General features: G+C 47.7%; 3 protein-coding genes and 1 long non-coding RNA gene across 5 annotated transcripts; 3 read left to right on the top strand and 1 right to left on the bottom strand.

The window, feature by feature from the left end:
* Positions 1-12,566: 12,566 nt before the first annotated feature.
* On the top strand, positions 12,567-63,293 carry LOC142258830 (uncharacterized). The gene is made up of 4 exons (XM_075331414.1): positions 12,567-12,583; positions 12,637-12,724; positions 12,921-13,011; positions 61,114-63,293. Exons 1-4 carry the CDS (start codon positions 12,567-12,569, stop codon positions 62,241-62,243), a joined length of 1,326 nt encoding a protein of 441 aa, XP_075187529.1. The 3' UTR covers positions 62,244-63,293.
* A 24,969-nt stretch (positions 63,294-88,262) lies between these two features.
* LOC142258829 (uncharacterized) lies at positions 88,263-205,397 on the bottom strand. The gene is made up of 11 exons (XM_075331413.1): positions 205,302-205,397; positions 205,014-205,104; positions 175,412-176,676; positions 175,251-175,348; positions 148,351-148,418; positions 104,932-105,001; positions 95,835-95,929; positions 95,526-95,705; positions 95,321-95,444; positions 95,124-95,237; positions 88,263-91,962 (listed from the first exon to the last, which is right to left on the bottom strand). The coding sequence occupies exons 2-11, from the start codon at positions 205,053-205,055 to the stop codon at positions 90,164-90,166; spliced, it is 3,855 nt and encodes a 1,284-aa protein (XP_075187528.1). The 5' UTR covers positions 205,056-205,104; positions 205,302-205,397; the 3' UTR covers positions 88,263-90,163.
* On the top strand, positions 118,873-129,048 carry LOC142258848 (uncharacterized). The gene is made up of 3 exons (XR_012727887.1): positions 118,873-118,945; positions 127,838-128,022; positions 128,633-129,048. It is a non-coding gene; the product is annotated as an uncharacterized LOC142258848 (long non-coding RNA).
* Positions 129,534-132,221, top strand: LOC142258841 (uncharacterized). 2 transcript variants are annotated; one of them, XM_075331425.1, is made up of 5 exons: positions 129,534-129,625; positions 130,359-130,469; positions 130,974-131,063; positions 131,206-131,848; positions 131,939-132,221. In XM_075331425.1, the coding sequence occupies exons 2-5, from the start codon at positions 130,413-130,415 to the stop codon at positions 131,953-131,955; spliced, it is 807 nt and encodes a 268-aa protein (XP_075187540.1). In that variant the 5' UTR covers positions 129,534-129,625; positions 130,359-130,412; the 3' UTR covers positions 131,956-132,221. The 2 variants fall into 2 exon arrangements, with proteins under 2 accessions (XP_075187540.1, XP_075187539.1); XM_075331424.1 differs by having other exon boundaries at positions 130,974-131,114.
* Positions 205,398-240,579: the final 35,182 nt, after the last annotated feature.

The following is a 240,579-nucleotide window of genomic DNA, read 5'->3' as shown; positions in this document are numbered from 1 at the left end:
CACACGGCTCCGCTCCGTACACCTCGTACACACACGGCTCTGCTCCGTACGCCTCGTACACACACGGCTCCGCTCCGCACACCTCGTACACACACGGCTCCGCTCCGTACACCTCGTACACACACGGCTCCGCTCCGTACACCTCGTACACACACGTCTCCGCTCCGTACACCTCGTACACACACGGCTCCGCTCCGTACACCTCGTACACACACGTCTCCGCTCCGTACACCTCGTACACACACGGCTCTGCTCCGTACACCTCGTACACACACGGCTCCGCTCCGTACACCTCGTACACACACGGCTCCGCTCCGTACACCTCGTACACACACGGCTCCGCTCCGTACACATCGTACACACACGGCTCTGCTCCGTACACATCGTACACACACGGCTCTGCTCCGTACGCCTCGTACACACACGGCTCCGCTCCGCACACCTCGTACACACACGGCTCCGCTCCGTACACCTCGTACACACACGGCTCCGCTCCGTACACCTCGTACACACACGGCTCCGCTCCGTACACCTCGTACACACACGGCCCTGCTCCGTACACCTCGTACACACACGGCTCTGCTCCGTACACCTCGTACACACTCGGCTCTGCTACATCCACACTGTAAACCCCTCCTGACCCCACACATAAACGTCCCCTCATCCAGCACCATGACAACCAGCACAGCAGAGTCCTGCATACACTGAGGAGCTGATCATGTGACCCCTGACTCCTCCCCTCCATGTGACATCATCACAGGTCCTGGAAGCACAGAGCAGCCACATGTATACTGTGCGGCTCTGCAGGTGGAGGTAGGTGCAGGGTATTATATATCTAGTGTGCGGCTCTGCAGGAGGAGGTAGGTGCAGGGTATTATATATCTAGTGTGCGGCTCTGCAGGTGGAGGTAGGTGCAGGGTATTATATATCTAGTGTGCGGCTCTGCAGGTGGAGGTAGGTGCAGGGTATTATATATCTAGTGTGCGGCTCTGCAGGTGGAGGTAGGTGCAGGTTATTATATATCTAGTGTGCGGCTCTGCAGGTGGAGGTAGGTGCAGGGTATTATATATCTAGTGTGCGGCTCTGCAGGTGGAGGTAGGTGCAGGGTATTATATATCTAGTGTGCGGCTCTGCAGGTGGAGGTAGGTGCAGGGTATTATATATCTAGTGTGCGGCTCTGCAGGTGGAGGTAGGTGCAGGGTATTATATATCTAGTGTGCGGCTCTGCAGGTGGAGGTAGGTGCAGGGTATTATATATCTAGTGTGCGGCTCTGCAGGTGGAGGTAGGTGCAGGGTATTATATATCTAGTGTGCGGCTCTGCAGGTGGAGGTAGGTGCAGGGTATTATATATCTAGTGTGCGGCTCTGCAGGTGGAGGTAGGTGCAGGTTATTATATATCTAGTGTGCGGCTCTGCAGGTGGAGGTAGGTGCAGGTTATTATATATCTAGTGTGCGGCTCTGCAGGTGGAGGTAGGTGCAGGGTATTATATATCTAGTGTGCGGCTCTGCAGGTGGAGGTAGGTGCAGGGTATTATATATCTAGTGTGCGGCTCTGCAGGAGGAGGTAGGTGCAGGGTATTATATATCTAGTGTGCGGCTCTGCAGGTGGAGGTAGGTGCAGGGTATTATATATCTAGTGTGCGGCTCTGCAGGAGGAGGTAGGTGCAGGGTATTATATATCTAGTGTGCGGCTCTGCAGGTGGAGGTAGGTGCAGGGTATTATATATCTAGTGTGCGGCTCTGCAGGTGGAGGTAGGTGCAGGGTATTATATATCTAGTGTGCGGCTCTGCAGGAGGAGGTAGGTGCAGGGTATTATATATCTAGTGTGCGGCTCTGCAGGTGGAGGTAGGTGCAGGGTATTATATATCTAGTGTGCGGCTCTGCAGGTGGAGGTAGGTGCAGGGTATTATATATCTAGTGTGCGGCTCTGCAGGTGGAGGTAGGTGCAGGGTATTATATATCTAGTGTGCGGCTCTGCAGGTGGAGGTAGGTGCAGGGTATTATATATCTAGTGTGCGGCTCTGCAGGTGGAGGTAGGTGCAGGGTATTATATATCTAGTGTGCGGCTCTGCAGGTGGAGGTAGGTGCAGGGTATTATATATCTAGTGTGCGGCTCTGCAGGTGGAGGTAGGTGCAGGGTATTATATATCTAGTGTGCGGCTCTGCAGGTGGAGGTAGGTGCAGGGTATTATATATCTAGTGTGCGGCTCTGCAGGTGGAGGTAGGTGCAGGGTATTATATATCTAGTGTGCGGCTCTGCAGGTGGAGGTAGGTGCAGGGTATTATATATCTAGTGTGCGGCTCTGCAGGTGGAGGTAGGTGCAGGGTATTATATATCTAGTGTGCGGCTCTGCAGGTGGAGGTAGGTGCAGGGTATTATATATCTAGTGTGCGGCTCTGCAGGTGGAGGTAGGTGCAGGGTATTATATATCTAGTGTGCGGCTCTGCAGGAGGAGGTAGGTGCAGGGTATTATATATCTAGTGTGCGGCTCTGCAGGTGGAGGTAGGTGCAGGGTATTATATATCTAGTGTGCGGCTCTGCAGGTGGAGGTAGGTGCAGGGTATTATATATCTAGTGTGCGGCTCTGCAGGTGGAGGTAGGTGCAGGGTATTATATATCTAGTGTGCGGCTCTGCAGGTGGAGGTAGGTGCAGGGTATTATATATCTAGTGTGCGGCTCTGCAGGAGGAGGTAGGTGCAGGGTATTATATATCTAGTGTGCGGCTCTGCAGGAGGAGGTAGGTGCAGGGTATTATATATCTAGTGTGCGGCTCTGCAGGTGGAGGTAGGTGCAGGGTATTATATATCTAGTGTGCGGCTCTGCAGGTGGAGGTAGGTGCAGGGTATTATATATCTAGTGTGCGGCTCTGCAGGTGGAGGTAGGTGCAGGGTATTATATATCTAGTGTGCGGCTCTGCAGGTGGAGGTAGGTGCAGGGTATTATATATCTAGTGTGCGGCTCTGCAGGTGGAGGTAGGTGCAGGGTATTATATATCTAGTGTGCGGCTCTGCAGGTGGAGGTAGGTGCAGGGTATTATATATCTAGTGTGCGGCTCTGCAGGTGGAGGTAGGTGCAGGGTATTATATATCTAGTGTGCGGCTCTGCAGGTGGAGGTAGGTGCAGGGTATTATATATCTAGTGTGCGGCTCTGCAGGTGGAGGTAGGTGCAGGGTATTATATATCTAGTGTGCGGCTCTGCAGGAGGAGGTAGGTGCAGGGTATTATATATCTAGTGTGCGGCTCTGCAGGTGGAGGTAGGTGCAGGGTATTATATATCTAGTGTGCGGCTCTGCAGGTGGAGGTAGGTGCAGGGTATTATATATCTAGTGTGCGGCTCTGCAGGTGGAGGTAGGTGCAGGGTATTATATATCTAGTGTGCGGCTCTGCAGGTGGAGGTAGGTGCAGGGTATTATATATCTAGTGTGCGGCTCTGCAGGTGGAGGTATGTGCAGGGTATTATATATCTAGTGCGCGGCTCTGCAGGTGGAGGTAGGTGCAGGGTATTATATATCTAGTGTGCGGCTCTGCAGGTGGAGGTAGGTGCAGGGTATTATATATCTAGTGTGCGGCTCTGCAGGTGGAGGTAGGTGCAGGGTATTATATATCTAGTGTGCGGCTCTGCAGGTGGAGGTAGGTGCAGGGTATTATATATCTAGTGTGCGGCTCTGCAGGTGGAGGTAGGTGCAGGGTATTATATATCTAGTGTGCGGCTCTGCAGGTGGAGGTAGGTGCGGGGTATTATATATCTGTGTGCGGCTCTGCAGGTGGAGGTAGGTGCGGGGTATTATATATCTAGTGTGCGGCTCTGCAGGAGGAGGTAGGTGCGGGGTATTATATATCTAGTGTGCGGCTCTGCAGGTGGAGGGAGGTGCAGGGTATTATATATCTAGTGTGCGGCTCTGCAGGTGGAGGGAGGTGCAGGGTATTATATATCTAGTGTGCGGCTCTGCAGGTGGAGGTAGGTGCAGGTTATTATATATCTGGTGTGCGGCTCTGCAGGTGGAGGTAGGTGCAGGGTATTATATATCTAGTGTGCGGCTCTGCAGGTGGAGGTAGGTGCAGGGTATTATATATCTAGTGTGCGGCTCTGCAGGTGGAGGTAGGTGCAGGGTATTATATATCTAGTGTGCGGCTCTGCAGGTGGAGGTAGGTGCAGGGTATTATACATACCTCCCAACCGTCCCGGATACAGCGGGACATTCACGCTTTACGTTGTTTGTCCCGTTGCCACGGGTGGGACGGCCGGCTCCCGGGCTCCGCCCACCCACTCTCTCTCCGCCTCCCTGCTTTTCCCTCCTACCTCCCAGTAAGACGTGGCATAACACAGTCAGAGAGGAGCGCTGCTGCTGGTACAGTAACATCTCCTCCCCGGCGCTGATTTCCCAACCCTCCCCCCCCCCCCCCCCCCTCACCCCCGGCCGGAGCCTGTCTGTGCCGTGTGCGGTCGGCCGGCCGCCTGTCTGTGAGGGCGGCCCGCCGCCTCATTGTGCGGGCTGCCGGCCGCTTCTCTGTGCGGGCGGCCGGCCGCTTCTCTGTGCAGGCGGCCGGCCGCTTCTCTGTGCGTGCGGCCGGCCGCCTCTCTGTTCCGGCGGCCGGCCGCCTGTTCCCCCAGGCAGAGCATCTCACCCTCTCTCTCCCCCTCCCCATTCCCACAGGCAGAGCATCGCACCCTCTCTCTCCCCCGGCCCCTCCCCATTCCCCCAGGCAGAGCATCGCACCCTCTCTCTCCCCCTCCCCATTCCCCCAGGCAGAGCATCGCACCCTCTCTCTCCCCCTCCCCATTCCCCCAGGCAGAGCATCTCACCCTCTCTCTCCCCCTCCCCATTCCCCCAGGCAGAGCATCGCACCCTCTCTCTCCCCCGGCCCCTCCCCATTCCCCCAGGCAGAGCATCGCACCCTCTCTCTCCCCCTCCCCATTCCCCCAGGCAGAGCATCGCACCCTCTCTCTCCCCCGGCCCCTCCCCATTCCCCCAGGCAGAGCATCGCACCCTCTCTCTCCCCCTCCCCATTCCCCCAGGCAGAGCATCGCACCCTCTCTCTCCCCCGGCCCCTCCCCATTCCCCCAGGCAGAGCATCGCACCCTCTCTCTCCCCCTCCCCATTCCCCCAGGCAGAGCATCGCACCCTCTCTCTCCCCCTCCCCATTCCCCCAGGCAGAGCATCGCACCCTCTCTCTCTCCCCCCTTCCCCCAGGCAGAGCATCGCACCCTCTCTCTCCCCCTCCCCATTCCCCCATGCAGAGCATCGCACCCTCTCTCTCCCCCTCCCCATTCCCCCAGGCAGAGCATCACACCCTCTCTCTCTCCCCCCTTCCCCCAGGCAGAGCATCGCACCCTCTCTCTCTCCCCCCTTCCCCCAGGCAGAGCATCGCACCCTCTCTCTCCCCCTCCCCATTCCCCCAGGCAGAGCATCGCACCCTCTCTCTCCCCCCTCCCCATTCCCCCAGGCAGAGCATCGCACCCTCTCTCTCCCCCTCCCCATCCCCCCAGGCAGAGCATCGCACCCTCTCTCTCCCCCGGCCCCTCCCCATTCCCCCAGGCAGAGCATCGCACCCTCTCTCTCCCCCTCCCCATTCCCCCATGCAGAGCATCGCACCCTCTCTCTCCCCCTCCCCATTCCCCCATGCAGAGCATCGCACCCTCTCTCTCCCCCTCCCCATTCCCCCATGCAGAGCATCGCACCCTCTCTCTCCCCCGGCCCCTCCCCATTCCCCCAGGCAGAGCATCGCACCCTCTCTCTCTCCCCCCTTCCCCCAGGCAGAGCATCGCACCCTCTCTCTCCCCCTCCCCATTCCCCCAGGCAGAGCATCGCACCCTCTCTCTCCCCCTCCCCATTCCCCCAGGCAGAGCATCGCACCCTCTCTCTCCCCCTCCCCATCCCCCCAGGCAGAGCATCGCACCCTCTCTCTCCCCCTCCCCATTCCCCCAGGCAGAGCATCGCACCCTCTCTCTCCCCCTCCCCATTCCCCCATGCAGAGCATCGCACCCTCTCTCTCCTCCGGCCCCTCCCCATTCCCCCAGGCAGAGCATCGCACCCTCTCTCTCCCCCTCCCCATTCCCCCATGCAGAGCATCGCACCCTCTCTCTCCCCCTCCCCATTCCCCCATGCAGAGCATCGCACCCTCTCTCTCCCCCTCCCCATTCCCCCATGCAGAGCATCGCACCCTCTCTCTCCCCCTCCCCATTCCCCCAGGCAGAGCATCGCACCCTCTCTCCCCTACCAATAGGCAGAGCATTTCAAGTAGTGCTGCACACTATTGCACCCAGAGACGTTGACCTACAATCCCTTTTTATTTCCCTTGAAGCTCACACATACCTCCCAACCGTCCCGGATACAGCGGGACTTTCACGCTTTATGTTGTTTGTCCCGTTGCCACGGGCGGGACGGCCGGCTCCCGGGCTCCGCCCACCCACTCTCTCTGCCTCCCTGCTTTTCCCTCCTACCATCCCAGTAGACGTGGCATAACAGAGAGGAGCGCTGCCTGTGCTGCTGCTGGTACAGTAAAATCTCCCCAGCGCTGATTTCCCTCCCTCCCCCCCCCCTCACCCCCGGCCGGAGCCTGTCTGTGCGGTCGGCCGGCGGCCTGTCTGTGCGGTCGGCCGGCGGCCTGTCTGTGCGGGCGGCCGGCGGCCTGTCTGTGCGGGCGGCCGGCGGCCTGTCTGTGCGGGCGGCCGGCGGCCTGTCTGTGCGGGCGGCCGGCGGCCTGTCTGTGCGGGCGGCCGGCGGCCTGTCTGTGCGGGCGGCCGGCGGCCTGTCTGTGCGGGCGGCCGGCCGCCTGTCTGTGAGGGCGGCCCGCCGCCTCATTGTGCGGGCGGGCGGCCGCATCTCTGTGCGTGCGGCCGGCCGCCTCTCTGTTCCGGCGGACGGCCGCCTGTCTGTGCGTGCAGCCGGCCGCTTCTCTGTGCGGTCGGCCGGCGGCCTGTCTGTGCGGTCGGCCGGCGGCCTGTCTGTGCGGTCGGCCGGCGGCCTGTCTGTGCGGGCGGCCGGCCGCCTGTCTGTGAGGGCGGCCCGCCGCCTCATTGTGCGGGCGGGCGGCCGCATCTCTGTGCGTGCGGCCGGCCGCCTCTCTGTTCCGGCGGACGGCCGCCTGTCTGTGCGTGCAGCCGGCCGCTTCTCTGTGCGGTCGGCCGGCGGCCTGTCTGTGCGGTCGGCCGGCGGCCTGTCTGTGCGGGCGGCCGGCGGCCTGTCTGTGAGGGCGGCCCGCCGCCTCATTGTGCGGGCGGGCGGGCCGCATCTCTGTGCGTGCGGCCGGCCGCCTCTCTGTTCCGGCGGACGGCCGCCTGTCTGTGCGTGCAGCCGGCCGCTTCTCTGTGCGGTCGGCCAGCGGCCTGTCTGTGCGGTCGGCCGGCGGCCTGTCTGTGCGGTCGGCCGGCGGCCTGTCTGTGCGGTCGGCCGGCGGCCTGTCTGTGCGGTCGGCCGGCGGCCTGTCTGTGCGGTCGGCCGGCGGCCTGTCTGTGCGGGCGGCCGGCCGCCTGTCTGTGAGGGCGCCCCCCCTGCCGCCTGTCTGTGCGGGCGCCCCCCTGCCGCCTGTCTGTGCGGGCGCCCCCCGCCGCCTGTCTGTGCGGGCGGCCCGCCGCCTCATTGTGCGGGCAGCCGGCCGCCTCTCTGTGCGGGCGGCTGGCCGCCTCTCTGTGCGGGCGGCCTGCCGCCTGTCTGTGAAGGCGGCCGGCCGCCTGTCTGTGAAGGCGGCCGGCCGCCTGTCTGTGAAGGCGACCGGCCGCCTCACTGTGCGGGCGACCGGCCGCCTCACTGTGGCTGCCTGCGTGTCCGTGCTGGAGGCCCGCCGGCTGCCTGCGTGTCCGTGCTGGAGGCCCGCCGGCTGCCTGCTTGTCCGTGCTGGAGGCCCGCCGGCTGCCTGCGTGTCCGTGCTGGAGGCCCGCCGGCTGCCTGCGTGTCCGTGCTGGAGGCCCGCCGGCTGCCTGCGTGTCCGTGCTGGAGGCCCGCCGGCTGCCTGCGTGTCCGTGCTGGAGGCCCGCCGGCTGCCTGCGTGTCCGTGCTGGAGGCCCGCCGGCTGCCTGCGTGTCCGTGCTGGAGGCCCGCCGGCTGCCTGCGTGTCCGTGCTGGAGGCCCGCCGGCTGCCTGCGTGTCCGTGCTGGAGGCCCGCCGGCTGCCTGCGTGTCCGTGCTGGAGGCCCGCCGGCTGCCTGCGTGTCCGTGCTGGAGGCCCGCCGGCTGCCTGCGTGTCCGTGCTGGAGGCCCGCCGGCTGCCTGCGTGTTTGTGCTGAATGGGTGTGGATGGGGAGTGGATATGGGCGTGACTGTGAAATGGGTGTGGTTAGGGGGCGTGGCCTAAAAATTTGCCGCGGCTCTGCAGGTGGAGGTAGGTGCAGGTTATTATATATCTAGTGTGCGGCTCTGCAGGTGGAGGTAGGTGCAGGGTATTATATATCTAGTGTGCGGCTCTGCAGGTGGAGGTAGGTGCAGGGTATTATATATCTAGTGTGCGGCTCTGCAGGTGGAGGTAGGTGCAGGGTATTATATATCTAGTGTGCGGCTCTGCAGGTGGAGGTAGGTGCAGGGTATTATATATCTAGTGTGCGGCTCTGCAGGTGGAGGTAGGTGCAGGTTATTATATATCTAGTGTGCGGCTCTGCAGGTGGAGGTAGGTGCAGGGTATTATATATCTAGTGTGCGGCTCTGCAGGTGGAGGTAGGTGCAGGGTATTATATATCTAGTGTGCGGCTCTGCAGGTGGAGGTAGGTGCAGGGTATTATATATCTAGTGTGCGGCTCTGCAGGTGGAGGTAGGTGCAGGGTATTATATATCTAGTGTGCGGCTCTGCAGGTGGAGGTAGGTGCAGGGTATTATATATCTAGTGTGCGGCTCTGCAGGAGGAGGTAGGTGCAGGGTATTATATATCTAGTGTGCGGCTCTGCAGGAGGAGGTAGGTGCAGGGTATTATATATCTAGTGTGCGGCTCTGCAGGTGGAGGTAGGTGCAGGGTATTATATATCTAGTGTGCGGCTCTGCAGGAGGAGGTAGGTGCAGGGTATTATATATCTAGTGTGCGGCTCTGCAGGTGGAGGTAGGTGCAGGGTATTATATATCTAGTGTGCGGCTCTGCAGGTGGAGGTAGGTGCAGGGTATTATATATCTAGTGTGCGGCTCTGCAGGTGGAGGTAGGTGCAGGGTATTATATATCTAGTGTGCGGCTCTGCAGGTGGAGGTAGGTGCAGGGTATTATATATCTAGTGTGCGGCTCTGCAGGTGGAGGTAGGGGCAGGGTATTATATATCTAGTGTGCGGCTCTGCAGGTGGAGGTAGGTGCAGGGTATTATATATCTAGTGTGCGGCTCTGCAGGTGGAGGTAGGTGCAGGGTATTATATATCTAGTGTGCGGCTCTGCAGGTGGAGGTAGGTGCAGGGTATTATATATCTAGTGTGCGGCTCTGCAGGTGGAGGTAGGTGCAGGGTATTATATATCTAGTGTGCGGCTCTGCAGGTGGAGGTAGGTGCAGGGTATTATATATCTAGTGTGCGGCTCTGCAGGTGGAGGTGTGTGCAGGGTATTATATATCTAGTGTGCGGCTCTGCAGGTGGAGGTGTGTGCAGGGTATTATATATCTAGTGTGCGGCTCTGCAGGTGGAGGTAGGTGCAGGGTATTATATATCTAGTGTGCGGCTCTGCAGGAGGAGGTAGGTGCAGGGTATTATATATCTAGTGTGCGGCTCTGCAGGTGGAGGTAGGTGCAGGGTATTATATATCTAGTGTGCGGCTCTGCAGGTGGAGGTAGGTGCAGGGTATTATATATCTAGTGTGCGGCTCTGCAGGTGGAGGTAGGTGCAGGGTATTATATATCTAGTGTGCGGCTCTGCAGGTGGAGGTAGGTGCAGGGTATTATATATCTAGTGTGCGGCTCTGCAGGTGGAGGTAGGTGCAGGGTATTATATATCTAGTGTGCGGCTCTGCAGGTGGAGGTAGGTGCAGGGTATTATATATCTAGTGTGCGGCTCTGCAGGTGGAGGTAGGTGCAGGGTATTATATATCTAGTGTGCGGCTCTGCAGGAGGAGGTAGGTGCAGGGTATTATATATCTAGTGTGCGGCTCTGCAGGTGGAGGTAGGTGCAGGGTATTATATATCTAGTGTGCGGCTCTGCAGGTGGAGGTAGGTGCAGGTTATTATATATCTAGTGTGCGGCTCTGCAGGTGGAGGTAGGTGCAGGGTATTATATATCTAGTGTGCGGCTCTGCAGGTGGAGGTAGGTGCAGGGTATTATATATCTAGTGTGCGGCTCTGCAGGAGGAGGTAGGTGCAGGTTATTATATATCTAGTGTGCGGCTCTGCAGGTGGAGGTAGGTGCAGGGTATTATATATCTAGTGTGCGGCTCTGCAGGTGGAGGTAGGTGCAGGGTATTATATATCTAGTGTGCGGCTCTGCAGGTGGAGGTAGGTGCAGGTTATTATATATCTAGTGTGCGGCTCTGCAGGTGGAGGTAGGTGCAGGGTATTATATATCTAGTGTGCGGCTCTGCAGGAGGAGGTAGGTGCAGGGTATTATATATCTAGTGTGCGGCTCTGCAGGTGGAGGTAGGTGCAGGGTATTATATATCTAGTGTGCGGCTCTGCAGGTGGAGGTAGGTGCAGGTTATTATATATCTAGTGTGCGGCTCTGCAGGAGGAGGTAGGTGCAGGGTATTATATATCTAGTGTGCGGCTCTGCAGGTGGAGGTAGGTGCAGGTTATTATATATCTAGTGTGCGGCTCTGCAGGTGGAGGTAGGTGCAGGGTATTATATATCTAGTGTGCGGCTCTGCAGGTGGAGGTAGGTGCAGGGTATTATATATCTAGTGTGCGGCTCTGCAGGTGGAGGTAGGTGCAGGGTATTATATATCTAGTGTGCGGCTCTGCAGGAGGAGGTAGGTGCAGGGTATTATATATCTAGTGTGCGGCTCTGCAGGAGGAGGTAGGTGCAGGGTATTATATATCTAGTGTGCGGCTCTGCAGGTGGAGGTAGGTGCAGGGTATTATATATCTAGTGTGCGGCTCTGCAGGAGGAGGTAGGTGCAGGGTATTATATATCTAGTGTGCGGCTCTGCAGGTGGAGGTAGGTGCAGGGTATTATATATCTAGTGTGCGGCTCTGCAGGTGGAGGTAGGTGCAGGGTATTATATATCTAGTGTGCGGCTCTGCAGGTGGAGGTAGGTGCAGGGTATTATATATCTAGTGTGCGGCTCTGCAGGTGGAGGTAGGTGCAGGGTATTATATATCTAGTGTGCGGCTCTGCAGGTGGAGGTAGGTGCAGGGTATTATATATCTAGTGTGCGGCTCTGCAGGTGGAGGTGTGTGCAGGGTATTATATATCTAGTGTGCGGCTCTGCAGGTGGAGGTAGGTGCAGGGTATTATATATCTAGTGTGCGGCTCTGCAGGTGGAGGTAGGTGCAGGGTATTATATATCTAGTGTGCGGCTCTGCAGGTGGAGGTAGGTGCAGGGTATTATATATCTAGTGTGCGGCTCTGCAGGTGGAGGTAGGTGCAGGGTATTATATATCTAGTGTGCGGCTCTGCAGGTGGAGGTAGGTGCAGGGTATTATATATCTAGTGTGCGGCTCTGCAGGTGGAGGTAGGTGCAGGGTATTATATATCTAGTGTGCGGCTCTGCAGGTGGAGGTAGGTGCAGGGTATTATATATCTAGTGTGCGGCTCTGCAGGTGGAGGTAGGTGCAGGGTATTATATATCTAGTGTGCGGCTCTGCAGGTGGAGGTAGGTGCAGGGTATTATATATCTAGTGTGCGGCTCTGCAGGTGGAGGTAGGTGCAGGGTATTATATATCTAGTGTGCGGCTCTGCAGGTGGAGGTAGGTGCAGGGTATTATATATCTAGTGTGCGGCTCTGCAGGTGGAGGTGAGTGGAGATTCCCCATTACTGGGCTCAGGCTCCATACACATTAGATGCTGGGGGAGAACAATCGCTCTATAGAAGAGAATCCTCCTGATTGCCCCGTGAAGGATGGATATGGACAGGGACAAGATGGCGGAGAGGATATTACACCTCACCCTAGAGATCCTCTTCCGGCTTACTGGAGAGGTGAGAGATTCTGATGACGTCACATTACATCATTCTGATCTATGGGAATAACAGATGGACAGAACTGGAGAGGTGAGGACTCTGGAAATGTCTGGAGTGAGATTTATTACTGTGTCTCTCCATAACCAGGATTACACAGTAGTGAAGAAGACCTCTAGTGAGCGCTGTCAGGCCCCTGTGTCTGAGGGATGGGGAAGACCCCTGAGCCCTATCACGGGGCCTCCACCTCACCCCCCGATACATGAGGACATCAATGACCAGAAGATCCTAGAACTCGCCTACAAGATGACTGAGCTGCTGACTGGAGAGGTGACACTGCTGGGAATGCTGGGACATTATACAGTAACACTATGAAGGGATCGGGGGTGACGGTATCATTGTATGTGTCAGGTTCCTATAAGGTGTCAGGACGTCACCGTCTATTTCTCCATGGAGGAGTGGGAGTATTTAGAAGGACACAAAGATCTGTACAAGGACGTCATGATGGAGGTTCCCCGGCCCCTCACATCACCAGGTAATAGACAGGACTAAATACACATGGCCTATAATTATCTGTATGTAAGGAATGAATTCAGTCCCTGTATGTGTCTCCTCTAGTTCTATCCAGTAAGAGGACAACACCAGAGAGATGTCCCCGTCCTCTTCTCCCACAGGACTGTAAACAAGAAGACCCCGATGTTCCTCAGGATCATCAGGTAGATGGAGAGAAGGTGCCATGAAATCTCCTATGATGTGTAGACGGCTGTGAAGGTCTTGTGCTCAGTCTTGTTTTATCCTCCAGTATTATATGTGTTATACTTGTGTAATGAGAGCGGTGGAGATGGCAGGATTAGAGCTGATCATAGATGGGACTTCTCCATCTGTCTGTGACTTTTACAATATTTGTTTCAGGGGGAAGATCTGCCCCATATTAATACTACAGAGACATATGTGAGGGGTGATGAGCGGAGTAAAGAGGAGATTCCTACAGATAACCGCCCAGGTGAGTAGTGACCACTAAATGCAGAGAAGTCACAGATTCTTCTCAGTCACCGGCTGTGGCTGCTTTATCAGGGTTGTAGTCCGGCCATATCACAATCATCATCATAGTTTTAAGGTTGAAGGGAGACTCTAAAGCCTGCTTTACATGTTATGATTTATGTTTATGTTATGACACGCCCCCATCATATGTGAGGCACGTTCAATTTGTTGAATGTGCCGCACAAACGATTAACCCCCGTCACACGTACTTACCTTCCATACGACCTCGATGTGGGCGGCGAATGTCCACTTCCTGGAGTGGGAGGGACGTTCGACGTCACGCGGCAGCCGGCCAATAGCAGCGGAGGGGCGGAGATGCCGGGACGTAAACATCCCGCCCACCTCCTTCCTTCCGCATTGTCGGCGGGAGCCTCGGACGGAGGTAAGCTGTCGTTCAATGCTCCCGGAGTGTCACACACTGCGATTTGTGCTGCCCCGGGAACAATGCACAACCGCACGTTCAATTTATGAGGAATGAATGACGTGCATGCGATGAACGGATTTTCGTTCAATCGCAATTGCACGGAGGTTTTACACGCTACAATCACACTTACGATGCCGGATGTGCATCACTTACAACGTGACCCCACCGACACATCGTAAGATTTATTGTAGCGTGTAAAGCGGGCTTTAGTCCATCTAGTTCATCCCGTAGCCTAACATGTTGATCCAGAGGAAAGCGAAAAAACCCAATGTGGCAAACAAGTTCCAATGGGGAAAAATATTCCTTCCTGACTCCACATCCGGCAATCAGACTAGTTCCCTGGATCAACACCCTGTCATAAAATCTAATATACATAACTGGTAATATTAAATTTTTCAAGAAGGCATCCAGGCTCTGCTTAAATGTTAGTAGTGACTCACTCATTACAACATCATGCGGCAGAGAGTTCCATAGTCTCACTGCTCGTACAGTAAAGAATCCTCGTCTGTGATTATGATTAAACCTTCTTTCCTAAAGACGTAGCGGATGCCCCCGTGTTCCAGTCGCAGGCCTAGTGTAAAGAGATCTTTGGAAAGGTCTCTGTACTGTCCCCTCATATATTTATACATTGTGATTAGATCCCCCCTAAGCCTTCGTTTTTCCAGACTAAATAACCCCAAGTTTAATAACCTGTCTTCGTATTGCAGCCCCCCCATTCCTCTAATAATCTTGGTGGCTCTTCTCTGCACCCTCTCCAGTTCAGCTATGTCCTTCTTATATATCGGTGACCAGAATTGTACACAGTATTCTAAGTGCGGTCGCACTAGTGACTTGTACAGAGGTAGAACTATATTTTTTTCATGAACACTTATACCTCTTTTAATACATCCCATTATTTTATTAGCCCTGGCAGCAGCTGCCTGACACTGTCCACTAAAGTGAAGTTTACCATCCCCCCATACACCCAAGTCTTTTTCTGTGTCTGTTTTACCCAGTGTTCTACAATTAAGTACATAATCATAAATGTTATTTCCTCTACCCAAGTGCATGACCTTACATTTATCTACATTAAACTTCAATTGCCACTTCTCAGCCCAATCCTCCAATTTACATAAATCTCCCTGTAATATAAAATTATCCTCCTCTGTATTGATTACCCTGCAGAGTTTAGTATCATCTGCAAATATTGAAATTCTACTCCGCATGCCCCCAACAAGGTCATTAATAAATATGTTGAAAAGAAGCGGGCCCAATACTGACCCCTGTGGTACCCCCCTATGAACTGAGACCCAGTCCGAGTACGTACCATTAATAACCACCCTTTGTTTCCTATCACTGAGCCAGTTTTTAACCCAGTTACACATGTTTTCCCCTATCCCCATTATTCTTATTTTATGTACCAACCTTTTGTGTGGCACCGTATCAAAAGCTTTTGAAAAGTCCATATACACAACATCCACTGCATTTCCCTGGTCCAGACTTGAACTTACCTCTTCATAGAAGCTGATCAAATTAGTTTGACAGGATCGATCCCTCATAAACCCATGTTGATACTCTGTCATAAGGTTATTTTTCTTGAGATACTCCAGTATACCATCTCTCAAGAAACCCTCAAACATTTTACCAACCGTAGAGGTTAAACTTACCGGCCTATAATTTCCAGGCTCAGTTTTTGTCCCCTTTTTGAATATTGGCACCACATTTGCTATGTCCTGCGGTACCGACCCTGTTATTAAGGAATCCGTGAAGATTAAAAATAATGGTCTATCTATCACAGAACTCAATTCCTGTAGTACTCTGGGGTGTAGCCATCCGGGCCCGGAGATTTGTCAACCTTAGTGATTTCGAGGCAGCGGCGTACTTCCTGCTGGGTTAAGCAGGTAATAATCAAGGGTGAATTTATGGTATCACTGGTCATGTCATCTGCCATGGCATTTTCTTGTATAAAAACCGTAGAAAAAAAGTCATTCAGCAGGTTGGCTTTACCCTCATCCCCTTACACCATTTCACCAAGACTATTTTTAAGGGGGCCAACACTATCGCTTTTCAGTTTTTTACTGTTTATGTAGTTAAAGAATATTTTAGCATTATTTTTACTTTCTCTCGCAATGAGTCTCTCTGTCTCAAACTTAGCTAACTTAATTTGCTTTTTACATATTTTATTTAATTTTCTATAATTATATAATGCCTCGTCACTACCTACCCTCTTTAATTCTTTTAAGGCTTTCTGTTTTTCTTTTATTGCTTCCCTTACAGCTCTATTTAGCCATAGGGGTTTCCTCCTATTTCTAGCATGTTTGTTCCCATAGGGTATATTTTCTGCACAAGCCCTATTCAGGATGCTCATAAAAGTCTCCCATTTGCTTTGTGTACTTTTATTACTTAGTACATCATCCCAGTTTATTGCACTAAGATCATCTCTCAACCGTTTAAAATTTGCTTTCCTGATGTTTAGCGTCCTTGTAGCCCCTCTACTAGACATCTTACTAAAGAATACATGAAAACTTATTATTTTGTGATCACTATTCCCTAAGTAACCCCCAACTTGTATATTTGATATGCGGTCTGGCCTATTGGTTAGTACAAGGTCTAGTAGTGCTCCCCCTCTTGTGGGGCCCTGTACCATTTGTGAAAGGTAATTATCTTTCATTGTTATCAAAAATCTATTCCCTTTGCTGGAACTGCAAGTTTCTGTTCCCCAATTTATATCAAGATAGTTAAAGTCCCCCATAATAATTACCTCTCCAAGACTCGCTGCTTTATCAATTTGCTTTATGAGAAGATTCTCTACCTCTTCCATAATATTCGGCGTCTTATAACACACCCCTATCAGTATTTTATTATTCATTCTCCCCCCCCCTTATCTCCACCCATAGGGACTCTACATTCTCAGTACCCTCACATATGTTGTCACGCAGGATGGGTTTTAAGGATGATTTTACATATAGACGCACACCTCCCCCTCGCTTATTTGTACGGTCATTCCTGAATAGGCTATAACCCTGTAAATTAACAGCCCAGTCATAGCTCTCATCCAGCCATGTCTCTGATATCCCCACTATATCATAATTTTCTTCCAACAATATTAATTCTAATTCCTCCACCTTATTTGTGAGGCTTCGGGCATTAGTGTACATGCACGTTACGTATGACTCTGTACCTGTATTCCTGCTTACTGTATTAACTGTCCTAACCCTTCCCCCCGTACCACCCCCAATTTCATTACTTGTGCCCTGGTCCCTATCTGCACTACATTCCCCTTCTATAAAGTGAATACCCTCGCCCCCCATTCCTAGTTTAAACACTCCACCAACCGTCTAGCCATCTTCTGCCCCAGCACAGCGGCACCCTCCCCATTTAACCCCTTCACCCCCGGCCACTAAAACACCCTAATGACCGGACCATTTTTTGCAATTCTGACCAGTGTCATTTTGACAGGTTATAACTCTGGAACGCTTCAACGGATCCTGGCGATTCTGAGATTGTTTTTTCGTGACATATTGTACTTCATGTCAGTGGTAAATTTAGGCCGATATTTTTTGCGTTTATTTGTGAAAATTTTGAAAATTTCGCAATTTTCAAACTTTGAAAATTTATGCCCATAAATCTGAGAGATATATCACACAAAATAGTTACTAAATAACATTTCCCACTTGTCTACTTTACATCAGCGCAATTTTCAAAACAATTTTTTTTTTCGTTAGGAAGTTAGAACGGGTCAAACAAAGGTCATGAGCAATTTCTCATTTTTCCAACAAAATTTACAAAATAATTTTTTTTAGGGACCACATCACATTTGAAGTGACTTTGAGAGACCTAGGTGACAGAAAATACCGAAAAGTGACCCCATTCTAAAAACTGCACCCCTCACACTGCTCAAAACCACATCCAATAAGTTTATTAACCCTTTAGGTGCTTCACAGGAACCAAAGCAATGTGGAAGGAAAAAATGAAAATTTTACTTTTTAACACAAAAATGTTACTTTAGCCATAAAATTTTCATTTTTACAAGGGAGAAAAGAGAAAGTGCACAATACAATTTATTGTGCATGTTCTCCTGAGTACACTGATACCCCATATGTGGTAAAAATCAATTGTTTGGGCGCACGGCAGAGCTCGGAAGGGAAGGAGCGCCATTTGAATTTTTGAACGCAAAATTAGCTGCACTCATTAGCGGACGCCATGTCGGGTTTGAAGACCCCCTGAGGTGCCTAAACAATGGAGCTCCCCCACAAGTGACCCCATTTTGGAAACTAGAGCCCTCAAATAATTTTTCTAGATGTTTGGTGAGCAGTTTGAACACCTGGGGGCTTCACAGAAGTTTATAACGTTGAGCTGTGAAAAGAAAAAAATTTTTTTTTACCACAAAACGGTTGCTTCAACTAGGTAGCTTTTTTTTCACAAGGCTGTCAGGAAAAAATGCACCATAAAACGTATTGAGAATTTTTTCCTGAGTACGTAGATACCTCACATGTGGTGGAAAGTAATTGTTTGGGCAAATGGCGGGGCTCAGAAGAGAAGGAGCGCCATTTGACTTTTCAAACGCACAGACGCAGTGCACTGATCGGCCGCTGCAGGACGCACGGACGGATGCGATACAAAAAGCGTCGGGGATACGTAAAAAAAAGTCACGCCAAAAATTGACCATGGATGCAGATACGTTATGTGCATCCCTGATCAGCGCTTGGCGGGACGCACGGACGGATGGGATACAAAAAGCGTTGCGGATACGGAAAAAAGTCACGCCAAAAATTGAGCAGGGATGCAGATACGTTATCTGCATCCCTGATCAGCGCTCAGCGGGACGCACGGACGGATGAGGTGTAAAAATGGACAGGGGATACAGAAAAAAAAAAAAAGTTATACTCACAGTACCCAGAGGATCACTGACCAGAAGTGCTGCAGGAGGAACAGCTTTACAGGAGCAGCAGGCAGATCAGCAGAATGCCCAGGAAGGACCCAGCGATGGAGGCAGATGTGATCGGGCCGGTGAAGACAGGTAAGAGGATGTCGGGGGAGAGCAGAGGGGGGGGAGTGCAGAGGGGGAGAGGGGGGGAGTGCAGAGGGGGAGAGGGGGGGAGAGCAGAGGGGGAGAGGGGGGGGAGAGCAGAGGGGGGAGAGGGGGGGAGAGCAGAGGGGGAGAGGGGGGGGAGAGCAGAGGGGGAGAGGGGGGGGAGAGCAGAGGGGGAGAGGGTGGGGAGAGCAGAGGGGGAGAGGGTGGGGAGAGCAGAGGGGGAGAGGGTGGGGAGAGCAGAGGGGGAGAGGGGGGGAGAGCAGAGGGGGAGAGGGGGGGGAGAGCAGAGGGGGAGAGGGGGTGGAGAGCAGAGGGGGAGAGGGGGTGGAGAGCAGAGGGGGAGAGGGGGAGGGGGGAGCAGAGGGGGAGGGGGGGAGCAGAGGGGGAGGGGGGAGCAGAGGGGGGAGACCGGAGAGGGAGCTGCAGAAGCAGAATAGAGATAATGGGGGAGGCAGTCAGATCGTGGGGGGAGCAGATCAGGATGTCGGGGGGGCAGATCGCAGGGGGGCACGGGCAGGGGCTAACACGGGAGCGCGCACGGGCTGCAAGGTGAGCACAGTACTCACGTGCAGCAGGAGCGGTGACCTCAGCGGCGGCAGCAGCGGCGGTGGCGTGGTACCACAAGTACCAGCCACTGCACGCTGCAGACATGTTGGGGGAGGGCTCGCAGGCCAGCACAGGCCTGGGGAGGCGGCCACCGGCAGATCAGACCGCCCCACTGCACACTGATTGGAGCGATTGCGCTTCATAGCACGATCGCTCCAATCAGTGCTGCAGGGGCTGGGGGCGACATGTTTGAGGTCCACCTATGATATGCTGCAGCTGCGGCATCTCATAGCTGGATCTCACAGTATCGCACTAATTCGGGCATTATTTTTGACGAAATTAGTGCGAACGATGTGGTTGGCGGTTCAGATTTGAACAGCCAATCACATCGATCGTCGATAGGGGGTGGCGATGCCGCCCCCCCTGGGGTCAAGCAAAGGTCCCCTGCTGTAAGAAACAGCAGGGGACATCATTTGAAAGCCGTTGCTATGGCCACGGCAATCAAATGAACTTTAGGCAGTAAAATTGCGTCCCTGGTCGTTAAGTCACGTTAAAATAGGATGTAATTTTACTGCCCGCGGTCGTGAAGGGGTTAAGATGCAGCCCATCCCTAGCATAGAATCTGTAGCCAACTGAAAAGTCAGCCCAATTCTCCAGGAACCCAAAACCCTCTTTCCTACACCAATTCCTGAGCCACCTGTTAACTTCCCTGATCTCCCTTTGCCTCTCTGGTGTGGCTCGTGGCACAGGTAGTATTTCCGAAAATACCACATTGGAGGTCCTTGCTTTAAGCTTCCAACCTAATTCCCTGAAATCCTCTTTAAGGACCTTCCACCTACCTCTAACTTTGTCATTTGTGCCAATGTGTACAATGACCGCTGGGTCCACCCCAGTCCCTCCCAGTAATCTGTCAACCCGATCAGCGATGTGCCGAACTCGAGCGCCAGGAAGACAACACACTGTTTGGCGATCCCTATCTGTCCCCCTAATAATTGAGTCCCCCACTACCAGTACCTGTCTTGCCTGCCCTACACTCCTATTCCCCCCCCCTTACTGGAGCAGACATTCCTCTGGCGTTCAAATGGTCACCATTCTGCTGCTAGACCACCACATGCTTTTCCACCCAAAACTGTCCCCATTATGTTGGGCATTGGACACCCTTCTGTTGGAGTGAGATCTGTATCAGCCAGATCTTACAGGTAGGATCCATCCTAGCCCCTGAAATTAGAAGATGTTGACCCTTAGCTGCCCAGATCTCTAATCTGTAAAGCCAAATGACAGCATACGTAGAATGTGCAAACAACTTAGAAAATCATGGGAAGAAGATCTAATCTGTATGGTGGACCCCTAAGAGAAAGCGGAGGGTAATGATGCTGGTGACGTCCTAGAATCTCGGCATCTTATTGATGAATCTTCCTTTTCTCCCTTCTGTGCCGCTGAATGTGCTGATTGGGTTGTTACAAAGGTCCAATCTTCCTTCCCTTTTATGACCAGACTCCATTCCATGAGCAGTGAAATTCCCACTTTCCGGGCAGTCACAATACATGTGACATAGATCTGCAGCCTCTGAGTTACAAATGGGACATTTAGAATATTTAAAAGGAAGGTGTCGACCAAAAAAAAAGAAATTCAATAACTGAAAAAATGTAAAGTTTTTAATGTTTTGTTTAACCCCTTCACCCCCGGCCACTAAAACACCCTAATGACCGGGCCATTTTTTGCAATTCTGACCAGTTTCACTTTGAGAGGTTATAACTCTGGAACGCTTCAACGGATCCTGGTGATTCTGACATTGTTTTTTCGTGACATATTGTACTTCATGTCAGTGGTAAATTTAGGCCGATATTTTTTGCAATTATTTGTGAACATTTCGGACATTTTGCGAACATTTTGAACATTTCGCAATTTTCAAACTTTGAAAATGCCCATAAATCTGAGAGATATGTCACACAAAAAATTTCCCACTTGTATACTTTACATCAGAACAATTTTCGAAACAAATTGTTTTTTCGTTAGGAAGTTAGAAGCATCAGCAATTTCTCATTTTTCCAACAACATTTACAAAATGTTTTTAGGGACCACATCACATTTGAAGTGACTTTGAGAGGCCTAGGTGACAGAAAATACCCAAAAGTGACCCCATTCTAAAAACTGCACCCCTCACTCTGCTCAAAACCACATCCAAGAAGTTTATTAACCCTTTAGGTGCTTCACAAAGCAATGTGGAAGGAAAAAATGAAAATTTTACTTTTTAAACACAAAAATGTTACTTTAGCCATAACATTTTCATTTTCACAGAACAGAGAACAGAGAAAGTGCACCCTACAATTTATAGTGCATTTTCTCCTGAGTACGCTGATACCCCATATGTGGTAAAAATCAATTGTTTGGGCGCACGGCAGAGGTCGAAAGGGAAGGGGCACCATTTGAATTTTTGAACGCAAAATTAGCTGCACTCATTAGCAGACGCCATGTCGGGTTTGAAACCCCCCCCCCCCTGAGGTGCCTAAACAATGGAGCACCCCCACAAGTGACCCCATTTTGGAAACTAGAGCCCTCAAATAATTTTTCTAAATGTTTGGTGAGCACTTTGAACACCTGGGGGCTTCACAGAAGTTTATAACGTTGAGCCGTGAAAAGAAAATAATAAAATTTTTACCACAAAACTGTTGCATCAACTAGGTAGCTTTTTTTTCACAAGGGTATCAGGAAAAAATGCACCATGAAATTTATAGTGCATTTTTCCTGAGCATGCCAGTATATCATATGTGGTGGAAAGTAATTGTTTGGTCACATGGCGGGGCTCAGAAGAGAAGGAGCGCCATTTGACAGCAAAATTGGTTGGAATCATTAGCTGATGTAATGTTGCATTTGGAGACCCCTTGAGGTGCCTAAACAATGGAGCTCCCCCACAAGTGACCCCATTTTGGAAACTCGACCCCTCAAGGAGTTTATCTAGATGTTTAGCGAGCCCCAAGGGGCTCCACAGAAGTTGATAATGTTGAGCCATGAATACAATTTTTTTTTTTTTTTTCACCACAAAACTGTTACTTGAACCAGGTAGCTTTTTTTTCACAAGGGTATCAGGAAAAAATGCACCATAAAACGTTTTGTGCAATTTCTCCTGAGTACGCAGATACCTCACATGTGGTAGAAAGTAATTGTTTGGGCGCATGGCGGGGCTCAGAAGAGAAGGAACGCCATTTGACTTTTCAAACGCACAGACGCGGTGCACTGATCGGCCACTGCAGGACGCACGGTCGGATGAGATACAAAAAGCGTCGGGGATACGAGAAAAAAAAAATTCACGCCAAAAGTTGACCACAGATGCAGATCCTTTATCTGCATCCCTGATCAGCGCTCGGTGGGACGCACGGACAGATGTGTGGCGCCCTGGACTAGCCAGGTAGCCACATGAATAACACTCACACCCCCACCCCCGGGCAGAAACACCAGAGTCAGACACAAAATCCTTGTTGCCTCCCTCCAGGGGCTGATGTCCACACCAGGTGGGGTGGAGCCAGGCAGTTGGCCCCACCCACTGAGGAGTTCACAGTCCTGGAGGCGGGAAAAGAGAGCAGTTTAGTAGTGGCAGTGAAAGTGAGAGGAGCTACTGCTGGTGTCTGGGAGGAAGCCCAGGCACTGACAGCAAGGTTGGCAGACGGTGGTGGCCGTCTGCAGGAGTGGTGGATCGACGCGGAACCGTAGGACCGGGGTCGGGCGGTGGACCGCCGGTACCGAACCGGGGAGCGAAGTGAAGCCAGCAGACACAGGCAAGGCCTGCGGACCCCGACCAGGCTTGGAGCCACCGACAAAGGTCAAATCCGTTAGTGACCGGAACCCCAGGGGTTTCCTAACAACCAAAGACCCGTTAGAAGGCAACCGTCTGCACCAGAGGATATACAGCTACCGCCAGAAGCTAGAAATCCAAGGGCCAGCGCCTGCGGGCAAAACGGGCTCCTCTGGCACCTATACGCCAGGGAGCGGGCTACCGTTGGGAAGCCATCGGAGGCAAACACTACACAGGTGCAGGGAAAGACAGCCGCCATCACCTGTCCGGGGAGAGACACTGCAGCCAGCTGCGGGACCCGTCCATCCAGCCGTTTGGTTTACCGGAGACTTTGTGTATCGATTGCTGAGTGAGTACACCAGTGCCATCCGGCACCAAGCCGCGCTGTCCCAGCAACCCTGCCTCCCCGTCTACCCACCGGGCCCACCAACCCCTACCCACGGAGGGGGAGAACAACATCCCGGCTGCTCCCTAACACCGCTCCCGGGATCCCCGTCACCAGCAGCGGTGGTGCCCACCTTCACCACAACCCGTGGGTGGCGTCACGGACTCAATCCCCAAACAAAACTATCCCCTTTTCACTCACGGGCGAGGAGCGCCGCTCGAGTCCCCGAATCCGGCCCACCGCTCGAGCCACCGAGCAGCAGCAGCGCCGGACCTGAGCGTTTAGTGCGAGCGCAGCGTCCCGCCGCCCGCGACAGATGCGATACAAAAAGCGTCGGGGATACGGGAAAAAAACTGTCCCGCTGAAAACTGACCACGGATGCAGATACGTTATCTGCATCCCTGATCAGTGGTCGGCGGGACGCACAGATGAATGAGGTGTAAAAATGGACAGGGGATACAGGAAAAAAAAAAAAGGTTATACTCACAGTACCCAGAGGATTAGCAGGAGGATCACTGACCAGAAGAACTGCAGGAGGAACAGAAGGCAAGCGAGATGGACAGCTTTACAGGAGAAGCAGGCAGGACGTTGGACAGATCAGCAGAAGACCCAGGAAGGACCCAGCGATGGAGGCAGATGTGATCGGGCCAGTGAAGATCTCGGACGACCTGGTGAAGGCAGGTAAGAGGACGCCGGGGGTAGAGCAGAGGGGGAGGGGGTGGGGGAGACCGGAGAAGCAGAGGCAGAAGGAAGGAAGCAGAATAGAGATCATGGGGGAGGCAGGCAGATCGCGGGGGGAGGAGATCGGGGCGTAGGGGGGCAGATCACAGGGGGGGCATGGGCAGGGGCCATCGCGGGAGCGCGCAGGGGCTGCAAGGTGAGCACAATACTTACAATTGGAGCAGGAGCGGTGACATCAGCGGCGGCAGCAGCAGCGGTGGCGTGGTACTACAAGTACCAGCCGGTGCACGCTGCAGACATGTTGGGGGAGGGCTCCCCAGACCAGCACAGGCCTGAGGAGGGCGGCCACCTGCAGATCAGACCGCCCCACTGCACACTGATTGGAGCGATTGCGCGTCATAGCATGATCGCTCCAATCAGTGCTGCAGGGGCTGGTGGGCGACATGTTTGAGGTTCAGCTATGATCTGCTGCAGCTGCTGCGGCACCTCATAGCCGGATCTCACAGTATCGCACTAAGTCGGGCATTATTTTTGCCGAAATCAGTGCGAACAATGTGGTTGGCGGTTCAGATTTGAACAGCCAATCATATCGATCGTCGATGGGGGGTGACGATGCCACCCCCCCTGGGGTCAAGCAAAGATCCCCTACTGTAAGAAACAGCAGGGGACATCATTTGAAAGCCGTTGCTATGGCCACGGCAATCAAATGAACTTTAGGCAGTAAAGTTACGTCCCTGGTCGTTAAGTCACGTTAAAATAGGACGTAACTTTACTGGCTGCGGTCGTGAAAGGGTTAAATATTATTTGTTTTTAATTGAGCAAAATATAAAAAAATGTAAATAGTTTGATATTTTCCCACTCTTAAGGCCCATTTACACACAGCGACATCGCTAGCGATGTTGCTGCCGATCACACCCGACCCCGTCGTTTGTGCGTCACGGGCCCGTGGCGCACAATATCGTTAGTGCCCATCACACATAGTTACCTGCCTAGCGACGTCGCTGTGGCCGGCGAACAGCCTCTTTTCTAAGGGGGCGGTTCGGGCGGTGGCACAGCGACGTCACACGGCAGGCGACAATAGAAGTGGAGGGGCGGAGAGCAGCTGAAGGAAAGACATGCCCACCTCGTTGCCGGAGGACACAGGTACGGTGTTGTTCGTCGTTCCTGGGGTGTCACATGTAACGCCCTGCGGCCTCGGCTGCGACCGCCGAGCCGCTCGGGTCCGGGCTCGCGTGTGTCAGTGGCTCGAGCGTCTCCGTACCGGGGGTTCACGCCGCTCTGCAAGGACGTAGTGGCGGTGCACGTACGGATTATTGGGGGTGGTTGGTTGTTTGTTAGAGTTCGTGATGCCACCCATGGGTCGTGGTGATTGTTGGATGGACACCACCGCTGCCATTGACTAGGCCTCCCAGTGCCGGTGTTATGCAGCTCGGTGTTAACCCCTCCGTGGGCAGGGGGCGATGGTCCCGGGGGCCCGTGCGGGGAAGGAATGAGGGAGCCGGGGTGCAGTGTTGCGGTGCAGCGCAGTGCGGTGCCTGATGGCACAGGTGTACTCACTCTGACACAAGGTAACGGAGTCTCTGGTAAACCAAACGGCTGGATGGACGGTAGCCCACAGCCGGCTGCGGTGTTCTCCCCAGACGGGTTGGTGATGGCTGTCGTTTCCCTGCACCTGTGTAAATGTAGATCTTGACTCCTGTGCCTGAACACTGGTAGCCTGCTCCCCGGCGTATACGTGTCGGAGGAGCCCGTTTGCCCGCAGGCGCTGGCCCTTTTGATCTGTTGCCTTTGGCGGTGGTACTCATCCGGAACGGTTGGGCTGTTGCCTTCAGACGGGACTTGGGTGGGAATGAACCCCTGAGGTCCAGACCGCAATCAGTAAATTCGACTAAAAGGGCGGCTACTAGCCTAGTCGGGGTCTGAGTACCCTGCCTGGTGCTTGGCTTCAATCGGCTCCCCGGTTCGGTACCAGCGGGCCACCGCCCGGCCCCGGTCCTACGGTTCCACCGACTGTGCACCAACTCCTGCAGACGGCCACCACCGTCTGCCGACCTTGCTGGAGGTGCCTGGGCTCCGACCCAGACACCTAACAGTTCCACTGGCGGGCCTGGACTCAGGTCCGCCTGTGCACGACTTTACTCCACTCCTCTCCTCACTCTGTACTGAACTCAACTGACTAACTGTTGTGTTTTCTCGCCTCCAGGCCTGTGAACTCGGTGGGCGGAGTCAATTGCCTGGCTCCGCCCCACCTGGTGTGGACATCAAGCCTGGAGGGTGGCAACAAGGATTTCTAGTTTGACTGTTGTCACCTATTCAGGAAGGGGGTGTGTGTGATGTTGTGTCTGTGACTACCTGGCTAGTCCAGGACGTCACATCACACGTAGTGATGTGGGCTGCCTCAGGAACGACGAACAACCTGCGTCTACAACAACCACCGATATGAAAATGAACGACGTTTGAACAATTAACGATTAGGTATTTTTAAATCGTTAACACTCGCTCGTAGGTGTTACATGTAACGACGTCGCTAACGAGGCCGGATGTGCGTCACGAATTCCCCCAACATCGGACGCGGCAGGCAGCGGGGATAGGTAAGCTCTATGAATACTCCACCTCCTCCTACTTCTCCTCCATCATCATTCTCCTCCTCCTCCATCATCATTATCCTCTTTCTCCATCATCATTATCCTCTTTCTCCATCATCATTATCCTCTTTCTCCATCATCATTATCCTCCTCCTCCATCATCATTATCCTCTTCCATCATTATCCTCCTCCATCATCATTATCCTCCTCCTCCTCCTCATTATCCTCCTCCTCCATCATGATTATGAGGAGGAGGATTATGAGGAGGAGGAGGAGAATTATGAGGAGGAGGAGAATTATGAGGAGGAGGAGAATTATGAGGAGGAGGAGGATTCATAGAGCTTACCTATCCCCGCTGCCTGCCGCGTCCTCGCCACCTATGCTGCTGCTACTTGCGGTTGTATAATGAATTTTTCATCGATATGTATGTTGGAAGGTGGCTTGTGCAACCATTCCAAAAAAAAAAAAAAAGTAAAAGTAAGATCTTTAGGCTATGTGCGCACTAGAAAAGTGATTTTTTTTTTTTTAGAACAAAAAACCCCCCGACGCCATCCCTCGTTGACCAATTTATTAACAAAATTATTAAAATGCTAAAGGTCCGCCGTAATCCATTTAGATGTCCCCCGACGTTCTCCAAAGTTGACCCTGAAAAGACATAAAAATAGAAATTAGAACACAATAGACGCCATCTTTTCAAATTTAATTCCCTGTGACATCCATAATCCAGGTCCACCGAGATCCAAATCTGGGGTTGATCCCATACTCCCTGGCATGTTCAATGCGGAACTAAAAGTCCCCCATTGATTGTGAGAGCAGCCCCTCACTTCCACCTGTGACGTCATTGCCCCAGCAGAGAGGCGCGCGCACACATACTATACACACACTATACACACACTATATACACACTATATACACACACAGTATACCTACCCACACACACACTACACACACACTATATACACACTATATACACACTATATACACACACACACTATATATACACACACTCATAATATACACACACTAAACGCACTATATACACACTATATACACACACATAATATACACACACTAAACACACACTATATACACACACACTATATACACACTATATACACACACACACACACTATATACACACACACACACTATACACGTGCGCACACACACACTATACACACACACACACACTATACACACACACACACACTATACACACACACTATACACACACTATATAAACACTATATACACACACACTATACCTACCCACACACACTACACACACACACACTATATACACACTATATACACACACACTATATATACACACACTCATAATATACACACACTAAACGCACTATATACGCACTATATACACACACACTATATACACACACACACATAATATACACACACTAAACACACACACTATATACACACTATATACACACACTATATATACACACACACACACACACACACACACACTATACACGTGCACACACACACTATACACACACTATATACACACTATATACACACACACTATATACACACTATATACACACTATATACACACACACTATATATACACACACTCATAATATACACACACTAAACGCACTATATACGCACTATATACACACACACTATATATACACACACACACATAATATACACACACTAAACACACACTATATACACACACACACTATATACACACTATATACACACACTATATACACACACACACACTATACACGTGCGCACACACACACTATACACACACACACTATATACACACACACTATACACACACACTATACACACACACACACACTATATACACACACACACTATACACACACACACACTATACACACACACTATACACACACACACTATATACACACACACACTATATATATACACACACACACTATATACACACACTATACACACACACTATACACACACACACTATACACACACACTATACACACACACTATATACACACACTGTATACACACACACACTATATACACACACTGTATACACACACACACTGTATACACACACACACTGTATACACACACACTATACACACACACACTATACACACACACACTATACACACACACACTATACACACACACACACACTATATACACACACACTATATATACACACACACACACACTATATACACACACACTATATACACACACACTATATACACACACACACTATACACACACACACATTATACACACACACACATTATACACACACACACTATACACACATACACATTATACACACGCGCGCGCGCACACACATTATACACACATTATACACACACATTATACACACACATTATAAACACACGCGCACACACATTATACACACGCGCGCGCACACACACACGCACATTATACGCACGCACATTATACACACATACACACACACACTATATACACACACACTATACACACACACACTATATACACACACACTATACACACACACACACACACACTATACACACACACACACACACTATACACACATACACACACACTATACACACATACACACACACTATACACACACACACACTATACACACACACTATACACACACACTATATACACACACTATATACACACACACTGTATATACACACACACACTATACACACACTATACACACACACTATATACACACACACACTATATATACACACACTATATACACACACACACTATACACACACACTGTATACACACACACACTATACACACACTATATACACACACACACTATATACACACACACTATATACACACACACACACACACACACACACTATATACACACACACACACACACACACACACTATATACACACACACTGTATACACACACACTATACACACACACTATACACACACACTATATACACACACACACTCACACACTATATACACACACTATACACACACACACTATACACACACACTCACACTATACACATACACTCACACACTATATACACACACACTCACACACTATATACACACACACTATACACACACACACTATATATACACACACACACCATACACACACACTATACACACACACACTATACACACACACACACTATACACATACACACACAGTATATACACACACACTGTATACACACACACTATACACACACACACACACTATACACACACACTATACACACACACACACACTATACACACACACTATATACACACACACACACTATACACACACACACTATATACACACACACACACTATACACACATACACATTATACACACATACACATTATACACACGCGCGCGCACACACATTATACACACACATTATACACACGCGCACACACACATTATACACGCGCACACACACATACACACGCACATTATACGCACGCACATTATACACACTCATTATACACACATATACACTACACACATATACACACGCACATTATACGCACGCACTATACACACACACTCACACTATACACACACACACTCACACTACACACACACACTATACACACACACTATACACACAAACTATATACACACACACACACACTATACACACACACACACTATATACACACACACTATATATACACACACACTATATATACACACACACTATACACACACTATACACACACACACACACACACACACACTTTATACACACACACTTTATACACACACTATATACACACACACACTATATACACACACACACACTATATACACACTATACACACACACAATACACACACACACTATACACACACTATACACACATACACATACACACATACACATTATACACACGCACGTGCGCACACACACACATTATACACACACATTATACACGCGCGCACACACACATATGCACACGCACATTATACGCACACACATTATACACACACACACTATACACACATATACACTACACACATATACACACGCACATTATACGCACGCACATTACACACACACACACACACACGCGCGCACACATGCACAAACCATACACACACTATATACACACACGCGCGCACACATACACACACACGCGCACACATACACACGCGCGCGCGCACACATACACACACACGCGCGCGCACACACACTATATATACACACACACTATACACACACACGCACATTATACGCACGCACATTATACACACACACACTATACACACATATACACACACTATACACGCGCGCACACACACGCGCACACACACTATACACACACATTATACACACACGCGCGCGCGCACACACACATATACACACGCACATTATACGCACGCACATTATACACACACACTATAAACACATATACACACACACTATACACGCGCGCACACATACACACACTATATACACACACACGCGCGCACACATACACACGCGCGTGCGCACACACACTATACACACACTATATACACACACACTATATATATATATATATACACACACACACTATACACACATACACACACACTATATACACACACATACACACACACACTATACACACACACACAACTATATACACACACACACTATACACACACACACACTACACACACTATACACACACTATACACACACACTATACACACACACTATATACACACACACACTATACACACACACTACACACACACACACTATACACACACACTATACACACACACTATATACACACACACTATATACACACACACACACACTATACACACACTATACACACACACACTATACACACACTATATACACACACACACTATATACACACACACACTATATACACACACACTATATACATACACACACACACTATACACACACTATACACATACACACACTATATATACACACACACACACACTATATACATACACACACACACACACACACACACACACTATATACACACACACACACACACTATACACACACACTACACACACTATACACATACACACTATACACACACTATACTCACACACTATACACATACACACTATACACATACACACACTATACACACACACTACACATACACACTATACACACACACACACTATACACATACACATTATACACACGCGCGCGCACACATTATACACACACATTATACACACGCGCGCACACACACATTATACACACGCACACACACATACACACGCACATTATACGGACGCACATTATACACGCACACACATACACACACACTACGCGTGCGCACACACACGCGCACACATACACACACTATACACACACGCACGCGCACACACATACACACACACTATACACACACGCGCGCGCACACACACATTGTACACACACGCGTGCGTACACACACATTATATACACACACGCGCGCACACATTATACACACGCGCGCGCGCACACATTATACACGCGCGCGCGCGCACACATTATACACGCGCGCGCACACATTATACACGCGCGCGCGCACACATTATACACGCGCGCGCGCGCGCACACATTATACACGCGCGCGCGCGCACACATTATACACGCGCGCGCGCGCGCACACATTATACACGCGCGCGCGCACACATTATACACGCGCGCGCGCACACATTATACACGCGCGCGTGCGCACACACACATACACACACTATATACACACACACACTATACACACGCGCGCACACACATTGTACACACACGCGTGCGTACACACACATTATATACACGCACACATTATACACGCGCGCGCACACATTATACACGCGCGCGCACACATTATACACGCGCGCGCACACATTATACACGCGCGCGCACACATTATACACGCGCGCACACACATTATACACGCGCACACATTATACACGCGCACACATTATACACGCGCACACATTATACACGCTTACACATTATACACGCGCGCGCACACACATTATACACGCGCGCGCGCACACATTATACACGCGCGCGCACATTATACACGCGCGCGCACATTATACACGCGCGCGCGCACACATTATACACGCGCGCGCGCGCACACATTATACACGCGCGCGCGTGCACACATTATACACGCGCGCGCGCGCACACATTATACACGCGCGCGCGCACACAGTATACACGCGCGCGCGCACACGCATACACGCGCGCGCACACGCATACACGCGTGTGCGCACACACATACACGCGCACACATTATACACACGCGCGCACACATTATACACACGCGCGCGTATACACACATACATATACACGCGCGCACACATTATACACACGCGCTCACACACACATTATACACACACTATACGCGCACACACACACACACACACTATACACGCGCGCGCACACACACTATACACACACTATACACACACTATATACACACACACTATATACACACACACACTATACACACACTATACACACACACACTGTATACACACACACACACTATATACACACACACTACACACACACACACACTATACACACACACACACACACACTATATACACACACACACTATACACACACACACACACACACTATACACACATACACATTATACACATTATACACGCGCGCACACACACATAATACACACACTTTATACACGCGCTCACACACATTATACACACACATTATACACACGCGCGCGCACACACACACACATTATACACACGCGCGCGCGCACACACACATATACACACGCACATTATACGCACGCACATTATACACACACACTATACACACATATACACACACACTATACATGCGCGCACACACACACTATACACACGCGCGCGCACACATACACACACTATACACACACGCACATTATACACACACACTATACACACACACTATACACACACACTATACACGCGCGCACACATACACACGCGCATGCGCACACACACTATACACACACTATATACACACACACACACTATACACACACACACTATATATACACACACTATATACACACACACACACACACTATACACACACACACTATACACACACACACACACACTATACACACACACACTATACACACACACTATACACACACACACACTATACACACACACTATATACACACACACACACTATATACACACACACACACACTATACACACACTATACACACACACACACTATACACACACACACACACACACTATTTACATACATACACACACACACACTATACACACACACTATACACATACACACTATACACACACATTCTACACACACACATTCTACACACACACACACACACACTATACACATACACACTACACACACACACTATACACACACACACTATACACACACACTATATACACACACACACACTATACACACACACTCTATACACACACTATACACACACACACACTATACACACACACACTATATACACACACACTATATACATACACACACACACACACACTATATACATACACACACACACACACTATATACACACACTATACACACACACACTATACATACACACATTATACACACGCGCGCGCACAAAATTATACACACATTATACACACGCGCGCACACACATTATACACACGCGCGCACACACACATACACACGCACATTATACGCACGCACATTATACACGCACACGCACACGCACACACATACACACACACTATACGCGCGCGCACACACACACACACACATACATACACACACTCGCGCGCACACGTACACATTATACACGCGCGCGCGCACACACACACACACACGCGCGCGCACACATTATACACGCGCACACATTATACACGCGCGCACACAGACTGCCGAGACCCACCCACCGGTTCCCCCTCCCCACCGCGCAATGAAGGAGACCACACATGGAATATCTTTCTTTTGTTCTTTATTGAAGGTATCCACGTAACACCATTCAATTTTGATATAAAAAGGGGGTTGCTTGATATTTTGGCCACAGCTTTTACCACAGGCACAAATCCGCCTTAAACCTGAGGGGGGAGGCCCGATGCCTACGGCCGTCCGTGGCAGGTTGGCTCTCAACAAATCCCTCTTCCACCGGCTGTGACTTCCGAACTTGTAACAAAACCTTCTTAAGGGAGGGAGGGCGGGCGATGCTCACCCTGAGGGCAGATGTGGTAAGAGAAAGGAGGGACTCCGGCAGCTGTTTATATGCCCTGTAGGAGGTCCCAGCAGGGAAGGGGTGCAGCGGGGGGCATTGCACAGTGGGGAGGAGGGAGAGGTGACCATGGGGGGGATGTAGCGAGGGGCTCAGCAGTCAGGGGCAGCGGCAGCGGCCGCAGTGCCCTGCAGACTGCCGAGACCCACCCACCGGTTCCCCCTCCCCACCGCGCAATGAAGGAGACCACACATGGAATATCTTTCTTTTGTTCTTTATTGAAGGTATCCACGTAACACCATTCAATTTTGATATAAAAAGGGGGTTGCTTGATATTTTGGCCACAGCTTTTACCACAGGCACAAATCCGCCTTAAACCTGAGGGAGGAGGCCCGATGCCTACGGCCGTCCGTGGCAGGTTGGCTCTCACCAAATCCCTCTTCCACCGGCCACGGAGTGGCGAAGGCCCATGCCTGAGCTGCGACTCCCACACAGGGCCCTCATGGCCCGCTCAACCCCGTCCTGGATGTCCGACAGGAAAATATCCAGACCTATGTCATTGAGGCTAAAACCATCCTCCAGCACCAATCTGCTGATCTCTGATTCCAGCAACTCATGTCCCAGCACTATCCCTCTTCCTGACGCTATAAATTTGGCGATCTGCATATTGACATGCCGCCTTGACCTTTCCACAGCCGCTATGTTCCTTGCCCCTATCCAGCTTAATCTTGGTAATATACTGGACCATACCACTATTACGTTGCTGAAGAAGCCGCTAAACCTATCCAGGTCTGCTTGCATGACCGCTAGCAGTTCCTGGATCCTCATATTTACCAGGTCGTTCCCACCCGCGTGGATGACTAGCACTACTGGGCCCGTGGCTATCCTTGCTATGTTCACTACCTCGGGCAGGACCTGTGTCCAGGCCATGCCCCGATCTCCTCTCCAATGGAACTTGAGGTGATGAAATCCCAGCTCGCTTCCACCTGGTCTCGACTCGGCCCGCCGTGCTGCCCAGAATATGTGTGAGTGACCTAGGATCCAAATGCTAGGTCTCGCCGGATCTAGGAAGAAAAGCTGTTAGCAACTGTACTCAGCATATTTATCATAGTGTCAGCGTCCATCATTATATTAGTGTTGTCATAGCTTTTGGTGGCGGAACTACGGGACTGAACGGTTAGCAATGATTAGTTATCAGAGGGATGTGGAAAGGGGGGTTAAATTAGATCTGGCCTAATATAGCGGAAGAAACAGTCTGATTTCCAACGCCCTATCCGCTTTATCTCCTCGTTCGAGAAGCCGGCCCTTGCTGCCTCGGTTGCTGCGCCTATGCGGAAGGAGTGTGTGCTATAATCCCCTGGCTGTAAGCCCAGGTTGGAAAGTGACGTTTTTAGCAAGGCTGAAAACTGCGTTGCCGTGAGCGGGGATCCATCCGCGTGCTCTAAAAAGAATTTGTTGGGAACCCGAGACTCTAAGTAACACTGCAAGATAAGGATGGGACAGAGGGGGCCGGGAAACGGGAAAATGGGGAACCAAACTCCTCTACCGAGCTGATCTGTTTTAGAGCGCCTTATGCGAACTCGTACTCCACCATTGCAAATTATAACGTCATCGTGGAGCAGACCCCCGGGACGGGCTGATGATCTGCTGACTAATTCACTGATTCGCAAAGCCCCAAAGAATGCAAGCGAGAAGGCAGCCGAGAACAAGCGGACCTCGCTGTCATTGGCACATACGTCGCCTAGCTGGTTTATTATGCCTGAGAGGATGGCAAATGAAATGGGCCTTCTGCTTTCAGTGCACTGACGCTTCCGCTTCCAGCCTTTAACGGCCTGCGTAAACAGGAAGGCCTTTGTGACATCAGGCCATCCACGAACCCTGAAGTGAAAGGCTATGCCTGCGAGCCGCTGCTGCGCTACTGTACCCGACACGCCATTACTATGCAAATGCGCTATATACCGAGCAACGGAGTTGCTGAGAAAATAAGCAGACACCTGGCTAGGCAGCGGTTGTGCTATATTTAACCATTCGTTCCAAGCCTTACCGTACGAACGCCACGTAGATGGAGCTAGAGATGCCTGGACCAAAGGCATCAGCTGTCCTCGGGGACCGTCCAAAGGAACTGTGGACAGTTCTGGCCAATGCTGTCCGCTTCCGGATGTAGTACACGAAACTTCTGAAATTCAAAACGTGATAAGGCATCAGCAATAGTGTTATCGATCCCTGGCACGTGACGGGCCCTGAACCAGATGTTATGCTCGAGGCACTTGAGGACTAAATAGTGCAGTAAGCTGATCACTGGCGGGGAGGAAGATGCCAGGTGGTTAATGGCGTGGACGACACTTATGTTGTCGGTCCAGAAGCAGATTCGTTTATTCGCCAGCTGATCTGCCCAAAGATCCGTAGCTACAATTATAGGGAACAGCTCGAGTAAAGTGAGGTTTTTTGTCCAACCTGACAAGTGCCATTTTTGGGGCCAGCGACTAGCGCACCACTTGGGACCAAGGAAAACTCCGAATCCGGTGGACCCGGCAGCATCCGAAAATAGAGATATGTCAGAGCTGGAAACCTCCTGTTCCTGGAAACACGTGCGTCCATTGTAAGTAGCTAGAAAAGACCTCCATACACGTAGGTCCTCCCGTAGGGCGCTGGTGATGCGAATCCTGTGGTGGGGAGCAGCTATGCCCCTAGTGGCCAGGCAAAGCCTACGGGAAAAGATCCTTCCCATGGGCATGACTCTACAGGCGAAGGCGAGCAAGCCTAATAGAGATTGCATTTGCACCAGGGTTACCTTACGAACCGCACAGAACCCGTCAATGAGCGATGTTGTTTTTTGGACCTTTTCCAGTGGTAACCGAAACATCATCTTAATTGAGTCTATTTCGATTCCCAAAAAGGAAAGGCAGGTCACAGGGCCAACTGTTTTTTCGTCCGATAGCGGAACCCCGAACTTGTCCGCTAATGCATGGAATGAATTTAACGCAATAGCGCATGTTTCCGAGTTGGCGGGGCCAACGAACAGGAAATCATCTAGATAATGGGTGACTGATTTGTTCTTTACCACGTCCTTCAGCACCTTCCTAGAATGGGTGGTTAAGAGCTCGAAGTGAGAGCAGGATATGGAGCAACCCATGGGAAGGGACATGTCATAAAAGAATTTTTTGTTGAAATGGCACCCTAGCAGGTGGTGACAATCAGGGTGCACTGGTAGCAGGCGAAAGGCGGACGCTATGTCTGATTTAGCCATTAATGCTCCTTGCCCTGCTTTGCGTACAAGTCCGACTGCTTTGTCAAAAGACACGTAGGACACTGCTGAGTCCTCTGTGGGGATGCCGTCATTTACTGACCTCCCCGCCGGGAAGGATAAGTGATGTATGAGGCGAAATTCACCCTTTTCTTTCTTAGGCACTACACCTAGGGGTGAAACGCGAAGGTTTGGGAATGGTAAGTTAGTGAATGGGCCTGCTACGCGGCCTAGTGCCACTTCCTTGAGTAATTTGTTTTCCAGGACCTGTGGGAGGTCCCGGGCAGATTTCAGGTTGGGGGCGAAGGTTGGTTCTGAGGAGTAATTAAAGGGGATAAAGAAACCGTGGGTGAAGCCGTCTCTGATGGTGTCAGCCGCTGCCTTATTGGGGTAACGTTCGAGCCATGGCTCCATCTCGTGCACGTTCACTGGGGTCCTTGGGACCTGGTGGTGCATTTTTTGCATGGTGCCTAGTTGTTTGCTTATCGCATTTGGTGGAGGTGTGATTGCCCCCGCAGGATGAGCACTCGTGCTTGTATTTGCAGAGACCTTGATACCTGCAATGGCCTTCGTTGAAGAGCCAGCAGCAACCTGGTCTGCGAACAGTTGCGGCTCCCGGTGTGCCGTGGTTTGGTGAAAATTGGCCTGGAAAGGACTGAAAGGACTTCTGCGCCATCATGAGTCTGAGCCACGAATCGGTTGCCTTAACGCCCCAACCCAGTTGTGGTTGGAGAGCCAGGCGTCTCCTAAATTCTTCATCATACTTCCACCATGCTGCACCCCCATGGGTTTTATAGGAGTTGTAAATGGTGTCGCAGTAAGTGAAGAGTTCTGAGCATCGTTCGGGGTGCTTCTGACCCATCACGCACCCCAGAACACAGAAAGCCTGCAACCAATTATTTATGGTCTTGGCTACGGTTGATTTTTTTTGCGAATTGGCGGTCGTTGCCTCGCCTTTCCTTGTCGACGGTGTTTTGATCCGCAGATATTAGGGACCAGATATCCACATAATCATTAGCCCAAATTTTTTGAACTGTTTCCGGGTTTAGATGGGTTCCTAGCGGTGAAACACCACAATAGAACATGTCCCTGTGTAGTTCAGGGCGCTGATGTGCTATGTCTTGGCATTTTACGAACGTGGGGTTAACCAGAACTAGACCCGACGGTGATCGAACCACTTCCCTCATTACTCCTGAATGGGTCCCCCCTGCCCAAGCGCTGGTAAAGCTGTACTCACCGGCCGATGTGGTTGGTTGGTCCTCTGGCGCCGCCATCTGGGGTAGTTCTTCGGGTAGTGGTTCGCTGCCGTGGTGGTGATTAGCAAACCTTTCGCCTGGAGGGCCGCTTAGTGAGCGGCTGCGGCGAGAGTCGGATGACGCAGTGCTGGATGGCGTGTGGTGTCTCTTGCGGGATGACCTCTTGCTGCGGTTGGATGATCGGGAATGGTGATTGTGCCGTGAGCACCGTGAGTGACGCCCGTGGCTATCTCGGCTTCTGCTGCGGGAAGTGGTCGGTGATCTTCTGTGGTTATGACCCCTAAGGGGTCTACGATGGAGAGCTGATGATCCTGGCTCGGCTGACCCCACGCGTGATGAGTGCCTTGCTTCTATCTGCGGTTGGCTTACTGGCAGGATGGGCGATGGATGGATTGCAGGGGTTGGCAGGGGGTGCAGGGGGGGTAAATCCAAAGGAGGAGTACCTTGGATTTCCTGCGGTTGTAGCTGTAGGTTGGAGCATGGGGGTGTCAGTGGTAGAGATGGATCCTCTTCACCATGGAACTCCGTGTTCTTGCTAGGGTCAGATTGGGGAAGGTGCCCATGATGGTCCCTGCATTCCTGGTGCGAGTCGGATTGTTCTGATCCCTCAGCTGAAGAGCCTCTGCTTTCTGATGCTCCCATAATATGGCCTGGCTGCTGATGTGAGATAATAGGGCAGTGGAGATTGCTCGCTGGAGGGTGGGTGCTTGACTGCTGCAGACCACCACGTTCGCTTTGTAATGAATGTGAACGCTGGGCAGGAAATGCAGTTATAAAGCATGTTTGTTTATGACTGCATTTCCCTTTAAATTTGCCGCTTTTACTTTTAATGACATCACTTCCGGTCCGGGGCCCGAAAACCGGAAGTACAGTATAGTCACATGGTTGCCGAGTCACAGGAAGTGACTCGGCTGCCATGGATACCGGATGTGACGCAGCCCCAGCATGGAGTGGTAAGCAACCTGAGAGCTGCGTCATCCTGGGCGGTGCAGAGTGCCTGGGGGGAGGCGCGATGTATTGAAGTGGCGAAGTTGATGCCAGGATGGGGGCAGCATTCCTGAGGGGAGGGGGAGCATCGCTGCGTGGCGTGGACGAACGCGATGCCGGGTGTGGGGCAGCATGGCTGGGTGTCGGGGGTGCAGCGCTGCGCGATATATGTGAAAGCGATGCCCGGTGGGGCAGGGGATAGGTGGCCGGGGGTGAGAGCGGACCGGACCTTCTGGACCGGGCTGCCCTGCGCCTGGGGTCTGTTGTGGGGCTTAGACGCTGCGGTGGACGGGAGGGTCTGGAAGACCTGCGCCCACCGCTGCTGGGAACCGGCAGGAGGGAGCTGGTGCCCACAAGGGAGGCAAGCCATTCGGCTCCCTCCCGTCCGATCCTTTCTCTTACCGCTGCTTCCAGGGGGTCCATCGGCGATGCTCACCCTGAGGGCAGATGTGGTAAGAGAAAGGAGGGACTCCGGCAGCTGTTTATATGCCCTGTAGGAGGTCCCAGCAGGGAAGGGGGGCAGCGGGGGGCATTGCACAGTGGGGAGGAGGGAGAGGTGACCATGGGGGGGATGTAGCGAGGGGCTCAGCAGTCAGGGGCAGCGGCAGCGGCCGCAGTGCCCTGCATTATACACATGCGCACACATTATACACACGCGTGCACACACACACACACACACACACACACACACACATATACACGCGCACGCGCACACATTATACACACGCGCGCGCACACACATTATACACACACACACACACTATACGCACGCGCACACACATACGCACGCACATTATGCACATTATACGCACACATTACACACACACACACACACCTGTGAGTGCTTTCCTGCAGTGACCTGGAATTCAGAAGGTGAGCCCAGGTCAACGCAGGGGAGCACACACAGCAGTGTGTGTATAATGTGTGTGTGACTGCTGGGGCAATGACATCACAGGTGCTAGTAATTTCATTCACCTGACTCCGTGAAGACAGTGCCGCCCGATATCACTACCGTGACCAGGTCTCGCAGCACTGCCATCACGGGGTCATGTGAGTCCATGGTGAGCTTACCTCACTTGACTCCCGATGTCGCTGGCAGGCTGCTGTCCTGGCCCGGTGTTCTGAGGCGGCACGTCATCGTAGCTACAGCTGATCGCGTCCTCCGATCAGCTGTTCTGCAGTCCTGTTGTAATCGCGCTTGCTCCCGCGGTCACAACGGGATCTGAAGGAGCGAGGGCGCATGCGCCGCCCTCTTAGACACCAAGCTGTGTGATGCGGGCTTCAGAAACATGGCGCCGGAGATAAGCGCTATATGCAGAGGCCCACTCCGGCGCCATGTTTCTGAAGATTAGAAATTTACATACCAGCCAGAGGGAGGGAGGGAGGAAGGAACAGGCGGCGCGGGGGGGTGGGGAACACGTGCATAACCCGCCCGGACATCAGGAGAGAGGGAGGAACAGGCTGGTGGGCGGGCGGGGAACTCCTGCATAACCCGCCCGGACATTAACAGAGAGGTGCACACGTCAATCAAAAAGTGCACGAAATTTCAAACTTTATAAAGTTGGATTTCACTGACTAAACACCCGAGCTGCACCCTAATGGTATGTATACAATTTGCCTGATAGTGCCAGTACTGCACTGGCTGCAGCTTATACACGAAAATCCTGATGTTTGGTTCCCTTTAATATTGTTCAATGGCATCTCGGCAAGCTCCGGTCACATGACAGCATGTGACCGGAGGTTGCCGTGATGCCATTGTACTGTATTACACTGTACTGGAGTGTGCCGGATCTGGCAATCCAGCGCAATGCCGGATGTGTGAAACGGGCCTTAAACACTAGGGGGAGCAGCTCCTGTAATCCTACTGTAGAACTACTGCAGTAAAAGTGGGTGGAATCTGCTCTCCTGTGTGTGATGTCACCCCTCCCCCCCCCCATCTGGGTGTTTCCAAAAAGATAAGGGAAGATGAAGTTTAGGATCTCAGTGCGGAGCTATTTTGTTGGTGACCACAAAGTGATCCTAATGTTTAACGTGTCACCAAGTACAGCTGCATAGTGCTCCCTACATAGCGCTCTGCACGCCCCGTACCAGCAATGCTCTGCCGCACGCCCGCCGGCCGCGCTGCTCTGCCGGCCGCACTGCTCTGCCGCACGCCCACCGGCCGCAATGCTCTGCTGCACGCCCGCAATGCTCTGCCGCATGCCAGCATGTTCGCAATGCTCTGTTGCACGCACGCCCGACCGCAATGCTCTGCTGTACACATGCCCGACCGCGATATTCTTCCGCACGTAGTGCTCTGCTTCATGCACGCCCACAATGCTCTGCTGCACGCATGCCTGTCCGCATATCTTGTGCTCCTCAGTATACCGTACTCCTCAGTATACCACGCTCTTCAATATACCGCGCTCTGCTGTATTATGTGCTTTGCTGTATTCCGTGCTCTGCTATATCCGTGCTCCTCAGTATATTGTGCTCTGCTGAGCTGAGGAGCAGAGGCCCGAGGTGAGCATACGAGAGCAAGGTAGCGGCGGGGACGGGGGGAGTGGCGGGGGGGAAGAACGGTGGTAGTGACGGCGAGAGCTGGGGGGAAGGTAGCGGCGGGGAGAGGAGGGCATGGGAAGGGTAGCGGTACTCACACATCCCGGCGGGTGACAGGGGGAAAGTGCAGCATACGCTGTGAGCTCCACAAAGATGGCGGTGATCTCCTCCCTCTGCTGTGATCTGGACAGCCCAGGGGGCGCGTCAGATCACAGCAGAAGTGGTCTCTGTGTCTAGAGAATAGAGTCGCAGTCCAACAACTGACTGTTAAGCCCATGGAACTGCCGTATTTGAGGTGAGTAACTGTCGTTACACACAGCAGATCCAAGATGGCAGCCCCTTGTGTTTGAGTAAATCTAGAATTACATAAAAACTAAATAAACAGTGAGTTTAATTTTGTATTAAAAATAATTGATTTCATAATCACTATTATTTATACAAAAATAAAAAAACACGAGACCCTACCTTTAATATTTCCGATCTCGGGCATAAAAGCCAGAGACGGTGTAACCTGTGAATTACCGTAAATTGAAACCTTCTCTCGTTTTCTTAGAACATTAGCAAAATTTTATAATTATTTCTTATTGTTTAGGGTTCCGTATGTTTTTATTTTGTTATTCACTAATTATAAAATTTTTTACAATCATATATTTCAATAAACAAACAGAGGCAGAATGACGTCATACAGATGGGGTTAGGGGGTAGGAAGAAGAGCTCTGTGAATTAAACTCATTTCAATAAGGGCATCTTTCTTCGGCGCTCTATTGGGAGACCCAGACGATTACGATTGGGTGTATAGCACTGCCTCCGGAGGCCACACAAAGCAATTACACTAAAAAGTGTAAGGCCCCTCCCCTTCTGGCTATACACCCCCAGTGGGATCACTGGCTCACCAGTTTTCTGCTTTGTGCGAAGGAGGTCAGACATCCACGCATAGCTCCACGGTTTGTAGTCAGCAGTAGCTGCTGGCTATATCGGATGGAAGAAAAGAGGGCCCATATAGGGCCCCCAGCATGCTCCCTTCTCACCCGCGGTGGTGCTTGTAAGGTTGAGGTACCTATTGCTGGTGCAGAGGCTGGAGCCCACATGCTGTTTTCCTTCCACATCCCCTGGAGGGCTCTGTGGAAGTGGGATCTTGCCGGCCCCCAAGCCCTGAGGCCGGGCTCCATCCACAGACCCAGAGAACCTGCTGGATTTGGAGCATGAGTACAGTCAGGGACAAGGCCCTGCATCATTCAGGTACTCGGTGTCCCCGGCAGGCACGGACACTCTCAAGGCTTGCTGAGCGTTATAGTGCGCCGGGGACAGTAGCGCTGTGCGCTGGGGTTAGGTCACTGCAGCTTTGCTGAGTGACGTTACATGTTGGGAACTACTGCGCCGACCGCTCCTGGAGCGGCGGCGCAGCTGCGACTTGTGGTGCGCCGGGGACTTTGCGCCGACCGCGCTTTTACGGCGGCGGCGCTTCTAACTTTAGCCCCCGGCTTCTGCGGCCTAGCGCCGCTTCGTTCCCGCCCCCACCCTGTCAATCAGGGTAGGGGAGAGACGCTGCTCAATTGGCAGCGCCGAGGGCTGGAGCTTTATTTACATGCTCCAGCCCTCTCACTAGGCACAGTGGGAAGCAGGCTTCCCGCTCTTCGTCTGTATACGCCCAGGGCCCGCCCCCCCTCTCCACAAGGACGCCGGCAGCCATTACACATGCAGTCTGGCTGGGGAAAGGCAGCAGGCTCTGGGAGACCCAGACTAAAGGGATTTCGGCGACCACACACCCGCTCCTAAGCGGGCGGTAAGCAGCACATTAGTGCTGGCCCCACTAGTGCCTCAGTGTTATATTAGTGTACTTTTTTCTTGGTACCATATATATATATATATAGTTGCACTGTAAGGTCGCTTCTTGGCTGGACACCCTATACTGCTCTGAGGAGGCAGCAACATGTCATCCGCAAAACGCAAGGGTGCCAAGGCACAGGCTGTGTACACTGTTTGTACTGCATGTGGGGCTGATCTACCGGCAGGCTCCAATGACTCACATTGTGTGCAATGTTCAGTCCCAGTGGCACTTCGTCAGCCAGAGCCTATGGTGGTAGTGGCCCAGGCAGAGTCGCCTGTGAACCCTGCCCCGGTGACGGGGACAGACTTTGCAGTTTTTGCCGATAAAATGTCTGTGACTATGACAAAAATCCTGGAGACCTTGCAGTCCAGGCCAGTTACTCAGACCATGGACACTGCTGTGCCTATGTTCCCCGGTCCCCCTCAGTTGGAACTAATCCGTACTTCAAGGGGGTCTCAAGCATCACAGGCTGAAGTCTCTGACTCAGATGACAGTCCCAGGCAGCCTAAGCGAGCTCGCTGGGAAAGACCCTCGACGTCATCACACTGCTCAGGGTCTCAGCGAGAAGAGTCTCTCTGTGATGAGACTGAGGACGGTGATCAGGATTCTAATCCTGAGGCCCCTCTCAATCTGGATGCCCCTGATGGTGACGCCATGGTTAATGACCTTATATCGGCAATTAATAGACTGTTGGATATTTCTCCCCCAGCTCCTTCAGCAGAGGAGGCAGCTGCACAGCAGGAGAAGTTCCATTTCCTGTATCCCAAGCGTAAATTAAGTGCTTTTTTGGACCACTCTGACTTCAGAGAATCAATCCAGAAACACGACGCTCATCCAGACAAGCGTTTCTCTAAACGTTCTAAGGATACCCGTTATCCTTTTCCCTCTGAGGTGGCCAAACGCTGGACCCAGTGTCCAAAGGTGGATCCCCCAATTTCCAAGCTTGCGGCTAGATCCATAGTCGCAGTAGAGGATGGCGCTTCACTTAAAGATGCCAACGACAGACAGATGGACCTTTTGGTTGAAATCTGTCTATGAAGCTATCGGCGCGTCGTTTGCTCCAGCATTCGCGGCCGTGTGGGCACTCCAAGCTATTTCAGCTGGTTTAGCACAGGTGGATGCTATCATACATCCAGCAGTACCGCAGGTGGCGTCCCTAACTTCGCAAATGTCTGCGTTTGCGACCTATGCTATCAATGCTGTCCTAGAATCTACGAGCCGTACCGCTATGGCGTCCGCCAATTCTGTGGTTTTGCGCAGAGCCTTGTGGTTAAAGGACTGGAAAGCAGATGCTGGTTCCAAAAAATGCTTAACCAGCTTGCCATTATCTAGAGACAGACTGTTTGGTGAGCCATTGGCTGAAATCATAAAACAGTCCAAGGGTAAGGACTCTTCCTTACCACAGCCCAGAGCAAGTAAACCTCAACAGAAAAAGTGGCAGTCGAGGTTTCGGTCCTTTCGAGGCTCGGGCAAGGCCCAATTCTCCTCGTCCAAAAGGACTCAGAAAGAACAAGGGAGCTCAGATTCCTGGCGGGCTCACTCACGCCCCAGGAAAGCAAATGGAGGAACCGCTTCCAAAGCGGCTACCTCATGACTTTCGGCCTCCTCCCTCCGCATCCTCGGTCGGTGGCAGGCTCTCCCGCTTTTGCGACATTTGGCTGTCACAGGTCAAAGACCGGTGGGTAACAGACATTTTGTCTCGCGGGTACAGAATCGAGTTCAGTTCTCGGCCTCCACTTCGGTTCTTCAGAACCTCCCCACACCCCAACCGAGCAGATGCCCTGCTGCAGGCGGTGGACTCTCTAAGAGCAGAAGGAGTCGTGATCCCTGTCCCCCCTCAGGAACGGGGGCGAGGATTTTACTCCAATCTCTTTGTGGTTCCAAAAAAGGACGGCTCCTTCCGTCCTGTTCTGGACCTAAAACTGCTCAACAAGCATGTGAACGCCAGGCGGTTCCGGATGGAATCCCTCCGCTCAGTCATTGCCTCAATGTCTCAAGGAGATTTCCTAGCATCAATAGACATCAAAGATGCTTATCTCCACGTGCCGATTGCTACAGAGCACCAACGTTTTCTACGTTTCGTGATAGGAGACGACCATCTTCAGTTCGTAGCTCTGCCATTTGGTCTGGCGACAGCCCCTCGGGTGTTCACCAAGATCATGGCGGCAGTGGTAGCAGTCTTGCACTCTCACGGACACTCTGTGATCCCTTACTTGGACGATCTACTGGTCAAGGCACCCTCTCAAGAGGCATGCCAACGCAGCCTGAATGTTGCACTGGAGACTCTCCAGGCGTTCGGGTGGATCATCAACTTCCCAAAGTCAAATCTGTCACCGACCCAATCACTAACGTATCTTGGCATGGAGTTTCATACTCTCTCAGCGATAGTGAAGCTTCCGCTGGACAAGCAGCGGTCTCTACAGACTGGGGTGCAGGCTCTCCTTCAAAGTCAGTCGCACTCCTTAAGACGCCTCATGCACTTCCTCGGGAAGATGGTGGCGGCAATAGAGGCGGTTCCGTTTGCGCAGTTTCATCTGCGTCCACTTCAATGGGACATTCTCCGCCAATGGGTCGGGAAGTCAACATCCCTGGACAGGAAAGTCTCCCTTTCCCAGACGGCCAAGGACTCTCTGCAGTGGTGGCTCCTTTCCACCTCATTATCACAGGGAAGATCCTTCCTACCACCGTCCTGGGCGGTGGTCACGACAGACGCGAGTCTGTCAGGGTGGGGAGCAGTGTTTCTCCACCACAGGGCTCAGGGTACGTGGACTCAGCAGGAGTCCACCCTTCAGATCAATGTTCTGGAAATCAGAGCAGTGTATCTTGCCCTACTAGCCTTCCAACAGTGGCTGGAAGGGAAGCAGATCCGAATTCAATCGGACAACTCCACAGCGGTGGCATACATCAATCACCAAGGGGGGACACGCAGTCGGCAAGCCTTCCAGGAAGTCCGGCGGATTATGATGTGGGTGGAAGCCACGGCCTCCACCATATCCGCGGTTCACATCCCCGGCGTAGAAAACTGGGAAGCAGACTTCCTCAGTCGCCAGGGCATGGACGCAGGGGAATGGTCCCTTCACCCGGACGTGTTTCAGGAAATCTGTCGCCGATGGGGAAGGCCGGACGTCGACCTAATGGCGTCCCGGCACAACAACAAGGTCCCAACCTTCATGGCACGGTCTCGCGATCAAAGAGCTCTAGCAGCAGACGCCCTACTGCAAGATTGGTCGCAGTTCCGGCTCCCTTATGTGTTTCCACCTCTGGCACTCTTGCCCACAGTGCTACGCAAGATCAGATCCGACTGCAGCCGCGTCGTACTCGTCGCTCCAGACTGGCCGAGGAGGGCGTGGTATCCGGATCTGTGGCATCTCACGGTCGGCCAACCGTGGGCACTACCAGACCGACCAGACTTACTGTCCCAAGGGCCTTTTTTCCATCGGAATTCTGCGGCCCTGAACCTGACTGTGTGGCCATTGAGTCCTGGATCCTAGCGTCTTCAGGCTTATCCCAAGGGGTCGTTGCCACCATGAGACACGCTAGGAAGCCCACGTCTGCTAAGATCTACCACAGAACGTGGAGGATATTCTTATCCTGGTGCTCTGCTCAGGGAGTGTCTCCCTGGCCATTTGCATTGCCTACCTTTCTTTCTTTCCTGCAATCTGGGTTAGAAAAAGGTTTGTCGCTCGGCTCCCTTAAAGGACAAGTCTTGGCGCTATCCGTCTTTTTTCAGAAGCGTCTAGCACGACTTTCTAAGGTGCGCACGTTCCTACAGGGGGTTTGCCATATCGTTCCCCCGTACAAGCGGCCGTTAGATCCATGGGATCTGAACAGGGTACTAGTTGCCCTCCAGAAGCCGTCCTTCGAGCCTCTGAGGGAGGTTTCACTTTCTAGACTATCACAGAAAGTGGCTTTTCTGGTAGCGATCACATCTCTTCGGAGAGTGTCTGAGCTAGCAGCGCTGTCTTCCAAGGCTCCCTTCCTGGTCTTCCACCAGGACAAGGTAGTGCTGCGCCCCATTCAGGAGTTTCTCCCGAAGGTGGTATCCTCTTTTCATCTTAATCAGGATATCTCTTTGCCTTCGTTTTGTCCTCATGCAGTTCATCGGTATGAGAAGGATTTACATTTGTTAGATCTGGTGAGAGCACTCAGAATCTACATTTCCCGCACGGCGCCCCTGCGCCGTTCGGATGCACTCTTTGTCCTTGTCGCTGGTAAGCGCAAAGGGTCGCAGGCTTCTAAGGCCACCCTGGCTCGATGGATCAAAGAACCAATTCTTGAAGCCTACCGTTCTGCTGGGCTTCCGGTTCCATCAGGGCTGAAGGCCCATTCTACCAGAGCCGTGGGTGCGTCCTGGGCATTGCGACACCAGGCTACGGCTCAACAGGTGTGCCAGGCAGCTACCTGGTCGAGTCTGCACACTTTCACCAAACATTATCAGGTGCATACCTATGCTTCGGCGGACGCCAGCCTAGGTAGAAGAGTCCTGCAGGCGGCAGTTGCCTCCCCGTAGGGGAGGGCTGTCTTGCAGCTCTAACATGAGGTATTTCTTTACCCACCCAGGGACAGCTTTTGGACGTCCCAATCGTCTGGGTCTCCCAATAGAGCGCCGAAGAAGAAGGGAATTTTGTTACTTACCGTAAATTTCCTTTTCTTCTAGCTCTTATTGGGAGACCCAGCACCCGCCCTGTTGTCCTTCGGGATTTTTGGTTTGTTTGCGGGTACACATGTTGTTCATGTTGAACGGTTTTCAGTTCTCCGATGTTACTCGGAGTGAATTTGTTTAAACCAGTTATTGGCTTTCCTCCTTCTTGCTTTTGCACTAAAACTGGTGAGCCAGTGATCCCACTGGGGGTGTATAGCCAGAAGGGGAGGGGCCTTACACTTTTTAGTGTAATTGCTTTGTGTGGCCTCCGGAGGCAGTGCTATACACCCAATCGTAATCGTCTGGGTCTCCCAATAAGAGCTAGAAGAAAAGGAATTTACGGTAAGTAACAAAATTCCCTTCTTTGCTGAGTTTTTGAGGTCACAAAGATGAATCTAAATGCCTGCATTTCCTTCTCCCAGCAAAGTCTATGAGATTTCGATTTTGCTGTCCACACTGGGCATCTTTTGTTGGCTGCATCTTGGCTGCGTTTTTCAAGATGCAGCATGTCAATTCTTTTTGCGTTTTTACCATGTTTTTTATTCCAAGAAAATCCAGCGCAATCCTCGGGGTGTATTAAAAAGTCCAAGTTTTATTCCAAATAATCTATTAAAATACAGCGGTGAAAGCAACAATATGTACAGGGATATACCTCGTATATCCCTGTACATATTGTTGCTTTCACCGCTGTATTTTAATAGATTATTTGGAATAAAACTTGGACTTTTTAATACACCCCGAGGATTGCGCTGGATTTTCTTGGAATATATGTCTTATGACACTTGGCAGCGGAGCCGTCCGTGCGCTGGATCCAGGCGGGGAGTGGTGACAAGCAGTAATGTTGAGCTGAATTTTCTCTTTCCTTCTACACGTGTTTCCCATATTTTTGAGCCCTCCAGTCAATAGATTTGACTTAAACACATTGGGCAAAACGCTGTAAAATCGCATTGCGTTTTTGATTTGGTTTTTGGTGCATTTTAGATGCACACAGGATGCACTGACAGAAAAAGATGCTGCGTGTGAACATAGCCTAAAGGCCGCTTTCCACGCTGCGATATCGTTACCAATATCGCTAGCGTGCGTACCCGCCCCCATCGGCTGTGCGACACGGGCAAATCGCTGCCCGTGGCGCACAACATCGCTCACACCCGTCAAACTACTTACCTGCCCCTTTCTAAGGGGGCAGTTCGTTCGGCGTCACAGCGACGTCACTAAGTTGGCGCCCAATAGAAGCGGAGGGGCGGAGATGAGCGGCCGTAACATCCCGCCCACCTCCTTCCTTCCGCATTGCCGGTGGCCGCAGGTAAGGTGAGGTTCCTCGTTCCTGCGGTGTCACACGTAGAGATGTGTGCTGCCGCAGGAACGATGAACTACATCGTACACGCAGCAGCAACGATAATTGGGAATAGGGGGGCATGTCACCGATTAGCGATCTAGATCGATTTTGTGATGATTCAAAATCGCTCATAGGTGTCACACACAACGAGATCGCTAAAGCGGCTGGATGTGCATCACAAATTTCGTGACCCCAACGAGATCGCTTGAGCGATGTCGCAGCATGTAAAGCGGCCTTTAGGGTCCTCTTTCCTCCCAAGTAAATCATAGGAAGTATAGTAAATCATAAAGTATTAATGGTTTTCTTCAGCATATGGGAAAAGATTTCTTCAAACTTGCCACAAATACAGAAATTGTTTGATATGTGATGGTTCTCTGTTATCTATAAATGCTAGAATATCTGGGATATGAGTGGTGTGTTCAGATATAATGAGATATTGGTCCTCTATTGTTTGATATAAAGACGCTGTGTTAGACTGTAGGTCATCCACTCTTGCCAACTTGCGTAATGTCTTGTTTAAAAAAATATGGGCCCCGGGTCTGAGTCTCCTCTAGTCTAGTAAACATGGTCTCCAGGTCTTGCTTTGTGGGGATCGAGCACAGATGTTCTCTTCAATCCAACTTGTCTCCTTCAAAGAGGATTGTCATAAATTATAAAGATAACATGACACCTCCGCCATGATACATTGCTAAGCTGTGCGTGGTTGATGGCTCTAAAATACATTTACTCACATCTACAGGATCGTCATGAATTCTATGTTTCCAATCCTAAGGAATTCAGATTACTGCACAATCGCTCCTGAAATGGGAAGCACTAATACTTTCTCTACTTTTCTGGCCAAAACTCACAGTAGCTCTGATGGTTCACCTTAAATGAGTACAACTCCCGTTTACTGGACTATGTTAAGAAGTTCTCTGTAAATGTCTAATATTTCTTCAAGAAACTCATCTGACAGAAGATATTGGCCCCTACAATAGTTTGGATTGCTGAGAGCCCCCGAGCCACATACTGTAATTACTCCAGATGTGTCACCTCTAGTTACTAAATCACTGACGGTGAAGGCTGTCGGGTGGAGGGTGGTAATTTTAGTAGATGTGTTATTGTCTATAGTCACAGTTTTCTCTATAGTCGTTAGTACAAAGCCGCTCTTATTTCATGGCTTTCCACTGCAGACAGTTTTCTGCTCCTATCCAGGCCCCATTTCTCCAATCTGACATCTGTCACGTTACATGATAACAGCTTTGTAATGCTGAATCTGATGCTAGTGTTTCTGAGATTTTTTTTTTGTGTGACACATTTTACTTTATCTTAGCTGTAATGTGAGGTTGATTTGTTTTCCTGGTCACTTGGAAAAAATCTGAAATTCGCTAAAAATGTAAATTAATTAGAAATGATCACACATTGCATTTGGATGTTCTTAAAACAAATAGTGATACCGCAACATACAATTAGAGAACAATGTATGATCACTTACTTTTTTCAGAAATTATGTAATTTACATTGATCAACACTTGAAGGTTTTTGCCACTAGAATAGTGTTTTACAAAAGATCCAAAGTTTATCAACCTAAAACCTTGATTTTGTCCAAAACGTGATGATCAGAATTAGAAAACTGCAATGACTGTAGCACAGAGAAAGATTATAACTAAATTTTCTGATGGTAACAACAGTCATCAATCAGTAGGACGTTTACCAGCCGTCGCTATGAATGACTTCAGCACATCTGCGTCCACAGGACATCACTAGTCTCTCAAACTGCTCTGGTGGGATTTTGGTCCTCTCGTCTTCCAGTCTCTTCCACAGTTCTTTGACTGTTGTGGGTTTCTTGGCCATAACTTTGTCAGCAAGGTTTTTCCAAAGGTTTTCTATTGGGTTTAGATCAGGACTCTGGGCGGCCATTTCATTGTTTCAATGTTTTCTGTTTCAATTAACTGCTTTACCCATTTTGTTGTGTGACGGGGGGCATTGTCCTGCATGGAAATTGCTGGCTGATTGAGTGATGAACGCAAGTGAAGAACCACGTGTTGTTGAAGAAGGTTCTGATACACACTTGCATTCACTCTGCCATGTAGCTGTATGAGAGGTCCAACTCCTGCAGAAAACAATCCCCAAACCATGACACTTCCTCCACCGCCTTTCACTGACTTCTTACTACACTTCAGATTCAGTATTTCCCTAGTTTGTCGACAAATATAATATTTCCCATTAAACCCAAATAAATTAAACTTACTTTAATTATTAAAATGAACTGTGGACCACTTCTCATCTGTCCACACAACATCCTCCTTTTGATTCTTTCTGCTAATGAGAGGTTTCGTCACTTCAGAGTGGGCTTTCAGTCCAAATGCTCTTAAACATCATGACACTATATGACAAGATAGATTCTTATCCTGTTCTGTGCTGAACGCTGGCTAGGAATTCCAGCTGAAGTTTTGGAACGATTACCCATGGAGATTTTCCCTATGATCCTGTCCTCTCTTTCATTTGACTTTTGAGGGCAATCAGTCTTCTTGGGGGACTTGAAAGAGTTTGTGATGCTGTAAAGAAGCAATATTCTTGAAATCACAGACTTGGCTCTACCAACTTCTTTTGCTATGGCTGATAGGGTCACCCCTTTTGGCTTTCAGCTAGACAACCTTTTGTCGGAGGGTTTCAGTCACTTTGGAACGGCACACTATTTTTGCAAAGTCAGTTCAAACTGGAAACTAAGGCTGCCAGGTACATAGGATTTAAATAATAAATAAATGGTGTGCACACTGGATTATTTTTCGGGTTCTAGTGTACGGGTTAAACCCCTTATTTACAATCCATAGAAATACACTGCACACACTTTTGTCTTTGCTTTGCTAGTGAAAAAAATGTTTTTATTTAGGAGAAATCCTATAATTTAACACTACTATTTCCTACATTTTGGCCCAAGGGGCCTTGTTCCTAGAGTCGCTAGGAAAGGGAAAATATATACAGCGACTAAACACATATACAGATATATACATTATTTACAATATGAACTTTAGATAGGAGATTATTCTCACACTTTTGAAATAATCTTTATCTGGTGTAGCGGGGTGGGGGTCCCCCAGGACGACAAAGAGGCAGTGACCCAAAAAGTCCAATCAACATCAGTTTATTTACCGCTGCTGCACAGGAATATACGTCTTTCAGGATACATCCAGGCTATATACAGTCCATAGGTTACCACGTCACACAGGTACCCGCTGCCGTAGAAGTCGGTCTTACTGTACCCCGTACTGCTTTTCAGGGAGCCCCACAGACCTGTGTTATCACACCACACGGGTCTGAACTCCTCTCAGCTTCTTGCTCTGCAGCTTTACAAAAGCAGCTCTGCCCCACCCAGGCCTTTGCAAAGAGCTTTTAAACGAGAACTGTGGCCATGAGCCACCTGCATAACCCGGCCTGGAGGTTACTGGGCTGACCACTATGTAGGGCTCTAATATGTTTCTATACGCATTCTGGGAGATACGTACCGTCCGTCACATGTCAATGGACCCACTATCTCACATACCCCCTTCCTCCGTTCAAACCCGAGGGGATGAACGGACGCTCCCAAACAGGCCGCCCGAGACAGGGCATCGGCATTGCCCTGGGACGAACCGGCCCGATGTTCCACCGTAAAACTGAAATCCTGAAGGGACAGGAACCAGCGGGTGACCCGGGCATTCCGTTCCTTCGCATTTCTCATCCAGACGAGGGGTGCGTGGTCCGTCACCAACCGAAACTGTCGCCCAAGCAAATAATAGCGCAGGGACTCCAAGGCCCATTTAATAGCCAAGCACTCCTTCTCCACTACGCTATAATTCATTTCTGCCGGGGTAAGCTTCCGGCTCAGATAGGTAACCGGATGCTCAGTTCCATTCACCTCTTGCGAGAGTACGGCTCCCAGACCCACCTCGGAGGCATCTGTTTGCACCAGGAAGGTGTTATCGAAATCGGGGCTAATGAGGACCGGTTGACCACACAAGGCAGTCTTCATGGACCGAAACGCTTCCTCAGCCTGAGGGGTCCAGCATACCATAGCCGCCTTCAACAGATCAGTCAAAGCCGCTGTTCTCCCGGCAAAGTCCGGTATAAACCGCCGGTAATACCCAACAATGCCGAGGAACGCCCTCACCTGTTTAGTGGACACTGGTCTGGGCCACTTTTGGATGGCCTCTATTTTATTTACTTGAGGTTTGATCACCCCGCGGCCAATCACGTACCCCAAATAGCGGGCTTCCTCCAGACCGATTGCACATTTTTTTGGGTTTGCGGTCAATCCTGCCGCCCGCAGGGAGTTAACGACGGCCTGGACCTGGGACAAGTGGGTCTGCCAATCGGTACTGAAGATGATGATGTCATCTAGATAGGCGGATGCGTACTTCTGATGGGGCTCCAACACTATGTCCATCAGTCTTTGGAAAGTAGCCGGGGCTCCATGAAAACCGAAAGGCAAGACAACATAGTGATAGAGCCCCTCTGGTGTAATGAAGGCCGTCTTTTCCTTGGCTGACTCTGTCAGCGGCACCTGCCAATAGCCTTTGGTAAGGTCAAGCGTCATGAAATATTGAGCCTTTCCCAACCGTTCAATAAGTTCGTCCACCCGGGGCATAGGGTAAAGGTCGAACTTGGAAACCTCATTCAATCTCCTGAAATCATTGCAGAAACGTAGCGACCCGTCGGGTTTTGGAATCAGCACAATGGGACTAGCCCAGTCACTCTTTGACTTCTCAATCACCCCTAGAGTAAGCATCTGTTTCACCTCTGCTGCAATGGCTTGTCTCCGGGCCTCGGGCACCCGGTACGGTTTCATACGCACCTTTACCCGAGGCTCGGTGACAATGTCATGTTGGATAACCGAAGTACGGCCGGGTAACTCGGAAAACACATCCGAGTTCTGCTGTACCAACTTCCGAACTTCACAACGCTGCGGTTTAGTGAGGGTGTCGCCTAGGTGTACCCCCCCTTCGGGTCCCCGGATGAGCGGCACTACAGGATCCTCACATGCCCCCACTGGTGTTACTCCCGTCACCATACAGTCGCGGTCTTTCCAGGCTTTAAGCAAGTTAACATGATACACTTGTTCCGGCTTCCTCCTCCCCGGCTGATATATTCGATAGTTCACCTCCCCCACCTTTTCCCGAACCTCATACGGCCCCTGCCATTTGGCCAGCAGTTTACTCTCGGCAGTGGGCACCAAAACCAAGACCCGATCCCCTACATTAAAAGATCTGAGGGTGGCTCGTGTGTTATAAGTGCGCCTTTGTGCCCCTTGGGCCCTTGTCAAATGTTCTTTTACGATAGGCAAAACCGCTGCAATGCGGTCCTGCATTAGGGCCACATGTTCAATCACACTTTTATATGGGGTGGGCTCCTGTTCCCATGTTCCCTTGGCTACGTCCAGCAAGCCCCTAGGGTGTCTGCCATAGAGCAACTCGAATGGTGAAAACCCCGTGGACGCCTGCGGTACTTCTCGGAGCGCAAACATAAGATAGGGCAACAGCATGTCCCAGTCCCTCCCGTCCTTGGCAACCACCTTTTTAAGCATGGACTTAAGGGTTTTGTTACACCGCTCTACCAGCCCATCGGTTTGTGGATGGTACACCGATGTGCGCAGGTGCTTTATTTTCAACAGTTTACATAATTCTTTTGTCACCTTGGACATAAACGGAGTCCCCTGGTCAGTAAGGATCTCCTTTGGTAGCCCAAGACGACAAAACATGGCAAATAACTCCCGTGCAATAAGCTTCGCGGAGGTATGGCGCAGCGGAATGGCCTCTGGATAGCGTGTGGCATAATCCACAACCACCAATATGTGTTGGTGACCGCGCGCAGATTTTACCAGGGGTCCTACCAGATCCACTGCAATTCGTTCAAAAGGTTCCTCTATAATAGGGAGAGGCACCAATGGACTCCGGAAACTTGCAATGGGCGAAGTCAACTGGCAGTCCGGGCAGGTTTCACAGAACTTCCGTACCTCTGCGTACACTCCCGGCCAAAAGAACCTCTGTAAAATACGCTCTTGTGTCTTGGTAACCCCTAAGTGCCCCCCCAGGGGGTGTGTGTGAGCCATGTTAAGCACTACCCGACGGTGGGATTGGGGCACTACCAATTGTTCTACTATCTCTTCCCTGATTTTGTCTATTCGGTAGAGTAAATCTTTATAAACCGCCATGCGGGGAAAGACTGCTTCTGCCCCTGGTTGTTGGGCCACCCCATTCACCTCTTTAACGTTACCCCACGCGTGGGAGAGGGTAGGATCCCTCAGCTGTGCCGTCCCGAAGGCCTCCCGGGACGTGTCCAGCTCCGCGATCGCTACGGTCTCTTCGCTGTCTCCCGCCAATACTTCTAGGGGACCCCGGTCAGGTTCTCCCCCTGTCCCGAGGTCGGTGATCCCTACAGCAGGTATTCCCGCTTCGGGATCGTCGGGCTCTGCACCCGTACCCATTCTTGCTTGGGAAGATGTGCCATTTCTCTCCCACAAGCACCAGAACAACGGAAAATCCCTGCCCAGCACTACCCCGTATGGTAGAGTTGGCACTACTCCTACTACATGTGTCACATCTCCACACGGAGTGGAGAGGCCTACCTCTGCTGTTGGATATTTGCGGAGCTCTCTATGTATACATACAATCCCAACCTCCCTCTTCGTGGACTCCAACCCCGATACCAGCGACCCATGTACGAGGGTCACTATACTGCCCGAGTCCAACAGGGCCTCTGCCCGATGTCCATTTATATACACAGGACAGAGAGGAGGTTCAAGAAAAGGGTGTGCAGCACACACCGTATTAGCATACATAGACATTCGGCGTGTGTACCCACAATCCATGGCCTCCGTAATCAAAGGGCAATAAGCTGCGATATGGCCGGGCCCTTGACATCTCCAGCACTTCATAGCGGTGGCCCCACCAGTTTTTGTTGCCATTCTTGGGGGGACTAGTCTTTTGCCACTCTCAGTGCGGGTTACCCCCTCAGTATGGGTTTGGTTTTTGGGGTTCACCTGCGCCGTACGTGTCTCTCGGCCCAGTTCCTGTGGCCGCCGGGCCTGACGCCCTGGGGCAGAGTCTCGTATAAAGTCCTGGGTGGCGGTATAACGCTCAATTAGACTCACCACCTGGTCCAGGTTTCCCGGGTCCCCTTGCCCCACCCAGCGTTGTATAGCGACCGGCAGAGTCCGCACCAACCGGTCGACCACCACCCGTTCCACCATCTGGGCTGGAGACAACATCTCCGGCTGCAGCCACTTTTTTACCAATTGAAGTAGGTCATATGCCTGAGACCTGGCCGGACAGGTCTCCACATAGGTCCAGGCAAATACCCGCTGAGCCCGCACGTAGATATTGACCCCCAGACGGGCAAGGATCTCACCTTTCAGTTTCTCGTAGTCCAAGGCATCCTCCCGGCTGAGGTCAAAGCAGGCTTTCTGGGCGTCCCCAATCAGGAATGGAGCCACCACTTCCGCCCACTGATCTGCCGGCAGTTTTTCCCGCTCTGCTGTGCGCTCAAATACCGTAAGGAAGACCTCCACGTCATCCTCCGGGCTTAGCTTCCGTAGGGAAGAGCGAACCCTGTCCCGGGGTACCCGTTGGTCGGAGGCAGTTGCTGGCGCTGTCTCACACAGGGCCGCAATCTGCTGCCGTAGCAAGGTGTTCGCCTCCTGTTGTTGTCGCTGGGTTTCCTGATGCTGCCGCTGGAATACCTGGTGCTGCTGCTGGGATTCCTGGTGGTGCTGTTGGAACAGACCCAGCTGCTGCTGGAACAGACCCAGTTGCTCCTGTTGTTTCTGCTGAGTGACTACCAGCTGCCGCAGAAGCTCCTCCATGTTGTCAGCGGGTTTATACTGTAGCGTAGCAGGCTTGATTATTGACATGCAGCGGTGGGGTATGTCTCAAGTCTCAATGCCCGCATTCTCCACCATAATGTAGCGGGGTGGGGTCCCCCAGGACGACAAAGAGGCAGTGACCCAAAAAGTCCAATCAACATCAGTTTATTTACCGCTGCTGCACAGGAATATACGTCTTTCAGGATACATCCAGGCTATATACAGTCCATAGGTTACCACGTCACACAGGTACCCGCGGCCGTAGAAGTCGGTCTTACTGTACCCCGTACTGCTTTTCAGGGAGCCCCACAGACCTGTGTTATCACACCACACGGGTCTGAACTCCTCTCAGCTTCTTGCTCTGCAGCTTTACAAAAGCAGCTCTGCCCCACCCAGGCCTTTGCAAAGAGCTTTTAAACGAGAACTGTGGCCATGAGCCACCTGCATAACCCGGCCTGGAGGTTACTGGACTGACCACTATGTAGGGCTCTAATATGTTTCTATACGCATTCTGGGAGATACGTACCGTCCGTCACATATCAATGGACCCACTATCTCACACTGGATATTTCTGGATATTTTTAAATATTTTAAATATTAAAGAAAGCACATGGTAGTAGAAAGTTAGGAGTACCTATATAACAATATAATGCTAGTCTACAGCAAGTGTGTACACATAGTTGTTACAGTATTAGTATATTAGATAGTATATACAAGCAGTGCACATGATAATGTCACATTTGATAAGACAGGTAAGGAAGAGGATGAGGGTAGAGGAAAATGTAGTGATGATAATAAGTGTTGGGTAGTTATATACTACCTGTAAAGTTGTTCTCCTGGTAAGTGGGAGGATTTTGGAGTTGCGCATGCGCGCTGATGAATCAATTGACGCGCTGTTAATATAACTGGCCTTTTTATGCTGATAGTAAACAGGGCATTACAGATTCATAGCTGCGCTTTTCACACATGCGTTTTGATCCCTATCAGTAAAGAAGGGCCAGTGATACTAACAGCGCGTTACTAGATTCAGCATCACGCACGCGCAACAATCCCCATGACTACAAGGTAATCTCGGCAAGCTCCACAACACGCAAGCGCCAGCTACATCAGTAAGTCATTAGATTGATCAGTGCGCATGCGCTGCCATTTCCATAACTACCAGGACACTACAGCACACTATCACATACCCGCCCCACAATATACTAAGCGCCCTCCAGTGCACCAGTGCCGGCCTCTCACAGCACACCATGACACGTCATTTCCCTGCAGTCTGTGAGATGGCTAGTGTGCAGGCGTTAGCGTTATTTAAAGTCCACACGCTCACATTATGGCAGGGCTACATTCAGGAAAGCACAGGCACGGGAATGCTTGCCATTCACAGGTACTACTCATCACTCTTATTCTTCCCCTCTTTGTACTATTATACATTTCTGCATTTAATATTACAGGGGCCCTCATTACTCCAAAATCCTCACACTTACCAGGAAATCAACTTTTCAGGCAGTATATAGCTACCTAACACTTATTATCATCACTACCTTTTCCTCTACCCTCATCTTCCTCCCTTACCTGTCTTATCATGTGTATTATCATTATTCTCACACTTTTGAAAAAATCCTTTTGGAAAGTTCATATTGTAAATAATGTATATATCTGTATATGTGTTTAGTCACTGTATATATTTTCCTTTCCCTAGCGACCCCGTGAACAAGGCCTCTTAAGCCGAAACGTATAAATTGATTGTGTTAAATTATATGGTTTCTCCTAAATAAAAACATTTTTTTCACTTGCAAAGCAAAGACAAAGTGTGTTTAGTGTTTTTCTATGGACTACAGGTAATTAGGGTTTGTCAGATAATTAAGGACATTAGCACCAAGTGCCAGATTAACACCAATAACTTGCAGGTATCTTAAAGTGTTCTCTCATTTTAATCAGTGTTCTTTTACATTTATCTAATTTAAATTTTTATTATGTGCTTTTGAAAAAATTCAATATATGAACTAAGCTTAAAATACTGTGAGTTTCCTCATGTTAGGATATAGTCACATAGGACGACACAATGACCGCAACATTTAGGAAATTGTGTGTTGTTCTCTAATATTGATCTCCAGTATATAGTTAATAAATAGCATTTACCGTATTCTACTTTAATCTAAATTACTATTTTGACTGCAGAGCCAGTCTCTGGAAATTGGCATGAAATGGACGTTGGAGTGAGAAAATTACAAATCTGACATTTTACTTCCCAACACATAGTGCCTAGTTTGGTCTCCAGGAAACATACACCATAAATTTTTATGTGGGTTCTTCTCTGTGGTAATGCCCAATATGTGGATATTAATACTGTTTGGGCCACTGCAACGCCGAGAAGCATCAATGAGATTTGGCTTTGGAATTTTTCTGAATTGGATTATGAAGCCATATCGCTTTTCAAGAGTTTTTCAGCTATAACCAATGTGGAAACATCCTATTTTTACACTGATGGAGTAGACTTTTTTGGTATAATTTTAGCCAGATAACATTATTTGGTGGATTATTATTCAAATATTTGGGATGCAAAATGGACCAAGAGGGTTGAACATCTTATTCTAGAGGTACTTGCTCAGAGGTCCTCTGTTAAATTGTGAACAGTTTTTGTTTCAAGTAAATAATTATAATTATAGATTGCTACATAACTTGCAATTTCTTTAGCTATTTTAGAAATTATATCCTAACATTTTTATATATTATTACAAATATTTTTTTATTCTTGGCAGGTGACTGCACCAGGAGATCAGAGGCACAACTGACATCTTCTTCATTTTTTAAATCAGATGACCGTGATATCACGCAAAATATAACTAAAGTGAATGCTACTATTCCACATATACTATCATCTCTTAACAGCAAAGATCTATCATCTGATTCTCTTAAACAGGATCTACCTTCTGTTTTATCACAGACTATAAAGAAAAATATAAGTCACAAATCAGGCATTCAAAATAGAAGTGCTCTTACAGCAAAAAAGCCATTTTCAACTTTAGAATCTAAAAAAATACATAAACAAATTCACACAGGGGAGAAAAGATTTTCTTCTGAGTCTGTTAGTTACCAGAAACCTCACACAGGGAAGAAGTCATTTTCATGTTCAGAATGTGGGAAATGTTTTGCACATGAATCACAGTTTGTTATACATCAGAGAATTCACACAGGGGAGAAGCCATTTTCATGTACAGAATGTGGGAAATGTTTTGCACAGAAATCACATTTTGTTATACATCAAAGAACTCACACAGGGGAGAAGCCATATTCATGTTCAGAATGTGGGAAATGTTTTGCACATACATCAGTACTTGTTAAGCATCAAAGAATTCACACTGGAGAGAAGCCCTTTTTTTGTTCAGAATGTGGGAAATGTTTTAACCAAAAATCACAACTTATTAGACATCAGAAAACTCATACAGGGGAGAAGCCTTTTTCATGTTCAGAATGTGGAAAATGTTTTACACGTAAATTACAACTTATTACACACCAGAAAACTCACACAGGGAAGAAGCCTTTTTCATGTTCAGAATGTGGTAAATGTTTTGCACACAAATCAGATTATGTTACACATCAAAGAACTCACACAGGGGAGAAGCCATATTCATGTTCAGACTGTGGGAAATGTTTTTCATGTACATCACTACTTGTTCAGCATCAAAGAATTCACACTGGAGAGAAGCCCTTTTTTTGTTCAGAATGTGGGAAATGTTTTAACCAAAAATCACATCTTGTTACACATAAGAGAACTCACACAGGGGAGAAGCCTTTTTCATGTTCAGAATGTGGAAAATGTTTTGGCGATAAATCAACTCTTTTTAAACACCAAATAATTCACACAGGAGAGAAGTCATTTTCATGTTGAATGTGGGAAATGTTTTACACACAAATGCAGTCTTTTTGAACATCACAAAATTTACACTGGTAGAAGCCATTGTCATACCTAGACGTTTTTCTTGAAAATTGTAATTTCTTGATCACTAAGAAAAATTCAAAAACCATATACAAGTGCATCTCAATAAATTAAAATATCATCAAAAAGTTAATTTCTTTCAGTAATTAAATACAAAAAGGATTGATTGCTCTCAGTGAAACAAAATTATAATCTTGTTGTTCTGATACGTTTTAATGGCTAACTGTTGTGAATACGTTTTCCAGTTTGAGGCTCCCTCTTGTGGTCAGTGCTGGCGGTGCAGTTGATTTGTGGAATGAAAGTCACACACCTGCAGAGGACTGGCAATCAGGGTCAGATTGGGACTATATAACTGAGTAGTTTTCTCTTGTTACTTGCCGGTGCTCAATTGTCTCCTGTGTGTTAAAGACATTCTGTAACCAGCCCTGGTCACTACCAGAACTCCTCTCAGATAAGTGGTCTTTGTACCTCTGTTGTTTGTTTTCCACTTTTTTGTTGTTTTCTTTTCTGCTTTGATACTAATGCTTGATTCCTATTTTGTCTGTGTGGATTTCTTGGTCGAATGGGATCATTCCCTGCTGGGAGTGTCTGTATACTTAGCTCCATGATTCCGCAAGGTATTGTGTTTGTCATGCCTGGTATTAATTCAGTCCCTCATCTGTATTAGTGTTTTTTTTGGATCCCAGTAACATCTGAGTGCTGGTACAGTGGGGGGAGGTTATGTGACGTCAGGATTTTTCCATATCATTGCTGGTATTTATTAGGGTTTTTACGGTTGCAAACAGTGCTCCTTCCTATCTTTCTTATAAAGATAGTATTAGCTTTCTTATATCTGTGAGAATATTTAGTTCTCCGGCTGTGTCGAAACGACTAGGTCATTGTAGGCTCATCCCACGTCTACTTCTAGTTGTGTGTCAGGATTATTTCTGCAATCCGTTAAGGTTTCAGCAACTCTGTTACTATTTGGGATTCCACATTTTCTTTGTCGCTCCATTGGGAGACCCAGACAATTGGGTGTATAGCTTCTGCCTCTGGAGGCCACACAAAGTAATTACACTTTAAAAAGTGTAACCCCTCCCCTCTGCTATACACCCTCCCGTGCATCACGGGCCCCTCAGTTTTTTGCTTTGTGTTGAAGGAGGCACACATTCACGCAAGCTCCACGTTTTAGTCAGCAGCAGCTGCTGACTTTATCGGATGGAAGAAAAGAGGGCCCCTATGGGGCCCCCGGCATGCTCCCTTCTCACCCCACTCAGGTCGGCGGTGTTGTTAAGGTTGAGGTACCCATTGCGGGTACACAGGCTGGAGCCACATGCCGCTTTCCTTCCCCATCCCTTAGGGGCTCTGGGGAAGTGGGATCCTATCCGGTCATCCAGACACTGGGACCGGTCTCCCTCCGCAGCCCCTGGGGGAATCTGCCGGACAGGAGACGGAGTATCGTCAGGGACATGGCCCTGCATCCACAGGTACTCTGTGTCCCCGTTGGGACGGCGCATAAAGCACCTTGGGCCCAGACGCTGCAGCGACTGCGGCGTGGGTATGGGTCCGGGACTACCGCGCCGACCGTGCACTGCCGGCCGGCCGCGGTTTTAACTTTAGTCCCCGGCTTTTGCGGCCTAGTATAGTATTCTCCCGCCCCCAGGCCTGCCAGTCAGGGAAAAGGGCGGGACGGTCGGTATGACGCCGACAGTGAGGGCTGGAGTACACTGAGCTGTCCTCCGCCCCCCTCACTACTCACGCTGGGGCACCAGATTCCCGCACTTTTGTGACTACGCCCACGCCTCCCTCCTCCTCTGAGAACGCCGTCAGCCATTTTTTTCAGCACATTCTGCGGTGGAGAACTTCTGGCTGCAGCTGAGGGAGACCCGGGGCAGGGAATCTGGTGGCCACACAGAGCGGTTGGTAACCCACACCGGTCTGCCGGTGCTGGACCCCCCAGAGTGCCGAACTGTATATATATATATATCTTTTGTGTATACATTTGCTGGTTCGGCTGTACTGCTAACTTGGGGCTATATATATCCCTCAGTGATCACGGTGATCCCTTACTTATCTCTTGGAGGACAACAACATGTCGTCCGCAAAGAGCAAGGGTACCAAGGCACAGGCTTATTTTACAACCTGTACCTCATGTGCGGCTATGCTACCTGCAGGTTCCACCTACCCTCATTGTGTGCAATGCTCGGCCCCTGTGACACTCACTCAGCCGGAGCCTCAGGCACTGGTGGGACCCCCGGCTCAGGTAGAGACACCGGTTCCCACTGTCCAGGTGACAGGGACAGAGTTTGCAGTTTTGGCTGACAAACTGTCTGAGTCGCTTTCACAGTCCATGGCTCAGTCTATGGACAAATGGTCTGCTAAGATACTAGAAGCCTTGCAGTCCATACCAGCAACACAGATGCAGGGCACTGTGCGTTCTTTGTCCCCAGGTCCCCCTCAGTTGGCGCGGCAATCTGCTCCTGAGGTGACACATAGGTCCCACGGTGAGGACTCCGACTCGGACCGCAGTCCCAGACCGGTGAAGCGGGCTCGCTGGGGACCTTCCTCCACTTCATCACGCTGCTCAGGGTCTCAGCATGAGGACTCTCTGGAGGATGAAGAGGATGGCGCAGCTCAGGGCTCAGACCCTGACGGTGCTCTCAATCTAGATACACCTGAAGGGGACGCCATAGTAAATGACCTTATAGCGTCCATCAACCAGGTGCTAGAAATTTCTCCTCCAACTCCAACTGTAGAGGAGGCGGCTTCACAGCAGGAGAAACACCAGTTTCGGTTTCCCAAACGTACACGGAGTGCCTTTTGCGATCACTCTAATTTCAGGGATGCTGTCCAGAAGCACAGAGCATACCCGGACAAGCGTTTTACTAAGCGCCTTAATGACACACGTTATCCCTTCCCCCCGGAAGTAGTGAAGGGTTGGGCTCAGTGTCCAAAAGTGGATCCTCCAGTCTCTAGGCTGGCGGCCAGATCTGTGGTTTCAGTGGCAGATGGCTCATCGCTCAAGGATGCCACTGACAGGCAGATAGAGCTCATGATGAAATCCATCTATGAAGCCATAGGAGCATCTTTTGCTTCGGCATTCGCGGCAGTGTGGGCGCTCCAAGCTATCTCAGCTTGTCTGTCTGAGATTGCTGCGGTCACACGCACCGCTACTCCGCAGGTTGTGTCTCTGACTTCTCAGGCGTCGGCTTTTTCGTCCTACGCCATGAGCGCCGTCCTGGACTCGGTGAGCCGTTCAGCGGTAGCATCCGCCAATTCGGTGGCAGTCCGCAGAGCCATGTGGCTACGTGAATGGAAGGCAGACTCTGCCTCCAAGAAATTCTTAACCGGTTTGCCATTTTCTGGCGACCGTTTGTTTGGCGAGCAATTGGACGAAATTATTAAACAATCCAAGGGAAAGGACTCGTCCTTACCCCAGTCTAAACAAAACAAACCTCAACAGCGAAAGTTTCAATCGAGGTTTCAGTCCTTTCGGCCCTCGGCCAAGTCACATTCCTCCACGTCAAACAGGTCGGAGAAGGGCCAGAGGAACCCTTCTGCATGGCGGTCTAAGTCACGGCCTAAAAAGACCGCCGGAGGCACCGCCACCAAGGCGGCCTCTTCATGACTCTCGGCCTCCCCAAACCGCATCCTCGGTCGGTGGCAGGCTCTCCCGCTTTTGCGACACCTGGTGGCCACATGTCCAAGACCGATGGGTGAGAGACATTCTGTCTCACGGTTACAGGATAGAGTTCAGCTCTCGTCCTCCAACTCGTTTCTTCACAACATCTCCGCCCCCAGAGCGAGCCGCTGCACTTTTTCAGGCGGTGAATGCTCTGAAGGCAGAAGGAGTGGTGATTCCCGTTCCCCCTCAGGAACATGGTCACGGCTTCTACTCCAACTTGTTCGTGGTGCCAAAAAAGGACGGATCTTTCCGTCCCGTTCTAGACCTCAAACTGCTCAACAAGCATGTCAGCACCAGACGGTTTCGGATGGAATCTCTCCGCTCGGTCATCGCCTCAATGTCACAAGGAGACTTCCTAGCATCAATAGACATCAAGGATGCTTATCTCCATGTGCCGATCGCACCCGAACATCAACGCTTCTTGCGTTTCGCCATTGGGGACGAACACCTTCAGTTCGTGGCACTGCCTTTCGGCTTGGCGACAGCCCCACGGGTCTTCACCAAGATCATGGCAACAGTGGTGGCGGTCCTACACTCTCAGGGCCACTCGGTGATACCTTACTTAGACGATCTCCTAGTCAAGGCACCCTCCTGGGTGGCTTGCCAGCACAGCCTGACCATTGCCCTGGAGACTCTCCAGAGGTTCGGGTGGATCATCAATTTTCCAAAGTCAAAATTGACACCGACCCAATCCCTGACTTACCTCGGGATGGAGTTTCATACTCTGTCAGCGATAGTGAAGCTTCCGCTGGACAAACAGCGTTCACTACAGACAGGGGTCCAATCTCTTCTTCGGGGTCAGTCACACTCTTTGAGACGCCTTATGCACTTCCTAGGGAAGATGGTGGCAGCAATGGAAGCAGTTCCCTTTGTGCAGTTTCATCTGCGTCCACTTCAGTGGGACATTCTCCGCAAATGGGACAAGAGGTCGACGTCCCTCGACAGGAACGTTTCCCTGTCAAGAGCAGCCAAAACCTCCCTTCAGTGGTGGCTTCTTCCCACTTTGTCGAAGGGAAAATCCTTCCTGCCCCCATCCTGGGCTGTGCTCACGACAGACGCGAGCCTGTCAGGGTGGGGAGCGGTCTTCCTCCACCACAGGGCTCAGGGAACATGGACTCCGACGGAGTCCTCCCTGCAGATCAATGTTCTGGAGATAAGGGCAGTGTATCTAGCCCTACAGGCGTTCCAGCGGTGGCTGGAGGGCAGACAGATCCGAATACAATCAGACAACGCCACGGCGGTCGCATACATCAACCACCAGGGCGGCACACGCAGTCGTCAAGCATTCCAAGAAGTTCGGCGGATTCTGCTGTGGGCGGAAGCCACAGCCTCCACCATCTCCGCAGTTCACATCCCGGGCATAGAAAACTGGGAAGCAGACTTTCTCAGTCGCCAGGGCATGGACGCAGGGGAATGGTCTCTTCACCCGGACGTGTTTCAAGAGATCTGTTGCCGCTGGGGAACGCCGGACGTCGATCTAATGGCGTCTCGGCACAACAACAAAGTCCCGGCATTCATGGCACGGTCTCAGGATCACAGGGCGCTGGCGGCAGATGCGTTAGTTCAGGACTGGTCGCAGTTTCGACTACCCTATGTATTTCCCCCTCTGGCACTACTGCCCAGAGTGTTACGCAAGATCAGGTCCGACTGCAGCCGCGCCATCCTCGTCGCTCCAGACTGGCCGAGGAGGTCGTGGTACCCGGATCTGTGGCACCTCACGGTGGGGCAACCGTGGGCACTCCCAGACCGACCAGACTTGCTGTCTCAAGGGCCATTTTTCCATCTGAATTCTGCGGCCCTCAACCTGACTGTGTGGCCATTGAGTCTTGGCTCCTAGCGTCATCAGGGTTATCTCAAGATGTCATTGCCACCATGAGACAGGCCAGGAAATCAACGTCCGCCAAGATCTACCACAGGACTTGGAAGATCTTCTTAGCCTGGTGCTCGGATAGGGGTTTTGCTCCCTGGCCGTTTGCATTGCCCACTTTTCTTTCCTTTCTTCAATCAGGATTGGACAAGGGTTTGTCTCTCGCCTCTCTCAAGGGACAGGTGTCGGCGCTTTGAGTGTTTTTTCAAAAGCGTCTAGCCAGACTCTCGCAGGTCCGCACGTTCCTGCAGGGAGTTTGCCACATAGTCCCACCTTACAAGCGTCCGCTAGAACCCTGGGACCTTAACAAGGTGCTGACGGCTCTCCAGAAGCCACCTTTCGAGCCGATGCGGGAGATCTCTCTATCTCGCCTTTCACAGAAAGTGGCCTTCCTAGTGGCAGTCACTTCACTTAGGAGAGTGTCTGAGCTAGCAGCGCTGTCATGCAAAGTCCCCTTCCTGGTCTTTCACCAGGATAAGGTGGTCCTGCGTCCGGTCCCGGAATTTCTCCCCAAGGTGGTATCCCCTTTTCATCTCAATAAGGATATCTCCTTGCCTTCTTTTTGCCCTCATCCAGTTCACCAATGTGAAAAGGATTTGCACTTGTTAGACCTCGTGAGAGCACTCAGAATCTACATTTCTCGCACGGCGCCCCTGCGCCGTTCGGATGCGCTCTTTGTCCTTGTCGCTGGCCAGCGTAAGGGGTCTCAGGCTTCCAAGTCAACCTTGGCTAGGTGGATCAAGGAACCGATTCTTGAAGCCTACCGTTCATCGGGGCTTCAGATTCCTTCAGGGCTAAAAGCCCATTCTACCAGGGCCGTAGGCGCGTCCTGGGCTTTGCGGCACCAGGCTACGGCTCAGCAGGTGTGTCAGGCGGCTACCTGGTCGAGTCTGCACACCTTCACAAAACACTATCAGGTGCATGCCTATGCTTCGGCAGAGGCTAGCCTAGGTAGGCGAGTCCTTCAGGCGGCAATTGCCCACCTGTAAGAGGGGGCCGGTTTCCGGCTCTTTTTATCGAGGTATTCTGTTACCCACCCAGGGATTGCTTTTGGACATCCCAATTGTCTGGGTCTCCCAATGGAGCGACAAAGAAGAAGGGAATTTTGTTTACTTACCGTAAATTCCTTTTCTTCTAGCTCCTATTGGGAGACCCAGCACCCGCCCCTGTTCCCTTCGGGCTGTTGTTCTTTTGTGTACACATGTTGTTCATGTTCAATTGTTCTTTTGGTTAATGGTTCAGTTCTCCGAACATCCTTCGGATTGAATTTACCTTAGACCAATTTATAAGTTTCCTCCTTCCTGCTTTGGCACCAAAACTGAGGGGCCCGTGATGCACGGGAGGGTGTATAGCAGAGGGGAGGGGTTACACTTTTTAAAGTGTAATTACTTTGTGTGGCCTCCAGAGGCAGAAGCTATACACCCAATTGTCTGGGTCTCCCAATAGGAGCTAGAAGAAATGGAATTTACGGTAAGTAAACAAAATTCCCTTCTTTTTGATCCTCCTCGGTCCCTTAATCATAACAGCTAACTAAAATAATGTAAATTATATTACAAAGCAATAAGAAGTCCAACCAGAAAAAAATCCGGCACCACTCACATGCATGTAATCAGTGATGGAAAGACATCCCCACAGACTCTTCAGGACTGCAGGTGCTAAACTCCAGGCAGTAGTAAAGTTCAAATTCCAAAGAGACGAAAAATAGGAGCAGCACTCACCGTTCTTGTGAATAAAAGTTTTTTTCTTTATATATAAATTCATCTTAAAAGCATAAATACAGGGAGTAGCTGGAACATAACAGACTATGGCTGTTTCCTGTGCCTGAACACACTTCAAGGAAGGCCCTCTTTGGAATTTGATGTTACAAGGCAAGCTTTCCAGATTTATCAGGTCCCTTCATTAGGCATGGTATAAAGGGTGCTTTACACGCTGCGACATCGCTAGCGATCTCGTTAGCAATGTGACACGCCAGATCGCAAATGCGATCTGCCGAGATCGCACATAGGTCGTTTTTATAGAGCCGGTCACATGTGCGATCTCGGAAGATCGCATCTGCAATCTGGCATGTCATATCGCTAACGAGATCGCTAGCGATGTCGCAGCGTGTAAAGCACCCTTAACAAAATATCTGAAGAAACTCAAATATATTCACAAACAGAGCAGAAGCATGGTATAATAAAATGACATTTAAATAAACAAACACTGAGCTTAGAGAGTGAATCCTTAATTATCTTTGATTAGTAGTGTGACAGTTTTATTGTCCCAATATCCATGTAGGATCAGAGGCCTGGTGCCCTCCTAGTCTCTGAAGCAGACTCCTCAGATTTTGTAGTGAGTCATAAATCCTCCTGACAGATTTAGTCTTGAGTGGACAGAATCAAACATTGTAATGAATTTGTATTCTCACACCCTTTGATGATTGTGTGATCTGAAGTTGCCTTTTATTATGACAACTTTCATGTGGTTTATGTTGTGTCCTGAAGCAAAGAAATGTTTGGCCACAGGTAAATGGGTTATTACATTTAACCCATACACCTCTGCCTGGATTGTGGCCTCTCCACTCTTCCTCCAGACTCTGGGTCCTTGATTTCCAAATGAAATGCAAAATTTACTTTCATCTGAAAACAACACCTTGGACCACTTAGCCATAGTCTAGTTCTTTTTCTCCTTGGCCCAGGTAAGACGCTTATGGCATTGTCTAGTGGTCATGAGTGGCTTGACACAAGGAATCTGACACTTGTAGTCCATATCCTGAATATGTCTGTGTGTGGTGGCTCTTGAAGCACTGACTCCAATAGCAGTCCACTCCTTGTGAATCTTCCCCAAATTTTTGAATGGCCTTTTCTTAACAATCCTATCAATGTTGCGGTTATCCCAGATGCTTATGCACATTTTTTTTACCACACCTTTTCCTTCTACTCAACTTTCCATTAATATGCTTGGATACAGCAATCACAGAATAGCCAGCTTCTTTAGCAATGACCTTTTCTGGCTTACCCTCCTTGTGGAGAGTGTCTATGACTGCCTTCTGAACATCTGACAAGACAACAATCTTATCCATGATTGTGTAGCCTACTGAACCAATCTAAAGGACCATTGTAAACACTTAGGAAGCCTTTGCAGGTGCTCTGTGGTCATTATTCTAATTTTCTGAGATAATGATTTTTTTGGTTTTCATTGGCTGTAAGCCATAATCATCCACATTAACAGATATAAACACCTGAAATAGATCTCTCTGTGTGTAATGACTCTATATAATATGTGTGTTTCCCTTTTTGTATTGAATTACTGAAATAAATTAACTTTATTATGATATTCTAATTTATTGAGATGCACCTGTATTTGACAAACTGAACAAGAAAACACAAAAGAAACAGTCAAACTAAAGGCAAGAAAAGAAACAAAGGGAAAGCACGTTAGAAGTTACATTAGAATTACAATATATACAGTTACTAATAGACGTCTGTTTTCTAAAAATCAAATAAAAAGCAATATTCCATGTGTATAGAACATTACACAGTGTTATTCACTGAGGAGCAAAAGGATAAAAATGTTTTTAACCTTTTACTTTCAGGCTCCATATCCCCCCATCTGCTATTTTATTAAACGTGAGACTACCATCATTTTATAAACAATCATCTCGGCTATCTAATACATACATTTTACTTGTAACTATTTAGCATTTGATTAGTTATGCAGATTCTTGTCATGTCACTGCATATTATGGTTTTGCGTCTAAAAATCAAAATTTTTATTCAATTGTTAGCATTTTGTAAATCCACTTTTGGTTCTCAACACTGCGTGCATCCTCTTCATGTACTGGATCAGATTTAAGCATGTCTCGACCAAAATCTGATTCCAGGTCTCTTCTACATGGTCCCAATGTTTGTGCTTACTGGTCTACTCTTTTGGGTATGTATACAGCATTTTCTTCAACTCTACCCACAAGTGTTGGTTGCGGACTGAAGACTGTGGGGGCCAATCCAGCACCTCTACTTTATTGTCATTGAACCATTTCTTCGCTAATCTCGAAGAATGCTTCAGGTCGTCTTTCTGCAACACTGTAGTCCTTTTCATACCCAGAGTACTCCAGTGTATGATGTAACATGTAGGATACTCAGATATAGCTCAACTTTGAGATCACCATTGATCCCCATCAAGTGTGCACTGCCTTTGGCTGTGAAACAACTCCATATCATCAGGTTTCTTCTACTGAACTTGATAGTTTCCTCAATTTCTCCATCCGTTACCCTCTGTTTCCCTTTTTTCTTCCAAACTTATTTGCACCTATCAGAGCGTAGTCTATTGACGATACTTGCATGGACGCCAGTGATCTCACTATTATAAAGCATACGAGCCACCTCCATTGCAGTATTTGTCGTGCCAGAACTGATAGATCTTGTGATGAGTTGACTTCGATATTTTTGCTGGACGTCCACCTCTTGGCTTTTGCAGTTTGGCAATTTTCTCTGCCGACAGACCGCTTTCCATGAACTGGAGGATGCTGTTTCTCTTTTCTTTGGATATCTTCATGGCTACTCCTCAATTCAAACCAGTGACCTTTCTCTTGGGAATCAACCTAACACACTGAGCTATTAGGGAATATGAGAACAGGTTGTAATACATAGTAGTAGTACACAGGTAAAAAAAATTTTTAAAACACCAGGAGCAAAACAGTAACAATACATTGACCTGACAAGAATATGCATATCTAATCATATGAAAAATTGTTGTAAGTCAGATTTATGTAGGAGATAGCTGAGATGATGATCTATAAAATGATGGTAGTCTCATTCTCATACATGTAGTGGGTGAGGAGATATGGAGCCTGAAAGTCACAAGTTTAAACATTGTTAACCTTTTACTCATCAGTGTAAATTTATATATTCACTATATGGCCAAGAGTATTGCACCCTCCCCCCAAATATATCCAACATCCCTCCTCCCTCTTCTTCCTAACTCCCAATCTCAGCGATCTGCCATTCATTACAGTTACTTTCAGCGCACAATCTCCATGTCTGATCAATGTATGTAACTTATCTATACTACAATAATAAACATGTTCATATTACAAATTACTATTTCCATGTACGATCCATTCCTTCATTGTGGGAACATCTTGTGTGATAAAGTTTTAAAATTATTTTCCATGCTAAGATTAAAATCCTAATGATATCTTCTCTATAAAGCATAATACTGACAAACATGTGATACAGGGTGGCACGGTGGCTCAGTGGTGACAAACTCCTTGCAGATATTGACACCAAGGACAACATCTGCAAGGAGTTTGTATGTTCTCCCAGTGTTTGCGTATTTCCTCCAGATTCTCTGGTTTCCTCCCATACTCCAAAGACATAAATATAGGGAATTTAGATTGTGATTGCATTTTATATGATTTAAAATACTTTTTAAAATCCACATTTAGTTTTCAGTGCACAACAAAACTAATGGGAAGTATCTTTTTCAATTAGATAATTCTAGTATTTTTGTTTGTTAGAGAAATTACAATAAAATACCCCTCCCTTTCCACCATTTCCCAATTCATAATGCTAGGGTAAGATTCTCTATACAGAGACATCATGTACAGAAATACTAGGGCTACAGCGACATCACATATGTTATACAGAAGAATAGCGCTGTCTCCATAGTCTTTATACAATGACTTATAGATCAGACAAGCTCCTCATATTTAGGCGGTTTCTATGTTACTCAGACACTTTTTATATGAATAAGATCAGTGAATCTCATTATACCGAGTAGAGAAGCTCCAGGGACAAAGACCCCGTCTCGTACTGACACGCTGGAAGCCCGAAGTCTCCACCCCCGGGGCACAGATCCTCTCATTTTTGGCTCCATCGTTTCCTTTAGAATAAACCCCCTTCTCATACCGTCCTGTAGTAATGGGTGGCATGGTGGCTCAGTGGTTAGCACTGCAATCTTGTGGTGGCTCAGTGGTTAGCACTGCAGTCTTGCAGCGCTGGGGTCCTGGGTTCAAATCCCACCAAGGACAACATCTGCAAGGAGTTTGTATACTCTCCCCGTGTTTGCGTGGGTTTCCACTGGGTTCTCCGGTTTCCTCCCACACTCCAAAGACATACAGATAGGGACTCTAGATTGTGTGCCCCAATGGGGACAGTGTTGCCAATGTATGTAAAGCGCTGTGGAATTAATAGCGCAATATAAATGAATAAAATTATTTATTATTATTACTTTGTTAATCACGTTTTGTCGGAGTCGTCTGGATCCATCTAAATGTTATCAGTTTATGTGTAAGAAACAATAAACGTCCTACCACAGTTTTCCCGCGTGTGTCCAGTGTCAGTTCTTCTATATTCCTTTATATAAATCCTTGGTGTCTCCGACCAAACCTGCTGATTAGGATTTTACAATTGTAATAACTTTACTCCAAAAAAGTATTTATAACCCGCAGCCTGTGTATAAGATCCGCAGCCTGTGTATAAGATCTGCAGCTTCCGCTCAGCACTTCCCACCTTTATCCTCTGTACGTATGCCGACCTTGTGGAGGAACAGAGGGTCATATATCTCCTATGGATAATTTATACAGTGGGATGCAAAAGTTTGGACACTCCTGGTCAAAATTACAGCTTTATTGTGAACAGTAAAGCAAGATGAAGATGAAAAGGCATAAAGTTAAAGATGACACATTTCCTTTGTATTTTAGGCAAAAAAAAAATAAAATATAGATATATATATATATATATGAACTTGTGCTTTACATTTTATAATTAACAAAACAAACAATGGATGGATACAAAAGCTTTGGCACCCTGCATGTTTAGTACCTAGACGAAAAAACTGACGGCGTTCCCAACATACAGCCTGAACAGGCGCAAAACTGAATATGACCTATAATAACAAAAAGACAGTTGCACTCTGAAATGCTAAAGCATGAAAGCCATGAATGTAAGTATATAGACATGCATTACTGCGATAGGAAATCTAGGAAAATTTGAGATATTTAACAAACAAAAATGGTAATTTCTATATCTGCCCAGTAGCCACGTCAAGGCATATCCCGTATACTGGGTCATACACTAACGCCTCCCTCAGGGTTAAAAACCTTCATGTGTATGATCAAGTAGGACCCCGCTACTAGAGAATAACATCACCTGTGGCTAATGGGACAAGGGTGCACAGTCAGAGGACATGACTTCAGAATCTAGACAAAAAAACTGACGGCACTCCCAACATACAGTCTAGTTAGTACCTAAATCAACCAAAAAAAAAAAAAGTCCCAAAATGAAGGAATCAAGAAAGCGGTTCATGCTAAAATTTATATATACTTAATTAAATAAACAAATTTTTAGGTAAAAAACAGATATAATGCTCCTGAGAGGGACCCAAATAATTACCCAGATGTTTACACAAAAATACTTAAAAAATGGGGGGATACAGGGAAAAAAATTGGTACAAAAATTCTCAGAATAAATATAATAAATACCTCACATAAATATATACATACTTTACTAATCAAAAATTATCTAAATAATTACTTATGTGAAGTTACTCAAAAATGACTAAATAAAATGCACTGTAAACATATTTTGCTGCCAAAAACATCTGGGTAATTATTTGGCTCCCTCTCAGGAGCATTATATCTGTTTTTTACCTAAAAAAAATGTAATTAATAAAGTATATATAATTTTTAGCATGAACCGCTTTCTTGTTTCCTTCATTTTGGGACTTTTTTTTTTTTGCTTGATTTATCATTGATTTCAGTGACATGCATATACATGTCATATACATATACAGTGTGTCCACCCATAGCCTGTCCACCGCCATTAACTTGAGAACGGCGGCAGCTATAGGCATAGAAGTGGTGTCTAGGTATAGTAAAGTAGCCATGTGCTACGCAATGAAACCACCTATAGCACCACCTGGTGGAAAACAACGGAGTTAGCATTTTTATCTCGAAAACGGAACGAGATGCCTATAGCTGCCGCCGTTCTCAAGTTAATGGCGGTGGACAGGATATGGGTGGACACACTGTATATGAACGGACAGGTCTTCTAGGCCGACCGGCGTGAATACTTGTGGCTGCAGGGGATGATACTTTGTGGCAGCGGGTATCCTTGTAGGCAGCCGGGGTAACGGCTCGCAGCAGCGGCAGCAGGTTGGGATACAGCAGCAGTACACTGTAATGCAAACAGGTATAAGCAACAGAACTAGCACAATAAGACAGTGGCAGCAGCACAGAGCTGGGGAACCGGACTACAGAAATGAATCTAACTCAAACTCATTGCCCAGGCAACTCTCAAAGGGCAGAGTTGCCTTAAATTCCTGCAGCCTCCCAGCTCACCTGGGAGGCACTTCCGGGTTATGAGGACGCTGGCTCTTTAAGAAAAGAGGGTATGGCTGTGGGTGCACCCTACAGGCAGAGGCCTGGAGCCTATCAGGAGTGGTGAGGTTGCAGCATGGGACAGGTGAGGGAACTGACATCCTCACTGGTGGAGGGGGGCAGGAGAGTGCAAGGACGCCGGCCATCATGGGCTTTACAGCTGTCTTCCAAATATCCAACTATGATCGATACAATTATGACAACTCTGAATTTCTCTTCCCCTTACATCTATTGATTAATTCTCTATTGATCTATTCTCCCCTTTATCAGTGATTACCATTTATTTTTATCCTTTATCAAGTAAAATAATAATTGCAGATAGTGAAAGTCATTCTTCTGTTACCCAAATCTCTGCTGAACATTACACAATGCACATATCACATTCCTCTAATAATGGGGACAATCTAGTTATACCTTTATCAACCCATTCTGTGACATTCCCAAAGTGCTCACAATTCCTGTTCTTCCAGATCAGAGCACAACATAAGTAATAACCTATACTAAAATGGGTTTTATTTCTGTCCAACACTGATCACACATTTTCCCACTCCAAATGTGTCCCCTGTTTGTCCCAGGAGTCCCACTTCTAGGGGGGAGCGATTGCCGCCTTTCTCTGCACCATGATAGACATTTGGCCCATAGCGCAATGTCGGGCAAACATCTTCTTTCACAGAAGTAAATCTTAAAGAAAATCTCTCACAATAACTATTGCACGGACGCTGCAAAATCTACAGATCTGGAATCTTCAGACTGTAATCCTGATAATTTAAAGAGACAATGTTCATTCTAATACGTCATTCAGAGAATTTCAGAATCAGAAAATGATGAGGAGGAAGGAGAACCAATAAGAAGGATATGAGAAGATCTCCAATACGGAACAAGAAAAAATGAACTTGAAAATGAATGTATTTATGGATAATGTGTCATGAGTGTGTCCCGCTCTTTGGAGACCTCTGGTGAGTCTGAGATCAGAAGGTCACAGCACCTTATTGTTCACAGGTCTACAACTTGATTTGAGTGAATCTACTTTCTTTTAGTGCTGTAGGGGTTAAGGATTCTTTCCAATCTGGATATCTTTTGTAGCCTTAATCTCAGGGGCATCTCTTTTGTGACCACTCCCCTTCATTATAAAAAGTCACGTGTCTTACCATCTGATGCCGGTTATAGATTCTCATTCCATGCTGACCTCTTTGGAAGGAGCCTGTCTCTGGAAAAAGCTGAGGAGCTGTGACAATTGCAGCTGTGGTGTTTAGCTGCATTGGAAGAGCTTGAAGTGTTTTTCCTTCTTGTGTCTTTTTTCCCTCTCTCTGTCTCCTTTACCTTGTGCTGTATTATTGCAGTGGTGAGACTCCTGCTCTCGCTGGCCGTCTCACTACCAAGGGAGTGTTCAGGGTGAGCGAGGGCCTAGGCACGTGATAACAGGGGGAAGGACCCGTATAGGGACATTAGGGAGCGTAGGGTACAGACTCAGGTAAGCTCCAGGAGGTGTCACCTGTTACGTCTCCCTATCATTAGGGCCTTCCTTTTTTATCTTTCCCGTTGTTACCCTTGTGTTATGCTGCACGTTAAGCATCTCTACACTCTGGCGTGACATGATGTTTTAATGTTTTGGTTTTGACAATCACTCTTTTGACACCCACTGGCCTTTCTCCCCCGCACCCCCCCTTCAGGACAGCAGACAGGGCGGGTAAACAGAGTAGGATAGAGCCACAAAGGCCCACTCTCAATGCACAAGTCACTAAACGTCCAGTGCATTTCTGCAACTCTGATTACAGATATTCCAGCACCCATATTTCTACAACAGGTATAATAATACAGCATCCTAGTGCTAGTATGGCACTGCCTTTACTTCATATAGGAAAATCCTGCTGGTTGGTTCTCTTTAAAATTCCTTTCTCAGAAGCTTTTATTATGAGGAGAGCATATTTAGTTTTACAATGGGTACAGAAAGTTTTCAGACCCCTTTAAATTTTTCACTATTTGTTTCATTGAAGCCATTTGGTAAATTCAAGAAAGTTCTTTTTTTCTCATTAATGTACACTCTGCTCCCCATCCCCCATCTTGACAGAAAAAAAACAGAAATGTATAAATTTCTGCAAATTTTAAAAAACAAACCAAAAACCTGAAATATCACATGGTCATAAGTATTCAGCCCCATTGCTCAATATTGAGTAGAAGCACCCTTTTGAGCTAGTACAGCCATGAGTCTTCTTGGGAATGATGCAACAAGTTTCTTACACCTGGATTTGGGGATCCTCGGCCATTCTTCCTTGCAGATCCTCTCCAGTTCCGTCAGGTTGGATAGTGAACGTTGGTGGACAGCCATTTTCAGGTCTCTCCAGAGATGCTCAATTGGGTTTAGGTCAGGGCTCTGGCTGGGAAAGTCAAGAATGGTCACAGAGTTATTCTGAAGCCACTCCTTTGTTATTTTAGCTATATGCTTAGGATCATTGTCTTGTTGGAAGGTGAACCTTTGGTCAAGTCTGAGGTCAAGAGCCCTATGGAAGAGGTTTTATTACAGGATATCTCTGTACATTTTCATGGTGCAATGTCAACTACCATCTCCGTGCTGCCACATCTGAGCTACAACCTCTGTGCCTGCCATATTTGAGCTACCACCTCTGTGCCTGCCACAGCTGAGCTACCACGCCTGTGCTAGCACGTCTGAGCTACCACCTCTGTGCCGCCAAATCCGAGTTACCACATTTGTGCTGCCACATCCTCACACATCAACACCAGACATTGAGAGAGTTATCCAGTCCGTAAAAGCCGACCTCCAGTGGTCCTGGCAGTCATGCATTTAGGCCCCCTGGGGCTGCGCCTGACAGTCCCAGTATATTTTCCTTACAGGTTAGCTCCTCCATAGGAATCCAGTTTACGGCCCAGTGGGTCCACTCCCAGCTGCCCGCCGCCCCTCGGCGACCGTAACAGTCATCCCCGTTTTGGATGACTATTCCATCCCCCTTGTCGCTGCTGATAGAGTTACTATATCTGAATCATTGCATAATGACTTTAGGGCAACCGTTGCTTTTTTATTTAGATTACTTTGGGAAGAAGGGAGTGTAATATTTCTGATTTTATTGAACTCTTCAAGCACCAAGTAAAGGAAAGTGTTCAAAGAATGACCTTGGCTTTCAAGGGGATACAAGCTTGACTTTGGAAAAAACAGCACTATGTAGTCCTGAGTCATATAGAAATTATAAAATCCACAAAGACGTAACAAGACCCCATATTCAACTTGAATGCTCAAGAATGCAGAAAAGGACAGATTTATGACCGGTAGAGATAAGAGCAGCAGTTGAACAGAAAAATAGCAGAGAAATTCAAATCCTTTGTTTCTCCTTATAGAAAATATGAATTGAGGTTTTATGAACTGCAGCAATATAATAGATAGGAAACTATTTTTTCAAATTTGTATTAAAGTGGAGAACACAAAGCATTGTTCCACATCATTGGGTAACAGCAGGGGTCCCGCCCAATGGATATCGTTCAGATAGGAGACATTGCATAGATATTTTCACCTATCTATGAACAGATAAAATTGTGATAAGAAAGATGACGATAATATCTCCCGCCTGGGATATCCAGGGGAAACCGTATCGTAAAAGTTGGGAATCTCATAATTTTCTAAGACTTAGGGGTACTTTGCACGCTGCGACATCGCAAGCCGATGCTGCGATGCCGAGCGCGATAGTCCCCGCCCCCGTCGCAGCTGCGATATCCTTGGGATATCTGCCGTAGCGAACATTATCGCTACGGCAGCTTCACATGGACTCACCTGTCCTGGGACGTCGCTCTGGCCGGCGACCCGCCTCCTTATTAAGGGGGCGGGTCGTACGGCGTCACTGCGACGTCACATGGCAGGCGGCCAATAGGAGCAGAGGGGCGGAGATGAGCGAGATGTAAACATCCCGCCCACCTTCTCCCTTCCGCATATCCTACGGGAGCCACGGTGACGCCGGTAGGAGATGTTCCTCGCTCCTGCGGCTTCACACACAGCGATGTGTGCTACCGCAGGAATGAGGAACAACATCGTACCATCGCGTCAGCGTAATTATGAATTACGCCGACGCTGCACCAATGATACGATTACGACGATTTTGCGCTCGTTAATCGTATCATCTAGGCTTTACACAATACGATGTCGCCTGCGATGCCGGATGTGCGTCACTTTCAATTTGACCCCACCGACATCGCACCTACGACGTCGTAGTGTGCAAAGTACCCCTTAGACACATCCTATAGTTATCTGAAATCTAGTCCTGTTATGAGTCACCAGAGGGGAAGTATGTGGGTGTAACTTGTGTTAATAAAAAAATAATGACAATTATGATCCTCGTTCAGTGAAAGGAACATTGCCCATGTAGGATTGTTCTACATTCCATTGGATTCCCTCCAAAAATCTGAAGCCATTTCTGTATCCCAGGTTCAGTAATTTTCTTTCGTTATTCCTTTTTATTTTATGTATTTGTATATGCTGTATTGTTTTTTCCCCCTTTATAATATCTGTTGTATTTTTATAAACACTGCATACTTTTCAGATTACATGCAGTGGGTATGGAAAGTATTCAGACCCCTTTAAATTTTTCACTCTTTGTTTCATTGCAGCCAATGATAAATTCAAAACAGTTCTTTTTTTCCTCATTGATGTACACTCTGCACCCCATCTTGACAGAAAAAAAAACAGAAATGTTTGCAAATTTATTAAACAATAAAAACTGAAATATCACATGGTCATAAGTATTCAGCCCCTTTGCTCAGTATTGAGTAGAAGTACCATTTTGAGCTAGGACAGCCATGAGTCTTCTTGGGAATGATGCAACAACTTTTTCACACCTGGATTTGGGGATCCACTGCCATTCTTCCTTGCAGATCCTCTCTAGTTCCGTCAGGTTGGATGGCAAATGTTGGTGGACAGCCATTTTCAGGTCTCTCCAGAGATGCTCAATTGGGTTTAGGTCAGGGCTCTGGCTGGGCTGGTCAAGAATGGTCACAGAGTTGTTATGAAGCATCTCCTTTGTTATTTTAGCTGTATGCTTAGGGTCATTGTCTTGTTGGTAGGTGAACCTTCGGCCAAGTCTGAGGTCCAGAGCACTCTGGAAGACGTTTTCTTCTAGGATATCTCTGTACTTGGCCGCATTCATCTTTCCTTCAATTGCAACCAGTCATCCAGTCCCTACAGCTGAAAAACACCCCATAGCATGATGCTGCCACCACCATGTCTCACTGTGGCTATTGTATTGGGCAGGTGATGAGCAGTGCCTGGTTTTCTCCACACATACCGCTTAGAATTATCACCAAAAAGTTCTATCTTCGTCTCATCAGACCAGAAAATCATATTTCTCATAGTCTGGAAGTCCTTCATGTGTTTTTTTGCAAACTCATTGCGTGCTTTCATATGTCTTTCACTGAGGAGAGGGGTCCTTCGGGCCTCTCTGCCATAAAGGCTTGGCTGGTGGATGTCTGCAGCGATAGTTGACTTTGTGGAACTTTCTCTCATCTCCCTTTGCATCTCTGGAGCTCAGCCACCATGATCTTGGAGTTCTTCTTTACCTCTCCCACCAAGACTCTTCTCCCACGATTGCTCAGTTTGTCTGGACAACCAGGTCTAGAAAGAGTCCTGGTAGTCCCAAACTTCTTCTGTTTAAGGATTATGGAGGCCACTGTGCTCTTAGGAACATTGAATACTGCAGAAATGATTTTGTAACCTTGGCCAGAGCTGTGCTTTACCACAATTCTGTCTCTGAGCTCCTTGTCAGTCTGACATGCACTGTGAGGTCTTATATAGACAGGTGTGTGCCTTTCCAAGGGTAAGTTCACACAGTGCGTTTTTCGCAGCGTTTTTGCGCGTTTTTCGGGTGCGTTTTTGGCCTCAAAACTGCATGACTTTGCTTCCCCAGCAAAGTCTATGAGTTTTCATTTTTGCTGTCCGCGCACAACTTTTTTTTTAAGTTGCGTTTTTGAGCTTAAAAAAAAAATGGACATGTCAATTCTTTCCTGCGTTTTTCTGCGTTTTCCCCCCATGCAATGCATTGGAAAAACGCAGAAAAACGCAGAGATCAAAAGCACAGCAAAACGCAGCCAAAAACGCACCAAATCGCGGTAAAAACGCATGCATTTTTGCCATGTTTTTCTGCCGCGGGTGCGTTTTTGTGCGTTTTTAGCGGCCAAAAATGCACAAAAACGCAGTGTCAAAAAAACACAGCGTGTGCACATAGCCAGCTGGACTCCAATGAAGTAGAACCATCTCAAGGAGGATCATAAGGAAATGGACAGCATGTGACTTAAATATGAGTGTCTGAGCAAAGGGTCTGAATACTTATGACCATGTGATTTCATTTTTTCTTGTTTAAAATTTTTGAAAAATTCCTACATATCTGTTTTTTTCTGTCAAGATGGGGTGCAGAGTGTACATTAATGAGAACAAAAATAACTTTTTTGAATTTACCAAATGGCTGCAATGAAACAAAGAGTACATCAAGACCAGCCAGTACATCCTTGGTTCTCTCTGAGAAACCTTCCCGAAAGGTGTCTGCGAGTGCTTGATCATTCCATCTTAATTCAGAAGCAAGGACGCAGAAATGAACTGCATACTGACCCACAGAGAGAGAGGGGAGCCAGCACGATCTGAAAATGGCATGCATCATATAAAAAGTGCAAATAAACAGATTTATTCCAACTGAACTGTAATATAAATGAGATTTTTAGCAAATAATTGATCAATTCTTTGAGCCACCCCTGCCAACGTCACGGCAAATCTCAATAGGGGGGTCCTACTCTACATTCTGTATTTCATGTGCCATGCGGCCTCCTAGATAAAGTTAAAAGCAGAACCATAATAAAGCACACATACCTGTAACCTGTATATATAACCGCTTCTATGTTGCAAAAGAGGCAATTTTGGATAGAGGCCAGCCCAGGTCCCAGCATGTGGAGCAAGCTCTACACATACCAGGACTATATCAGAACTGACCCTCCCAGTGCCAGAGAGCAACCATTGATAAAGGCGGACCAGATCCAAGTATGGTGCTTAATTAGCAATGCCTGTGGAAAGGGTGAGGCAACTGAATGTGTACAGCTACCTATGTGTGCTCCATTATGGTTCTGCTTTTAACTTTATCTAGGAGGCCGCATGGCACATGAAATACAGAATGTAGAGTAGGACCCCCCTATTGAGATTTGCCGTGACGTTGGCAGGGGTGGCTCAAAAAATTGATCAATTATTTGCTAAAAATCTCATTTTTTTATTATAGTACAGTTGGAATAAATTTGTGAATTTTCACTTTTTATATGATGCATGCCAATTTCAGATCGTGCTGGTTCCCTTTTTTTCTCTTTTTTTTTCTCTTTATACTGACCCACAGTCAGAACTCCTTAACACAAATGCAGAAGAGAGGACTCAGCCATGATGACCAGAGCCGGTTCCTCCAAAACTCTCCGGAAGGACTACAGAAATTTCAACAAGTCAGTAGTAATTGGGTCATTATTTTCCCACAGGGAACAAACCCAGTCAAGAGCGTCTCCACCGAGGTGCGACATCAGAAACGCCACTCTGGACTGGTCTGAAGAAATCGATTGACCCAACAGCTTAAAATGTAGGATGCACTGGTTGATGAAACCTCGGCATTGCTTGGGATACAGCAACATACTGCCAGTATAGCACTGCCTTTACTTCATATAGCAAAGTCCTGTTGGCTGGGGTCCTGGGTTCATATCCCACCAAGGACAACATCTGCAAGGAGTTTGTATGTTCTCCCCGTGTTTACGTGGGTTTCCTCCGGGTACTCTGGTTTCCTCCCACACTCGAAAGACATACTGATAGGGACTCTACATTGTGAGCCCCAATGGGGACAGTGTTGCCAATGTATGTAAAGCGCTGTGGAAATAATAGCGCTATATAAATGAATAAAATTATTATTATTATTCTCTTTGAGATTTCTTTCTCAAAAACTTTTGTTATGAAGAGAGCAAATTTTGTTTTACTTATAGAAAAAGGATCCATAGTTGTAATCCCTTAGTGTATGAGGTTGGAGAGAATATTCTGAGCTTCCTTATATAGTCATCCCTGCTTCGTCAGTTAATAGTTCCTATATCTGAATCATTGCATAATGATTTTAGGGCGACCTTTTCTTTTTTATTTAGGTTATTTTGGGTATATGGGAATGTAAATGTGATGCTACTACCAGGGGGAGCCGGTACTCAGGCAGTATGTAGTGCTTCTAAGTGAAGTTAGGCAGAAGTCCACTAGAGGTCACTAGCATCCATTGAGGGATGCAATAGAATAGTTGATCAAGCCGAAAGTCAGTCCCGAGAAGTAATGTAGATACAGAGGGATAAGCGGAACCGGAGTCAAGGGAGAGCTGAGGGTCGGAAAGCCAGGAGGTATCGTCAGGAGCTGGAGGGGAGCAGAGCCGTAGTTAGAGAGCAAGCCAGGGTCATAAACGAAGAGGACAAGTTAGTATAGAGGAGGGACTGGAGACGGGATAACAAAGCAGAGAGTGGGTTAGGGAGACAGGGAGGTAAGACAAGACAAGAAGGATGGAGGTCAGGGAAAGGAGTACTAGGTAGTGGGCAGGATCAGAACAGACTCACAGGAACCAGAAGCACACACTGCAGAGCAGGAACTATTCACTGTCGTACCAAGATAAACAGTTGCAAGATAAGGCAGCGTGACCCCAGAAACAAGGCACGACAGAATAGGCTCCTCCCATCGGACCTAACCCCGTAGAATGTAGACAACAGGAAAACAAACACATTCAATGCCTCTCCACAAGCAGAGTCATATGGGAATCATGACAGTAACATTTCTGATTTTATTGAACTCTTCAAGCACGAAGTCCAGAAAAGTGTCCAAAAAATGACCCTGGCATTAAAGGGGATTAAAGCTCGATTTTGGAAAAACATTAATACGTAGTTCTGTATAATATAGAAAATTATAAAATCCATAAAGACTCAACAAGACCCCTATGAAGCTAACCCCCTCCTTTGGAAACAAGTAACTAAAGAGAATCCTCTAGAAGATGTGAGGCCAATCTCAGCTTGAATGCACAAGAATGCAGAAAAGGACAGATTTATAACCAGTAGAGATAAGAGCAGCAGTTAAACAGAAAAATAGCAGATAAATTCAAATCTTTTGTTTCCCCTTATAGAAAATAAGTAAGGTTTTATGAACTGCGTTGATATCAAGAGAGAAAATTCATATTTTCAAATTTGTGATAATAAAGTGGAGAATGCAAAGCATCGTTCTGCATCAGTGGGTGACGGCCGGTGTCCTGCCAAATGGATATGGGCCACATAGATGAAAATATCTATGAAATGTCTCCCATCTATGAACAGATAAAATCGTTATAGGAAAGATGACGTAATATCTCCCGCCTGGGACCTCCAGGTGCAAAAATGTTGTAAAAATTGTGACTCTCATAATTTTCTAAGACTTAGACACATACTATAGATATGTTAATTCCATCCCTGTTATGAGTTACCAGAGGGGAAGTATTTGGGTGTAACTTGCGTTAATAAAAAGGTAATGTTAATTATGATCCTCATTGAAAGAAAGGAACATTGCTGTGTAGGATTACTCCACGTTCCATTGGAGTCCTTCCCTCCAGAAATCAGAAGTCATTTCTGTGACCCACGTTCAGTAATTTCCCTTTTGTTATTCTTTTTTAATTAATGCAATTGTATATACTGTATTTTTTTGTTTCCCTTTGTAATATCTTTTTGTATATTTTTGTAAACCCTGCCTACTTTTCAGATTAAATTTATAACAATTAATAGCGTATGGCTTTGGGATGTGATTTATAGATTAAGAGGAACAAAGCTACCTGTAACGTGTGTCCTATCGACCTGTATAAGCAGAGACCCTGATTCTAGGGATGTGTCATTTACTTGGCTGCTTGCTGAAGTTTTGATAAAAATCAGTTTTATCTGCTTAAGATCTACCAGTTCTCCAAATACTTCTCTGTGTATAACCCCACCCACGCCACTGATTGGCAGCTGTGTACAATGAGCATAGACAGAAAACTGCCAATCAGGTGAGAGCAGGGTTATACACAGCTTATGGAGATGGAGGATACATGGCTGCAGGTTTATTAGTTCTCTAGTGATAATCCTTCAACGATAATACTGTGATTTTTATCAAAACTACAGCAAGCAGCCCAGTAAACGACACATCATTGGAATCAGAGTCCCTGTCTGTCACGGGTGACTGACAATCCTGTGGTGTCCAACTATAGAAAGCCACAGCGTCTGGCTGTGTAAAATGGTCCCTGACTTTCTATTTTTGCTGCTGTCAGTATTCAGGGTACTAGGTATCTCCTCTGCTGGGTTTTCATCCTTTTCCCTTTAGGACCCAGCAGAGCTCCCATTCCCTTCAGCTGTTAATCATCTGTAATTCCCCTTGGGTTTAAATACTCTAATTTTCCCTGGACTTGTGCTGGTGATATTCAGTTCCTTCACAAGCTCTGAATGCAAGCAGGCTACTTGCATGCATTAGTAGGATTGTTACTGTTCTTTACTGAACTTCTTACTGAGTCGTTTAGAGATGAGTTGTTTGTTGTTTTCCCTTGTTTATTATCCCTGTGTGTCCTTTAGCACCTGGTGGGGTTATCGAAGAGCTCATCCCAATTTCTCCCTATGTAGGGTCCAGATCAGGCTCAGCCTAGAATCAGATATCCATCTCGGTGCATAGGTGCAGAATCTAGGGCGGTGAGGGAACCCAGGGCTCAGCAGTAGGCACTATCTCCCCCTTTCCTAGACATAGGGTTTCCCTTCCCTTTTGCCGTTCACTTGGTACTTCCCCGTACCTAGCGTGACACTGTCTTAATGTTATTCTGATTTTTAATTAAGTGGTAAACACGGAATGACAGAATCCATTAAATTCACAACCCCAGCATAGGTATCATAAATGTTACTTACTCTTCACGAAGAGATAGAGCCCTTTTAGTTCTGGTCTCTTCTACACCCATAATTCAAACTGTAATAAAGGTTTGTGGGCAGAGATAAGAGAACCTGAGTAGTAAAGTTTGATGTTTGTATCAAAATACAGACTTTATAAAAAAAAAAAAATCAGTGTTAGAATTCGGAGATTGGGTTCATTACGTATCCTAACCACTCGATCTAGCATCGGTGTGCTCGGGTACACGCGGTGCTCAGCACAGTGCAAGCCGCTTGTAGTGTTTGAATGGATTTCATGGGGAGGGTTAAAACCATCATTATAGGATGTATTGTGTACAAGAAAAACCCTGCCTTCCCTCTCCCGGAAATGCTCTGTTTATGGCTGGATACATGTGGGCGGAGACCCGAACTGAAAAATCAGTGACCTCCAATGGGGGTCAGGACAAGTCCGGTTCCCAAACTGAGCTTTATTTAAAGTCCGACTGAAAAATCCAAACTTCAACGGGTCTGTATATCTCTATGTGTGGGTAGCCCCACAAAAAAAATAATTTCTTGGATATCAGACAAAAAAAACTAAAAGGATTTTATCTATTACAACAATTATCCTTTGCAAAGGAATCAGTTTTATAACATAAAAAGCCCAATTTCTGCTGTGGCCACTCCTGATTCATGAAGAGGTAAATGCTTCCACAAGAATCTGGAGCGTTTGACGAGTGGCATGTGCCTCCTTGTGCCATGCTAGAAATATTACTCCCATCAGACACTGGAGTGAGATTTCTGGCACAGGGAACACCACAGCTCATCATGAATTAAAGGAGCTGTGGTGTCACGCCCCCGTCCCACCTAAGCTCTGCCAATTTTAGAGTGAAAATGCCAAATCTTGGCACAACTTTCCAAAGTTTTGTGACAGTTTTTTTTGGCATAAAAGCTTTGATGATTTGGGGACAGAGCATCTTAACAACTTCCACATATCTAGGATGCATAGTGCGATTCAATTCTCCCCTCACTATTTTGGTGTGAAATGCCTACAGGTCTGCGCCAACTCCAGAGGTTCTGAGGCAAAATTATCACATCTAGACAATAGAGAAAGCCAGGCATGAAGAATATATATTTACAAGCATTTATTAACAAAACAACAAGTTTTGAAATTCAATTATATACAATGTGATATACTTCAGAGTTCCTATCTCCAATCTGGGGCTGCGCTTTTTAGTAAATAAAGCAGTGGGCAACCTGAGATTAGTGAATTATCTAAATATAATCCAGTATCAAAACCTTTCACAAATGTTCCTAAAGGCTCTCAAAAAGGCTAACAGTGTGCCAGCTAAAAGAGAAAATGAATATTCACTGCTCCCCACGCCATAATCCCACCCACCTCTAGGCAATGAAGCCAGCCCAAACCAAGAAGTAGGCGGTATTATTAGCATGGGGAGCAGCGAATATTCATTCTCTTTAATATCGGGTACACATGATTACTAAGCCGCCCGCTTACTGCTGTGGCTGGGCGATCACGTGTGTCTACTATTAGACATTGAATATTCACTGCTCCCCAAACCCATAATCCCGGCTGTGGGGAGCAGTGAATATTCTGGCAGTTTACTGACAGAAAATGTCCGTAGACCTTGAGAGCTAAGAAGACGTTGTAGACAATCCGTTCCAAGCAAAGACTGAAGTTTATTCCGAGATAGCAACAGAGCAGATAAGACAGGTTATGCGGCAGGATGACACACGCAGGTGTCTGGCAGAACAGCAGAATTAGCAACAGATGAAGAAGTGTCCCCCGAAAGGCGTGTGGGGCTCTTATACATGTTACACAAAGGAAAGCTCATACTGCAGAGAAAGGCGTATACGTTGGAGAACAAAGAATATAATGATACATCATGACATTATTTACGAGCATTGCGGTAAAAACGTATTGGATTCCTATGGGCCTCCATGATACTTTTCACTAGTTCAGCCGTGTCGTCATTGCTGACGTTTCTGATCCCTGAAGGCGCCTCTACTTCACATAACTCTTCACACACTGACAACTCTATTGACAATTTAATTTCTTTATCAATTCAATATACCTGCTATTCATGACGACACATCACCATCTATCAACTGACGCAATTATATTCTTCTATTCAATTTAACCTTTTTTGGACCTTTTCTTATACTTCCTAATTACACTGATGTCATCTCTATCTTCTCTCTGGGGGAAAAACTCTAGCCAGTGCAGCTCATTAGCTGCAAAGTTAGTTTGCTCAAGTCTTCCCAAGATGGCTGTTAGATACAACATGGCTGCTCAGCACATTATGGCTGACTACTCTCTAACACTTACGTCTGCGTGTAACTGGGGGCACATGGCAGTAATGTCATGCGCTTCTCCGCTTACATGCTGAAGTCACTTGCCAGCATCAGAAGAGAACACCGTGCACCGGAAGAGCAGAGGGATGGGGAGTATAATAATTTCTTTTCTTATGTGTGCAGTGTGATGGGGAAAGATATACCAGAATGGGCCCAAGATGAGGGCTATATATACAAGAATGGGGACATATATACTAGGACAAGAACCATATATACCAGGATGGGGATTATATATACCAGGATGGGATAAAGATGGGAAACATTTATACCAGGATGGATATACAATATACACAAGGATGAGAGACACATCAACAGTACCTGGAAGGGGCCCAGGATGGGTGATATCAGTACAGAATTGGGGGATTTTATCCCAGTAACAGTGTCAGCAGATCCCCCCCATAACAGTGCGTGATGACCAAATTTTTTGTGTCAATCTTTTTTTCTATATTCCTCCTTCAAAACCTAGGTGTGTCTTATGGTCCAAAAAATACAATAAGTTTAAAAAGAAATAAAATGGTGTTTTTCCTCACAAATTCTTACTTGAGCAATTGTATCCAACTTTTCTTATAAAACCCTTTGAATTATAATACATCATGATGGCTTCTCCTGTGTGGCTCATCGGACAACAGGATCTGATTACTCTTAAAAACATTTGGCAAATTCTGAAAGCAAGAATGGCTGCTCCGCTCTGTTGGTTTTCTGATGGTCGGCAAGACTTGATTTACCAGTTAAATATTTCAATTATTCACAACATGAAAAAGGTTCCCTTCCCTGTGCGGCTTCTTCACATGTTTAACAAGACCTGATTTACTAGTAAAACATTGCCCACATTCTGAACATGAAAATGGCTTCTCCCCTGTGTGAGATCTTTCATGCCTAACAAGATGTGCTTTCTGAATATAACATTTCCCACATTCTGAACATGAAAATGGCTTCTCCCCTGTGTGAGACCTTTGATGCACAACAAGATCTGATTTCTTAATAAAACAATTCCCACATTCTGAACATGAAAATGGCTTCTCCCCTGTGTGAATTTTATGATGTCTAACAAGATGTGATTTACTAGTAAAACATTGCCCACATTCTGAACATGAATATGGCTTCTCCCCTGTGTGAGATCTTTGATGCATAACAAGATCTGATTTTGAAATAAAACATTTCCCACATTCTGAACATGAAAATGGCTTCTCCCCTGTGTGAGATCTTTGATGTATAACAAGCTCTGATTTCGCAATAAAACGTTTCCCACACTCTGAACATGAAAATGGCTTGTCCCCTGTGTGAATTTTATGATGTCTAACAAGATGTGACATCTGACTAAAACATTTTTCACATTCTGCACATGAAAATGGCTTCTCCCCTGTGTGCGATCTTTGATGATTAACAAAAGCTGATTTCTGGATAAAACATTTTCCACATTCTGAACATGAAAGTGGCTTATCTCCTGTGTGAGATCGTTGATGCTCAACAAGTTTTGATTTCCGAATAAAACATTTCCCACACTCTGAACATGAAAATGGTTTCTCCCCTGTGTGAAGTTTCTGATGTCTAACAAGGCATGATTTCTGAAAAAAACATTTTCCACATTCTGAACATGAAAATGGCTTCTCCCCTGTGTGAATTTTCTGATGTCTGACAAGGCATGATTTCTGAATAAAACATTTCCCACACTCTGAACATGAAAATGGCTTCTCCCCTGTGTGAGATCTTTGATGCATAACAAGATCTGATTTTGAAATAAAACATTTCCCACATTCTGAACATGAAAAAGGCTTCTCCCCTGTGTGAGATCTTTGATGTATAACAAGCTCTGATTTCGCAATAAAACGTTTCCCACACTCTGAACATGAAAATGGCTTGTCCCCTGTGTGAATTTTATGATGTGTAACAAGATGTGACATCTGACTAAAACATTTTTCACATTCTGAACATGAAAATGGCTTCTCCCCTGTGTGAATTTTCTGATGTCTGACAAGGCATGATTTCTGATTAAAACATTTCCCACACTCTGAGCATGAAAATGGGTTCTCCCTAGAGTTAATTTTTTGATCGTTAGCAAGGTTTATTCTTGGAATAAAACATTTTTCACATTCTGGGCTTAAAAATGGCTTCTCCCCTGTGTGAGATCTTTGGTGTTTAAAAAGATATGATTTATGAATAAAACATTTCCCACATTCTTGACATGAAAATGGCTTCTTCCCAGTGTGATATTTTTGATGGTCAACAAGATGTAATTTCCTGGAAAAACATTTCCTACATTTTAAACATGAAAATGTCTTCTCCCTTGTAGGAACCGTTTCATCCGTTTCATATTCCACATCACTTCTGTAACTTTTATTCTGCTTACAATTCTGTGATAAATGGGAATTTTGGGCTTGTTTGAAAATCTCAGATGATAGAGCTTTCCGAGGAAGGACTGGATTTATATCTGGGACAACAGCATGCTCTTCATATGTATCATGTGGGATACTTTCATCATCTGTTATAAATTCTGAAGATATTAGATTTCCATCTGAACTCCCACTACAGTCATCTGCTAAAAATAAACACAAAGTTATTAATTTTTAATTATATTATCTTGAAAGTACATTTATTCTTTTAAACCATAACATCAGAAATTAAATTAGGGAAAAAATTATTCTGAATCTGTTGTCCAATATCGAGATCTAAAGGCCCCTTTACACGCTACGATTTATCTGACGATATGTCGTCGGGGTCATGGTTTTCATGACGCACTTCTGTCGTCGTTGACGTCGACATGTTGCATGTGACACCTACGTGCGACTCCGAATGATCTTAAAAATAGCGAAAATCATGATGATGTTCAGTTTCAAAATATTGTTCGTCGTTTGGAATGCAGCAGACATATTGCTACGTTTGACACCCTGCCAACGACGAACAACATCCACATGACCGCCTTGGTCAAACAATATCTCGCTGAACGATGTAGCGTCGTATGTGAGATGGGTACATGTGACCGCTACAAAATGACCTATGAGCGATCTCGGCAAATCGTAGCAATGATCTGGGCGTGTCACATCGCTAACGAGATCGCTAGCGATATCGTGTGTAAAGCAGCCTGAAGCGTTACATCTTTGCTAATTCGGCTGTCCCATTCCTAGCACCAGTTCTCTGGAATGTGCTACAGTAAATAATCTGATTGATTGTCACAATGTGACTGCAGGATAATGAGGGATAGGGGGCTCCTATACTGTCCCTCACACTGGGGGACCCTAAGCTATTCCTAACCTCTGGATTACCCCTGAAGATGGAGATGCCGGAGTCTCGTGCATTACTAGTCTCCTGACTAGATCTAATCTGTGATCCCCTAGGGAAGGAAGGGGCAGGATTATGATGGAAATACAGATAAAGATAGATGGGACACATTGCAAACTCACAAAAATAAAGAGTGAGAGGCTAAGGAGAAAAGAAAGAGCAGGATGGCACCAACAAAAATGACAAGGGTTAACACTGTGACGCCCTGGCAAAGCCAGGTTGTCACAGAAAGAGTTAATCCTCCTTGGTAACCTTATCCCACACCAGTGCAGCAGGACAAACCACCTCCCCCAGTGTAAGAGCAAAACAGAGCAGGAGGGGAGGGGCTGGAGCAGAGTGTGTGGAGAGAGAGACAGGAGAGGAGCCCGGAGTTGTAGCTCCCGGGCTGCTACTGAAGCGTGCTCCAAAAGGGCCGGGACAGGCTGGTAGTGAGGAAGGAACTCTGTGACCGGGGCAGGGTAGTGGCCCGCTGGTGTGGAAGGAGATCCTGGATCACTGCAGGGGAGCAGACTCCCCATTCCCGGCTGAGGAGGAAAGAGAAAGAGAGTGGAGAGAGAGGCACCTGGCTGCAGGGAAAGAACAGGGGCTGCTGCACCGTGTGTGGGACACTAACACCCTCCGTACCGAAGGCTGCGGACTCCGGCAGTTTCTGGTTAATTCCTGACTCTGTGTGAATTTCCTTGCAAAGCGAACTGTGAGTAACAACATTCCCCGGTCCAACCGGACGCACAGCACTCAGACCGTCTCCATTTCCACCCTGCACCACCTCACCGGGGTCCCGGGACACCAACACCCTACCCGTGGAGGGAAATCACCACCTTGCTGCCCACCACCATCCCCGGGATCCATTAACCGGCAGTGGCGATGCTCCGTTACCTCACCGCACACCACGGGTGGCGTCACGGACAATCTCCCTTACCTAATCCCCTTCTTACTGTGGAGCCTGGGATCACAGACCGGGTCACGCCACCGTGATACCCACAGAAGTGACCCCGTGGCCCGGATCTGAGTACCCCTTGTCCCCGGGCGACACAACACCACAACAGCTAACAGTATAATGCACAAAAAACACCCATAAACATGGATCACAACACCTCACCAGATCAGTAATATAGATGCCATTAATGAAATAGTCCAGCCAGCATATACAGAACAGGGGCAAACAATACTTTCTCCTCTACAGCATGTGATCACAGACATTAACAAGCAGCCCAGCAGAGAATAACTCTTACTAGCCTGCCCAAGCCTGTGGTTTGATGCGTGCGTCTCCCTGCTCTGCTCACAGGCATCAGAGAAATTAACATGCAAAGTACCAGAGTCTATCATTTCAACAGATCCGGACGCTGCCATGACAGCTTGCAAAACCTGCAAACATCTCCTTGAAACATTGATCCACAACATAGACAATTTCAAAGAGGTTTTTTTGAAGACGAAAATAAAATAAAGACAGATGCTGAAAATTCAACTGGGTTGTCTGGGACTGTAACGCTGATGGCCTATCCTTAGGCTTTGTAACCAAAGCAGGTAGCAGGGTCTTGCAGCCTGTACAGATAAACATTAGGGTTCAAATTCATCAAGACCGGTGATGTACACTGAAAAATGACGTCAGGGACTGGAGTGAGATTTCTGGCATAGGGAACATCGCAGTTTGTTATGAATTAGAGAAGCGAGGGCATCACACCCTTGTTCTGGCCAAGCTCTGCTCATTTTGGCAAAGCTGGTTAAAATTGTCGTGACCACACACACACACACACACACACACACACCAGCCTGTCTCCTCTTCAGCTTTAGACTCCTCCAATTGAGACGTTTGGTCACATGACGTGATGTCAAAATGGTCCTTAAGCAGTCCTATAATTGATATATAAACACTGGGGCCCCTGGGAGAAAGGGGGCCCTGAGCAATTGCCCAGTTTGCTCTCCCTTACCCCTAATGCCAGTCCTGAATGCCAGCCTGTCCTCTGTTCAGTTCTTTTAGACTCCTGCAATTAAGAGACCTTTGGTTACATCATGTCACATGACTTTGAAGCCATCAAAGGTCCTTAAACAATCAACCTCACACTACAACTGATGGGGTCTTTAAGAGAGTGGGGTCTTGAGAATTTGCGCAGTTTGACTCCTCCCAACGCTGGCCCTGACTGTAACTAGGGCTTATTTATGGAGTAGGGCTTATATTTCAAGCATTCTTCAAAAATCCCATAAAATTGTGCTAAGTGTTATATTTGGACTATGTTTAATTTTCAGGTAAACGGTATTTATGAACCCTCTTCAGGTCTTTGAGTTGCAATCATAACAACATAGAGAAGGCACTAGAAACAAACAGAAGGAAAGACAATACATTTGAAAAAAAAAACAGAGCAGAAAGCCGAAAAATGTAAACACAAAATTAGTGCAGAAAGTACATGAGTAGATATCTCTTACTGGATAGAGCTGGAGGAAACACATCCTGAGGAACATCGGGATCTTCTTGTTTACAGTCCTGTGGGAGAAGAGGACGAGGACATCTCTCTGGTGTTGTCCTCTTACTGGATAGAACTGGAGGAGACACATACAGGGACTGAATTCATTCCTTACATACAGATAATTATAGGCCGTGTGTATTTAGTCCTGTCTATTACCTGGTGATGTGAGGGGCTGGGAATCCTCCATCATGACGTCCTTGTACAGATCTTTGTGTCCTTCTAAATACTCCCACTCCTCCATGGAGAAATAGACGGTGACGTCCTGACACCTTATAGGAACCTGACACATACAATGATACCGTCACCCCCGATCCCTTCATAGCGTTACTGTATAATGTCCCAGCATTCCCAGCAGTGTCACCTCTCCAGTCAGCAGCTCAATCATCTTGTAGGTGAGTTCTAGGATCTTCTGGTCATTGATGTCCTCATGTATCGGGGGGTGAGGTGGAGGCCCCGTGGTTGGGCTCAGGGGTCTTCCCCATCCCTCAGACACAGGGGCCTGACAGCGCTCACTAGAGGTCTTCTTCACTACTGTGTAATCCTGGTTATGGAGAGACACAGTAATAAATCTCACTCCAGACATTTCCAGAGTCCTCACCTCTCCAGTTCTGTCCATCTGTTATTCCCATAGATAAGAATGATGTAATGTGACGTCATCAGAATCTCTCACCTCTCCAGTAAGCCGGAAGAGGATCTCTAGGGTGAGGTGTAATATCCTCTCCGCCATCTTGTCCCTGTCCATATCCATCCTGGACAGGAAATTTTCTGAAAACAGATTAAAACCACTGAAAGAATCCGATATTATAAGGACCAAAATGATAAGGACATGAGCCGATATGTAAAATTAATGGAGATAATAATGGAGGGAAGATATCATTTGGGTAGGAAAAACAAAATTTCAACATGAAATGAAATAGCAAAACCGACCCACAAAAGTATTGCACCTAAAATTGTGTCAATGAAAACGTCGGCTCATCAAGCAAAAAACAAGTCCTCACTCAACTTCGATGTCGGAAAATGGAGATACAAACCGATTTTTTCATGTTTTTTTTTTTTTTACAAAAGTCTGATTTTTATTCACTACTAGAGATGAGTGAACCTGGAGTTCGGTGTTCGGTATAAACTCAGACTTTTCCAAGATAGTAAAGCTCAGGTTTGGATTTCGGGGAAATAAAACTGAAAAAACCCGCCCTCCCCTGGAAGTGATCTGTTTAATGCTGCATGTGGGCGGAGACCCGAACTGCCAATCAGTGACTTCAAATAAACTTCAGGTCAAGTCCAAGACCAGAACCGATCTTACAAATGTTCAGCTGGACCAGCAGAAGCCGAACGTCCACAGGTTCGCTCATCTCTAGTCACCACTGAGATAAGAAATGTGGACATCTGATATTGCCGCAATCACACTGACCTGGAGAATCACGCTGACCGCTCACTTCCAGCACATCGTCAATGGCGTAAAAACAATAAAAAAAAAAGCAATTTTTTTTTCTTTTTTGACCAATTCACTTCACTTTGAATTTTTACTTAAAGGGGTGGTTCAACCATTTTTTTTATTTTCTGTAGGAGTTCTACTTACCTTTCTAGGCGTTTTCTCCATTGGCTTCGGTTTCCAGTTCTGGCACTGAGCAGCGCTATCCTGCACGCTCAGTGCCTGTCACATGACCCCCTGGAGCTGTGGCCGCCAGCATCCTCTGACGTCCCGGCATTTCCGAGCTCTCAAACTCGTTGGGTACGTCAGAGGAGGCTGGCACCACTCAGATTGAGTGACAGGGCTGTGGGCGGTGACTACCGCACATCACAGCCCAGCATCGAGGGGAGGAGCCGGAGGACGTCACTGTGGAGCAGGCTAAGCGTCCTACAGATGGTGAGGCACAGGGCGCCAGTGTGCAGTACAGGGGGGGGGGTTCTTCAGCTGAATCCCCCCTGCACGTAAGTATCTGATCACACTCTCCACCCGCCCGCTCTGCTGCGATGTCAGGAGAGCGGCCGGTGTTGGGCAGTGTGATCATCTGCTCCTCCCAGCAGCACTACAGGACGCAGCAAGACACTGTCAGGCATGTCACCGCTGTGCTCTGCCACCTGTCCTGCTGCATGGGACCAACTGTCTGCACTCTGTCACCTGCACCACAAGTCACAGAGTGGAGACAGTTGGTGACAGGGTACCTCTGCCCCCCCCCTTCTTTCCCCACTCTCTTCTCTCCCCCCACTCTTCTCCCCCTCCCCTCTTCCCCCTCTTCTCTGCCCCCCTCTTATCCCTCTCTCCTCTCCCCTCTCTTTTTCCTCGCTCTCTTCCCCCCCTCGCTCTCTTCCCCCCCCACGCTCTCTTTTCCTCCCCCCCTCGCTCTCTTTTCCTCCCCCCCTCGCTCTCTTTTCCTCCCCCGCTCTCTTTTCCTCCCCCCCTCGCTCTCTTTTCCTCCCCTTCTCGCTCTCTTTTCCTCCCCCCAAGCTCTCTTTCCCCCGTGCTCTCTTTCCCCCGCGCGCTCTCTTTCCCCCGCGCTCTCTTCCCCCCCCTCGCTCTCTTTCCCCCCCTCGCTCTCTTTCCCCCCCTCGCTCTCTTTCCCCCCCCTCGCTCTCTCCCCCCCTCGCTCTCTTTCCCCCCCTCGCTCTCTTTTCCTCCCCCCCTTGCTATCTTTTCCTCCCCCCCTCGCTCTCTTTCCCCCCCCCTCGCAATCTTTTCCTCCCCCCCTCGCTTTCTTTTCCTCCCCCCCTCGCTCTCTCTCTCTTTTCCCTCGCTCTCTCCTGGCATGGTCAGTACAGAAATCTCTCCATCGTGGAGGGGTGAGAGGGAGTAATAAACATAGAGTCCCTACTGTGTCTGTGTATTTATTTCTAATAAAGTATTTTTCTCTGTGTGGTCTTTTTTTTTTTTTAAACCCTTTATTGGAGATTCTTAATGGCCAGGTCAAACTTGGCCTGACATTAAGAATCTCGGGCTTTATACCAGCTGGTAAAACATAGCTGGTATTAACCCCTTATTACCCAGCGTGCCACCTGCCACCAGGGCCACTGGAAGAGTTGGATACAGCGCCAGAAGATGGCGCTTCTATGAAAGCGCCATTTTCTGGGGCGGCTGTGGACTGCAATTCGCAGCGGGGGGCCCATAAAGTTTGGGCACCCTTCACTGCGGATTCCAATCCCCAGCTGCCTAGTTGTACCTGGCTGGACTCAAAAATTCGGCGAAGCCCATGTCATTTTTTTTTTTTTTTTAATTATTTCATGAAATTAAAAAAAAAAAGGGATTCTCTATATTTTTTGTTCCCAGCCGGGTACAAATAGGAAGTTGGGGGTTGGGGGCAGTCCGTAGCTGCCTGCTGTACCTGGCTAGCATACAAAAATATGGCGAAGCCCACTTCATTTTTTTAAAAAAGTTTTCAGGCAAAAACCTTTATAAAAAAAATGCTTCCCTGGATTTCTATTGCCAGTGAAAGTAACACCAAGCAGCGGTGGTTAGCAGCCAGTAGCTGCTTGGGTTACCCTTAACAATAGAAAATGCAGCGGGAGCCCACAAACAATGTGATTTTTTTTTTTTTTTATTTTTAATGAATTTTTTTAAAAAAAAAAAAATCGACATGGGCTTCGCCATCGAGCACCAGAGCATTTTACTGCTCAATTCATCCCAAGTAATCAGATGACTGCAGTGTCTGCCAATTACTTGTTCTGTGTCCCCCTGCATCCATTGCTGCGTGTACGGGCTGTGAGGTCAGCGGAGTTCACTCCAGTACTGGAGTCAGCTGATCTGAACTCCAGCCTGCACACGCTGCGATGGATGCAGGGGGACATAGAACAAGTAATGTCTAAGCCACACGGCGAGAAAAACAGTGCGAGTGGAGTGCGATCAAAAATCGCATACCACTCGGACCAATATTAGCCTGTGTGTCAGCACACATGAGCGATTATTTTCTAAGCCCTAATTGGACCGAGAAAACAATCGCAGCATGCTACAACTGTAATGCAAGACTCTCTCTTTTACCCATTCAAGTATATGTGGTGAGAGAAAAATCGCACTGCACTTGTGGTACATCGGTGGACTACGGAGGAGAGAGGGAGAAAAATCCCTCCCACCCCTCCTCAGTGCTGGCCCACCCCTCGAGTGCCGGTCCGTCCCCGCTGCTGAGGTCTGCTCGCAGAGTCGGACCTCAGTCGCAGGGACACACGCATGACACTCAGCTCTGCTGTACTGAGCGTGAGCCGAGTGTAATGCGAGGGGATCGCAGTAATCCCCGTGTGGCCCCAGCCTGATCGGTCGACACTTGAGTCAGCTGATCTGAACTCAGCTGAAGTCCTGTACACACAGCCCGCACACGGTCACATGTGACCGGCAGCAGGCAGCGACTGCTGTTAAGGCTACATTCACATGACTGTTCCGTTTTTGCGGGCCACAAAAAACGGTCCTTTTTTTCATGGATGCATCCTAGTGGCATCCGTGTGACATCTGCGTGCCTTCCGTTTTTTTTGTGGACGGCAAAAAACGGAAACAGCAAGTAAGATAAATAGATGAGTAGATATAGAGATGAATAGATAGATATAGAGACAGAGGGATAGAGGGATGAATGAATGAATGGATAGATAGATAGATAGATAAGAAATACATATATAATGTTTTACCCCCTGCATATTCTAAGCTGACACCCTTTTGTGACTTTCATGTGGCACTAAGGGGTGCTTAGCCTTGTATTTAGCCAAAAAATAAATAAATAATAATAAAAATGACATGCGGTCCCCCTATCTTTTGTAGCCAGCTAGGGTAAAGCAAACGGCTGCAGCCTGCAAACCACAGCTGGCAGCTTCACCTTGGCTGGAAATCCAAAACAGAGGGCACCCCACGCTGTTATTTTAAATTAAATAAATAATTTAAAACAAAAAACACGGAGTCCCCCAAAATTGGATCACCAGCCAAGGTAAAGCAGACAGCTGTGGTCTGGTATTCTCAGACTAGGGAGGTTCACAGTTATTGGACACTCCCCAGCCTAAAAATAGCAGGCTGCAGCCGCCCCAGAACTAGCGCATCCATTAAATGTGCCAGTCCTGGTGCTTCGCGCTATCTCATCCCGTTGCCCTGGTGCGGTGGCAAACGGGGTAATATATGGGGTTAATACCAGATGTGTAATGTCACCTGGCATCAAGCCCTGGAGTTGGTGATGTCAGGCGTGTATCAGATACCTGACATCACCAACCCAGGCAGTAATAAAAAAAAAAAGACAACAAACACATTTTTATTTGAAAAAACACTCCCCAACACATTCCCTCTTTCACCAATTTATTAGAAAGAAAAACAAATCCAGGTCTGGTGTAATCCAAGGGGGTCCCACGATGATCCATACCATAGTCAATGTCCCAGTCAATGAAGAACAGAATGTTCCCTATTTGCTGGGAGAGCCGTGCAGTGACCTGAGCTAACATCAATAGGTCAGCCCAGGTCACTGCAGGGCATGACGAGTGCTGCTATCAGGAGGTTAGCGAGGTATATTACCTGCGATGATTGCTGAACTCCTGACAGCAGCGCTGTCACTGAGTTCAATGACCGCCGCCTTCACAAACCAAGTATCGCAAGCGGCCCGTGACGTCACCACTAGTCACAGTATCGGGTCGACAGCGAGAGGTGATGTGACAAACGTCGGGCATAGAAGGCAGTGACGACCGCTGACGTCAGGAGGGCAGGACTTCATCACCGTAGGTAATGAAATTACTAACCTCTTGACGGTAGCGCTGGTCATCCCCGCGGCTGCTGACACTGCTGTGCGGGCCGCTGCTGACACTGCTGAGCGGGCAGCCGCGTGGCTGGGGCTGGGGCGTGACACTGACTGCACTGGGCACCCGACGGAAGTCACATGGAAGTGCTTCCGTGTTGCTTCCGGGAATTTTGCGGACCCATTGACTTGTATTGAGTCACGGTTCATTATTACGGAACAGAATAGGACATGTTCCATAATAACGGAGCGGACATACGGCATCCGATGTGGTTTTTTTTTGTAGGATCGGATGCACATGGAAGTGCTACCGTGTGCCATCCGATCCTATACAAAAGACATTGAAAAGATGGTCCTGTCTGTGGGGCCGCAAAAAAACAGGAACTGACCAGGACACACGGAACGGTCATGTGAATGAGCCCACCTGCAGCTATTGCAGCGTGTGCGGGCTGTGAGATCAGGAGTCAGCTGACTCCAGCGCCGGCCGATAAATTCTGTGTCCCGCTGCAGAAGGATCCGGTAAAATAACGGTTGCATGCGCTGCACATTTAATCCACAGGATCCGGTCACATGCGGTTTGCGGATGATACGGACGACACACAGACTAGGCAAGAGGGAAAAAAGCAATCTCATCGCCCGTCACTTTTTTTTCCCCAATTATTTTTTTCACATGTTGCGCAGACTAATAATCATAATTTCTGTACATACACATGTGGCGCCCCTGACCTGGTCAGGCACCACTGAGTACTGCACCCATGCTGGGGACAGTACAACACAGGTAATCCAGAAGGCTGACCGGGGTGTGGTACACAGGCGCATAGTAATCAGCTCTCACACATGTACCCATGAGAGGACCCCTGGGGATCCCAGGAGGGGGAAAAGCCTTGACCTTCACTGGAATAGTGGAGGGGGCCAAAAGCCTCCATCTCCTCTCAAGGGGTGTGGTAAGAGAGTCTGGTTGCTAGGTGGCGTAGGCAAGAACAGGAGAGGAGGGGCAGTGAGTCAGTTAGAGCAGAGAACTCCAGAGGGCTCAGTGAGGAGCAGACCTGTGGGGCTGTTGCTGTCTAACAGCGCCCGCGCAGTGGCTACTGACGGGGGAGAACGGTCAACTAGGAGTGCTGCCTGAAAGCCAGCTTCAGCTAGAGAGAAAGCACGGAGTGGGAAGTAAGGAGACTGCTAGAGAGCACCAGGCCCAACCGGGCGGCAGATCCCGAAGCGAAGATAGATCCAGCTTTCTTCTGCTAAACCTGCCGGTGTGGGGCTCTGAAAGCCCACACCACAACACCACAAAAGCCGCAGCCACGTAACCGCAGTGAGGGCCCATAGGTCACAGGAGGCAAGCAGCTGGAGTGGCCTGGTCCGGGGAACAAGCATACGGCGAACGAAGGGGAGAGAGAGGCTGCAGCATCTTCCCTGGGTGACCCCCATAGGGACTAAAAGTCGGGGTCACCCCAAACCACCAAGGGCTAAGGAAGGCGAGTCAGTAGTCACCCTCATAAAGTCAGCCTGAAGGATACCTGGTTCCCACCTGGTTCATCCCAGCTACGCCCGGGCTACTCACCCTGCCATCAAATGTGAGTAAAGCCCTTGAAAGACATTCCTGCCTGTGTGGTTATTCTGCGACTTGTGGTACTACAAACCTACATCGGGCCCTGGGGCTTGCCTCACTCTCAGGAGGCTATTCCAACTAACTGCACATACCATCAGCCCCAGGCGACCCTCAACCTGCAGTGGCGGTCCCTACTGACCGCAATACTGAGAGTGGCGTCACGATCAAAACCGAAGATTTCCTACCAGTGACGGAGATCCAGCAACGTGGAGTCCCTGAAGGTAATGCACCGACACTGACACTACACCTGTGGGGCTTCACACACACACACACACACTCACACACTGACACTATACACACACACACACACACACACACACTGTATATACGCACACACACACTTTCTTCCCCTGGCTGTGCAGAGCTGCTGTATCTGTGATTTCTCTCTGGGCATCAACTGGGAAGAGGCAGGGAGGAGGGTTTGGTCGGAGAGCAGAGTGGGTGTATTAGACACAATGGGTGTGTTAGATAAGCTAGACACCGCCCTAGAGCCACAAAGAGTTCTGAGACTTGTAGGAACTGAACACAGGAAGTCAGAGGAGAGATTAACCCCATCAGAGCTGGAGCCAGCAATGAGCATGTGCTGCTAGTGCACAATAAAAGGTAATTTTGCTGAAAAAACATAATAGATGTGTTGAGGGGCACATATTAGCAAGATTTATCAGAAAAAAAAAAAATCAGTTTTGGTAACTGGACAACTTCTTTAATGGCTGCTCACTCTCAAGTCTCACAAGCTTGTTGCCTCGGAGTAACCCTCGACTAAGCTCTATCCTTCAAGCCACACATCCAAGCCCTCTTTACCTCATGCTCACTATAACTCAAAAATATTTCCTTAATCAAGAAACATCAAAACATTAGTGCATGCCCTCATCATCTCCTGCATCGACTACTGCAACCTCCTGCTTTCTAGACTCCCTTCCAACACTCTTGCACCCCTTTAATCTATCCTACACTCTGCGGCCCGATTAATCCACCTCTCCCCTCGTTATGCCCCGGCCTCTCCTCTCTGCCATTCCCTTCACTGGCTTCCCATTGCCGAAAGACTCCAGTTAAAAACACTATCCATGATATACAAAGCCATCCACAACCTGTTTCCTCCTTACATCTGTGCCTTAAGGTCCAGTCACACTAAGCAACTTACCAGCGATCCCAACAACGATAGGGATCACTGGTAAGTTGCTAGGAGGTTGCTGGTGAGATGTCACACTGCGACGCTCCAGCGATCCCACCAGCAACCTGACCTGGCAGGGATCGCTGGAGCGTCACTACACGAGTTGCTGGTGAGCTCACCAGCAACCAGTGACCAGCCACACGTGCAGAGAGCAGGGAGCAGCGCACACTGAGCGCTGGCTCCCTGCTCTCCTAGTTACAGCACACATGGGGTTAATTACCCGATGTGTGCTGCAGCTAAATGTGCACAGAGCAGGGAGCAGCGCACAATGCTTAGCGCTGGCTCCTTGCTCTCCTGGCTACAGCACACATCGGGTTAATTAACCCGATGTGTCCTGCAGCTACACGTGCACAGAGCAGGAGCCGGCACTGACAGTGAGAGCGGCTGAGGCTGGTATCAAAGGTAAATATCGGGTAACCAAGGACAGGGCTTCTTGGTTACCCGATGTTTACATTGGTTACCAGCCTCCGCAGAAGCCGGCTCCGGCTGCCTGCACATTTAGTTGTTGCTGTCTCGCTGTCACACACAGCGATCTGTGCTTCACAGCGGGACAGCAACAACTAAAAAATGGCCCAGGACATTCAGCAACAACCAACGACCTCACAGCAGGGGCCAGGTTGTTGCTGGATGTCACACACAGCAACATCGCTAGCAACGTCACAAAAGTTGTTCGTTAGCAGCGATGTTGCTAGCGATGTTGCTTAGTGTGACGGGGCCTTTAGTCTCCGGGTACCTACCTGCACACAACCTCAGATATGCACAAGATCTCCTTCTCTACTCCCCTTATCTCCTTTTCCCACAATTGCATACAAGATTTCTCCAGCGCCTCCCTCATACTCTGGAATGCTGTACCCCAGCATATCAGACTCTTGCCTACCATGGAGCGCTTCAAAAGGAACCTGAAGACCCACCTCTTCTGACAAGCCTACAATAATCCTCAGTCCAGTACACCTCTGCGCAACCAGCTCTACCCTCACCTACTGTTTTCTCACCCATTCCCTGTAGACTGTGAGCGCTCGCGCGCAAGGTCTTCTGTCCTCCTGTACCAGTCTGTTTTTTAATGTTCATGATTGTTGTACTTGTTTTTTATGTATACCTTTGTCACTTGTAAAGCGCCATGGAATAAATGGCGTTATAGTAATAAAAAATAAATAATTTATGTATGAGATAGCCAAGATGATTGTTTATAAAATGAAGGTCGTCTCCCGTTCAAGGTGATGGTGAGATATGGAGAATGAAAGTCAAAAGTTCAAAACATTGTTATCCTTTTACTCGTCGGTTTATAGAGACCACTACTCACCTGGGTGGTTATCTGTAGGAATCTCCTCTTTACTCCGCTCATCACCCCTCACATATGTCTCTGTAGTATTAATATGGGGCAGATCTTCACCCTGAAACAAATATTGTAAAAGTCACAGACAGATGGAGAAGTCCCATCTATGATCAGCTCTAATCCTGCCATCTCCACCGCTCTCATTACACAAGTATAACACATATAATACTGGAGGATAAAACAAGACTGAGCACAAGACCTTCACAGCCGTCTACACATCATAGGGAGATTTCATGGCCCCTTGTCTCCATCTACCTGATGATCCTGAGGAACATCGGGGTCTTCTTGTTTACAGTCCTGTGGGAGAAGAGGACGGGGACATCTCTCTGGTGTTGTCCTCTTACTGGATAGAACTGGAGGAGACACATACAGGGACTGAATTCATGCCTTACATACAGATAATTATAGGCCGTGTGTATTTAGTCCTGTCTATTACCTGGTGATGTGAGGGGCTGGGGAACCTCCATCATGACGTCCTTGTACAGATCTTTGTGTCCTTCTAAATACTCCCACTCCTCCATGGAGAAATAGACGGTGACGTCCTGACACCTTATAGGAACCTGACACATACAATGATACCGTCACCCCCGATCCCTTCATAGCGTTACTGTATAATGTCCCAGCATTCCCAGCAGTGTCACCTCTCCAGTCAGCAGCTCAATCATCTTGTAGGTGAGTTCTAGGATCTTCTGGTCATTGATGTCCTCATGTATCGGGGGGTGAGGTGGAGGCCCCGTGATTGGGCTCAGGGGTCTTCCCCATCCCTCAGACACAGGGGCCTGACAGCGCTCACTAGAGGTCTTCTTCACTACTGTGTAATCCTGGTTATGGAGAGACACAGTAATAAATCTCACTCCAGACATTTCCAGAGTCCTCACCTCTCCAGTTCTGTCCATCTGTTATTCCCATAGATAAGAATGATGTAATGTGACGTCATCAGAATCTCTCACCTCTCCAGTAAGCCGGAAGAGGATCTCTAGGGTGAGGTGTAATATCCTCTCCGCCATCTTGTCCCTGTCCATATCCATCCTTCACGGGGCAATCAGGAGAATTCTCTTCTATAGAAGATCTCCACTGAGAGGATCCGATATTGTAGGGACCTGAATGGGGAGAAGATGACGATGTAACATCATAAAGAATCCGCTGTAATAATACAATTACTGGAGATAATAAGGGGAAACATATAATGAGAACATTCTGGGGGAACATTATACTGTGTGGGGGCAGAAAGGGGCCGAGGACCGGGGACAGAAAGGGGCCGAGGGCAGGAAGGGGCCGAGGACCGAGGGCAGAAAGGGGCCGAGGACCGAGGGCAGAAAGGGGCCGAGGACCGAGGGCAGGAAGGGGCCGAGGACCGAGGGCAGAAAGGGGCCGAGGGCAGGAAGGGGCCGAGGACCGAGGGCAGAAAGGGGCCGAGGACCGAGGGCAGAAAGGGGCCGAGGACCGAGGGCAGGAAGGGGCCGAGGACCGAGGGCAGAAAGGGGCCGAGGGCAGGAAGGGGCCGAGGACCGAGGGCAGGAAGGGGCCGAGGACCGAGGGCAGGAAGGGTCCGAGGACTGAGGGCAGACGGGTTTCCTCACTTCCGGCCTCTCATAGTTGGGGCGTCTGTATCTATCAAAGGAAAAGGAACAAAAACCTCATAGAAATCAGGAAGAGAAAAACACCAAGAAAGTCTCAGAGCTGAAGGGGTTAATGCCGCCTGCCCCAGTAATGGGGAACCTCCACACACCTCCACCTGCAGAGCCGCACACTAGATATATAATACCCTGCACCTACCTCCACCTGCAGAGCCGCACACTAGATATATAATACCCTGCACCTACCTCCTCCTGCAGAGCTGCACACTGGATATATAATAACCTGCACCTACCTCCACCTGCAGAGCCGCACACTAGATATATAATACCCTGCACCTACCTCCACCTGCAGAGCCGCACACTAGATATATAATACCCTGCACCTACCTCCACCTGCAGAGCCGCGCACTAGATATATAATACCCTGCACCTACCTCCACCTGCAGAGCCGCACACTAGATATATAATACCCTGCACCTACCTCCACCTGCAGAGCCGCACACTAGATATATAATACCCTGCACCTACCTCCACCTGCAGAGCCGCACACTAGATATATAATACCCTGCACCTACCTCCACCTGCAGAGCCGCACACTAGATATATAATACCCTGCACCTACCTCCACCTGCAGAGCCGCGCACTAGATATATAATACCCTGCACCTACCTCCACCTGCAGAGCCGCACACTAGATATATAATACCCTGCACCTACCTCCACCTGCAGAGCCGCACACTAGATATATAATACCCTGCACCTACCTCCACCTGCAGAGCCGCACACTAGTTATATAATACCCTGCACCTACCTCCACCTGCAGAGCCGCACACTAGATATATAATACCCTGCACCTACCTCCACCTGCAGAGCCCCACACTAGATATATAATACCCTGCACCTACCTCCACCTGCAGAGCCGCACACTAGATATATAATACCCTGCACCTACCTCCACCTGCAGAGCCGCACACTAGATATATAATACCCTGCACCTACCTCCACCTGCAGAGCCGCACACTAGATATATAATACCCTGCACCTACCTCCACCTGCAGAGCCGCACACTAGATATATAATACCCTGCACCTACCTCCACCTGCAGAGCCGCACACTAGATATATAATACCCTGCACCTACCTCCACCTGCAGAGCCGCACACTAGATATATAATACCCTGCACCTACCTCCTCCTGCAGAGCCGCACACTAGATATATAATACCCTGCACCTACCTCCACCTGCAGAGCCGCACACTAGATATATAATACCCTGCACCTACCTCCACCTGCAGAGCCGCACACTAGATATATAATACCCTGCACCTACCTCCACCTGCAGAGCCGCACACTAGATATATAATACCCCGCACCTACCTCCACCTGCAGAGCCGCACACTAGATATATAATACCCCGCACCTACCTCCTCCTGCAGAGCCGCACACTAGATATATAATACCCTGCACCTACCTCCACCTGCAGAGCCGCACACTAGATATATAATACCCTGCACCTACCTCCACCTGCAGAGCCGCACACTAGATATATAATACCCTGCACCTACCTCCACCTGCAGAGCCCCACACTAGATATATAATACCCTGCACCTACCTCCACCTGCAGAGCCGCACACTAGATATATAATACCCTGCACCTACCTCCACCTGCAGAGCCGCACACTAGATATATAATACCCTGCACCTACCTCCTCCTGCAGAGCCGCACACTAGATATATAATACCCTGCACCTACCTCCACCTGCAGAGCCGCACACTAGATATATAATACCCTGCACCTACCTCCACCTGCAGAGCCGCACACTAGATATATAATACCCTGCACCTACCTCCACCTGCAGAGCCGCACACTAGATATATAATACCCTGCACCTGCCTCCACCTGCAGAGCCGCACACTAGATATATAATACCCTGCACCTACCTCCACCTGCAGAGCCGTACACTAGATATATAATACCCTGCACCTACCTCCACCTGCAGAGCCGCACACTAGATATATAATACCCTGCACCTACCTCCACCTGCAGAGCCGCACACTAGATATATAATACCCTGCACCTACCTCCACCTGCAGAGCCGCACACTAGATATATGATACCCTGCACCTACCTCCACCTGCAGAGCCGCACACTAGATATATGATACCCTGCACCTACCTCCACCTGCAGAGCCGCACACTAGATATATAACACCCTGCACCTACCTCCACCTGCAGAGCCGCACACTAGATATATAATACCCTGCACCTACCTCCACCTGCAGAGCCGCACACTAGATATATAATACCCTGCACCTACCTCCACCTGCAGAGCCGCACACTAGATATATAATACCCTGCACCTACCTCCACCTGCAGAGCCGCACACTAGATATATAATACCCTGCACCTACCTCCACCTGCAGAGCCGCACACTAGATATATAATACCCTGCACCTACCTCCACCTGCAGAGCCGCACACTAGATATATAATACCCTGCACCTACCTCCACCTGCAGAGCCGCACACTAGATATATAATACCCTGCACCTACCTCCACCTGCAGAGCCGCACACTAGATATATAATACCCTGCACCTACCTCCACCTGCAGAGCCGCACACTAGATATATAATACCCTGCACCTACCTCCTCCTGCAGAGCCGCACACTAGATATATAATACCCTGCACCTACCTCCACCTGCAGAGCCGCACACTAGATATATGGCTGCTCTGTGCTTCCAGGACCTGTGATGATGTCACATGGAGGGGAGGAGTCAGGGGTCACATGATCAGCTCCTCAGTATACTCCTATATTGGCATGAACACACTGGATGAGGCGCGGTGTCAGTGGACGGTTTTAGTAAACCTCTGTTGCGTATGTATGTGACCCCTGTTGCGTATTTATGTGACCCCTGTTGCGTATTTATGTGACCCCTTCAAACTCATTTCAATCTTTGCTAAATTTAATTATTGATGAGTTCAGGTGAGGAGAAGATTTATTAAGCGACTTTAGAAGAAAAACATTTGGACCTGATCGGTCTCGATCACAAGTCGCTGAAAATGTGTGTACGATGTATATGGAGCAGAGCCGCATGTGTACGATGTGTACGGAACAGTGCTATGTGTCAACGTAGTGGAGCTGTGTATGTAGCAAAGCCCTGTGTGCACAACATATATGTAGTGGATACCCTCTCTTACCACTTTACTAATCCCCAAAACACCCGTGCAGGTTCAACATAATCCACACGAGGTCCCACGAAGCTTCAAGCTCTGCTACATGTAGTCACAGCACGCGATCATGGTACATGACTGTCCGCTATGAGGTTCAGGCAGAGACTGAGCTGCGATCAGTGGTGACGTCACTCACCACGGCCACAGCTGGAGGTTCCCACGGTCCTCCACTTGTGACCGCAGGTAACTTGACCTCAGGTGACTTTAGTGACCTCAGCTGAATTCATTCACCGCTCATCACGCGACTCACTCAGTCTGTGCCTGACCATCACAGTGTACATAGGAAATACTGTGGATAAAAGCGCAGAATAGGGTCTTACCAGGTAAGGTAACAGATAAGCCAAGGTAACTTCATTCACCTATTAGGGTTGTGCCAACTCCTAAACGCACATAAAAGATGGTGACAGCCGCAGACCTGGAAAGTGAATTCAGTGCAGCGTCCACGCTGGACCAGGTCCGGGCCTTCTTTCCATAATGGGCGGAATCTCCCTCAGCTTTTTGCTCACAACAGTCTTCGGGACACTCTGCTTTTTGGGCAGCTTTCCTCTCACCCAGACTTTCGTGGCTCTCTCCTCCGGCAGCTTTCCTCTCAGAGTTTTGTTTCCTCTTTTGCCTAGAAAGTCCCGGGATCCATCTTAGTACTGCCGGGATCCATCTTTGGGGCTGTGGATTTTCCTTCTTGCTACACCCCACCTGGGATTGACCGACAGTCATCAATGCTCCCGGGGGTGGGCCAGACTTTTGTGCCATTGTGCTGTGACTCCGTTCAAGATGGGCTTGCTGCTCTTCCAAAGCGGCCAGCGCCATTTTAGTTCTCACGCACACAACACCAACGGTTTGTTTTCTCTTTTTCTTCATTCTCACCGAGCAGGTCACGTTAAAACACGGAAGTTTATCCTGCCGACTACGCCAAGATGTGAGAGGCACGGGGCAGGCCGTAGTAGTCGTGCTTGCAGGTGGAAGCCGAACGCAGCACAGCTGCTCGTTAACCCCTGCCTCCCCGCTGCCACATCACGTACAGGATCACTCCCAACTCATCCGCTCCACACTTCAGTCATTTTCAAAAGACATAAACAAGACGCCATAGCATTTGAATTCATCAACTTGTCTTTACTTCCTTTCTTCGTTTCAATTACAATTCCACTTCTTTCCTTCACAACATTTGTTAACGTCTGGGCTACACGGTCACCGTATTCAGACCCACGGGGGTTCCCTCCAGACTCCATCTCGTAAATGAATTTAGCCGACCGTCTTCCTTGCACCTGGGTTCTGTAAGATAGCGCTAGGCCCCTCAGTTGACCGGCGTTGACCGGATCATATACTCTCTTAGGCCTTCCGTTCCCTCCCACAGGGATGCTTGCACTAGGAATAGCTTATAGTGTTTTTAACTCCTTGGTCACTGCTTAGGTCAATAACAAGTGTGTCCTTCTGTTTAAGGGCGCCACTGACTTCGGTCTCACTAGGGACTTCGTAGGGAAATACGCTTCCAGGAAGACGGCCACCACCCCAACCACCGGACTATACCCCAAGCACAGGGGACGTGACTAGATCATTCTCCAACTTGTCGGCCTCCCACGTATCCATAATCCAGGGATGACTCTTAAGCGGGCGTTACACACAGCGACATCACTAGCGATGTCGCTGATGAAAGCACCCGCCCCCGTCGGTTGTGTGTCACGGGCAAATCGCTGCCCGTGGCGCACAACATCGCTTACACCTGTCACACATACTTACCTGCCTAGCGACGTCGCTGTGGCCGGCGAACCGCCTGCTTTCTAAGGGGGCGGTTTGTTCGGCGTCACAGCGGCGTCACTAAGCGGCCGCCCAATAGAAGCGGAGGGGCGGAGATGAGCGGGCCGAACATCTCGCCCACCTCCTTCCTTCCTCATTGTGGGCGGCCGCAGGTATGGTGTTGTTCCTCGTTCCTGCGGTGTCACACATAGCGATGTATGCTGCCGCAGGAACGACGAACAACCTGCATCCTGCAACAGCAACTATAATCGGGATAGGAACGATTGGTCAACGATCAACGATTTGGTAAGTAATTTTGATTGTTAACGGTCGTTTCTGCGTTTCACACGCAACGACGTCACTAACAAGGCCGGATGTGCGTCATGAATTCAGTGACCCCAACGACATCTCGTTAGCGATGTTGCTGTGTGTAAAGCCCGCTTTTGAGTCTCAATGTTGGCCTTATCTTTTCTACTTCTTCTTTGGGACTCACCTACCCTTTTCCCTCTAACCGCCCTATTTATAGTATCCTGTCCTCCTCCTCTATTAACCGTCTCTCCGCCAACCCAGGTGCCAAGCATACTGTATGATCCTTGGGCCAGACTGCCACCTGGTGGCGACCCATGTCGCGGGCGGAGGGGACGGGCTCGCCACGCTCAGGTCCGGGGCTGCTGCTGCTCGATGGCTCAAGCAGTGGGCCGGCCCCGGGGACTCGAGTAGTGCTCCCCGCCCGTGAGTGAAAAGGGGTGGTTTGTTTGGGAGATTTAGTCCGTGACGCCACCCACGGGTTGTGGTGAAGATGGGCACCACCGCTGCTGGTGACGGGGATCCCGGGAGCAATGGTAGGGAGCAGCTGGGATGTTGTTTTGCCCCTCCGTGGGTAGAGGTTGGTGGTCCCGGGGCCCGGTGGTGTGACGGGGAGGGTTGGTGAGGTGCAGGGTTATAGGGACAGCGCGGTGCGGTGCCGGATGGCACTGGTGTACTCACTCAGCAATAAATGCACAAAGTCTCCGGTAAACCAAATGGCTGGATGGACGGGTCCCGCAGCCGGCTGCAGTGTTGTTGTTGTGCTCTCCTCGGACGGTTGATGGAGGCTGTCTTTGCCTGCACCTGATAGTTTGTTCTGACTCCTGTGGTTGCCCACCGGAAGTCCGCTCCCCGGCGTATATGTGCCGTAGGAGCCCGTGTTGCCCGCAGGCGCTGGCCCTTGGATCTCTAGCCTGTGGCGGTGGCTGTATATCCTCTCGGTGCGGACGGTTGCCTTCTAACGGGACTTGGTTGTTGGGAAACACCTGGGGTTCCTGTCACAATCGGATTTGACTATTAACGGCGGCTCCAAGCCTGGTCGGGGTCCGATGGCCCTGCCTGTGTGCTTAGCTTCACTCCGTTCCCCGGTCCGGTACCGGCGGACCGACGCCCTACCCCGGTCCTTACGGCTCTGCGGAGTTACATCAACTCCTGCAGACGGCCACCACCGTCTGCCAACCTTGCTTTCAGTGCCTGGGCCACTACCCAGGCACACCAGACGTTTCACTCCTCTCCACTTGAACTCTACAACTGATCTGTCTGTTTTTCCCGCCTGCAGGCCTGTGAACTCCTCAACTGCCTGGCTCCGCCCCACCTGGTGTGAACATCAGACCCTGGAGGGAGGCAACAAGGGTTTTTGGTTGACTGATGTAGCTGTCTAGGGTGGGGGGTGTGTGTGGTGTTCTGTATGTGACTACCTGGCTAGTCCAGGGCGTCACACCCACACACAGTACAATGCATTGAATTAAAATATACTAAACCCCTCAGTGTGCCGCAGTTGTGCAGGGGTGGCCTATCCCCGACTCCCTACAGGTGAATGAACTCAGGTGAGGTCGCTGACGTCACCTGAGGTCAAGTTACCTGCGATCAGAAGTGGAGGATCGTGGGAACCTCCAGCTGTTGCCACAGCTAACCTGAGCGACGTCACCACTGATCACTGATTGCTGCTCAGTCTCTGCCTGAACCTCATAGCGGGCAGTCATATGCCATAATCACGCTGTGACTTTACATGTAGCAGAGCTTGAATCCTCGTGGGACCTCGTGTGGATCATCTTGGAGATGCATAGGTGTTTTGGGGATTAATAAAGTGGTAAAAGAGGGTATCTGCTAATACATGTTGTGTACTCATGGCTCCACTAAATAGACGTCATGCACCCAACCGCTCCGTTATGTGGCGCCCTGGACAGCCAGGACGTCACAGGTAGCACACACACCCCACACCCCCAGACAGTTACATTAGCCAAACACAAAATCCTTGTTGCCTCCCTCCAGGGTCTGATGTCCACACCAGGTGGAGAGGAGCCAGGCGGTTGGCCCCACCCATCGAGGAGTTCACAGGCCTGGAGGCGGGAAAACAGGTCAGCTCAGTTGAGGAGTTCAGTTGTGAAGTTCAAGGAGAGTGGAGCTGAGACACTGATGTGCCTGGGTAGTGGCCCAGGCACCGACAGCAAGGTTGGCAGACGGTGGTGGCCATCTGCAGGAGTGGTGGAGGAACGTGGAACCATAGGACCGGGGTCAGGCGGTGGTCCGCCGATACCGACCGGGGAGCAAAGTGAAGCCAGCACACACAGGCAGGGCCATCGGACCCGACTAGGCTGGGAGCCACCGACAAAAGTGAAATGCGAGTGTGACCGGGACCCCGGCAACCGCTCACATCGTGAGGATATACAGCCACCGCCAAGGCTAGAGATCCAAGGGCCAGCGCCTGCGGGCAAAACGGGCTCCTCCGGTATCCATGCACTGGGGAGCGGACTAACGTTGGGAAGCCATTGGAGTCAACACAGTACACAAAGGTGCAGGGAGAGACAGCCGCCATCACCTGTCCGGGGAGAGCACAACGACCACATTGCAGCTGGCTGCGGGACCCGTCCATCCAGCCGTTTGGCTTACCGGAGACTTTGTGCGTTCTATGCTGAGTGAGTACACCAGTGCCATCCGGCACCGCGCCGTGCTGTCCCTGCACCTCACCAACCCTGCCTCCCCGTCACACCACCGGGCCCCGGGACCACCAACCCCTACCCACGGAGGGGGATAATAACATCTCAGCTGCTCCAAACCATCGCTCCCGGGATCCCCGTCACCAGCAGCGGTGGTGCCCATCTTCACCACAACCGGTGGGTGGCGTCACGGACTAAATCCCCAAACAAACCAACTCCCCTTTTCACTCACGGGCGAAGAGCCGCTCGAGTCCCCGGATCCGGCCCACCGCTCGAGCCACTGAGGAGCAGCAGCAGCGCCGGACCCGAGCGTTAGCGAGCGCAGCGCCCCGCCGCCCGCGACAGTTACATACACTGCTCTGCTACGTAGACATCATACACACATAGCACTGCTCTGTACACATCGTACACAAGCGGCTCTGCTCCATATACATCATACACACATTTTCAGCAACTTGTGATCAAGACCGATCAGGTCCAAACGTCTTTATTTTAAAGTCGCTCAACAAATCTTCTCCTCACCTGAACTTATCAATAAAGAATTCAATAAAGCAAAGATTGAAATAACAGTAGGAAGGGGTCACATACATACGCAACAGGGGTCACATACATACGCAACAGGGGTCACATACACATACCTCCCAACATTTAAAGATGAGAAAGAGGGACAAAGTATGCGGCGCACAATTTTAAGCCACGCCCCTAACCACACCCATTTTGCAATCTGTCACGCCCACATCCAATCCTTTTGAGCTATTGATCACATTGTATAAGGCTGCGTGCCCACGATCAGTATTTGCAGCATTTTGGATGTAGCGTGTTTTTGCTGTGTCTAAAACGCCGCATTGTACAGTACAAGCACAGTGGAGGGATTAGAAACCCCGTGCCCACTGTGCTTGTTTTTTCTGCAGCAAACACTGACCTGCGGAGCGTCTTTCCAGACTGCAGCATATCAATTGTTTGCTGCAGTTGCATGCGTCCTCCGTAGGGAGAACACAGCAGGAGACCGCAGCGCACTGAACCCTGATCGTGGGCACAGGCAGCTGCGTTCTCCTGCGGAGGAGACGTGCAGCCCCGCAGGTCAGGACCCGCTGCCTCCAGGACACAGCGAGTCCTGATCGTGGGCACAGGCAGCTGTGGTCTCCTGCGGAGGAGACGTGCAGCCCCGCAGATCAGGACGCGCTGCCTCCAGGACACAGCGAGTCCTGATCGTGGGCACAGGCATACGCACATATGCGGTACATATTTGAAGACAAATTCCCTAAAATACATATAAACAGACAAATCTATACACAGTCATCTGCACTGACATACATAGATATATACATCATACATATACACACATTGGAGGTAATAATATGGGGAAGCCGGCAGCAGCCGCACTCACCTACCCCGCTTGTCTCTATCCAGCTCCTCCTCGGCATATGATCACTTGGCAACACTTTAACAGACCTAGCCACGCACAGTGCACACTGACACCGCTGTGTATGTATCACAAGGGAGGATGGGGGTTTTATATAATATATATATATATATATATATACATATACACACACACTCACTGTATATATACAGTATATAGAGCACAGGAGGGGCTGTGGGCTACAGTATATACAGCACAGGAGGGGCTGTGGGCTACAGTATATACAGCACAGGAGGGGCTGGGGGCTACATTATATACAGCACAGGAGGGGCTGGGGGCTACAGTATATACAGCACAGGAGGGGCTGGGGGCTACAGTATATACAGCACAGGAGGGGCTGTGGGCTACAGTATATACAGCACAGGAGGGGCTGTGGGCTACATTATATACAGCACAGAAGGGGCTGGGGGCTACATTATATACAGCACAGGAGGGGCTGGGGGCTACAGTATATACAGCACAGGAGGGGCTGGGGGCTACAGTATATACAGCACAGGAGGGGCTGGGGGCTACAGTATATACAGCACAGGAGGGGCTGGGGGCTACAGTATATACAGCACAAGAGGGGCTGGGGGCTACAGTATATACAGCACAGGAGGGGCTGGGGGCTACAGTATATACATCACAGGAGGGGCTGGGGGCTACAGTATATACAGCACAGGAGGGGCTGGGGGCTACAGTATATAAATCACAGGAGGGGCTGGGGCTACAGTATATTCAGCACAGGAGGGGCTGGGGGCATAGACAGTACTTGAGGGGCATACATATTAGGCCTGTTTCAGATGTCAGTGATTCTGGTATGTATGTGCTACTTTTTATACGTACCAGAATCACTGACCTATGCAGACCCATTATAATCAATGGGTCTGCACACACATCAGTGATTTTTCACTGACCGTGTCTCCGTGTGGCGTACATGCGTATCCGTGATTGCCGCACAGAAACATGTCTGTTTTTTTTCTGACATCACTGATGTCCCAGGACCACACTATGGTGTGATCCGTGAAACACGTACATTTAAAATAAAAATCTTTTTCAACTCACCTTCTCCAGCGATGCTGAGTTCGGCAGCTGCTCTCTGCTTCTTCCTGGCCGGTTCTTTATGGCATGCATATTCATTTATGCAGCCAGAGTCGACCCGGAAGCAGCTGTAGAGGTGAGAGAGCGGTGGCTGGATGCTGAATCGCGGGACTCTTCAGCACCACGGAGAGCAGGAGCGGGGGCAGGTGAGTATATGTCCATGTGCAATCACGGAGTTTGGATCACGTATCATGGATTGCACATGGACAACCACTGTGTGCCGTGAATCACGGAGTATGAAGGGACATATGCGTGTTTAACACATCAGTGAAGAACGTCTGTGTTTTTCACTGACAGGCATACACGTTACTAAGGGGTATACACATTACTGGGGGAAATACACTTTACTGTGGGGCATACAAATTACTGGTAGCATAGATATTACTAAGGGGCATATAGCTCTGGTGTTGGGGCTTATACAGCTCTGGGGGCACATACAGCTCCGATGGGGGGGCTGGGGGCATACAAATCTGGTGTTGGGGCTGGGGGGCACACAGATCTGGTGAGGGGGGGTGGATGGAGGCATATAGCTCTGGTGAGGAGAGGGCTGCTGGGGCATGCATATCTGGTGAGGGGGGACTGGGATACATATCTGGTGGGAGGGGGCTGGAGGCATACAGAGCTGGGGAGTGCTGGGGGGTATATAGATCTGGTGGGGTGGCTGGGGGGTATACAAATCTGGTGTGGGGGCTGGGGGACATACAAATCTGGTGAGGGGGTGGCTGGAGGCATATAGCTCTGGTGAGGAGAGGGCTGCTGGGGCATACATATCTGGTGGGAGGGGGCTGGAGGCATACAGAGCTGGTGTGTGCTGGGGGGCATATAGATCTGGTGGGGGGGTATACAAATTTGGTGAGGCGGCCATACAGATGTGGTGAGGGGGGTGACTGGAGGCATGTAGCTCTGGTGAGGAGAGGGTTGGGTTGGTGAGGAGAGGGTTGGGTAGGTGGGGGGGTCACATACAGCGTTCCTTGGTGCTGCAGCTCCTCTTCCTGCAGTCTCTTTATCTGTGGACAGAGCTCAGCATGTTGCTCGGTAGCTCCGCCCACAGATGCACTTACGTACACAAACAGCCCAGCAGTGAGCAGTGAGTGCACGCTGAGCTGCAGATTTAAAGTGCCGGCAAACAGAGTGCTGCTGCCGCCCACCCATAACAGCGGCAGCACAGAGCCAGAGCAGTGAAGCAGCGCTCAGCTCTGCTCTGCTCATGTGTATTAGGAGGGGGAGAAAGTCAGACAGGGAGAGAGCGGGTGGGCGGAGCCACGGGCGGGACAAAAAGCCTCACGATCGTGACACCGGGACACCCGCTGAAATCCGGTACAGTCCCGCTGTATCCGGGACAGTTGGGAGGTATGCATACATACTCAACATAGGTCACATACATACGCAACAGGGGTCACATACATACTCAACAGGGGGCTGTACTGAACAAGCTCCGCCCCCTCTCCTGAGTGGCTGTTCTCCTGGCATCTCTTACACCTCTCTGATTGGAAGATGATGCTGCCTGGCCACTCCCTCCTCTACCGCAGAGGCTGCGTGGTGTGCAGTGTGGGCAAGTCTGCTCCTCTGTGTTGCGGTGGCCTGCAGCTGTACAAACAGTGCGGGCCCCCTGCGGCCTTAATCAGCTGCTTGGTGACCGAGCAGCCCATGCTGGGAATGAGGAAAGTGAAATCGCAGACACAGCGGGCAGCCATCATGGGGCACCTTTAAGGTCACGGGCCCCATAGTAGTGGCGTGGCCTGTCTCTATTGACGATACGCCACTGCTCTGCACCTACCTCCACGGTAGAGGCTAGATCCCAGTGGGCAGAAGGACCTCTGCTGACGTCACGCCCATGTGACCGGCCTCTTGTGTGGGAGGATCCTGTAGTTCCCGGCAGTCAGTGAGTGTACAGTTTGCCGGGCGTGCAAGCAGCAGGATTGTTTCCCATCTTCCCTGTTTGTGCTGTTTTTCTACCCCGAGGTTTGTGATATAAGAGGTCAGTAATATCTGATGGAGATTATCACATATGAGCTTCAGGGGGAAATAAAAAGGGATTGTAGGTTAACGTCTCTGGGTGCAATAGTGTGCAGCAGTAGGTGTAATGCTCTATCTGTGGGGAGAGAGGGTGCGATACTCTGACCGTGAGGGGGGGGAAGGAGAGAGGGTGCGATGCTCTGACCGTGAGGGGGGGAAGGAGAGAGGGTGCGATGCTCTGACCGTGAGGGGGGGGAGAGAGGCTGCGATGCTCTGACCGTGAGGGGGGTGGAGAGAGGCGCGATGCTCTGACCGTGAGGGGGGGGAAGAGAGGCTGCGATGCTCTGACTGTGAGGGGGGGGAGAGAGATGGTGCGATGCTCTGACCGTGAGGGGGGGGGAGAGAGGGTGCGATGCTCTGACCGTGAGGGGGAAGAAGAGAGGGTGCGATGCTCTGACCGTGAGGGGGGGGAAGAGAGGGTGCGATGCTCTGACCGTGAGGGGGGGGGAGAGAGGGTGCGATGCTCTGACCGTGAGGGGGGGGAAGAGAGGGTGCGATGCTCTGACCGTGAGGGGGGGGGAAGAGAGGGTGCGATGCTCTGACCTTGAGGGGGGAGGGAGAGAGGGTGGGATGCTCTGACCGTGAGGGGGGGGGAAGAGAGGGTGTGATGCTCTGACCGTGAGGGGGGGGGAGAGAGGGTGCGATGCTCTGACCGTGAGGGGGGGGAAGAGAGGGTGCGATGCTCTGACCGTGAGGGAAGAGAGGGTGCGATGCTCTGACCGTGAGGGGGGGGGAGAGAGGGTGCGATGCTCTGACCGTGAGGGGGGGGGGAGAGAGGGTGCGATGCTCTGAGGGGGGGGGGAGAGAGGGTGCGATGCTCTGACCATGAGGGGGGGAAGAGAGGGTGCGATGCTCTGACCGTGAGGGGGGGAGAGAGGGTGCGATGCTCTGACCGTGAGGGGGGAGGGAAGAGAGGGTGCGATGCTCTGACCGTGAGGGGGGGGGAGAGAGGGTGCGATGCTCTGACCGTGAGGGGGGGAGAGAGGGTGCGATGCTCTGACCGTGAGGGGGGGGGGAAGAGAGGGTGCGATGCTCTGACCGTGAGGGGGGGGGGGAAGAGAGGGTGCGATGCTCTGACCGTGAGGGGGGGGGGAAGAGAGGGTGCGATGCTCTGACCGTGAGGGGGGGGGAAGAGAGGGTGCGATGCTCTGACCGTGAGGGGGGGGGGAGAGAGGGTGCGATGCTCTGACCGTGAGGGGGGGGAAGAGAGGGTGCGATGCTCTGACCGTGAGGGGGGGGGAAGAGAGGGTGCGATGCTCTGACCGTGAGGGGGGGGGAAGAGAGGGTGCGATGCTCTGACCATGAGGGGGGGAGAGAGGGTGCGATGCTCTGATCGTGAGGGGGGGGGAGAGAGGGTGCGATGCTCTGACCGTGAGGGGGGGGGAAGAGATGGTGCGATGCTCTGACCGTGAGGGAAGAGAGGGTGCGATGCTCGCAATGCAGTTTCCTTTTATATCTTGTGTCAAAATTTTAATTATATTCCAAATCCAATTACATTCTTTTTCCCACCCAATGGTTTATAATTTGTGACACGTCTGTGGTGTCAGTGCGATCGCTGCACCCATAGGTGAATTTATTGAGGTGGTGCGCTTTGTCATGACTCAGTGACTGGCCATTTGTGGGTGGTGAAATGTTTTTAATCAGACTTATTGTTCTTTTGTTTGTTAAACCAAGAGAGGTTAGCCATTGTCTCTTGTCAGACTGATTGTAGAGTCCTATTGTCTGTAAATGTGGATTCCCTTAGCCCCTCTGACTGCATAATTGAGAGGAAAATGTATGCAGTTGGATTGAAGTAGCGACCAATGAGAGAGCAGCCATCTCCACCAATTCTGTAAGGGAACTGGGGGTATAAAAGAGCATTGCGGTTGTCACCAAGAGTGGGTGAAGCCTAATTTAAAGATTGTTTCTCATCAATATCTATGTCCACTTTATTTATTTAGTCATGAACTCCGAGTCGACTCGAATGAGAAGTGAAATTGCTTCTGCCATAGACCATCGCAATGAAGGCAGAAGAGGAGGGAAGGAATCAATCAGTGGCGTAACTACCGCGGTCGCAGCGGTCGCGATCGCGACCGGGCCCGGGCGGTTTGGGGCCCGCGGGGACCCGGCAGATCAGCAGCCAGCTCCTCTCAGTGAGAGAGAAGCTGCGCTGATCTATCACAGTGCACGCGCCCACTATATGACCCGCTGCCGCCCCCGACACCGGGCCCTCCTGCCCGATGTCAGCGGCGGCACCGGGGCCCCCCTCCCCCGTCACCGCGCACAGTAATAATGACGCAAAGAGCGGCCGGCGCCGCTCTGCATCATCATTCTGCCCCTGTGCCTGTGCGGTGACGTCACTCCTGTGCGACTGCTGTGCTGAGTGCACAGAGCGCAGGGAGGGAGGACGCCGACCGCAGCACCGGGAGGACGAGCAGCAGTGGAAGGAGGAGAGCAGGGACTCGGGAGTACAGCATCAGTGGAACAAGGAGACGTCAGGACAGAGCAGCAGTGGAAGGAGGAGAGCGGTGAGTACTTGTTTTTTTTTTTTATATATATATGAGTACACGGTGGTCAGAGGCCTGGAGTGGGGAGGCTGCATTATACTGTACATGGAGGCCTGGGGTGGGAAGGCTGGATGATACTGTACATGGAGGCCTGGGGTGGGGAGGCTGCATCTGTACATGGAGGCCTGGGGTGGGGAGGCTGCCTGATACTGTACAAGGAGGCCTGGAGTGGGGAGGCTGCCTGATACTGTACAAGGAGGCCTGGGGTGGGGAGGCTGCCTGATACTGTACATGGAGGCCTGGGGTGGGGAGGCTGCATGATACTGTACATGGAGGCCTGGGGTGGGGAGGCTGCATGATACTGTACATGGAGGCCTGGGGTGGGAAGGCTGGATGATACTGTACATGGAGGCCTGGGGTGGGGAGGCTGCATGATACTGTACATGGAGGCCTGGGGTGGGGAGGCTGCCTGATACTGTACAAGGAGGCCTGGGGTGGGGAGGCTGCATGATACTGTACATGGAGGCCTGGGGTGGGGAGGCTGCCTGATACTGTACAAGGAGGCCTGGGGTGGGGAGGCTGCCTGATACTGTACAAGGAGGCCTGGGGTGGGGAGGATGCATGATACTGTACATGGAGGCCTGGGGTGGGGAGGCTGCCTGATACTGTACATGGAGGCCTGGGGTGGGGAGGCTGCATGATACTGTACATGGAGGCCTGGGGTGGGGAGGCTGCCTGATACTGTACAAGGAGGCCTGGGGTGGGGAGGCTGCATGATACTGTGCATGGAGGCCTGGGGAGGCTGCATTATACTGTACATGGAGGCCTGGGGTGGGGAGGCTGCCTGATACTGTACAAGGAGGCCTGGGGTGGGGAGGCTGCATGATACTGTACATGGAGGCCTGGGGTGGGGAGGCTGCCTGATACTGTACATGGAGGCCTGGGGTGGGGAGGCTGCATGATACTGTGCATGGAGGCCTGGGGAGGCTGGCTGCATTATTATACATGGAGGCCTGGGGAGGCTGGCTGCATTATTATACATGGAGGCCTGGGGAGGCTGGCTGCATTATTATACATGGAGGTCTGGGGAGGCTGGCTGCATTATTATACATGGAGGCCTGGGGAGGCTGGCTGCATTATTATACATGGAGGCCTGGGGAGGCTGGCTGCATTATTATACATGGAGGCCTGGGGAGGCTGGCTGCATTATTATACATGGAGGCCTGGGGAGGCTGGCTGCATTATTATACATGGAGGCCTGGGGAGGCTGGCTGCATTATTATACATGGAGGCCTGGGGAGGCTGGCAGCATTATTATACATGGAGGCCTGGGGAGGCTGGCTGCATTATTATACATGGAGGCCTGGGGAGGCTGGCTGCTATATTATACATGGAGGCCTGGGAGGCTGGCTGCTATATTATACATGGAGGCCTGGAGAGGTTGGCTGCATTATTATATATGGAGGCCTGGTGAGGCTGCATAATAAACATGAATGACACCTTATACATTGAATATAGAGGTGTAATATACATAGAGGTCTATGAGGCTGCATTATACTGGAGGTCTATAGGGCTGCATTAAAATGGAGGTCGAGGGGGGGCTGTATAATACAAAATGAAGGGACACCTTATACATGGAATATAGGGGTGAATTATACATGAAGGAGTATGGGGCTGCATAATACCATCTGAAGTTTTATGGGGTTGTGTTATAATACATATAGGACTATGGGGGCTGCATTATAATATATGGAGGACTATGGAGGCTACCTTATACACGGACTATGGAAGTGCATTATAAAACATGGAGGACTATGTGGTGCAGTATAATATATGGAGAACTATGGGGTGAATTTTAATACATGGAGAACTATGGGAAATGCATTATAATTGAAGGGCTACTTTATACATGGAGGATTATGGGGGTGCATTATAATATATGGAGGGCTATGTATCTGCATTCTAATATATGAAGGGTTATGTGAGACCCTTTATACAATTATTTGGAAGGCTATGTGGGGGCTGTTATAGTATTTTGAGAACTTTATACAGGGGGGACAAAGATACAAGTATGGGATGGAAATGTTTTGTGCTGAGGGAAAAAGGCTCTTTCCCTCAGCAGCCAACTTTCCCATGCTCTGATATACATCTCTCAGCACCCAGCTTTCCCATGCTCTGCTATACATCTCTCAGCACCCAGCTTTCCCATGCTCTGATGTACATCTCTCAGCACCCAGCTTTCCCATGTTCTGATATACATCTCTCAGCACCCAGCTTTCCCATGTTCTGATATACATCTCTCAGCACCCAGCTTTCTCATGCTCTGATATGGGAAAGCTGGGTGCTGAGGACAAGATAAATATCAGAACATAGGAAAGCTGGGTGCTGATAGAGGGATTTCAGGGTGCTGTGGGTGAGAGCCAAGTGTCAGCGTCATTATCCTGTACCCCGAGTGTCAGTGTCATTATCCCTTACCCCATACCTCCCAACCGTCCCGGATACAGCGGGACTTTCACGCTTTACGTTGTTTGTCCCGTTGCCACGATCGGGACGGCCGGCTCCCGGGCTCCGCCCACCCACTCTCTCTCCGCCTCCCTGCTTTTCCCTCCTACCATCCCAGTAGACGTGGCATAACAGAGAGGAGCGCTGCCTGTGCTGCTGCTGGTACAGTAAAATCTCCCCAGCGCTGATTTCCCTCCCTCCCCCCCCCCTCACCCCCGGCCGGAGCCTCTCTGTGCGGTCGGCCGGCCGCCTGTCTGTGCGGTCGGCCGGCCGCCTTTCTGTGCGGGCGCCCCCCGGCCGCCTGTCTGTGCGGGCGCCCCCCGGCCGCCTGTCTGTGCGGGCGCCCCCCGGCCGCCTGTCTGTGCGGGCGCCCCCCGGCCGCCTGTCTGTGCGGGCGCCCCCCTGCCGCCTGTCTGTGAAGGCGACCGGCCACCTCACTGTGTGGGCGACCGGCCGCCTCACTGTGGCTCCCTGCGTGTCCATGCTGGAGGCCCGCCGGCTGCCTGCGTGTCCATGCTGGAGGCCCGCCGGCTGCCTGCGTGTCCATGCTGGAGGCCCGCCGGCTGCCTGCGTGTCCATGCTGGAGGCCCGCCGGCTGCCTGCGTGTCCATGCTGGAGGCCCGCCGGCTGCCTGTGTGTCCATGCTGGAGGCCCGCCGGCTGCCTGCGTGTCCATGCTGAATGGGTGTGGATGGGGAGTGGATATGGGCGTGACTGTGAAATGGGTGTGGTTAGGGGGCGTGGCCTAAAAATTTGCCCTTCTTTTCCTTCTTTAAAAGTTGGGAGGTATGCCTTACCCCAAGTGTCTGTGTATGTGGAGGGGGGGCCCAGGTCTAAACTTTGCACCGGGGCCCATCCAACTCTAGTTACGCCACTGGAATCAATATATACAAACCAATATATCTGTGTTAAAGGGGTTTGGTTTCCAAAGAATATTTTAAATTCTCTGTACTTTAGTGCAGATGTGATAGTGTACAATGTTCATGTTGTCACGTTTTCCCTGTGTTCCCTGTGCAATTGTGCGATTTACAGTCACATGCTCACTAGTCTCATGCAGCTTCTCTGGAAGCCAGATGAGACTAGTTGTCACATGACTGCAATTTTGTAAATCACATGCATTCATGTAATCATGACATTAGGTGGATCAAATATCATTTAGAAAAATGCTGGGCCTCAAAGTCACCACTGGAGTCCGCTCTAGGCCCTGTGTCCCGCTCTAGGCCCTGTGTCCCGCTCTAGGCCCTGTGTCCCTCTCTAGGCCCTGTGTCCCGCTCTAGGCCCTGTGTCCCGCTCCAGGCCCTGTGTCCCGCTCCAGGCCCTGTGTCCCGCTCCAGGCCCTGTGTCCCGCTCCAGGCTCTGTGTCCCGCTCCAGGCCCTGTGTCCCGCTCCAGGCCCTGTGTCCCGCTCCAGGCCCTGTGTCCCGTTCCAGGCCCTGTGTCCCGCTCCAGGTCCTGTGTCCCGCTCCAGGCCCTGTGTCCCGCTCCAGGCCCTGTGTCCCGTTCCAGGCCCTGTGTCCCGCTCCAGGTCCTGTGTCCCGCTCCAGGCCCTGTGTCCCGCTCCAGGCCCTGTGTCCCGCTCCAGGCCCTGTGTCCCGCTCCAGGCCCTGTGTCCCGCTCCAGGCCCTGTGTCCCGCTCCAGGCCCTGTGTCCCGCTCCAGGCCCTGTGTCCCGCTCCAGGCCCTGTGTCCCGCTCCAGGCCCTGTGTCCCGCTCCAGGCCCTGTGTCCCGCTCTAGGCCCTGTGTCCCGCTCTAGGCCCTGTGTCCCGCTCTAGGCCCTGTGTCCCGCTCTAGGCCCTGTGTCCCGCTCTAGGCCCTGTGTCCCGCTCTAGGCCCTGTGTCCCGCTCCAGGCCCTGTGTCCCGCTCCAGGCCCTGTGTATAAGGAAAAAATACATACTTGTCATCTGTATCCTCTAAGGGCTATGCCGTATTCATGAGTCTCCCATATGTTTAATGGCCTCTTCTACTCACGAGACTAGATCTTACTGTTGTTGACATTCCTTTATATATTTTACTTATAATCCCGGATTTGCTTTTCCAGCCAAACAATGCTTTATCTAATAACAAAAGAGTTGTTAAAAACTACGAGACATATGAAGAAATGACGGCCTCAATCAGTGCATCTGAAGACCATACAAAGTGGAGCTTTGTTATATTTGAGCACACAATGCGCTGTGGGACGCGAGGTCGGATCATCTTTACCTGATCTTGCCGTTTATTTGTGATGGCGTTCTACTCTCACATACAGATGGTGACAGAAGAAAGTACGGCTGGAAGGTTTGAACAGTGCTATAAAGATTTTGGAAAAGGTTGTCCAGCGTCACTAAAAGCTTTACACCTGGTATAGATGCTACAAAATCCTAACACCATGCGACTCGCCTGCTGTCACTTCTGTAAATACATTCTGATCTGCAGATGGCCATGAAGCCGGGAGTGAGTAATACCTCATCACACAGCTCATATACACAAGTCTCCAAGAAGCTATATACTGCATTATAATGGGAGGGTGCCTAAATTAGTCACCTGACCCTCAGCACAAACTCCGTCAGTATATACACGGGAGAACAAGAGTTATCTGTGCAATGCATTTATTAAGTGCAGAAGCTCGTGGCACCCAATGTGTAATATACATTAACGCTAGCCAGGTAACCTGCAATGATAGCTATGAAGTGCTAGTATAGTGACAGAACCATGCACTGGCCACTTTAATAGCACCTGGCACTTTATCATCTTGGCGCTTTAGCTTTCTATGGAGGTTTGAACTCCATACCCATCATTGCAGGTTACCTGGCTAGCGTTAATGTATATTGCACTTTGTATGTGCCACGAGCTTCTGCACTTAATAAACTCTTGTTCTCCCGTGTATATATCATCACACAGGTCACCTGGCCATAGCAGCCAATTGCTGTCCATTTTATGAAGCATAAAATGGTTTTTTTTCACATTTTATTACACTAATTTGGAGTTGGAAAGTCCAAAAGAACCAATTCTGATGTCCACTATTCTGTTGAAATGACATCAACTACTTTATTTTGGTTGATAAAATAATGCGTGAGCGTGTATGTATAATAATATTGAGCGTGAGACGACCTTTATTTTATAGACAATCATTTCAGCTATCTCATACATAAATGTGACTTCATACTATTTAGTATATGATTAAACAGATTCTCGTCGTGTCGCTGCATTGTTACTGTTTTGCTCCTTTATTTCCCGTATACTACAAATTACACCCTATTCTCACATTCCCGAATAGCTCAGTATGTTAAAATTTTGATTCCAAGTGAAACGTCACTGGTTCAAATAAAGGAGCCGCCATGAAGAATATTTCCCAAGAAAAGATGAACAGCCTCATCCAGCTCATCAATTATGCTGCAGACATGGGCAATAACATGTACCCCGCTATTAAAGAAAGTGGCTAGTCATTGCTTCCTGCTCACATCATGCCAGGTGTGGGAGAAGTGAATATCCCGGCAGCTGACGGCATGTGGGGGGGCACAACGCACAGCAGTGGCATCATGCGCCGTGCCCTTACATACAATTGAGCTACCGGCAGAAGAGCATGTTGTGCTGCTGGGAAGCGATAACCGGTGAGTATAATCGTGTTTTGTGGTTTTTTTTTTTTTTTGTTTTTTTTTCCCGCTGTGTGTGGTGTGATGGGGAGACTTTGCTACAATTTTTTTTTTCTTTCCCCAATTCCACTTCTCTACAACCTGGGTGCATGTTATAGACTGAAAAATACGGTAATTGTTTTCTGAGAGTACTAACGTTTTTATCTTTACAGAGCTCTATGCTGTAGTATTTCTTATTGTTTTTTGTGAGGCTGACTAAATAAAAAAAAAAAATGTTTTTGTTTTGTCTTCAAATTAGAATTCTTGCCAAATTCAAACTTGCGAATACATTGGCAAAGTCTTTTTGCCAAAGATGAGCCGGAGTGTGAATTTTCAGGTGTTCCTTATGTGATAGTTGGCCGAAGAGTCCTCAGCTGTCATCTTGGAAAAGATTTGTCTACTTTAAAGAAATGTAAACGCAAAAAAGAAATCCTGAGGAGACAGGTAAGGGACTGGAGGGCTTTTCTTAATTTTACATTTGAAATATTTTTCCCTTTTTGTCAATTCTTGCCTCCTCTGCTCTTGTCCTCCGAGTGTTCTCTACCTTCTGGTGTTTCTGTATATGTAGCCATTGATTGGCTGAGCCTAGATTTCCTGCATGTCAAGGAACAGTTTATAATAGAAGCCATCATTTCTGGTTGCCAGACGTCACACAGTTCAGAGGCCGTCAGCCCAGCAGCAGGAGGCGGTGCTCAGTCGGGAATAGAGCTGTAGTGACAGAGGCTTCACATCAACATATATCGCTTCAGCCACGTTTTGCATTTAAACTGATGTGTTGTTAACACAGGAAGGGCCTGTCTAGTTAAAGGTATTGCTCAGTTTGTCTTAAAAAGATCTACATGTGCATATATAATGATTTTTTGGGGGAAAATACTTCTGATACAGTAACGTTAATATCTGTTTAGTTTTTACAAGCGCTATATTGTTTTTCTGCTGCTCTTTAATAGTAGATTAGTGTCTAATTACTGCTGCATGTTTCTGTATGATATTTAATGAGTCTACTGTATTCAAACTTTGTTTTTTGTTTTTTTTTTTCTGTGACAACATTCTGAAGTATTTTCATGAAATGGATGAAGTTTTTAAAGAAAAAAGAAAAGAAAATTTGTTGCATCACCTCCACTTTTCAAAGCTGGGTGCTGTGGACTGCATGCTGAGATTGCAGATATTAACCTATGTTTCCATGACCTTAATGTAAAACACATATTATGTTAAAAAAACAAAAAAACTAAATATATAACTAAATAAAGACAAATCACAGTTATTTATATTACAACAACATGACACATGCAAAGGTATAGTTAAGGTGGTGGTGGGGGGATCACAAACGTCATTTTGGGATTCCAAGACATGAAATTGGATGCCCCTTAACATTGAAACAAAATGGGTGTGTATCTGCAAGTCCAGCGCAAATGTCAGCCATCTTCACCGGATGAATTCCAACATGATGATTCAACCAAAAGGGACGTTGCATCTCCTGTAAAAGTTTCCATCATGTAAAAAAAAAAATAAATAAATAAATTCAAAAATCACTTGATGGAAGTTCTGGTTATTTCCAGTCGCAGGTAATTTCAGATACTACCATCTTTGCAATTTCACACTAATCATAATTCCATGACAAAACAAATGATTAAAATCAAATCCTTTGGGTAATAAAATCCAGTACAGCCAAATCAGAGTGGGTACGAACTAGATGGACTCTTTTGGTTTGGGCAGAACCTTAATTTGTATGTAAGCTGTAACAAGCCTAGAAAACAACCGCCCAAGAGAAGATTTCCATTACTGACCTCTCTAGCTGCTCACTGTCCGTTCCTTTTCTTTCTGCTGTACCACGCTGCATCTGTGACCCCCTTTTCCAAAAGGTCTTTAGACCCCGGAAGTCACTTTGTGTCATAAGGTAGTGATGTTTAATCATGACCTAATAATGCACAGTGACATCAAGATCCTGACCACAACTGGAAGTCTTTGTGAGTAGGAAATATGCTAGAGCTGCAGCACACTAAGGTAGAAAGAAAAGGGCTGGATAGAAAAAAGCATGGTAATATAAGAGGTGAGATTTATTTATTTCCTTCAATTCTTGCCTCCTCTCTTACCTCTTCTGCCACCCTGTTGCCTGCTGAACAACCTGTTGTTTTTGTTTTTTTTTTGTTTTTTTCTTTCTGCCATTGCATGCTGCATCTCTGGACTCTCCACTATAAGCCAAGGATTATTGTTTGCGTCCAAGCCTCAGAGCACTGCATGTTAGAAGGGCACGGAGCACATCTATTGCTTCACCTGACTAAAAGTAGTGACCTCTGAGCCCTGGATGTGGTTTGAAGTCAATGCCTATAGTGAGTAGCCCGGAAAAGCTGCATGAAATAGCTTAAAGAAGAGGAATGGAGAGGTGAGCAGTGTGTAGAGAACTATCAACAATTATAATTATCATCTAGAGATATAGATAGTTATATATGTGTGGACATAGAATGTGTGTATGTACACACACATTATATACACTTGTGCATATAATGTATGTATGTATGTATATATGTGTATGTGTGTGTGTATATATATATATATATATATATATATATATATATATATAATATATTTTACTACATGTGTTTGTGTGTATAGAATTTGAACTTTTTATAATTTATATATAGATCTATATAACATTCAATATACCTGCATGTTTCTTTATGTAAATTGAAATATTCAATAATAGTAAAAAGTAATTTTGGTTCCATTTGAAGGGATTGAAATAATTGTTCTACATACCTTTTTTTTTTTTTTTTATTGATAAGGCTGAGGATCATGGCTTTCTTAAACAAAGGACTATCATCCAGACCACAAAGAAAATGGACTGCCCAGCCAAGCTATACATTTATCATATAGCAATTTTTCCAGACTTTAGGGTAAATAAAAATTTTGTTTTTAAATGTCGTAAATAGCATACCAAAAAATTAAGATTAGAATTAATTTTGTCAACCTTAATAGTATTTTCAAGCTGTATTTGGAAGCCAATAAGTACAATCTACACCAATGTCGCTTCATCTATTACTGGTGTAAAACTTGTCATTTGAACATTTCTTTGCGAGTCGCTCAGTTCTGCCGATAAGTCATAAAGTTTGAAAGTAAATATTTAAGTATCATAAACTGAGAAATACTTTATTTCAAGTGAAAACAAAGTTAAAATGTTTTTATTTTCCAACTTTAAAACATTTTTTGGTGTTATTATATTAAAATATTGAATATTGGTGTTTGGTGACGGCTCACCTGTCAGTTCAACCATCCAATTAGTGACTTTATAAATAATTATTAACACATAAAGGTTCTAAATGTTTCATGTTTTACAGATCTGTTTGTAGGAAAAGTCTTTGATTATTTTCAAACTAATTTTTGAAACGATTTGTTTTAAGATTGCTCAGAACACAGAAAAAAGACGAAAGATGGTGTCTAAGAAAATAAAGAATTCCCTTGATAAACTTGCTCCTATCCACAACTATAAAGTTAAGTACCCAAATGTAACCGACCATCAAAATCATGCTACAACTGGAGAGGTAGAGAACGGTCTGTGTTACTGTTTTGTTTACATGTGATATTCTACATGATGCAAGATTTTTATTCTAATTCCAATTTCCTTGTTTTAAGATTGCAAACTTCCGAGAAAAAGTGGATCAGAGAGTTCGCAAGAAAGTAAGAGAGCTTTACAGAGGGGGATTAAGAACGGTCAGTGACATAATGATCCAGCTAGCTGCCTTTGTAGCAAAAGAGTGTTTTTGTGATGAAGTCCCTGAGCGATCACGCAGAAGGTTCTATCCAACCAGAAAAGACATCGCAAATATTATTGTAACGTTGAGGCAAGAGAATAGAAATTCTTTATTGGATCAAGAAAGTATTAGAAAATTTGTTGTTCAGTATGAAAAGCAAATGCCTGAAGACAACATTTTTTTCCGTGAAAACACCACCACCGATGAGAAACGTGAGAAGCAAAAGTTTTTATTCTGCTACCAAGCACAATGGCAGAGAAAAATATTGACTATGTATGGAAGCATAGTACTTTTGGATGCCACGTACAGGACGACTCGATATGCGTTGCCTTTATACTTTCTATGTGTAAGGACAAACGTGTGTTACTTGATAGTCGGAGCCTTTGTAACACAAGAGGAGACATCAGAAAGCATCCAAGAAGCATTGCTTCTATTCAAGTCATGGAATCCTGATTGGGAGTCAGAGAGCTTCATGGTGGATTTTTGCTTAGAGGAAATCAATGCATTGACAAACATATTTCCAGGTATGTAATAATTGTATAAAAATGTGAAGTGGAATCTATATCATTGTTTTTTGGATGTAGGTTTTTTTTTGTTTTTTTTTTTTTTTACAGGCTTTGGATATTTATAAGGCGAATACACGGTCATCAAAATTTGATTAGCCTGGTCCTCTGCACCCTATGTAACTAGCTAATTAGAATGGGTTTGCAGTGTTTTGGCCTCTTTATTGAATACCGTACCAACCTCTGCTTTTGTGGATTTGCAGCTGGCTGTGTGACAAATGTGACTCTTCCATGGCCTAAGAATATCCTGCAGCACGCTCCTGACCCACATAACAATTTCACTAAAATGGTGTGGAACCAAGAGTTGGGCACCTGACAATATAATAGTGATCACCCGTTATAATGATTCATGTACATCCATGTGTAATGAGAAAATAAACTTTGAGAAAGAAATTGGGAATGGTGTTTGGTAGGTTTTCATTGCAATAACAGGTTATATAAACATTGCAAGTATCCATAAATGGTATCAGTAAAAACATCAGCTCATGACACAAAAAATATGCCCTCACACAGCCCCAGATCCATAAAATGTAAAAGCTTACACGACTCTGAATATAATGGTGCAGGTGAAAAAAAAAAAAAAATACTTGTCATACCTAAACCTGGCAAGGACCCCCTCATCCCTGACTCTTATAGACCTACAGTTAGGTCCAGAAATATTTGGACAGTGACACAAGTTTTGTTATTTTAGCTGTTTACAAAAACATGTCCAGAAATACAATTCTATATATAATATGGGCTGAAAGTGCACACTCCCAGCTGCAATATGAGAGTTTTCACATCCAAATCGGAGAAAGGGTTTAGGAATCATAGCTCTGTAATGCATAGCCTCCTCTTTTTCAAGGGACCAAAAGTAATTGGACAAGGGACTCTAAGGGCTGCAATTAACTCTGAAGGCGTCTCGCTCGTTAACCTGTAATCAATGAAGTAGTTAAAAGGTCTGGGGTTGATTACAGGTGTGTGGTTTTGCATTTGGAAGCTGTTGCTGTGACCAGACAACATGCGGTCTAAGGAACTCTCAATTGAGGTGAAGCAGAACATCCTGAGGCTGAAAAAAAAGAAAAAATCCATCAGAGAGATAGCAGACATGCTTGGAGTAGCAAAATCAACAGTCGGGTACATTCTGAGAAAAAAGGAATTGACTGGTGAGCTTGGGAACTCAAAAAGGCCTGGGCGTCCACGGATGACAACAGTGGTGGATGATCGCCGCATACTTTCTTTGGTGAAGAAGAACCCGTTCACAACATCAACTGAAGTCCAGAACACTCTCAGTGAAGTAGGTGTATCTGTCTCTAAGTCAACAGTAAAGAGAAGACTCCATGAAAGTAAATACAAAGGGTTCATATCTAGATGCAAACCATTCATCAATTCCAAAAATAGAGAGGCCAGAGTTAAATTTGCTGAAAAACACCTCATGAAGCCAGCTCAGTTCTGGAAAAGTATTCTATGGACAGATGAGACAAAGATCAACCTGTACCAGAATGATGGGAAGAAAAAAGTTTGGAGAAGAAAGGGAACGGCACATGATCCAAGGCACACCACATCCTCTGTAAAACATGGTGGAGGCAACGTGATGGCATGGGCATGCATAGCTTTCAATGGCACTGGGTCACTTGTGTTTTTTGATGACATAACAGCAGACAAGAGTAGCCGGATGAATTCTGTAGTGTACCGGGATATACTTTCAGCCCAGATTCAGCCAAATGCCGCAAAATTGATCGAACGGCGCTTCATAGTACAGATGGACAATGACCCCAAGCATACAGCCAAAGCTACCCAGGAGTTCATGAGTGCAAAAAAGTGGAACATTCTGCAATGGCCAAGTCAATCACCAGATCTTAACCCAATTGAGCATGCATTTCACTTGCTCAAATCCAGACTTAAGACGGAAAGACCCACAAACAAGCAAGACCTGAAGGCTGCGGCTGTAAAGGCCTGGCAAAGCATTAAGAAGGAGGAAACCCAGCGTTTGGTGATGTCCATGGGTTCCAGACTTAAGGCAGTGATTGCCTCCAAAGGATTCGCAACAAAATATTGAAAATAAAAATATTTTCTTTGGGTTTGGTTTATTTGTCCAATTACTTTTGACCTCCTAAAATGTGGAGTGTTTGTAAAGAAATGTGTACAATTCCTACAATTTCTATCAGATATTTTTGTTCAAACCTTCAAATTAAACGTTACAATCTGCACTTGAATTCTGTTGTAGAGGTTTCATTTCAAATCCAATGTGGTGGCATGCAGAGCCCAACTCGCGAAAATTGTCACTGTCCTAACTGTATATATATATAAAAAATATAAATTTATTTTTTTCGTTTAACACTTAAAGGGAATCTGTCACCACTTTATGAATGGTTAAGGTGGACATACAGGTTATAGGATGCTGACAGACCTGGATTTCTCAGGTCAGACGTTTTGTTGTGGATAATTCTTCTTTTATCACTTTATGTAAATGAGCTCTTCCAGGCTATGGGGCAGATGCTGCCGGGAAGATAATGCCACCTCCAGAGATTATTATTTCTTTATCGCTTCATTGGGGGACACAGGACACGATGGGTGTATGCTTGCTGCCACTAGGAGGCTGACACTATGCAAAAAAAGTTAGCTCCTCCCCAGCATTATACACCCACCAACTGGCATTCAGGACTTCAGTTTCTGCTTAGTGTCCGCAGGAGGTGGACATGCGGGGCTGCCTTCAGCCCCTCAGGTTTGTATACTAATCTTTTCCTTTTTCTTCCAGACACAGCTCGTCGGGCGACAGGGTATAATCGCTCACCCTGTTTCCCCCCCCTAGACCGGTGGCACAGTGTGGGGTCCATCCGCCACTTACTGTTTCCCATCTGTGTCTGTCCGGAAGGACCCCAGCCCTCCAACACGGAAGAGTGTTCGAGGCGCTTCCGCTCTAGGACAAGACGGGGCACCGTAAAGGACGACTGAGCGGGTGGGTCCTGCCCCCCTGCCCAACTCTCTCGCTTTTGAGCCTGATTGTGGGTAGGAGGACGAAGACGGTACCCGAAGCAGAGACGTACCTCTCCCAGCAGCCCGTCGACTATGCCCGGGACGACTGAGGAACAGTCTTCGTGACCTCCGCAAGGATAAACAGCATCGGGGCCTTCAGGAAAGGTACTTCCCTGTCCCGGGTCATGGGGGGACTCCGTTTAGAAGAAGAAGAAAAAAAAAAAAATTTCCCCTTAACAACTGCGGGCCGTAAAATTACGTCCTAGCGGTCATAACGTTACTGCCCGCGGTCTCCTGGCAACAGCATGCTGCGATCGGCGCACATCTCAGCTGACTTTCACAGCTGAGATGTGTGCCTGCTAGGCACGAGCAGAATCGTTATCTGCTCGTGCCGTTTAACCCCTGTAATGGCGATGTCAATATGTGACAGCGCCATTATAAACGCGATCGCGGTAAAGTTTTACTTACCACCCGATACCGGAAGTCACATGACATGATCACGTGACTTCCGGTGGTTGTCATGGTAGAACAGGGTCATGTGATGACTCCTGTGCTTGACATGAACTACTTTCACTTTTGTTTTGTACGGAAGCCAGGGAAGCAGGAAGTGCACGTATCTGCTGTTTACAGCTGTATAGCTGTGATCAGCAGATAGTGCAGAGCGATCGGATTGCTGATCGCAATAGCCCCCTAGGGGGACCAGTAAAATAAAAAATTAAGTAAAAAAAAAAAATTTTTAAAAATTAAAAAAAAAAAATTAAAAACCTAAAAGTTCAAATCTTTCGCCCCATTGAAAATTAAAGGGTTAAAAAATAAAAAATATACACACATTTGGTATCGCCGCGTTCAGAAACACCCGATCTATCAAAATATAAAATCAATTAATCTGATCAGTAAACGGCGTAGCGGCAAAAAAAAAATCCAAACGCCAAAATGACGTTTTTTTGTCGCCACAACTTTTGCGCAAAATGCAATAACAGGCGATCAAAACGTAGCATCTGCGCAAAAATGATACCGTTAAAAATGTCAGCTCGAGTCGCAAAAATAAGCCGTCACTGAGCCATAGATCCCGAAAAATGAGAACGCTACGTGTCACGGAATATGGCGTAAAACGTGCGCCACTTTTTTCAGACAAACGTCCGAATTTTTTTTAACCCCTTATATAAAAGTAAACCTATACATGTTTGGTGTCTACGAACTCGCACTGACCTGAGGCATCACACCCATACATCAGTTTTACCATACAGTGAACACAGTGAATAAAATATCTCAAAAACAATAGTGCTATCGCACTTTTTTTGCAATTTTTCTGCATTTGGAATTTTTTTCTGTTTTCCAGTACACTATATGGTAAAACCTCTATTTTCATTTAAAAGTACAGCTCGTTCCGCAAACATTGAGCCCTCACATGACCATATTGACTGAAAAATAAAAAAGTTACGTCTCTCAGAAATAGAATGGCGAAAAAAAAAGCGGAAAGCGAAAAATCGGCAGGTCGTGAAGAGGTTAAGAGTAGTTAGAACGGCCGGGTAATCCCGTTACCTCGTCTCGAGCGGCTTCCTGTGCGCACTCCTAGCTTCCCCCGTCGGCCAGCTCCAAAAATGTAGCCGCTGGCTTCAGTGCGGCCTTGTCTCCCGCCCGGGCCACGCCTCCCCCCCCCCCGCGCGATCCAATCCTAGTCGTGTTGTCTTATCAGAGTAGATCTCTCTCCCCCCACCGTGCGGGAACCCTGCGCGCTCTTTTCAAGCCCAGCCCACCTTCCTCAGTGTGCTAGCACCATCTTCTGCTTACCAGCAACGCAGATCCCACGCCCGTGCCTAACAGGAGCAGCCTGCTCCTGCACCCAGCGGTCAGCTCTGCACTTCAGTGCCTGCCTCCCTGCTACGCAGCCTCCGTCACAGAGACCTCCAGGACAGTCCAGCTTCTGAAATAGCAGAAACTGCTGTGTGAATACTGACTTGAAAAATCCAATAGCTACATGTAAGAGTGAAAATGTGAAAAATGGAATCTGCATTACTGCCATGAACATATGAATCAAGAGAAATTTAGCTACTGAATTGATCAATGCAATAGAGCCCCAACACTACGCCAAAGTATTTCTCTACGTTGGGGTCCCTAGCTTGTGTGTGTCCTCTCATGCAGTTAAAAAACTTACCGTGTATGGGAAGCTGAGACCCAGGCTATATATGCGTATGATATGGATTGGCAATAGGTGTGTGGGGAGGGTTCACAAACGAAAAACTACTAACAATAAGGAATAACGTTTGGAACACCATTCTAAGTCTGAACTGGGTGCAAAAACCTAAAAAAACATCACTATGGGGAGATAAGGTATGCAACACCAGTGACTATGTAAGGGGAATACATGAAATAGCAGAAACTGCTGTGTGAATACTGACTTGAAAAATCCAATAGCTACATGTAAGAGTTGGATTTTTCAAGTCAGTATTCACACAGCAGTTTCTGCTATTTCATGTATTCCCCTTACATAGTCACTGGTGTTGCATACCTGTTCCAAACGTTATTCCTTATTGTTAGTAGTTTTTCGTTTGTGAACCCTCCCCACACACCTATTGCCAATCCATATCATACGCATATATAGCCTGGGTCTCAGCTTCCCATACACGGTAAGTTTTTTAACTGCATGAGAGGACACACACAAGCTAGGGACCCCAACGTAGAGAAATACTTTGGCGTAGTGTTGGGGCTCTATTGCATTGATCAATTCAGTAGCTAAATTTCTCTTGATTCATATGTTCATGGCAGTAATGCAGATTCCATTTTTCACATTTTCACTCTTACATGTAGCTATTGGATTTTTCAAGTCAGTATTCACACAGCAGTTTCTGCTATTTCATGTATTCCCCTTACATAGTCACTGGTGTTGCATACCTTATCTCCCCATAGTGATGTTTTTTTAGGTTTTTGCACCCAGTTCAGACTTAGAATGGTGTTCCAAACGTTATTCCTTATTGTTAGTAGTTTTTCGTTTGTGAACCCTCCCCACACACCTATTGCCAATCCATATCATACGCATATATAGCCTGGGTCTCAGCTTCCCATACACGGTAAGTTTTTTAACTGCATGAGAGGACACACACAAGCTAGGGACCCCAACGTAGAGAAATACTTTGGCGTAGTGTTGGGGCTCTATTGCATTGATCAATTCAGTAGCTAAATTTCTCTTGATTCATATGTTCATGGCAGTAATGCAGATTCCATTTTTCACATTTTCACTCTTACATGTAGCTATTGGATTTTTCAAGTCAGTATTCACACAGCAGTTTCTGCTATTTCATGTATTCCCCTTACATAGTCACTGGTGTTGCATACCTTATCTCCCCATAGTGATGTTTTTTTAGGTTTTTGCACCCAGTTCAGACTTAGAATGGTGTTCCAAACGTTATTCCTTATTGTTAGTCCAGCTTCTGAGTCTGGGTAAGCTCTGCCACTCTGAGGCAGCTCCTTCCCCAGCTCCTATCCCTCTGGCTTCCTCGGGCTTCTCTCTTTCTCCTACTCCTATGCCTAACACCAGAGCTTCTCGCTCTTGCTCTCAGGTCCTTGTCTTACATGTTGCATGTTCTTCCTGTCTTAAGAAGTTCCCCTTGGGTCAGACCTCGTCCCTCTGCCAGACCTGTAGCACACCCGCCATGTCAGTAACGGAGCCCCCCACCGCCCGTATTAAGGACGCGGCCCCCCCACCTGAGTGGGCCACAGTCCTCTCCCAATCCGTAGATAACTTAACCAGGGTGTCACAGACCTTGGTTTCTGTTATAGAGCACCTGCCTAATACCGTATCCGGGGCCCCTATTATGCCCGAGGGCGAGTCTGATATCGTGGGTACCCCACTCCTACAAGGCAGATCGTACAGGAGGTCCAGGAAGCGAACGCAGTCCAGCTCATCCTCGAGGTCCCCTTCTCCTTACTCAGCCCCAAGAGCTCCACGATCCCTCTCTCCTACCTCTGACGGACCTGCAGCTCCAGTCTCTGACCACGACGACTCAGGTTCTGACTCTGACTTAGATTCTGAACAGATCTCCAAGATCAGTAGCATGATGGACAGCCTAATTATAGCTGTCAATCAGACGTTAGACGTGAAGAATGAGGAACCTACTCAGGCAACTCAGTCCGTTCCATTTAAAAGATCCAAGAAGTCACCAAGGTCCTTCTCTAATCACGAGGAGTTCGACGATATTCTGTTGAGGGAATGGGCGCATCCCGAAAGGCGCTTTCAGCGGCTTAAGAAGTTACGGGTTTTGTACCCCTTCCCGCAGGAGCTCCTCCACAAATGGTCAGTCTCCCCCTCAGTGGACCCGCCAGTCTCCCGCGTCTCTTCCAGCACCATCCTTCCCCTGTCGGACGGTGAGTCTCTCAAGGATCTCTGACAGACACATTGAGTCTTTAGCTAAGTCAGCCTTTGAGGCTTCTGGATCCACCCTCTGCCCAATATTCGCTTCCACTTGGGTTTCAAAAGCGATTTCCTCTTGGGCTAAGACTCTTAAACAGGGCATCCTCTCAGGGGCACCCCCAGCAGAACTAGCTGATCTGGCAGATCAAATAGCTCATACAGGAAAATACCTTGTCTCAGCCTCCTTAGATGCGGCCTCTTCAACAGCTACTGCAGCAGGCAACATCTCTGCTATCCGTAGAGTTCTGTGGCTGAAAGTATGGAATGCAGACTCCGCTTCCAAAAGGTCCCTCTCCAGCCTCCCCTTCCAGGGTCTCAGACTTTTTGGAGACAAGCTCGACATGATTATTTCAGATGCCACGGGAGGGAAGAGTGCTTCTCTCCCTCCAAAGAAAAATAGCTTGCGGTCCTCCCAGAAGGAGTTTTCCCTTTCGCCAGTTTTCAAACACCACTGCTCCCCGTCGGGACAGATCCCCACAACGAGAAAAGAAGAAGCCAACCTTCAACCGCACCCTCCTGGCGCTCCCGAGGCCACAAGAGCAAGCCTTCCCGACCTAGGTCCAACAGATTTTCCTCTACATGACTGGCTCCCTCCACCCCGGGCTCGCCCAAGGGTGGGAGGTAGTCTCCTCCGTTTCAAAGACGTGTGGTTGTCCGTGGTCAACGACGCTTGGGTCAGAGATGTAGACTCTCATGGCTACAAGATAGAATTTTCTACTGCCCCACCACCACGCTTCTTCGAATTACGACCTCCCAAGGATTGCTCGCTCATCCCAGCCTTCTTCACAGCCATCCAGACTCTCCTAGATTCTGAAGTCATCGTCCCTGTTCCACAGCAGGAGTGGTTCAAGGGGTTTTACTCGAACCTCTTTGTGGTCCCGAAGAAGAACGGGACAGTGCGTCCCATCCTGGATCCCAAACGCGTAAACAGTCGTGTCCGTCTACGTCACTTCCATATGGAGTCACTTCGATCGGTCATAGTCTCCATGGAACCCGACGAATTCCTCTGCTCAGTGGACATCCAAGATGCCTACCTCCACATCCCGATCTTCCCCTCTCACCAGAAATTCCTTCGCTTTGTGATCCAGGGACAACACTTTCAGTTTACGGCGCTGCCCTTTGGCCTTTCCACAGCGCCAAGAGTGTTCACAAAAGTTTTAGCCACGGCAATGGTTATTCTTAGGGGATGACAATGATACCCCGGGTCCTATCTGGACGACCTCCTAATAAAACCTCCGTCCTCCACGGAGTGTTATGAAAACCTACTGATAACCTTGGACACTCTTCAGCGTCTGGGCTGGATAATCAACTGGGCGAAATCGTCTCTGATCCCTGCGCAGTCCATCAACTTCCTAGGAATGAAGTTTGATACCTCACAAGCAAGAGTCATCCTTCCCGAGGTCAAGCACTCCCCTCTCCTCAAAGGAATTCGGACCCTTCAGCACCCTGCCCCTTGCTCCTTACGCTTTGGCATGAGAGTACTAGGGAAAAATGGTGGCTGCAATGGAAGCGGTCCCATTTGCTCAATTTCACACGTCGCCTTCAGAGGTTCCTGCTATCGTCTTGGGACAGGAGCGTTTACTCGCTGGATCGCCTTGTAGTGCTGCCCTCCAGAGTCAGCAGATCCCTAGATTGGTGGAAGCGCTCTCCCTCCATTCTCCAGGGAAGGTCCTTCCTCCCGGCACGCTGGATGATCGTGACGACGGACGCCAGCCTTGTGTCTACTTTAGATTCATTTTTCTGCATTTTCCTGCAAAGGTATTTAGTTACATGCTAAGTGCTGACTAATGTGCCAAATTCACTAGTTTGATTCAGCTATACTACATACAGACCTGGTTCCATATTGCTCTTTTTTGCAATCCATATACAGGTTGTTATCCTGCCTTACCTTGACGGACACGAAAACGTGCACATAAGCAGAGGCGTTAGCCCTTTCTCATATACAGAATCATGATAACTATGATAAATTTCTATTACTGACTATCCTCATCTATCCTTATAACTAGATATCCTCGCTCATACCAGCATTCTGCCCCAGGGATCTCCCACGTATTTAGTCAGTCTGTCCGACCAGATGAAGGCCGAGGTTAGGCCGAAACGTTTTTAGGCGGACTCTCTGCAAATTGTACTATTATTCCCTTCTTCTGAAAAATAAAAATTGGAATATATATCAAGACTCTTTCTTGGACTTCATTTGGGAAACATAACAGTGTGCCGGGGATATCTCCTTTTTCTCTGTTTTTTTCCCCCTGAGCACCTGTAACTGGTGACGCTAGGTCCTCCCACACCCCCTCCTGTAGCAATGTGACCATCCATGTCTCCTGTAGTAATGTTACCATCCTTGTCTTCATCGTGAGTAATGTGTCCATACTTGTCCCCTGTAGCAATGTGCCAATCCCTGTCGGTAGCAATGTGTCTATTCTCGTCCCCTTGTAGTAATGTGCACATCCTTGTCTCCTTGTATTATTGTGCCCATCCACGTCACCTTGTAGTAATGCAAATGTTAGATGGATTCGTAACTTGCTTAGCGATTGGAGTCAAAGAGTGGTCATAAATGGCTGCACATCCAGTTGGAAGACTGTCTCAAGTGGGGTACCACAGGGATCTGTCCTGGGCCCCGTGTTGTTCAACATCTTTATCAATGATTTAGATAAAGGTATTAAGGGTAAACTGATTAAATTTGCTGATGACACAAAGCTAGGAGGAATAGCTAATACTAGAGAAGAGAGAGAGGATTCAACAAGATCTAAACAAGCTGGAACAATGGGCAGCAACTAATAGAATGGTTTTTAACAGGGAGAAATGCAAAGTCATACATCTTGGCAAGAATAATGAAAAGAGCATATACAGCATGGGAGGAATAGAGCTATCCAAAAGCATGTGTGAAAAAGACTTAGGTATACTAATAGATCACAGACTGAACATGAGTCAACAGTGTAACGTAGCAGCAAAAAAGGCAAACACCATTCTAGGATGTATTAACAGAAGCATACAGTCTAGATCACGTGAAGTCATTATCCCCCTTTACTCCTCTTTGGTCAGACCTCATCTGGAATATTGTGTCCAGTTCTGGGCAGCACATTTTAAAAAAGACATCAACAAACTGGAGCAAGTTCAGAGAAGAGTGACCAGAATGGTGACTGGTCTGCAAACCATGTCCTATGAGGAACGGTTACAGGATTTAGGATTGTTTAGCTTGCAAAAGAGAAGACTGAGAGGAGACTTAATAGCTGTCTTCAAATATCTTAAAGGCTGTCACACTGTAGAGGGATCAGTTTTATTCTCATTTTCACAAGGAAAGACAAGAAGCAATGAGATGAAACTGATGGGGAGGAGACACAGATTAGATATTAGAAAAAACTTTTTGACAGTGAGGGTGATCAACGAGTGGAACAGTCTGCCACAAGAGGTTGTGAGTTCTCCTTCAATGGAAGTCTTTAAAAAGAGGTTGGACGGACATCTGTCTGGGATGATTTAGTGAATCCTGCTTTGAGCAGGGGGTTGGACTAGATGACCCAGGAGGTCCATTCCAACTCTAATATTCTATGATTCTATGAATGCACCCATCCTTGTCATCTTCTTGTAGTAACGTGCCCATTCTTGTCCTCCTGTAGTAATGTGCCCATCCTGGTACTCTTCTTGTAGTATCGTTTCTATCTTTCTTCCCTTGAAGTAATGTGCCCACCCTTGTCCTTTTGTGGTAATATGCCCATCTTTGTTCACTTGTAGTAATGTACCCATCCTTGTCCCCTTGTAGAATATGCTCACCCCTTGTAGCAATGTCTCATCCTCTACTAATGTCCCTTATTATGCTGTCCTTCACATACACAAAAAACAATCCTTCTCACCTGTATGTCATTCCCTCAGTGTCCTCTTTCTTGCTTCCTAGACATCTTGACAATGGTGGATGTGCAGGGCCCCCCATCTGAGCTTTTCTTCAGTTGCATGAATGGCCCGCGCAAGGCAGAGAATCTCTCTACAGCTAAACCAATGGCAGTTGCCATATGCCAAAGTCGGGGGGGGGGGGGGAACTGATTGGCCAGCGGCTGCTATTGGTATGGTGTCAGAAAAAGGAAAAACAAAATCCAGCTCCAATGCACTCGGAGTAAAATCTTTCCAGGCTTTATTACAAACTTGCTCATAATATTCAAAAAGCGGCATATTGCAAAAGGTAAAATGACATTACATGGCCCCAAGGGGCTAGAAAAATATAAAAAAAGCAAGCGGCTACAAATTTCAGACACATGGACCATGTACAGAAATATTAGGGCTACAGCAACATCACATATGTTATACAGAAGAATAGTGCTGTCTCCATAGCTCTTTATACAGTGACTTATAGATCAGACAAGCTCCTCATATTTAGGCAGTTTCTATGTTACTCAGACGCTTTTTATATGAATAAGATCAGTGAGTCTCATTATACCGAGTAGAAAAGCTCCAGGGACAAAGACCCAGTCTCATACCTTTTCTCTGTTTGTTTTATCATCTGTTCACACCCTATATGCATTTAATAGCCCTCTGTATATGCAATTGTTCCCATACTGGCCGGTGACTAGTTCATGTAGCAAAATGTGAATCTCCTATTTATTATATTGATGGCTGGAACGTACAATATAAGCACTTTTTACCTTTTACCTTTTGTGCCTTCCCTCCTTCCTCATAGATTGTAAAGCTTGCGAGCAGGAACCTCACTTCTCTTGGTATGTGTTGTGTTACTCTCTAATGTCTCATAATGTCTGTATACAGTTGTGCTCAAAAGTTTACATACCTCTGCAGATTTTTTTGCTTTCTTGGCCTTTTTTCAGAGAATATGAATGATAACACAAAAACTTTTTTTCCACTCATGGATGGTGGTTGTATGAAGCCATTTATTGTCATCTACTGTGTTTTCTCTTTTTAAATCATAATGACAATCAAAACCATGCAAATCACCCTAATGAAAAGTTCACACACCCTGGTGATTTTGGCCTGATAACATGCACAGATGTTGACACAAATGGGTTTGAATGGCTAATAAAGGTAACATCCTCACCTGTGAGCTGTTTGCTTGTAATCAATGTGTGTGCATTAAAGCAAGAGGACTTGGATCCTGCCAGTGCTACTGCTGCGGTATCTTCAGCCTCATCAGATGAGGAGTTTAATTTTGAAAAGTATTTGGATGACATGGAGCAGCAAAGCATTGCCTCAGGGAAAAAGATTTGACTCCCACAGCAAACTGACCATATTTCAGCAAAATTTTTCACTTGCTCTCAAAGTAGAAGATTCAACTGTTCATCTAGACCAGTGTTCCCCAACTCCAGTACTCAAGGCACACCAACAGTGCAGGTTTTTGGGATTTCCTTAGTATTGCACAGGTGTTAATGTAATTACCTGCCCAGGTGCTGGTTCCAACAGCAGTGCAATGCTAAGGAAATCCTGAAAACATGCACTGTTGGTGTGCCTTGAGGACTGGAGTTGGGAAACCCTGATCTAGACTGACTGTGCATGAGGCCATTCCTTTATACCCTGAAATTGTTATAGATGTTGCCCATGTGGTCACCGCTTTGTCCCCAACCTAAGTTAGCGTAGAGGGTTGTTCACTAGCCTTAAAATATTTAGCACATGAATAGGAAAAGGGAAGGGAATATCTGCTCACCCACTGACTCAATTGAAGCAAGGACTGTCCATTGAACCAAACGTAATTCCAATTATAAACGTAATTATAAAATTCCAAGTTTATTCAGAATTGGATATTCTATATATATAGGATGATGAAAGTAACGCGTTTCAAACGCTACAATACAACTTTGTTCAAGCTAAAAACAATACACTTGAAAAATGAAGAAAAAGAGGGAGCAGAAAGGAGAAAAAAAATAAAGGGAAAAAAGAGTTTTAAATGACTGAGTACATAACAAAAATCAATAACCAAATATTCAAATACAAGCTGAAACACAGATCATCTAAATATTTGAATGCATATAATGAAAAACCAATAAGGGGACATATATGAACGGTATTCAGACCATGCGGTGAGGCAGTATCTAAATAAAAAATCCAGTACGCCGCTCGTGTTAATAATTTACGTCTAATGTCACCACCTCGCTGACTGCTAGCCGCATGCAATACACTGTTACCAGAAAGGGGTTTACAAAACGTAGAGGTGGACATTTTATCATAGAAATGTAAATCCAAAAAATATAAAAAGACAAGAGGAGAAGGGCGATCCGCGCATAATCCGGTGGCTTAGACGTATAGGCACAAAATGACCAGATCCACTCATACTAATAATGTCTTTGTTATTTTTTTTTAATAAAGAAAGGATCAGTATAAGTGGATCTGGTCATTTTGTACCTATACGTCAAAGCCACCGGATTGTGTGCGGACCGCCCTTCTCCTTTTGTCTTTTTGTTTTCTGCTCGGAGCCCAGTGAAGGATTCCAATTCAATGGGCCGACCAGATGCTGCCGTTGGATAGACGGGTTCCCTGGATTACATGCGCGATCCATTTTACCCCAAGGTGAGTGCATTACCATTCAAGCACTCCTTATGATCACTAAATACTGCAACGGGAAAAGCGCCGCCTCTCTCTTCCTTTCTAGGATTTTTTTTCCCACTCTGCAAATCCCAAAAAGAAATTGATGTTGAATTATGCTGAAAAAAAGAGATTAAATTGATTTGAATTGATATAAGACATAAACTCTGGTATGGCAGAAATGATGAGCATGTCGTCTATGAATCAGGCATACCAGAACAAAAGGGCAATAAAGGGATTATTCTGTGAAAAAAAAGAAATTAACATTCTTCCCAGATTTGCAAGGGAAGGGGAGTATTTGGCACCATGGACACATCCTTACATTGCAGAAAAAAAAATAATTATCAAAAGGAAAAAAAATGTGAGTCATGAGAAAAAAAAAGTCACATCCAACATATAATGCTGTAAATCTTCAGAAAAGTTGGAATATTTCTTTAAATGAAATGTCAATGCATCCAGAGCAATATTGTGTGGGATAGAAATAGTGAGGTAACATCACAGCTCAACCAAGAGACCATGAAAAATGTGAAAGTTGCTCCAAAACATCAGTAGAATCCTTCAGAAAGCCTGGTGTGCGCTGGACTAGTGGCTGAAGTAATGAATGAAGCCGCTCTCCCAGTCACACCGTAATGGAGCCAATCCCAGAAATAATGGGTCTCATGGGGGGTGGATTTGTGCATCTTTGGGAGGGCATGCATAATAGGAAGAGCAGGATGATCCACATGCAAGTAATCACCCTGAGCTTTAGTGAGCGCTCCCAAAGATATCCCGTCAATGATTTTATTTGTGTCTTTAATACATTTCACAGAGGGATTGTTATTTAATTTTACATATGTACTGGTATCATTCAGAAGGTCAATTATTTGTGACCTGTATGCAGAAAAATCCATCACTATCACTACTGCACCCTTGTCAGACATTTTCATTCTAATGTCCAACTTACCCTTTAATTCCTCAGTTGCAGCATATTGCAGATCAGTTACGTTCCTAGGAGTGTACTCACATTCTGAAGACATATGCAGCGCCTCCAGTTCTCTCTCCATAATGAGAAAAGGGAGCCAGCACGATCTGAGAGTGGTATGCATCAAATAAAAGTGTAAATTCACAGATTTATTCCAACTGCACTATAATACAAAATGAGATTTTTAGCAAATAGTTGATCCATTTTTTGAGCCACCCCTGCCACATCACGGCAAATCTCAATAGGGGGGTCCTACTCTATATTTTACATTTCATTGTGCCATGCGGCCTCCTAGATAAATTAATAGATTATTAGAGCAACACATACAGTAGAGACCAAAAATTTGGACACACCTCATCTCTAGAACAACTGTTAAGAGGAGACTTTGTGCAGCAGGCCTTCATGGTAAAATAGCTGCTGGGAAACCACTGCTAAGGACAGACAACAAGCAGAAGAGACTTGTTTGGGCTAAAGAACACAAGGAATGGACATTAGACCAGTGGAAATCTGTGCTTTGGTCTGATGAGTCCAAATTTGAGATCTTTGGATCCAACCACCATGTGTTTATAGAAAAGGTGAATGGATGGACTCTACATGCCTGGTTCCCACCGTGAAGCATGGAGGAGGAGGTGTGATGGTGTAGGGGTGCTTTGCTGCTGACACTGTTGGTGATTTATTCAAAATTGAAGGCATACTGAACCAGCATGCCTACCACAGCATCTTGCAGCGGCGTGCTATTCCATCCGGTTTGCGTTTAGTTGGACCATAATTTATTTTTCAACAGGACAATGACCTCAAACACACCTCCAGGCTGTCTAAGGGCTATTTGACTAAGAAGGAGAGTGATGGGGTGCTATGCCAGATGACCTGGTCTCCACAGTCACCAGACCTGAATCCAATCGAGATGGTTTGGGGTGAGCTGGACCGCAGAGTGAAGGGAAAAGGGCCAACAAGTGCTAAGCATCTCTGGGAACTTCTTCAAGACTGTTGGAAGACCATTTCTGGTGATTACCTCTTGAAGCTCATCAAGAGAATGCCAAGAGTGTGCAAAGTAGTAATCAAAGGAAAAAGTGGCTACTTTGAAGAACCTAAGATATAAGACATATTTTCAGTTGTTTTACACTTTTGTAAGTATTTCATTCCACATGTTTTAATTCATAGTTTTGATGCCTTCAATATGAATCTACAATTTTTAGAGTCAGGAAAATAAAGAAAACTCTTTGAATGAGATGTGTCCAAACTTTTGGTCTGTACTGTACCTGTGACCTGTATATAACCGCTTCCATGTCGCAAACAGAGGCAACTGTGGATAAGAGGCAGCCCAGGTCCCAGTGTGTGCAGCAGAAGCCACACACACCAGGACAATTACCCAGCTATTATATATACAGTATGTGTCATTTGGGGTATTTAAATGGCTTTTTCCTATAATTAGTGTTATCAGTGAAATCCTCTGCGTTTTACGTATTTTCAGAAATCTCATATCCGCAGTGTAAACTGATGATAGCTGCAGGTTTGTGACCCCAGTATGTAATTTATGCTGCTGATATAGGTGCGAGCCTCAATCACAACAAAGGTGACATATGCAGCTTCTCCGCACATTTATCACAATGATACAGCGGGATTTACCAGTCCGGGATCATGCGGGTCCTCCACTCCCGGAGGTCCACAGCAAGTCTGCTCCATGGGAACACTGTCTAAAGATTATTGGAAAGTGATAATTTAAAGATATATTTAGGAAATGCCTAAACACCACAATTGTTCCCCTACATGACGTCCCTCAGCATTGATCAGGAGGCCGGGATGTCACCTATTATTTTACCTTCTTTCACTATTCACTTAGCAGAACTTACTATGGACGGACTTAGTGGATTTACTTCTTTCTTAGAGCTGGGCCTGTGGTCTGCTACAGGGGTCATTAATGTCTTACTCTGCTTCCAACTTTGACTTAATGGGGCATTCGATTAATTAGACTTTTTAGAGAAGTTGGGGCAGAATTTCGTTTCACCACCTCCCGGGGTCGGGGGAAGTATGTGATTCTGGAAAAAATAAATGAGAAGGATTACTCGCCAGTCACAGCCCCAGCTGCTTCTGATCTCCGGCCTTCTGTACCTGACTGTGTGTCGCCCAGGGGTAGGGTACTCAGATCCGGGCCAAGGGTCACTTTTGTAGGTGTACGGTGGCGTGACCCGGTCTGTGATCCCTGGCTCCACAGCAAAAAGGGGATTGGGTAAGGGAGATTGTCCGTGACGCCACCCGTGGGTTGCGGTGATGAGATGGTGGCACCGTCGCTGCCTCTGGGGACCGTGTCCGGGACTGGTGGTGTGGGGCAGCAAGATGGAATCCCCTCCAAGGGTAGGGGAGGTGTAGTCTTGGGGCCCAATTGGGAGTTGTGGATTGGGGAGTGACGGATGCAGTCCATGGCTTGGACCGGGTGCTGCAGGAGTACTCACAATATAAAGCAATAACTAACACAAGTCCAGGAATGAACCAAATTGCTGGTAACTGGTGCCCACGGATGCTGTGAGGATGGGTCCCACACCCGTGTGTGTACCTCAGGTGCTCGTCTCCTGCCTGAGGTTTGTGTCTGCTTCGTACACAGGTCCGGACTGGGTCCCGACATTCGGCACCGGGGGCCACTACCCTCTCCCGGTCCACTTCGGGTCCCCACAAGCGGCTGGCCTATTCCTGAGGCCCTCACTGCCACTCTCCCTAGCCCCACACAGGGGCTGCTTCCAGACATCTCTCCTCCTGCAGACGGACTTCAGCTCAAACTCTGCTCTTTTCTAAGCTCCTCTCTCCCCCCTCCCATTTCCTGAGGAGGGGGTGAGTGGGGCCTGACTGGCTGTTGTGTTTGTGTGTGGGAAACTCCCCAAGGGAGAGTGAGATCTGCTCTAAAAAAAAAAGACAGATGCAGACTTCTGTGACACCCTGGTTTTGCCAGGGCGGCACACTCCCCCTTGGTAAAATACAGACCGTCCGCGGGCTGTCCAGCTACCAACATTTATTATTTAACGGGAAAAAGAAAAGTTAAACATTACAAACGTGCATCTTCCCACATCGGGAGGTACGTTTGCTCAAACCTTTAACTATCCTGCCACCCCCCACCTGCGGTGCAGATGGCCTCCTCTGTGAACCTGAGGACATTCAACAGGGGTGACAGTCCATAAAACAGTCAACTTGAACTTTGAACTTGCGGCTAGCCGTCCATGTTCTGCTACCACTGGTGCTGCTGCCACTCCCAGTACGGGGCACGGGTTCCGTGCTCTGCCTCCTGCTCAGGAACCAGGCCCACTCGGATGCCCTCGGCGCCGGCTACAACCGGCCTCGCTAACTGCCGAGGACCCCATCGCTCAGTGGCCTGCTCCTCCTCTCTGCAGGTGCACCCCAGCTGCTCCACAGCCGCGACGGGGTACCTGGGAGCGGCTGGCGCCGCATCTGGGACAGACTTCCGGTCGGGTGCCGCCTCCGTTGTGGCCGGGCGGAGTGCCAGAGCCGACATCATCACCGTTGCGGCCGGGCGGACTGCCGGAGCCGACGTCATCTCTGTTGCTGTTGCAGCCGGGCGGACTGCCAGGGCCGGGTATGATGTCATCAGGGTTGCAGCTCGCTTGTCCAGGAATGGAATTAGGCAAAGTCCTGGTGCCCCTGCCTTTACAGTCCTGGTTACATGAACTGCAGTCCCTTCTTGCTGCTCCCCCTTGGTACTCGGGAGCAGTCCTTCTAGCAACTTTTAAAGTCTCTCTTTCGCTTCCGGTTCTCCGGAGCTTCAATTCCGCCCGCGTTCTCAGGGGGCAGAGCCTTTTTTTTTTCGCGCCCACCGCTCAGGAAAGAAGGCTTTGGCGGGAGTTTACGCGCCAGAAGATGGCGACAAGATGGTGGATTTCGCAAATTTCACAACGGATCACCGCTGACTTCAAGGCGATCTTCCACCAGTAAGTGGACTTGTTCAATCCTGTTTGTGATGCCAATTTGTGTCGCCCAGGGGTAGGGTACTCAGATCCAGGCCAAGGGGTCACTTTTGTAGGGGTACGGTGGCGAACCTGGTCTGTGATCCCTGGCTCCACAGCAAAAAGGGGATTAGGTAAGGGAAATTGTCCGTGACGCCACCCGTGGGTTGCGGTGATGAGATGGTGGCACCGCCGCTGCCTCTGGGGACCGTGCCCAATTGGGAGTTGTGGATTGGGGAGTGACAGATGCAGTCCACGGCTTGGACCGGGTGCTGCAGGAGTACTCACAGTATAAAGCAATAACTGACACAAGTCCAGGAATTAACCAAGTTGCTGGTAACTGGTGCCCACAGATGCTGTGAGGACGTATCCCACACCCGTGTGTGTACTTCAGGTGCTCTTCTCCTGCCTGAGGTCTGTGTCTGCTTCGTACACAGGTCCGGACTGGGTCCCGACAGTCGGCACCAGGGGGCCATTACCCTCTCCCGGTCCACTTCGGGTCCCCACAAGCGGCTGGCCTATTCCTGAGGCCCTCACTGCCACTCTCCCTAGCCCCACACAGGGGCTGCTTCCAGACCTCTCTCCTCCTGCAGACTGACTTCAGCTCAAACTCTGCTCTTTTCTAAGCTCATCTCTCCCCCCTCCTGTTTCCTGAGGAGGGGGTGAGTGGGGCCTGATTGGCTGGTGTGTTTGTGTGTGGGAAACTCCCCAAGGGAGAGTGAAATCTGCACCAAAAAAAAGACAAATGCAGACTTCTGTGACACCCTGGTTTTGCCAGGGCGGCACAACTGCAGCCATAATGTGCCATATACAACATGTGACCGCTGCAGCCCATCACTGGCCTCACAGTATAGGTGATGTAACGCTCATGTGTGATATCGGGTTCGTCATCACAGCAGAGAAGTAGACTCAGATCGGTGTGGAGCACTAAAGTGTTAGACCTGACATAGCAATGGATTCAGCAGGTGAGTAATGCTTGTTTCTACTATGTATCACATTCTCCCTTACCTCTTCTTCTTTTTTTTTAACAACTCGATAAAATCACTTTACAAATGAATTTACAATTCAAGTTTTCCACTTTCTACAAGGTGGGAGCTTCTTCATACATAATGGCACTGCTCCTCCATCTGCATGTGGCTGTCAGGGATTGTGCCGGACAGAGCCCCTAATAGCACTGACTGACAGGCTCATTTACGATTCTCCACTGAGGGTCTTACTACATAATACTGGTGACCGACGCTCTGAGACATGAACCTAGGAAGATGCGAAATACAACACTGCAGGGGCGTAACTACCGCGGTTGCAGCGGTCGCCATTGTGACCGGGCCCGGGAGGTTAAGGGCCCGCGTCTGCCCGGCAGATCAGCAGCCAGCTCCTTTCTGTGAGAGAGAAGCTGCGCTGTTCTGCCGCAGAACTCATGGCGCGGCAGCCACTATATGATCCGGGCGCCGCTGACACCGGGCCACCCTGCCTGGTGTCAGCGGTGGTGTCACCGTGCTCCAGTCACCGCGCTCCCGTCGCCGCACACTGATTTGATATTGCATAGAGCGGCCGGCGCTGCTCTACGCATCATCAGTCTTCCCCCGTGCCTGCTTGGTGGCGTCACTCCTGTACGACTGCTGTATGTGGTTTGAGCACAGAGCGCAGGAGGACGCCGACCGGAGCCACGGGGGAATGAAGACAGAAGTGAGGACGAGCAGCGGTGAAACAAGTAAAGGTGAGGACAGAGCTGCGGTGGAAGGAAAAATCAGGTGAGTACTTATTTTTTTATTTTTTTTTATAAATTAGTGAGTACACGGGAAAGCTGGTTGCAGGACACATGGAGTCCTGGGGGGGGGGCTGGCTGCAGGACATATGGAGTCCTTGGGGAGGCCTGACTGCAGGACACATGGACTCCTTGGGGGGGGGGCCTAGCTGCAGGACACATGGAGTTCTTGGAGGGTCCTGGCTGCAGGACACATGGAGTCCTTGAGGGGGCCTGGCTGCAGGACACATGGAGTCCTTGGGGCGGGCCTGGCTGCAGGACACATGGAGGCCCTAGGGGCTGGCTGCATGACACATGGAGGACTGGCTGCATGACACATGCAGGCCCTGGGAGAGCCGGCTGCATGACACATGGAGGCCCTGGGGGGGGGACTGGCTGCATGACACATGGAGGCCCTGGGGGGGCTGGCTGCAAGACACATGGAGGCCCTGGGGGGGGCTGGCTGCATGACACATGGAGGCCCTGGGGGGGGGCTGGCTGCATGACACATGGAAGTCTATGGGGCTGCATGATACATGGAGGTCTATGGGGCTGCACTATACATGGAGGTCTATGGGGCTGCATAATAAACATGAAGGACACCTTATACATGGAATATAGTGGTGCATTATGTGCTGCCCCAAAGTCAGTAGCAGCCGGGCTGCTCGGATCCGGATCCATAGTGTGGCTCGAGGGATTCTTCCGGACCCAGGGGGTTGCGCGGACACTTCAAATAAAAAGGGAACGTATTTGTACGGGATTTGCTGTAGACACTCTGTGACGCCAATTACGGTGTGTGGTAAAGTGTGGCACCACCGCTGCTGTTATGGGGCACCCGGGGGCGATGGGATGGCAGCTGGATGTTAACCCCTCCGTGGGCAGGGATGGATGCCCTGGGGCCCAGTGTCTCTGTGCTGAGGGTGGTGATTGCAGGGGCCGGCGCGCCCGGTCATGCCGGGAAATGTTAGTTTACTCACGAATGAATGAATCACACAAGTCCAATGGTAAACCAAGGTGCTGGTGGCCGGCCGCCGCAGCCGGGTGCATTCTGGTTCCTCACCCGGGGTGATGGTCTGTGTCACTTTCCTCTGCACTGTTTTTGGTGTGGTGGACTTCCCGGTGTGGAACACGGGAGTCCGCTCCTGGTACTTTGGTTGGGAGCCTTGCCCGCTGACACTGACCCTTGGGATCTACCGGGCCCTGGCGGATGCCCTATTCCCCTTGGTGGGTGGTTGTCTGCTTTCGGGACTTTGGGTGGGACAGGACCTGTAATCCTGTCCTCAACTGGTTAATTAACAAAGCCGGTTGTTCCGGTCTCTGCTTCAGGGTCTCTGTGCACGGTTTCCGGGTCGGTTCTCCGGTGTCGGTATCCGCGGGCTCCAACCCTGCCTCGGTCCACTTCGGATCTCCGGCAGCTGTCTTCCCGTCTTCTGACAGACACAGACCATAGTCTGCCGCCTAGCCAATACGCCAGGGCTCCAACCCCGACGCCTTTCCTTTCTGGCTTTGCACTTGAGGTTCACTTCTCCTCTCCTCCTACTCCACTTCACTTCAACTCAAAACTCAACTGAACTGACTCTTTTCCTGCCCCGGGTTCTCTAGACCCCTAGGTGGGTGTTCTCCATCCGCCTGGTCCTGCCCACTGGTGTGCCTGTCCTGCTCTGGAGGGGGTGACTAGGGTTTTTTTGGCTAGGTGTAACCCTGTGAGGGAAGGTGTGGTGCGGGGGGGCCTTTTCTGTGTGACCACCAGGGTGTCACACATTATACATGGAGGAATATGGGGCTGCATAATACAATATGAAGGTTTATGGGGCTGCATTGTAATACATATACAGTGCCTACAAGTAGTATTCAACCCCCTGCAGATTTAGCAGGTTTGATAAGATGCAAATAAGTTAGAGCCTGCAAACTTCAAACAAGAGCAGGATTATTAACAGATGCATAAATCTTACAAACCAACAAGTTATGTTGCTCAGTTAAATTTTAATATATTTTCACCATAAAAGTGTGGGTCAATTATTATTCAACCCCTAGGTTTAATATTTTGTGGAATAACCCTTGTTTGCAATTACAGCTAATAATCGTCTTTTATAAGACCTGATCAGGCCGGCACAGGTCTCTGGAGTTATCTTGGCCCACTCCTCCATGCAGATCTTCTCCGAGTTATTTAGGTTCTTTGGGTGTCTCATGTGGACTTTAATCTTGAGCTCCTTCCACAAGTTTTCAATTGGGTTAAGGTCAGCAGACTGACTAGGCCACTGCAACACCTTTATTTTTTCCCTCTTGAACCAGGCCTTGGTTTTCTTGGCTGTGTGCTTTGGGTCGTTGTCTTGTTGGAAGATGAAATGATGACCCATCTTAAGATCCTTGATGGAGGAGCGGAGGTTCTTGGCCAAAAGCTCCAGGTAGGCCGTGCTATCCATCTTCCCATGGATGCGGACCAGATGGCCAGGCCCCTTGGCTGAGAAACAGCCCCACAGCATGATGCTGCCACCACCATGCTTGACTGTAGGGATGGTATTCTTGGGGTCGTATGTAGTGCCATCCAGTCTCTAAACGTCACTTGTGTGGTTGGCACCAAAGATTTCGATCTTGGTCTCATCAGACCAGAGAACCTTGAACCAGTCTGTCTCAGAGTCCTCCAAGTGATCATGAGGAAACTGTAGACGAGCCTTGACATGACGCTTTGAAAGTAAATGTACCTTACGGGCTCGTCTGGAACGGAGACCATTGCGGTGGAGTACGTTACTTATGGTATTGACTGAAACCAATGTCCCCACTGCCATGAGATCTTCCCGGAGCTCCTTCCTTGTTGTCCTTGGGTTAGCTTTGACTCTTCGGACAAGCCTGGCCTCGGCACGGGTGGAAACTTTCAAAGGCTGTCCAGGCCATGGAAGGCTAACAGTAGTTCCATAAGCCTTCCACTTCCGGATGATGCTCCCAACAGTGGAGACAGGTAGGCCCAACTCCTTGGAAAGGGTTTTGTACCCCTTGCCAGCCTTGTGACCCTCCACGATCTTGTCTCTGATGGCCTTGGAATGCTCCTTTGTCTTTCCCATGTTGACCAAGTATGAGTGCTGTTCACAAGTTTGGGGAGGGTCTTAATTAGTCAGAAAAGGCTGGAAAAAGAGATAATTAATCCAAACATGTGAAGCTCATTGTTCTTTGTGCCTGAAATACTTCTTAATACTTTAGGGGAACCAAACAGAATTCTTGTGGTTTGAGGGGTTGAATAATAAATGACTCTCTGAATAAACTTTTGACAATTTAAAAAAAAAAAATAAAAAAAGAAATAACATTCTGTTTTGCTGCAGTGCATTTCACACTTCCAGGCTGATCTACAGTCCAAATGTCACAATGCCAAGTTAATTCCGAATGTGTAAACCTGCTAAATCTTCAGGGGGTTGAATACTACTTGTAGGCACTGTAGGACTATGGGGGCTACATTATGATATATGGAGGACTATGGAGGCTACTTTATACATAGAGGACTATGGAGGTGTGTTATAAAACATTGAGGACTGTGGTGCAGTATAATATATGGAGAAATATGGGGTGAATTATAATACATGGAGAACTATGGGAAATTCATTATAATACATGGAGGACTATGGAGGTGCATTCCAATATATGAAGGGTTATGTGGGACCCTTTATACTATATGGAAGGCTATGTGGGGACCATTATTGTATTTGGAGAACTATATACGAGGGAGGATAAAGATACAAGTATGGGATGGGAATGTTTTGTGCTGAGGTAAAAAGGCTCTTACCCTCAGCACCCAGCTTTCCCATGCTCTAATGTACATCTCTCACCATCCAGCTTTCCCATGCTCTGATATGGGAAAACTGGGTGCTGAGGGAATGATGTATAGCAGAGCATGGGAAAGCTGGGTGCCAAGGACCAGATGGATATCAGAACATGGCAAAGCTTAGTGCTGATAGAGGGATTTCAGATCATGGGAAACCTGGGTGCTGAGGGTAAAAGCCGCTTTACACGCTACAACATCGCTAAAGCGATGTCGTTGGGGTCACGGAATTTGTGACGGACATCCGGCCGCGTTAGCGATGTCATTGCGTGTGAAACCTATGAGCGATTTTAAATCGTCGCAAAAACGTTCAAAATCGCTAATCGGTGACATGCCCCCCTATTCCCAATTATCGTTGCTGCTGCAGGTACGATGTTGTTCGTCATTCCTGAAGCAGCACACATCGCTATGTGTGACACCGCAGGAACGAGGAACCTCACCTTACCTGCGGCCGCCGGCAATGAGGAAGGAAGGAGGTGGGCGGGATGTTACATCCTGCTCATTTCCGCCCCTCCACTTCTATTGGGCGGCCACTTAGTGACGTCGCTGTGACGCCGCACGAACCGCCCCCTTGGAAAGGAGGCGGTTCGCCGGTCACAGCGACGTCGCTAGGCATGTAAGTAGTGTGACGGGTCCACGCGATTTTGTGCGCCACGGGCAGCGATTTGTCAGTGTCGCACAAACGATGGGGGCGGTACGCACGCTAGCGATCTTGCTAGCGAGATCGCAGCTTGTAAAGCGGCCTTTAGAGCCAAGTGTCAGCATCATTATCCTGTACTTCGGGTGTCAGTGTCACTATCCCGTACCCTAAGGGGTACTTTGCAAGCTGCGACATCGCTAGCCGATGCTAGCAATGCCGAGCGCGATAGCCCCCGCCCCCGTCGCACATGCGATATGTAGTGCGAGCTGCCATAGCGAACATTATCGTTACGGCAGCTGCACACGCACATACCTGGTTGGTGACGTCGCTGTGACTGCCGAACAATCCCTCCTTCAAGGGGGAGGTGCGTTCAGCGTCACAGCGACCTCACAAAGCGGCTGGCCAATAGCAGCGGAGAGGCGGAGATGAGCGGGATGTAAACATCCCGCCCACCTTCTCCCTTCCGCCTTGTCAGTGGACGCCAGGCGCAGGTAAGGAGATGTTTGTCGCTCCTGCGGCTTCACACACAGCGATGTGTGGAGCTGCAGGAACGACAAACAACATCGTACCTGCGGACGCACCAACATAATGAAAATGAACGATGTGACACAGATCACCAACGATTTTTTACTGTTTCACGCTCGTTCATCTTCTCTCCTAGGCTTTACACGTTGCGACATCGTTACCAGCGCCGGATGTGAGTCACTTTCGATTTGACCCCGACGATATCGCAGGTGCAATGTCGCAACGTGCAAAGTACCCCTAAGTGTCGGTGTACGTGGAGGGGGGGCCCCGGTCCAAATTTTGCACCATGGCACATCAAACTCTAGTTACGCCACTGCAACACTTGTAAACTGCTAGAGCCGCTCCTGGTGCCTGATATCATTATCTAGTGTCCTCACTCCGTGGTCTTCACTTACAATGTGAACTGTTTTGTCACCATTACCTTAGTGAATAGCCCCTTCACCCCCAGGCAATCTTCCATTTTTCATTTACATTTTTTCCTCTCCTTCTTCCAAGAGCCATAACTTTTTTATTTTTCCGTCAATCTTGCCATATGAGGTCTTGTGTTTTACAGGACGAGTTGTAGTTTTGAATGAAATCGTTATTTTTACCATATAGTGCACTGAAAAATGGGGGGAAAAATCCAAGTGCGGTGAAATTGCAGAAAAAAAGTGTAGTTGCGCTATTGGTTTTGGAGTCTTTTTTCTCAGTGTTCACTATATGGTAAAACTGACATGTTGGTGTGAAGCCTCAGGTCGGTACGAGTTCGTAGATACCAAACATAGGCTCTGTGCACACGTTGCTTTTTTCCTTTCAGATTTTAATCAATACTGCAAGGAAAAAGCTTCCCAGCAAAGTCTATGAGACTCCTGAAGTGCTGTGCACACGGGGCTTTTTTCAGAAGCTTCTTTCTGCCAAGACATGCTTTTTCTGCAGAAAAAAAATCTGCTACATGTACACACAGTCTTACTTTTATCTAAGGGGTTAAAAAATTCAGAAGTTGTGCCTTTGTCACCATTTTCCGAGCCCCGTTGCGTTCTCATTTTTTGGGATCTGGGTCTGTGATGGCTTTTTTTGCGTCTTGAGCTGGCGTTTTTAATTAAATCATTTTTGTGCACATGCTATGTTTTGATCGCCTGTTTGTGGAAATAAAACCCCCCTCACAATTTTTGGTGTTTGGAATTTTTTTTCTCGCCACGCCGTGTACTAATCATTAGAGATGAGCGAACCGGTCCCGGTTCGGCTCGAGGCGGTTCGCCGAACGGGGGGTCTGGCTCGAGTTCGGCTCGTCGAACGTTCGACGAACCGAACTCGAGCCCATAGGAAACAATGGCAGGCAATCACAAACACAGTAAAACACCTAGAAAACACCCTGAAAGGTGTCCAAAAGGTGACAAACAACTCACAACATAACACAAACACATGGGAAAGTGACAAGGACATATACTCATGTGAAAACAAAACAGCTGGACAAGGAAAAAGAGGGAGACACACAGATATATGAGTATATGCAAAGAAACATCGATTCCATTATTGTGCAACTTGAGCCCTGCTCATTTTAGGCTTCCAATCTGGATAAATTGCCTGAGCTCGCCACGTACGCCTTGAGGATCTTGTCGTGTCCTGCAGCCAGCGTTCTCTCGGAACCTGTCTTCAGTGCTGCTGGGGGTCTGCTGGCAGATAAGCACACGTGTCTGTCCACTGACAATGTGGACCTGGCTCTCAGAGGACTTTTCTTCCCCTGGGTCAGCCAGGGGAGGCGAAAGGCACGCGTATTTTTGAGAGTGCTTCATGCAAAGCATCTTTTTCTTTGTCAAAAGGGGGGCTCAACCGATGCCAGTCAAGTGGGGTGTGTGTGGCCCAGTTAGTGGCAACGAGGGAGACTGTGGTTGGAGTCCCCTCGCTGTGTCTCTAAAAGAACCAAGATGAACAAGTCATGGCTCTCAGAGGACTTTTCTTCCCCTGGGTCAGCCAGGGGACGGGAAAGGCACGCGTATTTTTGAGAGTGCTTCATGCAAAGCATCTTTTTCTTTTTCAAAAGGGGGCTCAACCGATGCCAGTCAAGTGGGGTGTGTGTGGCCCAGTTAGTGGCAACGAGGGAGACTGTGGTTGGAGTCCCCTCGCTGTGTCTCTAAAAGAACCAAGATGAACAAGTCATGGCTCTCAGAGGACTTTTCTTCCCCTGGGTCAGCCAGGGGACGGGAAAGGCACGCGTATTTTTGAGAGTGCTTCATGCAAAGCATCTTTTTCTTTGTCAAAAGGGGGGGTCAACCGATGCCAGTCAAGTGGGGTGTGTGTGGCCCAGTTAGTGGCAACGAGGGAGACTGTGGTTGGAGTCCCCTCGCTGTGTCTCTAAAAGAACCAAGATGAACAAGTCATGGCTCTCAGAGGACTTTTCTTCCCCTGGGTCAGCCAGGGGACGGGAAAGGCACGCGTATTTTTGAGAGTGCTTCATGAAAAGCATCTTTTTCTTTGTCAAAAGGGGGGGTCAACCGATGCCAGTCAAGTGGGGTGTGTGTGGCCCAGTTAGTGGCAACGAGGGAGACTGTGGTTGGAGTCCCCTCGCTGTGTCTCTAAAAGAACCAAGATGAACAAGTCATGGCTCTCAGAGGACTTTTCTTCCCCTGGGTCAGCCAGGGGACGGGAAAGGCACGCGTATTTTTGAGAGTGCTTCATGCAAAGCATCTTTTTCTTTGTCAAAAGGGGGGGTCAACCGATGCCAGTCAAGTGGGGTGTGTGTGGCCCAGTTAGTGGCAACGAGGGAGACTGTGGTTGGAGTCCCCTCGCTGTGTCTCTAAAAGAACCAAGATGAACAAGTCATGGCTCTCAGAGGACTTTTCTTCCCCTGGGTCAGCCAGGGGACGGGAAAGGCACGCGTATTTTTGAGAGTGCTTCATGCAAAGCATCTTTTTCTTTGTCAAAAGGGGGGGTCAACCGATGCCAGTCAAGTGGGGTGTGTGTGGCCCAGTTAGTGGCAACGAGGGAGACTGTGGTTGGAGTCCCCTCGCTGTGTCTCTAAAAGAACCAAGATGAACAAGTCATGGCTCTCAGAGGACTTTTCTTCCCCTGGGTCAGCCAGGGGACGGGAAAGGCACGCGTATTTTTGAGAGTGCTTCATGCAAAGCATCTTTTTCTTTGTCAAAAGGGGGGGTCAACCGATGCCAGTCAAGTGGGGTGTGTGTGGCCCAGTTAGTGGCAACGAGGGAGACTGTGGTTGGAGTCCCCTCGCTGTGTCTCTAAAAGAACCAAGATGAACAAGTCATGGCTCTCAGAGGACTTTTCTTCCCCTGGGTCAGCCAGGGGACGGGAAAGGCACGCGTATTTTTGAGAGTGCTTCATGCAAAGCATCTTTTTCTTTGTCAAAAGGGGGGGTCAACCGATGCCAGTCAAGTGGGGTGTGTGTGGCCCAGTTAGTGGCAACGAGGGAGACTGTGGTTGGAGTCCCCTCGCTGTGTCTCTAAAAGAACCAAGATGAACAAGTCATGGCTCTCAGAGGACTTTTCTTCCCCTGGGTCAGCCAGGGGACGGGAAAGGCACGCGTATTTTTGAGAGTGCTTCATGCAAAGCATCTTTTTCTTTTTCAAAAGGGGGCTCAACCGATGCCAGTCAAGTGGGGTGTGTGTGGCCCAGTTAGTGGCAACGAGGGAGACTGTGGTTGGAGTCCCCTCGCTGTGTCTCTAAAAGAACCAAGATGAACAAGTCATGGCTCTCAGAGGACTTTTCTTCCCCTGGGTCAGCCAGGGGACGGGAAAGGCACGCGTATTTTTGAGAGTGTTTCATGCAAAGCATCTTTTTCTTTTTCAAAAGGGGGCTCAACCGATGCCAGTCAAGTGGGGTGTGTGTGGCCCAGTTAGTGGCAACGAGGGAGACTGTGGTTGGAGTCCCCTCGCTGTGTTTTACATGCTTTTAGAAGGGCATGAAATGGCTTGGAGGTTGACTTTCATCATATGCAAACTGTTGGCTACCAAAATGCTGCCTTTCCAACAACTGTGGTTATAGGCAATGAGGAACATACTGATGAAGATGAGACGCAGATACCCGATTGGGATGACAACTTAAATATTCGGTCAGGGCAAGAAGAAACTCGGTCTGAGGGGTAGGGGAGTGCAAACACAACAATTGATGATTAAGTTCTAGATCACACCTACTGTCAACCCACAGTCAGACACTCGAGGAGGTCAACAGAGGCGGTGGAGGAGGATGCAACCGACGTCGAAGTAACCTGGCGCCTTCCTGGACACAGTCGGAGCACTGGTAGCACGTCTACAACTGCATCCTCAGCCACCACTCTGCCTCTGAGCATTATTCGGGGTGGATCAACAGGTCGCATGGCCTCTAAGCCTTGCCTAGCCAGGTCCTTTTTTGACATAGAAAAAGATCGCCCAAATTATGTGATCTGTAAAATTTGTCATGGTTCTCTTAGTAGAGGTCAAAACCTCAGCAGTTTGACAACTTCTTCCATGAATCGTCACATGAATAAATATCATATGGCCCGATGGGAAGCTCACCGTGCTGCAATGCGGCCTAGCGGAGCGAACCATCCACCGCCTGCCCCTTCCAGTGCATCCGCGCGCTCGTCATCTTCTAGGACTGTGGGGACAGCTGTCACACCTGTTTTTCCACCCACAACTTCCACCACTGTAACCGCAACAGGCAGTTTGCTTGGTAGGTCGTCAGTTGGTTTGGAAGGGGAAACAAGTGAGTGTGTACAGCTCTCTCAGACATCGATAGCACCAACTTTGGATGAAGGCAACATCATGTCTCCGCCTGCACTTTCCTCACAAAGCTGCATTTTTCCAGGGACACCCGACTCAACACCGTCTACACACAGCAGCCAGATCTCTGTCCCTCAGATGTGGTCAAATAAAAGGCCACTTCCTGCGACCCATGACAAAGCGAAGAGGTTGACTCTATCCCTCTGTAAGCTGTTGACTACAGAAATGCTGCCTTTCCGCCTAGTGGACACACAGGATTTTAGAGACCTTATGTCTGTCGCTGTGCCCCAGTACCAGATGCCTAGTCGCCACTACTTCTCTAAGAAAGGTGTGCCCGCGCTACACCAGCATGTCGCACACAACATCACCGCTTCCTTGAGAAACTCTGTGTGTGAACGGGTGCATTTCACCACCGATACTTGGACCAGTAAGCATGGACAGGGACGTTACATGTCGCTGACTGGCCACTGGGTAACTATGGTGATAGATGGTGAAGGGTCTGCTGCACAAGTCTTGCCGTCCCCACGACTTGTGTGTCAATCCTCTGTCTGTCCAAGTTCCGCCACTGCTTCTGCATCCTCCACCTCATCTGGGTCCTCCACCTCCGCCCCAAGCCTGCCTGGTCAGGCCACCAGCGTTCTCACTGCGCAGAAGGAATCACGCACCCCTCATTACTATGCTGGTAGCAGAGCGCAACGGCATCAGGCGGTCTTTAGCTTGACATGTCTTTGAAATAGGAGTCACACAGCGACTGAGTTGTGGGCAGCTCTGGAGACTGATTTTGATAAATGGTTGTCTCCACTCAACCTGCAGCCTGGTAAGGCCGTGTGCGACAATGCTGCAAACCTGGGTGCGGCCCTTCGCCTGGGCAAGGTGACACACGTGCCTTGTATGGCTCACGTGTTTAACCTTGTTGTCCAGCAATTTTTAACACACTATCCCGGCCTAGATGGCCTTCTGACCAGGGCACGGAAACTGTCTGCAGTGCTCACTTCCGCCGTTCAACCGCCGCACCTGAGCGACTTGCATCGCTCCAGAAGTCTTTCGGCCTGCCGGTTCATCGCCTGAAATGCGATGTGGCGACACGCTGGAATTCAACTCTCCACATGTTACAGCGACTGTGGCAGCACCGGCGAGCCCTGGTGCAATACGTCATGATGTATAGCCTGGGCCAACGAGATGCAGAAGTGGGGCAGATCACCCTGATGGAGTGATCTCAGATCAAGGACCTATGCACCCTTCTGCACAGTTTCGACATGGCGACGAATATGTTTAGCGCTGACAATGCCATTATCAGCATGACGATTACAGTCATTTACATGCTGGAGCACACGCTAAACACTATTCGTAGTCAGGGGGTGGGACAACAGGAAGGGGAGGAACTACAGGAGGATTCATATGCGCAAGACACAACAACATCACCAAGGTCCAGACGTTCATCATCACCAACGCGGCAGGCATGGGACCATGGGGGACAGGGATCAACAAGGGCGCATGGTAGCAGGTGAGATGTTGAGGAAGGTGCAGGAGGACATGAAGATATGGAGGACGAACTGTCCATGGACATGGAAGACTCAGCAGATGAGGGGGACCTTGGTCAAATTTCAGTTGAAAGAGGTTGGGGGGAGATGACAGAGGAAGAAAGAACGGTTAGCACCTCTATGCCACAAACACAGCGTGGACTTGGTGCGCATGGCTGCGCAAGACACATGAGTGCCTTCTTGTTGCACTACCTCCAACATGACCCTCGTATTGTCAAAATTAGAAGTGATGATGACTACTGGCTTGCCACACTATTAGATCCCCGGGACAAGTCCAAATTTTGTGACATAATTCCACCCATAGAAAGGGACGCACGTATGCAGGAGTATCAGCAGAAGCTGTTACTCGATCTTAGCTCGGCTTTTCCACCAAACAACCGTGCAGGTGAAGGGAGTGATTCTCCCAGTTGTAACTTGACAAACATGGGACGGCCTCGTCATCTTCAACAGTCTACCCGTACCAGTAGGACCGTATCTGGTGCTGGTAACAGCAATTTTATGGAATCTTTTCATAATTTTTTTAGACCCTCCTTTGCAAGGCCACCAGAGACAACAAGTCTGACACATAGTCAACGGATGGAGAGGATGATACAGGAGTATCTCCAAATGAACATCGATGCAATGACTTTGCAAATGGAGCCTTGCTCCTTTTGGGCTTCAAATCTAGAAAAATGTCAAGAGCTCTCCAGTTACGCCTCGAAGATTTTGTCGTGTCCAGCTGCCAGCGTTGTCTCTGAACGTGTCTTCAGTGCTGCTGGGTGTGTGCTGACAGATAAGCGCACGCGTCTGTCCAGTGACAATGTGGACAGACTGACGTTCATCAAAATGAACAAGTCATGGATCCAGAAGGAATTTACTACCCCTGTGTCATCCTGGGGAGAGTAAATGCTTGTGGATTTGGAATGTGCTTGATGCAAATCAAAACATCCTGTTTGCAACTAGGGCACAAGTGCTGCCACTGATAAGGTGTCTGTGTGGGGCCCAATTTTTGGAAAAAAAGGGAGACTCCGCTTGGAGTAACCCTTGCTTGCTGTGTTTTTTAAAAATGATACAAGATGAACAGATCTGAAGGCAAGATGAAGCCAACATCATGTCTCCGCCTGCACTTTTCTCACAAACCTGCATTTTTCCAGGGACACCCTACTCAACACCGTCTACAGACAGCAGCCAGATCTCTGTCCCTCAGATGTGGTCAAATAAAAGGCCACTTACTGCGACCCATGACAAAGCTAAGTGGTTGACTCTATCCCTCTGTAAGCTGTTGGCTACCGAAATGCTGCCTTTACGCGTAGTGGACACACAGGATTTTACAGACCTTATGTCTGTCGCTGTGCCCCAGTACCAGATGCCCAATCACCACTGCTTCTCCAAGAAAAGCATGCCCGCGCTACACCGGCATGTCGCACACAACATCACCACTTCCTTGAGAAAATCTGTGTGCGACAGGGTGCATTTCAACACAGATACTTGGACCAGTAAGCATAGACAGGGTCATTACATGTCACTGACTGGGCACTGGCAAACTATGGTGAGAGATGGAGAAGGGTCTGCTGTACAAGTCTTGCCGTCCCCACGAGTTGTTTCAATCCTTGTTCTGTATGTAGAAGTTAATACACTGCTTCTGCCTCTTCAACCTCGTGTGGGTCCTCTACCTTTGCGCAAACCCTGTGTGGTCAGGCCACCCTTCCTTGCAACTGCGCACAAGGACTACCACACACCTCCTTACTATGCTGGCAGCAGAGCTCAATGCCATCAGGCGGTCAAAGTTTTACTTTGAAATGTATGGGAAATGTGAGTCACACCGCTATTACAGAGAATAGTAGTCAGGCAGGGTCAAAACATTAATTGAGGAACAGGAACAGAATGGGACGGCCAGGACTTAATCAGAAAACAAGCAGAGGTGAAATGCGTATCGGCCAACAAGGTACATAAACAGCAAGCAGGAAAAGTAGTCAGGTAACAAGCACACAAAATCATAAAACTGAACTGGGGGTAAAATTAACCAGAGGTTCATAGCTATGTCTGGCAGTGGTCTGCAGACAGGATGGGCATAAAAAAGGGTGTGGTGTCTTCCCATTGGTTGTAGCTGAATGATGGTATTTCATCTGTGAGATACCCACCAGCTACATTCAGCCAGAGATTCTGCATCTGTCAAGGTAATGCAGCCCAGTGGGTGAGCATAACCTGCGTCCACCTGCGCCGCTGGCATCGACTACTCTCCCATCATCAGCACTATTCATGAAAGGAACACGTTGTCACCTGGCGACCGGAGTACAAATTGACGGAGCGGACTCCGTTGGTGACTTAACAGCCGTGTGCGGCAATGATGCAAACCTGGCTGCGGGCCATCCTCAGGGCAATGTGACACACGTGCCTTTTATGGCTCACGTGTTGATCCGAATTCTCCAGCAATTTTTAAAACACCATCACGGCCTACATGGCCTTGTGCAGCGGGCACGCTCGCTATGTGCTCACTTCCATCGTGCGCACACAGCAGCTCAACAACTTTCATCACTCCGGAAGTCTTAGGGTCTGGCAGTTAAACGCCGGAAATGCGATGTTCCGACACGCAGGAATTGGAATCTGCACATGTTGCAGCGTGTGTGGCAGCACCGCAGAGCCCTGCTGAAATACGGTAAGACATATAGCCTGGGATAAGTTGATCCAGAGGTGGTGCAGATCACGCTGCTGGAGTGGTGTCAGATCAAGGACCTATGCACCCTGCTACACAGTTTTGAAATGTCGACGAAGATGTTTAGCACTGGCAATGTCATTCTCAGCGTGACAATTCTGGTCATCTACATGATGGAGCACACTGTAATTATTATTCGGAGTCAGGTGTTGGGACAAGAGGAAGGGGAGGAAGTACAGGAGGAGTCATATGCGGAAGGGATAACAAGATCTACGAGGTCCAGATGGTCAGCGGCACCTATGCGGCAGTCATGGTGAGGGAGAGGGATTAACAAGGGCGCATAGTATCAGCAAAAAGTGTTGATGAAAGTGCAGGAGCCCATGAAGAAATGGAGGACGAACTGGCGATGGGCATGGAAGACTCAGCAGATGAGTGAGAGCTTGCTCACATTTCGGTTGTGCGAGGTTGTGGGTAGAGGGCAGAGGAAGGATGCACGATTCTCACCTCTCTGCCACCAACACACCAAGGACTTGGTCCTCCTGGATGCACAAGACACATGAGCGCCTTCTTGCTGCACTACCTACATGACCCTCGGATTGTATGAATTTGAAGTAATCCTGAATACTGGGTTGCCACACTGTTAGATCCCCGGTACAAGACAAAATTTGGCGAACTAATTCCTGCCATAGAAATAGACGCACGTATACAGGAGTATCTGCAGAATGTGGTACGCAATCTTAGATCTACTTTTCCACTAAACACCAGTGCTGCACAGAGTGAATCTCAACACTTTGTCATGGATAGGAGGAAATGGTCTTTTACTTGTCCACATCGGAGGGACCGAGGGATGGCTGCTGTGCTGAGATGGCGTTGAGTACGGTGTCCCTGCACAGTTGCACTTTTGGTCATATCCCAAAATGAGTTGAAAAAGGACAGATGCTGTTGGAAAGGGGAACAGGTGTGTTGGAAAGGGGAAAAAAATTTTGGTCCGTGGATTTGGTGGTTAAACAACTGTAACATTTGCTGAAGAAACAACATCTGTTACAGTGGGACTGGCAGATTTGGATAAAGTGGTATATAATCTGTGACCGCTATATAACAAAAATTAATAAGAAAAGAAAGAGAAAGGTATATATCACCTTCAGCAGTCAGTGTCCACCGTGCTCCCAGTTGGAAAAGGAGAGGTTGGCAACTTGAAGGTTTGGTGGAGGATACAGAGCTGTGTGGCTATGAAACTAATAGTAGCCTGAACCGAGTTAGACGCCATTCGGATCTGGAGACTGTGAGCCCTGTTAGCGTCACAGGGTCCACATGCCCACCCAGCCCAGGAACTCCCTGTTAACAACACAGGGGCCATTGAGTACGCTGACCGTGTGCGTAGGGGCCACACCTGTGGACAGCAGGCGCATCAGCAGCAGCAGGCCTGTTAATGCCACTGGGCTGCACAAGCAGGACTGTTAGGACAGGAGCTGGTCTTAACCGTTCTGCGTTACCAACTGTGGTGGTGGCCTGCATCCACCACCCTATCCCTGCCTACCTCTGGCCTAAAGCCGCAATGGGTTCAACACATGGAGGTGTGCTCTTTCGGAGCATAATAGAAGACTGCGCACCTCCTTGTTGGCTCCAGCCCCTTTTATAACCTGGGTCCGCCCCAAACCAGGGTGAACCACAATGCACCTCCTGGAGACAAAAGCAGAGTGACACGTCATGAGTGGCATAACTAGCGTCCTATTTGGAAACGCAACTTCAATGATGACCTCATGGCTGCCATGACCCAAACACCTCACCAGTCATCGTCTGACCATCAATAATGCGGTGACAAGTCATAGGTGTGGGCCTCTGCAAGCCATTTGGGAGGACACCTGATGCCCTGTGGTCTATATGGGACCCCCACATCAGGGCCAGGGCCAAAGAGTTCATTACCGGACCTAGTCTCTGATGCAGGAAGTGCCTGAGCATGCTCAGTAGCATGAAATACAGTCTCTGAAAAAAGACTATCAGCTTTAGCATGGTGTCTAGGCACAAAACAGGACTTAGACCCGGCACAGAATGCAAGCACCTGTGCAAAGAGGCTTTTCACACTTAGTGTGGGAGCATGCGCTGTATCCCGAAATGAAGACTTAGCGTCAGGAATGGCACAGTCAGGCTGAGCATACTCACTAGGCGAAACACTGTAATTATGCTGCAGCTGGGGTACATCGGCACACGCATGCGCACTAGCTGCCTCTCCACACTTAGACGTGGAGGGGAAATTTGTCTTGGAGATGCTGTCTATGAACAGAAGGAAAAGCTAAAGGAAGCCTGACTTTCTATCCCTCCGAATTATGAAATGCAGCAATGAATTCCATGAGTTTGCTATAACATTAGCGTAGCTAAATGTGCATGAGGGTGTGATGTAGAGGTGCTAGAAATAGCTTGTCACCAGTGGGGCACTAATGGAATACAACAGCCAGTTCTATGATGCCACAAAATGGCAGTATTTTGTGCTATCATTATAGCTTATTAAAAACAGAGCACGAGGTTGTCATGCAGAGGTGCTGCACATAGATTTGCAGTAGTGTGAATAGACAAAAGTACAATAGCCACGTTTAGGATACAACTAGGTACAGTGAGTGTTTGCTAGTATAATGGCTGAGTTTAAAAAAGTTTGAGTGTGCAATGCAGGCAGATGTCCTGCAAATATCGTTCCAATACTGTGAATTGACAAAAGTACAATAGCCACGTTTAGGATACAACTAGGTACAGTGAGTGTTTGCTAGTATAATGGCTGAGTTTAAAAAAGTTTGAGTGTGCAATGCAGGCAGACGTGCTGCAAATAACGTTCCAATACTGTGAATAGACAAAAGTACAATAGCCACGTTTAGGATACAACTAGGTACACTGAGTGTTTGCTACTATAAATGGCTGAGTTTAAAAAAGTTTGAGTGTGCAATGCAGGCAGACGTGCTGCAAATAACGTTCCAATACTGTGAATTGACAAAAGTACAATAGCCACGTTTAGGATACAACTAGGTACAGTGAGTGTTTGCTAGTATAATGGCTGAGTTTAAAAAAGTTAGAGTGTGCAATGCAGGCAGACGTGCTGCAAATAACGTTCCAATACTGTGAATAGACAAAAGTACAATAGCCACGTTTAGGATACAACTAGGTACACTGAGTGTTTGCTACTATAAATGGCTGAGTTTAAAAAAGTTTGAGTGTGCAATGCAGGCAGACGTGCTGCAAATAACGTTCCAATACTGTGAATTGACAAAAGTACAATAGCCACGTTTAGGATACAACTAGGTACACTGAGTGTTTGCTACTATAAATGGCTGAGTTTAAAAAAGTTTGAGTGTGCAATGCAGGCAGACGTGCTGCAAATAACGTTCCAATACTGTGAATTGACAAAAGTACAATAGCCACGTTTAGGATACAACTAGGTACAGTGAGTGTTTGCTAGTATAATGGCTGAGTTTAAAAAAGTTAGAGTGTGCAATGCAGGCAGACGTGCTGCAAATATCGTTCCAATACTGTGAATAGACAAAAGTAAAATAGCCACGTTTAGGATACAACTAGGTACACTGAGTGTTTGCTAGTATAATGGCTGAGTTTAAAAAAGTTAGAGTGTGCAATGCAGGCAGACGTGCTGCAAATAACGTTCCAATACTGTGAATTGACAAAAGTACAATAGCCACGTTTAGGATACAACTAGGTACAGTGAGTGTTTGCTAGTATAATGGCTGAGTTTAAAAAAGTTAGAGTGTGCAATGCAGGCAGACGTGCTGCAAATATCGTTCCAATACTGTGAATAGACAAAAGTACAATAGCCACGTTTAGGATACAACTAGGTACACTGAGTGTTTGCTACTATAAATGGCTGAGTTTAAAAAAGTTTGAGTGTGCAATGCAGGCAGACGTGCTGCAAATAACGTTCCAATACTGTGAATTGACAAAAGTACAATAGCCACGTTTAGGATACAACTAGGTACACTGAGTGTTTGCTAGTATAATGGCTTAGTAACAATGAGTTGTAGTGTGCAATGCAGGCAGACGTGCTCTGCAAATGTCTTTGCACTAGTGGGACTATAGCAAAGTCCAATAGCCACGTTTAGGATGCCACTAGGTACACTGAGTGTTTGCTAGTAAAATTGCTTAGTTTAAAAAAGTTGGAGTGTGCAATGCAGGCAGATGTGCTCTGCTAATATCTTTGCACTAGTGGGACTATAGCAAAGTCCAATAGCCACGTATAGGATGCCACTAGGTACACTGAGTGTTTGCTAGTATAATGGCTTAGTTAAAATGAGTTTGAGTGTGCAATGCAGGCAGACGCGCTATGCAAATGTCTTTGCACTAGTGGGACTATAGCAAAGTCCAATAGCCACGTATAGGATGCCACTAGGTACACTGAGTGTTTGCTAGTATAATGGCTTGGTTTTAATGAGTTGGAGTGTGCAATGCAGGCAGACGCGCTCTGCAAATGTCTTTGCACTAGTGGGACTATAGCAAAGTCCAATAGCCACGTATAGGATGCCACTAGGTACACTGAGTGTTTGCTAGTATAATGGCTTGGTTAGAATGAGTTGTAGTGTGCAATGCAGGCAGATGTGCTCTGCTAATGTCTTTGCACTAGTGGGACTATAGCAAAGTCCAATAGCCACGTATAGGATGCCACTAGGTACACTGAGTGTTTGCTAGTATAATGGCTTAGTTAAAATGAGTTTGAGTGTGCAATGCCGGCAGACGCGCTATGCAAATGTCTTTGCACTAGTGGGACTATAGCAAAGTCCAATAGCCACGTATAGGATGCCACTAGGTACACTGAGTGTTTGCTAGTATAATGGCTTGGTTTTAATGAGTTGGAGTGTGCAATGCAGGCAGACGCGCTCTGCAAATGTCTTTGCACTAGTGGGACTATAGCAAAGTCCAATAGCCACGTATAGGATGCCACTAGGTACACTGAGTGTTTGCTAGTATAATGGCTTGGTTAGAATGAGTTGTAGTGTGCAATGCAGGCAGACGCGCTCTGCAAATGTCTTTGCACTAGTGGGACTATAGCAAAGTCCAATAGCCACGTATAGGATGCCACTAGGTACACTGAGTGTTTGCTAGTATAATGGCTTGGTTAGAATGAGTTGTAGTGTGCAATGCAGGCAGACGCGCTCTGCAAATGTCTTTGCACTAGTGGGACTATAGCAAAGTCCAATAGCCACGTATAGGATGCCACTAGGTACACTGAGTGTTTGCTAGTATAATGGCTTAGTTATCAGTTGGAGTGTGCAGAGGACAAGAGGGTACAGTGGCAGGATTGTGGTGCTCTGGGTAGAGGAATGGAAGCCTGCCTTTCTATTCCCTCCTAATGGTGAAATGCAGGGAGGAAATCCCTGACCTGGGCTACACAGACGCTGTTGCTGTTTGCAGGACCTGTCACCTATGGCTCTCTGACCCTGCCGGTTGGAGCCCTTAAAAGGACTGCTATAAAGTGCTCTCCCTAAGCTGTCTAACGCTGTGTATGCAGCGCATACAGCTGTATCGGCTATAGGACTCAGGAAGACGGAGCTGCGACAGTGATGTCTGACACCAAAGACGCAGAAGGCAGATAATGGCGTCCGTGAAGAAAATGTCCGGTTTTATAATGCAGGGACATGTGACATGCAGATCCTATCACACATGCCGTTGCTTCTCTGGCTCAAAGTCCACTTAGCTGTGTGTGTGTCTGGGATTGGCTGACATGCTGGCCCGCCCCACAAGACGCGCGCGCTTAGGGAAGGAAGACAAGAAAAAAAAAAAAAAAAAATGGCGATCGCCATTATAGAAACAGCAGTGATCTGAAGGCGCTGTTCACGCACACTATACACTGAAATGTGATAATAGTTTGATTCACAGAGTGACTTACACTATTACAGCAGAAACCAAGCTATGATTTAGCTGTTTTTTGGCTGCTAGAACCGTTCTCGAACGTTTCTAGAACTACCGAGCTTTTGCAAAAAGCTCGAGTTCTAGTTCGATCTAGAACATGCCCCAAAATCACTCGAGCCGCGAACTGGAGAACCACGAACCACGAACCGCGCTCAACTCTACTAATCATATTAACTAGTTTTATAGTTTGATTGATCAGGCATTTCTGAACGTAGCGATACCAAATATTTGAGCAAAAAACTCCATAACACCATACAAATTTGGATGTGGGCATGGATTCTGCTAAATCCCCACATACAGCACAAACTCAGAACCATGGTATTAAGAGAAAAGAGAACAAGAGTTTTATAGTGCTAAAATTGTTCAAAAAAAATTATTATGAAGAAGGTGAACATCCATTTAGTCTAAAAACATATTAAAACACCAGGACAATGCCCCGAGATAGATAGACAGCACTTAGAGATTAGAGGCACCTGTCCCCTGATGAAGATTGAAAACCGATGTATCGAAACGTGCGTTGGGCATTTCGAGGTTCCATTTCCTGTGACCTGTTACCGAATTCAGCTTTACCACCGCCACTTTTGCATGCCCTACTCCAGTATTACATCTCTGTATGCTTTAAGCTTTTTGAGTGGATCTGACTTCATGTTGTACCTAGTTATAGTCCACTATGGAGATACTATATTCTGATATTATGATGATTGTGCCATCTGTACCCTCATAACATGTAATTAGTTTCATGAGTCCCTAAGTGGTGTCTATCTATCTCGGGGCATGGTCCTGGTGTTTTAATATGTTTTTAGACTAAATGGATGTTCACCTTCTTTATAAGAAAATTTTTTGTACAATTTCTTCTATATAAACTCTTGTTCTCTTTTTTCTTGATACCAAATATGCGTAGTTTTTTTTATTTTTATTAACTGTTTTATTTTCAGGAGGGTAATTTGAATTTTTAGGTTTTTTTGTTATTTTTTTTCTTCCTATTATTTTTTAAAAACTTATTAACATTTTTTATTTATTTTCCTAGTCCCCTAGGGGACGTTATCACTGCATAGTCCGATTTCCTAAGCATTTCAGAAATGCTGCTTCCTGTGAGTGCTGGCGATCTGTCGGCTCTCCCAGGAAGTTTACCATGGCAGTGTCAGGGGTCATCAGCTGACCCCGCGCTACCATGGAAACACATTGGCGCACCGTGATCATGTCACGGGACAGCCGATGGTGGTGGGAAATGGCACAATCCCCACTGCGGCCATTTAAGTCGTGCTGTCAGTGTTTTACAGCGCTATCTAAAAGGGTTAACAGGTGCGGGTGGATCTCCGATACACCTGAGCCTGATACCCACACCTGATACCCAAACATATGCAGAGATTTCCTCGGGCTCACCACCAGAGCCCGCAGTAACTGGAGATAGGCGACCAAAGACGTACCGGTACGCCCTTGGGCGTAAAGGGGTTAAAAAACAAAAGCAATTTATATTTCATTATATATAGAAAATAAAAGTTGTAAATTTATTTACACACAACACTGCTGCATGGACAGTATATGCACGCTCAGTTCTGCTACATAAGCACATTTACATACAGCTCTACTAAATACAATGGAGATCAAAATTAGAGAACAATGTCTGATGACTCGCTTTTTTCAGAAACAATGTAATAACTTTGTCACCAAGGATGTTCCAGAGCTTTTCTATTGGGTTTAGATCAGGACACTGGGCAAGTATTTCATTGTTTTCTGTTTCAAGGAACTGCTTTACCCAATTTGTTGTATGACAGGGGGCATTGTCCTGCATGAAAATTGCTGGATGATTGAGGGATGAACGCAAGGAAGGAACCACATGTTGTTGAAGAAGGTTCTGATACACACTTACATTCACTCTTCCATGTAGCTGTATGAGAGGTCCAAATCCTGCTGCAGAAAACATTCCTCAAACCATGACACGTCCTCCACCACCATTCACTGACTTCTTAACACACTTTGGGTTTAGTCTTTCTCCAGTTCGTTGACGAACATAATGTTTCCCATCAGACCCAAATAAATTAAATTTGCTTTCATCGCTATCTATGGAGCACTTCTTCTCTGTCCACACAACATGCTCCTGACCAAAGGTGAGTTCAGCCTTTTGATTCTTTCTGCTAATGAGAGGTTTGGTCACTGCAGAGTGGGCTTTCAATCCAAATGCTCTTAAACATCGTGACATTGTATGACAAGACAGATCCTTACCCTGTTTGGTGCTGAACTGGCGAGCAATTCCAGCTGCACTGCTGAAACAATTACCCATGGAGATTCTCCACATTATCCTGTCCTCTCTTGCGAGAGCGACCAGTCTTCTTTGGGGAATTGAAAGAGTTCGTGATGTTGGAAAGATGCAATATTCTCCAAATCACAGACTTGCAACAACCAAATTCTCTTGCTAGGGCTGTTAGGGTTACCCCTTAGGCCTTCATATGGATAACCTGCTGCCGGTGTGTTTCAATCACTTTGTAATGGCAGAACATTTCTGCAAAGTCAGTGCAAACTCAAAAGTTAGGCTGCCAACAGGGTTTGTCAGATAATTAAGGAAATTAGCACTAGGTGCCAGATTAACACCAATAACTTGCAGGTATCTGAAAGTGTTCTCTAATTTTGATCAGTGTTTATTTACATTTATTTCATTTACATTTTTATGTGCTTTTGAAAAAAAACAATTTATGAAATAAGTTTAAAATACTGTGAATTTCCTCATATTAGCATATAATCACGTAGTACTACACAGTGATCGCAACTTTTAGAAAATTGTGATCTTCACTGTATATACATTTATATACACACACACACTGTGTACACATCACCCCATTTTACAGTCCCTTACAGGGTATGTGATTGATCCTATGACTGAAAAGTTTTTGTTAGAAGTGCATCTTATAGTCCAAAAAATATGGTAAGTTCCAAAGTAATTTCCCTTCCTCATTTAATTATACGACTGTCTGTTATGTGATTTTTGGACAATCTGTCAATAAAATATTTATTTTGTCCCTGTGCAAGTTATTATTGATGGTCAAGAAAATATGAGTTTCCTTGTTTTCATTTTTCCCATTCTAGGTATGATAATGGATACTCCCTGTGTGGGATTTTTGATGTTTAAGAAAGTTCCACTTGTGTTTAAAACATTCTGAACATGAAAAAGGCTTCTCCCCTGTGTGAGTTATTTGGTGTCTAATAAGATGCAATTTCTGGGGATAACATTTCCCACATTCTGAACATGAAAAATGCTTCTACTCTCTGTGACTGCTCTGGTGATAAAGAAGAGTTGATCTACTTGCAAAACATTTCCCACATTCTACACATGAAAACGTCTTTTCCCCTGTGTGAGTTCTCTGATGTCTAATTAGATCTGATTTGGTGTTAAAACATCTCCCACATTCTGAACATGAAAAAGGTTTCTGCCCCGTATGAGTTCTTTGATGTGTAACAAGACTTGATTTCCGGTTAAAACATTTTCCACATTCTGAACATGAATATGACTTCTCCCCCGTATGAGTTCTTTGATGTGTAAAAAGACTTGATTTCCAGTTAAAACATTTTCCACATTCTGAACATGAATATGACTTCTCCCCAGTATGAATTATCTCATGGCTAACAAGACTTAATTTGTGGCTAAAACCTTTCCCGCATTCTGAACATGAATATGACTTCTCCCCCGTATGAGTTCTTTGATGTGTAACAAGACTTGATTTCCGGTTAAAACATTTTCCACATTCTGAACATGAATATGACTTCTCCCCAGTATGAATTATCTCATGGCTAACAAGACTTAATTTGTGGCTAAAACTTTTCCCGCATTCTGAACATGAAAAAGGCTTCTCACCTGTGTGAGTTCTTTGATGTATAACAAGATGTGATTTCTGGATAAAACATTTCCCACATTCTGAACATGAAAATGGCTTCTCTCCTGTGTGAGTTCTTTGATGTATAACAAGTTTTGATTTCTGTATAAAACATTTCTCACATTCTGAACATGAATATGGCTTCTCCCCTGTATGAGTACTTTTATGTGTAACAAGATTTAATTTCAGGTTAAAACATTTGCCACATTCTGAACATGAATATGGCTTCTCCCCTGTGTGAGTTCTCTCATGTTGTACAAGGTTTGATTTATAATTAAAATATTTCTTACAAATGGAACAAGAAAATCTATTCTCCTCTGTGTGAATTTTTTGATGTTTTACAAATGATGTTTCTGGAGGAAAACTATTTCCATTTTTTAATTGTGAAATTGGCTCCTTTTCTTTAAGATCAGTTGGTTTTCTAATGCCTCTTTTGTGACTTTTATTAATTTTAGTAGTCTGTAATGATTCAGAAGAGAGGACCCGTTTCATAGAATCAGATGATAGATCTTTGCTGTGAAAGAAAGATGGGATATCTGGAATAATGGCATTTGCTTTAGTTGAATCTTGTGTGATCTCAAAGTCATCTGATTTATAAATTGAAGATGTCAGTTGTCCCACTGGTCTCGTGGTACAGCCATCTGCTAAGAATAAAACCTGTTATTTTTTTCATAAAATATGCTTGAAATTAATGTTTTTAAACATTTCTACTTAAAACGTCCATAGAAACAGCAAGTTATGTAGTAAAATAGAATTATTTGCTAAGACAATAACAGCTCACAGTCTAATAGAAGACCTCATGGCATGAACCAGTAGAGTATGGTACACCACCTAAAATGTTATGTAGGTGAATATGATACCAATATAAACTTCCTCTCCCACAAAAACAAGCTCCCACTCAGTTCCATCATCTGTCAATGGCAAAACAGAGTATTCCAACATTATAACGACGCCAAACACACCTCCAAGACGACCACTGCATTGCTAAACAAATTGAGGGTAAAGGTGCTGGACTGGTCAAGCATGTCTCCAGACCTGAACCCTATTGAGCATCTGTGGGGTCTCCTCAAATGGAAGGTGGAGGAGCAGAAAGTCTCTAACATTCACCAGATCTGTGATATCATCATGGAAGAGGATACAGTAGCTCCTGTGACGTTCTAGTGAACTCCATGCACAAGAGAATTAAGGCAGTGCTGGAAAGTAATGGTGACCACATGAAATATTGTCATTTTGAGCACAGTTTGGCAATTTCACTTAGAGGTGTACTCATGTTTGTTGTCAGCAGTTTTAACATTAATGGAAGTGTGCTAAGTCATTTAAAGGACACACCAAAATTACATTGTTATACAAGCTGTACACTGACTACTGTGCATTGCATCAAAGTGTCAGATCATCAGTGTTGTCCCATGAAAATATACAATTAAATATTTACAAAAATAGGGGTGTATTAACCTTTGTGATATACTGTATTTGCAATTTTCACTCCAACATCCACTGCGTCACTGAAGGCTATAATTTCCAAAATGGAGTCCCTTTATGGGTTCTCTGGTTTTCTGCTGTTCTGTCACATGAAGTCTTCTGCAAATGTGTCACATCTTATCTGGGATCTGCTCCAGTGACGTCAGCTTCTGTTGTTGAGGGTATGAATTGAGTAACCTGAAATACTTAATTCAGCCATATCACAGACCCAAATATGTGGTTTAGTTGATGTAGCCTAATATATTTATGAATGTTTTTGTTTCCTACTGACTCATATATGAATATATTCAGTGATTTTCCTTAATATAAAATGCCAGCTATGGACTCTCTAATATCGGGAAAAGTTTTGAAAGAGCCCATCACATCAGGTTAATGTCTCCATGGTCCAGTCTGCTGAGCACTGGCAGTGACACGCGAGTTAACGTCACATCTCAGATACCGATGGACCTGAAACAACTGAAGCAGAGAGCGGCTGCCATTCCACCCATGATCTCAGAAGGCTTCTCTGAATCAGCGTCACAAACTGTTCACATGAAGCCTCATCACGCTTTGGCTCTTTATCAAGAGCAGATCACCAAGGTTCACGAGGTGGCCCTGGATAGACTTACACCAACCAAAATTAGAATCTTTCCATTATTCCCCTCCCCATGTACATTTACCCATACGGACTCTATATTGTTGCAGTTCCCCCCAATGTCACCTAAAACCTGTGTTGAATGATGACATTGGGGGGAACTGCAACAATGTAGAGTCCGTATGGGTAAATGTACATGGGGAGGGGAATAATGGAAAAATTCTAATTGGAGTTGCTATAAGCCTCCTAACATACCTGAACAAATAGAGGGTGAAATGCTGCAACAAATTGAAAAGGCAGCTAATAATAATAATCAGGTTCTTATTATGGGGGATTTCAACTATCCAGACATACAGTGGGACATAGAATCTACTGGTTGTGCTAAAAGCTGTAAGTTCTTATCTACAATTAAGACCATTTCTTCTTTCAGATGGTAGATGAATCGACCAGGGGAGATAATTTGCTAGATCTGGTCCTGTCAAACAGACCAAACACAATTTCAGATCTACAGGTCTGGGAGCACTTGGGCACCAGCGATCATAATATGGTAAGCTTCAATGTAATATTCAATAGAACATTTCAAAGGGGAAATGCTGAAACCTGGAATTTTAGGAAAGCTGATTTCAACAAATTAAGGGAAGAGCTTAAATGTGTAGATTGGGACAAAGTCATGGTAACTGGGGATACTGAACATAAATGGGGTAAGTTTAAGGATATACTACTAGAGTCCTGTAAAAAACGTATACCCTCTGGTAATAAAATGTCCAGGAATAAAAAGAAACCACTTTGGATAAATAAGACTGTACAAAGTATAATAAAACAAACAAAGGCCGTTTAAAATCTTAAAGGCTGAGAATACAGAAATAGCATTTCAGAAGTATAAAGATATCAATAGGAAATGTACAAAAGACATCAAGCAATCAAAATTAGCTACTGAAACAAAAATCGCCAAGGATATTAAAATAAATCCCAAAATCTTTTATAAATACATTAATGCCAAAAGGAAAACAAAGGATAGTATCGGCCATTTAAAATATAATAACTAGTTAGTTATACAGGACAAACAAAAGACTGAGATATTAAATAGTTATTTCTCATCAGTGTTCACCAAGGAACTGACTGTACCAAGTGAAAAATCAAAGTTCACCAACCCGATATAATTAATTTAACACAAGAAGAAGTATGCCTGCGTCTGAGTAAATTAAACAGTGACAAATCCCCAGGGCCAGATGGCATCATCTACGAATATTGAGGGAATTGAGCTCCGTAATCAACAGACTGCTGTGTCTCATCTTTTTAGACTCGCTTTCTAACAGGGTTGGTTCCTCAGGATTGGAGGATTGCTGATGTGGTACCGATATTTAAGAAAGGTAAGAGGCTGGATCCAGGCAACTACCGTCCAGTAAGTCTGACATCAGTAGTGTGCAACGTTTTTGAGGGCATTTTAAGGGATGACATACAAAAATATATTGCAAAAATAATATAATAACTCAAAAAAAGCATGGATTCATGAAAGCTAAGTCATATCTAACCAACATGTTGGGGTTCTATGAGGGGGGAAGTGCAAACCTGGATATTGGTAATGCAGCTGATGTTATTTTTTTTAGACTTTGCAAAGGCATTTGATACTGTACCACATAATAGCCTTAAACTAAAGCTCCAGAAGCAAGAACTAGGGGAAACTATATGCAACTGGGTAAGGCGTTGGCTACAAGATAGGAAACAAAGAGTAGTCATAAATGGTACTTTCTCTAAATGAGCTATAGTCAGCAGTGGGGTGCCGCAGGGATCTGTGCTAGGACTGATTCTTTTTAATATCTTTATTAATGACCTTGTGGATGGGATTGATAGTAAAGTGTCAGTCTTTACTGATGACACCAAACTATGTAGGATATTATAAACTTATCTATATAGTACAATATTACAAAAAGATCTGGATAAGATGTCAGAATGGGCAGATACTTGGCAAATGAGATTTAATGTTGATAAATGTAAAGTAATGCACCTAGGATGGAGTAATCCTATAACTGCGTATACATTAAATGGAAGTAAACTCGGGACTACAGAACAGGAGAAGGACTTGGGTATTCTCATTAAAAATAAGCTGAGCAGCAGCACTCAATGCCAAGCAGCAGCTACTAAAGCAAACAAGATTTTAGGGTGTATAAAAATAGAGATTAGATCCCGTGATCCCAACGTATTGTTACTCCTCTATAAATCACCTGTAAGGCCACATCTGGAATATGGGATCTAGTTTTGGGCTCCACATTTTAAAAAGGACATTCAGAAGTTAGAGTCAGTTGAAAGGTGGGCAACTAGACTACTACAAGGAATGGAAGGTCTCCCATATGATGACAGGTTGAAAAAGTTAGATATGTTTAGCTGAGAAAAAAAGACGTCTCAGAGTAGATCTCATTTATTTGTATAAATACATGTGTGGTCAATATAAAGGACTGGCACATGACATTTCTTCCAAAGACAATACTACGGACCAGGGGGCAAACACTGCGAGTGGAAGAAAAGCGATCCCGGCAGCTAAATAGGAAAGGGTTCTTTACAGTTAGAGCAGTCAGACTGTGGAATGCCCTACCACAAGAGGTAGTAATGGCAGATACTATAACAGCTTTTAAAAAAGGGCTGGCTGATTTCCTCAGTAGACACAACATTGTTGGTTATAAATGACTTAGTGACCAAATGTATAACTGGTTGAAGAAGGTTGAACTAGATGGACCTAGGTCTTTTTTCAACCTAAGTAACTATGTAACTACCGTATTTTTCACTTCATAAGACGCACTTTTGTTCCCCCAAATTTTGGGGGAAAGTAGGGGGTGCGTCTTATAATCTGAATATACGGATTATATACTGCAGGTTCCAGGGGAGGTGGGGGCCACTCTGGAGCGGTGGTGGTGGCTGAGGGAGGCTGGTAGAGGCTGGTGAGCTGGTGACGGCTGCAGCATTAGATCTCCTGCTCATATAATATGCAGAGCCGCTGTCCATCATCGTGGTGCTGAAACGGCACCGCGGTGAAGGGCTGCGGGAGCGGCACATATTATATGTGCATGTGCTCCCCTTTTATCGCACATGCCCCCCTGTGTTAGATGTGGCCCCCATGCTGCTGCCCATAGTAAAATAAAAAACGCTTTACTAACCTCCTCCAGCGTGTCTCCCCGGTCTCCCTCCTGCTGCTGTGATCAGGCACGCAGAGATGTCACTCTGCTGTACCGATCACATGACCAGCACTGAGAACCAGGAAGTGCAGGAGGCCGGAGCTCAACCACACGGAGGGAGACACGAGGGAGGACAGTGCTGGAGAAGGTAAGGAAAGAGTTTATTTTACTATAAGCAGCAGCATGGGGGCGATATCTAACACAGGGTGATGTATGCCAGCCACAGTGGGCCATGTGCAGCAATAGGGGGCTGTGTGCCAGCCACAGTGGGCGATGTGCAGCAATAGGGGGCCATGTGCCAGCCACAGAGGACGTGTGCCAGCCACAGGGGGCCGTGTGCCAGCCATAGAGGATGTGTGCCAGCCACAGGGGGCCATGCGCCAGCCATAGAGGACATATGCCAGCCATAGGGGACATGTAGCATCACTGGGGGCCGTGTGCCAGCCACAGTGGTCGTGTGCCAGCCACAGTGGTCGTGTGCCAGGCATAAGGGACATGTGGCATCACTGGGGGACGTGTGCCAGCACAAGGGGGCTATAGTCAATATAAGGTGGCCATATCCAGATTAATGGGGCTAATTTTAGGACGGGGGGCTATGAGGGACATATAACCTACCGTATATGCCGGCGTATAAGACGACTGGGCGTATAAGACGACCCCCAACTTCTGCCCTAAAAATATAGAATTTGGGATATACTCACTGTATAAGACTACCCCCGTTCAGTATGCTTCAGTATGCTAAGAGCAGGGGGCCGCACTGTGTGAGGAGGTGTTTTTTTTACTGTCCAGTATAACCAATAGGATTAGTGCAGGGGCCAGCATGTAAGCTCTTCATTAATGTCCCTGCATGGATGCGAGGGGAATCTGGCGTTACTGCACTAATCCTATTGGTTATACTGGACAGTGAAAAAAAAAAACACCTCCTCACACAGTGCGGCCCCCTGCTATATATACGCTATATATCCGCTGTATATATACCAGTATATATGCTGTATGATATACCAGTACGGGGCCGGGCTGTGTATCGCGTTTCCATAACGACGAGGCAGGAACTTCCCTGCTAGAGCGCTGACGTCAAGGCAGAGCTGCTTGCCTCTGATTGGCCAGCGCTCTGCCACTCAGCAGCGGTGACAGGAAGTTCCTCCCTCGTCGCTATGGAGGCAGAATCCAAGCGTGGAACGGAGTGGAGCGGCGCACTACAGCACCCAGGTATATATCCGGCGTATAAGACGACCCCCCACTGTAGCCATTATTTTAAGGGGGTAAAAAGTCGTCTTATACGCCAGTATATACGGTATATGATTTGTTAGACGGATACTGGCATTATAAGATGGACCCCATTTATTAAATTCTCTATTCCTTCACCAAATTTGGGGTTACGTCTTATAATCATGTGCGTCTTATAAAACGAAAAATACGTTATGTAAGTATCCTCCGTCTCGTTTAATATCTGGAAAAATAGCCAAAAAACATCTGCTACAGATTGTCTGTGGTTATGTGCTGATCTCAAGTTAAGATCTAGATTCAACCTTCCTTGGTCAGGATAATGTGCCCTAATGAAAGTATTACATCTATAGTTGGACCAATTACATTTAATTACAACCAAGGGGGCGGGGGGGTGTTATGATTCAGGGACCGGGGAGGATCCAATAATGCGGAATCACAAAAAGGTAACAGAGTGGCTGGAAACTTAATAGACTGCAGACCTAATCCTGATACACAACTAACATTAGCCGTGGGGCGTGCCTACAATGACCTGGACGCCTTGACAAAGCCGGAGAACTAAATAATCTCACAGATAGAAATATAAGAAAGCTAATCTGCCTCGGAGTAGTCCCCAAAGATAGATAGATAGCCCCCCACATGTAAAGGCTACGGTGATATAGAGGAACACAATACAAAGCCAGAAAGGACAGATTTTAGCAAAGGTGAGGCCCAAACTATCTTTATAGAAAAGGATAGGAAAGCCCAACTGTCTGCAGCCGTAAAAACCCTAATGAATACTAGCACTACTGATATGAAAAAATCCTGAGGTTACTAAACCTCTCCTCCACTGTACCAGCACTCAGATGTTACTGGAATCCAAAAAACACTAATACAGATGAGGGACTGAATAATACCATGCATGACAAAACACAAATCTTGCAGAATCATGGCGCTAAGTATACAGACACTCCCAGCAGGGAATGATCCCATTCCACCACGAACTCCACACAGACAAATTAGGAATCATGCATAGTATCAAAGCAGAACAACAAAAAGGTAGTAAACAAACAGCAGAGGTCCAAGACCACTTATCTGAGGGAAGTTCAGGAAGTGAGCAGAGCTGGTTGCAGAATGTACTGGACACACAGGAGCAATTGACAAGTAACAAGAGAAAGCTACTAAGTTAAATTGCCCAATCAGACCCTGATTGCCAGTCCTCTGCAGGTGTGTCGCTTCCCTTCCACACATCAATTGCACCGCCAGCACGGACCACAAGAGGGAGCTCCAAACTGGAAAACGTATTCACAACAGGGGTGGTTCACAGATAAGTTCCAAATGAAATATGTCTAAATGATAAAGTTTTAAAAATTTAAGGTTGACAACAGTCACAGATATTTTATTAAGGGGGGACTGTGAGGGTAGGGCTGGGCTATGGGCCGTTTGTCCAGATGTAATAAGTTAATCTGTGTGTGTGTGTGTGTGTGTGTGTAAATAATCAAAGTATAGATGTCGTTTCATAATTATCTGTGTCTATATGACGATTTCATAGAAGCTTTATAATATGATTAGATGTGTGTATGTACAGTATGGTGTTAAAGATGAAGCCAATAAATAGTGAATAAGTGTGAGTATAGACAATAACAAATGTACTGAAATAGTCAAATTCATCAGTCTTCATCAGTAAAATAATTAGTAACGAGCGGTGACAACTCTGGGTGATTAGAGGATGGGCTCGGTGGCTCTTATCTGTATATTAGAGCCATCAGCCATGCACAGCTGAGGGATAGATCACGGCAGATGGGGAATGGTCTTTTTTTTGCAGTTTATTGCAATTCTGTTGAAGTTAATCGGTTTTAAAGAAAACTGAAAAGTCAAAATAAGTCTAAGTTCACACACTGAGTTATTTCAACGCAGCGTTTTTGTGCGTTTTTTGTGTCAAAAAACGCGCAAAGACGCACCCGTGGCAAAAAAACGTGGCAAAAACGCATGCGTTTTTACCGCGTTTTGGTGCGTTTTTTGCTACGTTTTGCTGCAATTTTGCTCACTGCGTTTTTATGCGTTTTTTTTTATCAGTGAACAATGTCATAAAGATTGTTGAAGAAAAAAAAAAGGTCTGTCATTTCCTTCTTCAATATGTTCTTCATTCTCCACTAGTGTATGCAAGAGAGCAGACAGCTGCAGAACTAGAAGGCTCAGCATGCTCCATCCAGGACTGTATGCTGGAGGGAGAGGCAGGGGGAGCAGAACTAAGGCTCAGCATACTCCATCCACTAGTGTATGCAGGAGAGCAGACAGCAGCTGCAGAACTGCAAGGCTCAGCATCCTCCATCCAGGACCGTATGCAGGAGTTTTTTGCCCCCCCAAAAAATTACGTGGGCTTCACCATATTTTTGCATGCTAGCCAGGTACGGGCTGCCCCCAACCCTCAGCTGCCTATTTGTACCTGGCTAGGAACCAAAAATATAGGGAAGCCCTTTTTTTTTTTATTTCATGAATTGCATGAAATAATTTTTAAAAAAAATGACGTGGGCTTTGCCCAATTTTTTTAGTCCAGCCAGGTACAACTAGGCAGCTAGGGATTGGAATCTACAGCGCAGGGTGCCCATGCTTTCTGGGCACCCCTGCTGCGAACTGCAGTCTGCAGCCACCCCAGAAAATGGCGCTTTCATAGAAGTGTCAAAATATTATTAACCCCAAATTTAATAAAAAATTCCTTTATTGTACAAAAAGCTAAACAGACTCATAGACATATAAACATATAAAGTGTCTCAGCTGGATTCAATCAATAAGGGGATAGATGCATAGCAATACATAAATCATCCCTCTTTCACAATCTAATACATATTTCTCATCATTCCTCAAAGGGAGAAAAAGGTTTATATACATTTCCTATCATTATTCACATCATATATATATATATATATACACACATGTATTAAACCTATTTGTACTCACTGTCACACAATGGTTTAAGGAGCTTTATACAGAGACAAAAAATATATATTTCGTCTCTATACCTAGCTCCAACCCCTATCCAGTTTAGGAGACAGTAACATCACATTAATGCATAAGTTATCCCTGGTCACTCTGTTTTGATACTTATATGACCACTACTCAACATCCCAATCACATCCTAAACTGGTCACTTTTACAGAGGAAAAACAGGGATAGCTTTAAAACTGAGCGCATCCTGGAATACCCAAAGTTATTCCTAACAGAACCAACACCCAATATATAGTGTAACTCATCTAATGAACTGTTATTTTGGATATCATGCACCCTATAAAATGCCAAAAAAAGGTCATTCACCACAGAACAGAGAACCAATATCGGCCCAAAGCCATCATCTGGACTGTAAGAAAAAAGATTTTTTCAGTGAAGCAACAAACACATATAAGCCAAAGATGATACAAGATAAAAAAAGTCCAGTAACCATAATTTGATCCCTAATAGGATTCTTGATAGATGAAATATTTCTCACATATCCACTTGAGATCATATAAGATAATATCCTTCTTCATAGAGACAATTAATTTCAGACATATGTCATGTCACAGGTTCCTTATGGTAATGGTTAGACACTCTGTGCTTGATAGCTCCACACTCTTGGGATACAATTTACACCTTACACCTCGGTCCGGTTTTGCATACCATACTTAATCTGAGGTGTTTTTGGGGTAAGTGACATTGAATATATCTATTGTATTGTTAAAATTCTCTTCTTTTCTTAGATCCATATCGAATATTGATACTAAACTCATGGATCAATAAAACCTCCTGATGAACCCTTTGGCTTTATTATACAAAGGGGGAAACGCGTCGAGGTGTAAGGTGTAAATTGTATCCCAAGAGTGTGGAGCTATCAAGCACAGAGTGTCTAACCATTACCATAAGGAACCTGTGACATGACATATGTCTGAAATTAATTGTCTCTATGAAGAAGGATATTATCTTATATGATCTCAAGTGGATATGTGAGAAATATTTCATCTATCAAGAATCCTATTAGGGATCAAATTATGGTTACTGGACTTTTTTATCTTGTATCATCTTTGGCTTATATGTGTTTGTTGCTTCACTGAAAAAATCTTTTTTCTTACAGTCCAGATGATGGCTTTGGGCCGATATTGGTTCTCTGTTCTGTGGTGAATGACCTTTTTTTGGCATTTTATAGGGTGCATGATATCCAAAATAACAGTTCATTAGATGAGTTACACTATATATTGGGTGTTGGTTCTGTTAGGAATAACTTTGGGTATTCCAGGATGCGCTCAGTTTTAAAGCTATCCCTGTTTTTCCTCTGTAAAAGTGACCAGTTAAGGATGTGATTGGGATGTTGAGTAGTGGTCATATAAGTATCAAAACAGAGTGACCAGGGATAACTTATGCATTAATGTGATGTTACTGTCTCCTAAACTGGATAGGGGTTGGAGCTAGGTATAGAGACGAAATATATATTTTTTGTCTCTGTATAAAGCTCCTTAAACCATTGTGTGACAGTGAGTACAAATAGGTTTAATACATGTATATATATATGATGTGAATAATGATAGGAAATGTATATAAACCTTTTTCTCCCTTTGAGGAACGATGAGAAATATGTATTAGATTGTGAAAGAGGGATGATTTATGTATTGCTATGCATCTATCCCCTTATTGATTGAATCCAGCTGAGACACTTTATATGTTTATATGTCTATGAGTCTGTTTAGCTTTTTGTACAATAAAGGAATTTTTTATTAAATTTGGGGTTATTAATATTTTGAGATAAAAGTGACCCCTTGAATATATCAAAGTAAGTTTGAAAAGAAATTTAATAGTATGGCTAGTTTTTTGACTGGGCCAATTAATATCACTTCATGGGATAGTGAGGCAGAGGAGGTTTTTTCCCTGCAGGGAGATCACTTCACCCTTAGTTCTACTCCAAATATACGTGGTACCTTTAAGGAATTAACTACTTGTTATAAACAATATCTAAAGTCCTGGTGGGAAATCAAGGGGTTGGAGAACTATATTAAGAATAATATTGTACCTAAGGGATTACGTATCAATATTAATCCCTCCCCAAGGGCAAGTAGTAAGGAGCTTTTGAAGGCCTGGCAGGCAGAGTCGATAGCCTCTTCCTTGAGATTTATGGGATTGCTCTTGGAGGAGGAAAGGAAGTTGTTCAAGGAGGCAGAGAGGACCTTGAATACCCTGATTGAAAAAACACTAGGCTTTAAATCGAACCCTGAGTTTAATAAGAAGGAGAGTATTCTGCAGGGTGATATTGAAAGGTATCAAAATAAACTAAAATCCAGAAAACATACACAATTTCAGAGAGATTATAGCCAGTTCCAGACTGAAAAGGCCTATAATTTTTCCACAGTAACGAAAAATATCCTTGAAATATCATCATCTGAGACTGATATATTAGACTCAGAGGGAGTAAATAGGAACTATAGAGCAGGTAACAGGGGAGGGGGTGGACGGAACAGAAGAGGAGGATGGAGAGACCAGAGAGAGATTGGGACCAGCTGTGAGGACCAGGAGCAATACAAGGAACAATATACTGACAGAGGGGGTAGGAGCGGCTGGAGGTGTAATGGCCTCATCCTTTGCCTCACCCTCCTCTGCACCATTGCCTTTTTTAGGACAGCAGGTACCCAACAATCTACTCAACAAGGGCCGAGTACAATAGATATACAGTTAGGTCCAGAAATATTTGGACAGTGACACAATTTTCGCGAGTTGGGCTCTGCATGCCACCACATTGGATTTGAAATGAAACCTCTACAACAGAATTCAAGTGCAGATTGTAACATTTAATTTGAAGGTTTGAACAAAAATATCTGATAGAAATTGTAGGAATTGTCACATTTCTTTACAAACACTGCACATTTTAGGAGGTCAAAAGTAATTGGACAAATAAACCAAACCCAAACAAAATATTTTTATTTTCAATATTTTGTTGCGAATCCTTTGGAGGCAATCACTGCCTTAAGTCTGGAACCCATGGACATCACCAAACGCTGGGTTTCCTCCTTCTTAATGCTTTGCCAGGCCTTTACAGCCGCAGCCTTCAGGTCTTGCTTGTTTGTGGGTCTTTCCGTCTTAAGTCTGGATTTGAGCAAGTGAAATGCATGCTCAATTGGGTTAAGATCTGGTGATTGACTTGGCCATTGCAGAATGTTCCACTTTTTTGCACTCATGAACTCCTGGGTAGCTTTGGCTGTATCCATCTGTGTCCATCTGTGCTATGAAGCGCCGTCCGATCAACTTTGCGGCATTTGGCTGAATCTGGGCTGAAAGTATATCCCGGTACACTTCAGAATTAATCCGGCTACTCTTGTCTGATGTTATGTCATCAATAAACACAAGTGACCCAGTGCCATTGAAAGCCATGCATGCCCATGCCATCACGTTGCCTCCACCATGTTTTACAGAGGATGTGGTGTGCCTTGGATCATGTGCCGTTCCCTTTCTTCTCCAAACTTTTTTCTTCCCATCATTCTGGTACAGGTTGATCTTTGTCTCATCTGTCCATAGAATACTTTTCCAGAACTGAGCTGGCTTCATGAGGTGTTTTTCAGCAAATTGAACTCTGGCCTGTCTATTTTTGGAATTGATGAATGGTTTGCATCTAGATGTGAACCCTTTGTATTTACTTTCATGGAGTCTTCTCTTTACTGTTGACTTAGAGACAGATACACCTACTTCACTGAGAGTGTTCTGGACTTCAGTTGATGTTGTGAACGGGTTCTTCTTCACCAAAGAAAGTATGCGGCGATCATCCACCACTGTTGTCATCCGTGGACGCCCAGGCCTTTTTGACTTCCCAAACTCACCAGTCAATTCCTTTTTTCTCAGAATGTACCCGACTGTTGATTTTGCTACTCCAAGCATGTCTGCTATCTCTCTGATGGATTTTTTCTTTTTTTTCAGCCTCAGGATGTTCTGCTTCACCTCAATTGAGAGTTCCTTAGACCGCATGTTGTCTGGTCACAGCAACAGCTTCCAAATGCAAAACCACACACCTGTAATCAACCCCAGACCTTTTAACTACTTCATTGACTACAGGTTAACGAGGGAGACGCCTTCAGAGTTAATTGTAGCCCTAAGGGTATGTGCACACGTTGCTTTTTTTTCCGCGCGGAAAAAAACGCACCCTCTGGCAGAGGGGAGAATTGTAAACAATGCTTTTTGAGAAACAACGCATCGAAAACGCATGCGTTTTTCATGCGTTTTTCATGCGTTTTTCATGCGTTTTTCATGCGTTTTTTTAGGTGCGTTTTTTAAGACTTGTCAGTGATAATAAAGTTGGTTGAACACAGACCTTTGGAAAAAAAAACCTGTGATGTCATTTCCTTCTCCACATTCTGTTTGGATAAATGGGAGGGCTTGGAATGGAAGGAGCACCATTTGAATTTTGGAAAAGTTGAAATAAACTTCGCGCACCAAGCCCCTTAGGTACCTATACGTCAGAAAACCCCCACAAGTGACCCCATTTTGGAATCTGCACCCATCAAGGATTTTATTCAGGAGTATATTAAGCATTTTGAATCCACAGCTACTTCACCCAAAATGTTGCTGTAGCAACAATATTCTCACTTTTAGGCCCGCTTCACATGTCAGTGAAAAACACTGACGTTTTTCACTGGCGTGTAAAACACGCACATGTCCCTCCGTGTGCCGTGAATCACGGCACACGTGGGTTGTCTAAGTGCAATCCGGGCTCCGTTCTCCGTGGCCCATGATTGCACTTAGAGATTAACTCACCTGCACCCGCTCCCGCTCTCCATGGTGCTGATCGCTCCCGCGGTGCAGCATCCGGCCGGCGCTGACACCCGCAGCAGCTGCTTCCGGGTCGGCTGTGTCGTGCATCATGAATATGCGCGACAATAATGAGCCGGCACAGAAGGAACAGGGAGGACGGGCTGCAGAGGACATCGCTGGACGCCGGGTGAGTTAAAATGTTTTTTATTTTAAAAGCACGTTTTTTTCTGGCACGTGTTTCACGGATCACACCACTGCGTGGTCCGAGGGATATCAGTGATGCCAGAAAAAAATGGACATGTCTCCGTGCGGCAATCACGCACACGCGGGTACGCCGCACGGAGACACGTGCAGTGAAAAATCACTGACGTGTGAGCAGACCCATTCATTATAATGGGTCTGCGTATGTCAGTGATCCTGGTACGTTTAAAAAAAAGCACAAACGTCCCAGAATCACTGACGTGTGAAAGGGGCCTAAGGCTATGTGGCCATGATCCAGCGACACGGCGTCTAGTACACAGTGCCAGCCTTCCTGCAGCTGCCCATGCCCACGATTTGGGTTCAGGCTGCTGTGGAGCTCTATGCTACCTGCAGAGAACACTCTCATCTCCGCAGCATAAATTGACATGCTGAGGCTCGGGAAGCCACGCTACCGGTCAGTTTATGCTGCGGAGAAAAGAAGCACAGTGGGCATGGGATCTCCAAAAATCCTTCCACTGTGCTTCTACTGCACAACGCAGCGTTATGGACGCAGGGAAAACACTCAGCGCCCATAACGCTGCAAACCCTGATTGTGGACACACAGCCTAAAAAGCGTCAATGGATGAAGGGATGTCAAATATATAGAACGTCCTACCCCCGCCTGCATATTCTAAGCTGGCACCTTTAGTACCTTTCATGTGGCACTAAAGGGTGCCTAGCTTAGTATTTATCCAATAAAAAATAAAAAAAAAAAATGAAAAAAATGGCGTGGGGTCCCCCCTATTTTTGATAGCCAGTCAGGGTAAAGCAGACAGCTGTAGCCTGCAAACCACAGCTGGCAGCTTCATCTTGGCTGGTGATCAATTTGGAGGGCTCCCCATGTTTTTTTTTTTATTTATAAATAAAGAATAAAAAAAAAAATAACGTGGGGTCCCCCCAAATTAGATCACCAGCCAAGGTGAAGCTGACAGCTGGGGTCTGATATTCTCAGGGTGGGAAGAGCCATGGTTATTGGACTCTTCCCAGCCTAAAAATAGCAGGCCGCAGCCGCCCCAGAAGTGGCGCATCCATTAGATGCGCCAATCCTGGCGCTTCGCCCCAACTCATCCCGCGCCCTGGTGCGTTGGCTAACGGGGTAATAAATGGGGTTGATACCAGATGTGTAATGTCACCTGGCATCAAGCCCAGCAATTAGTGATGTCACGGCGTCTATCAGACACCCGACATAACTAATTGACAGTAAACAAAAGCAAAAAAAGACAACAAAAAATGTTTTATTAGAAAAAACACTCCCCAAATCATTCCCTTGTTCTCCAATTTAATAAAAAAAAATGGGTCCGCAGAAATCCATATGGATGTCCCACGTCGCCTCTGGACCTTCTAGAATATGGGGGCACGTTCAGGAAACGTATCCCCCATTTTCTAGGAGGGCAGACCCTCCATTTGAGGAGAGTGGGTGCAAAAATCTGCACCCACTCTCCCCGGGTCACAGCTGCAGACTGCCGAGCAGCCAGCACAGCTCACACTGAACACTGTGCTGGCTGTCAGCTGCTCTGCACATGTGACCGGCCAGCGTGCACTGAAGGAGGAGGGGGCCGCGGGGGATCAGCGCTGCGACCGGACAGGTATGTATGACACCGGGGGGAATAGGGGGTGAACGGGCAGGGCCTGGGGAACAGTTTTCTGTCGCATGTGTTATTGCACATGCGACAGAAATCATAGGAGCAGGGCGGCCGGTGCGCTACTGTGCGCGCGGCCATGTTGGATTTTCGGGAGGGGGGTCGGGGACTCGGGGGTCGGGGCGGGCACTTTGGCGACACCGGGGGCTTTGCCAGGAAGTGAGGTCAACAGGAAGCCTCTTGACCTCACTTCCAGGTAAATGCCTGCGTTCTGGCGTGCCGACAAAGCCCGCGGACCGCAACAAAAAAGCAGGTCCATGCGTTGTGGCTGCGTTCTGACCCGCATCATTGATTCAATGGGGGAGAGAACGCAGCCACAACGCACAAAAGAAGTGACATGCTGCTTTTCTTTCCGCACCGATTTTTGGCATCCAAAACGCTGCGGAAAGAAACGCAGCATGTGCACTGATTTTTCAGCTTTCCCATACACTTTGCTGGGAAAGCTGAACGCATGCAATTTGCCACTGAAACGCTGCGGTTCAAAACGCAGCGTTTCCGCGGTAAAAAACGCATCGTGTGCACACAGCCTTAGAGTCCCTTGTCCAATTACTTTTGGTCCCTTGAAAAAGAGGAGGCTATGCATTACAGAGCTATGATTCCTAAACCCTTTCTCCGATTTGGATGTGAAAACTCTCATATTGCAGCTGGGAGTGTGCACTTTCAGCCCATATTATATATATAATTGTATTTCTGAACATGTTTTTGTAAACAGCTAAAATAACAAAACTTGTGTCACTGTCCAAATATTTCTGGACCTAACTGTAGTAAACTCAGGACAAGTTGTTAACCTGAGTCGACAGCACCTTTCAAAGGAGGAAATTCAATTACTATCGAAGGGTTTATCGTTTGCTCCTACCACACCTTTTAACCTGTTTACCTGGGTGAAAGATCTAAATCTGTTTTGTCGAAAACTAAAGTGGAAAATTTTTTTTAAATCCAATAACAAGGAACAGTGTCTCGCTCTGGGATTGGAGGAGGAGGATATAGAGGTCTTTGGAGATTTGATGGATCTTGCTAATGATGAATTGCCAGAACTAGGAAAGGGTCCCTTTACCGATTTAAAAAGGAAAAGTACTAAGATGCCACCCTCTGGGGACTATGGTAAAATTGACTTATTCCTGCAGCTAGTTGAAAAGGATCTTGGAAGACTAAAACCTCAATAGTAAGGTGTCATCTAATTTGAGTCAGGTGGAGTGGGAAGCATTGATGAATTTGGAGAAAAACAGACATGTTGTCCTTAAAGAAGTTGTCCAGTTACCAAAACTGATTTTTTTTTTTCTGATAAATCTTGCTAATATGTGCCCCTCAACACATCTATTATGTTTTTTCAGCAAAATTACCTTTTATTGTGCACTAGCAGCACACGGTCATTGCTGGCTCCAGCTCTGATGGGGTTAATCTCTCCTCTGACTTCCTGTGTTCAGTTCCTACAAGTCCCAGAATTCTTTGTGGCTCTAGGGCGGTGTCTAGCTTATCTAACACACCCATTGTGTCGAATACACCCACTCTGCTCCCACCCAAACCCTCCTCCCTGCCTCTTCCCTGTGGATGCACTGAGATCAATCATACAGAGACAGCAGCAGCTCTACACAGCCAGGGGAAGAAAGTGTGTGTGCGCGTATATATAGTGTATGTGTATATACAGTGTGTGCGCGTATATACAGTGTGTGTGTGTATATACAGTGTATGTGTGTATATACAGTGTGTGTGCGTATATACAGTGTGTGTGCGTATATACAGTGTGTGTGTATATATGTACAGTGTGTGTGTGTGTGTATGTCATACTCACCTGTCTGCAGGGTCTCGGTGCCATGCCTGCTTCCAGCCCCTGTCTCGGTACCGCCGCTCTGGTGTGTGCAGTCTCCCCGGGGCACGTACGAAGCTTGCAGGACCAGGCGGTAGATCACCTGATGCAGTCACCTGACGCATCAGCTGATCGATTCTCGTGGTGTCGCCGGCTTCTTCGCGCCCGGCCGGCTATCAGCTGATCCTGCCGTCAGGGGACTTCATCAGCTGATTACCGGCAGCTCCTGCAGTGATGGGCCAGGATCAGACTCCCCTGCAGGAGCTACCGGTAATCAGCACAGACGTGAGTATTTTTTTTTTTTTTTGCACTGATGCTTCAGCTGATTGTATAATCGGCTTTTATACAATCAGCTGATGTGTCATGTGATTCACGTAGTTTAACCTGACACATCATCTGATGGCTTTGCCTTCCAGCAAACCGATCAGATGATATTGGATCCGGATTGGACGGCGCGGGACCCTAACCCAGGATTACTGCGGAGGGGGGTTTATTTCAATAAAGATGGAGTCACTAATTGTGTTGTGTTTTATTTCTAATAAAAATATTTTTCTGTGTGTTGTGTTTTTTTTTATCTTTACTAGAAATTCATGGTGGCCATGTCTAATATTGGCGTGACACAATGAATTTTGGGCTTAGGGCTAGCTGATAATATACAGCTAGCCCTAACTCCATTATTACCTAGCTAGCCACCCGGCATCAGGGCAGCTGGAAGAGTTGGATACAGCTCCAGAAGATGGCGCTTCTATGAAAGCGCCATTTTCTGGGGCGGCTGCGGACTGCAATTCGCAGTGGGGGTGCCCAGAAAGCTTGGGTACCCTGCACTGTGGATTCCAATCCCCAGCTGCCTAGTTGTACCCGGCTGGACACTAAAATTAGGCGAAGCTCACGTCATTTTTTTTTTTAAATGATTTCATGAAAATCATGAAATAATTAAAAAAAAAAGGGCTTCTCTATATTTTTGGTTCCCAGCCGGGTACAAATAGGCAGCTGGTGGTTGGGGGCAGCCCGTACCTGCCTGCTGTACCCAGCTAACATACAAAAATATGGCGAAGCCCATGTCATTTTTTTTTTCTTTTTGGGTAAAAAACTGCATACAGTCCTGGATGGAGGATGCTGAGCCTTGTAGTTCTGCAGCTGCTGTCTGCTCTCCTGCATACACTAGTGAATGGAGGATGCTGAGCCTTGTAGTTCTGCAGCTGCTGTCTGCTCTCCTGCATACAATGAACATTTTGAATAAGGAAATGACATCAGACCTTTTTTTTTTTTCATCAACAATCTTTAATGGCATTGTGCACTGATTAAAAACGCAGTGAGCAAAAACGCAGCAAAAAAGGCACCAAATCGCGGCAAAAACGTGACATGCAGCACCGCAGGTGACAGAGCAGAGCAAGTTGGTGACATGCTCTGCTCTGACACATAGTGTGCTGCATGTCACTGTATCCACTCTGGGACTTGTTGTGCAGGTGACCGGATGATACATGTCACTAACTGCCCCACTCTGTGATTTCTGCTGCATAGTACCAACTGTATACACTCTCACCTGCACAACAAGTCCCATAGTGGAGACAGTTAGTGACATGTAGCATCCGGTCACCTGCACACCAAGTACCAGAGTGGAGAAAGATAGTGACATGCAGCACACTATGTGTCAGAGCAGAGCATGTCACTGTCTCCACTCCGCTGACCTCACAGCCCGTACACGCTGCGATGGATGCAGGGGGACACAGATCAAGTAATCGTCCGACACTGGAGTCATCTGATTACTTGTGATGAATTGAGCAGTAAAATGCTCTGGTGCTCAATGGGCGAAGCCCATGCCGATTTTTTTTTAAAAAAAATTCATTAAAAATAAAAAAACAAAAAAAATCACATTGTTTGTTGGCTCCCGCTGCATTTTCTATTGCTAAGGGTAACCAAAGCAGCTACTGGCTGCTAGCCCCCGCTGCTTGGTGTTACTTTCACTGGCAATAGAAATGCAGGGAAGCATTTTTTTTTTTTATAAAGGTTTTTCCCTGAAAACGTTTTTAAGAAAATGACGTGGGCTTCGCCATATTTTTGTATGCTAGCCAGGTACAGCAGGCAGCTACGGGCTGCCCCCAACCCCCAGCTGCCTAGTTGTACCCGGCTGGGAACCAAAAATATAGAGAAGCCCTTTTTTTCATGAATTTCATGAAATAATTAAAAAAAAAAAATGATGTGGGCTTCACCAAATTTTTGAGTCCAGCCAGGTACAACTAGGCAGCTGGGGATTGGAATCCACAGTGCAGGGTGCCCAAACTTTCTGGGCCCCCCACTGCGAATTGCAGTCCACAGCTGCCCCAGAAAATGGTGCTTTCATAGAAGCGCCATCTTCAGGCGCTGTATCCAACTCTTCCAGTGGCCCTGGTGGCAGGTGGCACGCTGGGTAATAAGGGGTTAATACCAGCTATGTTTTACCAGCTGGTATAAAGCCCGAGATTCTTAATGTCAGGCCAAGTTTAACTTGGCCATTAAGAATCTCCAACAAAGGGTTTTAAAAAAAAAAAAAAAAAAAGACATCACACAGAGAAAAATACTTTATTAGAAATAAATACACAGACACAGTAGGGACTCCATGTTTATTACTCCCTCTCACCCCTCCACGATGGAGAGATTTCTGTACTGACCATGCCAGGAGAGAGCGAGGAAAAGAGAGTGAGCGGGGGGGGAAGAGAGCGAGCGGGGGGGAGAAGAGAGGGGGGGAGAAGAGAGAGAGGGGGGGAGAAGAGAGGGGGGGGAGAAGAGAGGGGGGGAGAAGAGAGGGGGGGAGAAGAGAGGGGGGGAGAAGAGAGAGAGGGGGGGAGAAGAGAGAGAGGGGGGGTGAGAAGAGAGAGGGGGGTGAGAAGAGAGAGAGGGAGGGGAGAAGAGAGAGAGGGGGGGAGAAGAGAGAGGGGGGGGGGGAGAAGAGAGAGAGGGGGGGGAGAAGAGAGAGAGGGGGGGAGAAGAGAGAGGGGGGTGAGAAGAGAGAGAGGGAGGGGAGAAGAGAGAGAGGGGGGGAGAAGAGAGAGGGGGGGGGAGAAGAGAGAGAGGGGGGGAGAAGAGAGAGAGGGGGGGAGAAGAGAGAGAGGGGGGGAGAAGAGAGAGAGGGGGGGGAGAAGAGAGAGAGGGGGGGAGAAGAGAGAGAGGGGGGGAGAAGAGAGAGAGGGGGGGAGAAGAGAGAGAGGGGGGGAGAAGAGAGAGAGGGGGGAGAAGAGAGAGAGGGGGGAGAAGAGAGAGAGGGGGGGGAAGAGAGAGAGGGGGGGAAGAGAGAGAGGGGGGGGAAGAGAGAGGGGGAGAGAAGAGAGAGCGAGGGGGGAGAGAAGAGAGAGGGGGGGAGAAGAGAGAGGGGGGGAGAAGAGAGAGAGGGGGGGAGAAGAGAGAGAGGGGGGGAGAAGAGAAAGAGGGGGGGAGAAGAGAGAGAGGGGGGGAGAAGAGAGAGAGGGGGGGAGAAGAGAGTGGGGAAATAAGAGGGGGGGGGCAGAGGTGCTCTGTCACCAACTGTCTCCACTCTGTGACTTGTGGTGCAGGTGACAGAGTGCAGACAGTTGGTCCCATGCAGCAGGACAGATGGCAGAGCACAGCGGTGACATGTCTGTCAGTGTCTTGCTGCTGGGAGGAGCAGAAGATCACACTGCCCGACACCGGCCACTCTCCTGACATCGCAGCAGAGCGGGCGGGTGGACAGTGTGATCACATACTTACGTGCAGGGGGGGATTCAGCTGAAGAACCCCCCCCTGTACTGCACACTGGCGCCCCGTGCCTCACCATCTGCAGGACGCTTCCGGCTCCGCACTGACGTCCTCCGGATCCTCCCCTCGATGCTGAGCTGTGACGTGCGGTAGTCACCGCCCACAGCCCTGTCACTCAATCTGAGTGGCGCCGGCATCCTGTGACGTACCCGTCTTGTTTGAGAGCCCGGAAATGCCGGGACGTCAGAGGATGCCGGCGGCCACAGCTCCAGGGGGTCATGTGACAGGCACTGAGCGTGCAGCATAGCGCCGCTCAGTGCCAGAAATGGAAATACAAGCCAATGGAGAAAACGCCTAGAAAGGTAAGTAGAACTTCTACAGAAAATAAAAAAAATGGGTGAACCACCCCTTTAAGTCCTCTGATAAGGGGGGCAACATTGTTGTTTTAGATCATGAAGAATATAACTCCATGTGTATGAGAGTCCTGAGGGACGCTGATACGTATGGAGTTCTTAAGATTGATCCTACTGAACGGTTCCTTAAGAATTTGGTTGTGTTAGTGGATGGAGCCTTGGATACGGGTTTAATCTCGGCCCAGGAGCACGGGTTCCTTGTCCCTATTCATCCGGTGGTTCCTACCTTTTATGCACTTCCTAAATTGCATAAGGGGTTGGAACCACTGAAGGGGAGACCCATTGTGGCCGGAATAGGTTCGATTGGTCAGAACGTCGGAATTTATGTTGATAAAATATTACGGCCTTTTGTGATATCACTGTCCACATACTTAAGAGATACATCGGACCTTCTATTGAAATTGGAAGGGATGACAGTGGATCGGGGAGCATTTTTGGCATCAATCGATGTGGAAGCTCTCTATAGTAGTATCGTGCATGAGAAGGGTTTACAAGCTGTCCGATACTATCTATCTGGGAGGGCCGTCCACTTCGACCGTCATAATAATTTTGTCATCGATCTATTGTCATATGTCTTGCACCATAATTATTTTCTATACGGCGGTAAGTACTTCCATCAACTCAGGGGGACTGCAATGGGCTGCTCATGTGCGCCCAGTTATGCAAATCTCCTCCTTGGTTGGTGGGAGGAAACCGTCGTATTTTCTGGGGAATATAAATGGTGGCAGGATAAGATAAGTGCGTGGTACAGATATATAGACGACGTTTTGATCATTTGGACTGGGACTAGAGAGGAATTTGTGCAAATGGTAGGGGAATTAGGTGTGAATAGTTTTAATCTAAGGTTCCCATACGAGATAGACCAGTGTAAAATATCGTTTCTTGATCTACTTATCTCATTGGATGAGAGGGGTTCTATTCACACAACCATATTCAGGAAACCTACATCGACAAATAGTCTTTTGCGATGGGAGAGTCATCACCCATTACCCCTTCGGAAGGGTATTCCAAAGGGACAATACCTGAGAGCAAGGCGCAACTGTTCTGAGATTAATTCTTTCAGGTTGGAGGCTTCCAACCTGAGGGAAAGATTTAGAGACAGAGGGTATCCTGAGATGGCCCTGAATGGAGCCTTCCAGCATGCTCTTCATAAACAAAGGAGTTCCCTGCTAGTTCCAAATATACAGAGAACTAACCCAGATGAGATCAGGGTTATTGGTACTTATAATGTGCAGGTGGAACGAATTTTTGGACTTTTGAGGAGACATTGGGGTATCTTGAAGGCGGATGAATCTATTGGAGAAAATATCTCAGAGGACCCTAGGATAACTTTTAGGAGAGGCAGGTCATTAGCAGACCGACTGGTACATAGCCACTATAAAAAGCCATTACCGGAGGGGACATGGCTGAACCGTCGGGTTTGCGGAACGTTCAGATGTGGTAGATGCCACTTCTGTGGTTGGATTAATGTTTCTAAGTATTCGGTCAGTGTAGCTACAGGAATTAAGTATTTTTTGAGGGACTTTGCAAATTGCCTGACAAAGGGGGTAGTATATGTAGTAACATGTACATGCCCAAAGAACTGTGTTGGGAAAACGTGACGTGAATTTCGAAGGCGTATAGGGGATCATTTGGGGGATATCCGGCATAAACGGGATACCCCCATATCCCGCCATGTTTGGGAAAATCATGGAGGTGATTCAGGCGTACTTAAATTTGAGGTCCTAGAAGTAATCACACAAAATGAAAGAGGAGGGAATTGGGACAATAAGATTCTTAGGAAAGAAACGGAATGGATCTTTCGTTTGGGGTCGGTACAACCGATGGGTCTTAATGAAAATTTAACATATGGGTGTTTTTTGGATTGATCTATATTTGGATGTGATATATCTGAGGATTATTTGGGGTGGTTTTAATGTGGGGGGGAATGTTTTCTTCTTTACTTCCCCTAGTGTTTAGCCTAGTGATATTGAAAAGACTAGAGGAGGTTTGACTGAATGATAACCTCCATAATTCTAACCCCCCTTTTTCATTGGGTAGGGTTTCTATCGTTACTAATAGTAAGCTAAAGATCAATAATTGGTTAAGAGAGTGTAGGTGTAGGTGTAGGTCTTACTTTTTGTGTTTTAGGGACTGAATGTCCCCATTCTTTGAATGGGCCCTAATTAACTTTAATATCACTATAATATATGTATGCAGTTAGGTCTCCTAAAATATCTATAAAGAAATAAAGAAATAAGGTCAGGTAGTAAATATTACCCTGTTTTTTGTGTGGCCTTTCTTGATGTAAGAGTCTTATATGCCGAGATCAGCCTGTGGATGTTATGTGCCGTGGGCGCATGTGCGGCGCTGCGCTAAGGAATCTTCTTGGTGCCGCTTTGAGAATATGGGCGGCCGTTTTGGTAGCGCATGTATGCGCAAGCGCGGTGGCTGAAATGAACTATAATCTTTGGGCGCATGCGCGGCGCTGCGCTATGGGAATTCCGCGATGCCGCTTTGTGAATATGGGCAGCTGCGTTGTTGGCGCAGGTTTGTGCAAGCGTGTTGGCTCTGATGATTTATATGGAAGTTTACATCAGGTGTGTATGTATTAAGCGGGGTGTAATAAATGATTGCGCATGTCCGCGGTCGCGATGGATGATGGGAGGCGGTTGGGACCAGAAACGTAATGGCTCCCGCTCTCATTTAAAAGGCTGCCGCATGGTGAGTGTTTGGCATGCTGGTGTCCTCATTTGGGGATTTTTGTGACGGAGGTTATCATGGCGTTTTGCCGATCTATACAGTCACATCTTATTTGGACCCCTTAATGATTGCTGTAGTGGTCCGGTTTTGCATACCATACTTTATCTGAGGTGTTTTTGGGGTAAGTGACATTGAATATATCTATTGTATTGTTAAAATTGGTAGACTGACTTGGTCCATATGACTGTTTCAGGGTTGGCTTATCTATATCTGCATACATCTTAGTGCTCCCCCCTTTTATTTACAGGGAGTATATTTGCATTTATGTGGGGAATATTTATATGGAATGGGGCGTTTGAGTACCAAAGGAGATTATCTATAGCCACAATTTAAGTAGGATCCTTATGATGAAGTCTCCATATGGGTGGGAAGTGTTTTTTACCTATACTGAGAGACTATATATATTTCTCTCTTCTTTTCTTAGATCCATATCGAATATTGATACTAAACTCATGGATCAATAAAACCTCCTGATGAACCCTTTGGCTCTATTATACAAAGGGGGAAACGCGTCGAGGTGTAAGGTGTAAATTGTATCCCAAGAGTGTGGAGCTATCAAGCACAGAGTGTCTAACCATTACCATAAGGAACCTGCGACATGACATATGTCTGAAATTAATTGTCTCTATGAAGAAGGATATTATCTTATATGATCTCAAGTGGATATGTGAGAAATATTTCATCTATCAAAAATCCTATTAGGGATCAAATTATGGTTACTGGACTTTTTTATCTTGTATCATCTTTGGCTTATATGTGTTTGTTGCTTCACTGAAAAAATCTTTTTTCTTACAGTCCAGATGATGGCTTTGGGCCGATATTGGTTCTCTGTTCTGTGGTGAATGACCTTTTTTTGGCATTTTATAGGGTGCATGATATCCAAAATAACAGTTCATTAGATGAGTTACACTATATATTGGGTGTTGGTTCTGTTAGGAATAACTTTGGGTATTCCAGGATGCGCTCAGTTTTAAAGCTATCCCTGTTTTTCCTCTGTAAAAGTGACCAGTTAAGGATGTGATTGGGATGTTGAGTAGTGGTCATATAAGTATCAAAACAGAGTAACCAGGGATAATTTATGCATAAATGTGATGTGACTGTCTCTTAAACTGGATAGGGGTTGGAGCTAGGTATAGAGACGAAATATATATTTTTTGTCTCTGTATAAAGCTCCTTAAACCATTGTGTGACAGTGAGTACTAATAGGTTTAATACATGTATATATATATGATGTGAATAATGATAGGAAATGTATATAAACCTTTTTCTCCCTTTGAGGAACGATGAGAAATATGTATTAGATTGTGAAAGAGGGATGATTTATGTATTGCTATGCATCTATCCCCTTATTGATTGAATCCAGCTGAGACACTTTATATGTTTATATGTCTATGAGTCTGTTTAGCTTTTTGTACAATAAAGGAATTTTTTATAAAATTTGGGGTTAATAATATTTTGAGATAAAAGTGACCCCTTGAATATATCAAAGTAAGTTTGAAAAGAAATTTCATAGAAGTGCCATCTTCTGACGCTGTATCCAACTCTTCCAGCTGCCCTGATGCCGGGTGGCTCGCTGGGTAATAATGGGGTTAGGGCTAGCTGTATATTATCAGCTGGCCCTAAGCCCGAAATTCATGGTGTCACGCCAATATTAGACATGGCCACCATGAATTTCTAGTAAAGATAAAAAAAACCAACACAGAAAAATATTTTTATTAGAAATAAAACACAACACAATTAGTGACTCCATCTTTATTGAAATAAACCCCCCCCTCACCCGTCCGCAGTAATCCTGGGTCAAGGGTCCCGCGCTGTCCAATCCGGATTCAATATCATCTGATCGGTTTGCTGGAAGGCAAAGCAATCAGCTCATGTGTCAGGTTCAAGGACCTGAATCACATGACACAGCAGCTGATTGTATAAACGGCTTTTATACAATCAGCTGATGCATCGGTGCAAAAAAAAAAAAAATACACACGTCTGCGCTCTGACTCCTGTCCGATCGCACCAGGAGCTGCCGGTAATCAGTGAAGCGGTCTCCTGACGGCATCAGCTGATAGCCAGCCGGGCGGTAAAAGCCGGCGTCACCGCGAGACTTGCGATCAGCTGATGCGTCAGGTGCCGCATCATGTGACCGCATCAGGTGATCACCGCCAGGTCCTGTATCCATCGAACGTGCTGCCTGGGAGCCAGCACACAGCCGGAGCAAAGGTGGCGGTACCGGGAGAGGAGCAGGGAGCGGACATGACACCGGGAGTCTGCAGACAGGTGAGTATGACTTTTTTTTTCTACTGTTCACTTTTGATTTCACAGCCGCTTCCACCTCCTGCCCGGCCATGGCGCCGCACGGGAGCAGACATGGCACCGGCGGGAAGTGGGGGCAGCGGTGGCAGTACCGGGAGGATTTATGCTTCTGTGTTTACTGACAGAAGGAATCCTCTTCCTGTACATGTCACTTTACTACCCACCCCTTGTGTTTATAGCTGCGTTTTTAGTCATAGAAACGCACTAAAACGCAGCTATATTTGCAATTTGCGTTTTTCATTGTGTTTTTAAACAGCTCATTGAACTCAATGGGTGGAACACGCAGTGAAAAATGCGAAAATAATTGACATGCTGCGTTTTTGTGGGCACTACAAAAACGCAGCTAAAAAAAAATGCTGTGTGCAGACAACAAAAATGAAAACTCATAGACTTTGCTGGGGAAGCAAAGTCATGCAGTTTTCTGGGCAAAAACGCACCCAAAAAACACGCAAAAACGCCGTGAAAAACGCATTGTGTGAACTTACCCTAAGGGGAAACTATTGTACAGAAATTCACACTTGGATCTCACTGGACATTTAATGTTGTCTATCATAAAAGCAAAGTTTGATCAAAAAGACTGGACCTGGTGTTGTAGGGACTAAATTATCACATTCAGCAGCACAAAATACAGAGAAGGTAGATTCATCTTATATAATGCCAGGAATCTAGGAAGGAAACAGCATCATCACCCTCCGATATCTCCTACAGGCTATCATAATATCATTCTACTTGTCCGCACATTCTATGTACGCTAATGTAGTGAACCTTAATCCATCGGGGTGCTACAAAGTTCTGCATACCCACCAGGATGCAGGGCCTACACCCTTAGGGACTCAGAACCCCAGTGCCAGTAACACCAAGAACCCAGGTAATCCCAAACTGTGGAGAGGAGTCAGGACACAGAAAGGAGAAGGAAGTCTGCAGTGAAAGGGAGCAGACATAGTCAGAACTGCGGTGACTGTTGAAAGTTGACAGTGAAAGTGAGAGGTGTGACTGAGCGACATCCTGACTCGGGTTGACAATGACCTGGTACCCAGGAGAGGTGGTTGCCGGTGAAGTATTCCCGGAACTACGCACCGACAGGGTACAGGACCCTAGGACAGGAAAGAGCTTCAAGCCGACCTGTTAACACCTGCACAGCAAAGGGGACCATCAAGGACCTTGCTGACCCTAAAGAATTTGAAGACTCAGTAGCAAAGAGAGAACTGGAGAAAGGACCAGAGACTGCAACCCCACAGGGATCACGCTACCGTCAGGCGGACAGAGGTGGACAAACCACAGACCGGGGACCCCCAGTGTTCCATACCAGGGGGACCCACTTACCAGAGACAGGTGCAGGGGAAGAAGGTACCAAAGAACCAGACTGGCACTGGGACGAAGGGGACCTGGAGGCAAAACCAGCCGGCCTCGGGCAACCAGTTAACATCCCAACGTGAGTAAACTAGTTGCACTGAATCAATATCTGGACTCCTTCTTCCGACGCTCACTGCACCATACACCCGCTGGGGCAATACCCTACTTGTGGAGGGACTATCATACTAGTTGCTCATACCATCAGCCCCAGTAGAGACACTTAGCTGCAACACCGCAAGTGGCGTCACGAATAACCTCTATTCAAATATCCCCTGTAAAAATCCCCCATTACAAAAAGGGACCAGGGCACGGAACCGGGTAACGGCCACCATCGTGACATCCCCAGAGCGTACATAACCCGGAACCGAGTACCCCATATCCCTGGGTGCTACACTGCTATTTGGCTTTGTAGTTTAGAAATCTGGGCAGCTGTGAGTACGCAACCTCTAACTCCAACAGAAGGACCTCCAATGCCCAAGTAATGGGGACAATTTCAACACATTGGCTTAGTGGCAGAATGGGGACCACTTGATTGTGATATGGCCGGACTACACCACGGATAAAGCAGCCACAGCCGGGGACTGAGAGGAATCTGTGACTTCTCTGCATTTAGTGGTCACTACTCACCTGGGCGGTTATCTGTAGGAATCTCCTCTTTACTCCGCTCATCACCCCTCACATATGTCTCTGTAGTATTAATATGGGGCAGATCTTCCCCCTGAAACAAATATTGTAAAAGTCACAGACAGATGGAGAAGTCCCATCTATGATCAGCTCTAATCCTGCCATCTCCACCGCTCTCATTACACAAGTATAACACATATAATACTGGAGGATAAAACAAGACTGAGCACAAGACCTTCACAGCCGTCTACACATCATAGGGGGATTTCATGGCACCTTCTCTCCACCTACCTGATGATCCTGAGGAACATCGGGATCTTCTTGTTTACAGTCCTGTGGGAGAAGAGGACGGGGACATCTCTCTGGTGTTGTCCTCTTACTGGATAGACCTGGAGGAGACACATACAGGGGCTGAATTCATTCCTTACATACAGATAATTATAGGCCGTGTGTATTTAGTCCTGTCTATTACCTGGTGATGTGAGGGGCTGGGGAACCTCCATCATGACGTCCTTGTACAGATCTTTGTGTCCTTCTAAATACTCCCACTCCTCCATGGAGAAATAGACGGTGACGTCCTGACACCTTATAGGCACCTGACACATACAATGATACCGTCACCCCCGATCCCTTCATAGCGTTACTGTATAATGTCCCAGCATTCCCAGCAGTGTCACCTCTCCAGTCAGCAGCTCAATCATCTTGTAGGTGAGTTCTAGGATCTTCTGGTCATTGATGTCCTCATGTATCGGGGGGTGAGGTGGAGGCCCCGTGATTGGGCTCAGGGGTCTTCCCCATCCCTCAGACACAGGGGCCTGACAGCGCTCACTAGAGGTCTTCTTCACTACTGTGTAATCCTGGTTATGGAGAGACACAGTAATAAATCTCACTCCAGACATTTCCAGAGTCCTCACCTCTCCAGTTCTGTCCATCTGTTATTCCCATCTATATATAATTGCCTTATTCTGTCTGTCTGTCTTGCTCCAAAATAACATCATTACAGTGACAACCGTCGCATTGGCCGCTCGGGTCGGCCCCGCCCCCCTTGGCCACGCCCTTGCACACTGTGCCCGCTCGGCCACGCCCCCGCACACTGTGCCCGCTCGGCCACGCCCCCCGCACACTGTGTCCGCTTGGCCATGCCCCCCGCACACTGTGCCTGCTCGGCCACGCCCCCGCACACTGTGCCCGCTCGGCCACGCCTCCCGCACACTGTGCCCGCTCGGCCACGCCCCCGCACACTGTGCCCGCTCGGCCACGCCCCCCGCACACTGTGTCCGCTTGGCCATGCCCCCCGCACACTGTGCCTGCTCGGCCACGCCCCCCGCACACTGTGTCCGCTTGGCCATGCCCCCCGCACACTGTGCCTGCTCGGCCACGCCCCCGCACACTGTGCCCGCTCGGCCACGCCTCCCGCACACTGTGCCCGCTCGGCCACGCCCCCCGCACACTGTGCCCGCTCGGCCACGCCCCCCACACACTATGCCCGCTCGGCCACGCTCCCCGCACAGTGTGCCCGCTCAGCCACTCCCCCGCACACTGTGCCCGCTCAACCACGCCCCCCGCACACATTGGGCACCTATACACCTCCCCTTAGGACTACTTCACCTATTAGACACCTTACCTCCAGTACTACTCCTCCTATTATACTCCTCTCCCCTCAAGACTATTCCTCCTATTATACTCCTCTCTCCCCAGGACTACTCCTCCTATTATACTCCTCTCTCCCCAGGACTACTCCTCCTATTATACTCCTCTCTCCCCAGGACTACTCCTCCTATTATACTCCTCTCTCCCCAGGACTACTACTCCTATTATACTCCTCTCTCCCCAGGACTACTCCTCCTATTATACTCCTCACTCCCCAGGACTACTACTCCTGTTATACTCTAATAAGACAACACCCAGAACATTTACAGCGCCCTACACAAACACTTGGCAACTACAGACAACAACATCTATATATTTATATTATATATATATATATATATATATAATCTCAAAAATCATACATTAACTACACAATAAATTCTAGAATACCCGATGCGTTAGAATCGCGCCACCATCTAGTAGATAAGAATGATATAAAACCGACAAGAAAAACAGCCAAAATCCAATAAAATATATATTCCTTTATTAATAATGTAATTAAAACAGCAATTTATATGCAAGGTTAATGATGACAGAAGGGACCCACAACACAGTACAATTATATAAAAAAAAAATAAATAAATAAGAAATGTAATTACATGAAAGGGCCACCAGATGGCAGCTGGAGCCCAAAACAAGTGAGCACACATGGAAAACTGCCACAGAATAAATAAATAAATATATATATATATATATATATATATATATATATATATATATATATATATATATATATATATAAATAAAAGTGCAAATACTATAAATTATATATAAAGTGCACAACAGTAATAATAAAGTGTATAATAGTGAAAAAGTGCACTATAATTAATAATACTATGGCAGACAATTCATGTGAAGTCACATGCAAAGAGCATCAAGATAACCACCTGGGGTAAATCCACAATGCTTAGTCAAAGTTGGACTATATAAAAGTGCAATGTGCAAGCAAATAAATGTAAATACATTTAATTAGATGGGTATACCTGAAGCCATATGGACTGTGTATAGGGAGCCTCCAACCCACCCTACACGTGTTTCGGCGTACCTTCGTCAGGGGAATGTGTCAATTCCCATCTAATTAAATGTATTTACATTTATTTGCTTGCACATTGCACTTTTATATAGTCCAACTTTGACTAAGCATTGTGGATTTACCCCAGGTGGTTATCTTGATGCTCTTTGCATGTGACCTCACATGAATTGTCTGCCATAGCATTATTAATTATAGTGCACTTTTTCACTATTATACACTTTATTATTACTGTTGTGCACTTTATATATAATTTATAGTATTTGCACATATATATATATATATATATATATATATATATATATATATATATATATATATATATATAAATATATATATATATATATTTATTTATTTATTCTGTGGCAGTTTTCCATGTGTGCTCGCTTGTTTTGGGCTCCAGCTGCCATCTGGTGGCCTTTTCATGTAATTACATTTCTTATTTATATTTTTTTTTTTTTTATATAATTGTACTGTGTTGTGGGTCCCTCCTGTCATCATTAACCTTGCATATAAATTGCTGTTTTAACTACATTACTAATAAAGGAATATATATTTTATTGGAATTTGGCTTTTTTTCTTGTCGGTTTTATATTTATATGAATAGCCTATTTATTGGAGTTGGGGTGTATTTAATATATTTATATATAGTGATAGTTTTTAAAAATACACTATATCATACCCCCCACCTTGGCATTAATCTGTTTAGATAAGAATGATGTAATGTGACGTCATCAGAATCTCTCACCTCTCCAGTAAGCCGGAAGAGGATCTCTAGGGTGAGGTGTAATATCCTCTCCGCCATCTTGTCCCTGTCCATATCCATCCTTCACGGGGCAATCAGGAGAATTCTCTTCTATAGAAGATCTGCACTGAGAGGATCCGATATTGTAGGGACCTGAATGGGAAGGAGATGAGCCGATATGTAACATTAATGGAGATAAGAGAGGTGAGATATCATTTGGATAGGAAAAAAAATTCAACATGAAATGTGCTATGTAAGTAGTAAAACCGACCGATAAAAGTAGCACATTATCATTATAATAATACACAATCCTTCATACGACAATGTGAATGGAAAAATAAAAGAGTAATTGTTCCCGAAATAAAAGTAGGAAAATACAAAAGTGCAAAAACAAATAATTTCCCAGTTTTTTGGTTAAGAACAGGACAATGGGATTAGGATTTGATGTTTTCTTGTCTCTAACGGAAGTAGAGGGGCCACACATGGTGTACAGATCTGTGCACTCGCTGACGCACAATTTACCACCCATTTCTTGCTTGAAGGCAGAAATATAGTGGAATTATCCCAATTACAAAATGTGCCCACATTATATTTCACTCCTAAACTAGAAAAATTATGTAAATAAAGTTTATATATTCTAAACTGGTTTCGGAGCTCGTAGACTTTAACCCTTTAATGACCGCGGACAGTAAAATTATGTCCTATCGGTCAGTGTTAATTCCCTCCCACTGCTGCCGGCGGAGATAGGCGCACACCTCAGATGATTTGTACAGCTAAGATGTGTGCCTAGCAGATACCAGCAGATCCGCGATCTGCCCGTGCCTGTTAACCCCTTAAATGGCGCTGTCAAAATGTGACAGCGCCAGTATAATCGCAATCGCCATAAACCTTTACTCACAGGCCTCCACTGGAAGTCACGTGACGTGATCATGTGGATTCGATGGTTGCCATAGTAGTACAGGGTCATATGAGGAGTCCTGTAGCTCACATGACTTAGGTCCTGTAATAAGCAGCCAAGTACTGCAGGTTACAGGAGGGTTGTGGCTAAATCAAAGTGGGTAGGACCTGTGGGCGTGACCAGCTTCTTTAGTGGGCGTGACGGCTTTGGTGGGCGTGGTGATGTTTTCTTCAGTCCATTATACTCATGCAAGGGGGGGCTTCACCCCCCCCTGCACTCCCCCATCTGGAGGTCTTATCCCCAGACCCTCGCTTCTATTATAATCAACTCTATGCCGATGTGGACTTAGAAGAATAATGTATCTTTTTGGTATGAACAATGTCGTGGAGGCCCCGCCCCTTTCTGGTCACATGTGCGTGATGTCAGCAGAGGTCCCGCTAGCCACTGGGATTTAGATGTTACTGTTACAGGAGATGAGTATTTTTCCCGATCTATAAAAATAAAAAAAGTTACGGCTCTCAGAAGAAGGAGAGCGAATAAAACCGAAAAATCGGCTGGGGGTGAAGGGGTTAAACATCTGGGCCATCTGACTCCTACTCTATAGTGATGTTCTACAATGTCATTACATAGCAGTGCATCTATACGCAAACATGTAGCAACGGAGAGGAAATCCGTCCATCTTTACATAAGGCAGAGATGGTTTATTACTGCCTCTGCCTTCTCTGTCACTGTATACACAACTCTGCGGAGCAATGCTGCGGGAACGGCAAGGGACCTGACAGCGACACAGATCTCTGTGTGAGAGCCCATCCACCATCGGTACTTGCCAATTGTAATTGTTTGGAGTCTGGTAAGTTTGATTTTTGTTTTGGGGGGGGGGGGGGTGTCAGTCTGCTTTCTTTTCGGGATGTCTGCTTTCTTTAATGAAGAGTCCTGCAGTATTCTTTAACTTTTTTAGATGCTTGGACACTTCCCTATGGAAACGCAACTAGGGCTTATTTTTAGAGTAGGGCTTATATTTTAATTACAGTATAGTCAAAAAAGCCCCAAATATCCTACTAGGGCTTATTTTCTGGGTAGGCCTTATTTTCAAGGTAGAAAGTGCTTCCTCCCCCATACACAGAGGCCATGTGGTCACTGCTAAGAAGTAAATTAAAAATACTTAAATACGGAACTGATCCCCCCCACCCCCCTCCTTGGAATATGTGAAATATAGGAAAATACCATTGTGAATCCAAACCTCTGTTATTAGCCCCAATCAGGTAAAAAACAGCCATATATACAAAATAATAAGTGTTACAAAATAGCTAAGAAATAGTTACATGAGGTCATAAACATATAATAATATGAGTGTCCGGCTTTCAGTCATATAAATGCATACAGTTGCACACTGAAAAAGCCAAAAATGTACAAGGGAAAATATGGCACTGCATTACCGCAAAAGAGAGATATTTACCGTAGTTTATGTATTGGCCAATGCATATAAGCCCAGAAACCAAAGGCAAGGTATATCTCTGTTATCCGGGAACCTACCTACCTTGCCGTTGGTTTCCGGGCTTACATGCATTGACCAATACATAAACTAAATATCTCCCTTTTGCAGTAATGCAGTGCCATATTTTCCCTTGTACACTTTTGGCTTTTTCAGTGTGCAACTATATGCATTTATAGTTACTATGTTTTTGCAGTTAGCACCTGTTCACATTTGTTGGATGTGCGGGTCAGTTTTTTGATACTTCCGGCTTTCAGTCATAGGGATTGCCCCGATGAGGTTTAAGTGTTTGCTTTACAGTGATCAGTGGTTGTATACGCGCTCTCAGCACTGACTGACAGCAGGTTCTAATGCTGAGCGGCTGTCAGTCACTGCGGGGGATCAGGGTATACACTGTGCAGCATTATTAGGCAAGTTGTATTTTAGAGGGCTTTATGTTATTATTGCTCAAGAAATATGTTCTCAATCAACCCAAAAGACTCATAAATATCAAACCTTAATATTTTTGGCAGTTGGAGTGGGTTTTTTTTAGATTTGGCTATCTTAGGAGGATATCTGTTTGTGCATGTAACTATTACTGTGCAAAATTATTAGGCAACTTAATAAAAACCAAATATATTCCCATCTCACTTGTTTCTTTTCCCCAGGTAAACCAATATAACTGCACAAAATTTAGAAATAAACATTTCTGACACGCAAAAACAAAACCCCAAAAAATTAGTGACCAATATAGCCACCTTTCTTTATGATGACATTCAACAGCCGACCATCCATAGATTCTGTCATTGCTTGATCTGTTTACACTCAACATTGCGTGCAGCAGCCACCACAGCCTCCAGACACTGCTCCGAGAGGTGTACTGTTTTCCCTCCCTGTAGATCTCACATTATATGAGGGACCACAGGTTCTCTATGGGGTTCAGATCAGGTGAACAAGGGGGCCATGTAATTATTTTTTCATCTTTTAGACCTTTACTGGCCAGCCATGCTGTGGAGTAGTTGGATGCATGTTATGGAGCATTACATGCATGAAAATCATGTTTTTCTTGAATGATACCGACTTGTTCCTGTACCACTGCTTGAAGACGTTGTCTTCCGGAAACTGGCAGTAGCTCTGGGAGTTGAGCTTCACTCCATCCTCACCACACCAGAGATTGTCTGTCTGCTTTCTCTCAAAGCATGTCCTCCCCTCCCTCTATCTGAAACTGAATCTCTCCAAAACTGAGTTTCTTGTGTTTCCTCCCTCTACTAACTAACCTACACCCGACATCTCAATTACCTTCGATGATTTAATCATTATTCCCAAGCAGCATGCTCACTGTCTTGGGGTCATATTTGACTCAGAACTCTCCTTCATTCCCCATATACAATCACTCACTCGCACATGTCGCCTACATCTCAAAAACATCTCCAGAATCCGACCATTTCTTACTTTGGAGACTGCAAAAACCCTTACTGTCGCTCTTATTCATTCCCGCCTAGATTACTGCAACTCTTTATTGATTGGTCTCCCTCGGACCAAACTCTCCCCTCTCCAATCCATCTTGAATGCAGCTGCCAGGGTCATATTCCTGTCCAGCCGCTTCACCGATGCCTCTACCTTGTGCCAGTCACTACACTGGCTACCTATCAGCTACAGAATACAATACAAACTTATATCCCTCACCCACAAAGCTCCCCACAGCTCTGCACCACCATATATCTCATCCCTCATCTCTGTCTATCATCCTACCCACCCCCTTCGTTCAGAAAATGATCTTAGACTAACATCCTCCATAATACGAACCTCACACCTCCGTCTCCAAGACTTTTCTCGTGCCGCGCCAGTTTTCTGGAATGCGCTACCCCATGCGACTAATATCCAGCCCCCAAGTTTTTAAGCGTACATTAAAAACACATCTCTTCAGACAAACTTATCATAATAACTTACTAACCTAATTGGCCCTCGTCCCACCTTCTAAATATTACTCATAACCTTCTCTCTCCTATTTCTGTCCTCACATCCTATATACAACCAATAGCACGTAAGGGCACCCAAAAGGTTACTGCCTAGAGACCAGATCATTCATCTTTATATGTAACTAATTAACTAGCATAACAATAGCCAGCCAGATCTACAAGTGTGCTTCACCTCTTGTGTCCCCCTTCTTCCCCATAGATTGTAAGCTTTCGAGCAGGGCCCTCATTCCTACTGTAGCTGTTCAATTATGTACTATTTTGTATTTGTCTATACAACCCCCAACCGGATTGTAAAGTGCTGCGGAATATGTTGGCACTATATAAATAAACTTTATTATTATTATTATTATTATTCTCAACTTCAAAAGGTCCCACAAGTTCATCTTTGATGATACCAGCCCATACCAGTACCCACCTCCACCTTACTGGCGTCTGAGTCGGAGTTGAGCTCTCTGCCCTTTACTGATCCAGCCTCTGGCCCATCCATCTGGCCCATCAAGAGTCACTCTCATTTCATCAGTCCATAAAACCTTTGAAAAATCAGTCTTAAGATATTTCTTGGCCCAGTCTTCACGTTTTAGCTTATGTGTCTTGTTCAGAGGTGGTGGTTTTTCAGCCTTCCTTACCTTGGCCATGTCCCCGAGTATGGCAGACCTTGTGCTTTTTGATACTTCATTAACGTTGCAGCTCTGAAATATGGCCAAACTGGTGGCAAATGGCATCTTGGCAGCTTCACGCTTGATTTTCCTCAATTCATGGGCAATTATTTTGCGCCTTTTTTGCCCAACGCACTTCTTGCGACCCTGTTGGCTTTTTGCCATGAAACGCTTGATTGGTCGGTGATCACACTTCAAAAGTTTGGCAATTTCAAGACTGCTGCATCTCTCTGCAAGACATCTCACAATTTTGGACTTTTCAGAGCCCGTCAAATCTCTCTTCTGACTCATTTTGCCAAAGGAAAGGAGGTTGCCTAATAATTAAGTGTCGTGGGCGGGGAGGACGCCGTCGCTGCTGCGCTCTCGCTAGCACTCGGGTCCGGCGCTGCTGCGGCTGCTCGGTGGCTCGAGCGGTGGACCAGATCCGGGGACTCGAGCGGCGCTCCTCGCCCGTGAGTGAAAGGGGTGGTTGGTTTGGGGGGATTTAGTCCGTGACGCCACCCACGGGTCGTGGTGAAGATGGGCACCACCGCTGCTGGTGACGGGGATCCCGGGAGCGATGGTAGGGAGCAGCTGGGATGTTGTTGTCCCCCTCCGTGGGTAGGGGTCGGTGGTCCCGGGGCCCGATGACGTGACGGGGAGGCAGGGTTGGCGAGGTGCAGGGTTGCAGGGACAGCGCGGCGCAGTGCCGGATGGCACGGGTGTACTCACTCAGCAAGAAAGGTACAAACTCCTCGGTAAACCAAACGGCTGGATGGACGGGTCCCGCAGCCGGCTGCTGTGCTGCTGTGTCTCTCCCCGGACAGGTGATGGCGGCTGTCTTTCCCTGCACCTTGATGCTCTCTTTTTGACTACTATGGATTCCCAACGGTAGTCCGCTCCCCGGTGTATGGGTACCGGAAGAGCCCGTTTGCCCGCAGGCGCTGGCCCTTGGGTCTCTAGCCTTGGGCGGTAGCTGTATACCCTCACGGTGTGGGCGGTTGCCTTCAATCGGGACTTTTGCTGTTATGAAACCCCTGGGGTTCCAGTCACATTCGGATCTGACTATTGTCGGCGGCTCCAAGCCTGGTCGGGGTCCGATGGCCCTGCCTGTGTGTGCTGGCTTCACTTCGCTCCCCGGTCGGTACCGGCGGGCCGTCGCCCGACCCCGGTCCTACGGTTCCGCGTTGCTTCACCACTCCTGCAGACGGCCACCACCGTCTGCCAACCTTGCTGTCAGTGCCCGGGCCACTACCCAGGCACCCAAGTGCTCACGCCTCTCACTTCAACCTCCTGAACTCAACTCCAAAACTCTACTGCCACTTTTCCCGCCTCCAGGACTGTGAACTCCTCGGTGGGTGGGGCCAACCGCTTGGCTCCGCCACACCTAGTGTGGACATCAGACCCTGGAGGGAGGCAACGAGGGTTTTGTGTTTGGCTGGTGTCCCTGTCCAATGGGGGTGGGGGTGTTTGTGTGTTATCTGTGACGACCTGGCTAGGCCAGGGCGCCACATAAGCACACCTTATATAGGGTTTTGATGTCATTACACCACACCCCTCCTCATTACAGAGATGCACATCACCTGATTTACTTAATTGGTAGTTGGCTCTCAGCCTATACAGCTTGTAGTAGGACAACATGTATAAAAGTATCATGTGATCAAAATACTCATTTGCCTAATAATTCTGCACACAGTGTATATGTGGTAACAGACATTTCCCTTATTTTCCCACCAGTATCGCTCGACATCAGCAATAAAAAACTCGATGCTGAAGTTGGTTTCTTATTTGGATTTTTTTTCTGTTTTTTTACAGGTTTAACAACAAACGTAAAAAAAAAAAAATCACAATAATAAAGTACAATACAACGAGGAGCCCGGATGTGAATACACTTAAAAGCAGTTACAAAAATTATAAAACTGGCACAAAAATGGGCATCAAAATGGGTACCAAAGGGTGTTTCTGAAAGGGTTAAATGACCTTGGGTCACTAATCTGACCCCACCATTATATAGTGATGTCTCGCATCAGATTCAGGTCACTCCAGCCCGGCCCAAATGGGTTCGGGGCATCAGAACTGGCAGCAAAGTGATCATATAGCCAATTCACCCAGATGTGAATAAGTCACTGGTGTTCTGTAAAGTTCACTTCCGGCTGATGTAAATGGGTTTCTAGCATTAATTTGTAATCACAAAGGGAAAGCCGCCATTGTTCTCTGATTTCAGTCTATGGGCAAATTATTATGGTTTTACCTATATAAATCAGTGGCCCAAGGTCATTTAACCCTTTCCATAAAGTGGGCTTTACACGCTACGACATCGCTAATGCGGTCTCGTTGGGGTCACGGAATTTGTGACGCACATCCGGCCACATTAGCGATTTTGTTGCGTGTGACACCTATGAGTGATTTAGCATCGTTGGAAAAGCGTGCAAAATTGCTCATCAGTGACATGGGGGTCCCTTCTCGAGAAACGCTGCAGCAGCAGCTAGCGATGTAGTACCTCGTTGCTGCGGCAGCACACATCGCTATGTGTGACGCCGCAGGAACGAAGAACTTCACCTTACCTAATTCCCGCTCATCTCCGCCCCTCCGCTTCTATTGGGCGGCGGCTCAGTGACGCTACTGTGACGTCGCTGTGACGCTGAACGAACCGCCCCCTCAGAAAGGAGGCGGTTCGCCAGTCACAGCGACGTCGCAGAGCAGGTAAGTAGTGTGACGGGTCCGCACGATGTTGTGCGTCACGGGCAGCGATTTGCCCGTGTCGCACAATTGATGGGGGCAGGTACGCACGCTAGCGATATCGGTCACGATATCGCAGCTTGTAAAGCAGCCTTAACGCTCTTCGGAGCCACTTTGATGCCGATTTTAGTGCCAGATTTATCATTTTTGTTGCTGCTTTTCAGTGTATTCACATCCGGGCTCCGCACTGCAGTGGATATTTTTGTCATGTTTTATTTTTGTTACTAAAAAACGTTAAAAAAAAATAAAAAAATTGCCAAACAAGAAACCGACTTCAGCCTCATCATGAAAGCAAAGAAATGATAAAGATGACGACAGTAACAGGAAAATGAAGCCGAGGAAATCACGAGAAAAGATGCAACATTTACTTGAATATCCGAACAAAGAAAAAGATTGTCACAGATCTTTAACCCCTTTATGACAGCCTTACGGATTAAAACTGCGGCAGAAAAAGGTACTTATTCTGATCCGCTGTTTTAAAACGGTGGCAAGAAATAAAGTGTACACCGGCCCCCAGCATAGGAAAATTTCCGTGGTTTCAGCTACCGGAGGTAGCTCAGACTCTGGAGAGCACGATTCAGGCCGAAAAAAAGGATTTATCTCGCAACTGGCATAGATGGCTAGATAAATAGATGTCCAACATATATAGAATATCCCACCCCCCTGCATATTCTAAGCTGGCACTCTTTACTAACTTTCATGTGGCTCTAAGGGGTGTTTAACCTTGTGTTTAGCATTAAAAAAAACAGCTAAAGTAAAGCAGACGGCTGCAGACCACAGCTGGCAGCTTCACCTTGGCTGGTAATCCAAAATGGAGGTCTCTCCATGCTGTTTTTTTAATTGTTTATAAATAATTAAAAAAAAAAGTGGTGCCCCCCCAAATTGAATTACCAGCCAAGGTAAAATGGACAGCTGTGGTCTTGTATTCTCAGGGTGGAAAGAACCATGGTTATTTGGCCCTTCCCTGCCTAAATATAGCAGGCCGCAGCCGGCCAGAAGTGGCGCATCCATTAAATGCGCTAATCCTGGCGCTTTGCACAGCTAATCCCGTTGCCCTGGTGTGGTGGCAAATGGGGTAATAAATGGGGTTGTTGGGGTTAGGGTTAGTGATATCACGGTGTCTATCAGATACCCGATATCACTAGTCTAGTCAGTAATAATAATAATAATAATAAAATAAAAAAAAAAAAAAGATCCTCTCACATTCCCTCCTTCACTAATTTATTGAAAGGAAAAAAAAAAAAAAAAAAATCAGGTCTGCCGTAATCCATTTTGGAGGTCCTACAACATTGATGGCGAACCTATAGCACGCGTGCCAGACTGGGCACGCAGAGCCCTTTCTGCCGACACGCGCGCTGTCACCACATTCAGCCACTTTGAACTGTCAGTGTGATCACGCCGGCAGTTCAAAGTTGTATTGGAGTAGAGGAAAGATTTTGCCTCCCTCTGACACTCCTCCTCTTCTAGGCCGCAGCCTGTTGTCTAGGAGACGTCAGAGTGTCAGTAAGCGGCGCCGGTGTCTTGTAGCCACGCGGGAACTGAGGACCCAGCGGCGCGAAGCGGTGGAGCTGGTGCTGGAAGTGGAGTTTTTGTTTCATTTTTAAACTGTGTGCGGCTGTGCCAAGGTGTGGGGGACAGTGCCAGCACGAATGGGGGGGGGGGGGACAGGGCCAGCACGGATGGGGGGACAGTGCCAGCACGGATGGGGGAAACATGGACAGCACGGATGGGGGAAACATGGACAGCACGGATGAGGGGACAGTGCCAGCACGGATGGGGGAAATATGGACAGCACAGATGGGGGAGACACATGGCTGCAAGGATGGGGGAGAAACATGGCTGAAAGGATGGGGGAAAAACATGGCTGCAAGGATGGGGGAAAAACATGGCTGCAAGGATGGGGGAGAAACATGGCTGCAAGGATGGGGGAGAAACATGGCTGCAAGGATGGGGGAGAAACATGGCTGCAAGGATGGGGGAGAAACATGGCTGCAAGGATGGGGGAGAAACATGGCTGCAAGGATGGGGGAGAAACATGGCTGCAAGGATGGGGGAGAAACATGGCTGCAAGGATGGGGGAAACATGGCTGCAAGGATGGGGGAAACATGGCTGCAAGGATGGGGGAAACATGGCTGCAAGGATAGGGGGGGAAACATGGCTGCAAGGATAGGGGGGGAAACATGGCTGCAAGGATAGGGGGGGAAACATGGCTGCAAGGATAGGGGGGGAAACATGGCTGCAAGGATAGGGGGGGAAACATGGCTGCAAGGATAGGGGGGAAACATGGCTGCAAGGATAGGGGGGAAACATGGCTGCAAGGATAGGGGGGGAAACATGGCTGCAAGGATGGGGGGGAAACATGGCTGCAAGGATGGGGGAGAAACATGGCTGCAAGGATGGGGGAGAAACATGGCTGCAAGGATGGGGGAGAAACATGGCTGCAAGGATGGGGGAGAAACATGGCTGCAAGGATGGGGGAGAAACATGGCTGCAAGGATGGGGGAGAAACATGGCTGCAAGGATGGGGGAGAAACATGGCTGCAAGGATGGGGGAGAAACATGGCTGCAAGGATGGGGGAGAAACATGGCTGCAAGGATGGGGGGAAACATGGCTGCAAGGATGGGGAGGGAAACATGGCTGCAAGGATGGGGAGGGAAACATGGCTGCAAGGATGGGGAGGGAAACATGGCTGCAAGGATGGGGAGGGAAACATGGCTGCAAGGATGGAGGGGAAACATGGCTGGAAGGATGGGGGGGAAACATGGCTGCAAGGATGGGGGGGAAACATGGCTGCAAGGATGGGGGGAAACATGGCTGCAAGAATGGGGGAGAAACATGCCAGGATGGGGTACATTTAGCAGGAAGGGGAACATGGCAGGAAGGGTGACATTTAACAGGATGGGATACATGTACCAGGATGGGGGAAAAAATGCCAGGATGGGGGTACATGAACATGCCAGGATGGGGAATATTTAGCAGGAAGGGGAACATATCAGGAAAGAGGACATTTACCAGGATAAGGGAGCATGCCTGGATGGGGTATATTTACCAGGATGGGGGGGGGGGGACATGCCAGAATGGGGTACATTTACCAGGATGGGGGAACATGCCAGAATGGGGTATATTTTCCAGGATGGGGTCACTTAACAGCATGGGGGAACATGCCAGCGTTGAAATGCATTTACAATAATGGGGGACGTTTACCAGGATGGGGTACATTTACCAGGATGGAGGACATTTACCAGGAATGGGGTACATGCCGGGATGAGGTACATTTACCAGGATGGGGTCATTTAACAGCATGGGGGAACATGCCAGTGATGAAATACATTTACAATAATGGGGTACATTTACCAGGATGTGGGAACATGCCAGAATGGGGTACATTTACCAGGATGGGGTCATTTAACAGCATGGGGGAACATGCCAGTGATGAAATACATTTACAATAATGGGGTACATTTACCAGGATGGGGTACATTTACCAGGAATGGGGTACATTTACAATAATGGGGTACATTTACCAGGATGGGGTACATTTACCAGGAATGGGGTACATGCCGGGATGAGGTACGTTTACCAGGATGGGGTCATTTAACAGCATGGGGGAACATGCCAGTGATGAAATACATTTACAATAATGGGGTACATTTACCAGGAATGGGGTACATGCCGGGATGATCTACATTTTCCAGGATGGGGTCACTTAACAGCATGGGGGAACATGCCAGCGTTGAAATACATTTACAATAATGGGGTACATTTACCAGGATGTGGTACATTTACCAGGATGGAGGACATTTACCAGGAATGGGGTACATGCCGGGATGGGGCCATGATGGGGACAAATATACCAGAATGTAGGAAATATATATCAGGATAGGGGACATGTTTAACAGGATGTGGCTCAGAAAGGGAGAAATAATTACACAATGAAGGGGGAGGGGAGCAACTCGTACGTCTTTATGGGTTTTCAAGATGTTCAGACTTTGAAATGTAGATGTGGATTACAGGGTGACATCTGATTGCATTCCATGCTAAAATATCAGTCTAATATGCTGCATTTTTTTCCAGAAACATTAATCCAACTGCTGTGTCTGGAAAGGGCAGTGGCAGTGGCTCAGTTTCAATGTGTGGTAAGCATGAGTGTGATGCCTCCTGCTGAAGAGAAGACTGCAAAGGTAAGGTTAAAATCAATTATTTAAACAATAGGATTGGTTGGCACTTCGGAAAAAAAAAATTGGGTTTATAGCTACAGTTTGGGCACTCGGCCTCTGAAAGGTTGGCCATGACTGTCCTACGACTCTGGAGCTTCCAGAATATGGGGGCACGCTCAGAGAACGTATCCCCCATTTTCTGGAAGTGCAAACCCTGCATGTGAGGAGTGTGGTTGCAGTGATACTGCACTCACACTCCTCTGGTCCACAGCACGGCAGTGTGAGCTGCAGTAAGCTCAGTGTCACTACTAGCAGGGAGCCGGCTGAGAGCCGCTCTGCACATGTGGCCAGGATCTTCTGAGAAGGAAGAGGATGGATCGTGGGGGATCGTCACTGCTGGAGGTAATGGGAGACCAGGGATTGACAGGGGGTGATTTGGCTGGACCTGGGGAAAACTTTATTTATTTATTTGTCAAACTTGTATGCAGCGCTTCTCCAAAGACTCAGAGTGGCTCACGACATAAATGCAAATTACAAAGCCTTTAACAAATAAAACAATTAACATAAAATAAATATATCTTTTTTTTTATATATACCTTAAAAATTATAAAACCCCCAACAGACATACTCCATTCATACCCATCTTAACACAGTCATAAATTATTAGCTTTATTAGCTGTATCCGACACTAACAATCCCAGGCCTGATGGCATAGGTGAGTCTCGAGGTCTTTACAGAAAGCCAGTAAGGTTGGGGCAAGACGGAGACCTGGGGGGAGATTGTTCCAGAGGGATGGAGCTACTATGGAGAAGGCTGTAGCCTGGGAGTCACCAGTCGACAGTGAGTTATTGGCGGGACTCGAAGGAGGCCTTCCCTATGGGCTCGAACTGGTCACTGAGACACATGAGGTAATAGACGATCTGGAAGGTATGCTGGTCCTATAGCATGTAGGGCTTTATAGGTGATCACCAATACTTTGAATTGTACTCGGAGACTAATCGGTAGCCAGTGCAACTCGCTGAGTGTTGGCAAAATGTGGGAATGCCTAGGAAGTCCCACAATGGTTCTCGCGGCTGCATTCTGGACTACCTGCAGTCTCCGAATACTTTTCAAGGGTAGCCCCATGTAGAGAGCGTTGCAGTAGTCAATCCTCAAAGTAATAGGGGCAGGGGCCACTGTGCGTAGAGCCTCACAATCCAAATAAGGGCGCAACTGGTGCACCAGGTGAACATGGGCAAACACCCCCTCGCCACAGCCGATACATGGTGGTCTAATGTCAGCCGTGGATCGAGGAGGACTCCCAAGTTGCGAACCTTCTCTGAGGGGGTAATAAACTCCCCCCCCCAAGCTAATGGAGGGATAGTTTGAATTGTCCCTAGGAGGCAATACCCACAGCTACTCCGTCTTGTCGGGATTCAGCCTGAGCCTATTATCACCCATCCAGACCATCACAGCCTCCAGACACCGACACATCACTTCTGCTGCTTCATTGACTTGACATGGGGAAGAAACGTACAGCTGTGTATCATCCGCGTACTGGTGGCAACGTACCCCGTGTCATTGGATGATCTCAGCCAGTGGTTTCATATAGATGTTAAATTGCAGGGGCGAGAGGACTGACCCCTGAGGCACCTCACAAAGAAGAGACCTAGGAGATGACCTCTGACCCCCCACTAATACCGACTGCAACCGATCAGAGAGATAGGAGAACCACCATAAAACAGTGCCTCCCACTCCCAATCCCTCTAATCGGCGTAGGATACCATGATCGATGGTATCGAAAGCCACTGAGAGGTCAAGAAGCACCAGAATAGAGGACTCATCCCTATCCCGGGCCCGCCAGAGATCATCCATCAATGCAATCAAAGCAGTTTCAGTGGAATAGCCAGGCCTGAAACTGGACTGTAAAAGGACCTAGGTGATCGGTCTCATCCAAGGACCGCTGTAGTTGGAGCCCCACCACCTTCTCTATAACCTTCCAAATAAAGGGAAGGTTGGAGACCGGACGATAGTTATTAAAAACGTCTGGGTCCAGGGAAGGCCTCTTGAGGAGGGGACGCACAATTGCCTCCTTGTAGGGAGCCGGAAAGGACCCTTCCCTCAAAGAAGCATTCACAATTTTCTGGATCCAGCACCGTGTTACCTCTCTACCAGCCACAACCAGCCAGGAGGGGCACGGATCCAGTAAACAAGTAGCAGAGTTCACAGCTCCAATGGTCTTCTACTTTATCAGGAGACACTAGATCAAACCTATCCCAGATAACCTGCTCAAGACATGCCCCAGTACCTCGACTGAATCATTATCAGTCGACACTGCATTCTAATTGGAGTCCAGATCCGCCCGAATCTTTGAGACCTTATCACAAAAAAGTTGTTAAAATCCTCGGCACTACCCTGCAAGGGTCCTGCAGCCCTCTTGATGTTAAGGAGGGTGTGTGGTCACCTTAAACAATGCGGCCGGGCGATTTTCCACAGACGCAACCAGAGCGGAAAAGTACAAAGACTTTGCCGTTCTGAACGCTTTCAGATACCTCTTAGTACAAGATATTAGTCTGGTTTGCGCAGATTCAGACATACAGTGCCTCCACTGCCTCTCTAGACATCTACATAGATGCTTCATTCCCCTGAGTTCCTCAGTAAACCAAGGAGATCTCCTGGGTTCATCGCCGTGGAGAGGCTGGATAGGCGCAATCTGGTCAAGAGCCTCCTTGGCATCCATATTACAGGCTGATGCTAGAGACTCCGCCGAAGTATGGACAAACGAATCCGGTAATTCCCCAAGCGCCATCTGAAAGTCCTTCGGATCCATCAAGCGTCTGGGGCGGAACCACTTAACGGGTTCCGCCTCCCTGAAAGGAAGGATTGGCATCTGAAAGTCAAGCCGTAGCAGAAAATGATCCGACCATGACAAGGGCGAAGTATCTAAGCCCCTTACATCGAGATCATCTCTCAATTGCCCCGAAAAGAATATCATATCGGGGGGGGTGTCCCCCCCTGTGAGTTGGACCCTGTATTACTTGATTCAGGTCCATGGTTGTCATGGAAGCCATGAACTCCCGTGCCAGCCCAGAGGATTCACCGAGCGACGGTAAATTAAAGTCCCCCAGCACCATCAATCTGGGGAACTCAACCGCCAACCCAGCTATCTCCTCGACTAGCACTGGTAGAGCTGTTGCCACGCAGCTGGGAGGCAGGTATGCAAGCAACAAGCCTACCTGAATCCCTAGGTCCAACTTCACACGGAGGAACTCACACCCCCGAAACTCGGGGGCAGAGAGTCTGCGTAGGCCAAGGGACTTCCGGGCAATAATAGCCACTCCTCCTGCTCTTCCCTGGGGTCGCGGTTGATGCCACACCTCAAACTTGGCCGGGCAAATTTCCGAGAGAGGAACCCCTCCCTCGGGTTCCAGCCAGGTCTCGGTGATACAGTCCAGGTCGGCCCCCTCATCTAAAAGAAGATCATGAACAAGGTGGGGCTTTATTTTTAACCGATCTGGCATTAAACATTAAAAACCTGAGCCCAGGGTCTGGAATTCGTCTATCTCCAGAAAACCAATAAGTTGAGCCAGAATGTTTCTGGGGAGCCGAACAAGGGACCACTATCATGCAGCGGCCCCTTGTTCCCCGAGAGAAGTCCATCCCCCGGCTCCCACCATATCTGCCCCTACCTAATACGACCGAAATATTTTAGCCCTAAACCACCATAGGATCATCCTCCCTTCCCCCGCCATTTCCTCCCTGGACAAGCCTGCCAATTCCCACTCTTCATTGATACATCTATCATACTCAGGCAAATTATTCCCACACCTATCATAATAATCAAAAAGCATTATCTCCCCCCACAAAAAATACTTAAAAATTAAAACAAGATTAATTAATTAGGTATAAAAAATAAAAATTGTATATTATATGAGGTATCTTTGGCGGAATCCGGCAGCCTATATCTCACTGTATGAACTCTCGCCCCCTCAAACAGCAATCCGAATAGCCCGAAGCAGGAGGCTGTTTATCTGTGGCCAAGCCTGTGTACTGAGCTCCAGCTCAGTGATGCCAGTGGGAAGAAGGAGAAGCCCCAGGTCCAAGTCCTGGCAGCAGTCCCCTCGGGAGCTTCCACAACTACACCCCCTCTGCACCCCCCCCCCCAGTCAAGACACCCAGCAATAAACGGGGGTGTCCTGTGTTACTGCCTCCAATATCGTTCACATGGGGATTATGAATCCTGAGATCCTGGGTAGCGGACCTGGTGGGTACAGAGCTCTCATGGGGGGAAAACCCTCCGTCGAGCACATGCAGCAGATCAAGGGGACCAACAGATGTTCGGAGCACAGGACTCCAAGCTGGCAAGCGTCCAAAGCAGCGTCCAATGAAGCAGACCACTGCGGCGGACCCGGTGGGCAAACAGACAGGCAGGCAGCACGCTGAGCACTCCACGCTCCCCCGGGCACAGGGCCGCACACTCACCACCCGCCATGTCCCAGGGCGCCCCTCTGTCCGGTCGGAGGTCTACCATGCAGGTTGGCAACTACACCTCCGGTAGTACTGGGAAGCTTCCTGAGAGCAGACTAGAAATGCTAAGGGCATGCCAACTTGACTTCCAGGGAACCAAGATGGCGACAGGTTCTCACTTGTCTAACCTCAGTCACTATGACTTTTAGTCAGTTCTTTCTTGCTGCTCAGGAACATTAGATAGAGCAGTACAGGTGGCTGGACTTGCCAGCAGCAGCCGGTGATGCCCGGTGGGTAGATAGCTGGATGCAGGAGTCTCCCCGGCAGTCTTTCAGTGCAGCAGGTCTCACAGATGCTCACTGCAGGCAGCGGCGTTCTTCAGTGGGGCCCGTTCATGCCGGGTCTCAGGACGCCTCTGCTGGTTCAGTTGGGTCCGTTCACGCCGGGTCTCAGGACATCTCTGCTGGTTCAGTGGGGCTCGTGGCATGTCGCAACTGACATGCCATCTATCCATCTATCTATCCTAGCTTTTAGGTTATGTGCCCACAATCAGGATATGCAGCGGTTTGGGCGCAGAGTGTTTTGACTGCGATGTTGTGCAGTACAAGTGCAGTGGCGGGATGTTTAGGAATCTCATGCCCATTGTGCTTCTTTTCTCTGCAGCATAAACTAACTAGCGGTGCGGCTTCCTGAGCCGCAGGATGTCAGTTTATGCTGTGGGGATGAGAGTGTTCTTTGCAGGGAGAGTAAAGTCCGCAGTGGCCTGAACCCGGATCGTAGGCACGGGCAGCTGCATTCTCGTGTGGACAACACTGGCATCTGCGCAGAAGGGCTGACACTGCAGCCTAGATGAACTGTCACCGAATTGTGGGGACACAGCCTAAAGGGGGTGTTACACGCAGCGATATCGCTGGTGAAAGCACCCGCCCCCGTTGTTTGTGCGTCATGGGCAAATCGCTGCCTGTGGCACAAAACATCATTAGGAGCCATCACACGGACTTACCTGCCTAGCGGCGTCGCTGTTGCCAGCGAACTGCCTCCTTTCTAAGGGGGCGGTTCGTGCCGCGTCACAGCGGCGTCACTAAGCGGCCGCCCAATAGAAGCGGAGGGGTGGAGATGAGTGGGACGTAACATCCCGCCCACCTCTTTCCTTCCGTATTGCCGGCGGCCGCAGGTAAGCTGCAGATCGTCGTTCCTGAGGTGTCACACATAGCGATGTGTGCTGCCTCGGGAACGACGAACAACCTGCGTGCTCAACAATCAACGATTTTTTAAAAAGGAACGACGTGTCAACGAAGGACGATAAGGTAAGTATTTTCCATCGTTAACGGTCGTTCCTTGCTTTCACACGCAACGACCTCACTAACGATGCCGGATGTGCATCACGGAATCCGTGACCCTGGTGATATATCGTTAGATACGTCGGTCTTATAAGTGAGAAATTTGGCACTACAACAATATTTTTGTGAACTACCTGCTCAACATAACCCTGAATAAAATCCTTGAGTGGTGTAGTGCCAAAATGGGGTCACTTGTGGGAGGTTTCTGCTGTATAGGTACCTTAGGAGCCCTGCAAATGCGGTATGGTGCCCGCAATTTATTTCAACGTTTCCAAAATTCACATGGTGCTCCTTCCGTTCTGAGCTCTCCTGTTTGTCCAAACAGAGGTTTTTGGCCACATGTGGGGTATCACTGAGCTCATAAAAATTTGTATAACAAACTGTGGTGTCCACATATTGGTGTTGCCTCTTAAAAAAGTGAGAAATGTGGTGCTAAAGCAACATTTTTGTTAAAAAAATGAAAATTTCAATATGATGACCTAAGGTTATCAAATTCTGTGAAGTAATTGTGGATTCAAAATGCTCACCATAACCCTGGATAAAATCCTTGAGGGGTTTAGTTTTCAGAATGGGGTCACATATGGGGGAGCTCTAATGTTTAGGTATCTCGGCGGCTCTCCAAACACGACATGGCTTTCGCTAATGATACCAGCTAATTTTACAGTCAAATGGCGTTTCGACCCTTTCGAGCCCTGCCGTACGCCCAAACAGTTGATTTCCACCACATATCAGGTATCTGCGTACTCATGAGAAATTGCACAATAAAATTGTATGATGCATTTTTTCCTGTTACCCTTGTGAATGAGGCTATGTGCGGACTTGTGCGTATTGCATGCAGTTACGCTGCGATCTGCACCGCAGCGTAACTGCATGCGTCCTGCGTCCCCAGCATAATCTATGAAGATTATGCATGAGACGTGCGCACGTGGCGTATTAGAGAGCAGCGCTTCAGCTGCTGCCCGAAGCGCACGTTCTAAGAAGTGACATGTCACTTCTTTCGTGCGCTCTGCCTGCACCCCCCGCTCTGTCTATGGGAGGGGCTGCAATCAGAGCGCATGAAATCGCCTTTTTTTTTCATTACGGACTCTTTCTGCAGCGATTTGAAGAGCACGTGTGCTGTTCAAATCGCTGCAGAAATTTCTACAGGAACAGAACGTGCGCACATAGCCTAAAAGCTGCCTGGTTGAAGTAACAATTTTGTGGTAAAAATGTATTTTTTTATTTTCTCGGCTCAACACTATAAAATTCTGTGAAGCCTCCAGGGGTTCAAAGTGCTCACCAAACATCTAGAGAAATTCCTCCATTGGTCTAGCTTCCAAAATGGGGTCACTTGTGGGGGGTTTCTGCTGTTTAGGTACCTTAGTGGCCCTACAAATGCTACATGGTGCCCGCAATATATTTCAGCCAAATTTCCTTTCCAAAATTCAAATATTGCTCCTTCTGTTTCAGCTCCTCCCATTTGTCCAAATAGAGGTTTCTGACCACATGTGGGGTATCACCGCGCTCATAAGAAAGTGGGGAACAAACCGTGGGGTCCACTTTTTGGCGTTACCTCTCGAAACTGTCAAAGTGATACTGGTCAGAATGGCAAAAAAATGGCCGAGTCATGAAGTACAAAACTGGCTCCGTCCTTAAGGGGTCAAACTGAATGTAAATGAGGCGGTCAGGAATAGCGGGAAACTGGTCCTGAACTGGTTAAAGGTGAAAATAGTTGAGAAATGAAGGGGTTAATGATAATGCTGACCCCAAAATAACAGAGACCCTGCACCTACCTCCACCTGCAGAGCCGCACACTAGATATATAATACCCTGCACCTACCTCCACCTGCAGAGCCGCACACTAGATATATAATACCCTGCACCTACCTCCACCTGCAGAGCCGCACACTAGATATATAATACCCTGCACCTACCTCCACCTGCAGAGCCGCACACTAGATATATAATACCTTGCACCTACCTCCACCTGCAGAGCCGCACACTAGATATATAATACCCTGCACCTACCTCCACCTGCAGAGCCGCACACAAGATATATAATACCCTGCACCTACCTCCTCCTGCAGAGCCGCACACTAGATATATAATACCCTGCACCTACCTCCACTTGCAGAGCCGCACACTAGATATATAATACCCTGCACCTACCTCCACCTGCAGAGCCGCACACAAGATATATAATACCCTGCACCTACCTCCTCCTGCAGAGCCGCACACTAGATATATAATAACCTGCACCTACCTCCACCTGCAGAGCCGCACACTAGATATATAATACCCTGCACCTACCTCCACCTGCAGAGCCGCACACTAGATATATAATACCCTGCACCTACCTCCACCTGCAGAGCCGCACACTAGATATATAATACCCTGCACCTACCTCCACCTGCAGAGCCGCACACTAGATATATAATACCCTGCACCTACCTCCACCTGCAGAGCCGCACACTAGATATATAATACCCTGCACCTACCTCCACCTGCAGAGCCGCACACTAGATATATAATACCCTGCACCTACCTCCACCTGCAGAGCCGCACACTAGATATATAATACCCTGCACCTACCTCCACCTGCAGAGCCGCACACTAGATATATAATACCCTGCACCTACCTCCTCCTGCAGAGCCGCACACTAGATATATAATACCCTGCACCTACCTCCACCTGCAGAGCCGCACACTAGATATATAATACCCTGCACCTACCTCCACCTGCAGAGCCGCACACTAGATATATAATACCCTGCACCTACCTCCACCTGCAGAGCCGCACACTAGATATATAATACCCTGCACCTACCTCCACCTGCAGAGCCGCACACTAGATATATAATACCCTGCACCTACCTCCACCTGCAGAGCCGCACACTAGATATATAATACCCTGCACCTACCTCCACCTGCAGAGCCGCACACTAGATATATAATACCCTGCACCTACCTCCACCTGCAGAGCCGCGCACCGGATATATAATACCCTGCACCTACCTCCACCTGCAGAGCCGCACACTAGATATATAATACCCTGCACCTACCTCCACCTGCAGAGCCGCACACTAGATATATAATACCCTGCACCTACCTCCACCTGCAGAGCCGCACACTAGATATATAATAACCTGCACCTGCCTCCACCTGCAGAGCCGCACACTAGATATATAATACCCTGCACCTACCTCCACCTGCAGAGCCGCACACTAGATATATAATACCCTGCACCTACCTCCACCTGCAGAGCCGCACACTAGATATATAATACCCTGCACCTACCTCCACCTGCAGAGCCGCACACTAGATATATAATACCCTGCACCTACCTCCACCTGCAGAGCCGCACACCAGATATATAATACCCTGCACCTACCTCCTCCTGCAGAGCCGCACACTAGATATATAATACCCTGCACCTACCTCCACCTGCAGAGCCGCACACTAGATATATAATACCCTGCACCTACCTCCTCCTGCAGAGCCGCACACTAGATATATAATACCCTGCACCTACCTCCACCTGCAGAGCCGCACACTAGATATATAATACCCTGCACCTACCTCCACCTGCAGAGCCGCACACTAGATATATAATAACCTGCACCTACCTCCACCTGCAGAGCCGCACACTAGATATATAATACCCTGCACCTACCTCCACCTGCAGAGCCGCACACTAGATATATAATACCCTGCACCTACCTCCACCTGCAGAGCCGCACACTAGATATATAATACCCTGCACCTACCTCCACCTGCAGAGCCGCACACTAGATATATAATAACCTGCACCTACCTCCACCTGCAGAGCCGCACACTAGATATATAATACCCTGCACCTACCTCCACCTGCAGAGCCGCACACTAGATATATAATACCCTGCACCTACCTCCACCTGCAGAGCCGCACACTAGATATATAATACCCTGCACCTACCTCCACCTGCAGAGCCGCACACTAGATATATAATACCCTGCACCTACCTCCACCTGCAGAGCCGCACACTGGATATATAATACCCTGCACCTACCTCCACCTGCAGAGCCGCACACTAGATATATAATACCCTGCACCTACCTCCACCTGCAGAGCCGCACACTAGATATATAATACCCTGCACCTACCTCCACCTGCAGAGCCGCACACTAGATATATAATACCCTGCACCTACCTCCACCTGCAGAGCCGCACACTAGATATATAATACCCTGCACCTACCTCCTCCTGCAGAGCCGCACACTAGATATATAATACCCTGCACCTGCCTCCTCCTGCAGAGCCGCACACTAGATATATGGCTGCTCTGTGCTTACAGGACCTGTGATGATGTCACATGGAGGGGAGGAGTCAGGGGTCACATGGTCAGCTCCTCAGTGTATGCAGGACTCTGCTGTGCTGGTTGTCATGGTGCTGGATGAGGGGAAGTTTATGTGTGGGGTCAGGAGGGGTTTACAGTGTGGATGTAGCAGAGCCGTGTGTGTACGAGGTGTACGGAGCAGAGCCGTGTGTGTACGAGGTGTACGGAGCGGAGCCGTGTGTGTACGAGGTGTACGGAGCAGAGCTGTGTGTGTACGAGGTGTACGGAGCGGAGCCGCGTGTGTACGAGGTGTACGGAGCGGAGCCGTGTGTGTACGAGGTGTACGGAGCAGAGCCGTGTGTGTACGAGGTGTACGGAGCAGAGCCGTGTGTGTACGAGGTGTACGGAGCGGAGCCGTGTGTGTACGAGGTGTATGGAGCGGAGCCGTGTGTGTACGAGGTGTATGGAGCAGAGCCGCGTGTGTACGAGGTGTACGGAGCAGAGCCGCGTGTGTACGAGGTGTACGGAGCAGAGCCGCGTGTGTACGAGGTGTATGGAGCGGAGCCGTGTGTGTACGAGGTGTACGGAGCAGAGCCGCGTGTGTACGAGGTGTACGGAGCGGAGCCGTGTGTACGAGGTGTACAGAGTGGAGCTGTGTGTGTACGAGGTGTACGGAGCGGAGCCGCGTGTGTACGAGGTGTACGGAGCAGAGCCGAGTGTGTACGAGGTGTATAGAGCAGAGCCGAGTGTGTAAGACGTCTTTTGAGTTGGGCTGTGTGTGTACGATGTGTACTGAGTGGAGCTGCGTGTTTATGATGTGTATTGAGTGGAGCTGCGTGTTTATGATGTGTAGTGAGTGGGGCTGTGAGTGTATGATGTGTAGTGAGTGGAGCCGCGTGTGTACGCCGTGTAGTGACTGGGGTTGTGAGTGTGCAGTGACCAGAGTAGACACTACTAGAATGTCCCCTGATGGCCGTGTGTTTCTCTATAATGTTGCGCATTATCTGTGCCTTCTGAAGCCTTGCTCTGAGAGTTGGAGCATCTACACTGACCTCTGCTGGCCGTTCTCAAAACTACCTTTGCCTTATATGGTAAAAGGAAGTGACGCAGCAGTGAGGAAATTTCCGGGTCCTTTTCTGACAGGAAAAATAGAGAAAGATGTCTGTGTCTGAGGACTCAGGAGGTGAAGACTGAGTATTGGGGGAGAGGTGTATGACGCTGGAGGCGGTGGGGCTACTTCCAGTCACTTCTATCCTCTATTTACAGTGTTTGGTAAGAAGAAAACTCTCTGAGGAAAGGAAAATCCAGGCTGCCATTTATCCTAAATCAAGGAAGGCCCCGAACATAGCGAGAGCCAGAAAGTCACAAACTGCTCAAAGCCAAGACGGTTATAGAGGCCAAGATGCTACCTACTCCCAGGAGGAGCTTGCACCCAGCTCCACCTGTTTTATGTACATCTTTTTATATTAATAAATCCATTTTTACGGGCCTTGGAGTGGAGCCACATTTTCTTCTTCTGTGGATAATACTAGCTCGTTTTGTTACAAGGACTGGAGCAGCTTTCCTTCAGCCACGAAACTGAAGGTAAACCCTGGTGGTGCAGGATCAATTTAATTTTTATATTTGAAGCCCACTAGAGGTCACTAGCATCCGCAGAAGGATACAATAGAATGGTCGATCAAGCGGTAATTCAGTACCGGGAAGTCACGTAGGTACAGAGGGATAAGTGGAGCTGGAGTCAAGTGAAAGCCGAGGGCCGGAAAGCCAGGAGGTATCGTCAGGAGCCGGAGGGGAGCAGAGCCGTAGTCAGATAGCAAACCGGGGTCGTAAACCGAGAGGACAAGGAAGTATAGAGGGAGTTGAGACGGAATAACAAAGCAGAGAACGGGTTAGGGAGACAGAGAGGTAAGACAAGACAGGAAGGACGGAGGTCAGGGAAAGGAGTACTAGGTAGCGGGCAGTATCAGAACAGACTCACAAGAACCAGAAGCACACACTGCAGAGCAGGAACTATTCACTCGTGGTGTACCAAGGAAAACAGTTCCAAGATAAGGCAGCGTGACCCAACGAGGCACGACAGAATAGGGTCCTCCCATTGGACCTAACCCTGGAGAATGCAGACAGCAGGAAACCAAACACCTACAATGGCTCTCCACAAGCAAAGTCATATGAGAATCATGACAGTAATATTTCTGATTTTATTGAACTCTTCAAGCACCAAGTCCAGGAAAGTGTCCAAAAAAATGACCCTGGCTTTCAAGGGGTTAACAGCTCAATTTTGGAAAAAGATGTATTAATGTCTTGTCCTGTATCGTATACAAATTAAAATAACCATAAAGACTCCTATAAAGGGGGTCAGCTATGAAGCTGACCCTGTCCTTTGGAAACAAGTAACTAAAGAGAATCCTCTACCAGATGTAAGGCCAATCTCAGCGTAAATGCACAAGAATGCAGAAAAGGACAGATTTATGACCGATAGAGATAAGAGCAGCAGTGGAACGGAAAAATAGCAAATAAATTCAAATCCTTTGTATCGCCTTACAGAAAATATGAATTGAGGTTTTATGAACTGCATTGTTAAATAGAAAAGTCATATTTTCAAATTTGTGATAAAACGGAGAATGCAAAGAATTGTTTTGCATCATTGGCCAAAGAGATGAAAATATCTATGCAATGTTTCCTATTTTTGAACAGATAAAATCATGAGAGGAAAGATGACAGTAATATCTTCCGCCTAGAACCTCCAGTGGCAAAGATATTGTAAAAGTTGGGAATCTCATAATTTTCTAAAGGGTGCTTTACACGCTGCGACATCGCTAGCGATAACTAGCCATGTCGTACGCGATAGCACCTGCCCCCATTGTTCGTGCGACATGTGGTGATCGCTGCCGTAGCGAACATTATCTCTACGGCAGCGTCACACGCACATACCTGCTTCGCGACGTTGATGGAGACACCGAACAAGCTCTCCTTTAAGGGGGATCGGCGTTCGGCGTCACTGTGATGTCACACGGCAGCCGTCCAATAGGAGAGGAGGGGCAGAGATGAGCGGCCGTAACCTGCCGCCCACCTACTTCCTAACTCATTGCCGGTGGACGCAGGTAAGGAGATGTTCCTCGTTCCTGCGGTGTCACACAGCGTTGTGTGATGCCGCAGGAAAGAGGAACAACCAGCGGCATGCAACAGCAACGACATTTGGAAAAGGAGCGACGTGTCAACGATCAACGATTTTTTCCATCTTTTTGATCGTTGATCGTCGCTCCTAGCTGTCACACGCTGCGATGTCACTAACGGCGCCGGATGTGCGTCACAACCACCGTGACCCCGACGATATATCGTTAGCGATGTCGCAGCGTTTAAAGCACCCTTAAGACTTAGACACATTCTGTAGTTATCTGAAGTCCAGCCATGTTATGTGTCACCAGAAGGGAAGTATGTGGGTGTAACTTGTGTTAATAAAATGCTAATGCCAAATATGATCCTCATTCAATGAACACAACATTGCTGTATAGGATTGTTCCACGTTCCATTGGCGTCCTTCCCTCTATAAATCAGAATCTATGTTTGTGATCCAGGTTCATTTATTTTCTCTCGTTATTCCCTTTTATTTTATGTAATTGTATATACTGTAATGTTTTGTTCCCCTTTGTAATATCTTTTGTGTATTTTTATAAACACAGCCTACTTTTCAGATGAAATATATAAAATTTAATAGCTTATGGATTTGGGATGTTGTTTATGGAGTAAGAGGAACAAAGCTACTTGTAATGTGTGTCCAATCAACCTGCATAAGCAAAGACCCTGATTCCAGCAATGTGTCACTTACTTGGCTGCTTGCTGAAGTTTTGAAAATCAGTTTTCTTTGTTTAAAATCTACCAGTTCTTGAACTACTGCTCTGTGTATAACCTCACCCACACCACTGATTGGCAGCTGTGTACAATGAGCATAGACAGAAAGCTGCTAATCAGGGTGGAGTTATACAAAGCTTATGGAGATAGAGGATACATAGCAGCAGGTTTACTAGTTCTCTAGTGATAATCCCCTAGTGATAACACAGTGAATTTATCAAAACTACAGCAAGCAGCCCAGTAAATCAGAGTCCCTCTCTGTCAGAGGTGTGTCACGGGTGACAGACAGTAATGTGGTATCTGGCAATAGAAGGTCACAGCGTTTGGCTGTGCAAAATGTTCCCTGATTTTCTATTTTTCCAGCTGTTAGTATTCTGTGTACTAGGTATCTCCTCTGCTGGGTTTTCATCCTTTTACTTTAGGACACTGGGGAGCTCCTCTTTCGTTCAGTTGATAATCATCTGTATTTCCTCTTGGGTTAAAATATTCTCATTTTTCCTGGCCTTGTGGTGGAGATATTCAGTTCCTTCACAAGGTCTGGATGCAAGCAGGTGGCTTGCACACACCAGTAGGATCGTTGTTGCTCTTTACTGAACTTCTTACTGAGTCGTCTAGCAGTACGTTGTTTGTTGTTTCCCTTGTTTGTTATTCGTGTGTGTCCTTTAGTACTTAGTGAGGTTGATGAAGAGCTCATCCCATCCGTTCCCTATTTAGGGCTCAGTTCAGGGTCAGCCTAGGGTCAGGTATCTGGCTCGGCGCATAGGTGTGGAATCTATATAGGGTGGTGAAGCAACTCAGGTGCCCAGCGGTAGGCTTGGTCGGGGCTCTCATATCCCCTTACCCTAGGCACAGGGTTTCCCTTCCCTTTCGCCGTTCGCTTGGTACCTAGAGTGACACTGTCGACATTATTCTGATTTTTAATTAACCCCTTCAGCCCCCAGCCTGTTTTCACCTTAAAGACCCGGCCATTTTTTGCAATTTTGACCAGTGTCACTTTGACAGGTTATAACTCTGGAACACTTCAACGGATCCTGGCGATTCTGAGATTGTTTTTTCGTGACATATTGTACTTCATGTCAGTGGTAAATTTAGGCCAATATGTTTTGCGTTTATTTGTGAAAATTTTGGAAATTTGGCGAAAATGTTGAAAATTTTGCAATTTTCAAAATTTGAAATTTTATGCCCATAAATCTGAGAGATATGTCACACAAAAAAGTTACTAAATAACATTTCCCACATGTCTACTTTACACCAGCGCAATTTTTGAAAAAAAAAAAATTCCGTTAGGAAGTTAGAAGGGTTCAAAGTTCATCACCAATTTCTCATTTTTCCAACAAAATTTACAAAAAAAAATTGTTTAGGTACCACATCACATTTGGAGTGATTTGAGAAACCTAGGCGACAGAAAATACCCAAAAGTGACCCAATTCTAAAATCTGCACCCCTCACTCTGCTCAAAACCACATCCAAGAAGTTTATTAACCCTTTAGGAGCTTCACAGCAACCAAAGCAATGTAGACGAAAAAATGAAAATTTTACTTTTTTAACACAAAAATGTTACTTTATCCATAAAAATTAGTATTTTCACAAGGGTATCAGGAAAAATGCATCATAAAATGTATCATGCATTTTCTCCTGAGTACGCAGATACCCCATATGTGGTGGAAATCAAATGTTTGGACACACGGCAGTGCTCGGAAGGCAAGGAGCGCCATTTGAATTTTTGAGTGCAAAATTAGCTGCACTCATTAGCGGACGCCATGTCACGTTTGGAGACCCCCTATGGTGCCTAAACAATGGAGCTCCCCCATAAGTGACCCCATTTTGGAAACTAGAGCCCTCAAATATTTTTTCTAGATGTTTGATGTGCACTTTGAACCCCTGGGGGCTTCACAGAAATTTATAACGTTGAGCCGTGAAAAGAAAAAAATTTTTTTTTACCACAAAACTGTTGCTTCAACCAGGTAGCTTTTTTTATCACAAGGGTATCAGGAAAAAATGCACCATAAAATGTATTGTGCATTTTCTCCTGAGTACGCAGATACCCCATATGTGGTGGTAATCAAATGTTTGGGCACACAGCAGGACTCGGAAGGCAAGGAGCGCCATTTGAATTTTTGAGTGCAAAATTAGCTGCACTCATTAGCGGACGCCATGTCGGGTTTGAAGACTCCCCGAGGTGCCTAAACAATGGAGCTCCCCCATAAGTGACCCCATTTTGGAAACTAGAGCCCTCAAATATTTTTTCTAGATGTTTGATGTGCACTTTGAACCCCTGGGGGCTTCACAGAAGTTTATAGCGTTGAGCCGTGAAAAGAAAAAAATTTTTTTTTACCACAAAACTGTTGCTTCAACCAGGTAGCTTTTTTTATCACAAGGGTATCAGGAAAAAATGCACCATAAAATGTATTGTGCATTTTCTCCTGAGTACGCAGATACCCCATATGTGGTGGAAATCAAATGTTTGGGCGCACGGCAGGACTCGGAAGGCAAGGAGCGCCATTTCACAGCAAAATTGGTTGGAATTATTAGCGGACGCTATGTTGCGTTTGGAGACCCCCTGAAGTGCCTAAACAATGGAGCTCCCCCACAATTGACCCCATTTTGGAAACTAGACCCCTCATGGAATTTATCTAGCTGTTTAGGGAGCACTTTGAACCCCTGGAGGCTTCACAAACGTTTGTAATGTTGAGCCGTGAAAATATTTTATTTTTTTTACCACAAAATTGTTTTTTCAAACAGGTAGCTTTTTTTTCAACAAGGGTATCAGGAAAAAATGCACCATAAAATGTATTGTGCAATTTCTCCTGAGTACGACGATACCTCATATGTGGTGGAAATCAATTGTTTGGGCGTACGGCGGGGCTCAGAAGAGAAGGAGCGCCATTTCACAGTAAAATTGATTGGCATTATTAGCAGACGCCATGTTTCATTTGGAGACCCCCTGAGGTGCCTAAACAATGGAGCTCCCCCACATGTGATCCCATTTTGGAAACTAGACCCCCCCCATACAAAAAAAATTAGTTTGGCGAAATAAAAAATACAGACATCAGTAGGAAAGGAAAAAAAAAAATGAGCGCCTGCCAAGACCAGTGCCAAACGTGAGAGCAATGCACGAGTCTCGCATCGCATCATCCACTGCAGTCTGGAAGCGAGCAACTGCGCTGGATAATGCGATGCGAGAGGGCGGGGCGGCAGATGAGAAAGGGCGCAGCGGATGGAAGATGGGAAAGGGCGCAGCGGGTGGAGGAGCGGCAGAGGATGGGAAACGGCGCAGCGGATGGATGATGGGAAATGGCGCAGCGGATGGAAGATGGGAAAGGGCGCAGCGGGTGGAGGAGCGGCAGAGGATGGGAAAGGGCGCAGCGGATGGATGATGGGAAATGGCGCAGCGGATGGATGATGGGAAATGGCGCAGCGGATGGAGGAGCGGCAGAGGATGGGGGGGGGGGGAGGTGAGATGGGGATACCTACCTTACAGGACGGATCTAGGCAGCAGGATCACAGCAGACAAAAGAGGCAGCAGATGAAGGAGGGTGAAAAGGATGGGAGAGAGCAGGCAGCAGATCAGGGAGGGGGGGCAGAGTCTGATGGGAGAGAGCGATGGCACAGGGAGGGAGGGGGGAGGCAGCACATGGAGGGGAGGCAGCACATGGAGGGGAGGCAGCACATGGGGGGGAGGCAGCACATGGAGGGGAGGCAGCACATGGAGGGGAGGCAGCACATGGAGGGAGGCAGCACATGGAGGGAGGCAGCACATGGAGGGAGGCAGCACATGGGGGGGAGGCAGCACATGGGGGGGAGGCAGCACATGGAGGGGAGGCAGCACATGGAGGGGAGGCAGCACATGGAGGGGAGGCAGCACATGGAGGGGAGGCAGCACATGGGGGGAGGCAGCACATGGAGGGGAGGCAGCACATGGAGGGAGGCAGCACATGGGGGGAGGGGGGGAGGCAGCACATGGAGGGAGGCAGCACATGGGGGGAGGGGGGAGGCAGCACATGGGGGGAGGCAGCACATGGAGGAGGGGAGGCAGCACATGGAGGGGGGGGAGGGGAGGCAGCACATGGAGGGGGGGGGGAGGGGAGGCAGCACATGGAGGTGGGGGGAGGGGAGGCAGCACATGGAGGGAAGGGGGGAGGGGAGGCAGCACATGGAGGGGGGGGAAGGGGAGGCAGCACATGGAGGGGGGGGAAGGGGAGGCAGCACATGGAGGGGGGGGGAAGGGGAGGCAGCACATGGAGGGGGGGGGGAGGGGAGGCAGCACATGGAGGGGGGGGGGGGAGGGGAGGCAGCACATGGAGGGGGGGGGGGGAGGGGAGGCAGCACATGGCGGGCGGCGGCCGATCGGGTGCAGCGGCGGCTGAAAAAGGTGGGTGCGACTGAAAGGGGACGGTGGCGGGCAGGGACAGCGGCGTGGCGGGGGAGCAGCGGTGGATCGGCGGGGAGCAGCGGTGGATCGGCGGGGAGCAGCGGTGGATCGGCGGGGAGCAGCGGTGGATCGGGGAGGGGAGGGGGGGGGGGGGCTATAACTTACCGATGGGCACCTGCAGCGACCGCTCTCATCAGCTTTCACGGACGGAGTGAAGCTGAGGGTAGCGGTCACCGGCACAAGATCCACAGTGATTGGGAGAGATCGGTCACAAGGCCGGTCTCTCCAATCAGAGCTGGGGGCGGGTGAAACAAAGTTCACCCAGCTCCAGCCAGTCATCAGTGCTACAGCAGCACTGATTATGGCTGGATTGCAATGTGTCAGCCATTTTCAATGGCTGACACATTACAGTGACTGTAATTGGCTGAGCGGCGTTCGTCAGCCAATCACAGCCTCTGTAGGTTCGGGGAGGAGGCACCACCCCTCCTGACGTCAGGCAGAGGTCCCCTCCTTCCCGAATCCACCGTTTAAGTAAACAAAATTCACTCCCCGGGGCTCCGGGACCGCGATTTCGCCAGGACGTACTGAGTACGTCATGGGTCATTTAGCACCATGTCACCATGACGTACTCAGTACGTCCAAGGTCGTTAAGGGGTTAAGTGACCGAATCCCATTGAATTCACAAAACCCCAGCATAGGTATCATAAATGTTACTTCCTCTCCACCAAGAGATAGACCCCTTTCAGTTCTGGCTTCTTTTACACCCATAATCTAAACTGGAATAAACCTTTGTGGGCAGAGACGAGTGAACCTAAACAGTAAAGTTCAGTGTTTGTACCAACTACAGACTTTATACAAAAAAATCAGTGTTAGAGTTTGGAGTTTTGGTGCTTTATGTTTCCTAACCACTCGATCTATCAGTGCTTGGCCAAGTGTGATCTGCTTGTAGTGTTTGAATGGCTTTCACGGGGAGGTAAAAACATTGTTAGAAAATGTATTGTGTACAAGGAAAAAACCCCGCCATCCGTCCCCCGGTAATAAATGGCTGGATGCATGTGGGCGGAGACCCGAACTACCCAATCAGTGACTTCCAACAGCGTTTAGGACCAGTCCGGTTTCCGAACTGAACTTTATCTAAAGTCCAACTGAGAAAGCTGAACCCAAACTTCAACAGGTCTGTTCATCTCTATTTGTGGGTAGCCCTACAAAAAAATAATCCATTGGATATCAGACAGATAAAATCCTTTAGTTTTTTAATTACAATAATTATCCTTTGTAAAGGGATCATTATTATAACATAAAGGGCTCAATTTATGCGGGGGCCACTATTGATTCATTAAATGGTGCTTGCCTCTTCATGAATTTGGAGCGTTTGACGAGTGGTATGTGCCTCCTAGTGCAATGCAAGAAATATTACTCCCATCAGGGACTGGAGTGAGATTTCTGTATGAAGGAAAAAGCTCTGCTACAACCATGTAATATGTTGGTGCTCAGAATTTTTTTTACATTAATACTAATATTTCTGGCACGCACAGGAAAAAGATGTCAATATGGTTTTGAAGAATATTTTATTTTCATAATCTGCAAAAGGAGTCAACCAAAATGCCAATGTTTCGGCTCACATTTGAGCCTTTTTCAAGGCATGTATATGTGCCGCTCCCATGTCAGCAGACGGGCTGCTCGGATCTGGGTGCTCGGTGGCTCGAGGGTCTCCGGACCCGGGGGTCGTGCGGCCACTCAAATGAAGGGGGATATTTACAGAGGGTAGTTAAAGAGTTTGTGACGGCACCCGTGGTATGTGGTAATTCGGAGTACCACCGCTGCAGTTGGGAGTACTCGGGGGTGATGGAAGGGGGCAGCCAGGTGTTAGTACCCTCCACGGGTAGGGGGAATGCCCCAGGACTCGGTGATAGTGTTGGGGAGCGCCGTGGGAGAAAAGGGGGTCACAGTCGTACTCAGTC

This window comes from Anomaloglossus baeobatrachus, assembly GCF_048569485.1.
Source record: "Anomaloglossus baeobatrachus isolate aAnoBae1 chromosome 5 unlocalized genomic scaffold, aAnoBae1.hap1 SUPER_5_unloc_13, whole genome shotgun sequence".
NCBI classification, from domain to species: domain Eukaryota; kingdom Metazoa; phylum Chordata; class Amphibia; order Anura; family Aromobatidae; genus Anomaloglossus; species Anomaloglossus baeobatrachus.
The sequence above is the reverse complement of the archived record's forward strand: the minus strand, read 5'-3'. Positions and strand labels throughout refer to the sequence as shown.

Excerpts from the sequence above, each read along its gene's own strand:
- LOC142258830 (XM_075331414.1), top strand. Across the intron at positions 12,725-12,920 it reads ATGTTCCTCAGGATCATCAG|GGGGAAGATCTGCCCCATAT; the intron begins GTAGATGGAGAG and ends TATTTGTTTCAG. Across the intron at positions 13,012-61,113 it reads TCCTACAGATAACCGCCCAG|GTGACTGCACCAGGAGATCA; the intron begins GTGAGTAGTGAC and ends TATTCTTGGCAG.
- LOC142258841 (XM_075331424.1), top strand. The coding sequence starts at position 130,413 with ATGGACTGCCCAGCCAAGCTATACATTTATCATATAGCAATTTTTCCA. Across the intron at positions 130,470-130,973 it reads CAATTTTTCCAGACTTTAGG|ATTGCTCAGAACACAGAAAA; the intron begins GTAAATAAAAAT and ends ATTTGTTTTAAG. Across the intron at positions 131,115-131,205 it reads ATCATGCTACAACTGGAGAG|ATTGCAAACTTCCGAGAAAA; the intron begins GTAGAGAACGGT and ends CCTTGTTTTAAG.
- LOC142258829 (XM_075331413.1), bottom strand. The coding sequence starts at position 205,055 with ATGAGCGGAGTAAAGAGGAGATTCCTACAGATAACCGCCCAG. Across the intron at positions 175,349-175,411 it reads CACCAGAGCAGTCACAGAGA|ACACCAAATAACTCACACAG; the intron begins GTAGAAGCATTT and ends GCATCTTATTAG. Across the intron at positions 95,930-104,931 it reads TCCTACAGATAACCACCCAG|AAAATTTCCTGTCCAGGATG; the intron begins GTGAGTAGTGGT and ends ATCTGTTTTCAG.